Source organism: Pinus tabuliformis, chromosome 2_1, assembly GCF_031772625.1.
Source record: "Pinus tabuliformis cultivar Carrire ecotype Pingquan chromosome 2_1, CPIR1, whole genome shotgun sequence".
Taxonomy (NCBI): Eukaryota; Viridiplantae; Streptophyta; class Pinopsida; order Pinales; family Pinaceae; genus Pinus; species Pinus tabuliformis.
This window is the reverse complement of record NC_142299.1, coordinates 354,779,947-355,068,304: the sequence shown is the minus strand read 5'-3', so window position 1 is coordinate 355,068,304 and position 288,358 is coordinate 354,779,947. Positions and strand designations below refer to the sequence as shown.

The following is a 288,358-nucleotide window of genomic DNA, read 5'->3' as shown; positions in this document are numbered from 1 at the left end:
AGGTGCACAAATGCCACTAAAATTCCTGTAAATTTTCTATAGAAGCTAGGTAAGACATGAAAACTTCTCACCTCAAAAATATTCTTAGGTGAGGGCTAATTTACAATTGCCTCTATCTTTTCCAGACCCATTTTCAAGCCATCCATAGAAATGACAAAACCCAAGTATACAAGTTAACTCTTCATAAAAGAAAACTTCATTCACCAACCTCATAAAGGTACTAGGTGCATTTGACAATCCAAATGGCATGACCATCCACTCGTACAAGCCTTCATTGGCCTTGAAAGTTGTCTTACACTCATCTCCTTCTCTGATCCGAATTTGATGATAACCACTTTTCAGGTCAATCTTTGAGAAGTAAGTTGCTCCACCCAAGCAATCCATCATGTCATCCATCCGTGGCAATGGAAACCTCTAATGAATGGCGATATTGTTGATTGCTCTAGAGTTGTTGTTGTTGTTTTTTTTTTTTGTTTTTTTTTGTTTTTGTTTTTGTTTTTTCAAGCCACACAGTCTCTAAAACACACAGTTTAAAGATCCCTTCGTAACTCCCAAATGAAGGATCTTTTTGGGAAATCGCTCGTGAGCTACCAAATAGACCCCGCTCTACATACCAGATGCCAAATTTCGAAATTCATCTTCCTTTGATCAGAAATTGACCAACAAAATTGGTGATGGTTTTCCTTTACGAGTTTTCTTTCTTCTATTTGCTTGATACATAGTGCTCTATATTCTCGAATCTAATATGTAAAATGACTCTTTCCAATACACAATCTTGGATGGAAAAGTCGTGGATTAAAATATTAACTGAAATACGATTCTCCATGTTCTCATTTTTTTTTTCTAAATAAAACTATTCTATTAACATAAAAGGAGGATAATTTACATCTAGACCATAGTAAAAAACAACTGCCCTGTAGAAGCGGCATAGAGTAACAAAAACACTACCCATGACAATGAACTTAGCCAAGAACTGGTGTTCAAATCCCACACAGGGGAACAAGTATTGACTCTCTTGCTGAGCTTACAAAAATTCATAGAGGCATACAAAATGAACCATATCTTGTAGAAGTGAACCAAAATATGCGTCCTGAACCAAAAATTGCCGGCCATTAAGGGCCGCGTAACCATTAATAGAACAACAGAGAAAGAAATTACTCGTTTGGAGGCTCCTCCACAATTCTGCACCAACTGAACTCTGGCTGAGCACTAGCACGAGCAGCATCAGTGTCATCCCTTGCACGAGCAGCATCAGGTTCAGAAGGACCAGGAGCCTCTGTTTCCATCACCATGTCCATGGCATTGTACGTGGGGACCTCCGAAACCTGCATAGAGAGAGGAATCTGCGCAGAGACAGAGGCAAGGCCCTCCTGATGAGTGCTGGATTCCCCTGCCTCCTGGCCTTCTTCAAGTAAAAACATCGAGACATGAGTAGTGATTCTCGGATGATTCAGGGAACAATTGAAGGTGAAAATCGCCAAGCCAAAGGAGGGAGATGACGAGGAATCAGGAGGGAAATGGCTGGGGAGATGGAGACGCCCTCTCCCACTGCGCGTGTGAGGGTAATGGCCAGCAAAAAGATCACTAGAAACGAAGGGAGAATTGGAGGACGGGCGAGAGGGCGCACGCCTAGGAGTTCCCTTGCGGCTCCTCATTCTATGGCAGAGTCGGGGCATAACTAGCACCTCAACCACCCTTTAAACACAAGGCCATGCAACCACCTCCACAGAGCTCAGCCTATTCAGATGGGCAACCAAATTTAGGTTGGAGGCCTTCAAACAAAGCCTAGGAGAAGACGGAGGCGGCGTCGCAGAGTTGGCCGAGCAAGACAGGACGACAGAGCATAACAAAGCAGCATGCCATAATACACCTTTACCCGACCAGCAAAACACCAGAAACTTCCAAACGATCCCAAAACTGAGCTTGTATTTAACACTATCTGCCTTTCCTTGGATTGCACTCGCCATAACTCCAGGCATTAAAGAGAGCCAAGGCCCAACTTAGACCAGAGCATGCGAAAGCGGTGGAGAAATCGGATAACAGTCTTGGCACAACAAAACCATATGACGTGAGTCTAGGTGAACCCAGATGCCCCTGTTTAAACTGCATCAGGTGATAAACCAGGTGGTACAGGGCAGGCATGTGTCATCCTACCTCGCCGCACCCCTGTCCCATCTCATTAACTCGCTGTGTATGCACCCGCATCCGGGGTAACTGCATCCTTTTGGACCAGAATTTTGCATTCATGTTCTTGTTCATGATTCTGAATGATGTCTGGTGGGCTCCAGTATTGTAACAATAATGATACAACTCCTGGGGCTCCCTATCTCTAATTTTATCAACCCGGTAGTTCGTACAAACTTGGAAATGACAGTGCTGTATGCACAAGTACTAGCTCTTGTCGCAGCTGTCACTTGGTCAGCTGGCACAAGTCCGCTAGGGCTCAAGCCAACTTCTATATGCTCTTCAGAAGAAGCTTTCTAGATGATGGATGAAGGCTATCTTGAGGAAAATTGATCTACTTTTCAAAAGTGAACTGAAAGCCAACCAAAACATGAAACCCTAGTAAACCCTAATTTGACCTCTATGATGCAATAGTGAAAGTGCAAATGTCTAAAAAGGATGCCATTACCTCTAATGATGTGAAATGCATGAACTCAAACTACTTCTATGAAAAAGAACATTGTTTTTGTATTTTTGCTTAAGTGGATGGAGTGATTGTGATTTTGTTTCTTATTAGGGTTTGGCTGTGCAGAGGTGGTGCGAAGGGAGAGAAAGCTTGGGAAAGGTCAGGATGGCTAGGAGAGGTCCCAGAGGGTCCCTAGCATTAGTCCACAGAGGTCTACAACGTTCGGATGCTCGGCAACCAAGTTTGCAGGCTTCTACAGGATGTCCGCAGGGGTTTCTACAGGATGTTCAGAGATTTCTACAGGATGTTCTGAAATGGGATTTTTGAGGATGGATGGTTGATGGAAGATGCATGGATGGTTATGGAGGTAGGATGGGGGTCTGAAGTGGCCTAGGAACTGATGGATAGGGTTGATGAGAGGGATAACAGGTGCTCTGCAATTTATTTTTCGAATTTAACAAATGAAGACTTGGAAAATCAAGAACCTAATTACCTTGACCTAGTCTGACCTAGATAATAGCAACGGAGATGGAACATAGGTTTATTCGAAATGAAATACGTGAAATGACTATGCAACTAAGCAATCATAAACTGAAACATGCAATCAAAACTGATATCAAGTTCGACAACTAAGAATCCAACACTATTAATTGCATGGTGAAGCAAAGAATGTGTTTTTGTGGGCAGCAAGGTTACATTGGTCCCAGCTCATGATTCCACTGAAGGGGAGGTGAGATCCAAAGTACTTGGTAGCCTTTTTCTGAATATATTCCCTGTGATTAACATATCAAGTAAATCTGAACATGAAAAGCTATTTTACTTATCAAAAAGACAAACTAAATAACAAAACAAAATAGCAGATTTTATTCTCAGAATGCAGCAAAACACATAAAGATAAACAAGGGAGGTACTGGGCGCTTGAGATGGGCCCAACCCCAAGAGCTACAGCCTCCCAAGAGAGATTTAGAGCTGGTGCAAAGCTGGATTCATCTTTATTAAACAAGAATGAAGAGTTACATCAAAACTGTCCACAAGGAGAGCTTGAGAATGAGCTGAAAGCAAAGCTAATCTATTACATAAAAATCGAACTACAAACCAGCTAACTAATGGCTAAAACAAAATGACTAACTAGCTAACCACTAGCTACAAAATGACTACCAACTAGCTAACCAAAATGAGGCCCTAAGCCTTCTTATTTATACAATTTGAGGACCCAACAGTCCTCCTAAAATTTAAGGACTTGGCTACCCAAGACTTGTAGTTAACAGCAGTCCTACTTGACTTGCTTGGCTGCCCTTGTGCTCATTGATTTGGTGGCCTTTGAACTCCGAGCTGATGGTGGAGAATTCGAGGTAAGGGCCCATAAATGAGGGGGACACCTTCCTACAAATCCTCTAGCTTGTTCTCCCACGAATTTGGCTGCCAAGTGCTCATTAAGACCTTCAATTTTGTCTCCAAGTTGACCAAAAAGGCTACACAAAGCACCCATTAGACTTGTTGGCATAATGACTAACCAAATTCACTCTATTAACATAAAAATAATCAAAAACATGCAATAAACAAATGAGAATGGTGGACTAAGCCAAATTAGGAGGTTGAATGAGCCCAAATAATTGTACATTTTTGGGGCTCATCATCACCCCCCTACTGAAAGTGTTGCTCATCCTCTGAGCAACCAATCTCTCTCCTTGTCTTTGATGGCCCTGGTGGCTTCCTTGGCTAGCATCTCGGCCGATTTCTCCTTTGGCTTCCCTCTTTTCAAACTTTCCTGTAGAAACTATTCGCTGGCTTCCTGTAGAAACAGTCCTCTGTTTTCCTGTAGAACAGTCTGCTAACTTCCTGTAGAACCAATTTCACTGATTTTACTTGCTTGGCTGGGGGTGCCTTCTCCTTGAACTGTGCTGCTTCCTGGAAGCTGACGAATCCAACTGACGCAAGCCTGGAGCTTGCCATACCCAGGAACTTCATCATAATTCTTATCCAAATGTATCATCATTATCTACCCAAGTCAGAACCTCAATAATTGGCAAAATCAAAATTATCACTTGCAGAAGCTTATAACATGTGCCTTCAATATTAGATTCAAAGACCAATCAAACAAGTGCGCCCATATTTACATTCAACTTAGAACAAATTCGGATTCCAATATAAAGCTCTGACTAAATAATGCCATAGCGAATATTTATTAGAACTGCACTTTCTAACATATCACAGCAGCGCAAGGAATCCATTATAAATCTGGATATGCTAACAAAAGTGATTACCTCAACAATGCCTCTGCAATTCACCCATTGACTCTACCTGCACACAAGTCGAGGTGTAACCATTTCTTCATGATTTGCGCCTTTGATTTCTTTAAATATTTGGACAGTGATATGCACGAGGCTTCTGCCAGCAATTCTATTCCTTTGCAAAATTCTTTACATATACTCCGGTAAACTGTGTCTTTCCAGACCAGATCAGCTCAGGGTTATGCCATTCGATCAATTTACATCATCAGCGTTCAACTCCGGCAAACACATTAACTTTCTGGTTCCATACCCCAGCAGATCGATTTTTAAAACTGTGCTCAATTGAATAATTCAACAAATGCATTCATTCTACATTTAATGACAGTGTTCAGTAAATACAAACTCATGAATCCAATTTGGAATAATCATTACAGCAAGCACCAATTAATCACTACGGCAACCCCTTAATCTATCTTTCACAGCAATGATTTTAACTGCATTCAACGTACTCAATTTCTAGCAACATAACTCTGCACCCATTTTTCTGCGCCCAGATTTTGGAATTGTTTTCTTATTGAAATTAATTCACTGCAGTAACTAACAACATTAACCTTTGTACAATTGCATATAGGAATCGAACCAATTGAAACTTGTCTCCTCCGTCTGCAAGTTGTGTGTCGATTGCACAATATCGAATATTCAAATCTTTTAATCGATTTCACAAAATACCATATTGTTTTCTGAAGCGCTTCCCAATATACATCTATGCAATGCTGCAAATATTCATATATATATAACCTGCCAATGTGCTGTACAAACAGTGAAATCGACTTTTCCAAACTCAAATGCCAGAGTCACATATTTGCTGTACTGTTCAAACTATGTTAACATATCAATTTCAATGAACTTCCGCTGGTCTGGAAATCTTCCGCTGTATATGCTCCATAGCCCCTTCATTTGTGTGGTTTTGCAAACTGTAGTTCTGCAATGGCATTAGAGCTTTCTGTAGCAATCTTGATGGCGGCTGCTCTTGTGCTAATAAAAATCACCAACGAAATCCACACTTCCAGTTGTGTGCAAGTTGACTAACAGCTGAGCGCTTATTAATTTCTGCATGACTGCTGGTGGAGTGAGGTGGCAAAGACGTGCTGGCCCATGCAACTGTTCATGAACTGCAGTGGTCACTGATTGTTCTCTGCTTGAAATTACGTCCATCAATCATGCTGCAGTTTAAACGGTCACCACTACCTGATTTCAATTTTTTCTTGAGACACGTGTGCTCAGCCACCCATCGAGTGCTATGGAACTGGATGACGGTGGTCAGTCAGCTAGCCACCAATTCCTTTAATCCCGACCATCTCATTGTTCATGCAGTTTACGAATTACATTCATGCAAACAGAGGAATAGGTTTTGTCACGTACCTGAAGCCAAACGGCTGCTTGTGAAGCTTCTTGCTGCTGCATGCTCTGATCCTTTGATTGCATGAGGCTTGGCTAATGATTTTTGATTGCTTTTCCTTGTGCAGGCGTCCTCTGGCCGGATTTGAGCTGCATGCAATCGTTTCCACGTTCAACTCTGCCCGTTCAAGCTGCTGCTGCTGCATGGTCACAAAACCAGAACTTCTTTTTGCCATTTCTCCCAAACGGTAGATCGGATTGATCTGAAACTCGGTGAGCATGTTCCTATCATCATTATGCATCTCCCATAGCAAATTCGTGATCAACGGATGCACGGATTTCGAGAAAAATGGAAAATGGCTGAAGATTTCAGAGTTCGATTTCTCGGAAACCGTGCATCGGAATCGGCTGAAACTGCTTGGGTAGGTTACTATCACCCATGTGCATCTCCCCATGAAACAGGTTTTGAAACGGGTGCACGGTTATGGAGAAAATGCAAAAATGGCTGATGGTGATGGAGGCTGATTTCTTAGAAACCGTGCACCGGAATTGCATGAAACTGCTCAGGCATGTTTTCATCAACCTTGTACAATTCCCCATAAAACGGTTTGTCAAAAGGATGCATGGTTTTCAAGTTATGGCAAAAACAAATTTGGTTCTATGGATTTTTGCCTCAAGGCTTTTTGCATGTGCTTGCATGGGATGACAAAATGAATTTTGTTTGTGATGCAGTTATGGAGATGTTGGAGGAGGAGTTGGAAGATGGCATGAGGGCTTCTGAACCCTTGAGGAAGCTACCATGCTCGCCAAACCACTTTTTGAAATGCATGCCTAGTTTCCCACAATTTCTACAGGAAGTTCCTGTAGAAGCACAATGAGAAGCACAAGGAGGTGAAAAAATGATGGATGAAGGCAAGGGATGGACACACAAGTGCTTGTAGGCCTAATCAACAGATTCCCACCATTAGATTCACTTTTGAAATTGGATTTGGCTCGTCCAAAGGTTCTACAGGATGTTTCCTGTAGAAATACAGAGCTTCCTGTAGAAGACACAGTTTTGAGGAAAGAAGCATAATGACATGAAAAAAATGATGGAAAAGGGGTGAGGAATGGAAACATGGATGTGGGTAGGTCTCATGGACATATTCCAAGCCTTCAGGTCCTCCTCGGAGATCAATTTGGCTTTTTTGTAAGCTTCCTGTAGAAGATACGAAACTTCCTGTAGAAGGCACAAAAACTTCTTTCTCTTTGTTTTGAGTGATCCACCTGACCTACAATGTCCTTCTTGCAACCTGCAATTAGCCAATGGAAATTAGTTTTATTTGTTCTTTTTTTCTTTTTCTCTTTTTTTTTTTTGAAAAACAACTAGGGCGCCTCATGGAGGTTTTCACTCTAATTTCCTGCCCTGGGCGCCTCCAAGGGAGGTTTTCACCCAAGGATCTTATTCTCTTTTCTCTTTTTTCCCAACCCATTGACTGCCTCATGGAGGTTTTCAATCAATGAGCCAATCTAAGGCGCCTCCGAGGAGGTTTTCACCTTAGATTTCTATTTTCCTTTTTTCCTTTTTTCTCTTTTTCTTTTTTCTCTTTTTTCTACCCTACCCTACTTGAAAAACAAATTCATTCTCAAGTATAAGAATACTTCCAATGGAGCCATGTGCACATCGAGATTAGAGACAAAATGATGTGAAGGCTCGAGATGCATGCTTTGACAGGTATCCAGATCTCAGAGACCAAATGATCTGGCGTTGAAGGGATCAAACAAAACTGAGGAAGAAAGTACTGCTGCAACTTAGTGACCTTCCGAAACCATATCTCAATATAGCTTTGATATCCTTGGTTCTTTGGCTGATCTGGATCATTCTTCATGTCACCTTCTAACATGACTTTCTCATCTTCCTCTTTTTGCTGATCTTTCTCTTGAATACATGGAAGATCTGATGGTAACCATGAAGGAACTCTCTCGATCTCTGATTCTGATCTCTTCTCTTCATTAAGTGCAGCCCATGGTTCTTTGATCTCCTCTTTGGAATCTTCTTTTGCTTTTGGTTCTTCAATGTTTTCAATAGATTCTCTCTTTTGCAACACTCTTCCTGAGCTTTGGTGAACATCATTGAGCTCAAAAGGAGTCATTTGCACATGTTGTGCCTCAGATTTTCAATGGGGTTGAGCTGCTCCATTGTGTGGTTTTTGAAATGGTACGGGTAGTTGAGTGGAGGTGTGAAATTGAGATGGAGATGGATGGCATTGTGGTTGGGTAGGCATTTGGGGTTGCCTTGGTGGAGGAGGAGGCGATGGTTGTGGATGAGTAGGTGGTGGAGGAAAATGAGCGGGATGAGAGTTGTACTGGGGCCTCCACTCCTGATAAGGTGCATTCCACTGCGGCTGTGGCTGAGCATAAGAGTGAAATGAATGAGCAACTGGTTGGGCATAATATGGATCTGTGAAGGAACAAGGAGAATATGACCAAGGAGGAGGTGTAGACCAGGAAGGATGAGCAGGGGGATCCCAAGAAGGCATGAAAGTGGCTTGATAAGGGTCATAATAGGTCTCGGGTATCCCTTGCAGTTCCTGCTGGTAAGATCTAGGTCCATGTGGCCTCCTTTGGTTCATATAATAGAGTGATTCAGTGGCTCCCTTGGCTCTCTGATATGCGGCTTTGATTCTGGGCAAGGAAGGGCACTGATCTGTAGGATGGTATTCTTCACATACAAAAAACACTTCTAGGGGGTGCATTGGACATTCGTTCCTAGGATGCTTTTTAAGGCACCTAGGACAAAAAATGACCAAAGCCCTCTTGGCTTCTTCTTGCTTCTTTTGGATCTGCAAGGTATCCAGTTGCATGGCAAGAAACTGCCTCATATCACTCTTGAAATCTTCGATCTGATTTGCAAATTCATCTTTGGACAAGGGACTGCTCCCAACATTTCTGCTTGTAGCCATTTGCTTTAGAGGAATGTTTCTTCTTCTTCTCCCATAGAGGTTCTTCAGATATGTCTTGATGTCCACCCAGGGGTTCTTTCATCGCAGCCATCGAAGAAGAACGTTGGCTGTGTGAAGCAGTGGGGGTGTTGTGCAATCATTTTTCTAACTTATCTCTACTCCTACAAAGCATGAAATGAAATCTTTTTGGTTGATTTTTGCTTTTTTCTACTTCTACTTGCAAAACTGGAATAAATGGAACTACAACTAACTATCTTGCAAAAATGAAAATGTGGAATTGAAATGAAAGCAGGAAAGGACTAATCTATTTTGCTCAAATCAAATTGCAAGAATGAAATGCTAGGCTACGCTTGCGGAATTGAAATGATACCCTACGCTTGCAGAAATGAAATTGCGGAATTGAAATGCTAATCTACGCTTGCAGAAATGAAATTGCGGAATTGAAATGCTAATCTATGAAAGCAAGAAATACTAATCTATGAAAGCAGGAAATGCTAATCTATGAAAGCAGGAAATGTTTATGCTACTTTTGCAGAATGGAAATGAAATAAACTACTTAGCAGAAAGTTGTAGTAGAAAATAGAAGAATAGCAACAATCACCAATACTCTGACGCTTCCCCGGCAACGGCGCCAAAAAGATGGTGGGCTCCAGTATTGTAACAATAATGCTACAACTCCTGGGGCTCCCTATCTCTAATTTTATCAACCCGGTAGTTCGTACAAACTTGGAAGCGACGGTGCTGTATGCACAAGTACTAGCCCTTGTTGCAGCTGTCACTTGGTTAGCTGGCACAAGTCCGATAGGGCTCAAGCCAACTTCTATATGCTCTTCAGAAGAAGCTTTCTAGATGATGGATGAAGGCTATCTTGAGGGAAATTGATCTACTTTGCAAAAGTGAACTGAAAGCCAACCAAAACATGAAACCCTAGTAAACCCTAATTTGACTAGTTTGACCTCTATGATGCAATAGTGAAAGTGCAAATGTCTAAAAAGGATGCCATTACTTCTAATGACGTGAAATGCATGAACTCAAACTACTTCTATGAAAAAGAACATTGTTTTTGTATTTTTGCTTAAGTGGATGGAGTGATTGTGATTTTGTTTCTTATTAGGGTTTGGCTGTGCAGAGGTGGTGCGAAGGGAGAGAAAGCTTGGGAAAGGTCAGGATGGCTAGGAGAGGTCCTAGAGGGTCCCTAGCATTAGTCCACAGAGGTCTACAACGTTCGGATGCTCGGCAACCAAGTTTGCAGGCTTCTACAGGATGTCTGCAGGGGTTTCTACAGGATGTTCAGAGATTTCTAAAGGATGTTCTGAAATGGGATTTTTGAGGATGGATGGTTGATGGAAGATGCATGGATGGTTATGGAGGTAGGATGGGGGTCTGAAGTGGCCTAGGAACTGATGGATAGGGTTGATGAGAGGGATAACAGGTGCTCTGCAATTTATTTTTCGAATTTAACAAATGAAGACTTGGAAAATCAAGAACCTAATTACCTTGACCTAATCTGACCTAGATAATAGCAACGAAGATGGAACAGAGGTTTATTCGAAATGAAATACGTGAAATGACTATGCAACTAAGTAATCATAAACTGAAACATGCAATCAAAACTGATATCGAGTTCGACAACTAAGAATCCAACACTATTAATTGCATGGTGAAGCAAAGAATGTGTTTTTGTGGGCAACAAGGTTACATTGGTCCCAACTCATGATTCCACTGAAGGGGAGGTGAGATCCAAAGTACTTGGTAGCCTTTTTCTGAATATATTCCATGTGATTAACATATCAAGTAAATCTGAACATGAAAAGCTATTTTACTTATCAAAAAGACAAACTAAATAACAAAACAAAATAGCAGATTTTATTCTCAGAATGCAGCAAAACACATAAAGATAAACAAGGGAGGTACTGGGTGCTTGAGATGGGCCCAACCCCAAGAGCTACAGCCTCCCAAGAGAGATTTAGAGCTGGTGCAAAGCTGGATTCATCTTTATTAAACAAGAATGAAGAGTTACATCAAAACTGTCCACAAGGAGAGCTTGAGAATGAGCTGAAAGCAAAGCTAATCTATTACATAAAAATCGAACTACAAACCAGCTAACTAATGGCTAAAACAAAATGACTAACTAGCTAACCACTAGCTACAAAATGACTACCAACTAGCTAACCAAAATGAGGCCCTAAGCCTTCTTATTTATACAATTTGAGGACCCAACAGTCCTCCTAAAATTTAGGGACTTGGCTACCCAAGACTTGTAGTTAATAGCAGTCCTACTTGACTTGCTTGGCTGCCCTTGTGCTCATTGATTTGGTGGCCTTTGAACTCCGAGCTGATGGTGGAGAATTCAAGGTAAGGGCCCATAAATGAGGGGGACACCTTCCTACAAATCCTCTAGCTTGTTCTCCCACGAATTTGGCTGCCAAGTGCTCATTAAGACCTTCAATTTTGTCTCCAAGTTGACCAAAAAGGCTATACAAAGCACCCATTAGACTTGTTGGCATAATGACTAACCAAATTCACTCTATTAACATAAAAATAATCAAAAACATGCAATAAACAAATGAGAATGGTGGACTAAGCCAAATTAGGAGGTTGAATGAGCCCAAATAATTGTACATTTTTGGGGCTCATCAATGTCTAGAGCCCCAATGAGAAGAGAATGCCCACTTTCCACTCCCAGGTTGGCCAGTAGATCCGCGACCTTGTTGCCTTCCCGTTTAACATGGTTGAATATGATTGCTCTATTGGTGTTGAGTGTTTTTTCTATAGCGTCCAGCCTGGCTTCAAGTCTCCAGCTGCTGGCGATTTTATTCGCATGAGCTCCATTGAGTAGTTGGTTGGCCAAATTGATGAGGATTAGGGAGTCTCCTTCAATCTCGAGAGGCTGGAAACCATGTTGCTGGGATAGGAGTAATCCTTGCCAGAGACCCTCCAGCTCAGCTGAGTTATTTGTGTCCCATCCAATGTTGCCGAGGTAGATCAGGAGAGGGGAGCCCTTATGATCTCTGAAAATTCCGCCAAATCCTGCTTTACCGGGGTTGCCCTTAGAAGCTCCATCAAAGTTGAGCTTGAATCTATGCCTTGGAGGGGGGGACCATGAGTGCTTACTGATGTTCATGCTTTTTGAAGGTTTGCAAGCAGGAGTTCCTTGAGGGAGTTGTATGTTCCAATTTTCCCATATGGCTATCTCATTTGCCTGCGTGGGAAAGTCATCCGGAAGCCAAGATTTAAGCACCAAGGTCTCTTTCAGATTGTGACAGAAGTTGCCCCAGATGATTTCTAAAGGAGTACTTTGGTCTTTGAAAATACGCTTGTTCCTTTCTTTCCATATAGTCCATAGGAGGAGGCCGGGGATTATTCTCCATAGATGGTTGAGAAGTGCACTTTTATAAGGGCTTTGGTGCCAAAGGCGAATGGAGTTGATAATGTCCTCGGACACTCGGCATTTTCTTTGGCAGTGGAAACTGGCCTTCTCCCAAAGTTGGTTGGCCAGAGAACAGGAGTCCAGGAGATGTTGAAGCGTTTCCTCTTGAGAATGACAGTTGGGACAAATGGAGGGCCCGTGGATGCTTCTCTTCCTTAAATTGTCCCAAGTTAGGATTTTTCGGTGCCCAGTGAGCCAGAGGAATAAGGAAACTTTGGGCCAAATGCCCGGAATCCAGATTCTTCCCCAAATAGGATCCGGAGGCGTGGGATCTTGGCATTTGATTTTGTAGGCCTCTTTCGTAGTGAAGGATCCTCTTGGGGTGTATCCCCATCTCAAGATGTCTTTGCCTTCGGAGTATCTGATTTGACGTTTTTGGAGCTCTCTTTCCAGGATTTCTTTAGTCTGGTTATCAACATTTCTGATAAGCCTGTCGGATTGCTTCCATTGTCTGTACCCTTGGTCTATCTCCAGAGCCCATTGTTGCTTGACAGATTCCTTTTGTTGTTCCTCCCAATCTTGGCTGGGTGGTAGGTTGAGGATGCTATCAAGCTTTGGAAGCTGATTCCATGCGTCTGTCCAGAATCGAGCTGTGCTGCCGCTTCTAATTTCCCAAAAGCTGTGTTGTTGGATCAGCAAAAAATGTTGACTAGCCGCATTCCAAATTAGCGAACCTTTCTCAGAAGGAGTGAATCTTATAAGCTCCTCCACTGGTCTATGATTGGTGTATTTGGCCGTCCAGATGGCAGCCCAAGGCTTGTTGGGCGCAGAGAGCCATTGCCACCAAATTTTTGCACCCATGATTTCGTTACTATGATTAGGGTCTCGCAGACCTATGCCCCCTTTTTCCTTTGGCTTGCATGCTGTAGTCCATTTGACAAGGGCCCATTTGCGATTTGTTCCATGTGCTCCCCAGAGAAAATTGCGCTGAAGATCTCTGATTTTTTTAAGAACCCATTTAGGCGCTACCAAGATTGAGAAGAGATAGAGGGGCATTGCCTGAAGCACAGCTTTGATAAGCACTAATCTACTGGCTATGTTCAGAGCTCTATGAGTCCACAAAGTGAGATGAGATTCAAGTTTCTCTAGGAGCCTACGCCAGGAGGCGTGCTTGATAGCAGAGTCTATAAGAGGGGCTCCCAGGTAATTGGATGGCAGGGAAGCTATGGAGAAACCAAGAATGCGGGCAATAGCCTGTTGAGTGATAGGAGGTGTGTGAAAAAAGAAGATCTGCGATTTGGCTTTGTTTATGCTGGTGCCTGATGCATCAGAGAAATCCTTCAGGAGGGATTTGAAGATGGTGGCTTCCTGAACAGATGGGTACCCGAAGAGCATGTTGTCATCAACGAATTGTTGATGAGTGGTAGCAGGAGAATTGTGGATGGAAATTCCTTTGAGATGCTGGGAGAGAAGGGCATGCTTGATATGTCGACCTAGCCCTTCAGCCATTAGAACAAAAAGGAAAGGGGATAGGGGATCCCCTTGCCTGATGCCTCTGGAGGGGCTGAATGTGTGAGAGGGAATGCCATTTATGAGGATTGAAAAGAAGGTAGAGGAGATTAAACTCTGAATCCATCGAACCCACATTGGTGAGAAACCAAAGGCATGTAACATTTTTTGAATATAAGTCCAACTTAATTTATCAAAAGCTTTGGAAAGGTCAATCTTGAGAATCATACCTGCCTGTTTGGAATTCTTGAGGGAATGTATGATTTCATGAGTTAGGATGATGCCGTCCAAAATTTGACGTCCTTCAACATACCCAGATTGTTCAGGCGATATGAGCAGGGGTAGCAGCGGCTTCAACCTGTTGGCGATGACTTTGGATATAACCTTGTATATGACGTTGCAAAGAGTGATTGGGCGAAATTTGTCTGGAGTGAGGGTACTTTCTTCTTTGGGAATGAGGGCGATAAAAGTTGAATTGAGCGATGGCAATAGCCAGTGTAGAGATCGTGATTCCTCCACCACTTGCCACACTTCCTCTTTTATAAGCTCCCAGAAAGAGTGGAAGAAAGTTGTGGTGAAGCCATCCGGTCCCAGTGCTTTGCCCTCTTTAAGCTGCTTCATGGCCAAATCCACCTCCTCAGGCGCTACAGGTCGAAGAAGGAGTTGGTTGTGTTCTTCTGTGATAATTTTTGGCACATTTTGAGTGATCTTTTCTATAGCATGCCGTCTGTCAAGCTGGGGTTCTTGTAGGACCTCCTGGAAATGATTGATGAATTCCTGTTCAATCTCTGCATGGTTTTCTACTCTTTCTCCTCCTTGCTTTTGTATAAAAGAGATAGTATTGTGCATTCTTCTTTGAATAGTTGTTCTGTGGAAGAATTTGGTGTTTCGTTCGCCTTCTTTCAGCCATCTAATCCTAGATTTCTACTTCCAAAGAATTTCTTCATGCTTCCTTCTCTCCTCCAATTGATTATGAATGTGCCTTTCCAGTTCCAGAGTCCCGTCCTTGTATCCCTCTGTGATTATCTGTTGCTGGAGATCTCTCATTTCTTTGTTGAGGTCTTGTTGGGCCTGAAAGATGTTGCCAAAAGTCTCTTTATTCCAGCGTTTGATATGGGCTTTTAGGAATTTGAGCTTCTGTTGAAACTAGAACATTTTTGATCCCTCTGGTGTTGAGAAGTTGTTCCAGGTGAATCTGATGAGGTCGTTGAAGGCGGGATGGGAAAGCCAAAATGCCTCAAATCTGAATGGACGTCTGGTTGAGTCGCCTGGCCGTTGCCATTGGAGAGAGATAGGCCAGTGGTCGGATCCGGAGTATGGAAGAATGGATGCTGAGAGGTCGCCGCCGAGATGCACTGCATTATCCGAGATGAGGAATCTATCAAGTTTTGAAGCAATATGATGCTGCCTAGCCCTGCGATTGCTCCAAGTGTGCATTCCATTGGAGGTTTGCATGTCTATTAGCATATTGTTGTGGATAAAATCTTTGAAGTGGTCAGTTTCCTGTTCCAGCCTGGCCCGACCTCCCGTCTTTTCCTCTAACTTGGTGATCAAATTGAAGTCTCCTCCAATGATCCATAGAGGATGGTCTCTATTGGAGTTGAGTGCTTCTATGGTGTCAAGAAGAGCAATTTTGTTGGCTGCTTCCTGTGGAAAATAAACATTGGTAAGATGACCATGAATGTTGGTGCCAATAATATGAAACGTTGCCTGTATAATGTTATGGGATGCATGGAAATTTGAGAGCATTATTGCTTGCGTATTCCAGGCAATTGCCAATCCTCCAGAAGCACCTGACGCATCCACAGCAACCGAGTGACAGCCTGGCCAAGCTTTTGAAAGGATGCTTCCCAGAGTGTTACTGTTGCATTTTGTTTCCTGCAGAAAGAATATCTGGGGCTGTTCCTGCTTTATCAAATTTTTAATCATTCTGAGTTTCCTGGGGCTGTTGAGCCCTCTTAGATTCCATGAAGTGAGCTTCATGATTCACTATTAGTAGTGGGCTTGTAGTACTTTGTCAATTTAGCATATCTGCCTGAGTCAACCAGGATTTTCCCTATGGCTATAGTTCGCTGGAGATCTGTCTTTCTTCCACGTTTTTTGGAGTCTTTTGGAAGGAGGTAGCCGTCCCATTGACTTCCTGGTTGTATTCCCAATTGTTGTTGCTGATAGGCTCTGGATATGATAACTTCCAGAGTACTAAGCTGGTGCGCTTGGATTTTATCATACTCCTTCTTTCTGCAAACTTGTTCCAGCTCAAAAATGTCTAGACCGCCCAAATCTATGCTTTCTGGTTCTTCATCCATGTGTTGCGCTTGACTGCTTTCCTCTGAGATGAGAGCTAAGTGCATTGATTGGCTTTGGGGATCGTCCACATCCATTTCCTTGGATTTCCATTCAGGGTTTTTTGGGCCTACTTTGGAAGTCCCACTCAATATTTTTGGAGGCAGGGGGTTGGGAGAGGAGGCTGAAGGAGGGATCGGGGGGGATGGGAAAATCATCTGAGGGATTGGCGCAGAGATCTGGGTTGGGTCTTCCGAAGTTTTTGCTAGAACCTCGAAGCTGTTGCTTGTGGAGGGGATAGAAGCAGCATCCTGATGGGGTTTTTTTCCTAGAGGAAGGTTTTTTGTGCGATCTCTTACGGCTTGCAACCTTGGTGAAACCCTCATGGTCCGCCTTGCCTGAGGGTTCAGAGGCTTGTGGAGAAGCATTTAGGGGGCAGTCCCTGAACAGATGCCCAAGGGCATGGCACTTGCGACAGCAAAAGGGAATCTAAGGGTTGAATCCATTCATAGTCATCATGGAAGAGACTTACCGATTCCGGAAGGGCTTTGTCCAAGCGCATGAAGACACAGATGCGGGCGTATGAGGTATATCTACACATCTTCGTTTCTTCAGCAATTTTGACAAACTCTCCCAGCCCCTTACCTATGTCTCTGAGTGATTCTTCATCCCAATATTCCGCGGGGAGCGAGTATAGCCTAATCCATACTGGCGCCCAGCTGAGATCCTCCTTGTCAGGGTTGAATCTTTCTCTCCAAGCTCTTAAATACAGACCCGCAGAGTTGAAGAAATAAGGACCTTCATCCATGACTCGATTTCGATCTTCGATGCAGAAAAATATTACTGTAAAAAACTCTTTTGGTCCTAGCTGCAAAGTGACCTGTCCCTTGGGTTTCCATTTGGCTGAGATCCATCCTTGCAAAGTTTTTTCCTTTGGTAAAAATCTAATAAATTTTCCAATGAGTGCATGATCCTTCATGTATTGGATCCGACTATTGGTTCGGTGGCTGGGAAGTTCTATTTTGGGTCTTTCAGCGGCTACAGGTCTGCATGTCGATGAGGTACACTTTGGCGTTTCCTGTTGCTTGGATTTTCCTTCTTGTTCTTCATTGTTTCTGTCAGGCTGCACAGTGAAGTCTTTTGTCGTTTCCTGCATCGGAGGGTCCCGTTCTTCTCTGTCATGCTGATCAGTTTCCAAAGGTTCTGTCGTATTCATCACTTGAGGGACATTATCAGAAAACCCCCCGGGGAAATGCCATTGTGGTGCAGAGTGTAATAGCAGGTTGTTGTCACTGTGTGAAGTGAAAAGACGAGGAGAGGAGTCAGAAAAAGGAGAGCAGGGTGCGCCGTTGCAAAGGCGCTTTAGAACCCTAGGTTGCAGAGCCCCAACACTCGATGCATCCTCAAAGATTCCCTCCATGTTCTCATTTAAATGTAAATAAAAAAGAAAATACAATGCAAGATTTCATCATTCAACACAACAATTGAAAGACCAAATCAATTTCAATCTTCTATTATATTATGGTTCATAAAACACACAAACACATATGCAAATAATTGTCTCACACACACTTATAAATTCGATTTGCTGATATAAAAAACCATTGGTCTAAGAAATGTTGTTCAATTAACTTCATTCTCACACCAAAATTTTCAGCACCCAAAAATGTTCCTCCTCTCTCCTTCCAAAACTAAAAATGCCATTGTCCAAGAAATGAGTTCATGGATGTGAACCAATTTCCCTTCGCCCTAACTACCTACTAGTTATAAAATCATTTCTTTAAATTAGATATTCCTAACTAATCTTAACTAAATATCAAAAACGTTTTTCACAAATAAGCTTTAAAATGTTCTAACCTTGACATGTGATCAATCCATCACATTGCTAGGCTCTTGTTCTGACTTTAATAACTTATCATTTTTATGTGCTTGGCCTAATGCTCCTGCATCAGACTCCACAAGAAAAAAAATAATTATGAGCTCTTGCTCACAAGATCTTCTATAAAATGAACTGCTTTCTGTAGTGCTGCTTCATCCATCCAAGTAGAATCCTCCATCGGACGGTATTTCCACTTCACAAGACATTCCAAGTATTCTTTCCTTCTGGTCTTCTTGGCAACACATGTATCCAAATTATGTTCAGCCTCTAAACTCTTTGCCACAGGAATTTGCTTCAGCTATTGTTGTTCCTTTCCTTCATCCTAGTCAAGATTCCTAGAAGCTTGATCTACATCACCAACTGTGTAGGGATACAAATATGCTACATTAAAAATGGGTGAAATGCCCATTTTTGGAGGTAACTCCAGCTCATAAGCATTCGCTGAAAACTTGCGGAGGACCTTACAAGGTTCTATCTTCTTCATTTTCAATTTGTTATATTCTCCCCTTGGAAACCTCTCTTTTCTTAGGTGAACTAGGACCATATCTCCCACTTCAAAGTTTACCTCTTTCATGTGTACATTTGTTCGTTGCTTGTAGTTGTTGCTTGTATCTTGTAATCTTTGTTTTACTTGCTCGTGTATCTCACTCATGGCTGTTGCAAAATCGTCTCCATTAGAACTTTTATGCTAAAGCTTTCCCAAGTCTCTTAGCTCACAAATTCCCTTCAGATGCATTCTGTAAAAGATTTGAAATGGACTCTTTCCCGTGCTCCTATTTGGTGAGTCATTATATGCAAACTCAGCTTGGGCTAGCGCATGATCCCACTGCTTTGGTTGGTCACATACTAAACTCCTCAACAAATTACCAAAACAACTATTTACAACATTTGTTTACTCATCGGACTGTGGATGATAGGATGTGCTAAAATTTAGCTTAGTGCCAAGTTTCTTCCACAATGTTCTCTAGAAATGTCTGGTGAATCTTGTGTCCCTGTCAGAGATTATACTTTTTGGCAAACCATGCAACTGAACAATCTCATAAAAAAACAAATTAGCCACATGGGTAGCATCACTAGTTTTGAAACATAGAATACAATGAGCCATCTTAGTAAATCTATCCACAACTACAAGGATTGAATCATTACCTTGTCGAGTTCTCGGTAAACCCAGAACAAAGTCCATTCTCACCAAATCCCAAGGTTTGTTGGGAATGGATAATGACATGTATAGTCCAGTATTCTGACTTCTCCCTTTCGCATGTTGACATACCCTGCACTTGCTCACATACGTTTGTACATTTGCCTTCATCTTAGGCCAAAAATAGAAATGACTCAGTTGCCCAAGTGTTTTCTCAACACCAATGTGTCTAGCCAATTTGCCATTATGCTTTTTTTGGACCAAGTTTTCCCTCATTGAGCAATTGGGAATACATAGATGATTGTTCTTGAACAATATCCCATCCTACAACATAAACTCTTTCCATGGAATATTGTCCCTATTGACTATATTTTTAGACGCTGCAAAAGCTTCTTTAAAATTAGCATCAATGTCATATAATTCCGTCAAATAATCAAGGCCTGAAATTTATATTTGACTTTCCTGCATGATTAAGCATCTCCTACTCAAGGCATCGGCAACGTTATTTGCCTTCCCACTAATGTGCTTCAAAAAAAAAGTGAAACTTTGAAGGAACTCCACCCACTTTGCATGTTTATGATTTAACTTATGTTGCTGCATAATGTATTGTAAAGTAGAATTATCCGTGTATAGAACAAATTCGTTAGGCATAAAGTAATGCCTCCAATGCTTCAAAACTTGAACCACTGCATAAAATTATTTTTCGTAGGAAGAGTATTTATGTTTTGACTCATTTAACTTCTCACTAAAATATGCAATGGGCTTATCTTCTTGGCTCAGTACAGCTCCAATGGCTGTCCCACTAGCATCACATCTCACTTGAAAGGGCTGATTGAAGTTTGGAAACTTCAACACCGACTTCTCAATGATCTTATTCTTATATATATATATATATATATATATGTATTTGCTGTTGCTGTCCAATAAAATGGCTGCCTATTCTTCTTGATGGTGTCAATGGTAGGTGCACAAATGCCACTAAAATTCCTGATAATTTTTTTGTAGAAGCTGGCTAAGCCATGAAAACTTCTCACCTCAAAAATATTCTTAGGTGAGGGCCAATTTACAATTGCCTCTATCTTTTTCGGATCCATTTTCAAGCCATCCTTAGAAATGACAAAACCCAAGTATACAAGTTCACTCTTCAAAAAATAACACTTATTCATGTTAATCAATAGCTTTTCTTACTGCAATCTCTCTAAAACATACTTCAAATGTCTAAAGTGCTCTTCTTTAGTTTGAATAAAAATTAAAATGTCATCCAAGTAAACAATGACAAACTTACCAATGAACTCCTTCAAGACTTCATTCATCAGCTGCATAAAGGTACTTGGTGCATTTGATAATCCAAATGGCATGACCATCCACTCGTACAAACCTTCATTGGTCTTGAAAGTTGTCTTCCACTTTCCTCCTTCTCTGATTAGAATTTGATGATAGCCACTTTTCAAGTCAATCTTTCAGAAGTAAGTTGATCCACCCAAGCAATCCATCATATCATCCGTCCGTGGCAATGGAAACCTGTACCAAATGGTGATCTTGTTGATTGCTCTAGATGCATTGCACATTCTCCATTCTCCACCCTTCTTTGGACTTAATACTGTAGGTATGACACATGGACTCAATGTTTCTCTTATTATTCCTTTGTCCAAAAATTTGTGGACTTGCTTCCTCACTTCCTCATTCTATTTGGGTGTCATTTGATATGTGTTATCACAAAATCAATACTAAGGGCTGCAACCAAGTAAGATTCTATGTAACTCTTTCAACCAGACTTTTGACCAGGAATTAGCCTTCCTAGTCAGAGAGGGCTCTCTCACAAACTTTTGATAGAAATCAATCAAAACATCAGATGGCTAACTCTTCACACACTTATGAAAATAAAGCTGGTTGGACACATATCGAATTGGTCTTCATTAGGCTATGGAGTCTCACACATTTAATAAACAAAAGCACAGTCATTTCATGGAAGTCAAGGCTCTTTGCATTAGATGTTCAAACATATTTCACATAAACACAGCTTGTCAAACATACAGGAAGTCAGAGCATTAAGAATGAATTCTGAGTGATTATGTTGTAACAAGGCTGCAAAAGAAAATAAAGAGAATACACCACCATCACATTTGAACAATATAATCCATTGAGAATCTTGAGAAGAAACAACCACTGTTTTACTATTACTGTAACAAGTCTTTACATTGGCCCAAATAAACTCTGTTTTTTGTATAAAATATCCAACCTTTTTTACATCAGAGTCATTTCTATATATAGGAAAACCAAAATAACACTACTTGAGACTCCTCAACAAGCATGAAGGGAGCTCGAAATCCTATCATTAATTGCCTTATCCATATCTTAACAAACTAATTAATTACAAAGGTATTGCGCTGTGAAAACATAGAGTCCCATTCCCATTGAAACTCTAAGTCTATCTCCTCGTGTGCATTGATACTTTCTTGAACTTTGACACCTGTATCACTTCAGTAATATCCAAGACATGCTGGAGGAACATACACTGAATGAGCAGCTTCGGATACTTGATATGTGGATGATTCATCAATTGATAAGGATCTGTGCCCTATTTTCACGGTCTCTGCCTCCCATTAGTCTTCTTGCATTAAAAGAGTATGCTCCAAGCCATTTAATCTTCTAATAACCATGCATGATGCAAGAAACCTTATGATCTGGACACCTTGTGAACTGAACAGGTGTACCACTCAAAATCTCGGTAACCCTACCAGAACCCTAATAATTCGGATATAAAGTGATTTTAGGAAGACTTTAACAAAAGACAAAAATTTCACCTTTTCCTTAAATACTCACACCTGTCACCTTTTGAATATCTGAATAGCTTTGTATAATCTCCATGCTGGCCTCGAGTCATCCTTTTAAGATTTGCTGACCTCAGCATCAATTTCAATTTTTTCACATAAACAGTCATCTACAGCAGTTTCGTAGCGCGCTACGAAACTGCTGTAGGTAATCAAAACTAAGCATATGAATCTTAAAGCAATAATGACTTAACTCCGTGATTTCTTCAGCTATTTTACACAGGTGTAAGGACTTCAAAAAGTTTCAAAAAGTTTCAAAACGATGACAGCCAAAATTTACCAAAACTTGGAAGGCAAATTTCCTCTTGGATTAATCAGCTAGTTTGCCTAGCTTCCTCTTTAAACTGCTAACTTCTTCCTTTAAAACCTTGTTTTCTGCTCTTAAGCTTGTGTTCATTTGTTTCATGAGTTTTGCCTGCTTCAGAGCTGGCACTGTCCACAAATATGCATCAGATACTGAGTCAGTTTGACTCATTAAACTTGTTCTGCCTTTTATTACAGCCTTTTTATAATTTGCATATCTTACTGCCCTTTCCTTAGAAACATTTTTAATCTGAGGTATTTCTTCTTGTGTTGTTCCTGCTTGTTTCTTGATAGCAATAACATTTCCACCTTGACTGATGATAACCCTATTACCCTTGTTCTTACTTTTGGCTGCTTGAACTGTTCTGGTCAAAACCTCAAGTACATCTGTCCTAGGCACTTCTAAAGGTGCCTTCTCTTTCTGCGCTTTCTCCACTTCTTTCATTTGTCTTCTTGTGACTGGTCTACGTGGCTTGAAAGCATATTCTTTACTAGGCTCTTCAAATTTCAACCTTTTTGAAGCTCTTGATTTTTTAGAACTTTCGGGTGAAGATTGAGTGAGGTCAATATGCATTGGCTGCACTGGGTGATCTTGCTCAAATTCTATTGGTTCAATCTGTATTGGCTGATCTTGCTCAAGTTCAATGGCTTCAAGTAAGTCATTTAAACTGCCTTTTGAAATAGGGCTTTCTTCTACAGTAATTGACTTACCCTTCTCCTTGTTTAGTTGACCTCTGGTTTTCACCCTTGAAATCTTTTCAACTTCACTTGGTTTAGCTTTATCCTTCTTTTTCTGGATCTTCTGCTTTGATGACTGAGGTGTCTCCTTAGATGATGACTTAGGAGTTTCCTTTGCTGATGATTTAGGTGTCTCCTTAGATGATGGCTTAGGAGTTTCCTTTGCTGATGATTTAGGTGTCTCTTTTGCTGCCACAGACTTCTCTGATTTCCTTAACTTGGTTTTAGGCTTCTTTTGGTCTGTCACCTCTCTTTTGAGCTCAGCCAGAGTGGGTTCTTCACTCTTTTCTTCCCTTTCCCTCACAGGCAATGGAGTAAGGCCTGTTTTGCTTGGAAAACCGGCCATAAACACAAATGAATCCCAATCTTTGCCAATCTTTTGTAAACCATCCAACACCAGCAACTTTACTAAACCATGATGAAACAAGGATGTTTCACAACCATCTTTTTTTAACTGTATTTTATCACACATTTTACTAATGCTTCTGAACAAATAGAAAGGTATATCTATTGAAGCCTTACCTGTAAAATGCAACAAAAGTTTGAAGTGGTAGGAGTAAACTTTATTGTACCTTCCCTCGCATGTTAGGTATTTCTGGATGCATGTGAGGAGCATAGCATAATGTTCTTTTATGTAACTCCTTGGCACCGCTTTGGTGAGGTCTTCATTTACATAAGGCTCCTTCAAAAATTCTTTACAGGGACTCATGTCGAATTTAAAGTTTTTGAACCATTCTTGACCTCCCCTCGGAATTTCAGTGACAGTGGAAATAGCTTCAGGAGACATAGGAAACTCTAACATTGACACCTTTGAATTCAGTCCAGTAAAATTCAATGCGAAAGCCTTCGTTACCTCTGCATGTCCTCCCTTCAACTTCTCGCAGAACCTCCAACAACCAGCATTTCGAAAGGCTCTTGCTACACCTTCATCCCTGAGTGTAACATCAAGCCCCTCCGGCTCTGTCCTCAAACACTTACCGGATCGATGTTCCCTCTTTTCCATCTTGCTTTGAATATTTTCACACAGGGAACTAATGGCAGCTATAGCGCAAAAACAATATCAACTCTGAAGTGCAGGCTCGCTTGCAATGATTCCTTTAAATAAGAACTTGGGCTTCTCATACAGCAAACATGTTTACACATTATGAAAACACATTATGATACAACCATACCTCGTAAAATCCCTTAAGCTGACATTCATATGCATGGCTCTGGACCTTATAGCGGAATGATGATTTATCATGACCTGGAGAGGACGTGAACTGACAAACATGAACGGACCTATGACTCACCCCTCCCAGATTTGACATTCAAAGGAAGAGCGCTACAAAAACCCTGAAACCCCGATTTCGTAGCGCGGACAGTTCAAACTTAACAAGATGCGCTACTAAATGGCTGATAAACAGTATGCTACGAAAAGACGGAAACATCATTGCGCAGCTAAATTGACCAATCAGACATGCGCTACGAAACTGCGCAAAGTACTAATGACATGACATGCCTTAACTAACAATGATGGAGGGTATCTAACGATTTTTTCCTTACACGAACTCACATCAATACCTTTTGAAATTCAAATTTCAAATTGACATACACCTATAAACCTATTCACAAAACTGAAAACCTTTATATGAAACTTATGGACAACATTACATACATGAACTATAGTTCTAAGTGATAACAATATGCATCCTTGTTTGGAAGACTCCTCTCGGTATCAAGTCTATGTGATGATTGATGCTTCTTTTTGGTGGCAAATCACTTGGAAATTCATCAACTACAATATCATGAAACTCATGCAACAACTCTTGAAGTTCAAGAGGTAAATCTACAATTTCGGTGTGCAGAAGTACTACCTTTGTCTTGCAAATCAATGCATAACTTACCTCTTCTTCTTCCATCTTTTGTAGAAATTCCTTTCCACTAAGTAGCAGTGCTTTTGGGCTGCTTGTTTCAGTTGTACCTTCCTCTTTCAATGGTACAAGAGTGTGCTTGATGCCATCCTTTTCGAACTTATAACAATTTCTCTCTCCATCATGTGTCACCTTCCTATAAAACTTCCATGGGCGACCAAAAAGAATGTGACAAGCATCCATTGGCATCACGTCACAGAGCACCTTGTCTTTATACCTTCCTTTCTGAAACTCAACTTCACTTTGTTCATGCACCAACAATTGGTGTCCTTTTTGCAACCACGATACCTTATAAGGTATGGATTGCTTAATCTTTTTTAATCCAAAATTTTCCACCATTTCTTGGGAAACTAGATTGTCTGTAATTCCGCTATAAATCACCAATTTGCAGCATTTTCCTCTTGCCTTACACATTGTCTTGAATAAGGATTTCCTTTGGACTGGTTCAACAGTCTCCTTCGCTAGTTTTAAAAGTACTTTGTGCACTATCAACACCTCTCTAGTCTCTGGCACATTCTCTACCTCAGGTACTTGTGCCTCTACTGCTTTGGTTTGAACTATGTATGCACCTCGTTGTCCCATATTATCATTTTTAGGACATTCAAAAGATCAGTGACCCTATTTGTTACATTTTTAACATCGGTAGACAGTTTCTCTGCCTCTTCCTCTACCTCTACCACTCTAGTAAGGTATTCCTCCTCTGCTACCACCTTCTTTCTCTGACTGCCCTTGCTGATTTGAGTTGCCTTCATCATTCTTTTGTGCATGAAACTTTCCTCTTCCATTTGTCTTTCCTTTCCCTTTGGAAAAACCACGTCCTCTTCCAGAGCTTTGCTTCCTAGCTATGTTTTCTTCTACCTTCAAAGCACACTGGTATGCTTCCTGCATTGTCCTTGGGGAAAGTATGTTGATTTCATCTTGAATATCTAGCCTCAAACCATTGATATACATTGTTGTCTTTTCCGGGGTATCTTCTACATAGTCTGCTCTCAAATTCACCTTCTAAAACTCTTCAGTTTATCCTCTCACTGTCATTATATTTTATTTAAGATTTTTCATCTATTTGTAAAGAGTTAGCTGGTAATCTTTTGGCAAGAATTTACTCTTCATCTTTGCCACAATTCTATCCCAACTCTTGATCAATGGTTTGTCCTTATTCCTTCTTTCAGCTTGTACATTGTCCCACCATGGTGTAGCATGGCCTTTCAACCTTGTCACAACAAAATTGACTCTCTTATCCTCATCCATTTCCTCATACTCAAAAACTTGTCCATATCACTGATCCAATCTAGTAGATTCTCATCTTTCAAACTGCCATCATAGATAGATATTTCAGGCTTTGGCTTTGAACTTGAGCCCAATACCACTCTCAACAACTTCTTCAACAGGTGTTGTCCCTTCTTCTTTGAGTTCCTCTTCGGCCTCACTAACGTCTCCACCTTCAGGATCCTGTTGTATCCCTACTTCCATGGTTTCTAACCGAATTTGTAGTCTCCTTATCTCTTCCTGGAGTTCTGCATTTCCCGCGGGTCTGCTTCCTTGACCTTGTGCCCTTCCTGCACGTCTATTCATCTCTCTATATTGTAGATACCAAAAACATTAAGGCTCTGATACCACACATTGATGGATGCTATCTCTAAAAACCGCAGTGTTGTTACAGGATGAACAAAAAATATTTGCTCTCACAACAAACTACAATATTGTTACAGGCTCTCTTAGCAAAGTACAGTGATGTTACAGACTCTCACAACAAACTACAATGTTGTTACAGGCTCTCTTAGCAGACTACAATGCTGTTACACACTCTCACAACAAACTACAGCGTTGTTACAGACTTTCACATCAAACTACAATGTTGTTACAAGCTCTCTCAACATAATATAGTGTTGTTACAGAATCTCAAAGCAAACTATAGTGTTGTTACAGGAGGAACAACATTTCTTTTATTTATTAGCCATGCAGTCTATAAAAACACAGTTTAAAGATCCCTTCGTAACTCCCAAAAGAAATATCATTTTGGGATATCGCTCGTTGGTTACCAAATAGATCCTGCTCTGCACAAACCCAGATGCAAAATTTTGGAAATTCATCTTCCTTTGATCATAAATTGACCTGCAAAAGTGGTGACAGTGTTCCTTTACGAGTTTTCATTCTTCTGTTTGCTTGATACAGAGTGCTCTGTATTCTCGAATCTGAAATGTAAAATGATGCTTTCCAATACATAATCTTGGATGAAAAAGTATTGGATTAAAATATTAACTGAAATATGATTCTCTAGGTTCTCATTTAAAGTAAATAGCTGAGAAAATACAGTGCAAGAATTCCTCAACGCATCAATTTAAAGACCAAACCAATTTCAATCTCCAGATTTTAATATTATGGTTCATAAACCTCACAAACACATATGAAAATAACTGTCTCATACACACTTACAAATTCGATTTGTTGATACAAAAAACCACTGGTCTAAGAAATGTTATTCAATTAACTTCAATCTCACACCAAAATTTCCAGCACCAAAAAGTGTTCCTCCTCTCTCCTTCCAAAACTAAAAATGCCATTGTCCAAGAAATGAGTTCATGGATGTGAACCAATTTCCCTTCACCCTAACTACCTACTAGTTATTAAATCATTTCTTTTAATTAGATATTCCTAACTAATCTTAACTGAATATCAAAAGTCACAAATAAACTTTAAAATGTTCTAGCCTTGACACGTGATCAATCCATCACATTGCTAGGCTCTTGGTCTGACTTTAATAACTTATCATTTTTATGTGCTTGGCCTAACGCACCTGCATCAAACTCCCCAAGAAAGAAAATTTTATGAGCTTCTGCTCATAAGATCTTCTATAGAATGAACTTATTTTTGTGGTGTTGCTTCATCCATCCAAGTAGAATCCTCCATCAGACGGTCTTTCCACTTCACAAGATATTCCAAGTATTCTTTCCTTCTGGTATTCTTGGAAACACATGTACCCAAAATTTGTTCAGCCTCTAAACTCTTTGTCGTAGGCATTTTCTTCAACCATTGTTGTTCCTTTCCTTCATCCTCGTCAAGATTCCTAGAAGCTTGATCCGCATCACCAACTGTGTAGGTATTCAAAGCTGCTACATTAAAAATGGGTGAAATGCCAATTTTTAGAGGTAACTGTAGCTCATAAGCATTCATTGAAAAATTGCGGGGACCTTACAAGGTCCTATCTTCTTCATTTTCAATTCGTTATATTCTCCCCTTGGAAACCTATTTTTCTTAGGTGAGCTAGGACCATATCTCCCACTTCAAAGTTTACCTCTTTCCTGTGTACATTTTCTTGTTGCTTGGATCTTGAAATATTTGTTTTACTTGCTCGTGAAGCTCACTCATGGTTGTTTCAAAATCCTCTCCATCAACACTTTTATGCTCAAGATTTCCAAGTCTCTTAGCTTGCAAATTCCTCCCACTTCAAAGTTTACCTCTTTCCTGTGTACATTTGCTTGTTGCTTGTATCTTGTAATCTTTTTGTATTTGCTCGTGAAGCTCACTCATGGTTGTTTCAAAATCCTCTCCATCAACACTTTTATGCTCAAGATTTCCAAGTCTCTTAGCTTGCAAATTCCCCTCGGATGCATGCCTTACAACATCTGAAATGGACTCTTTCCTGTGCTCCTATTTGGTGATTCATTATAAGCAAACTCAACCTGGGCTAGCACATGATCCCACTACTTTGGTTAGTCACCTACTAAACTCCTCAAAAAATGACCCAAACTCCTGTTTAAAACCTCTGTTTGCCCATTAGACTGTGGATGATAGGCTGAGCTAAAATTTAGCTTAGTGCCAAGTTTCTTCCACAAGGTTCTCCAGAAATGTCTGGTGAATCTTGTGTCTATGTCAGAGATTATACTTTTTGGAAAACTATGCAACCAAACAATCTCATCAAAAAACAAATTAGGCACATGGGTAGCATCACTAGTTTTGAAACACGGAATAAGATGAGCCATCTTAGTAAATCTATCCACAAATAAAAGGATTAAATCATTACCTTGTTGAGTTCTCGATAAACCTAGAGAAAGTCCATATTCACTGAATCCCAAGGTCTGTTGGGAATGGGTAATGGCATGTATAGTCCAATATTCTGACTTCTCCCTTTCACTTGTTGACATACCCTGCACTTGCTCACATACCTTTGTACATCTGCCTTCATATTAGGCCAAAAATAGAAGTGACTCAGCTTCCCAAGCGTTTTCTCAACACCAAAGTGTCCATCCAACCCGCCATTATGCTTTTCTTGGACCGAGTTTTCACTCATTGAGCAATTGGGAATACATAGCTAATTGTTCTTGAACAATAGCCCATCCTGCAACATAAACACTTTCCATGGATTGCTATCCCTATTGATTGGATTTTTACACACTGCAAAAGCTTCTTCAAAATCTGCATTAATGTCATATAAGTCCTTCAAATAATCAAAGCCTAAAATTTGTATTTGACTTTCCTGCATGATTAGGAATCTCCTAATCAAGGCATCGACAATCTTATTTGCATTCCCACTAATGTGCTTCAGAATAAAAGTGAAACTTTAAAGGAGCTCCACCCACTTTGCATGTTTATGATTTAACTTATGTTGCTGCATAATGTATTGTAAGGCATAATTATCCGTGTATAGAACAAACTCATTAGGCATCAAGTAATGCCTCGAATGCTTTAAATCTTGAACCACTGCATAAAATTCTTTAGTGTAGGAAGAGTATTTATGTTTTGACTCATTTAACTTCTCACTAAAATATGCAACAAGATTATCTTCTTGGCTCAGTAAAGCTCCAATGGCTATCCCACTAGCATCACATCTCACTTGAAAGGGCTGATTGAAGTCTGGAAACTTCAACATCGACTTCTAAGTGATCTTCTTCTTCAATAGTTTTTGTTTTTGTTTTTGTTTTTTTTTTTTGGTTGTTTCTATCCAATAAAATGGATTCCTATTCTTCTTGATGATGTTAATGATAGGTGCACAAATGCCACTAAAATTCTTGATACATTTTCTATAGAAGCTGGCTAAGCCATGAAAAATTCTCACCTCAAAAATATTCTTAGGTGAGGGCCAATTTACAATTGCCTCTATCTTTTTTCGGATCCATTTTCAAGCCATCCTTAGAAATGACAAAACCCAAGTATACAACTTCACTCTTCAAAAAAGAACACTTCTTCATGTTAATCAATAGCTTTTCTTGCTGCAATCTCTCTAAAACATACTTCAAATGTCTTAAGTGCTCTTCTTTAGTTTGACTGAAAATTGAAATGTCATCCAAGTAAACAATGACAAACTTACCAATTAACTCCTTCAAGACTTCATTCATTAGCCACATAAATGTCCTGAGTGCATTTGAAAATCCAAATGGCATGACCATCCACTCGTACAAGCCTTCATTGGTCTTGAAAGTTGTCTTCCACTCGTCTCCTTCTCTGATCCGAATTTGATGATAACCACTTTTCAAGTTAATCTTCGAGAAGTAAGTTTCTCCACCCAAGCAATCCATCATATCATCCATTCGTGGCAATGGAATCCTGTAACGAATGGCGATCTTGTTTATTTCTCTAGAGTCAGTGCACATTCCCCATTCTTCACCCTTCTTTGGACTTAATACTGTAGGTACAACACATGGACTCCAACTTTCTCTTATTAGTCCTTTGTCCAACAATTCTTGGACGTGCTTCCTCACTTCCTAATTCTCTTTGGGTGTCATTCAATATGCATCCTTGTTCGGAAGACTTGCTCCTGGTATCAAGTCTATGTGATGGATAATGCTTCTTTTGGGTGGAAACTCACTTGGCAATTCATCAACTAAAATATCATGAAACTCATGCAACAAATCCTTAACTTCAAGAAGTAAATCTACAATTTCGGTGTGCAGAAGTACTACCTTTGGCTTGCAAATCACTCCATAGCTTACCTCTTCTTCTTCCATCTGTTGTAGAAGTTCCTTTCCACTAAGTAGTAGCGCTTTTGGGCTGCTTGTTTCAGATGTACCTTCCTCTTTCAATGGTACAAGAGTGTGCTTGATACCATCCTTTTCGAACTTATAACAATTGCTCTCTCCATCATGTGTCACCTTCCTATCAAACTGCCATGGGCGACCCAAAAGAATGTGACAAGCAGCCATTGACATTACATCACAGAGCACCTTGTCTTTATACCTTCCTTTCTACAACTCAAATTCACTTTGTTCATGCACCAAGGATTGGTGTCCTTTTTGCAACCATGATACCTTATAAGGTGTGGGGTGCTTAATCTTTTTCAATCCCAAAATTTCCACCATTTCTTGGGAAACTAGACTGTCTGTACTTCTACTTGTCAATCACCAATTTGTAGCATTTTCCTTTTTCCTTACACATTGTTTTGAATAAGGATTTCCTTTGGACTAGTTCAACAATCTCCTTTTCTAGTTTTAAAAGGACTTTGTGCACTATCAACACCTCTCTAGTCTCTGGCACATTCTATACCTTAGGTACTTGTGCCTCTACTGCTTCAGCTTGAGCTATGTATGCACCTCGTTGTCCCGTATTATCATTCTCAGGACGTTCAAAAGATCGATGACCCAATTTTTTACATTTGTAACACCAGTAGACAATATCTTTGCCTCTTCCTCTACCTCTACCTCTACCTCTCTGGTAAGGTATTCCTCCTCTACTGCCACCTTCTTTCTCTGACTGCCCTTGCTGATTTGAGTTGCCTTCATCATTATTTTGTGCATGAAACTTTCCTCTTCCATTTGTCTGTCCTTTCCCTTTGGAAAAACCACGTCCTCTGCCAAAGATTTTATTCCTAGCTATCTTTTATTTTGCCTTCAAAGCACACTGTTATGCTTCCTCTATTGTCCTTGGAGAAAGTATGTTGATTTCATCTTGAATATATAGCCTCAAACCATTGATATACCTTGCTGTCTTTTCCGGGGTATCTTCTACATAGCCTGCTCTCAAATTCACCTTGTAAAACTCTTCGGTGTATTCTCTCACTATCATTATCTTTTATTTAAGATTTTGCATCTGTTTGTAAAGAGTTAGCTGGTAATCCTTTGGAAAGAACTTACTCTTCATCTTTTCCCCCATTCTATCCCAGCTCTTGATCAATGGTTTGTCCTTCTTACTTCTTTTAGCATGTACATTGTCCCACCATAGTGCAACATGGCCTTTCAACCTTGTCACAACAAACTTGACTCTCTTATCCTCATCGATTTACTCGTACTCAAAATACTTGTCCATCTCATTGATCTAAACTAGTAGATTCTCATCTCTCAAACTGCCATCATAAATAGAGATTTCAGGCTTTGGCCTTGAATTGGAGCTCAATACTACTCTCAACAACTTAATCTCAACAACTTCTTCAATAAGTGTTGCTCATTTTTCTTCGAGTTCCTCTTCGGCCTCACTAATATCTCCACCTTCAGGATCCCGTTGTCTCCCTACTCCCATGGCTTCTAACCGAATTTGCAGTCTCCTTATCTCTTCCTAGAGTTCTGCATTTTCCGCGGGTCTGCCTCCTCGACCTCATGCCCTTCCTGCATGCCTATTCATCTCTCTATACTATAGATACCAACAACGTTAAGGCTCTGATACCACAAATTGATGGCTACTATCTCAACAAACCACAATGTTGTTACAAGATGAACAACAAATCTTTGCTCTCACAACAAACTACATTATTGTTACAATCTCTCTCAGTAAACTACAGTGCTATTACAGACTCTCACAAAAAACTATAATGCTATTACAGTCTCTCTCAGCAGACTACAGTGATGTTATAGCCCCTCACAACAAACTACAGTGTTGTTACAGGAGGAACAACATTATTATTATTATTATTATTTTTATTTATTTATTTTTTCCTTTTCAGCCACGCAGTCTATAAAAACACAGTTTAAATATCCCTTCGTAACTCCCAAACGAAGGATCTTTTTGGGAAATTATTCGTGGGTTACCAAATAGACCCTGCTCTACACAAAACCCAAATGCCAAATGGACATGTTGAAACTCAAAACACTTAGGTATGTGATAGTAAAGTGCAATGATTGGGCTTGGTGACAGTTCCATTATGGTCGTTGACAATGTACAACGAGTGATCTCGAACATTGTATCACTAGGATGGCCATGTATGTGTGCCCGTAGAAAACACATCGACATTTCCGCCCTTTGAATAGTGGAGTGACAGTTTGCAAGCCTATCATGAGGATGGATCTGACAGTTTGGAGGTGAGGTGGGACGAATATTGAGTTTTGACATGCGCCCACTGCATCCTCCCGTAGTGCCATAATGTTCTGTGATAAGTCGAATATGAGATCAGAAAATTCACATCATGTTTTTGTGAGGTGAATTATCTATAACCATGTTATCGCAGCATGTTGCATCAATGTGAAATGTTTATATAAGGTGAAGGAATGGAGTTATTCATTCATTATGATAATGAGGATGAAGCAGAGTGTTAGTAAGAGGAGAGACAAAGTTGTGGGGCGATGTAATGTTAAGCATCGCTAGCATTTTAGGTAGAGTAAAGCTAAGTTATTGTATAAGGAGGTATGTAGAGCTAGGTTAAGTCAAACAAGTTATCACGACGTTGCCTATGGTGTAATCTGCAAAAAGAAAATGAATGGTAGTGTCAGAGTGGTCGCTTGAGAAGGGACCACTACATCCAAAAGGAATCGGCTTTGCATGCGTTGTGGGGTGGCATGCATAGTTTTGCATAGAAAGAGGGGCCTTAGCCCCAGTAGATATTCCTACCATTGACAGTAGCAACAATAGTCAACAACCGGAGATGCAATGAGGAAGAGATCAATTCACTGAGGAAAGGGGCTCCACAAAACAATGGAAATAATAGAAAGGATGAGTGGCTCAAGACGACCCACGAGTGTGTGTTGAGGGTCTGTTGGAGGAAAGTTTTGGAACAATTTTGGTTATGCGCGTGCAAGCAAAGGAGGTAGGAAGAACGTGCACAACATCGTATTGATGTAGCAGAGTGCGTAATGACCAGTATGTAGTAAACTACACAGTCGGCAATGGCATGGAAGCCAAGGAACAACTAGGCAAGTTGTCAAATTTGAAGTTTAATTGCACTCATTTTGGGCTAGTTCAGTTTTAGTAAACAATAGTTTAATTACCCACATATATTATTTTTACCAAAGTATAAGCCATGGTAATTTTTCGCATGTAATTTTGTACAAGTCAACAAAGCTGACAGGATTGGGGGGTTTCGTTCCACTCTATCTGGTTATGTTTCTATTCTATTATTTTGTCTCCAGGTTGGTCAATTAGTTAGCTAATAAGCAACTTGATTGGTTGGTGACTCTAGTATTGGTTAGTCTATAGCTCCGTAACATTGAATTAGGCTAATGAGCAGAGAGGAACCCTATAGTAAGAATGGATGTAATATATTTGGCACTATTTTGGTAATAATAATGATGGTTGGAGTTTTGTATGTTTGTGTTCTACGTTTGGACATTGCTGTCTTGTATAGTGCATAGTTGTGGTAATACGGGTTGATATTGTTAAGGGTAATTGGTGCACCCATTTTCCTTTTAATTTTTGTTGTTGATAATGGCTCATATATGCTGCCAGTAATTGTGAATGATGTTTATATGTAACCTTGGGTTGGACTTGGTTAGAAGATGGCAAGAATGGATTCACATTCCTCTTCAAGCTACAATAGCCTAGTTCTTGCAACCCCCCTTAGGTGCAACCTTGCCTGTTCCACAAGCATTGTCACAAGGATCGATAACCAGCGATAATTTTTTTGGTCGTGACGCATGCAACCTGAAACCAAAATGAATTAGTGTCATCAATGTGATAGGTTTTTCGATTGTTTTATATATGTATATTATTAAAAACATATTGACTTATTTTGGAATTGTATATTTATAATTTTACTTTAATTGTCAATTTATTAGGGCGATGAGTGGAATTTAATCTCCTTGATATATTTTAAAATGTTTTTATTAATAATAAAAAAGCAATGGTTCATATTTATTTAAAAAAAAATTATGTTTGTTTTACCCTTTCAATTAAATTGTTTAATAAAAAAAATCTCATATAAAGTGTCATGTAAAATGAGTTGTGGCTTTTGAAGCATGTGGTATTGATAAACCATGAAATTGTAACAAACAAAGCTTATTTATGAGTTAAGAATCTCGATGATAAAGTGGGAGTGAAACTCCATGATTCAATATATTGCATGTTTATGTTTTTAAATAATTTTACAATTAATAATAATAAATCTTTGTATAATAGCACACGAGAAATAGCTCATAGCTCAATTGACGATCGCCCTATGTTTCTTAAGATTCCAAATTCAAATATATTAAAAAAAATATAAAATCATTTTTAATTAATAATAATAAACCTTTTTTAATTATTATTATTATTATAAAAATAATTTTCACTATTTTTTAATTTTTTAAAATTTTCAGCTTTTTATATTTATTATGAATTGGTTTCTATTAAATTTATCAGAATTTATTAAGAGGAAAAATATACAATTTAATTTAGCTTATATAAACAAAATAAAAAAATCAAACCATCTAAAGAAAGGTGAAAATGATACGTTTAACATTGGGTAAATTCCATACACCTGATCTGGGAGCGGTGCGGCGGACCTTCACACTAGGGTTTTTGGTTCATCTGCAACGGAAGATCTCCTCAGAGTCTTGCAGACCTGCCAGATACAGCACCTCAGAGCCATCACAAAGCGACGAGAGCAGTCTAAGGACTAATGAATCCCCCCTAGGGGGAGGGCGCAGTACCTCCCCCATCGAACAATGAAGAAAGGCAGAAAACTAAGGAAGGTGAACATCAAGAGGTTCAGAGTGGGGATCGCGCGGATCTGAACCAGCAAGGGGAAAAAAAGATGACAAAGCACAACCCAGAGTAAGCTCGACCACCTGCAAGCCAGTGGCAACAGAACGGCCGAAAGTAGAATTTCCTAGCCAACGCATCAATGCTCAGATACAATACATGAGGGATCATGCGCTTATAGGCAAGTTCATAGGAATATGGCCAACTGAGAAAGCGCTGTGAGGCTGGATAACAACGAAATGGAGCCCAAAAGGACACATTACCTTGCAGTTGGGGCCTAAAGGATTCTTTACAGCCATTTTTAACTGCTTGGAGGACAAGAAGAGGGTATTGGATGGAGGTCCATATTTCTTCAATGTCGTTGGTTTGTATCTCATAGGATGGGTAGAGCGCTTCAACCCTGACAAAGAGGACCTCAGCTGGGCTCCTGTTTGGATTCGGCTTTATTCGCTTCCTGTGGAGTATTGGGAGGAGGTCTCTCTACAAGAAATAGGTAATGTTCTAGGAGAATTTATCAAAGTAGCAGAGGAAACAAAAATCCGCAGATACACCTCTTATGCAAGAATCTGCGTGTACATGAACCTCAACAAGGCGCTCCCGGATGCGGTAAGTTTACTCCATGACGATTATGAATGGGTTCAGTTGATTGATTATGAACATGTTCCGTTTAGGTGCAGACGATGTCATGCCCTGGGTCACCTATTCAGGGACTGTCCCCTAACTCAAAAATCCTCCCCCCCAGGCGCCTCTGATAAGTCTGAATCTGATGGTTTCACCAAAGTATCCAACCGCAGGAAAAACCACAAGAAAGCAGCTCCAAATCCCAGGAGGCCTCAAGCTAATGCTTCCAAGCCTTCAACAAGCAACAGTTTTGAAGCTTTAGCTAATGAACCTGTAATCAATCCTGATAATCCAACTCCCTCAGAGCGGGGGGCAAAGAAGGATAAAAAACCAATGCACACAGACTCCATGATGATCCCAGCAGATCCGATGATCAACGATCCCTTTTCTTCAGCTAAGCATAAAGCCCCAGAATGGTATCTTCAAGGAATGGAGGAAGACATTAGAGAACCTGACTCAAGAATAGCAGTAGAAATCAATGAAGAGAAAAATGACTCTCAGCTCATGGAGGAGGACCCAGAAAATATAGACATTGGGGAACTAGACATTCAGGGCCTTGAGCAGGCATGCAACGCAAAGAATTTTGACAAAATTCTAGATCAGCAGGTAAAGGATCTGGAGGAAATCTTATCCCGGGCACACAAGCAAAAATCTCTAGGTATTCAAACGGGAAGCCCTTGGGATGGAAGAGTCATCACCAAAGACATCAAAAAACGTGGAAGAAAAACAGATCTTCAACGAACAATCAGAGTAGGAGCAATGTTAGTGGAGTCTGGCAGATACTCCAAGCTAACAAAGTATTACGAATACCTCCAAAACTCTTCCCAATGAAGTTAATATCATGGAATATTAGAGGGCTTAATAGCCCAGGGAAAGGGAGACTTCTTAAAAAAATGATAATGCAAGAAAAACCACAAATTCTTTTCATACAAGAAACAAAATGCAACTCAAGTGCAATAGAAAGGATTGCAGCAAAAGCCTGGCCAGGAGGTCTCAATGTGGCTGTAGATGCAGATGGAGCGTCTGGAGGTCTTGCAGTCCTATGGGATGCTCGTTCTATAACACTCTCCAACATTCATGCAAACAAGAATTTCATCCAAGCAATATTTCACATCACAGGAACCAACACATATGGGCATCTTACCAATGTGTATTTTCCACAGGAATCCACACACAAAATAGAAATCTTGAATGTCCTCTTGGAACTCAACTCGGCCAGAGTGCACCCATTGTGGATAGCTGGGGGCGATTTCAACATGATTACCAGACTGGAAGAAAAGAGAGGAGGCAGGAACAGTGGGAACCAAGATGGGATTCACCTCAAGGACTTCATTCAGAAGAATTGGCTCATTGACATGCCTTTCAACAACGGTCTTTTTACATGGAATAATAAAAGAACAGGGTTGCAACAAATATCTTCTCGCTTGGACAGATTCTTAATATCAGACAATGCTATTCACTTAGGGGGAGACTTTGCTGTGTCAATCATGCCGATCGGGGGATCGGATCATTGGCCAATCTCGTTACAATGGACTCGGCTGGGAAGCACCATTCGCAGACCATTTCGATTTGAAGAGTTCTGGATGTCTCACCTGGACTTCAACAACCTAATCAGCACAGAATGGAATAATTTTACGCCTTCTGAAGGAACCAAGATGTCTCAGTTTCAACAGAAGCTCAAGCATCTCAAGGGTAAGATCAAACAGTGGAATCATAATTCTTTTGGTAACATTTTCCAGGCTCAGTGCGTTCTCGATCAGGATATGAAACGCCTGCAACAGAGGATCATAATGGAAGGCCGATCAGAGGACCTGTCAGAACAGGAAAAAATTCTTGAGTCACAAATCTTAGAAAGGGAAAAACAGGAAGAAACACTATGGAGGCAAAAATCAAGAATAAAATGGCTTAAGGATGGAGAAAAAAACACAAAATTTTTCCACAGTACCACCATCCAACGCAGAATGAACAATAACATAACCCACATTCTAAATGAGCAGGGGGATAAAAAGGAAACTCATGAAGAAATCGAAAGAGAATTTGTAAACTATTTCAAGAAGGCGCATCAAGAACCTCACATAAATAGATCGATTGCTATAGAAAAAATCACCAGACATATTCTGAAGTTAATTACAGAGGAGCACAACCAACTTCTCCTCAGACCGGTTGAATTGCAGGAGGTTGAAGCAGTTGTACGCCATTTGAAAGCCGGGAAGGCGCCTGGTCCGGATGGGTTCACTTCAAACTTTTTTCACAAGTTCTGGGACTTGATTAAAATGGAAGTATGGCAGGTAGTCGAGGAATCAAGATCCTTGAGATGGATGTTTCCTGGAATGAATGCTACATTTATCGCTCTCATCCCCAAGGAGGCTCAACCCAACACTCCTGACAAATACAGGCCCATTTCCCTCTGCAACATTATCTACAAGATTGTCTCCAAAATCATTGCCTCCAAACTCAAACTGTTGCTCCCTCTCATAATATCATCGGAGCAATCTGGATATGTCGAAGGGAGGCAGATTACGGATGGTATTATTCTCACTCATGAAATAATCCATTCCTTAAAGCAATCCAAGAAGCCAGGTATGCTCCTTAAAATTGATCTCTCAAAGGCTTTTGACAGTCTAAGCTGGTTGTACATTAAAAAAACCCTTACTGCTTTTGGTTTTGCTCCCCCTTGGGTTAGATGGGTTATGAGTCTGTTATCCTCCTCCTTTTTTTCTGTCCTTATCAATGGTATCCCCTCTTCTCCCTTCCGACCTTCTCGGGGAATCAGACAAGGAGACCCTCTCTCACCATTCCTATTCGTTATAATGGCAGAAGGTTTAGGCCGAAGCATCAAACAGGCTCAGCATTCTCAGCTGCTCAAAGGCTTGTCTTTTCATAATTCCCCAGCCTTTACTCACCAGCAATTTGTTGACGACAACATGCTTTTTGGTCACCCCTCAGTCCAGGAGGCTTGTCAACTTAAGTCCCTTCTTTTGGATTTTTCGGAAGCCTCTAGAGCCTCTATCAATAAATCCAAATCCCAAATCTTTTTTTTCAATACGCCTATCAGTACTCAATCTGCCATAGCCCGCATCATAGGCTTCTCTATTGCTTCCCTTCCCTCCAAATATCTTGGTGCTCCTTTAACAGCCTCAGCCCTGAAACATTCCTCATGGAAAATCCTCTTAGAAAAGTTGGAAAACTGCCTTTCCTTATGGACTCACCGAACCCTTAATATGGCGAGTCGGTTAGTTCTCATCAAGGTTGTTCTTCATTCCATGCCGCTTTACCTGTTCTCTATCCTGGCAGCTCCCAAATGGGTGCTAAAAGAAATCAAGCGACTTCAAAGATATTTCTTATGGGGCAGCTCAGGTCAGAAACGTAAATGGGCTCTGGTTAAATGGGACACTGTCTGCCTTCCCAAAAGTGCTGGCAGAACTGGCCTTAGGGACCCTTCTCACAGCAATGAGGTCATGGGGGCACGTATCTGGTGGCGATGGCTCACTATGCCATCCACCCCCTGGGCCTATTTATGGACAGCTAAATATGCAAACAATCGTCCTACAGAGGAACTAATAAGAATATCAGAGGTAGGAATGGGATCTTTAATTTGGAACTCAGCCAAGCAGCATAGGAGTTTAATTCAGCAGCACAGTTTTTGGGAAGTCAAGGATGGCAAGGATGCAAGGTTTTGGGAAGATTCCTGGCAGCAGCTGCCAAAGTTAAAGGACCTTCTTCATCCTTTGCAAATCCCGGAGCAGGACCTACAAGACCACAACAAGGTAAATAATTTCTGGAGATCTTCCCCCATACAAAATACTAGGCAATGGTTAGAAGCAAATCAAATCTTAAGAAATGGAACGGAACAAGCTCAAAAAACTCTTGAAGCGGAATTAATGAGAAGAATAATTCAATGCTCGGAGGAAAGAGATACTCTCAGATGGGGGTATGGAGAAAAGGGCATCTTCTCAACAAAGGAAGCTTACAATATTATTATCAAGGAGCATATGGTCAAAGATAACCTCTGGAGCAAAGTGTGGGACCCCACCAACTGGCCGAAAATTTCTACCTTCCTCTGGCTCCTTGGTCACAACAAGATTCTTACATGGGACAATCTCCGGAAAAGGAACTATCAAGGGCCCTCAATATGCCCTAACTGCAAACAAGAGGAAGAGTCCATAAAGCATCTTATGCAATCCTGCATCATTGCGTGCAAACTCTGGGAAAAAGTCAACTTCCGCTGCCAAAAGGAAGGAAGAATTCAGGGAGATGTCATAGCTACGATGCGCAGCTGGGAACAGAACCCTTTTCAAAGCAAGATCTTAAATTTCCTCTGGAAACTTATTCCGGGCTTCCTCATGTGGACAATTTGGAAGGAGAGGAATCGAAGAATATTCAAGGACCAATCTATGCCGATGGAGAATCTCTGGAAAATCATGTGTCAAAACATCAAAGAAACCATATCTTTGCATACCTGGTGTCAGGAGGATTTTCCTTCTCTACCCAAGAACAAAACATATGGGCCAACTGGAACCTTCAATGGAATCAAGCAAATATTGCCAAAAGAATTCATCCTCAGACAAGTCGTTCGCCTGGAAAATGGATTCCACCTCCCAAAAATATTTATCAGTTAAATTTTGATGGGGCCTCAAAAGGCAATCCTGGAAATTTGGGCTTCGGAGGGATTTTCAGAGATTGGAAGGGAATTCCTCTGCTAACCTTCCTAGGCTCAAAAGGATGGGACACCAATAACTCAGCGGAATTAGAAGGCCTTTGGCAAGGGCTCATCCTCGCTCAAAATCAGGGATTTTTTCCTCTGATCATCGAAGGTGACTCTCAGATCATCATAAACATGGTCATCAAAATCATGCAAGGCACCCCCTCAAGCAAAGTATGCAAGGAACCCCCTCAAGCAAAGTAAGCAGCAGTTGAAGAATGGCAAAGCAGTTGGAACTCATCGAAACATGGCTCATCCATCACAGGGCGATCACTCTTAAGCATATTAGACGGGATGGGAATAAAGTGGCGGACCTTCTAGAAAACATTGGAGTGGAATGTGGGGTGAACCTTCATACAGGCTCAATTTCAGGTCTGGCCTCTGATTCCCAACTCCAGGACTTTCAAAACACTGTGAAGAAGGAAATGATGCAGGAAGGAGAAGAGCACCCGGATGTGGGTGATTCATATCATAGTTAATGAGGTTATTAATGACCACCGGCATAATGTCCTGCCATCTGAAGCAGAGCGCTCATCTCCAGGTTAGCGCAAGGCTCAAGCGGGTTTACATTATGCGCATTCAAATCAACATGCAGGTTGAATTAATGATCCTCCTCGATAGATACATGGTTCAGATGGTTATACTCAGGAAGTTTGCAGCACTTCCATTCATGGTTTGTGTTTAGTCAATTTAATGTCTTAAATTGCTCTACATAAATTATCAATCCGGGTATCGTAAACTGATGAAGTGTGGTGCACTATATGTGCTTAGTTAACCTTTCTCTTACTTCGTTGTTTTATAGTTTATGTTCAACTCTTCCTAACCTTCTGCTTTCAACATATAGTACTATGTTAAGCACGATTAGAAATAAGTCCAAAAAGTAATCAAGCTCTAAGGTGACAAGTAAGAAAAACCACTTTAAAGACCAGTTATAATGTTCAACTCTTCCTAACTCCCTGCTTCAACATATAGTACTATGTTAAACACGATTAAGAAGTAGTTAGAAATAATTCTAGAAAGTAATCAAACTTTAAACTTGCAAAGAAAGAGCTTGAAAGAAATAACTTGAAATGAAACTGAAAGCAAAGAACTTGAAATGACTTGAAAGTAAATGACCACATTCTAATGGCATTAGTCTCTATTCATATTGCTGCAAATAAAAGAAAATAAGAAAATCACTTCAAGGACTGATGATAATGGTTATCTCTTCCTAACTCCCTGCTTCTACCACATAGTACTGCGTAAAACACGATTAGGAAGTAGCTAAAGACAAATCCAAGAATTGATAAAAATTCTAAGTGACGAATTATAACACTACTATACTTTGTCCATCATACTGCTTCTTGCATATGTGATTATGGGCAAATAAGAGGAAAAAGTATTAGTGCTACAAGCCAAAGCTACTTAAAAACAAGCTGCAATCAATTAGTGTTCTGTTCTCTGAAAGATAAATTATTCATGATAAAGAGAACATAAATTTGTTAGCATCCAACTTGTAAAACTAAGCTAAGAACTAATCTAGAAAATAGAGCAAAAAGGGCAGCACTATGAATAAGACAACTGCAACTACCATTAGATATTAAAGCAAATACAACACACACAATCCCGGGAGAAAATAAAATGCAATAATTCAAACTGTACAAGGCAGGGGCCCCCTTCTACCTATGAAATCAAAGCAAAATTAAACACACTTGCATAAATTAAAATTGCATGAATGAAAATCTAATCTACCTTACATTCTACAAAGCATATTTACAAAATGAAATCTAATCTACTTACATCCTAATATGCTCCATGACATCTACTTCACATCTCCTTCCATGTTGAGAACATCAAAGCTTTATTCAATTTCTTCAAAAGTGCAAAGTACAACAAAGCTCTCCAAAGCTTTCAAAAGCCATGGGACTAACAAACTAAAAGGACTAAGAAAAGACTAAAGGAAAGACCAAAGAGAGACTAAAAAGAGACTAACTAATGAAGGAGAGAGACCTCCTATTTATACAAAAAGATGAGAGCCTTCTCATTAATGATAATCCATGAATCTCTCCCTCTACCTCTAGAGTCCTAATCAAAATAGGAACTGATAAGACACATGTCTTTTAGAGTTACAATACAATTAGGAGATGTGACACATATCCTCATGATCCCATGATTCTTTCCAACCAAATTCGAATTTGGCCTTAGAGTGCCACATAAGGGTCTTCTAGAAGTCTCCTTTCAACCTACACATGTCAACAAACTCAACCCATTTGTTAGGTATAAGCATATGCACATTATTTTCTAATGTTTAACCACAAATTCACTTAAAAGGCTTAGAAATAATAAATATTGGAAAAACATAAAGGTAGCCCAATGACAATTAAAGTGGGATGAATGTGGTGACATAGTAGTGAAATGGAGGTGATATAATGGACATAATAGTGAAAGTGTAATGGAAATGAATGACATTTTCAAGACTCAACAGTTTGCTCTCCGGCTTCTTGTTGTGGTCCCTCCCTTCTGAAGCTTCCTCGCAAAAGATATACCTCTACTATCAGTGACAAGCTCAGGCCAATTCAGGCGCTTGACATCCACTGCTGTTTCCCCACCGACTGGCCCTACTCTGGGCATGCGAGTTTTCTCCCCTGCTGATTTTCTCGCTCCGATGCCCCTACTTGCTCTGCTATTCTCTATTCTTGCAGTTTAGCCATGGTCCGACATAGAATGCAGAGCTGTCGTGGCGGAAGTCGAGGAGGTCGCAGGTGATCTTAGACTTCCCATCCCGCCTCCCAAACTATGACGCCCCCGTCTAGTCCCTTCCGCAGACCATTCCCGTATCATGCTTTTCAGAACTTCCATTTCAAATTCCAGAGTAGCTTAATCAGGCATATCATATCTGCTAACATTTCCATTATCTTCACGGAGGAGGAGTCTTCTACCCCCGTCTCTGCAAGTGACATGGCAGAATCCTCTCAGGAAGGTCTCAGAATCGTGGGCGGCCATGGTTTAGAGCAACAACAGGGAAATATCGGTCAGACAAGCAAGCAGGGTGGATTGCAGGCAGCGGACAAGGGAATTGAAGGCAGTTCGAGCAGTTCTCCTCAGGCTGTGCAGCCAGGTGGCAGCATCCATGGCGCGTCGGCATCGGTGGAAGCTGACGGAAGTTCAAGCAGTTCTCCTCAGGCTTCGAATCCTCCAGGTGGCAGCGGGGAGGGCGAGGTAGAGCATGGTGAAGATATATGGTATGGTAACGAGTGTCTAGTGGAGGAAGTGCAACCGGACCAAGATAAGCTCATATGATGACACTTGTTTGCTTTCTAAGCTCTCTTTTTGGCTGTTTTCGGTTCAATGTTTATATGGTGCTGTCTGCGCGGTCAAGAGGTTTTTACTCTGGTTTTGTCTATGCACTTATGGTCTAGAAGTTGGAGGATCTTACTCCAACTTCGATGTATGTTCACTGTAAATGGTCTCCCCAAATATGGGGTAGTTCTGTCAGTTTTGAAAGCATGCAGGACCTCTCTATTGAGGCTCAGTCCTCCTTGTAATTTCACTGTTACTTTAATAGATTTAGCATTTACCGAGAAAAAAAGAAAGAAAGGTGAAAATAAATAAAATTTAATTAAAGATAAAATAAAAAAGTAATCGTATCTCTTTATAAATTAGGTAAAATTTTATTCCTTTATAAAATAATAAATTAACTTTGAAATTATTTAGTTTTTTTACTATAAAAGGAAAAACTAATCATTATTTAAAATTGTAAAATAGAAGAAAAAAAATATTTAGATTTATAGGATATATTTTAAAGAGAAAGTTAATTAAAAATGAAGAGTTAGTAAATATTAAATATTTGCATAAGATAGTATATCTTATCAAATTCCTACGCATTAAAATTTATGAAGATAGTATATCTTATCAAATTCTTACACATTAAAATTTATGACGAAATTTTTTTATCTCTTTTACGGTAAAAAATTAATAATTATGTATAATTGTAATGGGAAACAAAAAAAATATTTAAACCAATATAACACAAGTTAAAGAAAAAAAGAAAGCAAGCACTATATATAGATTTTTTTTTTGCTTAAGCAAGAGATGGTCCTTCTATTGACTTAGGGAAAAAAATAAAATACAATGGTTACAACAAGTGCACATAGGCACAACCCCCACAAAGGAAGAGGGAAAATTAAACCAAGTGCTCGAAATTAAAAACGTGCACGAGGATCGCAAAGTCCTCTCACAAGTTAGCCTCCATTGATCTTGCACCTTTTAATCTGACGGTTTAAAAAACAAATCTCGCAGAGAAGTAGCCCATGGAATACCCCCTGAACTGCTCGACCAAATATGACCGTCGATCACTCCCCTTCTGATCCTACGGCTAGTATCCATATCGCACAACTTAAAAGCCCAATGCATACCGCGCGATGAGGGCGGTATTCCTTCCCCATCCCCCGCCACGTGTTGCCCTCCGAGTGGCATCACTAGCTTTTCATGAAAACCATCTTTGGGTTTGAGGGCACCCGATAAAGGTGGTGAGCCATAAGCAGTTTTGACCCTCCGGCCCCACAAACCTGCACGACCATATGTGGCCATTGATCGACCCCCTCCTGATCCGATGGCCATAAGCAATATCGCGCAGCACATAAGCTCTATAAATACCGCGCAATGAGGGCGGTATTCATTCTTATTCCCCCGCCACGCGTCGCAAGCTGAGTGGCATTGCATGCCATCTGGGAAAACTACTTTCTGTTCAAACAACGCCCGATGCATGTGGTTTATCCTAAGTAGTATTTGACTTCGATTTTCTACTTCCCCGGTCACCAAAGCATTGCACGAGGAAAATGTGCCCTGAAGGGTCGCGTCTCGCATGGAAAACACCAGGAAATGCGCTGGCCCCCTTAATCGTTTTTCATGGTAGCCCATTTCCTCGAAGCTTTTCCTTTTGAGCAGATAGCTTCTGGCCTGATGACTTCCTCTGTCCAGGTTTCCAGTAGCCCCCAGGCTAATGTGGACTTTGTTAAAATTCTGTGTGATCTTAAAGTGCCCATCTGCTGAGAAGCTGTCTAAAGCGATTTTATTCCTCATTTATGTAGAGAGAAATGTTGTCTCTCTGTCTGTTCTGATAGTGCTTTCTGTCTGTGAGGGCCCGAGATGAGAATTCCTCTCTCAATCTGTCATCGGTTACCTCCTCCCACCTACAACACCTGTCGATGAGCTTGCTTCTAACCCCCTCATTGGCAAGCCAGTCCGCCACTTTATTTGCGTCCCTGCGAACATGCACGAACCTGAGAGTTCTTAGAATTCTTAGGTTTGCTTGAATTCTCTGGTAGACTTGCAGTAGCCGCCAGTGCCCTGAGATTTTCTCTAGTGCTGCTCCTGCACTTATCCGCTTGACCGAATTAATGACTAACTCCGAGTCAGCCTCAATGATGACATTATGGATGTTGTGCTTGAATAATATTTTTAAGCACAGTTCCATCGCCATGAGCTCAACCATGTTGTGGGTTTCCTTCCCTAAATAACTGTGGAAAAATACCTGTATGTTTCCCTCCTCATCTCTCATGACCCCTCCATACCTTGCGTCTCCAGGATTACCTTTTGAGGCTCCATCTATGTTAAACTTCAAAAAACCTTGTGAAGGGGGTTGCCAAAAGGCCTTTCCTTCTGAGTTGTGCTTGGTAATCCGCAGAGGACTCTGAGGGAGATGAACCTGAAGCTCCAGCTTTTATAGGATACTAGCCTCTCTGTGTCCCCTGGGTTTTCCTGAGGAAACACCCCCCAGGATGTGGACAGTCTCCTTGAGTTGTTTAAGGATTAGCTTTATGATGTTGTCCACCGGGCCCATTTTATCTTTGAAAATCCTATTATTGTGCTCCTTCCATACATTCCATATCAAGAACCCTAGATTCAAAGCCCAGGCTGAGTTTATTGTCTCATTATTCGAAAAAAAATTCCTCCAATTTTTCAGCGTAGCAATGATGTCATTTTCATGCCTATCTTTCTGCTCGAAGACATTCCCCACCTAATTCCATAGTGTTGCAGTGAAGGAGCAGCTATTGAGGAGATGATTAGTGGTTTCTTCCTGTTGACCACACAGGTGACATCTTGAGGGGCCAATAAGGCCTCTCTTTCTAAGATTATCCCAAGTCAAAATCTTTCCTTGTCAAATCAACCACTTGAATAGTTTGACCTTCATCCAATGAGGGGTATCCCAAAGTTCTTTCCAAGTCTTGTCGGTGCTTGGAGAGTTAACCCCTATAGCTATTCTTTTGGCCTCTTTAAGGGTGAAGAGACCCACCTTATTCCTCCCCCATCACAATTGATCATCTGAGGCTGAGGTTAAGATTTGCCTTTTTTCCAGGATACATTTCAGGGCCTTAGCTTGAGTATTCAGGATGTTCATCTCATTGTAAGCTGGAAGTTTCCATATTCTCCATTTTTCGTTTTTCCTTGACTGGTCCCAATAGTCACTTACCCTTCTTAAGCCTTGATTGATGGTATTTGTTTGGATACTTGCTAATTCCTCTCTACTGAGATTTCCCTCCTGTTGCCAATTGTCCTCCCAAAACCATGCCGAATTTCCATTTCTGATCTCCTAGAAACTGTGTTTTTGAACTAAGGCCCTGTTCCAAACTTGAGAAACTTTTACTTGTCCTGTCATTCTTATGAGGTTCATATCCTGCCAATTCATTGCATACTTTTGTTTCCATAGTTTTTCCCAGGGGGCTCGTATTTCCATTAGCCATCTCCACCAAAATTTTTCTCCCAGAACTCTGTTTAGAATTCCTGGGTCATGGAGACCCAGGCCACCATGGGCTTTAGGAATGCATACCCTTTCCCATGCCACCAGAGCCCATTTCTTCTTTTCTTCTCCTTTCCCCCAGAGAAAGTCTCTTTGAATGTTTCTTAATTGAATACTGACTCATGTTGGTGCCAGAATGGCTGATAACATATAAATAGGGATGGTTTGGAGTATAGCCTTAGTGAGAGTCAACCTCCCTGCAAGATTTAGGGCTCTGTTTTCCCACTTACCAACTTTATCTTTCAATTTATTTAGAATAGGCTCCCAGATGTCCTTGTGCAGCGGTTTGTTGGTGAGGGGAATTTCCAGATACTTCGAGGGCAATGTATCCCTTTGGAAGCCCAAAATTCTGGACAAATTTCTTTGAATTGAAATATCAGTATTGAAAAAGAAGATCTTTGACTTAGTAAGACTTACCTCAGTGCGAGCCAATTTTCGGTCGGGAAAAAAACTGCGAGCAAGAAAATGGCTCAGGAGAATGTGGCGGCCGTGGCAGAGAACGGTAAGGGAAACGGTGTTGTTGTGGCTAAGCTGTCGACGTTCTCTATTCTGAAACCCCATTTGATTGTGGAGGCTCTGCATGCTGTGGACGCCATAAGTTTCTATAAGCACGTGTTTGGGGTTGAAGAAATTGCGAAGTCTCATCATCCCAAGCGTAAGGCTGACCAAGAGCTCCCTCTCATCCTTCACGCCCATTTGAAGTTCGGTGCTGCCGAGGTTATGGTCTGTGATGAGACCGAGGAGGCCGGTGCAGAGGTGAAATCGTCGGTGGCCCTTAAGGGCACCTCAGTGCTATCCTATTTCAGATCCAAGAAGACTGCGGGACAAGTGTTTGTCAAAAAACCGCACCAAGATTTGGTTCAAAAAAGAGGCCTGCTCTCGGTCCATGCCAAGAATGGATGTGCTGAGAAGGTTTCAAGAAGCAGGAATAAACCGCAAGGTCCAGATAACATTTGGACTCTGCAAAGTCCTGCAGAATTAAAATCCGAGCGCTTCAGGGGAGCCTCTTGCCCATGCAAGCTCAGAAAGTATCAGGAGGATGCGGGGCTTATGTTTGACAAAACACCCCTTCGAGATTTTCTCCCAAACAGAGGCTTGTTCTCTGTTTCAGCTCAAACGAAATGCGCTGGAAAGCACAGCAGCAAGCAGAAAATAGATTACTCAGCACCTTATCAGATTCTGATTGTGCTCCTCTCCGGCAAAACTTTGTTGCAGTGGGTGAAACCCTCAGATCTAGTGCAGGACCTTAAGCAGAAATTGGAAGATAAAGAGGGGATTCCTACTGCCCTTCAGCGTCTCCTCCTTGAAGGAAAACAATTGGAGGACTCTTGCCCCCTTTCCTGTTATAACATTTAGAGAAATGCTTCCATCACATTATCCCTTTCACTGAGAGGGGGAGCTGTTGGACAGTCTTCCTCTGCTGCAGCATTTTCCTATAAGGATGTCGTCCATGCTCAGAAGCCCAAGGAAAAAGTCTCACCAGTTCAAGCTCCTAAGCCATTCTTAGTAGACAAGCTGGAGGAAACCCCTTCCATTGAAATAAATGATCCTTCGTTGGAAAGGACTCACCAGGTGTTTGCAGAGACAGGCATCATATGCAGGTTCAATGGTCTCTGGCCTCGCACAACAGATCTGTATCAATGGATTCACTCAAATTGGACCAAGAATTGCAAGGTCATTCTTTGTTCAAAAGGATTTTTCATCACCCTGTTTGTTGACAGTGAGGACTACCAAAGAGTTCTAACAGAAGGCCCATGGTTTTGGAATTCTGCGGGATTATTCCTCACTCCATGGTTCCAAGACTTCGATCCATCCACAACAGTCATTACCAAATTGCCAATCTGGGTTAGACTTCCCAACCTTCCAGTGCATCTATGGCACTTTGTTGTTTTTGAAGGAAACGGTAATTCCTTAGGACGTTTCCTCAACACAGACGCCTCAAGAGGGCAAAAAGGAATTTACACCTACGCTAGAATCTGCGCAGAAATAGACATAAGCAAAGGACTACCCGATCAAATAATTCTAAAAATAGGAGACTTCCATTGGACTCAATCCCTGGATTTCGAGAATACAACCTTTCGCTGCCGCAATTGCCATCTCACAGGGCACCTTCAAAATTCATGTCCTTCTTTGCCCCCCCAAAAAAAGAAGGCCAACTCTAAGCCAAAATCCAAAAGCTGGAAACCTCATGATCCTCCCCCATTGTATGTCTTTTCCAGCTCAGATGAAGAGGACGAGGACGAGGAGATAGATGAGGAAATCATGGCCGAAACACCAGCACAGGTTTCAACATCGGTTTGTCATGAGGAAGCCACAGTCCCTCCGATTTCTCAGAAACGTACTCATGAGGCTTCTCCTTCGGATTCAGACAAGGAGCTTTCGCCCTCAGCCCAACACAGTCTACAGATCATACCAAACCAACAGAGTCCAAGTGGTTGGGTCAAAGTAGGTAAAAAGAAAGGGAAAAAAGGACGACCAAATGATTCCACCCTCGTTGTGTAGAATCTTTGGTTTTGGCCAGTCTTCTCTCTTCTTCTGGTTTCTGTTTGTTTAGCTCTGCTCTAGTCTTTTTCTCTCTTAGGAGCCGAGGTGGTTATTTTATCCTTTCCGGCTACCCACTCAGTCTAGTGGTTCTATGCCGCCCTGCGTGGTGGGCTGTCTATTCTTTTTAGTCTTCTGAAGCTAGGCCTGCTGTTTAGCGGCCCGTTTTCTACAACTGCAGAATTTTTGTACTATATTTTCCTTTTAATACAAATGCTTACTTACACAAAAAAAAGACTTACCTTAGTTCCCGTTGCCATTGAAAACTCATACAGAATTTGCTTGAATGCTTTGGCTTCCTTGACTGTGGGTGTGCCTTGAAGCATAGTATCATCCACAAATTGCTGATGAGTCACCATGTCTCCACCTCGAGTGAGTCTCAGACCTTGAATTCTTCCTTCCTCCTTAGCAGCTCTTATTGCTCTACCCAACCCTTCCATCATGAGAATGAAAAGGAATGGGGAAAGAGGATCACCTTGCCTGAGACCTCTCGTGGGCTTGAAGGTTCTGGAGGGGGAGCCGTTGAGAAGAACAGAATAGCTAGCAGTAGTAACTAGAGCCATGACCCATCTAATCCAGTTGTAGTCAAAGCCATAAGCTTTTAGCATTGCTCTTATGTAAGTCCAGCTAAGCTTGTCATAGGCTTTCGCTATGTCCAGTTGAATTATCATCCCTGCTTGCTTATTGGTAATGAGTGAATGAACCACTTCATGAGCTTGAATTATGTTATCAAGAATCTGTCTTCCTTCCACATAACCCATTTGCTCCTCTGACACCAGGGTAGGGAGGAGTGGTTTGAGTCGATTGGAAATTACTTTGGATATTATTTTGTACACCACATTGCATAAGGCTATAGGTCTGAATCTATCTGGAGAGGTGGCCTTTTCCTGTTTGGGGATTAAAGCAATGAAGGATTCATTAAGTGCCCTCAAGACTGTTTTAGATCTTCGCGAGTCTTCCACCACCTCCAGAATATCATGCTTTACAATCCTCCAACAAGTTTTGAAAAAGTCCACATTGAAGCCATCAGGGCCTGGAGCTTTCCCATTGTGCATCTCTGTGATGACTTCCTCAAGCTCTTTCTTTTGTTATTGGTTTTTTGAGATTGTAATTGTCTTCTCTGGAGACCAATTCAGGAATGTACTACGTAAATATTTTCGTAAACTGTGATCTATCTACAATGGTCTCCTCAAAAATGCTCTGAAAATGCTGGACTAGAACCTCTTCCATCTCCTCATGCGTGTCTCTTTCAACTCCATGATGGTCTGTGAGTTTCAAAATTCTATTGTGGTTTCTGTGATCTATAGTGGATCTGTGAAAGAATTTGGTGTTCCTCTCCCCTTCCTTAATCCATTGGACCCTGGATTTCTGTCTCTAGAATATTTCCTCTTGTAGACATCTGTTCTCCCATTCATGCTAAAGTGAATCTACAAGATCTTGCCTTTCCTCTGTGTAGCCTTCTGTGATAAGAATTTGGTTTATCTCCTTTAGTTTCTTTTCCACTTCTCCTTTAGCTTTGAAGATGTTGCCAAATTCATTTTTATTCCACTCTTTGAGTCTGCCTTTAATGTGTTTAAGCCTGCAATGGAGAAGGAACATCTTTGTGCCTTGAAAGTGTATCTCTTCGTTCCACCATTTTTCAATGTTTTTGAGGAAATCTGAGTGCATGAGCCATACATTCTCAAACCTGAAGGGGTTTTTCCTAGGTTTACCAATTAGAGAAGCTTCCAATTGAATGGGCCAATGGTCTGAACCACCAAAAGGTAGGATGAGCGCTGTGAGGCTTCTTCCCATGAGTAGAAGTTCCTCTGAGATAATAAATCTGTCTAATTTTGAGGCTACTTGGTTAGAGCCCCCCCTTTTGTTGTTCCAAGTGAAAATTCCATTGTTAGTGTCCATATCCACCAGTTTCATATTGGTGAGGAAGTTCTGGAAGGCAACTGAATCCCTACCAAGTGTTCTAGTTCCCCCTTTTTTCTCCATGAGAGATTTTATCATGTTAAAATCCCCCCCAAGAATCTAGGGTAAAGTTCGGTATCTCTTTTTCATATCCTCCAGTGTAGTAAGGAGCTGAAGTTTGTCCTCCACTGGTTGAGGACCATAGACATTGGTAATCATATAACATTGTCTGTCACCCACAGGTTGGATGATCAAAGAAAGGTGGTGTCTGGATGCCTCTGCATCTTGTATACCAAATTTCTGAGGATCCCATAGAGTGAGAATGCCTCCAGCCAATTTATTTTCCTTGACTTCCAGATATTCATATCTATTTAACCATTTGTTGTGTTTTTCTCTGATCTTCTCCACAGAGCATTTTGTTTCCTGTATGAACACTATGTCAGGTTTCTCCTCTCTGATCCTATTGCTTAGATTCCTTTGTTTCCTTCTGCTCCCAAGACCTCTAATGTTCCACGTTGTGATCTTCATTGAGGTGGGGTTTTGAAGGAGTAACTGGACAGATCTTTCATCCTTCCTGAGTCAATCATGAGTTTGCCACATTCTAGCAGCAATTCTTTCTGTCTCTTTCTTCCTCTCTTCCTTCCTGGGTTTTTTTCCAATTTTCCTGTTATTAATCCTGTTGAGGAAACCCCTTTGTTTTCCTGATTGGCATGTCCTCTCTTTGCTCCTACAACTGTTTGTTGTGACTTGCTGAGGAATATCTGTTGAACCTTGTCAACTTCCTCTTGGGGTATGGAGTTAATACCCAGGCTTCCTCCTTGTTCTAGAAACTTTTCTAGCTCCGGGGTCTCCCTTTCTAGGATGTCCTGTAAGTCTTGGTCCTCTGTACCACTTTCACTTTGAGTCATTTCATGGTCTTTTTCTATTTCCATGGTACTTAATGGGTCTGTTGTGTGTTCATTCTTTTCCTGTATGAACTCCATACTTGTCTCTTTTCCTTTCCCTCTTTCCACCTGATTCTCTGTTTGCATCTGATTTCCCTCATCTTCTTCTCTTTCTTCTAAGATCTCAAAACTATTGTGACTTCTCGTTTTGTTATCATTAGGGTTCTTTTTTGTCTTCCTTCCCCCTCCTTTCCCCTTTCCTTCCACTTTAGTGAAACCAGTATGTTCTTTCCCTTTACTGGTGTTTTGGAATTCCTCCTTTTTGTTAAGAGGGCAATCTCTGAATAGGTGTCCATGCTCATGACATCTGCGACATCTAAACGAGATGTGCTCATAGTCAACTGCTTGAACCCATTCATCATCATAGACTTCTAGAATGACCTCATCTGGAAGAGCTCCTGATAGGTCCATCTCCACACATATACGAGCGTAGGAGGTATACTTTCCTCGTAGTGTTGCTTCTGAGATCTTTAAAAAATGACCTAATTTATTTCCTATAGCTTTTAAAGACTATGGCATCCAATAATCTAAGGGTAAGGAGTAGAGTCTAATCCATACCAATACTGAAGTGAAAGTCTCTCGTTCCGGCACAAAGTTCCTCGTCCATGGCGCATATAGGGACCAGTGGCCGCATAGAAGTATGGTCCTCCTTCAAAAATCCTATCTCTATACTCCATGTTCATGAAAACCACTGTAAAAAAAACCTTTGGATCCAAGATGTATAGTCAAATCCCATTTTGGTTTCTAGTTGTAATTTATCCGAGTGTAGAACGCTTTCTCTGTCGGCTAGATTCCCATGAACTTGCATATTATAGCGTAGTTTTTCATATGGTCCCTGTGCACCTGTAGAGCAGGATCATTCAGTATTACCCGCGGTTTAGTGTTGGTCTTGGGTTTGCAGGGCCCCATATTGGTTGTGTTGTTTGTTCCCTGACCTCTGTCATCCACTTTATCCTCCTATCGGTCTTGCTCGTGGGTCCCTTACTCTTCATGGGTTTTTTTGTCTTTTGTCGTCTGGGTTTCAGGAATTTTTGTCTTGTCCTCCAAGGAGTGCGGAGGCTTGTTCCTATTCCCTACTCTTCCTCTGTTTGAAAACACATTATTGTAGGAGGGAGTGGAGCTCCCTCCTCCCTGCGCTTCCATGGTTACCTGTTGGCCCCTGTCTTCTTCGTTGGTGAACCCTAGCTCCTGGTTGCTCTCCCACCTTCAACTCTACCTCCTCCAAGATCATATGATGTGTTAGTAAGTCCCAAGCACTATATATAGTTAATCAAACATTAATATTTATTTAGAATTGTAAATGGAAAAGATGAAAAATAATAATTATAAACAGAAGAGAAAAAAAATTATTTAAACTAATACAACACAAGTTAAAGAGAAGAAAACAACATTAATAACTATTTAGAAGAATTGTAAATGGAAAGAGAAAAAATAATATTTATAAACGGAAGAGAGAAAAAATAATGTTTAAACCAATAGTTAAAAGAGAAAAAAACATTAATAATTATTTAGAATTGTAAATAAAAAAAGGAAAAATAAACACTCAGTTCATAATAATAATAAAAGGAGTCATCTAACCAGGCGGAGGAATTGCCCGGTCGGCGAAAAGTGGCTAGAATCCGGTTAAAAAAAATTCAAAAAATCTTGTAGATACAATATTTGAATCGTGTTTTTGATGGTGGAAATGGATTCAGCACCATCAAAAACGTCTAAGACACCTAAAATTTTGAAGTTTAACAACTATAACTTGAATTTACAAAAATCCTTGTTGGATTCTCTAAATATAACCAGAATTTCCATAACTTTCCGGGCAACTCCTCTGCCTCGTTAGACTACACGATAATAAAAGACATAACATGAAACACAAGTTAAAGAGAAAAAAAACACTCAGAAAAGACGTAATAAAAAATCGATGTCCATCAGTTCATAAAAATGAATTGATTTTGAGTTTGATGGAAATGTTTCATGTCCGCATGAAAATTAACCAAAAATTGCTCGGCACTAACTAGACACCAGGATCCTCAAATGATCAATTTTACTCTTGGGCCTATCACCTATCATCATATTGACCAAATCTGCATCCCTAACCCAAGTGTCGGTATTCAACAGTTATCACAGAGATTATGTTATCGCGTGGTCTAATGAGGCGGAGGAGTTGCTCATAAAGTTATGGAAATTTCGGTTATATTTAGAGAAAATCCGGCAACGATTTTTGTAAATCCAAGTTATATTTGTTAAACTTCAAAATTTTAGGTGTCCTAGACATTTTTGATGGTGCTAAATCCATTTCCACGATCAAAAATACGATTCAAACACTACCTCTACAAGATTTTTTGAAATTTTTTTGCCCGAATTCCGGCCACTTTTGACCGTCCAAGCAATTCCTCTGCCTCGTTAGACGACTCCTTATGTTATAGATAACACAAAGAATGTGTACACCTCTCTCTCATATGCACCATTTCAATGGGGTGACGCTTTCCAACCATCATGAAAGAAAAACCAAGCATTTTTTGGTGTTGCTTCTCGTTTTCCTAGTTGAGAGTAGAAAGAGAATTTTACCCAAACGTAACATTACTTAACCAACATTTTCATTGTCAAAAGGTGGGCCAACTCATTCAACCAAAATCTATCAATAAGAAATCCAGAAGCTCATAGTTGAAAACAAACCAAAACCTTCTACAATCCTACTAGTACTACCAAACACACTAGTTTATGCTATCAAACAAGCCCACTGCTCTGTTTCCCAAAGATAAATGAGTTGAAAGGAAACCACCTGCCATTGTAAGGGACAAGTAGCTGCCAATTCCTTGTGGAGACTCCCTCAGTTTGGGACCTGTATTTTGCGTACATAATGACCAGATATTGAAGTCGAAGCTGACATACGCAAATGTTGTACAATAACCTTGTTGGGGGGGATATTTCCCAACTAGAAGGCCTCAAGCCCCTACCTACTTGGGCCTCATCCCTTGGTTCATGGATCAACTCCCTCTTTTTGTGGAACCCTAATCCCTCTCTTCATGGATTTCATCCCTTGAGAAGAGGATCTCAAACCTCTTCCTCTTGGCCTATAAATTCAACACAGACCAGAGGAAAATGGTGGACTTTTTTATGTAAACTTATGTTGTCAAATTGAGGCTAGAAGCTTGTCACTTAAGGAAAGATGGAGACTATAGGAAGGAGACTTGTCAACATCAAGGTTGGGTTGTATCTCTCTTTTCAAATTATAATACAAAAGAGTATTTCTTTCTCACTATGTTTCCCTTTGCATATGATATATTGAATGTTTATTTTCATTGTCCATTGGTGATGATAGTAGGTACTAGTCTCCTTGATCACTAGTATAGGTCATATTGAATCATTTTTATATCATGTGCGTTTGATCTTGTGTTTGTCAGTGTATTTGCAGGTTCAGATTTTGAACATTTAGAAACTACATCAAACCATAGCAAGGATCTTCATTAGGCAATTCATTTGAAAGGTATGGATTTCATATTTCATTATTTTTGCTTATGATTTAATAGAATGGAAAGGGAAAGATTTAATAGTTTGTTTGTTTGTTACTAGATTTAGTCATTGAGTCTAGGGAGATCTTGTCTTGTGTGGAAGACGAGATTTGTCTGCCTAACAAATCCACTTCTACATAAACTAGCAGTAGCGGTGTTAATTTTTGGATGTGTTGCATAATACGTCACTTTTCTTATTATTGTTGAATTTTGTTGTCGAATGTATACATATTGTGCAAGGTATTTTTGTTGCACAAGATGGATAGGTATGGTGCAAAAATATCACAATAGGGAGCGGTGTATAGTGTTAAAAGCATGCGCCATGCAAGATGTCACATGCCGAAACTCAAAACACTTAGGGATGTGACAGTAAAGTGCAGTGATTGGGCTTGGTCACAGTTCATTGTGGCCATTAACAACGTACAACGAGTGATATCAGAAACTGTATCACTGGGATTGCCAGGCGTGCCCATTGACAACACATTAGCATCTGTGCTCTTCAATAAGTGGAGTGACAGTTTGCAGTGCTATCATGATTATGGATCTAACAGATTGGAGGTGAGGTGGGACGATTGTTGAGTTTAGGTATGTGCCCACTGCCTCCTCCCCTGGCGCCATAATGCTTTTCGACCAGTCGAATCTAAGATCCGACAATTCGCACCCTGTTGTCATGAGCTGAATTATCTATAGAAATGTTATCGCGGGGTGTTGCATCACTATGAAACGTTTATATAAGGTGAAGGAATAGAGTTATTCATGCATTATAATAGTGAGGATGAAGTATAGCGTTGGTAAGAGGGGAGACGAAGTTATGGGGCGATTTAGTGTTAGGCATCGCTAGTGATTTAGGGAGAGTAGAGTTAAGTTATTATATAAGGAGGTGTGTAGAGTTAGGTTGAGTCAGATAAGTTATCACGACAATGCCTATTGTGAATATCTATGAGAAGAAAATGAATGGCAGTTTCAGAATGGTTGCTTGAGAAGGGACCGCCACATCCAAAAGGAATTGGCTTTACATGCGTTGTGGGGTGGCATGCATATTTTTGCATAAAAGGAGGGACCTTGGCCCCTATAGAGATTCCTACCATCAACAATAGGAATAATAGTCAACATCTAGAGATGCGACGAGGGAGGAAGAGATCAATTCACTGAGCAAAGGGGCTTCCCGAAACAATGGAAATAACAAAAGGGATGAGTGGCTCGAGACGAGCCACAGGTGTGTGTTGGGGGCTTATTGGAGGCAATTTTTGGAACAATTTTGGTTGTGCACAAGCAGAGGAGGTAGGAAGAACATGCACAACATCGCGTTGATGTGGCAAAGTGCACAACAACTAGTAAGTAGTGAACTACACAGTCGAAAACAATGTGGAAGCCAAGGAGTAACAAGGCAGGAAGTTGCCAAATTTGAAGTTTAAATGCATGCATTTTGGGCTAGTCCAGTTTTAGTAAATAATAATTTAATTACCCACAAAAATGATTTTTTTAGCAGAATTACCCATGGTAATTTTGGCATGTAATTTTGTAGGTCGACAAAATCCAACAAGATATGGGGGGTTTCGTTCTCTTCTATTTGGTTATGTTTCTATTATGTTATTTTGTCTCTATGGGTTGGTTAGTTATTTAGCTAATCAGCGAGTTGATTGGTTGGTGACTCTAGGTATTGGGTAGAGTCTGAAGTTTTGTAATGTTGAACTAGGCTAGTGAGAGAGGAATAGATTTATTTTGGAATTGGATCTTTAGAATTTTACTTTAATTATCAATTTATTAGGTGGATAATAGGAATTTAACCTTCATGATATTTTTTAAAATATTTTTATTTATAATCACAAAGCAAGGGTTCATATTTATTTTAAAAACAAATGTTTTTTTTTACCCTTTTAATCAAATTGATTAATAACAAAAATCTCATATAAAGTGTCATGTACAATGAGTTGTGGCTTTTTAAGCCTATGGTATTGATAAACCATGAAATTGTAACAATAAAGCTTATTTATAAGTTAAGAACCTACATGGTAAAGTGGGAGTAAAACTCATGATTAAATATATTACATGTTTATGTTTTTAAATAATTTTATAATTAATATTAATAATAATTTTGTTAATAATAACCCAATTGCAGAGTTGTGACTTTTTAAGCTTCTGGTTTTTAAGCTCGCGGTCTTGATAAACCGTGAAATTGTAACAATAAAGCTTATTTATAAGTTAAGAATCTCCATAGTAAAGTTGGAGTAAAACTCATGATTAAATATATTATATGTTTATGTTTTTAAATATTTTTATAATTAACAATAATAATTTTGTTTTAGATAGAGGAGGAATGACCTGTTGTAGAGTTTTATGAACCCAACGTTTCGGACTACCAAGTGAGCCCATCATCAGAGGAGAATGCGTCAATAGATATTCTTAAAATCATAATGATGTATCCAAGAGCTATAATTAGAGTATATATATAAGTTATTAAACAAAAGAAATAAGAAAATAGGTCGGCTCTTATCTTTTTATTTAATTAATTAATTAAATTATTTATTATTATTATTATTATTATTTTATTTTATTTTTTTTATCTTTTTTAATTAATTAATTAATTTATTCAAGGGGATAACTTAATCGAACAATTTTATTATCTATAGAAATTAATTATTATGTTTATTAATTCTATTTTAAATAATTGGTTCAATTCATTCATTAATTTGGTTAAATAATAAATTAATTTGTTTGATTAATCAAATTAATTAATTTAATTATGTATTCTTTATTAATATGTTTATTCATTTATTTACATTATTAATTTGATTAATTAATTCATTAATTAATAAGTTTACATGAATAGATTAATTACTTATTTTTCTATTTCTTGAATTAATTATTAGGTTTGATAAATTTATAAAAAATTAATTTTTATTTTTTATTGATTAATTACTATGTTTTACTAATTAACTAATTTTTTATAGTTAATTAAACGAATAAATTAGTTAGCAAATTTATTATTTATTATTATATATATATATATATATATATATATATATATATATATATATATATTTTTAATAAGTTTATTAATTTAATTTAATGTACTTATTTCTTTGTTTAACTATTTATTTATTTGATTAATTTGTTCTATTTGCTTAATTTATTCGTTTATTAATTTATTTTTATTTTTATTGTTATTTTTTATATTTTATTTATTTTTTATTTTTTGGTTTTAGTGAGTTATTTATCTATAATTTCTAGAGTTTATTTATTATTATTATTATTATTTTATTTATTTATTTATTTATTTTGAAGATTTGAGTAATTACACCTATATGCATTCTATTAGTTATTTTTTTTAATGATATCAAATGATTATATGTGAAGAAATCTATTACTAAATTATGTTTATGATTGTTAATTAAATGTATTGTTTAAGGAGAATATTACATAATTAATGATTTTATTATTTGTTTAATTTTACCTTTTTAAAGTTTTTTAAGGGAATATAGTTAATTATTGGCTTTTAAGGTTTCAATTAACGGTTTCCAGGTGTTGCTTAGTTTTAATCCATCGTCACGGTTTAGGTTATTCTTCTTTTTTTCTATTTCAATGGCTTCCTTGATTTTCCTTTTGAAATAGTGGTCTTCTTCTCTAACCAGTTTGACGTCTTCTATGCAGATGTAATGAGAGGAAGAGTGAATATGTTCAGCTAAGGCTGATTTAGAAGTCCTTTCTCTTCTTAGGTCAGCAGTGTGTTCTTTAATTCTAATATTAAGAGACCTACCCGTTTTGCCTATGTATTCTTTACCGCATGATCAAGGAATCACATAAACACCTTTTTGATGTTTAGGGTTTATGGGACCCTTGACAGAGTTGAATAATTGTCTGATAGTATTAGCAGGGGTGAATGCTACATTAATGTTATGTTTATTAAGAATTTTAGAGATTTTATCAATGGTGCCTTTTATGTATGGAAGGGAGACTTGAGGAGTGGATAAATTTTGATTTTTAATATCATTGTTAATCTTGTTTAGGGATAGGTGCATAGCTTTCTTGATGGTATTTCTATTGTATCCATTTAGTTCAAACACCTTGTGAAGATGGTTAAGCTCATCATTTAGATGGTCTGCATCAGATATTCTGGCCGCCCTAGTAGTTAAGGTCCTAATGATGCCAATCTTCTGTTTAGGGTGGTGATGGGAATTTGCATGAAGATATCTTTCTGTATGGGTTTTCTTTCTGTAGACTTGGAAACCAAGAGACCCATCTCTTTTAGTTAGAAGGATATCAAGAAAGGGAAGTTGGTTGTTGTTTTCAATTTCAATAGTGAATTTTATATGGTCAGAGAGGCTATTTAAGTGATTGAGGAATAGGTCAAGTTTTTCTTTTCCATGACTCCACTTGGCAAATATGTCGTCAACAAACCTTTTCCATTCTTCAGGGGTGTAAGGAAATGACCTAAGAGCTTTCTGTTCAAAGTGCTCCATAAAGATGTTGGCAATTATGGGGGATAGAGGAGAGCCCATAGCCACACCATGAGTTTGTTCATAAATTTTACCTTTGAAGCTGAAGTAAGAGGATTTCAAGCATAGTTCCAGAAGATCCACAGTTTCTTTATCAGTGATGTTTCTCATGATCTCAATGGCTTCATCAATAGGAATCATGGTATAAAGGGATACAATATCAAAGCTAACCATAAGGTCTTCATATTTCATTTCTATGTTATTAATCCATTGAACAAATGAATAGGAGTCTTTAATATAAGAAGAGATATTGCCAGACAGGGGTCTGAGTTTATCCACTCCTCAAGTCTCCCTTCCATACATAAAAGGCACCATTGATAAAATCTCTAAAATTCTTAATAAACATAACATTAATGTAGCATTCACCCCTGCTAATACTATCAGACAATTATTCAACTCTGTCAAGGATCCCATAAACCCTAAACATCAAAAAAGTGTTTATGTGATTCCTTGCTCATGCGGTAAAGAATACATAGGCGAAACGGGTAGGTCTCTTAATATTAGAATTAAAGAACACACTGCTGACCTAAGAAGAGAAAGGACCTCTAAATCAGCCTTAGTTGAACATGTTCACTCTTCCTCTCATTACATCTGCATAGAAGACGTCAAACTGGTGAGAAAAGAAGACCACTATCTCAAAAGGAAAATCAAGGAAGCCATTGAAATAGAAAAAAGGAAGAATAACCTAAACCGGGACGATGGATTAAAACTAAGCAACACCTGGAAACCGTTAATTGAAACCTTAAAAGCCAATAATTAACTATATTCCATTAAAAAACTTTAAAAAGGTAAAAATAAACAAATAATAAAATCATCAATTATGTAATATCCTTCTTAAACAATACATTTAATTAACAATCATAAACATAATTTAGTAATAAATTTCTTCACATATAATCATTTGATATCATTAAAAAAAAATAACTAATAGAATGCATATAGGTGTAATTACTCAAATCTTCAAAAAAATAAAAATAATAATAATAATAATAATAAATAAACTCTAGAAATTACAGATAAATAACTCACTAAAACCAAAAAATAAACAAATAAATAAAATATAAAAAATAACAATAAAAATAAAAATAAAAATAAGTTAATAAACAAACAAATTAATCAAATAAAACAAATTAATCAAATAAATAAATAATTAAACAAAGAAATAAGTAAATTTAATTTAATTAATAAACTTATTAAAAAAATATATATATATATATATATATAATAATAAATAATAAATTTGTTAACTAATCTATTCATTTAATTAAATATAAAAAATTAGTTAATTAGTAAAACATAGTAATTAATCAATAAATAAAATAAAAAATAAAAATTATTTTTTTATAAATTTATCAAACCTAATAATTAATTCAAAAAATAGAAAAATAAGTAATTAATCTATCTCTGTAAACTTATTAATTAATGAATTAATTAATCAAATTAATAATGTAAATAAATGAATAAATATATTAATAAAGAATACATAATTAAATTAATTAATTTGATTAATCAAACAAACTAATTTATTATTTAACCAAATTAATGAATCAATTGAACCAATTATTTAAAATAGAATTAATAAACATAATAATTAATTTCTATAGATAATAAAATTATTCGATTAAGTTATCCCCTTGAATAAATTAATTAATTAATTAAAAAAAATAATAATAATAAATAAATAATTTAATTAATTAATTAAATAAAAAGATAAGAGCCGGCCTATTTTCTTATTTCTTTTGTTTAATAACTTATATATATACCCTAATTATAGCTCTTGGATACATCATTATGATTTTAAGAATATCTATTGACGCATTCTCCCTGATGATGGACTCACTTGGTCATTATGATTTTATATCTATTGACGCATTCTCCCCTGATGATGGACTCACTTGGTAGTCCAAAACGTTGGGTTCATAAAACTCTATCTAAAACTATCCTCCCTTGTATGGATTCATTATTTAAAAATATATTTTTGTTAATAATAACCCAATAGCACAATTGGCAGTGACCCTATGTTCTTTTAAGATTCCAAATTCAAACCTATTCAAACCTCCTCATAAGTAAGCAGGCCTAAACTAAAAATATAAATCGTTTTTTAATTGATAATAATAATTCTATAAAAAAAAATATACTTTTACCCCATGTTCTTTAAGATTCTCAATTCAAACCTCCTCATAGGTAAGCATAATAATAATAAATCTTCCTATAATAATAATAATTCTTATAAAAAATATACTTTTACTATTTTATGACTTTTTAAATTTTCGCACTTTTAATACCTCCTCATAGGTAAGCATAATAATAATAAATCTTCTTATAATAATAATAATTCTTATAAAAAATATACTTTTACTATTTTATGACTTTTTAAATTTTCGCCCTTTTAATATTTATTATAGATTGATTTCTATCAAATTTTACCAGAATTTATTAAGAGGAAAAAAATATAGTTTAATTTAACTTACATGAACAATTTAAAAAAAATCAAACCATCTAAAAAGTGAATAAATAAAAATTTAATTAAAAATAAAATAAAAATGTAATTGTGTATCTTTGTAAATTTATAAATTAACCTTGAATTCATTCAAAATTATTATTTTTTTACCATAAGCAAAAACTAATATAGTTTTTTTCGTAAATAAGAAAATATATTACTTGATAGACTGACAGATTACAAAAAGGGTTTTGTGGGAAAGAACCCGACACAAGACCCAGCAGAAAAGTTAGCGTTGGTCATAGCAAAGGTTGTATTTACAGTACGACCTAGACAAAAGAAAGAACAAAGAACAAAAGTGGAGCTGAGAGGTGCTCCCATAACAACATTTTCAAAATTGAGAAATTAGAAGCTGAGAAAGGAGAAGAACGCCTTATGGCGGCCGACCATACAGATATTTTTAACCTCTGCAATAGACAACCTTTCGCGGAGGCAGAACAACATACACTAGGGGAAAAAACAAGGAAGGAAACTGACTGCATCACTCCTGGTTGGTGTTGACCTGATCCTCATCCAGATGAATGGGAGTCTCCTGAGACCTTCCCTCCTGTTGCATGGTGATGACCTGACGACTCGTGGAGGCCCCAGGGTCCTCTTTCTTGATGCTCAGGGATCCTTCAGCGATTGATTGGACCTTCGTTGTCGACTTCTTATTCATGACAATGTAATTCGAAGCGTCCCGAGTGATAAATCTGCAATAATGGATGGCTTCCACATACACTACAAACTTTTCAGCGAGCCGGTCAATCTTAGTTTCCAGAGCCTTGCAACGCTCCTCTTGTTCCTGCATAGCAAACCCCGTGATGGTCTTCATTTGCCATTGTCTTTCAATTGTACACGCGTAGAGGTTTTCGTGCCCTCGAGTGAGAGCAGGGTCCGGAATCCAAGCAAATTTTGCGTCGACCTCCTTCGTGGTGATCTCTCTACGGAGAACATTTGCTTGGGCATCTAAGTCTAAAATTCATTGTTGAGTTTCTGGATTAACCATTGTCGTCTAGCACACAGTTGTGCGCCTAGCAACAGTGTCTGCGCGAGTGGTAGGGGCCTGACACAAACGCTGCCAATGAGAGGCAGCGCGACTATGCGCACCTCCTGTACTTGGACCAGGGGTGGAGCCATTCCTCGGGGCCATCAGAGAAACAGAGGGACTGGAGTGCATGGGGAACCAGAGAGTGAGGGGAAAATAAAGGGAAATGGCAATAAGAAGAATGAGGGGGAGAAGGGGGACGGGTGAATTTATAGATGCCAGGAGGAGGAGGGAGATCAGAATGAGGGAGAGGGGGCGGAAAGGGGAAGCATGTAGAGATCTGAGGAGGGGCATAGGAGTAATAGCATAGAAGAGAGGATGTGACTGAGAGACGACGGTCACACAAGGGAGAGGGGAGGTGGCATCGTGCGCTCTGGAGACAGAAGAGCCAAGGATGAGTCTATAGTCAAGCACCCTCCACCTGTCCTTCCCATTGGGCAGAGAATCAATCATGTAATGATGGAAGTACACCAAAAATTATTGTTCAGTAGAGTAGTTATCTTCTTCATTGATTGATCCGCATTGCTGACGAAGTTCCCCTTCCTCCAGTCCCTGCCATGCTCGGGACTTCAGGCGTAGCGTACCAGTCGTACCCTCATTCACCCGTCTTTTGCGAATTTATTTCCCTCCCTTTTAATTGCTTGAAAGTCGAGCCCTGCCATGGTGCCAATTCCCTGCTTGATTCATTGTATTATTTTGTTTATGTGCCAATTGTCTGAGATTTTGTCCACCAAGATACCTTGATGAAGCTTTTTGGCCAATTTGGGAGGCCAACATGGAATCTCCTTCAACTATAAGAGGATCTAGGTTTAGGTTGTGCGCTATGGCGATGCCATGTTCCAGGGCATGACATTCAATGGCATTGTTGGTGGTTGAACCTATATTGCCCTCATAAATCAAAATTATCTCACCTTTAGAGTTTCTGAAGACCCCTCCAAAACTAGTTGGGCCCAGATTCCCTTTAGTTGTGCCATCATAGTTGAGCTTGAAGGTCCCCTGCTCTGGCGGTAGCTACGTGTTATTTTTATTTTCATGCCTGGGGAGGGGAGTGACTTCACAAACCTTGATATGAAGGAGGTCCAACAATGAGAGAATTCTCAGTTTGAGGAAGGTGGGGGGGGCTTTGACAGTCTGAGTGGGTAGAGAGGTCACTATTTCATGGAGCGCGCTTTTAAAGACCAAAGAAAACCAATCCCGTAAATTGGACGCGAAAGGGCACAGACTTAACAGATGATTGAGGTTTTCTTCTTCTTGTTGGTAGAGGGGGCATCTCGAGGGGCCAATAAAGCTTTTTCTTCTTAGATTGTCCCACGTTAAAAAAAAATTGTTCATGACTAACCATAGAAAGATATAAATTTTCGGCCAGTGCTCCTTGTCCCAGATTGCATTCCATTTCAAATTTGGTTGGAGTTGGTCGTGCTTTGCTATGTATCTGTAGGCTTCTATTCAGATCAAATGTCTTGCTCAGTTTTTCCCCCATCTAAGTTTATCCTTAGAAAAGTAAAGTAGGATTTGTCATTTTTGTAACTCTAAGGAGAGGTCCGACCGGGTTTGGGGGTTCAAATGGGGAGTCCATTCCTCGTGATTGATCCAAATTCTCCATCTACCATTTTCTTCACTTTTTCCCCAGTACTAGTTGACTTTGATCTTCCCTCTGTTTTGCATTTCAACCTTGATATGTTGATAATGACCTTGATCAAGTTTCGGTCTTTGTTGCCAAGCATCCTCCCAGAAAAGAGCCTTGTTCCCATTGCCTACTTCCTAGAAACTATGTCTTTGAATGATGTCCCTATTCTCCCAAGCTTGATTCCAAATTACTGAACCTGTGATGTTTCCATTGAGCCTAATGATTTGGTCTTGCGTTAATGAGGGGGTGTACTTTGCTTTCCAGAGGGTACCCCAAGGGGAGTTGGGGTTAGCAATCCATCTCCACAGGTTTTTGGCTCCTAGGGCCTTTCCCAGGAGGTCTATGTCTCTAAGACCGAGGCCACCATCTTTTTGGGTTTGCATATTTTTTCCCATGCTACAAGAGCCCATTTATGTTTGACCTTTGCATCTCTCCAAAAGAAGCTCCTCTGAAGGTTTTTAATTTTGTTTTAAATCAATTTTGGAGCCTCCAGAGCTAAGTACATGTAAAGCTGGTTGGCCTGAAGGACATATTTAACCAGGATAAGACGACCAACCAAATTTAGAGATCTGAAGGTCAAGTTGGCCATTCTTTTCTCCAATTTGTTTATCAAGTTCTCCCAAGGGGCGTAGGAGAGAGGCCTATATGTAAGGGGAACACCAAGGTAAGTGGAGGGGAGAGTGCTAATAGGAATGGTCAGGAGTCTGGTGATGTTCTTACAAATGGGCAGCGGAGTGTTAAAGAAAAACAACTTGGATTAAAGGGGATTGGTGGAGGTGCCAGAAGTAGCAGAGAAGTCTGTCGGGATGGACATGAACAAGGCAACCTCTTTGATAGATGGGAGGCCCATGAGAAGAGTATCATCCACAAATTGTTGGTGAGTTGTAGGGGGGGCTAAGGCATGGGGATGGAGACCAAAGAGCTTATTTTCATGCAGGGCAGCAGTGATAGAGTGACTTAGCCCTTCCACCATTATAAGAAAGGGGAAAGGAGAGATTGGATCCCCTTCACTGATACCCCTTGTAGGATTGAAGGGTTGCAAAGGTGATCTATTCACGAGGATGGAGAAGAAAGCTCCTGACACCATAGCCATGATGCACTTGATGCTTTCTTTTTGGAAGTCGAATACGTCCAAGACCTGTCTCATATAGTTCCAGCTAATTTTGTCAAAGGCTTTGGACATATCTAGTTGAATCATCATACCATCTATTTTTTGGGATTTGAGAGAATTGATAAGCTCATGAGAGAGGATGATACTATCCATGATTTGTCTTCCTTCCACATAGCTAGACTATTGGTGGGAGATGAGGAGAGGGAAGATGACTTTAATTCGATTGGCGAGAACTTTAGAGATTATTTTGTATATGATATTGCAGAGAGCTATGGGCCTGAATTTGTGCAGGGAATCCACAGAGATTCCCTTGGGTATCAAAGTCAAAAAGGTGGGGTTAAAAGCTTTAAGTACAGTTCTGAATTTGAGATTCCTCCGCCAGGGCATGAACATCCAGCTTTATGATAGGCCAGCAAGCTTTGTAGAAATCAATGGTGAACCCATCCAGCGCTAGAGCATTTCCATTGGGCATTCCCATGACCACATCTTCCACTTCCTGGAGGGAGACTTTCCTTAGGACCATTTTGTTATGGTCCTCCATGAGGATTTTGGGAATATTCTTGGTGATCTTTCTTATATCCTGATCCTAATTATTCCTTGGCTCTTTGAGAAGAGCGCTGAAATAGTTGTTGAGCACTATTTCCAAATCCTCTTGAAAGTGAATGAGATGACCCTCGTGGTTCTTCAGAGCCAAAAAAATTTTGTTCCTCTTGTGATATATCATTGTTTTATGGAAAAACGTTGTCTTCCTTTCCCCATATTTCAGCCAATTTATTCTGGATTTTTGTTGCCACAACTTTTCTTCTTGAATGGCTCTTTCGTCCCATCTTTGTAGTCATTGTTCCTCTTGCTTACTAGTCTCTGTTAGCCCTTCTTCAATTATATTTTGTTAAACAAGTTCCAATTGGTGTTCCAAGTTTTTTTTATCCGTAATGATATTGCCAAATGTTTCTCTGTTCCATTTTTTGATTTCCTCTTTCATATGTTTTAACTTTCGTTGGAAAGTATACATTTTGTTTCCAATTTTGATGGGAGAGTAAGTCCACCATTGTTTCATTCTTTTCCATGAAATCCAGGTGATTCAACCAGAACGCCTCAAATCTAGAAGGCTTATTCTTCGAACTCATGGAAATTTGAATCTTGAGGGAGATAGGCGAGTGATTATACCCTGCTTGCGGAAGGATTCTCGCCTCTATTTCCCAGGAGGTGAGATAGGTTGCCTCAGATAGAAGGAAGCGGTCTAAACGGGAGGTTATTTGACAGTCTCCTCTTCTGTTATTCCAGGTGAATAAGCCATTGCTAGTGGGATTATTGGTTGAGGTTTTCAATGGTGGCAAGGAAAGCCTCAAAGTCCTTATCTAACTTTCAGATTCCTCCTTTCTTTTCAGATATGTTAGTTCTCGTATTGAAATCACCAACTATGATTTTGATAGGGTGTTGAAGAGGTTCAAGGAGATTGGATAAGATTTGGAGCATTTTGATACGGTCTATCACCTTGTGTGGGGCATAAACATTAGTTATACTAATGGTCTCATTAGTTATCATATTGAAATCACCAGCGATGATTTTGATAGGGTGGCGCAGAGGGTCAATGAGATTAGATAAGATTTGGAACATTTTGATATGGTCTATCACCTTATGTTGGGCATAAACATTAGTTATACTAATGGTCTCATTGGTGCCTATGATTCTCAGGATCACTATTAAGGAATGGTGAGTGGCCCGAGAAGAAATAAGGTTGAGTTTGGAATTTTTCCAAAAAGTCATTATGCCCCCCATTGTGCTTGTAGTCGTATTAGCCAAGAAGTTGTAAGGCTTGAAGCACGAGTTGAAAAGGAGGGGAGGGTGGGTTGAATCCAATTTCGTTTCTTGAATGAGTATGATGTCGGGATGATCAGACTTGACTCTACTTTTTAAGATGTGTTTCTTCCCAGGGTTGTTAAGTCCTCTAATATTCCAAGAGATGCAATTTATTGACATGGAGATGGGTATAGAGCTAGAGCCTTTACCTTTCCTTCATTGATTAGCTTGGATCCCAATTCTTGAAGGAGCTAACTAGTGGTTTTTCATCCTCGCTTTTTGTTTGAGCCCTTGAGGTTGAGTCCTACTGGAATGTTGGCTAATATGCCTTTTGAAGCTGTACTTTCTTGTGTTGGATAGTGAGCTTTGAGTTTTAATTCTTCCTGGAAAAATAAGCTCCTTCGATTTTTTGTAGCTATTGTTCTAATATGGCATTTATTCCTTTTTGTTTCCATTCCTCTGCAATTATTGCAAGGTCTACCCCCTACAAAGCTTCCTCTATTGTGTTATCCTCTAGTGTTTCATTTGTTTCTACTTGTTGCATTTTTGCATCCACTAGCGCCTGCTCCTTCCCTATGTTGGTATTACATGTATCCCTTTCATCTTGTTCGTTGTCTACTGGGTGCATTTCTTCCTCTCTCGCTTCATCTGTTATCATTTTGTTAGGGTCTATTTGCTCTTGGGTATTGTTTAGTTCCTTGAACTGATTCTTGCTTGCTTCTTTGTATAGGTTCTTCTCGAGGATAGCTTTTTTCCCGTAATTTTTGTCCCTGGCGATTACTTTGGTGAACCCTTCGTTGTTTTTTTTGTTTATTTGCTTGCTCTTGCATTTGAGGGGTTTTAGTCATCGGACTTCATCCCTATAGATTAATTTGATTGCTTTTGGCAAGGCACCATAGACGTCTATATATATACGCAGATTCGGGCGTAAAAAACATAGTGACCAGTTCTTGTGCCTTTAGACATTTTGATGTACTCCCCCAGCTGGTCTCTTATTCCTTTTAAGATTGAAGGAGCCCAATAATCAATTGGTAAGAAGTAGAGGTGTACCCAAACTGGAACCCTAGTAAAATCCTCTTTTTCTGCTGTGAAGTTCTCCCTCTTGAATCTTATGTATTAACCAGCGGAATTATAGAAATAGGGTCCTCCTTCAAAACTTTTGTCTATATCTTCTAGGAGGTCAAAGATGACTGTGAAAAATCCTTTGGAGCCCAGCAGAACTCTGATCTCCCCTTTGGGTTTCCATTTGCTCTGAATCCACCAGTTCAGGGCTCTTTCAGTTGGCCATATTCCCATGAACTTGCATATAACGACATGTTCCTGCATGTATTCTCTATATTCATCTACCCCAGGGTCCTGGATTTACAATTCTGGGTTTTCTTGGCTTTGTGATTACAGTTATTCTTGGTCTTTTTCCCCTGATCTTGCAGCGGCTCCTGAGATTGTGAAGGATTGACGTTAGCAAAGAAGGGCGAGTCTGCGGCCTTGCCCTTGTCTGTCCGAGTATCCTTGGTTGGTCTTTTCACTGTGTCACCGTTCCTTTCTGGCAGCTCGTTTTCCTATGGATGAGTAGTTTCTTCTTTGTTAGAGCTTCCTCCGGGTGGCATACAGAAGGCAGAGCTAGAAGCAAACTTTGTGAAGAATGAAGCTTGGTCTAACGACCGACCAGAGACCATATCCTTTAAAGAGCAGACGCCAGGATGCTGTTGCGAATCCGCCATGGCGGGCAAGGCCCAGAGGGCCAGAACCATAAGCACCTAGCGGAGGACGCGGAGCACACACAAGCCATCGTTGGTGTGATTTGGAAATTCCTATCAACCCAAAAAATTTGGTGTCAAAAACTAATATAGTTTAATTTAACTTTTGTGAACAATTTAGCGAAAAGGATAAGAAATAACAAAAGAATTAACAAGAATAAATAATAAAAGAACAAAAATGAATAAATAAAAATTTAATTAAAAATAAAATAAAAAATGTAATTGTATCTCTTTGTAAATTTATAAATTAACCTTGAATTTATTCAAATTTATTATTTTTTTCCTAATCAAAAACTAATAATTAAATTATTTATTTACTATTTTATGATTTTTTTTAATTTTCAAACTTTAATATTTATTATGGATTGATTTCCATCATATTTTACTAGAATTTATTAAGAGAAAAAATATATAGTTTAATTTAATTTACGTGAACAAATTAAAAAAATCAAACCATTTAAAAATAAATAAAAATTTAATTAAAAATAAATTTTATGATTTTTTTTAATTTTCACACTTTTAATATTTATTATGGATTGATTTCTATCATATTTTACTGGAATTTATTAAGAGAAAAAATATATAGTTTAATTTAATTTACATGAACAAATTTAAAAAATCAAACCATTTAAAAATAAATAAAAATTCAATTAAAAATAAAACAGAAATATAGTTGTATCTCTCTCTTTATAAATTGGGTAAAACTGTATTTCTTTACAAATTTATAAATTTAACCTTGAATTTATTAATTTTTTACCATAAAGAAAAACTAATAATTATTTAAAATCGTAAAATAAAGGGAAAAAATAAAAATAGATTTATAGGATATATTTTAAAGAAAAAGCAAATTAAAAATGAAAAGTTGCGTATATATTAAATATTTACCTAAGGTATTTTATCAAATTTTTAGATTCCTAGGATATATTTTAAAGAAAAAGCAAATTAAAAATGAGAAATTACTATATATTAAATATTTGCGATATTTTATCACATTTTTACACCTTAAAATTTAAGGCAACTTTATTCATTCTCTTTTACAGTGAAAATTTAATAATTAAAACAAAAAATAATATTTAAACCAACCAAGCACAAGTTAAAGAAAAAAAAATTAGTCACTGAACCTTAAAGAAAGACACTATTATTGCGGTCAAGAAAAGTAGCTTGCGAGAATAGCTATTGGATGGTTCTATATACTCCTTGGGATAAAGGTCGCCTTTAACCCTTGTCTCACGGTGCCACAGAACCATTTGTTCGGCAAATTCAGAATGCAATAAGGCTATGGTGATTTCGCTGCTCTATGGATGGAGTATTAATTCATTTATTTTCAAGCCACAGGATCTTCTGCCTGTTCACTCTGATCCTCTGGAGGTACAACAATGCCACATTAAAATTTATGACAAAATTTTATTCATAAACTTTTATGGTGAAAATTGAATAAATATTTATAATTATAAATGGGAAACAAAAAATAATATTTAAACCAACGAAACACAAGTTAGGGAAAAAAATTTATTAAAAATTATGGAAAATTTTTATTAAGTCTTAATTTGTAATTATTTAGAATTATAAAATGGAAAAGAGAGAATAATATTTAAACTAATACAACAAAACAATCTATATAGAGTTATCAAGTCTTTTGATTTCTAATTATTAAGAATTATAGAATGGAAGGGGAAATAATATTTAAATTAATACTCATAAGGAGCTAATAAAAATGATATAACACTAAGGTTAAATAAAATTGAAAACTAAGGTTTAATATGACAGTAAAGGTTAAATAAAATGAAATAAATGCAAACAAAAAAGAAGTTAAAAGGAACATAAATATGCATTGTGAGAAAAACAAATGAGGTGTTCAATATTATTAAGATACTCTAATCACAGAGTTGTTAGGCAATTGTCAAAGAAATTATTTTTTGTAAAGCCGGTTTGCATAAAGCAACTAAAATTTGCCACAGTAACTTCAAATGTGAAAACGCCCCCTTAGAACCATTTTTTTAACAGGCTTGCATAGGGCAACCGATTTGACCAAATCTAAAATTGCCCCAAAAAAACTAAAAGATTTAAAAACCACACAAGAATGAAAAATTTAATCAAGACCTTGACAATAACTGAATTTGATGAACACGTTAACAATGTAACATATTGAATGTGATCAAACACATTAACAATGTGACAAATTGAATTTGATAAATCCATTTGACAATGGAGCAAGTTCATCTTACCTTTAACGCCTTTAAATAGTCCTAAAAAGCATAAAAGCACAACATCCACTTTCAATATAATTGGACCAAGGAAAGTCTCTTTATTTAGTAATCTTTTGTTAAGAAAGGGTAAACATGATAAGTGAAACACCATATTGCAACTCTTGTATATCATCTTGGTAATTGGCACATGTCTTTCGAAAGCTTTCTTAAAGATCAGAAAAGACATAATAAAAAATGAATGTCCATCAGTTCATAAAAAGGAATTGATTTTGAGTTTCATGGAAATGTTTCATGTCCGCATGAAAATTAACCAAAAATTGCTCAGAACTAACTAGACACCAGGATCCTCAAATGATCAATATCTCTTGGGCCTATCACCTATCATTATACTCACCAAATCTGTGTTCCTAACCCGAGTGTCGGCATTCAACAGTTAGCACAAAGATTATGTTATAGATAACACAAAGAATGTGTACACATCTCTCTCAGATGCACTATTTCCAGGGGGGTGACGCCTGCCAACCATCATGAAAGAAAATGCAAGCATTTTTTGGTGTTGCTTCTCGTTTTCCTAGTTGAGAGTAGAAAGAGAATTTTACCCAAACGCAGCATTACCTAACCAGCATTTCCATTGTCAAAAGGTGGGCCAACTCATTCAACCAAAAGCTATCAATAAGAAATCCAGAAGCTCATAGTTGAAAACAAACCAAAACCTTCTAAAATCATACGAGTACTACCAAGCACACTAGTTTATGCTATCAAACAAGCCCACTGCTCTGTTTCCCAAAGATAAATGAGTTGAAAGGAAACCATATGCCATTGTAAAGGAACAAGTAGCTGCCAATTCCTTGTGCCCAAGGAGACTCCCTCAGTTTGGGTCCTGTATTCTGCTTACATAATGACCAGAGATTGAAGTCGAAGCTGACATACGCAAATGCTGCACAATAACCTCTAAACTTATTCTAAGATCATTGCAGAACCACTTGATAGAGTGCCAGTCATTAGAGAACTTCACAGCGAAGATGATCAATTTAATCTATTAGAAAAAGAATCAGATATTTTAATGACTAAAATTCAGTTATGACATTTGAGCATAATCAAAACATAGAACTTGCTGAATTATCCAACCATATGAATTGGAGAAAAATAACTTGGGAATTGTCGACACTGCATCCTTCACTGTTTCAACAAAGGGGAAACAGGTGCAAGTTCCACCTGCACCACATGCCTGTTTACCAAGCATCCAAATAAATTAAAAAACAAAAAGCTCAGTGACCATATCAGGAAACGAAAGTTTCATAATATCCTTCTGTGGAAACCCTCATGGCGGCCAAACCCATTTCTGAGGATGTCTACAACCTTCAACGTTTGAGTAAGCAGTGATGCTTTGTAATAAGCTCTTCGCCAACATTGGAAGCACTAAATAATATAAATACAAGCACCTAGGAGCAAGTCAATATATGAATTGCTGCAAGAAGCAAGCTTTAAAAAGCTTGTACAAACATCGCACCAGTAGTTCAAGCCAAATATCTGAACATATTAGGATTATCTTTGTCCCTCTCCAAGTATTCCCTTGTAATTAGATCTTCAATTCTCTTCTTGATTGCCTTGAAATCAGGCTGATCAACACAAGTTTGTTTCAATTAGTCAATCAGTAGGAAAATTTATTTTGGAAATAGAGTTATTCATTTAACTCACTTGATGCTATGCTAACTAAATGTATCATCCTACGCAGGACGTACCTTGAACATCCGTCCCAGTTGCTCAACGCACTCCATCACTAGCTGCTGGTGAGATAAAACTTTTCGGCTCTTCATGATTCTTACAATTGATGCATCAATAGCATAACGTCGATCTTTATCTACATCCTCAATAACTTTTTTCTTCTCATCCACTGGTGGAAGAGGAATCTGCAATCAAATAGAAAAGGAAAACAAATGTGTGAACCTTGATCAGAATCATTTGTTTTTAAATCAGAAAACTGATGCCAATATTTTTATTGCAGTAGAACTCAAACCTTTATTCTCCTCATTTTGTCGGTAAATTTTGCGTTGAATTCAAAATAATCTGTTTGTGCCACAGTTTTTGTGTTTGGTTCTTTATTGAGGATTTTGTATTTTGCACATGCAAGGGAGTGCAGCAATCTGACAATATCTTCATCGGTTAAATTCAACTGAGACTTGATTTCAGAGTAACTTAGCCTCTCTGACGCATTGAACAGCAAAAGTGCAGATGCCTGAAGGATCATTGCGATGCAGTAAGTTTCAATAGTATCATAACAAAAGGTTGGTGCATTCATAGATGACAAAGTGAAAAGCAACAACAAAATAAAACATTTGAGCTATCAAGTATTATATCTGATCATTCTATAAACCACTTATTTTTATTGCACATTTAAACTTCAAAGTAAGTATCACTAATAAAGCATAAAATCCAAAAGTCAGTACAACCAACAATGCAAAATTACAAGACCTGGTAAGTTGTCACAATAAGTTCCATTGGCTTAGGATCAAACTTCCCAATAATATTACAGGTTCCCAAAGAATATATCCATGTAAGCTTCCGATGTTTAGTTTTTGTTTGATAAAACTCTTTGAACACCTCAACACATTTAACCTGCATTGCAGTGGTAAAATTCAATAAAAAAATAAAAGCCATTTTACCTACTAAAATACTCTTGTGGCTGCTCAGTAAGTTGCAATAATATGCAGTATATGAAAAACTACATACCATCTCAGCAGGTAGATTAAGATCAAATGACTTGTAACTTGGCCAAAATCCAGTTGTCAAAACTGTCACAGTCAAATCTATTCCGGGATGCGCAAGTGGGTTCTCATTAAGATATTCCTCAAAATTATTTTGATTCTCCCTTCCTAAAGTTAAATCAGTAACCTGAACAGACCGATACAGAATAGACATGAAAACATAAAAATAAAAGCTCCAACTTTTATATGCACAGAACTTAGAAAATGGGAACAGATGAAAATGGGAAGTTTGACTTGGAAAATTAAAATAAAGTAGAAGAGTACAATGAAAGAAACTACAAGTTTATAATATTTCTGAGATAAACTACAGTAAAATAAGCTTGCCTAATACCAGTTACAATTACAATTTTTTTCAAATGGAAGTGAACTACTAGCATACCATTCTCTCCATTTTAGAAGTAAACTGGTATCCACACTGTCGCTTCAATTTTGTCAATATGTTTGTTTCATCATCATTTGCACTTTTAGCAAATAGAAGTCTCTGTGCAAGCTTTTTCCTGCAATATTGAACACGGCCAAGGTGAGTAGCCCAACATATAACAGAGCTCAAAGCTCAAACGTCTTTCAAAATATTATCACATCTATACTTTAAAAAACAATCTACAACATGGAACATGAAATAATTGACAAGATGCTTCTTATTATCACTAAATGGAAATGATGCACTTCCCCGACCTGGAAATATTACAATGCACTGTAGCCAGCTTACAATATTAAGGAAGATCCCATTGGCTAAGAAGCCAAATATAGGGGAGCATCAGTTCTGTCAGTCACCAAAGACTTGCACCTGGAACCATCCACTTGATAAACCCTACTTTGGCCCATGAGAGGTGAAACACATCTCTTACGGGATTTCAATCCTAGAGGAGTTATTGAATAACCCCGCTTACCATGTAGCCAAGCCCCCATTGACAATCCCCAACAACTTTGGAATGCATTATTTAACAACAAGACAGGCATTGCGATGAATGTATTTTCTTTTTATCTATTAAGAGGGTGGGTACTGAGAATGTTGCAAATGTAACTTCCATCAGATGTGACAAGGAATATGAAGAGTAGAGACTTCTATGACTTAAAAGTTCTTTGAATTTTCAGTATGCTTGTCCTAATAAATTGTGCAAAATTCAAAGATTTGTAGAGCTTAAGATTGATTTTGCAAAGCTTATGACAGGGATGATAGGTCCTTTGTCATATAGATGTTTCTGTTTGGTCCGAATTGTATTGCAATGGTGAAAACCCTCTTTTCTAAAGCTTCAGCCATTGTCTCAATTAACAACACTCTGACCAAATGCATTCCACTGCATCAATCAATCAGACAGGGGTGTCTTCTTGCTCCTATGTTTTATCTATGGATGCCTTAGGCTATTTATTGGAGTCTAAAAGGACGCAAAGGAGATTCCACAGAATCTCTCTTCAAGATGGATTGGAAATTATCAGTGACCATCTTGCTGATAATTCTCTTCTTTCTGTGTGCTTGGACCAGGATTTAGCACAAACTACTAAGGGCTGTTTGAATACTTTCCGTTGTGCTTATAGGTCTATGGTCAATGAACGAAAAACGGATTACTGATTGATCAAGCTTTGAGGATCCTCCAAGTTGGATTCTGTTTTATGGAATTGGATCAATCCTAGCATGGTTGCTCACTATCTTGGGATTTTATTTGATATTCACCTCTCCGTTGTTGATAATTGAAAGTTGAAACTAGTGTCTTAAGAGGTTGCAGTCGAAGCTTTTGGTTCAGCAACATAAGGATCTCCTTTTGGCCAGGAGGCTTACTTTGGTATCATGTTTTCTCCAAGCCTCACACATCTACTATGTCTCTCACTGGCTCCCAAGCAGAGTTCAATTCAAGAGACGAGAACAAATTCTCAAGTCCATTCTTTGGTCCAAATAAGATGGCATGCAAGGTCTTCCTATGGTTCTTTGGGAAGGAGGGTGGCTTTGGCATTGTTGATGTGGTGATGCAGGGTCATTTTGACTGCATAATGGACTGCCAGGTGTCTTGGAGGATCCACCCCAAGGAAAATTTTAATGTTCATAGATTCCAGTCTGCTCACCATCTACTTTTGATCTAAAGTCATTTTGAGTTGTTTGATCTTATCTCATACCTTCAATCCTTTAAGGTGTCCGAATCAGTCATCTATTGCAGCATATGGGAGGCTTGCAAGTTTGCTTCTCCTTTGGTTAGTTCACTATTACCAAGATTGTCCTCCTATGGGCCACTCCCACCTTAGAACCATGCGCCTAGCGGGAGCATCCATCAGAGCACGCTTCAAGCCCTTTTGGCATGTTCCCTGCCACTGTTGGGAGCACAACACTCACAAGGAAGGATTGGAGAGAACTGACCCATCAGAAGCCTCTTCTACCTCCAATAGACTGGCCATCAAAGGCATTGTGAGTTTGCCTCCTCCTAAGGATCGTTACAAGATGAATATTGATATGAAAGGATCTTTTGGAGAGATTGAGGCTAGAAATTTGGGTAGATATGGGAAGTCACTTCAACAATATGATTCCAAGAAGCTCTACTCTGATCTGTTTCGGTGGCACCCTCTTTCTCCAGTGTTGAATGCTTGATGGACATCTTCTAACCTTAAGGCTAGATGGATCTATTGGTTGCACAATGTCTGGCCGCTCCAAATGAGCTACAAACTCCCCCGTATTTGCATGGTCAGTTGTTTACTACGGGCATCCCTCTAAAGCCCATCTTGCCAAAAGTAGGTTGACAAATGGCCATTGTCCCTGTAGCAGCTGCTCAGATGTTCATCAGCGTGCAGCTCTTCTTGGTGACTCAAGGTCCTTGCTATTGTCAAACATTTTCAGCATGCCTTCAAATCACAAACTTATTTAAAATCTATGCAAATATGTTTTCTCTGATGATGTCAGATAGGTCCAATCTTTCTGTCAGTCATGGCAAGAAGAGGTATGTATGCAATTGTCTGTAAAAGGTGTTGAAAAAAGGGTAACTAGGTTCAGTATTTGTCAATGTAATTTTGATCTTTGTACTTGTCAAGAAAAAGAATTATTATTTTTATAAATTATATGAATGAGTTTCTTGCTCATTCTATAGGTCTAGGAAAGTTAAAGAGTCAAAATTATATTGAAGGGCTCTTCTTGAGTATTTATGTAATGAACATGAGTCAACCTAGTGTCAAGCAGCCCTCAAAGACAAGCACCATTCCTCAAAGAAGAAGCCTGCAAGCAAAACAATGAAGAGAACATCATGTCGGCTCAATAAACAGACACAACATTTCACACTGTATGTCAGCTCATTTATGGAGACGTGACTACTATAAATACCCAGCTGGGGTATCCGCAAAACACAGAAGAATATCCGTACACCTCTGATATTTCGAATGGTGCAGGAAGCTCTGAAATTTTGGCTTTCGGATAGGTGCAGGAAATACAGGAGGTACAGGATCTTGAATGTCTCAGGGATGACTGCAGTAAGGAATCTCGGATACCTGCAATGTTTTGAAGGGCTGTTACAGTATGTATTTCAGAAGTCAGTCCACCATATTTTCGTCCTCCTCACAGTCTCACAGTCATCACCATAGCAGCATAACAGTCTCAGCATACTTGTGAATGCAAGCGTCCTGAAGTAACACTCTTTGTCTCAGCCTACTCTCTAGATGCCACTACAGTCTCGGCATACTTACCGGTGATCTCATTCCAGCATTCTAGATACAGTCAAGATCAAGGTGAAGTAGCAATGATAGTCTCGGTCATGATCACTATCTCGGAGCAGCTCACATGCAAGTATAAAAGACCTCGTTGATATGGTGATGAAACAATGATCTAGGTGGAAGTACAAGCAATGGTGCAACTACAAGAACCTCTGTGGTACTATGATGATGATCTCTACAGTAAGAAGAGGATTGATGTCTTGGTCTTGGAGTGGCCTAGTAGGTCAAGGGTCAAGGTCTTGGTATTCGTCAATTGGAATCTCTATAAGAAGAATTGTGTGTGGGTTTTCCTCTCCAAGAGGGAGAGGTTTTGGCCCTGGCAGAAAGCCAACATCTTGTGTTCTTGTCTCTTTGTTTTGGTAGTAGTTTGATGAAGCAAACACACACTAATAATAAGAAGAAGATCAAGCTAAGATAAATTGTAAAAGCACTTCACAAATTGTTATCATGCTAAGAAGAATCACTCTAACTCTAACTGCCCTAGATTCTTCAACATGGTATCAGAGCTAAGGTTCAGAAGTCAAAGGAAGGGCAGCAAAGAGACATACAAGGATCAGTCTTCAAAGGCATCAAAGTAAGGTTAAGGGTTTTGTCAAGAATAAAGGATCAAGTATACAACAAGCAGTCTACATCAGCAAAGATTATCATCTTGGAGAAGGTCGAAAATCCGAGGAGCAGTCCTAATCTACACTACAACAAAAGGAAAACACAGTACCTTTCACAGTCTCGGTGCTAGCCTCAAAATTTGGGTGTCATTACAACCCATGTCATACCACAGCAATCTTAATGACTTAAGCAGTTTCGATGATTGGTATTGAACAATGCTCGAAGGCCACAAAGATCTTTGCTCATGCTAGTCAACTCAAGCAAGGTTCTACTCCAGCAAGGAGCATTGCAACAAGGTTACAAAGATATACAGTCACAACATACATTACAGCAATATCACTTCAGAAGGAGAACACAATGCCACATCTCGGGTGGACATCATGACAGTGCTCTCAAAATTCTTGATTTCGATTCCATACCCTCACAGTCAAGGAATCAAATAATCTCAACATATCATAAAAGGCAGTAGTGTTTGGTGCTAAACAATGCAAGGAAGTTGTGATGAAAGGACACTAATGATGGGCAGCTCAAGCAAAAGAAGCATCAAGGTGAAGATCACCTCTTCACACACCAAGTATGTATCTTTCAATTTTATAATTAGATTTGGTTAAATGATTTCATGATTGCAAGGGGATTTATAAACCGGTTAGATAATCGAAAGTCCTTGCATAGAATAAGTAGGATTGTCATAATCCTCATAGAAAAGAATAATCATAGATATCTAAAGGTCTATGAAGGTCAAGCATTGTTTGAATCCATCAAGAGATTCATAGGATTCATATGATATCACTCAAAAGTCCTCTCATACCTAAATAGCAGAAAAGGAGACGTAAAGAGAGATATATTAAATGCTAGATATACTCTCGGAAATTAAAGTAAAGAAGGTCACTTAGACCTACACAATAGTAAAGGTATTAAAGAATGAAGGAATAACTTCATGAAGATCTAGAAAAGATGATAAGAAGGTAGTCATCATTGATGAGCAAGGTAACAAATATAAAAAAAAAAAAAAAAACAAAGGAGGTTACCTCACCCGGCAATTTGTGGTCTCTATGCTAAAAAGACAAGTTGTAGTCTATAGTAGTAGAGGATAAAAGAATTCAACCATGTGCAGAAAGGAAAGGCAAGGTTGGTCCTCAAGCAAAGACAAAAATAAGTATAGTTAAGATTCAATGCTATAGAAAGATTTTGGAAGCTCATATCACTGAAAGATGGAGGAAGCTAAAAAAAGGGCCAAGGAAAGAGGGAGTAACAAATCTCTCCTATGAGTAAGATAGTATCCCTCACAAAAAGGTCCTATCATAAGCTCCTAGACGTTGTGTTATAAGATATGACAATGATAATAAGATGCATCATGGCATCATAGAAGCATTAGAAACAAGAACATGTAACATCTCCATAGGGATCATGAAGGACAAGAAATCCATGGCAGACAACACGTAGGATATATAGCTCTTGGGAACCTCAGTGGACATTGAAGGAAAAAAAGGAGTCATCTAAGGCTCATCATACATAGAGTTAAAAAAAAGAAGGAAACATCTGCCAGTTGGGGATATACAAGATCCTCAAAAAATTCTCTGATGGAATCCTCATCATAGGGTTCACTAATCTAGAGAGGAAGCAAGTGTTTCAATAGGAACTCCGACTTATGGAATCCATGTGATGATGATGTGATGACCTGAAGGTAAAACAAGGTATGTATGCTTATGTTTAATATTATAATGTCATGTCATATGGTTGCAGGTAACATGGATCATTGCTTCTATCTTGAGAAGCACGAACAAGACAAAAAGGATCTCTTCCTCTGAAAAGACGCAAGAATTCATAAGTCACACTAGATGAAATCCACATAATACGTCCTCATATGAAATATGAGGTGATTGACTACAATAAGGAAACTTTGATTGAAAGCTATGGAATGTGTGAGGAAGGAAGAGATCGTGAGATATGCAACCATGATGAAAGGCTATCAACATCCAAAAGACCACGAAGATTTGACTAGGAAACCTCCCAGAAAGATACAAAGACTCTGATGAAAGTCTGAACCCAGTAAGAAAGAATTAAATTAACAAAAAAAAAGATGAAGACCCTTGACAATGGATATCTTTGGGAGATATGTCAATAAGTGTGCAAGATGCTAATACCTACAAGATGTCATGATGAAGAGCCATCTTGTAAGGTATGATTTAATTTAATATGATGTTTTGATTTATTGAATAACATCGGGATGAGTTCATGTAGGCCTACTAGAAGAACACTTGTAAGTACAAATACAACCAAAATTCATGCAATGTATGGAAACTCCTGAAAGAAGCATGGAGAGAAAAGAAGTGGCCATATGAACAAAGTTCTAGATGTATGCCAAGAAGGCCAGTTTCCATGAAGAAAGGAAGGACATGATGGAATAAGAAGGAAAGTGATTAATGGTTGTTTCCCTACAATGAAGAAGCTCAACTAAATTTCATGGCATCAAGGAGAGAAGTTGATCAAGCGGCTGAAGAACCCACGAATAAGTTGTTGATGTATAAAAGGGTCCCTAACTAAGAGGGAGCTATGTTAGGTCCCTGATCAAGAGGGTGTTTGAATTAGATCACCCCTGATTACAAAGGAGTGACAATTGTGTTTTTCCATGTCATGTGTCATGGACTAGAGCGGGATTAACAGTCGTAAGTCTAGATGAAGGCCATGAATGGAAATGTAGACATATGATAGACACAACATTCTTGTCTTCACTTGGGAAGAAAGAATGGGAAGATTGGGTAATCATTTGGCATCCGATACTCTGAGGATGTGTAGGGCATCCAAGATAAAAGTAGACAAGAGGATCGATATTCTTTGAGCGCTAGGAACCCAAGATAAGAATAGTCCTAGAAGGTCACACTCAGTGAACACCCGGGTGGGTATGTACCTTGAGAGACAATGATGAAGGTGTCTATAAAACATTGGTCTCGCCAGCATTGTAGCTCATGGTCTCGTGGAAAGATGGATTTCTTAGTCAAGGCCTTGCACTATGACAATGTTGATTGATATGATGCTATACAGATGGGATTATCAACCTGATTCTTCTTATGAGAAATTCTTCAGATTGAGAATAACCAAGTACCATTGTAAATACCTCCCTAGTTAAGAGAGAGTGTTGAAGAAAAGGGTAACTAGCTTTGGTATTTTTCAATGTAATTTTGATCTTTGTAATTGTCAAGAAAAAGAATTATTATTTTTATAATTATATGAATGAGTTTCTTGCTCATTCTATAGGTCTAGCAGAGTCAAAAAGTCAAAATTATATTGAAGAGCTTTTCTTAAGCATTTATGTAATGAACATGAGTCAACCTAGTGTCAAGCAGCCCTCCAAGACAAGCACCATCCTTCAAAGAAGAAGCCTGCAAGCAAAACAATGAAGAGAACATCATGTCGGCCTCAAAAATATATATATATAACTATCATGTTGGCTCAATAAACAGACACAACGTTTCACACTGTATGTCTGCTCATTTATGGAGACATGACTACTATAAATACCCAGCTGGGGTATCCGCAAAACACAGAAGAATATTCGTACACCTCTGAAATTTCGGATTTCGGATAGGTGCGGGAAGTACAGGAGGTACAGGATCTCGAATGTCTCAAAGATGGTTGCAGTAAGGAATCTAGGATACCTGCAATGTTTTGAAGGGCTATTACAGTATGTATTTCGGAAGTCAGTCCACCATAATTTCAGCCTCCTTACAGTCTCATAGTCATCACCATAGCAACATAACAGTCTCGGCATACTTGTGAATGGAAGGGTCCTAAAGTAACACTCTTTGTCTCAACCTACTCTCTAGATGTCACTACAGTCTCGGCATACTTACCAGTGATCTCATTCCAACATTCTAGACACAATCAAGATCAAGGTAAAGTAGCAATGATAGTCTTGGTCATGATCACTATCTCCGAGCAGCTCACAGGCAAGTATAAAAGACCTCGTAGATATGGTGATGAAACAATGATCTAGGTGGAAGTACAAGCAATGGTGCAACTACAAGAACCTTTGTGGTAGTATGATGATGATCTCGGTGAAGCAGCAATTATGATGTGTTAGGATATTCCGACACATAGGAAATAGTTAAGTACAACTTGGTCTAGTATAGAGTTAGGTATAGAGTTAGGTAAAGTGTGTTTCTTTACCGTTGTACATTTTGTAACTTACAATCCGACGGTCACGATATGTAGTGATCCGACGGTTCATTCTCTCCTCGGTATTACCGACACTTGATCCGTGGCTTGACACCCGATTGGTCCATGAATTCTATTTAAAGCGCATGGAGGGTCATTTGTAGGGTAATCCGTGCATGAGAGAAGCTTATGTAAATTTTCATTCTTTGATTAATAAATTGCCTGAAGTGGCCGCGTTGGCTTAGGCCGTGGACTGTTTCCCTCTTTGAGGGTTTTAACCACGTCAAAAATACTGGTGTATTGATCTGTGATCTGGTTGTGAGCGGTGTCCTTTTGGTGTTCTTTCTGAGGACTTACCCTGTAAATTCCTACATGATGATGATGATCTCTACAGTAAGAAGAGGATTGATGTCTTTGTCTTGGAGTGGATTAGTAGCTCAAGGGTCAAGGTCTTGGTATTCCTCAATTGGAATCTCTATAAGAAGAATTGTGTGCGGGTTTCCTTCTCCAAGAGGGAGAGGTTTTGGCCCTGGTAGAAAGCCAACATCTTGTGTTCTTGTCTCTTTGTTTTGGTAGTAGTTTGATGAAGCAAACACACACTAATAAGAAGAAGAAGATCAAGCTAAGATAAATTGTAAGAGCACTTCACAAATTGTTATCATGCTAAGAATAATCACTCTAACTCTAATTGCCCGAGATTCTTCAACAAAAGGTTATCCCCAATCAAGGATTCCAAAGAGTAAAATGCTTTGGCATATTCTGAGTTTATTGTCGCCCTAAGGGTTATTAGGAAGCTTCTTGGGGACTCAAGGTCCTTGCTATTGTACCACTTTTTCAGCATGCCTTTGAATCATAATCTTATCTACAATCTATGCAAATATATTTTCTCTGATAATATCAAATCGATCCAATCTTTTTGTCAGTCATGGCAAGAAGAGGTACATGTGCAATTGTTTGTCAAAAAGGTTATCCCCACTCAAGGATGCCAAAGAGGAAAATGCTTTAGCATATTCTGAGTTCATTGTCGCCCTAAGAGTTATTTGAAAGATCATGCAAAGTCTGCAGAGGAACAATAGTGTTGCGTCGAGAGGACGTCGTGGACGTGGAAATTATGGTTGTAAGATGTGACAGGTATGATATGCGTTGGCAATGGTTGTGTGCAACAAAACAACGGATGCAAAACAGACGAAATAGTTGTCGAGGAGCAGTGTCTGGAGCATTGTAGGTGGGGTCTGTCGAGCGACTGGTCGAGCAGTTGAGTAGCAGCAATGATGGCAGCTTTAACAGTTTTTGTGTGACTTTGAATTCAGTATCCCCCCACCATTTTTTTGCTAGGTTTAGAATGCAAGCAGTGCACAACGGTCGAATGGTTGCAAGGAGGAACAAAATCGGACTGGGCGGCGTCAGGTGGTTGCAAGGGTCTATCGACTCTTGGCTGCTAGTGCGGATGTTTGTGTGTGTTTGTTGTGCAAGTGTTTTTGTTCCATGATGACAAGAATGGCTATGTGTTGCTTAGTAAGGGTCAACGCCTTAGTCAGAAGCGACAGGTCAATGCGAGCTAGGTAAGTTGGTTGTCTTTTATTTTTATTTTTATTTTCCCTAAGCTTTTTTGTTTTGTTCTTTTTTTGTTATATATATATATATATATGTGTGTGTGTGTGTGTGTTTTATATAAAAAATATTTAATACTTTTTTTCCAATAATTTTTTTCAATTTTAATTTTTTTAATACTATATTTTTTGTTCTTTAAATAGCCAAGGCCTGATAGCGAAAATGAAGACCCTCCAAAATCTTATAGCGAAATGATTCAATCACGACGACAACAAATTTGACGGAAAGTTGACGGCTAAAAGTCGGAATGAGACGTGGCTCTGATACCAAATGAAGCTAACAAAGTTCCTTATCAAAATTAATTACTCCAAAAGACTTGGAATATAAAGATATCCATCAGGATACAAATATTATATATTAAATGTATGAATAAGAATGATACAAATGAGAGCGAGAGGTCTGCTTATATATTATGCAAATGCATCTTCATGGAGAGTCATGTCTCATTTAGACATGACTCTTCAACCTAATTACTAATTAACTAATCATTATTTATGATTATTATCATTTACATTATTTCCTATATATTTATTCATAACATGAAGGCAACACCATCCATGTGTTCGTGTCGTGGAGTCTCGATGGCATGTACTTTTTCTATTTCATTTTTTTTTGTTCTTTTTGTCAGCTAACCCATGGGGATTTGAACCAGTGACCTATTACAAGGAGTGCCTTAGTAGTGCACCCATTCACCATCAATTCAATACCCTGTGGGCAACATGTATTTTTTTATTTAAAAAATAAAACCTAAATATTTCAAAGTGATAAAATTTCAATTTTATGACCATCGAGGCTTTTAGAAATGTTCGAAATTAGAATATGTCAACTTAGAATGCATCTAACACATAATTATGAAAAAATTATATTTTTCCTAACATTTTGATATTTTTCCATGTAAATAATCTTTTTTATAATGAATTAGGGTAAATTCAAGATAGATGCCACACCCACAACCAAACATTCAGTCAAATCCAATCCACATGAATGGCTCATGTAACCTTGAACATGATAAAAGTCAAAAGTAAAAACGAAAATGTTTTTCCTTATTTGCAGAAAGGAAAATCGGCACTTAGAGGAGTGGATCGAGCCATTAATCTATAATTGGGTTGGGTTTGGTGAAAGCAGGATGTTGTCACTGCCCCCACTAGGGTCCAAGTCCCAGAAGAAGCAAAATGTTCACTCCTCGTAGACCACCACAGCCCCACAAGGGCAACATTGAACAGCAGGAGCTATCATGGTCATTATATTTGGTCAGCTGGTCACCCAACATAAAGTGTGACACAATGTCCCACCTTTTAATAGGTGGTAGATGCTCAGAGCATTAAATGTCTTAAGCATCTTGTCCAAACACTTTTACTCAGACAAAAATAATGTGTTTTTTTGTGTGTGGAGGGAAGCGCAAAGTGGGGCATTAGCCCATCGAAAACCACTGGATGTCCCCATAAGACTATGAGATGTCCCTTGGGTGTCACCATAAGATAAAGGGCATCCCCAAGATAGTCCCATGGTACATGAGATCACCCAAGCACATCCTCATGCCATCCACTATAGATCAAGAATGATAGATAAGATAAGATAATTTTGCTAATGTTCAACAAATGACCACAAAATGTAGGTCAATGGGCCTAAAGAGTACAATGTAGGAGTGCCAACACCACTCCTAGAGAAAGCCGAAAAGAATCCAAAGAAACAAACCTACAAAAGTATAACATAAAAGCATCAAGAAAATATGTATAAAATCATGACAAAGGTACGATGATACAAAATACTAAGCAACTTTGTCCAAGACATGAAAGGTGGACAACCCAACTTGAGAACCTATCAATAGATTGAAATTTAGAGAAAGAGTTCAAAGGATGTTGCCAATGATGTCAAGGTCTCTTGTATCTAATCGTAGAGGGAAGGGAGGAAAACTAGCTCGTTGTTAGAGACTTCTGGGACAATTGAGGAGCTCGACAGCACAATCTCGGGAGTAGTGTTGCGGGGGAGCACCCCCCCGCTTTCTCGATCCCGCTCCCAATCCGTGCTCCAAACGGGAGCAACTCAAGAGCGGGTTGGGAGCGCGCTCCCTTAAAAAAATTTACACTCCCTGCTTTTTTTCAATTTGATAGAGGGAGCGTCGCTCCCATCGCTCCGGGAGCGATTTTTATAACCCAGGAGTGATCGCTCCCGACCGCTCCCGAGTTATATAAATTGCTCCCGACGGGAGCGACGCTCGAAGAGACGCGCGGAAAGAATAAAGAATAAACAACAACAACAACAAATAATTAACAACAAAACAAGAAAAACATTAAAAACATAAAACAATAAACAAACAAATAAATAAACAAAAAAAACAATAAAATAGTTAAAAGAACAACCAAAAGAAGAGAAAGACAAAAGAAACAAAAAAATAATAATAAATAAATAAATTTGGGCAGACAAGGAAGATAAATACAAAAAATAAAAATAAAAAATTGTGGAAATAAAATGAGGGAGGGAGGGTTAAATAGACCCTCCCTCATTCATTTCATCATTTTAATGAGAGTGAGAGTGAGAGAGTGAGGAGCAAGGAGAGAGCAAGAGAGATCAAGGAGCAAGGAGCAAGAGAGTGAGAGAGCAAGAGACAGCAAGGAGCAAGGGGAGATTGGACGCCAAAGAGGTAGGCTCTACAATATTGTATAGAGTGTCTAGCAATTTATTTTTAATGTTCATTCCTAAATAAATAAATAATTTTCTCTAATTCCCATTCCATTTTTTTAAATTTTGCAGATTCAAAACTTCAAATTTCAAACATCATGGTTATATTTCTTGGCACTTCAAATTTCAAACATCATGGTTATATTTCTTGGCATTTTCTTCTTCTTGGTTCCTTTTTTTTGTTATTATGGTGTTGGAGAGTAGAAAAATGAGGGTTGAAAATGAAGAAGGGGGTCATAGTGGATTTGATGAAAACCCCAGTGAGGAGGAGCTGGAGGAAAGTGAACATGAGTCGGGTCAAAAAACTAAACAAGACCAAACTCCATTGTGGAAATATGTTAATAGGCGTAAAGCAAGGAAAGGGGGTGGAACCACTAAATTTCATTGCCCCCATTGCAACAATAATTACACAGGTTCATACACCCGTGCCAAAAAGAACCTCTGCGGGAAAAGGCCATGGGATGGAGATAAACAAATAGGAATCAAAACTTGTTCAAGTGTGTCAGCAGTAGATAGAGCCAAATACATAAGGGAGAAGGAGGAATCCCAATACAAATCTAAAAAATCAAAGGGTTTCTTTGAACCAAGCTCACAATCACATGCACAAAGAACTCCTTCAGTATCCTCCCAAGGCAGTGGATATGGAGGCACAGGGTCACCAGGTTTAAGGCGTAGAAGCATACCAGATTTTCTTGATGAAGGGTGTAGGAATGATGTGGATTCAAAAGTTTACAGGTTTCTCTATGCATGTGGGATACCATTCAATGTTCTTCGCTCACCTTATTGGCACGAAATGGTTTCTGCCATAAATGACGCCCCTAAAGGATACAAGAGCCCTGGGTATGACAAGGCAAGAACCGTTGGACTTAATCATGAAAAAGCAAAAATATCACATTCTTTGAATAGAATGACAAGTTCTTGGACTGACCATGGGGTGTCCATTGTATCTGATGGATGGACAAATGTAAAAGGTAAGCTATTGATAAATGTTCTTGTTGTGTCTGTTAGTGGTGCCATCTTTCTTTCAGCATATGATTACTAAGACAAGTTCAAGACCGGCATCAACATTGTAGAAGCATTACTTGAAACAATTGACCGTATTGGGCAATACAATGTCATCCAAATCATCACTGATAATCCTCCTAATTGTAAGGCAGCGGGAGCAATTATTGAAGATAAATACCAATGTTGCACTACTCGCGATTTTATCGTAAAATCGCAGTTTTTTAAAACCGGCAATATTATTGCCCGATAAATACAACAATTTTTTTCGGCGATTTTTTGGAAAAATTCGGGGAACAACAAAAAAAAATAATAAATAAATAATAAATAATAATAATAATAATAAAATAAATAATAAATAATTTTTATTTTATTTTATTTTATGAGTAGGTGACACAACCTACCCAAGTTACCCCTATCACCAGTAGAGGACGTGGTCTACCTCCTGTAGCTCTTAGTTCTTCAACTTCTAGAGCACAGCAGAGTCCACTACCAACTCCAGCGACATCTACATCTAGAGGGGCAGAGGAAATCAATAGTATTAGACTTTAGTTATTTGGTTCATTTCATTGTATATGACATTATGACTCATGATATGAGATACATTATTATATTTTGTGTTGATATTTTGAGGCTGATTTGGGACTCAGGAGTCAGGACTTACTAATCAGGACATGATTCAAGGTTATGTGTGATGTAGCACTACAAATGATATTACACATCTTATATATTAGTTCTTTTATCATATTTATGTGTCAATGTATTTATTTTATGTTGTAGATTCTTTAGATATTAAAAAAATTGAAAAAATATGAATATTTTTGTATATTACGATTTTTCCAGATTTTTACCAATTTTTACGATTTTTTCCCATCGTCGATAATATCCCGATAACGATTAATGCATCATTGATAAATACCCCAACATATTTTGGTCTGGGTGTTTGGTTCACAAAAAGAACCTTTTGATACATGATATTGTTGAGAACAAAAACGAACAATACAAATGGATTGGTGATTTGTACAATAGAGGCAAACAAATGATAAAATTTATTACAAATCATAGCAATACCCATGGTCTTTTCCGCACTCACTCAAGATTGGAGTTGTTAAAGATTGCGAGGTCTAGATTTGGTAGCTATTACCTCAACTTTAGGTGCCTTTTGAAGGTAAGAGAGTCACTGGCTAGCATGGTATCAAGTCCACACTGGCAGGTATTAAAGGAAAGGGCTACAAATGCCGCTGACAGGCAAGGTTTTGAACAGGTGGAGGAAGTTGCTCTTGATGGTATGTTTTGGGCACGTGTGAGGCAAGTATTGGATTTCACCAAGCCCATTTATCACATGTTTCAGTTTGTAGATACAGGTAAACCAGTGATTGGCGAGGTATACCATGTTGGGGCAAATAAAAGATATTGTTCATAACAATGATCCCAACTTGTATAACCCGATTCAGGATTGTGTGTGTATACGGTGGGATAAACTTAATGTTCCACTACATTGCTTGGTGTATATCCTTACGCCAAAATACTACTCTACATCTTGGTTGGGCCAACCTGCACCAGGGGGTGGGGTTAGGGTCAAACCCCATATAGATGAAGAGGTATCTATAGGATATTTGCAAGCATTAGAAAAGTTGATACCTGACAGGGAGGAATGTGCTAGTGTGCGCCTTGAATTAGGCAGATACTTCAGTGGCACTGGTTTGTTTGGTACCTTTCATGCAATGGAAGATAGAGACAGATTTGATGCTCTCACATGGTGGGAATCATATGGCGGCCATGGACTTTTGCCAAAATTGGCAAAAAAAGTTCTCTCACAGGTTGTAAATACTTCTTCTCCAGAGAGGTGTTGGAGCACCTACAGCTTCATACATAATGTGAAAAGAAACAGACTTGGTGAAAACCGGGCAGAAAGCTTGGTTTGTGTGCACTACAACTTGAGGTTGTTGAGTCATTACTGTGATCAGGCTTATGAGGATCCAACATATAAAATTTGGGACAACCACCCAAAATATGACAATTTGGAGGATGGCACTATACATCTTGAAAAACTGGAAGCGGAACTTATGAGAGAGGAAGATGAAGCAACAACCATGCCACCTCCACCATCCAGTAGCAGTGCTCGAGTTTCAAGTCTTGTTCCTTTGTTGTTGCCGCCTCCATCTACACCCTCACGTGCCTTCTGGTTCTGGTCGTCGGTCTGTGCGAGAGGAGACTCCTAGAAGACCACCACGACCTGCTCATACATCAGACACTTCTCGTGGCAAGGGCCACATGAAGTAGTAGATAATAGATTTACAGTTTACTTGTCTTTTCTAGTTTCTATTAGTTTTCATAGCTGTTGAGTCTTGACTCTTTCATATCATAATGATATTTTTTGTAAACAATATATGGCTGTAACAATTTAAGTTTGAAGTCTGAAGTTGGCAATTATAACTTATTGGTAATGATTCTGAATTACGAATATGATATTTCGTAAAAGTCATTTCATAATTCATTTTATAACATTTCATTTCATGTTAGATATTATTTCTTGTAATGGTTAAAGCTTAAACTTAGCTTAGCTTACAAGTACAACTTTGGTGATCAATGATCATAAACGTTATATATTGAATTTTCAATTTTGAAAGCTTGAAGTTGAAACTTTAAGATTGATGAATCATGATTCACGAGACTCAATATGTTGTATGTTACTAACTTGTGGACGTGGTTGATGAAGATTATAACTTCTAGATGATTGATGTTATATGGTTTAATGACCAATCTATGTTTTTTTTATGTTTTTTATATCTAATTCATCATTCTACATGTTTTTGTTGACATATATGTATCAAAATAAAAAATAAAAAAAATAATAAATAAAAAAAAATATACATATATATATATATACTATATAAAAATCGCTCTCGAATTTGCTCCCAAACCGGGAGCTTTTGAAAATGTGGCTCCCGCACCCGTTTTCGCTCCCACTCCCAAGTAACACTGCTCGGGAGGGATGTATGAATGGGGGGTACTCCTAGCATTTGAGGTTGAAAGAAGGGAAATCCAAATGGATCTCTAGTTGCTCCTCTAGATCTAGGAGGTAGTTTTAGGACTAAAAGGCACACCACATTGGATCCATCTAGAGTTGATCTCTCTAATGCTCTGAGAAAATGTGCCCTGATGTACAAATCAACCCCTCTAAGTCGATCTTCGTAATATCAGGTGGTCTCTCAAAGGGCGAGGTTGAGGGAACCGAGGTATCACCATCCTACTATCTGGCATCCTCTAGAGCTATGCCTATTGTTTGTTGCTCTGATCAAACGAAACAAGTATGAGGTAATCATCCCAGTCATCCAAGGGTGGGGAATGGCATGCAAAATGTTAATTTTTAATAGCAAGTTTGATTTATTTTTCTTCAACAATTATTTTATATCCAAAATTATTTTGCTCAATAAAATTTTGAAAACTCCTTGAAATAAATTCACTGATATTTTATCTTCACAAGTATATTTGCAACAGAAATAAATAGAAAATCAGCCACAAGAAATAGCTATAAAATTATGCCCAACAAATTCTCTTTTCCTTTTAATTAACACAAGAAAATTAGGTCCTCCTTTAACAAGGAAATCCACCCACAAAGAATACACACAAAATATAGCACAATAGAACCTAATTTTTCAGCCACATGGGAATTCTAGCCTCCTAAAGAATTCAGCCTAGTGGAGATTCTTGGTCCTGGAAAATTTTGGCTTCTCTACCTACAAATCGCCAAAACGAACTCCCCTTTCTTGCTCTATACAGCCCCTTTCGCACTAGAGCAAGTCTCTCTTTTACCCATGTGCAAGCCTAGCTAGAAACTCTTGGCCCCTCCACAGATTTTGGCCTCCTAAAAATCTCGGCCCTCACTCTCTCTCCAAAAACTCAACCTCCTCTTTTTGCTCCTGAAATCACCTTGTTTCCCACCTTTCTCTTCTCTTCAGTATTTGAGTCTCACACTCTTGAGAAAACCACTCTCTCAAATGATTTGATGTGTCCCCATCCTCTTTTTGCTCCTGAAATCACCTTGTTCCACAACTTTCTCTTCTCTTCAGTATTTGAGTCTCACTCTCTTGAGAAAACCACTCTCTCAAATGATTTGATGTGGCCCAATCCTCTCCCTTGGGCTTCTTTTATAATTTCATCTTGAGTTAAATCCCTAACCCCAATCTCCAAAGTGATAGATGGGTAGAACTAATTCCAAACCCACTTAGATCATCAATGGTAGAGATTTGATCTAATTCACTTAAATGATTTAATTATTTATCATTGGAAACTTATCCCAATAGCCAACGTTAATCAATTTAATTAATTAATGTGTTTTCTCTAAGTTAGACTTGAGAAAGAATCATATTAATCACTTACACCTCATGACAAAGCACTAAAGCAAATATTGGACATCTTTTGCATGCTTCACACCTAGACCCTATGCAAAAGCCCGTGTGTGCTATAAACTTCAACGGAAAAGTTGGGATCTACGGCTAAAAGTATCGCTTAAGAAGAGGGCTAACCATCTTTGGTCCAGGTGTTGATTTTTTAGTGCAATTAAGGTTACCACAATATTTCTAAAATTTTGATAATTACTTTTGATGTAGATCTTCTTTTAACTTATTCCAATATATCATTCAGCAATTATACTTCAGAAATTCAACCATAAGGAATAGTAGAATAGCAGAGATCACAATGCACAAACAGAGACAAGATTTACCCTAGGAAAACCCACTAAGGGAAAACCCCAACAACCTCTTCAATAGAGAAATTCTTCTTGTTCAATGAGAGACACACCTAGACCTAAACCTATGGTCAAACCTGGTCTTCTCCTCCAAGTCAAGTCACCCAATCTGATCCTACACTTTAGAATTTCAACTCTCCTATAATAGCCACTTGCCACAAAATTTTAGCCTTGCAGCAGTTACCCCAGTAACCTAGAAAATTCCAGCCCCCTACAATAGTTGCCCCAGAAAATGCAAACCACAAAGAGAGAGATCACTTCACACGTGCGAGATGCTAGAGAGAGATGAGAGAAAACTAGTCCTTCTTTCCCTTCGCTCACTCGCCCAAAAATTGTCTTATGAGAGGAATGTGAATTTCCCAAAGAGGTTGAGTTGCCTTTATATAGTGGTCTGTCTAGGGTGAATGGACTTGTCTCTTGTCCGAGGCCAACTTGACTTGAAGTGAGGTTGACTTGTCAGTTTTGGAGCCAAAAATTACATTTCAAAAAATTCGATTTTACATATTTTTAAAAAAGTCACAATGGGACTTTGACTCAAACTAAAATTTCCTTTGACTTGAACCTTTATAAATATGCTTTACAATGATAAATACAATCACATCAAGTGACCAAATGTACATTATGAAGACCAACCATAGTTACAAATTTAACACTCCCTCTCAAATTGAACAGATTTCTCTAAAGAAAAGGTTACCCATTATTACCAGCATCATCATTTATCATGAGCATCTGCTAGTGGCCATATCTGGGGTGATACCAAACACATGGTAATGTCATCAACATATCAGGACTCACTCCTCCAAAGTGATAGGTCCTTGAATCTCATGGCCACTACCTAGGCCAAAATACTGAGACCCTCAACACTCGCCCTTCCTAGTGAGCACTATGGGCCAAGACCTCGCTCAACCACTTCTCGATTGGTGATTGGGTCTAGATGCTAAACAAGACCTCATTCCACCCTATTCAATGTGTCATTAGGGTCCACAACCTCACTCCACCCTTTTGGTGTGTGATCAGGGTCCAGATGTTGAACGACCTCACTCCACCATGCCTAGTGTGTGATCAAGGTCTAAGACCTCACTCCACCATTTATGGTGTGTGATCAAGGTCTGAGACCTCACTCCACCATTTATGGTGTGTGATCAGGGTCCTCTTCTAAGAGACACTCACTCAACACTTCTTGTTGAGCCCTCTGGGTCTCTCGGACCCATTCTCCCTTTCGAGAGAATGTCCATTCGTGTTGCAGCCATATTAGCACTCCCTCTCAACAAGAGTGGTGATCTCCAAGAGCCCTAGCTTGTCTTTGAAGCATTGTTTTACAACCCGGCGGATTCAACTCGGAAACGGCCGAGTCATACCGAGCCATTAAAAAATTTTATGACCCGGCCAGCAACCCGGCTCGGGAGACCGAGTCATAGTTGACTCGGTCAACCCGGCCGGGTCCGTATTGACTCGGCCGAGTCAATGAAACGACGGCTGGGCACGTAAATCATGAAATTTATTCACTTTTTTTTGGATTTTTGGTAAAGTTAAAATCAGTTTATGGATTCCAAAGGGTTTAGGTAAATTGTTAAGTGCTTTTGGGGTCCATTTCCCCCTCCCAAACCCTATTTAAGACAGCCAAATGCTCTCATTCACTCACAGCAGTCTTATGCATTTGAGTGAGAGTCTTCTTTGAGGATTAGTGAGCAGTTCTTGAGCTTGTTTTGGAGCAGCAGTGAGGAGTCTTGGAGGAGCATTGTAGCTGGAGTGAGGAGCTTCTTGGGCAGCCATTTGGAGCAGCATTGAGGAGCTGATTTTTGGAGCAAGCTTGAGGAGGCAGTTTGTGCCTGGAGGTATTTTTTTCCACCTCTATAAATCTGTTTTTGCTTAGTAAATTTTAGGTGCATATCAAGAAAGCTTAGAGAGTGTTTTTAGTCAAATAAATGAACATTGAATCAATTTTTTTTTTTTCATTTTCAGATTGTTTTCCTAGTCAAAAAATGGCACCTAGAGCAAAAGATCCTGCTTGGGCATATGTTGAAATGGTTGATAGTCAGATGTGTTGCAAGTTTTGCCATAGGAAAATTAAGGCAGGTCCTGGGGGGATTAATAGGCTGAAACAACACTTGGCAGGGATTAAAGGCCAAATTACCCCATGTCCCTCTGATGAAATTGAGGAGATTAGAAAGAATTTGTTGGCCAGCTTTGAAAAAATTAAAGAAGATAAGGCTACGCAACAAGAGATACAGGCTGAGATTGGGAGGAAGAGGGAGATACAAAGAATGATGGCTACCAACCCCCACTATGATTTTGAGGGTTCTTCCTCTATCCCTCAAACTGAGGCATCCAACCCTTTCCGTTATGTTCCTCCCTCTTTTGGTTCTGTTCAAGATAAGGGAAAGGGTAGAATGAAGGGTGATGTGACTATCAAAAGTTATTTCACTCCCTCCTCTCCATCAGATGCACATGGTCCTGAAGTTAATAAAGGTCAAATTCAGCCCACTTTAGATGACCATTGGAAGAAAGAATTGAGGGAGACTGCTTGTGACTACATAGCTAGATGGTGGTATGATGCTGATAACCCCTTTAATGCTGCTCGTTCACCATATTATGAGCCTATGTTTGATGCCATACATGCTACTGGAAAAGGCTTCAAAGGCCCTACTATGCAAGAGCTAAGGGGGTTTCGTTTGCAGAAAGAAATTCAATCCATTAATGAGTATTTGCAAGAGTTCAGGGACTCATGGGCAAGAACAGGGTGTACCATCATGTCAGATGGATGGACTGATCAAAGAAACCGTACCATCATAAACTTTCTTGTCTTCTGCCCACAGGGAACCATGTTTTTAAAATCAGTTGATGCATCTGATAAGGTAAAAGATGGCCACTTGTTGTTTCAGCTATTGGATGAGGTTATTGAGGATGTGGGGGTGGCTAATGTTGTTCAAATCATCACAGACAATGCCTCTAACTATGTTCTTGCTGGTAAATTGTTAGAGGAAAAACACAAGACCATCTTTTGGACCCCATGCGCTGCACATTGCATAGACCTCATGCTTGAGGATATTGGAAAACTAGATTGGGTCAAAAACACTGTAGATCATGCCAAAAGCATAACAAAATTTATCTACAATCATACACTGGTTTTGAGTCTCATGAGGAAACACACTGGAGGCAAGGATATTATTAGGCCTGCCATCACTAGATTTGCTACACATTTTTTGACATTGCAATCTATGCTTTCCCAACATAGAAACTTGCAAAAGATGTTTTCCAGTGATGAATGGAATCAAACCAATTGGTCTAACAAACCAGAAGGCAGAGAATTGAAAAGGAAAGTCCATGATGAAACTTTTTGGAGAAAGGCAGCAGAGATTGTGAAGCTTGCTGAGCCACTAGTTAAGGTGTTGCGGTTGGTGGATGGGGAAAGGTTGGCTATGGGCTTCATTTATGAGGCTATGGATCAAGCAAAGGAGCAAATAAAGACAGCATACAAGGATAGAGTGGCAAAGTATGGGCCCATTTGGGCAATCATTGATGAAAGATGGAACAATCAACTCCATCGCCCTATACATGCAGCTGGGTATTTTTTGAACCCAGGGTATCATTATAGAGCTAAGGAGTCAGGAGCTTTGAGGGGGGAGGTCAGAGATGGACTGGTTGATTGCATTGAACGCATGATCCCATCGGAGTCTGATCAGCTGCAGATACATCAACAGGTCACATCCTTCAGCAATGCAACAGGTACCTTTGGGAAGAACCTAGCAAAGATTGCAAGAGAAGCAGATGAGCCAGGTAAACAAAAATTTCAATTTTCAATTTCTTAATGGTTTTACAGTTTTACTTTTTTTATTAAAGACTAAAGTTTGTTAAATCATTTATAATTTGAAAGTTAGATATAATTTGTAATTGTAATTTTGTTGAGCTTCAGCCTTCATCTAACTCATAATTCATTACACTCCTATGTTTTTTGCAGCACAATGGTGGGAGGCCTTTGGTGGCCAGTGCCCTCAATTGCAAAAGTTTGCAATTCGTATTTTGAGTCAAACTTGCAGTGCATCTGGGTGTGAGCGCAATTGGTCTGTCTTTGAGAGGATTCACACAAAGAAGAGAAACCGTTTGGAGCAAAAACAGTTGAATGATCTAGTTTTTGTCCAATACAACCTTCGGCTCAGACGGAACCAATTGTTGAACAAAAGACCTGATTCAGATCCCATTGTGTTGGAAGACATTGATCCAACATCAGATTGGGTAGTGGAGAGTCGTGCACCAGAGTTTGATCCTGATGAGGATCTTGATGAACTTGAACTGGAACATCCACTTCAGCCTGTTCAATTGAATGCAGATCCCGATCCACCAACCTCAGTCTCACAGCCAGCAAGGACTCCGAGGAGTAGGACTCCAGTTGTAGGTGCTTCCTCTACTCAGCCACGACAGAAGCGCAGCCGCATATCTACTCTATCTCAGCTTGCATCTGCTGCACAGCCTGCTAGTGGTATTGGCACCACTTCTACAGTTGCAGTTGGAGACGATGATGATGAGGAGGAGGCATGGGGCCCCTTGTCTGACTCTGATGATGATGATGAGTCTGATCCAGAGATTGGTCGAGATGATCTTGGCTCCTCTGGCAGTAGCTACTAGCCAGTAGTACTAGTATTGGAGTCTGGTCAGCATCACAGTTTACTTTTGTTGTAGAGGCCATTTCTAGCCTCCTTGGTTATTTGTATTTTGTTTTGAGTCTTTGATCATGTATGACAGTTGACTATGTATTGCCATTGGGTACCATTTTGATATAATGTAAATGGATTGGTTCATGAGCCTACTTTGATCATATGTTGTCTTCCATCTATATTATAATGCTATGTGTTTGGAAACATGAATGAAAATCTTTAAAATTATGTTTAAAATATTTAAAATTACGTTTTTTTATAAAAAAAATAAATATTTAATGTATTTTTTACAACGACCGAGTCATTGAAATCGAGCCGGCCGAGTCATTACCGAGTCGGAGTCGGAGTCGGAGTCGATCCTCGGCCGAGTCGGAGTCGGAGTCGTAAAACATTGCTTTGAAGTACACAAACTAGTCCCTTGGCAACGGCTTCGTCAAAACATCAGTTGTTTACTCATCAATGGAGATGTACTCGAGCCTTATTGCTCTCCTCTACACCATGTCACAAATGTAGTGGTACTTGATCTCAATATGCTTCGACCTGTCATGGAACAAGAGATTCTCTGGAAGCTTCACACAACTTTGATTATCACAATGCCAAACAATCCTACAAACAACTTCCAGAGCCATACTGCTTCGGTACAATCCTCATTGGTTGTGATGTACTCTGCTTCAGTCGTGTTGAATGCAATCGACCTTTGCTTCATGCTCATCCACAATATCATAGTGGGATCACAAATTGAAGCATACTCCCAAAGTACTCTTCCTATATTCAGCACTTCCTACCCAATCAACATCTGTATATCCCTGAAGTTCTACATCCTTGTTTGCAACATACCTTAAGCCATAGTTTAATGTAAAATGCAAATATCTATGTGCCTTATTGTGATCCATTGTACATGTCTCGAATCTACCTAGAACTGGCTCAAGGTATTCACAGCAAAGCATGTGTCCAGCCGAGTGTTAACCAAATACATCAACATGCCAATTAGTCGCCTATACATAGATGGATCTACCAATCTATGTACCATGGGAGTTAGTTACCATGGGAGTCCCCATGGATTTGCAATCCATCATATAGAATCATCTTTTATGTCGTAGTCCTCGGAGAGATCTTTCCAACGAGTTATCATGCGCATCAAACGGAGATAATATGACCAAGTCGCGACCCCGGGAAGTTGGCTATCCAACTCAACCCCAATGGGGCCCATAAACTCTTGGTGTTACATCTCCTCGGGTTAGGGCTTTGGTTGTTTAGGGTTTTCTCTTATTGTTCAATAATAAAAAGGCCCTTGAGCCTCATTGTAAGGCAGTTTAGACGCATGTAGCCACCACATCTCTTCTCAAAGATAAGCTACCATCGCCCTAGCTGGTTTATTTCCATCCCTGTTTAAATTCGGATCGGTGGTATCAGAACGGTATGCTTTGTTTTTTCTTTTTTTCTTTGCATGTTTCCAACGAGGTCGGGACATAAGGAGCTAGGGCTTGAACTGGTCGAACCTTTGCAAGACCAGCCTCGCAAATCCCGACGACCTCCCATGGCGGAAGAAACGGAAGACGAGGAGGCAGGAGATCCTATCAAAATCTTGCTCGAAGAATCCCTCGAGCGACAAAGGAATGCGATGATGGACAGCTTTGCCCAGATCCTTCAGCGGCTACCCAGGGCCGACGCATCGGCTTCCAACAGCTACTCTGGAAACGCCACACCATTTAAAGTACAAGTTAATTTTAAAATCCCCATATTTGAGGGTCACATAGACGCAGATGTCGTCGATAAATGGTTAAATCTGCTAGAGGGTTATTCTTTTGTTCATGATTTTTTCAATCGAGAAAAGACTATTTTCGCTCTACTCAAAGCAACCCCCCACGTCAAGGATTGGTGGGAAACCTACTGCGAGCAGAAGGATGAAAGTACAGGCTCACTTTTTTCAGCTACACCCACTTGGAATTCATTACGGGATGCCATTAAAGAGCAGTACTACCCTATCGGACGCTATGAGGATCAATACATAAAGTGGACCACACTGCGGCAAGGAAGGGACCAAAACGTGCCAGAGTTTACCAATATTTTCCATACCGTTCGCACAAAGTTGGGTATCAAGGATACAGAGCAGCATATGGTACTCAAATACCGCAGCTGTCTGCACAAGTACATCCGAGACGAAATAGAATTCCTGAACATCTCCTTGCTCGGCACGACATACGGATATGCCGTCAAGGTCAGGCAAAAGTTTAAACAGAAGAAGCGAGACTTTGGATCTGTGAATCTGAAGCAAGGAAAAGGTGCCCCTAAACCGCAGAACTAAGGACGCCAAGGTGGGGCGACCCAAGACAACCCGGCAAAGCTGCAAGCAAAGAACAACGTCATGAAGCCAAAAAAGGACACGAGAAAGTGGTGTGAGTTCCATAAGAGCTCCACTCACAACACAAGTGAGTGTCGAGCCAAGCAGTCACTGGTGGCTGAGCTAAAGGTTTCAGAATCAGATGCATGTTCCGACTCTGAGTCAAAACCCGACAAGGGGAATGACAAAGGGAAGCAGATTATTGATGCGGAGCACAACGCCATCGTTGCCACCACGAAGATCCAGAAGGAGGAACCCGAAGATCCAAAGGACGAGGAGTGTCTCTTCGACTCCCAGATTTGGGTAAAGGGCTCCCCGCTACAGTTCATTGTCGACAGCGGGAGCCAAAAGAACCTCATTTCGACAGAGGTCATGAAGCGGTTGGGCTTACTGACCACAGCACATCCACAACCGTACACCATCGGGTGGCTTCACCAAGGACGGGATCTTCGCGTTAGCCAGCAGTGTCGCCTTCCATACAACATCAAGCCCTTCACAAATGAGGTATTGTGTAACATTGCTCCCCTCGAAGTTTGTGATGTATTATTCGGACAACCATACTTCTGGAAGCGACACGCTGTGTATGAATCAAGGCCCCGTGTTGTTATTGTTACTTTGGGAAATAAGTTGTATAGGATACGAGAGGTAGCACCGCCTACACCATTTATTTGGTCACTGCAAAACAATGCAGTAAGCTCATTCGCAAAACCGGGAAATTCGTTTTCCTAATGATACGCCCTCAAGGAAAGAAGAAGACGGTGGCCACAACCTCCAGACAGGGCCCCTCCGCACAACAACTACAGATGGACAAGATCGTGGAGGAGTACGAGGACATCTTCACATCCCCCGCAAGGGTTCCTCTGCACTGTCAAGTCAAGCACTCCATCGATCTGACCCCAAGTGCGTCACTGCCCAATAGACCAATCTATCGGCTCTCCGTTCTGGAGAATCATGAAATCAAGAGGCAGATTCAGAAGCTGCTGCAAAAAGGTCACATCCGTCCGAGTTCATCACCCTGTGGGAGCCCGAACATGTTGGTACAAACGAAGGATGGGACTTGGAGACTTTGTATTGACTATCAGGCGCTGAACAAGATCACTCTCTGTAACAGGTACCCGATCCCACGGATTGATGACCTCCTGGACCAACTGAAGGGGGCAAAATATTTCAACAAGACTGATTTGAAGTTAGGATATCACCAGGTATCAATCGAACCCTCCAATGTGTTGAAGACTACCTTCAAAGCCAAGGAAGGCCTTTTCGAATGGTTGGTTATGCCTTTCGGACTGACGAATGCTCCTGCAACCTTCATGAGGCTAATGGATGACATCTTACAGCCATTCACAACTCATTTGAAGTGGTATACTTGGATGACATCCTGATCTTCAGCCAGAGCTGGGAAGAGCACCTCCACCACATCTGACAGGTTCTCCAAACACTACAGCAACACAAGTTATGTGCCAATTTGGAGAAATGCACTTTTGGCATGACCCAGGTTCAGTATCTGGGATACATTATTGATGAACAGGGGGTCCATGTGGATCCAGCCAAGATCCAAGTCATTCAGGATTGGCCATCTCCAACCACTCTCATAGAGCTTCGCAACTTTCTAGATCTTGCCAACTTCTACTGCAGGTTTGTGTTGGGATTTTCAAATATCACTTGGCCCTTGAGTCAAGTCACCAAGGGAGGAGTGAAAGCAAAATTATTTTGGTCTGAATCTCAACAAAAGGCATTCACAGAGTTGAAAGATCGCCACTGCTCGGCATCAGTGCTTGCATTACCAGACTTGCAACAACCATTTGAGCTCGAGACAGATGCCTCTGACTATGCTATTAGGGCAGCCCTTACTCAACACGGGCATCCAGTGGCATATCACAATGAGACACTTTTAGACACAGTCCAGAAGTATCCCACTTATGACAAAGAGATGTATTCCATTGTGCAGGCCAGCCGACAATGGAAGCATTACATTTTGGGGAAGGAAACGGCCATCCACACAAACCACCGACCCCTACAATTCATATAAACCCAAGGGAAATTGCAGAATGATCACCATCAGAAGTGGTCTGCATACCTGCAACAGTTCCATTTGAATATCAAGTATAATAAGGGCAGCACCAATAATGTTGCAGATTGCCTCAGTGAGCCACCGATCATGGCATTAACCACCGTGCTCAACTCTTGTGGGCACGAGACTTCTGATTGGCCACTTCTCTACAAAAGCGACCCAGAATTCAGCCACACGTACCAGACACTCTTGGAGGGTCAGCATGTTCCAAATTTTCACATCCAGGATGCCCTGTTATGCCACCTGGGTCACCTTTGTGTTCCTTTAAGCAAGCGTGCCAAAATGATTTGGGAAGCACACTATAGTCGAGTTGCTGGGCATTTTGGGGTCGAGAAAACAATGGCAATACTCCAGAAGTATTTATATTGGCCGAATCTTCGACAGGATGTCGAGAAGTACATCAGATCATGCACTACCTGCACCATTGCCAAACCGACCATCAAAAAGCAAGGCCTCTATACCCCGCTACCTACCCCTATTCGACCTTGGGAATCCATCTCCATGGATTACATGTCAAGCCTTCCTTCCACTAAGAATGGAAATGGAAATCACTGTGTTTTTGTGGTCATTGGCAGGTTCTCGAAGATGACCATTGTGGCGCCCTGCAAGAAGAATATCACAGTAGAAGCCACTGCTAAACTCTTCTTTGAACGAGTGTGGGTACATTTTGGGATCCCACAGTCTGTCATCTCAGATCAGGACAGCAAGTTCCTTAATACATTTTGGTCCAGTCTATGGTCGATGTTGGACACCAAACTCAGTAAGTCCACAACCTTCCATCCTCAAACTGATGGCCAGACAGAGGTTGTCAACAAGATGATCGTACACATTTTGCACATGTACAACTCAAAGCATCCACACACATGGGACGAGAGCCTTCCCTATGTTCAGCATAGCTACAACCGAACTCTCCACAACTCGACTAGCCACAGCCCTTTTCAGGTGGGCTTGGGATTCTAGCCACTATGTCCCATTGATGTGGCCATGCCATTTGCAGCTATTCACGCAGATTCGTCTCATGTCCAGTCTGAAACAGATAAGGCAAACAACTTCATTGAGCACATCCAACATATTCGCCAGCAATCCATGACATTCTGGAGAAATAAAATGCCAAGTACAAGTAGCGACATGATCAACATCTTGTGCCACACAAGTTTCACGTGGGTGACAAAGTCTGGTTGCATTTGCAAAAGGAAGACCTTACCGGAGCCTATCGAAAACTCAGCCCACTTCAATATGGTCCTTACACCATTACCAAGGCTATGGGAGACAATGCATTTGAGCTCAGCATTCCCCCATTCCTTGGCCTGCACCCAGTGTTCAATGTGGACCGCCTTCGACCATACTTTCCACCATTACTAGACACATCCGACATTGCAGAACAGCTCACACCTACAGATTTAAATCCAGATTGCATGGAACAAGCTGCCACTGATCGGATCATGGACACAAAGATCAAGCACGCTCGCCAGCAGAATATTCAACTGTATTGAGTTGTCAAAGCAGGCCAACTCCTTCACCAGGGCAAGTGGCTCACCAAGAACCAAGTTCGGCTGAAGTTCCCTCATCTCATGGAGGAACTCAACGCAATGGGGACCATTGCTTCCTAAGGGGGGAGGAAAGATCCAGGTGGATATTGGTGGCCACCCCCACCAATTCCACTTGGACCCCCGCCATTGTTTCTTTCAGTTTTTCAATTTCCTTAATTGTAGCACAGTTTACTATTTTTAGCAGTTTTTTGTGTCCTAAACTTCCGGAGCCGTTTTGAGGCCCTAAACAATGTTTTTTTGGAAATCTACCACCAACAACTTTTTTATCTAAAATCGTCTTTTTTGTCGTAGTCCTCGGAGAGATCTTTCCAACGGGCTATCATGCGCGTCAAACAGAGATAATATGACCAAGTCGCAGCCCCAGGAAGTTGGATGTCCAACTCACCTCAATGGGGCCCACAAACTCTTGGTGTTACATCTCGGGTTAGGGTTTTGGTTGTTTAGGGTTTGCTCTTATTGTTCAATAATAAAAATGCCCTTAAACCTCATTGTAAGGCAGTTCAGAGGCATGTAGCCACCACATCTCTTCTCAAAGATAAGCTACCATCGCCCTAGCTGGTTTATTTCCATTCCTGTTTAAATCCGGATCACACCTGTCAGAAGCAAGTCATCAACATATAATAATAAGATCAATCATCACCACAGTTATCAAAATCAGACCGGCCATTGAACCAGTGGACACCTCGAACCAAGAATTGATCATAACCTAATGGAAATTGGTAAAAAAACCGGACCAAAAAGCCGGTTAACCAAAAACACACAAAATATTCAGATTTTGAAGTAAAACATATATATTCATGTGCATCCACATGACTCCAAACCATTTATACACAAATAAGCAGAAGTTCTCATTTATATAGCATGTAAGGGTGCACATAACCAAGATGGCACCAAGAGCAATCCATCTCTAAATCAAAAATACATCAACAAACAAAGCTCCACATGGCCTCTAGCATCTAGAAGAAATTTATGCTACAACAAATACGTACATATCATCAAAATCAATGCATTAATATTGTCATCAATATCACCCTCTAAGCATTAAAATAAGATAGAAAAAGCATACCATGTCAAGTTAAGGTTTTTTTTCGAGTGACGAGTACATTTCTAGTAGGCTCATGATAGAGGAGTTCGATAACCAATTCCACTAACATCAAGGTACATAGAGGGCTTGGTGCTCTTAATTAAATACTAGTTCCATACCCTTGAACATGAAAAAATCCAATGTAGCATTGCAATCCCCCCAATCCTGAAATCCTGGAACATTGTTAAGTATGTTGGATTTTGATTAAGGTCTAAAATTCTAGTTTCTCCATATGAAATCCAATGAGTTCGGAACCACTTTCAAACACCCTGAGTCATTTCATGCTAATGTTAAAAAATTTAAGTAAAAGGATGAAAATGAAAGCTCTGTCACTTTTACTTTAAGAATTTAACATTACCATGAATTGCATATAGCATTAGTAGGGAATACGGTCAAATACCAGGCTTTCCCTATCATAAATCATTGTGTTAATGACAAAAAATTGCATTCAAAGGATCGTTCGCAGCAATGTACAAAAACGGTCGGCTCAGAACCGAACCAGTGGGTTCAATGAAAAAAGGTTGGTCTGGTACCAACTCAGTCAGGGCTTGACTGATTCAATACTAAATCAGCGAAAAACGGTTCAGGTCACCGGTCGAACGGATCGGTTCGGTCTGGTCCTAATAACACTAATTATCACAGGTGCATACTTCACAACCTTAAAGTAAAGGTTTGGATCAGTTTCTCTTTTGGTAAATCCCAATTTCGTCAGATAGTTATCAATACAAGCCTACCAAGCTCTTTGAGCTTGCTTGAGTCCATACAAGGCCTTTTTCAACCTGCAAACATGAGACTCTTTTCCATATACATCAAATCCATGAGGTTGCTCTATGTACACCTCTTCCTCAATCACGCCATTGATGAAAGCAGTCTTTACATCCATTTGGTGCAGCTACCATCCCATAGAAGTAGCAAGTGAGATGATGGATCTAATGGAGGTGTACTTGGCAACTAGAGCAAAAGTCTCATCATAGTCTTCTCCCTCTTTCTGGGAGAATCCTCTAGCCATGAACCAAGCCTTGTATTTTTCAATACTTAATCTTAATTTTGCAACATGCTTAATCTTGTATATCCCTTTAGAAATCACCACTGACTTCCCTCCAGGCCTTGGCACGATTTCCCAAACATCATTCTACATGATTGACTAGTACCCTTCATTCATTGCCTCCTTCCAAACCTGTTGACTTGTTGCTTCTTCATATGTTGAAGGTTCTTCATCAATGAGTTTTGTCATGAGAGTCGCATAGTTGGAGAACCTTTTAGGTTTTTCCACCTCTCTAGATGTACCATCAGGCATCACAAGTCCTTCTGCCTTTTCCAATGTGGATCAAAGCCATGTTGGTCTCTTCTTGATATCTATAACAATGATTGGTTTTGTTGGATCTTGACTGGTTTTGTTGGCCTTCTGGTACATTCTGTAGAACTTGAATGCTCCTCCCTTGAGGCCTCCTGCATTACTTCATCCAAGGAATCTACAAAGACTTCCTTAGACCTCCAATATGCCACTTTCTCATCGAAGGTGACATCTCGGCTAACCTCAATCTATCATTGTTCTGGTCCCTGGAATGTATATTATGTAAGCCTTTCAAGATTTGTTATATCCAACAAATATGCCTTTCTTTCCTGAAGGCTCAAGCTTGTTCCTATTACCCTTAGGAACATGAATATATACGAAACAACCAAAGATTCTTATGTGCTAGACTATTGGCTTCCTTCTACAGAAGGCTTCTTCAGGAGTCATACCTTCCAAAACTCTATGAGGACTTCGATTTTGAATGTACACAGTTGTTCGTGACGCTTCACCCCATAAGAACAATGGCAAGTCCAAATCATGCATCATGGCCTTGACAGATTCTTCAATGGACCTATTCTTTCGTTCTACTACACCATTTTGTTGTGGATTATAGGGGACAATTAACTCCCTCTTAATCCCAGCTTGTTTGTAGAAAGCAACAAGCTCCTTCGAGGTGTATTCTCCTCCATTGTCAGATCTCAGTATCTTGATCTTTCTACCTATCAAGTTTTCCACTTCAGCTTTGAATTCCTGGAACTTGTCGAATACCTCATCTTTTGTCTTCAAGAGATATATCCATGTCTTACAGGATAAGTCATCAATAAATGTCACATAGTACAACGAACCACCAAGCGATTTTACAGGCATCATACCACATATATCAGAATGAATTGAGTCCAAGGCTTCCTTAGATCTGTTGTCACTGTTTGGAAATGGTTTCTTGATGTTCTTTCTAAGAGCACGGGCTTTGCATACACCATTATTCTTAATTTGTAGTTCAGGAACCCCTAACACTATTTCACTTAATTCATGCGATGGTCTAAAAACCTTCAATGCCATAACTCACTTGGATCTATTTTGTCATGTACTAGTGCTTGATCTAGTTGACTTACAAGTCTATACAAACTTCCATCACGAATCCCAATAACCCTAGCATCATCTATACTAGAGCCCTTTGACCAAACAAGTACTTTACCATCCAAAAAAGCAACCCTATCTCCTTTATCTTCTAAATAAGAGACAGATACAAGATTTTGGTTCGCAGATTTTTGTGGTGTGGTTTTTGAGACAATGACCGGACTTCAACTCTATGGATGCCTTTCCATCTCCTTTGACTACATAGTTGTTATTGTCTCGCAACTCAACCCCTTGAGACAGCTTCCTTTCTGTCATGCTTGAAAGATTCCCACGCTCTCTGGTCATGTGCCTTGATGCTCCACTATCTACCAGCCACATGTCATCATCATCTACAAATGAACTTGTCAAAGCAGAATAGTAGAAGAAATCCTTTTCACCTTTGGTCTTCTTTGGTTTTTCATCTTCTTCAACTTCTACTGCGGAAGCATGTTGTTTCCCTTTTCTTTTCTTGTTAGCCATATTAGGACAATCTCTCTTGAAATGTCCATATTCTTGACAACCATAACATTGTATCTTTGATAAGTCTTTCTTCTTCTTAGAGGAAGAAGATCCCTTTCCTGACTTTTTGTGTTGAGGTCCAAATTTCTTCTTTCCTTTGTTCTTGAAACGAGTTGCAAGGGCTTGAACTTCCTCATCTTGTTGATCTTTGCTCATTAATCTTGCTTCTTCTTGAGCACATGATGTCCATAGTTGTTCAAATGTAGGAGCTTCCTTCCAACTGCTTATACCTGCTACAAAGGCATCCCATGATCTAGGAAGACCACTGAGTGTTGTAATCAATAGTTCTTGAACAAGGATGGATTCTCCAAATGCCTGAATCTGATCTCTTATTTGAGAAACCCTTACAAAGTAAGAAGCCACAGTGTCATCATTAGTCATCCTTGTACTTCGAAGAGTTCATTCTTCAGGCTCATTGATTGACATACATTCTTAATAGTGTAGAGATTCATTAGGGCATCGTACATCATCTTTGAGGTATCAAGTTTTACAATGTAGGGAACCAAATGATCCCTGATGGAGTTTACTATGATGTTCATAGCACTGATGTCATATTCCTTGAACTTGGTTTTTCCTACATCATCTCCTGATTCAGTAACCTTCCCTATAACGATATCCAAAACCTTGTTCTTGGCAAGAATGTATATTCTAACTTATCAAAGCTCTGAAGTTTGATGCTCCCTCTAGCTTGTTTTCAGATTTCATAGATGTAGCCATCAAAACCAATCTGCAAGAAGAGCTTTGAATAAAATACTTTCTATGGTTTTTTCAAAGTGATATCGATGTTCCTTCCTTCCTTCACCAAATCTCTGATACCATGTTGATTTTCTAGTGCAATTGCAGTTAGCACAATATTTCTGAAAGTCTGATAATTATTTTTGATGTAGATCTTTTAACTTATTCCAATATAACATTCAACAATTATACTTCAAAAACAAACCATAAAATACACTAGAATAGTAGAGATCATAATGCACAAAAGAGAGAAAAGATTTACCCTAGAAAACCCACTAAGCGGAAAAACCTAGGAACCTTTTCAATAGAGAAATTCTTCTTATTCAATGAGACACACCTCAACCAATGGTCAAACATGGTCTTATCCTCCAAGTCAAGTCAACCAAATATGATCTTGCACGTCCAAAATTTTGCCCCCCTGTAATAGCCAGTTGCCCTAGAATTTTGGCTTGCAGCAATTGCCACAATAACCTGAAAAATTCTGGGCCCTTGCTACAATTGCCCCAGAAAATGCAAACCACAGAGAGAGAAATAACTTCACACATGCAAGATGCTAGAGAGAGAGGAGAGAGAAATCTCAGCCTTCTTTTTTGTCCTCCTACGTCCTTATTTCCCTTTGCGCACTTGCCCAAAACCTGTCTTATGAGAGGAACATGAATTGCCCAAATCAGGAGGTCGAGTTGCCGTTATATAGTGGTTTGTCTAGGGTGAATGGAAGTGTCTCTTGGCCAGGGCTAACTTGACTTGGAGGGAAGCCGACTCATCACTTTTGGAGCCAAAAATTATATTTCAAAAATTCAATTTTATATCTTTTAAAAAATTCGCAATGGGACTTTGACTCAAAATACATTTCCTTTGACTCAAACATTTATAAATATGTGTTACAATGACAAATACAATTACATCAAGTGACCAAATGTATATTATGAAGTGTGGCCATAGTTACAAATTCAACACCAAGCATTGGAAAAAAATAGAGATGGAAGCTCCCAAGTTCCCAGGTCCCCATATAGCGAATGACAACAACCTCTAATCTCATAATATGGTGGACACCCAAAAATGAAGTGCATCTCTATCTTTGGCTCCTGAAGGTGGCACACCTAGCAGATCTGTCTTTACCCAGAGTCAATAAGACCTGACCCAACGTTGTCATAGGAATCCTAAGCTAGTGCATCCAATGTCTGCACATATAAGGGGGAAAACAATGATGCCATCAAGAATCTCCAAGAAGTATTCTCGGTAGAAAGACATCTTCGAGCCCAAGCTTGTCAAGGTGAGATCCAAGTGAACTAAATGCATAGTATGTACATAACCTCTTTGATAACGTCATTCAATATTTGTCAAGTTGGCAAGATATGGTGTGGGCATCAAGGAAGAATCCAAACGCGGGGAGGTGCTCTAGAAAAATAGTAATTGACTGAAAAACTTGAGAAGATAGTAATCAAAACCAGTCGGTTCATAAGCTTTCGTTACCAAATTGGCCAATAAATTTGGTTCATCCCTTTGCAGGCCTAGGGTTTGCATCAAACCAGTCATAAACCAGTCGATTTATGACAGAACTAGTTGGTTCATTACTAGCGCAGTCGCAAACCCCACGCACAGTATTTTTGGGCATGCGTGATTGGTTTTAAAGGAAACTACGGGTTGTCCACTCCAAAAATAGTCCTCCAAGCCTTTAAAAGCATGCCTTCCCTCTCATCTGCCTCACACATCTCAACCCTAACAATGTTGCCGATCAATGGTAATGTTAAATTCTTAAAGTAAAAGTCATCCTATTACTTAAATTTTTAACATTACCATGAAATGACTTGGGAAGTTTGAGAGTGGTTTCGACCTCATTGGATTTCATATGTAAAAACTAGAATTTTTAAATCTCACTCAAAATCCAGCATACTTAATGATTTTCAGTCTTTTAGGATTTGGTGGATTGCAATCTTTCCATTTGATTTTGTCATGCGTGAGGGTATGAGACTAGCATTTGATCAAGAGCATGAAGCCCTTTAAGTACCATAATGTTGGTGGCATTGATTGTTGAATTTCGTTGATGTTGGTGGTATTAATTATAGAACTCCTCTACCATGCCCTTAAAAGAAATGTACCCTTCACTGAAAGGAAAATAATTGGTTGGGCATGCTAAGCTTTTACTGCCATATGATAAGGTTGAATAGATGAACCCTTCACTCAAACCAAAATCATTGGTTAGGCATGTTAAAAAATTTCAATTTTTACCATATTATAAGGTTAAGCAATCAAAGTGTGAAGACTTTGAGCTAGATGATGTTTATGTAACTCTTGTTGATGATCCCATTTCTAGTGGTGTTGAATCAATGATGAGTGATTTGTAGTTTTCATGTCTAGTTTTGTTTCTACTACTACTACTACTGAGGTTGCAAAGGAATCTGAGTCCTCAGACTCTGAGCCAAATGATGTTTATGTAGCTCATGTTGATGATCCCATATCTAGTAGTGGTGATGAGTTTGATCATGATGAGAAGTGATCATGTTGATCATTGATATGTAGACTTATAGTAGGCTAGAGGCCCATGGCTTGTAGCATTGTCTTTGGACACTACAAACTATTTAGAACCTCATTGATTATGTATTTTGTTACAGATATGTATTGCACTTGATGCCATTTTGATATATTCACCTTTACATGGTATATAGATGAGCAAACTTTGCATATTTTGTCTCTATTGGTTTGGAATCATGGTTTTAAATCTTAAAAATAGTTTTTTATTAAAAATTAATTATTTCATGTATATTTTAGAAGTGTTCATTAAGATCCAATGAGCCCGGTTTTTTCGATTCTAGTTCAAAAACCGGTTTGATAGGTGGACCGGTCTGGTCATCAATTCCAATTTTGAATACTATGCCCGAGACACCTCCAAGAACCACAATTTTAAAAACTGGTCAGTCTGAAATAGTTTTTCTTCATTGAAAAATAATTATTTTGTGTGTTTTTTAAAACCCGTTCACTAAGATCTAACCACTCTCGATTTGACCGATTCTGATTTGAAACCCAATTTATTAGGTGGACCGATCCGGTCACAGGTTTTGGTTCTTAAAACTACGCCAAGAACTAGCTTCGAGCCCAGCCAAAGGAAGGATTTGAAGCAATAGCCTCCGAGGAGCAAAGTGCAAGGTAAGGATATCGTTCCCGTCGAATGGAAGAGCCTCGAAGAGACCAAACTATGAAGGAAAGAATCCAAGCAAAAAATGACCTTCAGGTAGAAAAGGTGGACACCTAAGTCACCTAACACGTAGGGCACGAGGATTCAAGTGGTTGACACAGGCACGTTGACCCCCAAAACAAGACAAGTTATATATATATATATATATATATATAGTAAAAATTAGATATTTCTTACACAAATTCTCATTCATGATACAAATTTCATTGATTCAAACATAGATCTTCATCTAGATGTAAGTTTTACAAAGTAACATTATGCATACAAATACAATTGTGTCAGATTCATCAATGATCTAATGGGAGAAAGACAAGAAACTGCAATTTTCTCATTAAGTCATCAAAATCAAAATGTGTTGCATAGGTAGTGGCAATGCCAATGGAAAATAGAAATAGCAAATACAAATCAACTACAAGCCTCAAGGCAGTAGGTAGTTCATGAGTTATCAATCATTATCATCAAAATCAGCATCACTGTCATCATCATGGTCACCACTACTCTCCTCCTCCTCTGTATCCAATGTCATCTTTGCATCTATTGGTGTGGAGGATGACCCCTCAATAGTATCACCGTCACCAAAAGTGACAAGCTCTAGCACTTGCTTATTGAGATCCAAGTTGGCCAGTGCCAACTCAACACTGTTGTCCAAACCCATATCATCAGGAAAGACATCCCACATCTTTGTCTTTCTCATCAACCACTCATCCCTCTACATGAATATAAGACGAATCGCCTCCAAAATGTTCCCAAACCGTTTGCTATTCGCTCCCACACACCCATAGCAAGAGAGACTAAGAAAAGTGAGGGAGAAATGGCCTAAAACCCGCCTTTATGGGACATCAAATCAAGGGACATGTGTCCCAGAATCAAGACACGATTGACTTGTTCCCTGCACACAACCGAACACGATCGGAGGACACGTGTCCCACCGAATCGTGTCTAATTCTACTGATGAGGGACACGCAGAGGGTTTAGGAAGAATCTGATTTGTTAGGTGGGCACCAAACTCTGTCTGAATGATGGGTTGTGGATTGTCTACTTGCATTGGATGATACGCCAAAGGAGCAAGATTTGTACCCTCTCTAGCAAGGTTTGCAACAAGCTCAGTTCCCATATCTAAAACATCCCTTTGTCTTTGTAATGCAAGGAATGACGAGAAGTACCCCAGACCCTTTGTGATGCATAAGCAATCAAACATTGAAATATGACCACCAATAAATGCTTAAGCCATTGCAAACAGTGACCAGCTATATGAATAATATAAATGTTTACGAACGGTGATAACCAAAAGCGGCAAAGCTAAAACAAAGGCCTAGAAAAGAGATTCAAAGATTACAACAAATAACAGCTTTACAAGGTTGTCCCCTAGCCATGACTCTTCACTTCTAATTTAGTTCTCTCTTGAAATTATTGAAAGAATTCAAAGGTAAGCCACTCAACTTTCCTGAAATAAGAGCTTCAAAAACTCACCTCAAATTATTGCTCTTCATTGCCAAATCGATTTGTTTACAATGATTATTAAAATGAGCTCTAGGTGAATTGCTCAGACAGTCCTAGATAAAAGCCTCAAAAGATCCTCATGTTTTAATTTGTCTGTGGGGAATACATTTGTCTTTTGCAATTATTAAAAGGAGTCCTAGGTAAGACAATAAAAAACAAGTATGGTGTATTCACTATTGACGCTTATTCATGTTGCTCCTTTATTGCATTGGTTAGAGAGATATATTGTTGTCATTGTTAGGATGGCATTGGTGTGTTGGCATTGATGTCAACTTGATGCATTGGTGTGATGGCATTAATGTCAACCTTTGTGCAGTGATGTCAACGTCAATGTGTAGATGAGATGTTTGTGTCAAGGTGACTGTTGTCATGGCTATGTGTCATTGATTGAGCATGTTGGCTAATGTAGTTATTACCAAGACATAAGGGGGAGTGTTCTGGTAGTTGTAGTCTTTAGTCGAGAACCATCATAGTAACAGGTTGTGTGAAGAGGCCTCAAAATATTAAGACTCTAATTACTAGAGGTTGCTTCCTAGCTAATGCCAAGGTCAAGAATGGAGGATTTAACTTTGAAAGCATTTCTGCCCCACGATATCAGCTCAATTGCTCTTGCAAAATGCTTAGATAGATAAGGCCTGGAAAAAACTTTCCGATGGTATATGGCACTCTAAAAAAGACCCCTAGGATCGAAAGTTATCAAGGTTCATAGTTGGACTGTTTAAGGGGCAAGGTTCCATTTGATGGCAAGTTTTGGTTTCGCATGTAGCGAAATAGCAAACAACCCCCCCCCCTCCCCCCTCCCCACCCCCCTTGTTAACTTTCGAGCACACGAGGCAATCCGCATTTTGATCATGGCCACTCATTTGTGTAATGAAAAATTGATCTACATTTACCGTGAGCGCACGAGGCAGACCGCATTTTGATCATGGCCACTCATTTGTGTAATGAACAATTGATCTACATTTACCGTGAGCGCACGGTGTTGAAGTTGCACGAGGTTAATCATCCGCTAAGTGACAAATAGCAAACCCCCCTTGTTAACATTTCGGGCATACAAGGGGACATGTGTTTTAATCCAAGTCGCCCGATGAATTGGTGAATAAACTTTCAGCAGCATAATCATCTCGCCCAGTTGGGCAAGCTCGATAGACGAGAATGTAGTCTGTCAATTGTCGTAAATATTGGCATCCCGACCCTTTGCATATTGAAGCAAAAGTGTATCGGTGGTGTGGACCCATGGTCTGAGAGCCTGATAAACAAGAATGGAGTTCGTAGAGTGCCATAAACATTGGCATCCCGACCTTTTTCATATCAGAGCTATTTCGTGGAGGTCGTAAGTGTAAAAAGCCAAGACCAAGAGCCCGATAGATAGAGATTTGGTTGGGAATGAGTAGAGGCACTTTACTCTAAAATTGGCATACTGACCTTGAAAATTTCACAAAAGGAATTCGATAGAAAACCAAGGCTTGGGACCCTCCCCCCCCAGTAAAGGTGAAAGCATGGTAGAATGAAATCAACACAAGGTGATGTGTCACCTCAGGCAAGTAATACGTGGCATGCTGATTTGAAGTTTTCAGGTATCCAAGTGGCATGTTTCTGGGTGACACGTGGCACCACCAAGAGAGGCCATATGGCTTAAATGACATCAACATGATGACAGCAGCTAATGTGGCATATTCTTGTAGACTAAACCAAGGGGGTTAGTTTGGTAAAGTTTTCACGTATAATCAAAATTGGCCAAGTAAAAAAACTCAAGAGAGGAAGCGTTGTGGGAAGACCAACAAGAGACAGAACCATTCTTGTTTCGTGCCATGAAATATTGTTGTCTCGCCTTGGCGTGTTTGGAAAGCACACCTCGGTGGTTGGTAATGAAAAAGGCCGAGAAACATAGATATTGTCGTCTAGTTCTAGTCCATCAAGGTATCGAAGATCGTGCCCATGGATGTGTTTGGGAATGTTTTTGTGTTTTATTGGTTTACACATTTGAACAACACTTTGGGCATAATAAAGTGTTTGTTCACATGATAAGGGTGCGAGAGTCTTAGCCGATCAACAACCTTGATTATAATTGGTTCTAGCTCCGCAGACATATGAAGCCAAATCTTAAGGGCGTGGGAGCTTAGTCTTGCATGAAAGTAAAGCGCCTCCAATTGTTTGTTCAAGCTCATAGCACCAAGACACATGTGCCAAAGGGGCAATGTTAACGTGTTCCATAGTTTGAATCAAACGTTGTTGACAGTGAATTGAACAATGTAATGAAACCGCAAGGACCACGATATGCAAGGACTCGACTCTATGACAATCTGTGTGTGGACTTCAATCTACAGTCAACGAGCATGGGCACAACACTCTTTAAACGATAGATAAGAAGCACAGTGGACTTCAGGTGTAGCATGCAATGGTACAGAGCCTTAAAGGAAGTAGATGAAGTTGGTGGCCTTCATTATGAATTCCTTCCCTAACAAGCTATGTTCTATGAATGGGTGCCATACTAAAGCACTGCAAGCCATAATGGAGTAGCCTTCATGCCACGAAGAATGAGAATGAGGAATATGGAACAAGAGCGATCATTGTATGAGTGGATAATGCAACAGCACAGACAGTCTTGTAAGCTAATTACAGTGGTGGTAATCGAGACTAGTCCATGGTAAGGTAAACCACACTAAATCCCATTCTTTGAATTAATTCAGTTTCAGTTACTGACAAACGGGACGAAACGGGAGAATGGTGAGCCATAACCACTTATACCCCGCTGGAGGACAACAAGCTCTATGTGATGCATGTGAGATTTTGATATTGTTGCAGTCACTAGTTATTATTCACCTATCTGTAAATATTATTTGTCTTTTGCAATTTATATGCGACAAACACCGAATAAAACACTATTGCAAATTCACGAAAAATAGATAAACCACATGAACTGAGAAAATATTGCACACACATAAAATAATGAACACCGAAGGGAAAACCAGTGCTGCAGATGAGGGTTTTTATTATTCTTCTTTAGCAAAATTTGGGATTGAAATTTTACAAGTGCTTGCAGTAAATTGGCAACGCTCCTGTAAATTATTTTCCCTAGTGGTATAAAAATACCTGGAAGGAACTCGGCCTCCCTCTGCAAGGGCGTACGACCTCACATGTGTTACCCTGGCTAAACGAAATTCGACCTTACAGCCTCTGGAAAACTCAACCTCCTCCAGCAACTAATCTCGGCCTTACCTCTCGTCCTTCCCTGGATAAAATCGTGCTCAAAAACTGCCTCTTTCTCCCACACCTGCAAATGCAAGCTCGGCCTCCAGAAACCCTTGCACAACAAAAAAATCACGGCCTCCTGCAGACAAGTCAAACTGGCAATTTTCTCCCTCTGGATCTCAGAAACTGGAAGAAACTGATGAAAAAATTATCTCTGAAAATATTCTACTAAATCACCGCTGACTCCTCGCTGCTTGGGGTCCACAAGCTATCACTGTGCCCTTGCTCTCACTGCAAATTTGTATCTTTAATATGTTCTCTAAATGCCCATCGATTTCCTCTTATAATCTCTCATTGATCAACTAATAACCACGAACTAATCTCAATCGATGGCTAATATCATCTCGACCACATCACGTGACTTGTTTAGAAGTCACCAGAGAAAAATCAATTTAACTCAATTAATCCTGATTAATTAAGCCATTTCCCTAAGTTAGACTTGGAAAAGTAATAAACTGATTAATTAATCTACTTAAATTAATTTCCTTGGAAATGTTTTCCGGGTATTGGAGAAAATTAATCCACTGTGTTCCTTAGCCTCATGGACACCATCTGAGACTAGAACATCTGTCCAAGCTACATAAACTAACAATGCAGACATGAGTCCCTGCATCGATCCATGTGTATCATAGGAGAACAAAACACTAGAATGCAGAGTGTAACAGGTGGTTGGAATGCAGCAATGGCTGATTTTCTGAGTGAAGAAGCTGTTGAGTGAGACCAAGGATGCTAGTGAAGAAGAGGGAGCCAAGTTTAGCTGATATGCAAACTGTACAAGGACAGAGTGCAGATAGTGGACTGATGAAGTGTTAAGAATACGGAGGCCTGCTGATAGAGCCATTATGTGTGTTGCTGAGAAGAACAGAGGGACGAGTGCAGTTAGAGGCTGTGTTGACAGCGAGAGAGCAGAGCAGCATTGGTAAATCCAGCAGAGGATGTGTAAGTTCAATGTTGTTGCAAGCAGAGGGAGCTGCAGAGAGACAGATCAGATCACATGTTTCAAGATGCAGCGGTAGGCCTAAGTTCTCAATTTGAAAATTGTATGAAATAGTAGAACTCTTGGCTGTAGTGGGAGTGTGCCTGCAATTAATAGAGGTTGGTGCCTCTAGGCAAGTTAGTGCTTGCTGTTTGAGGGGGGTTGGGGCCTCCTCTGATTGGCTGCTCACAAACATATGAGGTATCTTAGTAGCTTTAGATTTACATCATAACAAACAACATTGGTGGTTCCACGTTAAATCTCTGTTGTTCATGTTGTTTCTGTTTGTTCATGTGTTGATTCATATTGCTGCTACATGATATATTGTTGATGGCTCACACGAATGATTGCCAGGATTAAATGAAAATATAAATTGCCATTAAAATTAAAATTGCCTTAATACTGATTCACCCCACCCCCTCTCTTCAGTATTAATTATTGTTTCCAACAGATATTGTTTGGCATAGTAATTTTACTACCTTAATTCGAGTAGTTGAAGGTTCCACCTACGACTTTCCACTAGAGTTGTTTGTGCTAATTTCCAAATTGGGCACTGAGCCCAGGCTTGAGCTAAACTAACTTAAGTATAACTGTAATCACTTACAAGAAAACCCCTAAATAACGTCATGAATCAATCTTCGAGCATCTGAAACATGTTTTACTGATATTGTTTCTGTGCATACTGTTCCCTACATGCAGCTTAAAAAATAAATTCAAACAAGAAAATAAATTTCATATTACAGAAAGCAGCATGAATTTTATGATTGCAAAATATTTCCTTCACTTTATAAAAAGTGGAAGGAATTTTACCTGTAAAATTCTGCAAATAAATCTTCATCACTAACATATGGAAGAAGCTTGACTACCTGTAGCAGTATTTAACCATCAGATCACTAACTCAAATCAAATTGCCACCTGCAAAGTCTGCAACATCCAAATCAAAGTAATGCACACCTCTTCGAGGGTATATTCATCATTTAATTTTTCACTACCACCCTTTTTCAAGATGTTGTCAAAAAATGTAACCAATAATTCTGCAATCCTTTTTCCTGTAACTTCCTTGTTACAAAATACCCCAAATGCTTCCTTCAGTGCCTGCAAATAGAGTTAACATCCATAGGGAGTGTTTCCCAATGCACTGTATTTTGACAAAAAAAAGGCATGATAAACAATATTTCCTTCAACCTACCTTATGGAAAAGGGAGTGGTTCATAAAACACTCGTTCACATATTGCAAGTACTTGTCATGCAATTCAATAACTTTCCTCACAAATGCCTGAAAATCAACCATGTTAGTTAAAGAAATTGCAAGCTCAGGATCTATCATCTCCACAAAGGCTAATGTCTTTGTGCAATGTTCAGCATATCATGTTTGGTCATCATCTGCCAAATTATAACAATATGCCAAGTAACCCCCAATAATACATAACGTCATAAATTTACCTTCATTATCAAAACATTCAAATGGAAAGAGATTAAGCCTACAAAGTAGAAGGAATCGCAGATAAATAAAGTTACAAATAAGATTGTACCCTTTCTTCTGCACCAACCTTATTTTCTGCCTGAAGAACAACTCAAAGTAATACAGATATCAGACAGGCCACTAAATGCTGGAAATGTAAGCTATTATATTTTGTAGAATATAAAGAAACAGGCCATATCTGCTCAAACAGATATAACTAATAGTTAATTTAACCATCACGACATACCCCATAAACCAATAAAACCTTAAGACACATCCAACTTGTAAATCAAAATTACCTTTTTATTGCTTGCTGCATCTTCCGCATGCTTGACTAATGATGTACCCTCACCAGTAACATGCTGCAATGACAGAAAGTAGTTTGAATAAGGGGAGGTAAGTTAAAAAACAAAACCCTTTGCCTGCCAAGTGGAAGTAGCTGATCTAGGATATTTTCAATCAATATGCACCAATTGGTGTCAACCTGTTTGAAAACTTGAGCCAAAGGTTCCAAGCCTTTACGTATCCTACAAAACAACCTATACATCCTTGAAAGATCATCTACCTGTACAAAAAGTTAAATCAGGAAATCAGCTTTTTGACTAAGGAATTATTTTGAAAAAACAGGTTCAGAATCCCCAACAACACAGCAATAATCAAATGAAAATGCCATGGCACCTTTTCATCTCTTAGCAAGGCATGGCACCCTGGAAGCTCCTTCTCTAGAAGTTGACTCTCGTACTGGGAAAGTAGCTCATTTTCTACTTTCTGCAACAAAAGCCAGCAACAGAAAAAACAAATATCTCAGCTGTTCTTTAAATTGTGTGTATGATGAGTTAATCATGATGGTTGAAGTAGTGGAATATATGTACTTCACCGAGTAAAAGAAACAACGAAAATAATTATTTCAACAATAAGCTAAATGCAAGAACTTTGGATAATGGAAAGAAATTATTTTTAACACACTCACTTCCAACAACTTTTGTTCACTGCTTGAATGTAAATAATAGGAAGCTCTTTCTTTTACTCGTTTCAGACACTCTTCAGCCTGTAGTTAAAAAGGAGATATACATTAGCTTCTTGAAAGACCCAATATCCATTCGATACCAACACTCTGACACATGTCTACAGCACTAGCACCTATTTCTCCACTGACCTTAAGCATATAATCCGTACAAGAATCCTCTAGAATCCATGATGCAGCTTTTCGAGAATAGTAAGAAGCAATGCCATCCAACATCGCTGACTCAAAGTCATTCTCATAAGCATCCATGTTACCCATCCCAATCTCCACGAAGATTCCCAGAACATTTTTCAGCAAACCTCGATCAATTTGCTCTCCTTCAGGTTCCCTATCAACCTGCCACATAACAAGCACAATAGGTCATATACCATAAGCAATAAAAAAAAAGCAATAGGTCAAATAACTAAAGAAAGTTTTCGACATTTCAAGGCAATACAAAACGTACCAGAGTAATCACAGCATCCCTTACATTATTCTTAATTTCTTGGTAAACCTGCAAAACAAGTGAAAAGGTTGATTTTAAAAATAGTTTATCGCCTTTATATTTGCTAAGAGCCAGGATATCCACCCTAATTCCAAGATATCGTCATCTGAAGTTTATTATAATCATTGGAAGAAGAGAAAAATCATAGGAAGAGAGAGAAGGTATAAACAGAGAGAACTCTACACAAAGTATCATCTGATGTTTACCAGATCACGGAAGCACATGACACTAACTTCATTTAGTGCAGGAAGAGAACGCCTTGCAATGAAGTAACGATCCAAGTAATTAAAGAAACGTGAAAGCCACCGAACCATTATTTTGTAATTTCCCCATTGCTTTACAAGTTCTCTCAGCAAAAGCTCATCATGTTTCTCCCTCAATGCAGGTAGTACCTGAGGAAAACAACCAATATATTTCAACTATAGACCAAGATATATTCAGATATTATCTTACATCAGTGTTTCACCAAATAGAAAGCTCGTAAAATTTTCCAACTAATAACAGCAAATGCATCGCTGTGAAAGATGACAGCACAAATGCATGAAGAATGAGGGAAAGCAATTGCAAACATCACATGTAGTGGTAACAAATATGAAATCTGCCACATTACACATGATTTAAAAATTCTGAATGACCAAACTAGAACTGAGTTGAGCAATCTGGCTCTAAACCGTACTTCATTCTTCAATACCAAAATGGGGATAAAACAAACACTTGTATGCATCACTAAGGCCAAAATGTTAGCTGTAAGAAAATTGAAAAATCAGAAGACCTTAGATGATTCGGAACAATGTAAACTGACGCCCAGTTGATAAATCTGCCTGTAAGCAAGATGTTGATATTCCTTTCCCCATATCAAAAAGGGAATAAATGAATGACTAGTTTGCATCAATAAGCCAAAAAGAGACAGGTGCAAAAACTTTCCAAACCAAAAAGAAGTCAAACGATTAACTCTAAAATCATGCACATTGAAAATTAAGCAGAAATGTGAATCACATAAATATATCATCTTGTTTTCAGATGTAACATCATGAACCTCTTAACATTAAAATTTAAAACTTAAATGAAGCTCCTAAACTCAGTATGCCGCATAGATCCCACCTATTTCCAACCTTGTGAGAGCCACTGGTATAATCATACTAGGAAATCTACTACTTGGAAAGTTTCATACTGGCTCCTCGTGAATGGCTCATTTAGAATATAGCACATGGGAACTTCTACAAGATACTACATCACAGCCATATTTTCTTCAGTGGGCTTCATCAGAGTCAAAACTTCTAGAGAATTGATGCCTATAAAATGCTCGGATTACACATAGGACATTCCTGGCATCTTTGTTGGCTGTTGTTCATATTTGTCTGCGGTAATTAGTATAATGAACACCAAGCCTGTGCATTGAAAACCTTATCTTCACTTTGGAATTTTTTAACATGCATACAGGCAACAATAACAAATGGAATGACATACACAACAGTAGAAAAGCTAGAATGCTAGGATAGACTATTTGAGGGAAAATTAAAGATTCATTTTTATCTCAGTGACCAATCTTGAAACAATTTTGAAAGCATAAACATTAAAGATACAGTATGCCCTCATACACTAATGTTCTACACCTGGCGTCTAATATAATCATCCATTCTTCCAAACTACCATATGAGCAATAGAACCAAAGATCTTGAAATGGCTTACCTTCGATTTCCTTCCGGACCAAGCCTCCTCAAGTTTAACATCTTTCGCTTCTCTTGAGGGCTTCCTATTCAACACACAAACTACTTCAGGTACTACTTCCTTCCACACTAGTATATACAACGCTTTTGTCCAATATTTCTCTAGACATGACTTTCCCTGCAACATACTCTTTGTCATCTTTATAACCACATTGCATTTTCTTTTAAGACTAGAGGTTTGTCTCTATATTCCTTATCTCTTGCAAACGCTAGAGAATCCATTTCATTAGAGAAAAAAATTGTTGGTGTGCGTGGTAGCCTTGAAAGGGCTTTTACAGAGGATTTGTGTCTTAGCATGCGGAAGACATTATTTGCCTCTTCTACTGATCTATGTCTTCTTTCCTAAGTCGAACTTGGGAAAAATACAATAATTAAAGTAAATTAATTATTGTTGACTATTGAGATACCTTTTAAAGATAAATAATTTAAATATTAAGTAACTTATAAGTAATCTCAATCATTGATCTCCAAGATGGTTCTAGAAGCGAGATTGGAATTAGGGATTTCAACCTAATGAAGATTATAAAGGAAGGCTAGCAAGGAGGTGAAAACACACGAAGAGCACAAGTTGTGTGAGCGAGTCATTATTCAGAAAAAGCGATTTTCTCCAAGTGTGAGTGGCTCAGTCGACCAATGCACAGAGAAGGAGAAGTGCGAGTGGGTTTGTGCGAATCCAAGAGGGCCAAGTAGGAGGAGATTGTAGGGCCTAGTTGCCAGAGGGAGACTGAATTCATTTTGAAAGAGGCTAAGTTGCTAGAGGGTTGAGTATTCCCTAGTGCGCATCAGTGGCATGCAAGGAGGGCACAGGTCGAGTTGTCGACAGAGTAGTTGGGTCGAGTTCTCCAGGTAGATTTCATCTGGGGGCTAATTTACTTGAGGTTGAGTTAACTTGGGCCAAATTCAGTCCGAGGAAGTCGTATTATAGGTTCCAAGGTTTTGTATTTTTCCTTGTATCTTTGTCGGTCAAAAAACCCATATTTTTCAGATAATGAAATGATGGAGAATTGTTGTGGGTGATTTTATTTTGCAATGTGTGATTGATCTCTTTGTTTATTTCCACTGCATATATTTAATTCTAGAAGTTGATGTTGAGAAATCTATAGGGCAATAGTTAAGATGATTTCTCTTTCTATGATAATTGCTTGTGATCTCTTTTTACTTTTTCTTACTTTATTAGCTTCTTCACTTATTATTATGTTTGAATATCATGAAATAGGTACGAAAACAAGAAGAACCATAGTACACAAGAACACAGAATGTAGGTTGCAAGCCAGGGCCAAAACCTCTCCACTTGATAGGAAATCCCACAAAATCTCCTCTTCTTATAGATTCTTCAATTGACGAATTCCAAGACCTCTAAACCAAGACCAATACCCTGTAAGACCATGTCCAACATTTTCTTAATGATGTGCTTCCCATGTCCAAGTCAAACCCATTCAGATCTCTTCCAGCAACACAACTTCAACGACCAGCTTCAGAATTTATGCCCCTACTATAGGTTTGAAATTTTCGACCCCCTGCAACTCCTACTGCATCCACATGTATGAGCGAAATTAGCCTTCCAAGGCCTCCCAACAACTTCGCTTGCCTTGTTTCCTTGTCTAGGGCTAGTAGGTGACCTAGTAGACCCCTTCTTCTAGCAGATTTGATCCTCTTCCAACAGATAGAGAATTTTGACCTTGAAGCAGCAAACCCTAGCTTCTCTTCTTCGCACGTGTGAGAGAGAATTAGCCCAAAAACCATCTTTCTTCATCCTCTTCCTTCTTCGCTTGCCTTCTTGTTCTTCTCCTTTACTTGAACGAGTGATGAATGTGTCTCAAGGAGGTTGAGTTCCCTCTTTTATATAGGATTCTCAAGGTATACGTGGCTCCTCAAAATAGGCCGACTTTCCAACTGCCACCCCAACTTGGCCTTGAAGGGTTTTCTGACACTTTTAATGACAAAAATAATTTTCTTTACAAGTTACAATGTGCCCGATGAAGTCTTCAACTTATGACAATGACTCTTTTTACTTCTTGACCTAAGACAAATCCTAGAAGCACTCAATGGGTGCTTGACCTATAAAATAAAAGACCTTGAGCATGAAACCCATGCTCCAAAAATAATAATATTATTATTCTTCATTTTACAATATACAAGAATCAAAAGTACATTTCATATTTATGAAGACCGAACCTAGTTACACATTTTCCAATAGTTAAAATACCAATGATTTTATTTTTCGTTGATTTAGTAATTATTTGGGTAAATAAATAAATTGTTGGGGATAAATTAAATTGCTGGGCTAGTATTAGAAATTTAACATGGTATCAAAGGAGTCTAGAAGACACTGAAAGAGAGATCTGAGATCACGAGCATTTGCAACAAGGAGTTTTTCCTTTTTGCAGTGACAGAATTATTTCTTAAAATTTTGTAGCTAGGTTTTGTGGTTGTGGTTGATTTGTGGAGATGGTATCATTGAGCGGTTTGAGATACGAAGATAGGTTGGACGGGGTATTAAATTTCAATACTTGGAAGGAGTGAATTACCTAGATTTTGAAAATGAATGGTCTCTAGGATTTAGTGAGCAGAGGCATGCAGGTTCCCTCATATCTGAACCTTGCAGCTGAGCATAAGGCCAAGGATATGAAAGCAAACTACATAACTTTGGATGGTGCGAGGGATAATATAATTCCTCACATATCAGGGAAGGAAACCAAGAGACAAATGTGGGTAGTGTTGACCACAGCTACGTCAACACCCCAAGAAGCAGAGTACATATTAGCAAATAAAAAACTTTCAAAATCATCTTCATCATGCAGCTTTCAGATTATCATTGTAATCCAAATTTTGCGGCCCTGTGGGCCTTTATTGTAAAAATGATTCCAGTATGACTATTAAGCCCTGTAACAAGACCTAGCTAAGCATATGATTCTTCTCAAAGGGTTTCACTCTAGGGAGTTTTTTAACCTCCCTAATTATTTGTGTTCCTAGGAACAAATAATTAGCAGAGTTTTTCTCCCAGATATACCCCAAAGCTAGGGTGGAACTCATTGATGAGGTCTTAGGTGATTCCTAGTGTTATAGAGTCTATGTAAATTTTCATACTAGATCATTCTTCGGTGTTGCAAAATTTGGTTAGGTATAAGTGTGTATTTTAATTATTAAAATTTCCAAGTGGTCGAAATTTTAAATATTTGGATGCAAATTGTAAAATCAAATGTTTATAAAAGTTGAAGGGGGTAAAGTACTCATAATTAGAACCTATACACCTCAACTTTGTGTTTAGACATCTTTTGAGGGTTGAAATTATGTCTATCCCCTCGTTATTTTTATTTTTCATTCTTTGGCAAAAAAGGCCAAAATATTAGCGAGAAAATAGTCGAAAAATTAAAAATGAGAGAAAATAATTCTCTCCAAGTGGAAAAACAAATTTTTGAAGGTGATATTCCACGAGGAAGAATTAAATTTGACAAACTCAATTCCAAGGCAAAAAAACCAACGAAAAATTCAATGGGGCCAAAAAATATTTATTTTTCAAAAAAATCAATTTCCTGGGTCCAATTGGTTGCAGAAAATTCGTGGGTCCAAAATAAGTTAATTTTTCAAGGTCCTCCATCAAAGGAGAAATCAATTTTTTAAGAAAAATTAAACTTATGGACCAAGGAGATCAAGTCAAAAGTGACTTTTTGAGGAAAAAAGTTCAAAATAATATTTTTGGGACCATGAAAAAAGGAGTTTATCATGGAATTTGAATTTCTTCATCTAGATCAAGGGACGGGATTTATTTTTGGCATGGAACAATCATCAAGTAGTTTTTATTATCTGCGATCAAGTCATCTTCTATATAAGGAAATTATTGCCTCCTCATTTGACATCGAAAGTTTTGTAATCAAGCTTTGCTAGTTGTAATACTTTTTTATCAATAAATCAAAAGCCTTTGGGGTTTACTCTTAAAGGTGTTCCTCTTCATTTTCTTGTAGTAATTTTTCTGGATCATGTGATTAATACTCTACTGAATAAATTTTATAGATTATTATTTCTCTAGCCATTTGTTGGATCAACTATTTAAACAGATATCTTGCATTAGTTGATGCGTTTTAGAAAAACATGTTAATTTGATCTATCTAGTAGGTATCTCTAGATTTTGAAGGTTATTATGTTATCTATGCCTCTATTGATCTAATAATCTGATTTTAAATGTGTAGAGACTTCACATATTATGATTTTAGGTGTACGAGGAAGCTAAGTTGCACTGAAACGGATATGGAAACGCGGTTTGAAACGGATACGGCAAATTTTCAAAAAATCAGGATACGATATGGCAAGGAAACGGCATATATATACATATGACAATAAAACTTTCATATTACCATTCATCTTATAGAATCTAGATTCTATATTTAAAAATAAATAATCATCATCATGAATTCCACATAGACAAATCATCATCACCAATTTAGCTTAAACATTGTCATCATCATTATAGATTATTATAACATTCAACATATCCTCAAGTTTATGTTTCCAATTTCAATCATCAACATCATCACCAAAATTAATAATGCTAAATGCACACTACATAGTACAAATTACAAAACTGAAGTATGTATGGCTGGCAGTCTACTATCATATGACATATTATGGTATTCAATGTCCATTGTTCAAAAGTTTAAAACATCATCATAAATTACTTTTACATATCATCAAATATGTTTTCATCCATGTAACTAAGATTCACATCATCATTTGGATCCTATCCATGAGTGGGAGCATTGTTGCCATGTCCACCTGAAGATGCAATTATTGGTGCCTCCTCATCAAACAAAATCATATGAGACATGGCCTTCAATGTCATATCCAAGTCAAGAAACTCTGGATACAGATCCAAAACCCTTAAAAATGCTCAAAACATTTCAAAAATAGGATCTTGCGTTTCCAAACAAACGGAAACACTCCAGAATTAGGATCCTGCATTTCCAAAGAACTGAAACATTTCTGTGCCATTTCCGAATCACTGAACGGTGTTTCTGGGGTTTGTGAGAGACGTTTCCGGTAACTTAGCGAGGAAATCTTCAGCTAGACAAACCCACTCTCAAGTCAAGAAACCTCACGAGCCCATATAATTAAATTTCATGGTTTATCTAATGATTTGATTTGCAAGGATTTTGGCTATTGCTCACCATAAATATTTATTTCCAACATCTATTTGAATTTATTTGTGCACTAAAATAGATCTACTTATAAGAGCCATGAACCATTGTGAATATTGTAGATTATTCTTGTAAATAAATTTTATCTAACCCTTTTTTTGTATATAGCTTCTAGGGTTTTGTTTGATTTTTTGCAGATCTGAAGGGAGAAATTGAATTTTTGCACTTCTAGCCCATACCTAGCCTGGACGGCTAGGATTTGGGCTCATATTATCATTTCTTGATTGATCGTCTCGTTTTTTCTGCTCTCTCTTTCAAGGCCACAGAGATTTCAGGGTTTACTAGCCCTCCAAAAGTCATCAATCAATTGCTCTGTGACCCATTTCACGTCAAGAATTTTTTTTAAAAAGGCCACACGGATTTAAGGTGTTTTCGGTGGTCTGATCTGGATTACGGTGACTCTCTTCATCAAAAAAAATTCTTAAGGGAAGCTGCTAGGCCTAAAACCCTCGTCTCAATTCAAAGATAAATTTTCTCAAGGGTTTGACATTCAGAAATTTATAAATAATTTTGGTAAATTTATTTTTTTTAATTGCTCTTATTAAAATTCTAACTTGGGTTATGATTGCAGACAGACATTTGATATTTTGTGATTCAAGTTTGATTTCAGGGCCTCTTGAGGCAGGCTGCAAGGCTTATTGGCCAATTCAGGCCTAGCCACAGGCCTGATCAGGCCTTGAAGCCGGCCGCAAGCTTTAAAAACCACATTTCCCTTTGACCACAGGCAGATTAGGGTCAAACCCTATCTCTGTACCACATTTTTGCAGAAAATGCACCACAAAAGGATCAAGAAAAAACCCTGTCTGCAGTCCTAGAGGGATCATAAAACCCTAACGTCTGAGCATTTGAAATATAAACAAATCAATTGCAATATTTTTTTCTGGGTTAACTTGTTGTTTTGCAGGCTTCAACGAAATTTTTTAGGGTCTGTTATCAATTTAATATCTGATGTATTGGATCATTGGATTAACATTTGTGTTGCAGCCTTATTATCATCTTTGGAAAGGTTTATATTTTCCTCTCTTGGAATTGGGTTCTCACTGTCCATCAAATCAGCTTCATAGCCTTAACGCAGGCCTAGAAGCCTCTATAGGCTGCTCCACAAGCATTTTGAAGGTCTGATCACTGTTGCATGTCAGTGTAGGGCTAATATTCTTTTGGTTGCAGGAACAGTGTTGCTTTGTGGAAATATTTCATCATTTGCTTGAAGCCTAGGCCTTGACAATTAGCCTATAGACTTGATATATCAACCTTTGGTATGGGGTTGCAAGGCATTAGAACCTTGATTCTCCTCCAAAGTCACCTATTGCAGACTGTGTAAAAATATCAGACCTGAAGCATCACATTCAGAGCTTAATCACATTAAACATTAACAACATTACGCCTAGAACACTCAAGAATTAATCACATTAACAGCAAAACGGCAAGTACTTTCTGGCTATGGTTCTTGCATTTTGTGGACTGATCTCATCTTGACAGTGGTATTTTTCAGGTCTGTTGCACTTGCTCTAAGCATTAGAGTCGATCATTGTGCCAAAAGTGCAGTAGATTGGTATTGGCATTGTTTTTTCCTTGTTATCTCATCAAAGCATCATGGATAGCATTTTCTTCGTGTCAGATTACTAATCATCTCATTCTAGGGTTGTTTCTCCTCTGTCCTTGACTTGTTTCCATAACTGTGATATCAATATCTTGCAGGAGTAACTACTAATATTTTTGTGCAGGACCTTTGGAGGAAGGTTGCTGGCCTATTGCATTTTTCCACTCAGAGAACCCCTTGGCAATCGGATCACTAGTATAAGGTGACTATCTAGCTTTGATTTCATTGTATTGCAGGACCCTTTGTCACTGGATTTCAAGCTCCACTTGCAGCAAGGACCTGGCATTCTTATCATCTATTGCATTTGAAGATTTTGCTCCTTAGGCCATGAGATTTCTTGCTGTCATCAGCTTGCTCGAAGGCTGAAGTCATTCATAGTTTGATCCTTGAAGCAGTTTTGAACTATCTTATGTGGATCTTTTGAGAGGATCTGTGTTTGTAAGGCTATCATCTTGTAGAGAAGTTCCTTGAAGAAGAGAATTTCTCCTCTCTACAGGACATCTTCTGCTATAATATCATTAATAAAAAGTGTTTATTTTTCTTTTGGGGAGCTTGGGATCTTTATCCCTCGGCATCCTCCATCTCCGTATTTAAAAGGGAGAATCCACTAAACTAACTTGCTAACTCACTAACCTAAATTTATTCACTAATTTCCTCCTCTTACATTCGCATTTTTAGGTCTAATTGCATTGCATCTTAAGGTCTAATCGCATTCCTATCTTGCATTGCTACTTGATCTAAGTGCTCTTGAGTATCCTGTCTATTATCTAACTCAATTGAAGATTAAGTAGTAGTTTCATTTATCTCTTGTTAGCAATCTCATTTGCCATCATACAAGCTGTTACATTTCTATAAATTCTTGATTGTTCAACTGTCCAATAAGTAAGAACATCTAATAGGCACACTATTATCCAAAAGGCATTTAAGACATTGCTATAAATCTAATTGCATCTCTAGTTGCTTCTTTGAGTCACATTTGATTTGCTTCATTGGTCTTTGTTGTGAGCTAATTACCGTGTGATCTAAGTGCTACTGAATAATCTCGGTTATAAGCAATATTGATATTGAAGCATATTTTCCTAATTGAAGCAATCTAATTGCATATTGCACCTCATCGCATTCTAGTCTTAGCATCTTAAAATTTACCTCCAAGCATAAGCTTGGTTGTATAGAAATTTTAGGAACACCATCTCCATCATTCAATTTGAGAAGTTAGACCCCATTCAACGGTTAAAACAGGTGAGCTTGCAGTTTTCTTGTGGGCAATCACTTGTAAGAACGGATGCACTTGGATCGTTAGAAGCAAGACGAGGTATCCTTAATAAAGCCCTAGCTTTCTTCCTTGGACCTTCTTTCTACAACCTTGTCTGCGACTAGCTTCAAAATAATCGAGGAGAAGGCTTACATAGATTAGGCATATAACTAAAAACAACCAAGATCTTTACATCTCATTTGTCTAGCTTTCTCTCTTGTGGCATACTGTTGATTTTGAGCACTATATTTTCCTTGCAACATTACATTACTGCTCTTGTACTTATCTTTACATTACTTGCTCATTGTTCCTTCAAATTGTCATATTCTACTTGAGCATTTCTCTTGAGGTACAAGTTATTTCTCTTGTAAGTTACATTTATCTGCTCATACTTTAATATTTTGTCATTTTCTTACACTAACACTTTCCTTGCAGCACTGCTTATCTTATAACATGGAATATTATCTTGTGCAAGTATTTACATTTGAGCATTGTTATTAGGGCAACAGTTTATAATTTGTTAATCTCATTATTGCCATATTGATCTTAAATTGAATCTATCATTTAATACAAATACATTGCTCATTAATAGTTTCACTTGCTAAATCTATCCCACTCCAAGTTGTCTAAAGAAGTAGTGATCTTGCCTTTAGTCTCCTAGGACTTGTTGTTCCAACAAGTTTCCCCCCTCATCGTCATCTTTAGGGACTACCCCCCTTGACTTAGCTAGGAGAGACTCTAAACAAAGCGAGTAAGGATCAAAGTAGCAACCCCTACTCTGAGCGTTGCACCTTAGGTGTACACTTTAGACGACAACAGGTAGCTGTAACTAGTCCTTATCAGAGTACAAACGAGAACAGAAAAATGGTGTTGCAAGAAAAGTTAAACAACATTAAGATGAACGGACCTGAGACCATGACATCTTATTTCACGAGGGTCCAGTAAGCTCGCGATGAGATTGCAATTGTTGGGTAAACTGTGCGTGATTCAGAGTTCATCGAAGTTGCTCTAAAGGGGTGTGTAAAGCAATGGTCCACTTTTGTGGATGGGATTCTTGCTTGTCAATAGCTTCCTAATTGGAGCTAGTTATGGGATGACTTCTCCCAAAAGGAAATCTGGGAAAACTCATTAACTGAAGAATAGTGAAAGGGAGCAGAAGAGAAAGATCAACTTGCTCTTGTTGCACAAGCGAAAAAGGCAAAGCAAAGGCCAAGGAAAACCAGGGTGGAGGAGCATCTTCTCAGAACAAAAAGGAAAAGGACATGAGCAAAGTAAAATGCTTTGTTTGTCATAAGTTCAAGCATTTTGCTAGTCACCATCATAACAAAAAGTAAGACAAGGGAAAAACTACTACAGTAGCTACTGTGCAAATGGAGGAGATGGCCAAGAAGTATGAGAAAAACTTCACCTAGGTATCTTGCCTTTCTGGAACTGTCACAAGAGGTGCTCGGTTCGTGGACAATGGATCATCTCATCATATGAAGGGATCTCGAGACTTCTTCACCAACATGATAAAGGGCCCAACGATGTACATGCGGAGCTTGGTGACAAGGCCAAGTATGTATTCAAGGGCACTGGGAGTATCAAGTTCCAAATGGAATCATGTGGCATCATGGAGGTGAACGAGGTGTTATATGTATCAAGATTGGAGAAAAATATCATTTCAGTTTCGGCCATGGAGAACAGAGGATTGGAGGTCATCTTTACGAGAGGTAAAGTGGTCCTTGGGCCAAAGGCCCTGATTTCAATAAGCAGAAGGTAATTGGTAGAAGTGCGAGAGATCTCTATCTGTTGAAAGGACAGTCGGTGATGGCTCTCATACTTGAGAGTGAGAGCCAGAGCGAAATTTGACATAGGAGGATGGGGCACCTACACTACAGAGCTCTTCCTATGGTGCAGATGATGGTTACTAGTTATCTAGAGATCCAAGTGGAGCAAGCTGGAGTTTGCAAAGGGTGTGCGTTTAGCAAGCAAGCCAAGGTTGTTTATCCTCACCGTGAGACTGAGACAAAGGGAGTGTTAGACAAGGTGCACTCAGATATTTGTGGTCTCATGTTTGTAACGTCGATCATAAGGTCCTTCTACTTTGCAAAGTTCATGGATGATTATTCCAAGAAGACTTATCTACTTCCTAAGGACCAAGGATGAGGTCTTTCATCGATTTCAGTAGTTCAAAGCTCTTGCGAAGAACCAGACTGGAAAGAAGATCAAGGTGCTAAGATCGGATAATGGGGGTGAGTATACCTCCATCGAGTTCTAACATTTTTGTAGGGAGGCAGGAATTAAGAGGGAGAAGAATGGGGTTTCCGAGAGGAAAAATAGGGCCATCATGGAGGCAACGAGGGCAATGATCTATCATCAAGAGTTTACTATGTTTTTGTGGGTGGATGTCTACAATACAGAAGTGTACATGCAAAACAGGAGACCATACAAGGTATTGGAGGACGTGACTCCTGAGCAATTGTTTACAGGAATGAAATTGGATGCGAGTCATTTACGCATATTCGGTAGTCTAGTTTATGTTCATGTTCCTACAAAGAAGAGGACTAAGTTGGAGCCCTTATCTGAGAGGGACGTGTTTGTTGGCTACAACGAGGTCTCAAAGGCTTACTGAGTCTACATTCCAAGACAAAGAAAGGTGATCTTGAGTCGGGATGTCATATTTCATGAGGCCAGTACCATTAAGAGATCTTGTGAGAGGGAGCCAACAGTGGTAGAGGAGCAGGAGCAAGAGACTCCTAAGATTGAGCAGGGACCAACAACACCAGCAGGGACACTGCCAGTGGATTCAAAGGATGAGCTGGATATTTCTTCAAGCTCTACCAAGAGGAGGTTGAGATGGGCCAAGCAGACATTGAGGACGTTATGGAGCATGTGCAAGCTCCTAACAACACTTTCAAGCAGAGCAGAAAACCGACCAGATATTCCAATTATTTGGCACTATCGAGTAACGTCTGCAAGTATGAGCCATCTACTTTTGACGAGGCTATAGGCGAGCAGGTTTGGAAAGATGCCATGATAGAGGAGTCTAGCTCCATCATGACCAATCATGCCAAGACCTTGTTGAAGAATCTAGGGCAATTAACAAGATTCTTCTCACCATGATAACTATTTGTGAGGTATTTTTAACTTTTTCTTAATAGCACAATATTCTCTTGATATTATTAGAGTGTGTCTTCTTCGTTCATCAAATAGTTACCAAAACAAAAGAGACAAGAACACAAAAAGTTGGCTTTCTTCGAGGGCCAAAACCTCTCACTCTTTGAGACGAAAACCAGCACAAGATTCTTCTTATAGAGATTCCAATTGATGAATACCAAGACCATGACCCTTGACCTATTAGGCCACTCCAAGACCAAGACAACAATCCTCTTCTTTGTCACTACTAAGATCATCATCATCACTGCTGCTACACCGAGGTCATCACTATTGCACCACTAAGGTCATTACAGTTGCACCATTGTTGCACCTTCACGAGATATTTACCATAACAATGAGATCTCTATAGTGAGATATGTATATATATACATATGAGACCTACATCGAGATCTTCATTGTGACCTTGTCTTCATCAAGACTATGACCGAGACCATGATTACCACAATGCCGAGACCATGATTACCACAATGCCGAGATCATGACCGTGCCTAGTATGTCGAGAGTGTATTATTGTGGGATCACTAAGATCCTTCTCATCTCAACTATGTCGAGATTGTGACTGTGTCCTCTCCCTGCACCGAGATCTTCATCATCACAACTATGCAGAGACTGTGATCATCATGATTGTGAGGATGCCGAGACTTCATCCTTGTTCTGTACCTATCCAAAAAACACAGAGATGTTGTCCATCCGAAAATTTGAACCTCACTGTAATGCGAAGAATCTTAGACCTGTACCCATCTGAAAACTATAGAGAATCTGAGGTTTGTACCTTCTACTTTTGCGCAGACCCTAGCTGGGTATTTATAGTAGTTTGTCTTTCATAAATTAGCTGACTTGAACCAAAGAAGAGATGTGTCTTTCAACTGTAAGCCGACGTGACTTCCCTTTACATTGTTTGGAGGCTGACTTCTTCAAGAGGGATTGTGCTTGTCTTTGGAGGGTTGGTAGACATTTCTATAGACTTGTATACATTGAAAATAGGCTCAAGAAGAGCTTCTTCATATGACATTGACTCTCTGAATCAATAATAAATCCTAAGGCTCTCAATGGGAGCCAATAACAAATAAACCTCTTACTCATGAAACCCATGTAGCAAGGCATACAAAAATAATTTCATTTCTTTCATTTCATCATTTACAAAGATCATGTCATTATGAAGACTGAACCTACTTACACTTTCTTCAACAGACCGAAAGGAAAGATTATGGTCAATTCTCAATGGATCTACAAGATCAAACATGCAATTGATTGCAACCATTGAGAACATTGAGGAGCGTCTACAAGCTCCTAGCAACACTTTCAGGCAGAGCAGACCATCGACTAGATATTCCAATTATTTGGCACTATCAAGTAGCGTCTACGAGTTTGAGCCATCCACTTTTCAGGAGACTATAAGCGAGCAGGTTTGGAGAGATGCCATGATGGAGGAGTATAGTTCCATCATGAGCAATCATGTTTCGGACATCATGCCAAGACCAAAAGGAAAGTATCTGGTCAATTCTCGACGGATCTACAAGATCAAACATGCAAATGATGGCAGTATCGAGAAGTATAAAGCGAGGTTTGTGGCGAGAGGGTTCTCCTAAAAGGAGGGAGTAGACTATGAGGAGACATTCACACTCGTTTCCAAATATGTATCTATTAGAACAGTTATGTCCATTGCATTAAATATGGGATGGAGGATACATCAAATGGCTATGAAGACCGTAGTTTTAAAACTAGGCCAGTCTGACTTGGAATCGTCCTGGTTCACCGTGTAATACCCTTGCCCGGACTGACTAGGTCAATTATCTAGTTCAACAATCGGTTTGTTACCGAACCGGCCAAGTTGGTCATTGATTAGGTCGGTTCGATAATGGATCAACCAAACCGACCGAGCCCGACTTAAACTAGTGAGTCTCAACAGCAGGAAAAATGGTGGGTTTGGCGGACTTGAAATCATTTTTTTTGTTTAAAATATTTCCTAGCCCCTCTACCCTTATCTCACACCTATAAAGGTGACGCAACCCCCTCACAATTATCTCATTGCATTTGTGTGAGCATTTGTGAGAAGTTTGCGAACAATTGGAGTTCATTTTTGGAGCAGCTTTGAGGGGTTCTTGGGCGATCTGTGGAGCAACATTGAGGATGTTCTTGGGCAATCTTTGGAGCAGCATTGAGGAGTTGGTTTTTGGATCAGTGTTGGTTATGTGTTTTTGTTCTGATCTCTATAAATTACATGTATTGGACAGTGCACTCGGTGCCATTTTGATATAATAGATATATTCGTGAGCATGCTTTAATCAAGTGTTGTCTTCTCTCTATTATTCTAATGCTTCGAGTTTGGAAACACGAACGAAAATCTTTAAAAACATGATCTTTCATTAAAATTAAATATTTAACGTACTCTTTACAAAGACCGAGTCATTGGGATCAACTGGTCCTAGTCGATATCGAGTCAGAACTGACCCTCGATCGGTTCCAAGTCTGAGTCTGAATGGTGAAGACAGCGTTCCTCAACAAAGTAATTAAGGAGGGGGTGTATATTGAGCAACCTTAGGGTTTTGAATCTTGAGGTATATGGGAGATATTCCAGTGTATGCTAGTTGTAGAAGACCCTTTATGGGCTGAAGCAGGCCCTGCGCACATAGTATGCCAGGATCGATGGATATCTTCTTGGTATGGGTTTCATCAAGAGTGGGGCAAATCCCAACTCGTACTATGTACTTGTTAAGGGTGAACCGCTCATCTTGGTATTATATGTGGACAATATCTTCTTGACATGATCAGAGAAACTCACAGGGATGTGCAAGGAGGATCTTGCTTCAGAATTTGACATGAAGGACATCAGCTTGATGCATTACTTTTTGGGATTGGAGGCGTGGTAGTGTTGAGAAATCAATGCTTAGGGTTTGATTCCTCTTTCTTGATAATTAGTTGTGATTTATGTTGCCTTCTTTTACTTATTTGTTAGCTTATCTTTCATCAAGCAATTACCAAATTAAATGTATATGAAGATCACAAGAACAAGAGACACAAGATGTAGGCACTCTGCCAGGGAAAAACCCCTCCAAGGAGAAAACCTAGTCCAACTCTTCCACTAATAGATTCAAATCAAGATGAGACAATCCAAGACCTTATAGACCTAGACAAAGACCTCCTCCAATCACCAAGTCAGCCCTTCCTTCCAGTAGATGATCCCTGCCAAAGTCTCCAAATGTCAGCTTCACATATGCAACTTCAATCCAAAACTTCGGGCCCTAACTACAAAATTTCAGCCCCCGACTTTAGAATTTTGAACCTGCAGTAGATTCAAAAATTCGGCCCCAGCTAAATTCCAATAACTTTTCACATGTGATATATAGATGCCCAAAAACTTGATTCGTGACTTCCACAGCTTCTTCCTTCTTTCTCCTCAACTTCGCTTTTCTTTTCTGCATCTTTCTCTTATAGATCGAACTTGTTGAGTGTGTGCTACAAATGAGTCGAGCTGCCTTTATATATACTCTTTTTGTTGGGTCAAATAACCCTAATCCAGGCCACCTTCATGAGAACAGAGCCAACTTGGTGTGGAGGTGACAAATGACTCTTTTCACTTAAAAATAATTATGACAAAATCTAGAAGCCTTCAATGGAGGTTTTTACAAAGAAAATAAATAAAAGAGCATGAAACCCATGCTTAAAAATATTTTTTCTTCTAAGATAAATGTATTTCCTCTTTCTTTCATCAAGTAAAATTATAAAGATCGACACTAATTACATTCTTCAACAGATAGCAGCCAAGAGAGATTTGCCTTGGGCAAGTCAGGTATGTAGTGGAGATCTTGTAGAGATTCAAGATGGAGGATTGCAGGCCTATATCTACACCTATGATCACAAACCTAAATAAGTTGAGCACTTTTGAAGGTGAATCAGTGGATCTCACACTTTATAGGCAGCTGATAGGTTCCTTGATGCATCTAGTCAACACTAGGCCGATATATGTTTTGCTATGAACACACTCAACCAGTTCATGGTGGAGCCCAGACAAGTTCATTGGGTGCCAACAAAGAATGTGTTTAGATGCCTACGTGTGACAGTAGACTTTGGACTAAGGTAGGTCAGAGTTGGAGGGGTGGAGTTGTAGGGGTACACAGATTCTAATTGGGCATGAAGTGTGGTGGACAAAAAGTCCACATCTTGATGTTATTTTAGCTTGAAATCAGCCATGATCTCATGGTTCAACAGGACACAGCAATCAGTGGCACTCAAATCAGTAGAGGCAAAGGGCATGGAAGCGAGTATAATGAATTGTGCGGCAATGTGGCTCCGCAAGATGCTTGTGGGAGTATTTGAGCCAAGACAGGTTCATTGGGTGGCAGCAAAGAATGTGTTCAGATGCCTATGTGTGACAGTAGACTTTGGACTGAGGTATGTCAAAGTTGGAGGAGTGGAGCTGTAGGGGTACACAGATTCTAATTGGGCATGAAGTATAGTGGACAAAAAGTCCACATCTGGATATTGTTTTAACTTGAAATCAGCCATGATCTCATGGTTCAACAGGACACAGCAATCAGTGGCACTCAAATCAGCAGAGGCAGAGGGCATGGAAGCGAGTAAGGTGAATTGTGAGGCAATGTGGCTCCACAGGATGCTTGTGGGATTATTTGATATACAAATGGGATCAACGATGATCCACTATGAAAATCAGAGTTGCATTAAGATCTTTGGAAATCATGTGTTTCATGATCGGTCCAAGCATATCGAGATCAAATATCACTTCATCAGAGACAAGGTCCAAAGGGGTGTTGTCAGATTGTAGTACATTTCTAAAGAGGAGCAAGTGGCAGATGTTCTCACTAAGCCTCCAGTAAAAGGGAAGCTTGTGAAAGTATCGAGATAAGCTAGTGGTGGTGGAGAATCCCTTCTTTGCTAGGAGGAAGTGTTGATGTGAGTGGTAGCTTCAGAAGATCTTCTACATAGGTTGTGTGTCTTAGCATGTGGAAGACATTATTTGGCTCTTCTAGTGATTTTTGTCTTCTTTCCCAAGTCTAACCTAGGAAAAGTAAATTAATTATTGTGGACTATTGAGTTATTTTCTAAGGATAAATAATTTAAGTGACTTAGAAATAATCTCAACCGGTGATCTCGAAGATTGTTCTAGAAGGGTCATTGGGGTTTATGGATTTGGACTCAAATGAGAATTATAAAGGAAACCTAGCAAGGAGGTGAAGACACACAAAAAGCACAAGTTGTGTGAGTGATTCATCATTCAGAGAGAGAAATTTTCTCCAAGTGCGAGTGGCTCAGAGGACCAGTGCACAAAGAAGAAGTGTGAGTGGGTTTGTGCAAATCCTAGGAGGACAAAGTTTTCCCTAGTGCGAATCAGTGGCATGCAAGGAGGGCATAGGTCTAGTTATTGGCAGAGTAGTTGGGCCAAGTTCTCTAGGCATATTTCATCCGGACGTTAATTCCCATGAGGCTAAGTTACCTTAGGTTGAATTCATTCTAAGGGAGTCATGTTACATGTTCTCAGGTTTTGTATTTTTCCTTGTATCTTTGTGCGTCAAAAAACCCATATTTTCCAGATAATGAAATGACATAGAATTGTTGTGACTGATTTTACTTTCCAATGTGTTATTGATCTCTCTATTTATTTATGTTGGATATAGTTAATTCTAGAAGTTAAAAATATCATTGATTTTATTTTTCAGTGATTAAATAATTATATGGGTAAATAAATAAGTTGTTGGGGATAAATTAAATTGTCGTGAGAAAATAAATCTAGTTGGTATTAGAAATTTAACAAATTTGAGGTCTAAAATGGGCCTTCTAAGAAAAATAATAAAGTAATAATTAAAATAATAAAATAGAAGACATGAATTTTCAAAGGGAAAGAAAAAAAATATTTCTTATCATATTGTTTACTTATCACCTTACATGTTTACTCAAATTCCAAGTCTAGGCACTCATTGGATGTGGATTTAAATTCCAAATTCAATGAATACCCACTCTCCATACTTTTAACATACCCACACTAAGATAAGATGAAAATACATGAAAAAGCATGTTTCTTTTCACTATGTATCATTATAGGTCTCTCAAAAGTATGCAAAGTGGGTACTTGTTGGATGTAAAATTTAATTCACACCCAACGAATGCCCACACTTGAAATTTGAGCAAAATTGTGATGAAATAAGTTGAAAATACAATAAAAAATCAATTTTTACCTTTCACCGCAAAACTATTTACCCTTGTGGTTCACATCATCATCTTGAATCATATTTTTTGTCTTAAAGTGGATGTGGATAGAACATTTTTATGTTTAAAGGCCCATCTTCTACCGCAAAATTTCTCCAATGGCTAAAAATTTCTCACAATTATCTCTCTACAAAACTCTTGTATATATGCCAAATTCAATTGCAATTGTAACCGACTATTCTTTAAATGCACCTAACACCTCTGACTTCTCCTTGAAAAAATACATGACGAGCACCAATGGTGTCGTATTTAATGGATCGCATGCCTCAAGATGCCCAAGCTCCTACAACACAAATTGGTCCAAATTTTCCCCATGTTAATGTGTTATTCCACTATAAAAGACATTGCACAAATCCCTTCCTCTTCATAAATAATAAGGCATACTAATGCCCATCTTTAACCTACACAAAAGTGAAAGATATTACAAAATTGCTTAACCCGTGCTCTTCCATAATAGAAGCAATAATCCTCACTATATCCACAACCCCCAACATTGTTTGCTTTCCAAATTGTCTTTGTGTCAGAAACCATGTGTTGTTCCCCTACCAACCATGTTGTACACATCCCTTCCTCTCCCTAAATCGAATATTAATGCAGATAATGAAAGTCAAGATGCCTATATCTTTGATGCCAAAGGAAATTGACACAAGACTCTATATTGGCCACACCCTGAAACTTGTACAACCCATGATCTCCCACTACAATAATCCTCTTGCTATTCTTTTTCACCAAACATTTGACTGCTTTAAACACAAATTCAACATGTGGACTTTAATCTACAATCTATCCATAAAGGAAAGGTTAACCTATACAATTTACAAAAAGCACAATTCATATTAATTTCTTACAACTTGTCAAATGTAATTGTACATGCCCATGCCCTTCAAACACAAAGTTTCAATCGTGGACCTGTCTTCCAGAAAAGAAACCAACTCGTCCTCCTTATATGTCATATGCTTTTAAATTCCTTAACTCAAATCACCAAAAATCCTTCTCAAGCCTTCAAAAATCCACTTACTGCAATTTATTGTACTCTTCACCATTGAACTTTTAACAATCCAATATTGTTATAATTTTAAGGTTTGTTTTTTTAAATTTAGAGAAGAAAAAATTAAAATTAAAAAATAATTTACCTAAACAAATAATAACCCTGAGAACAAACATTGAAACTTAAAACCCAAAACAAACTCCCCTCAACATTTTTACCTCCTTTGTGTGTTCTCTCCTATGTGGACCATCTTCCAACAAACAATAAATACCAGTGATGATAACATTGGCAAGATATCGCCAATAATCAAAAATATCGTGATATTTTTAGCGAGCCAAAATATCGCTGAGAAAATATCGCGATATTTTGGCTCCCGAAAATATCGTGAGCAAAATTTCGCAAGACTGTAGAAAATATCGTCGGGCATGTTATGTTGTGGCTAGAAAAAGGGAAAAACGTTTATTTCTTCATTTCTTTTTCAGAGTGTTGGAGAAGGAAGGGGAAGAGTTTTGTGGTGGTTGTCAAGGAGGGACTGATGATCACAACGATTATCACCACCAACCAAGATTTTTTTGTGGATCAAAGATTGAAGAACAGTGAGACAAACTTCATTTCCTCCATTAACAGGGATGTTCTTAAAAACCCCTATGTTAATGATTTTTTCATAGATTTAGGGTTATGCTTGGTTGCCTCTTTGCCTACCAACATTTTGTTTCTTTGCTTTTTTCCATTTGCTATGATTTTCATGCCCATGAGCCAATTGAAGGGTTTTCTCCATATTTGGAGAGCAAGCTTCATTTTTTTTTCAACTTTCTTATGCACCCTCTTATTGCCATTTTTCATTCACATTGCAAAATGCAAATAATGTAGTAATTTTTTTTAAATGAGGTGGTTATTACTTATTATTTTTTGTGTTGGGGGGTTTAATGCCATTTTTTTGTTTTTTTGTACCCTAGGTTTGAATTAGTTCACTACAAATGTCAAATATGCGAAAAGCCTTGGACCCATTTTGGGAATATGTTGAGGCTGTTGGTGGGGCAAAATGGGCATATATATCATGCAAATTGTGTGGGACCAAGATGTCAAGTGGGGTTACGCGATTGAAATACCATCTGGAAAGACTCCCTGCACATGATGCAGATGTAATGCCTTGTATGGTTTCTAGTGCAGAGGTTATACAAAAAGCTCTTGAAGCAATTGTTAAACAAGACAAAAAGAAAGCTGCTAGGGAGAGGCCACTCGTCTCAGATAGATAGTTGCTAGTTTTATTTGTTTTGCTACATATAAGTTTATAACTCATAATGATGAAATACTTTTAAAGTTTTATATCTGTGATGTTATTTTGTTTGAGTCCTTGATTGGACAATTATCAAGGATCAGCAGGATATGTGATGTTATTTTGTTTGAGTCCGTGATTGGACAATTATCAGGGATTAGCAGTATTTGGTATCGCCTTTGAAGTTTGATGTATCATTTCTATTTGACATCATATATATCAATGCTTTCTTCATATTTATGTTCCAATGTGTTTAGTTCATGTTGTTATTGCTTTATATGTTTAAAAATCTGAAGAAAAAAAATGAATATATTATGCATTTTTTATGCTTGCAGATATTTGCCTATATTTTGCCGATATTTGCGCTGATATTCTGGACCCTCGCCGATATTTTTCCAATACCAATATTTTCAACACTGATAAATACGACTTAACACTATGGTTGCCTTTTGGAGTGTACCTCTCACCTTTAACAATGGCCTTAATCACCTAGCAATGTATGAAACTACTTCTTTCTTGTACTTTTCTCTCACTTTCTCTCTCTCTCTCTTTCTCTACCCAAGCCATTTTGCACCCAACTTAATTCACACCTGGCACCGATTTGTGCTTCACATATTTGCTTCAAGTGGTTCACATTGCGAATTATAACTTGAATAGGAACTTCAACACATGTTCAGTGTGAACGAGTGAGAAGTAGCTAAAGATATTTTCAGACTGTAATTATAATTTTGGAGAAATAATTCTATTTTATAATTCACTTTAGTAAACAAGTGAAAATCTTATTTGTAAGTCGAGTCAAAAATTGAACTTAGACTAGGAGTAATCTTAAGAATAGATTATTCTTTAAAACTATAAAAACAGGCAAGAAAGAGGCTTTTATGCACACACTTGAGCAGTTGAGAGAGAGAAAGCAAGTAACCATGAAATAGGCATTCCCAAATAGGACGTAGTTCAAGGCATAATTTTAGACAGTCATACAGGTGTTTGAAGAGATATGGAATCCATACAATAGCATTGTAGAACAGTCATACAGTCCATACAACCAGTGTTGATAATATCGGTATCGGGAAAATATCGGCGAGGGTCCGGAAAATATCTTATCGGAAATATCGGCGAAAATATCGGCAAAATATCGGCAAATATCGGCAATCATAAAAAATGCATAATATATTCATTTTTTTCAGATTTCTAAACATATAAAGCAATAACAACATGAACTAAACACATTGGCACATAAATATGAAGAAGGCATTGATATATATGATGTCAAATAGAAATGATACATCAAACTTCAAAGGCGATACAAGATGGAAAACAAGATGGAATTGTATTTGCTGGACTAACTCTGTGATTGCAGGCAGACAAGATGGAAAACAAGGCTCAAATGAAAGAAAAACCTGTGTTCACTGTTTACAGGTGAAAGTAAAAATTTGGGACTGTAGGTGCATTTGAGAATCTGAGATATCTCTGCGTTATATTGAGACAAGAGTAGACAACAGATAATAACTCCCAACTGGAATAATAGAAGGAAATTATAAACCATTCATCATTATGCAGAGTTCCAATAGCTGTTCCAAATCAGACCATAAATCAATCACCAATGGCTGTTCTAGATGTGCAAGACTGATCATTAAACAATATATCTGTATCATAGGTTATTATGCTGTTTATTATGTTCAAGTTTTAATGATTAACCAGATCAAGTGCTTTAGATATCATTCCTTAGGACAGCAACCTCATTTCACATGAAAATTCAAAATAGTAAGGGGTTGTTAGTAGTTACATTCCAAGATAAAGGAAACCGTGAAATTCAATGAAAGAAATGTCTGTAATCTCGAACTGGATATTTAGATCAGATCCAACTCATTTAAAAGTTTAAAACCATTGAATGGTAACTTGTTTAAAACTTTAAAGCCCTTGGTCTCAGTATTACATTACAAGCAATTTTGATTACCATTAGACAACCTTAAGCTGTGTCTTAGAATGGTTTAAAGTTAATACAGTTAGCAAGCGCATGGTCTATTGAGCTGCCTCAGAGTGGAGCAAGCAATTAACATGAAACTTAGCACAATCAGCTGATATTTGTCTGGTGCAGGTTGTCCAGCTGCCATATATGTTTTGAATTAATCATTAAAATGAATGTATCACTGTACTTTATCACGTCTTTTAACTATCTATCCATGTTTTCAACGTAATTTTTAAAACATACAGTATATACTTGGATCCTTGTGCTGCATCCTGTATGGTACATGTATGTAATTCCTTTCGTGTATTATTTAATTTGATAATGAAAGCATTGCCATCTTATATGCTATTCTGCGGACTTGGATTTACGATGTCTCAAAACCTTCATGATACAATTTGTTGGATTCTGTTATACGTGATTTGTGATTGATACAGGGCCTAGATCACCATATATACCAGCACGGTTCCGTCTCCAGCGACCACAAAAACGAAATGACGCGACTTTAAAAACTCATAAACCGTTTTGAGCTGCCTCAGAGTGGAGCAAGCAATTAACATGAAACTTAGCACAATCAGCTGATATTTGTCTGGTGCAGGTTGTCCAGCTGCCATATATGTTTTGAATTAATCATTAAAATGAATGTATCACTGTACTTTATCACGTCTTTTAACTATCTATCCATGTTTTCAACGTAATTTTTAAAACATACAGTATATACTTGGATCCTTGTGCTGCATCCTGTATGGTACATGTATGTAATTCCTTTCGTGTATTATTTAATTTGATAATGAAAGCATTGCCATCTTATATGCTATTCTGCGGACTTGGATTTACGATGTCTCAAAACCTTCATGATACAATTTGTTGGATTCTGTTATACGTGATTTGTGATTGATACAGGGCCTAGATCACCATATATACCAGCACGGTTCCGTCTCCAGCGACCACAAAAACGAAATGACGCGACTTTAAAAACTCATAAACCGTTTTATACAGGCCGCCGGCGATATTTGCTGTCGTCTCGCGATATTTTAGAAAATATCGCCGATATATCGGAATTCTCGCGCGAAAATAAAAACAGGCAAATATCGCGATATTTTGGGGGCGATATTTCGGCTCGCCGAAAATATCGCGATATTTGCGAATAACGCCGATATTTCGGCGATATTATCAACACTGCCTACAACGATGTTGTACAACAGGATTGTTCTTGCTGATTTTTCAGCATCTGTACCTCTCAAACAGCTTGTAGAAGCACAAATTCAAAGTGTTTTTTCTATCCATTCATGCTGTTTTTTTTTGGGCAACGTGGGGGAGTTTCCCTGTAAGTTTTTTTGAGGGAATGAAAAGCTGATTTGAAGAAGTAATTACCTATGTGAAAGAAATTAAATTTTATGCTTCTGCTATTTAATTTATAGCTATGTGTGATTAATGCTATGGTCTGAAATTTAATTTCAGCACATTAAATTCAGCAATCTACTTATATTTTTGAGCTAACAAGAGGAACCTAGGCCCTGAAATTTTAAAGTGGTCTCAAAATTTGATCTCTGATTGAGATTCTCAGGGATTTGCAGCAATAAATCTATGCACAGAAGGACCAGCAATGAGAGTATTTCGAAGCTTTATTTTTGATTCGGTAGTTTGTGCAATAGATCTCAGAGATGGCAACAGCGGGCCTATAGTTTGTGGATAGATTGGATGGTGCCTCGAATTTCTTAGCATGGAAGGTGAGGGTTACACTCTTGCTAAAAGAGAATTATCTCTAGGATATTGTCAAGGTCATTGTGACTCTGCCTATAGATCTGCAAGACTTGGCAGCTCACAACAGAAGGAACTGAAGGCCAAGCAAATGATCTTGGGTGCCATAAAGGACCATCTAATCCATCATGTATCCAAGAAGACTATGACAAAGGAATGCACAATGCCCTAGTTATTTTTTCTAAAGTCAAAACATAAACAAGAAGGATGATATTGTGGAACAAACTCAGATCCATAGATATGACCCCATCAGACACAATCACCAGTTACCTTATGAAAATCACACATATTCGTAATCAACTTGCCACAGTTGGGGAGAAGGTTGCAAATGCAGAGCTTGTTAACATGGAAATCAATGGTTTCTCAAGGAGGAGACATGGATGGAGTCAAAGGCCAGCAAGAAAGGGTGGTGATAAGAACCTAGCTCTATTTGGTCAATCAAATAAAAAGAGAGGTAAAGGACCCAGCAAGGGTAAGCGAATAAGTTAGGAGTCAACCTCATAGGCAGGGACAAAGCACTTGAGTAAAATCAAGTGCTTTGTTTGTCATAACCACAGTCATTATGCATCACAGTGTCCAGAGAAGAAGAAGGGTAAAGGGAAGGAGGAGCAGAACCAAGTAACAATCTCTGTTTAAACCGAGATGAATAATTTTGTTTCCTAGTTCAAGAGGAACTTCTCAATAATATCTTGCCTTTCCAAGGATTGTGTGGTTTGTGGACAGTATGGTGCCTTTACATATGACATTAGCCTGACAATGTTTTCTAGTCTAAAGATGCAGGACTTAGGAATACATATTGAGCTTGTTGATGATGCCAAGTACCCAGTAGCGAGAGTTGGTACTATTCCTTTCCAGCTCAAGTCAAGTAATTCTTTAGATTCTGACAATGTCTTGTTTGTTCTAGATCTAAAAGAATTTGCTTTCAGTTTCGATCATGGTGGATAAGAGCTTTGAGTGGAGTTTAAGAAAAAACAAGCCTCCATCAAAGCCTTCATTAGGCCGAAGTTTTCTAGCCCATATACAACACACATGATAGGGGTTAGAGAAGGTAACTCATATAGGTTGCAATGTGAACCTGTTCAAGCTTTGGTGCATAACAATAGAAGCTTGTTCAAGTTGAGGCAAAATAAGATGGGGCACCTGCATCACAAAGCATTGCCTACTAAGACGGAGCTAGTAATGGGTCTTCCAAAGTTCAGTATTGAAAGGCATGGTGTATGCAAGGGTGCAAGGTTTGCAAGCATGCCAAAGCTACTTTCCCAGCAACAACCATAAGTCTAAGGGGATTCTAGACTTAGTATATTCAAATGTTTGTGGATTGATATCAATAGTGTCAATGACAAGAAGCATGTATTATGTTTCCCTTACGGATGATTTCTCTCGCAAGACTTGGATCTACGTCTTAAAGATCAAGGATGAGGTCTTTCGCAAATTTCAAGAGTTCAAAGCTCTAGTTGAAAAGCAAACAGAAAAGGAGATAAAATCTTTGAGATAGGATAAAAGAGAAGAGTATACCTCCAAGGAGTTCAAAAGTTTTTGCAACGAGGCAAGAATTAAGAGGAAGTTCACAGTTCCATACAACCCACAACAGAATGGCATAGCAAAGAGAAGGAATCGATCCATTGTAGGGTCAACTAAGGCCATGATATATGACCATGACTTGCCAATGTTTCTTTGGGGACAGGCATCCAACATAGTAGTCTACATCCATAGGCGGTGTCCCCACAAAATCTTAGAAGACAAGACACCAGTGGAGGCACTCATGGGTGTGAAGCCAGAGGTGATTCATTTACGCATCTTTGGTTGTCCAATTTATATCCATGTTGTTGAAAAGTGTAACTAGGTTCGGTCTTCATAATGACATGTAATTATGATCTTTGTAAATAATGTAAAGAAGAAAATAAAATTATTTTTTGTCATGCCTTGCTTCATGGGTTTCATGAGCAAGAGGTTTAGTTTAGATGGCTCCCATTGAGAGACTTAGGATTTGTCAAAGAGTCAATGTCATGTATGAAGATTTGTCGGATGTATAGACTGTAAAATGGCCCTCCAAAAACAAACACGATTCTCCTTCTCATGTCGGCTTCAAGATGAGGCAAAGATCTCATGTCGGCTTCAAGTTAGAGACACATCCCTTCATTGAAGACATGTGCTTTCCACCTACTCATGTCGACTTATTTATGAAGACCAACCACTATATATAGGGTGAAGGAACTTCGCATAAAACACAGTTCACAAGTTTGGATTCTTCTGAAGTTTCGGTGATGGAGTATAGTCAACAGTTCGGATAACAGTGATGGGCTCAAACCTCTAGTACAGTAATCAAGCAATTCGGATCTCTGGTTTTGGTGGATAGTTACAGTCAAGTAAATTATGATGTCATTGCAGTAAGAGGAATTCAAATCCTTCTGAAGTCTAGTAATCAAGCACGGTGATTACAATGATACGAAGGATAGTTCGGTGTCATGGTAGAGTTGCAATTCAGTGATGCGTTGTAACCTCAACTTCAGGTCTCGGTGCTACCTTCAAGGAAGGACATCAATACTAGATCAAGGGAAAGAGATCGATGCCATCACAGAAGTAAGATAACAGCAAGGAGGTCTCACAGAAAGGAGATCTTGATATGAAGACAGTAAGAAGATCTCGGTGGTGACAAGCATTCCAATGCTAAGAAGATCAAAGAGGAAGAGAAGAAGAGAAGACAGTCAAGAGAACTAGTGTCTTGGTCTTGGAGTGGTTAAGGGTCTTGGTCTTGGTATTCGTCAATTGGAATCTCTATAAGAAGAATTTGTGTGGGTTTTCCTCTCAAAGAGTGAGAGGTTTTGGCCCTGGATCATAGCCTACATTTTGTGTCTCTTGTGTATTCATGTTCATGCATTGGTTACTGTTTAATGAAGAAGAACACTAATAATCTATCATGAAGAAGATCCTAATCAAAACAAGTAAAAAGCATTCACAAGCAGTCACTAGTATAAGAGAGATCACTTAATGTTAATGCCCTAGATTTCTCAACATGGTATCAGAGCTAAGGTGACAGTCAAGGAAGGGCATTTAATCAAAGAGACACTCAAGAATTGAGTTTCAAGAAAGGCATCAAAGCAAAGGATCTACATTAAAGAATCAAACCCTAGATCAAAGAAGCATGTCTACTTAGGAAGTCTTGGGGTCATCAAGGCAAATAGACCTACAAATAAAAGCAACTAAAAGTCTATACCAGCAAGAGTGTTGGATCTTATATTCGTTAGCAAAAGACCACCAAGACCCTCATCAAGTTATCTACAAAGCAAGCTAGCTCAAAGTACTTTAAAATCGAAGATCACATCATCTTGGAGAAAGTCAAAATCCTAGAAACATTTCTGATCTGCACTACAAAAGAAGTCAAAGTATCTTGGAAGCAAGAAGGCGTTATCGTCATCTTAAAAAGCAATAAGGCAAGCTCCCTATCATTGAAGCAAGGATCCCCTCCTTATCCTTAAAGAAGATCATCCAAGGAAGCATCAATGCATCTTCTTAAACCACCATCAAAGTGAAGTTGAAGAGTTCATCTTCACTTGTCAAGTACGTATCTTTCATTCTATAATCAAATTTGGTAAAATGACTTCATTTTGCAAGGAGATCTATAAGTCGGTTGGGTCATCAAAATTCTTTGCATGAAAAAGGAGGATAGACATAGTCCTCGAAAGTGAAGTCATTAAACATATCTATGAAAAGGTCTCCTCTGAATACATGCAAAGGGAGTCTTATGAAAGGTCTCCTCTGAATACATGGAAAGGGAATCTTATGAAAGGTCCCCTCATATAGCAGTATTGGAGACATCAAAGCAATGTGTATGATAAACACATAGAACTATTCTCTGAAGATGTGATAAAGCAGGTCATATCACTTAAGATCTGATCTACACAGATTGAAGCTATCAAAGGATAAAAGGTCATCGTCATAAGATCTAAATTGCAAGATCTAGGAGAGATAATCCTCATTGTTCTAAAAGCACTAATTGATGAACAAGTTAATAGGAAAGCTATCCCATTGAACAATTTGTGACTTCTATAGGAGATGACAGGTTAAGGGCAAAAGTGTTGAAGGATCAAATGAAAGAATTCAAACATTTGCCAAAAGGAAAGAAGATCATAGCTAAGAATCAATGTTGTACAGGAAAGATTGTCCTAAGCTTAAGAAGGGCAATAACAAGGAAGATAGAAAACAAGTCCATTTCACCAAAGAAGTCAAGGAAGCTGAAAGAGGAAAAACATTAGAAGCAAGAGCTCGTAGGAAAAACATGAAGAACAAATGGAACAAAATCTATGACAATCAACTTTGAAGGATATATCTCTTAGTGACCTAATTGAAAGATCAAAGGAAGAAGTCATCCAGGACAAGTCTCATCAAACATCAGTCAAAGGGAAACATCTGCTAGATAAGGATATGCAAGATCCTAAATATTCTCTGATGGAATCCTCATCGGAGGATTCACCAATCTAGAGTGGAAGCAAGCGTTTCATCAGGAACTCCAACATGTGGAATTCATGGGATGATGGTATGATGACATAATAGATGAGGCAGATCAAGGGGTTGAACCTCTTTTCAATCAAGGAAGTTGTTGAAAGAAGCCTAGATGACCTAAAGGTAAATGAGGTATGTATGCTTATATTCGATTTTATGAAGTCATGTTGTATGGTTGCAGGTAACTTGTGTTGAGAAATCTAATGCATTCCAAGTTAACAATTTCTCTGCTTGATAATTGCTTGTGATATGCTTTTACTTGTTTAGATTATGTTCTTTTCTTCTTTAGCTTATTAATGTGTTATCTTCATCAAGACAATTACCAATATGCACAAATAAAGACAAGTGACACAATATGTAGGCTTCTCGGCGAGGCCAAAACCTCTCACCTCTTGAGAAGAAAACCCGATCAAAATTCTTCTTCTAGATCTTCAATTGATAAATACCAATACCATGACACAGACCCTTGACTCTAGTATCCTCCCAAGAACCTTGTCATTAACCTTGATGCTCTGCCTCTTCCCTTTCTCAACTTTCTTATGCTCTCCTTGTCTCCTTCTAGAGAAACCCAGTCTCTATCCTTCACTCTGTTTTTCCCCTAGAGAATCTCGATTTCTAGGTCTTCCTCTAGAGAAACTCGGTCTCTAGATTTCTACTTCGGTCGCCTAGAAGAATCTTCCTTTGATGCCCCAGAAGAAACTTTGCTTCACTATTCCGGAAGAAACCCTACTTCACAGATCCCAGAAGAACCCTTCTTCACAGCAAATCCCAAAAGAACTCTTCTTCACATGCCCAAGAGAATCCTATCTTCGCACTGCTGAGAAGAAACATTTCCGCATGCCCAGAAGGAACTTTTTTTGCTGCCATCTCTTCGCATTTCTCTTCTACCTCTTCTTCGCACTTCTTTCTAACCCTTTCTTCGCACTTCTCTTCACACTTTTGTCTGACCGAATGCTTGACGAGTTGCTTGGTTCAAATGGAGGTCGAGTACATCTATTTATACATATTTCTACATGGTATTTAGGCAGACTTGACTGTTGGACTTAGGTTGACTTCATCTAGCATGTTCTTCCATCATTTGTAGGCCGACTTGAAGAGGATAGATGATAAGTTCTTGGAGGATACTTTACATAGACAATATTGCCCTTTTACAAAATGTATCATTCATTACATGACAATGACTATCATTTTATAACTAGATGACAAATAAATCCTAACGACTCTCAATAGGAGTCATGACTCAAAAACAAAATCCCTTGCTCATGAAACCCATGAAGCAAGTCAATATAATAATTTTATTTTTCGTATTTACATCTCATTACATAAAATCATAATTACATGTCATTTTGAAGACCGAACCTAGTTACACTTTTCAATAACTTGGATCATTGCTCTATCCTGAGAAGCACAATTAAAGGAAAGGAATCTCCTCCTACAAAAAAATGTCGGAAGACATGGTTCACACTAGACGAAATCAACATAATATGTCCTCATATAAGGTATGAGGTGGTGGTCTACAATTGAGAAACTCTGATTGGAAGCTCCTGGGAAAGAAACGTGTGAAGAAAGGAAGGAAGAGATAGTGAGATGTGCAACCATGGTAAAGGCAATCAACATCCAAAAGACCAAGAAGATTTGACTAGGAAATTGTTATGAATATAATTCATAACAATTAGCTAAATAAATAAATATAAATAATTAAATATTATTTAGGTTAAATAAGTCATTAATTAAGTGAAAAGGCATGTCTAAAAGACATGCCCATTCACGAAAAGTCACCTGCTAAGGTATAAAAGCAGGGTCCTCATTGTACATTCAAATCATTTATACATTATATATTAATAAATTATTATTTAAATACCTGTGCGTATTTTTATATTAAAGTCTACAAGCTATCAGTCTTTTCGTGCTTCAACATAAGTTTTTATGCTACAATGGTATCAAAGCCATGGCACACGATATAATCATGTGAGTCTTCGAACGTTGTACGCAGCACAATGTACCATTGCGTTCACATCCTAAATATGTTGAGCAGTTTAGTATTCAAGACGCAGTTCAACGACTAGAAAGATCTTTTGCAGAAGTTAAAGAATGTCCAAAAGAAATCGATAATAAGAAAAATGATCTAGATCAAGTTAATGATTTAGATGAAGATGATGTGGATGAGGACTATCCTGAGAAACAAGAATATGAACAACTGCCTTCTGTATATAGTGGCATTTTTAGAGAAGCAGTGGCTATAAGCAGAGATTCTGAGACCAACAGTCAGAAAAGTTGCAGAAATGAAGTACACACTAGTAGAGACTATGAAATCTGCCATACAAGTTACAGATATGAGAACCCGGGACACAGAAAATCTAAAACCTTCGCCAAGTTTGGAAATATGGCCGGATCTTCATCATCTTCTTCAGACCACGCCTCTAATTTTATAGATGGAAATATGGTTTCTTTCAATTCGTCAGACGACGGACGTGCAGAAGTTCTGAGAATAGGAGTTCCGCGGTGGACTAGAAAAGCAGAAAGATCTTCTTTGATGGGCCAACATAATAATACCACCTATAAGCAGAAGCGAAAGGGGATAAATATTGGAGCAGGTGAGTTCGATGAAATAAGGGCTCCAACGAATTCAGAAAGTTATTTCCAGATTAAAAGTGGGAATGAGACACAATTGCCTGTAATGAATGGAGCCGAGGCAGCGTCTATGGAATGTGGTTGTTGTTATTGGCCATATCGATTTGAAAGAATGCTACAGTGTCGAAGTGGGCATTGGTTTTGTTTTAAATGTATAAGGAAGCAAGTCGATCAAACCATTTATGGAGGTGTCAAGGCACATGACTATTTACCCTGTATGGCTTATTATGTCGAGAGAGTAATCCGTGAACTGGTAATTCATAGCCAAATCAGTCACCCTTTTGTGGTGAGCCTGAAGGGAATCATGCGACCTGCTAGTCAATATAGCTTTGACGACATTTATATGGTCATGGAAGCCATGGACCAGAATTTTTTTCACCGCCTGTTTGACGAGCGTGAGCAAAACGACAGCACTGTTGAAGGACAAGAACCGCGCGATTTCGAGGTGAAATTGATTATGAACCAGATACTCAAAGCTGTTCAGTACTTGCACTCTGTCAATGTTCTTCACCAAGATTTGAAGCTGGGCAATATCCCGGTGAACGAGGACAAAAGAATAAAATTATGTGACTTTGGTCTGGCTCAAATAGCCACACCTGAAATGACTCAGAAGGTCAGTCACTCACCATTACCCTGTGAAGAGGTTGACAAAAATTCTGAGACTGCTGTTTGTAGGGCAGTAGAAGAGAGGATGACAAAAGTTGTGATAAGAGAATGTAACATTTGCCACGCGGAGTTAATCAAGACGTCTGGATGCAATAAAGTGAGATGTAAGTGTGGAAACATAATGTGTTACATTTGCAGACAGACAGTTTCGTATTCGGATGAGTCGCGTCATTTTTGCAATTGTCCTCGATACAGTGGAGCGCCGGGGAAACCTTGTGATGTATGCAACAGGTGTAGTTATATAGAGAATGAGATTGAAGATAATGCGGCTCTGGCTGCTAGGGAGGAAGCATTGAAGGAATTGGTAGACAACAAAACTGAGTTGCTTGATGTGGAAATTGGGCCTCCCCTAAAAAGGCGAAGACGACAACGTCAAACTGACTTGCTTGATGTGGAAATTGGTCCTCCCCTCAGAAGGCTAAGACGACAACATCCCGCAGAGCAGCAGGGGCATCGTATACAACGTTTGCCTCGATACGGAATTACACTAGAATTCCAAGCACACGGTGATCGACCTGCAAATATGGCCGTAACTCCACCACCACGTACGCCGCAATTCTTGAGATTTGGTGAGCAGAAAGGAAACATGGCTGTACCTCCAGCGTTACGTCCAGCAGAATTCTTCAGATTTGGCAATCAATTCTCAAACATGGCAGTACGTGCACCGTTACCTCCGCCCGAATTCTTAAGATCCGGTTATCAGGTTGCAAACACAGTTGTATCTCCACCAGACGTCCACCTGCACCAACTTCCGACTTCGTATCTAGAGTTTGAGTGTTCGAATGTCATGGGGTTTAAAGATCAACCATTTTATCACCAGAACTTGCAGCAGCTAAGTTTAGTGGAACAACAACAATTCGAATCCCATCTCATCGCCTCTCCTCCTTCCATTCTCGGCAGCACCATGTCAGCCCATCTGCCAGAGACTTATTCGCTCTAATGTGTGAAGGACGTGTTGTGATTGTCAAGAGACGTGTCATTTAGGGTTCACCATCACACCGTAAAAAATTAAAACTATTGTCGTCACCTGTTTTTTTATGAACATATTGTATAAAAGTGGTTATATATATATATGAGACGAGGTTAATATAAAATGGACAATAAACATTACATTAATAATGATCTTATAATGACATAATTTAATTAATTAAAATTATTTAATTAATTAAATTATTATTAAAAAAATCTTGAAAAAAAAATTATTATTATTAATAAAAAATAAATAAATAAAATATAAATTATAGAGTTATAAATATAGAGTTAGAAAAAAATAGAAAATTAAAAAACAAATAAAATAATTAAAACAAACAAAAGAAAATAAAAAGAAATAAACAAAATCAAAAAAAAAGAAACAAACAAAATACAAAACAAATAAAAACAAAGAAAACAAAATACAAATAAAAAAAAAATAAAATAAATAAATAAATAAATAAACAAACACAAACACAAAAACAAACAAACAAACAAACAAACCAAATAAAAAATAAAAATTAAAGAAAGAATAAAGTTAAAAATAAAAATAATAAAACAAATTAACAAATAAGAACAAAGAAATAATAAATATTGAAAAAAAAAATTGACTTGTCATAACAAAAAATTAAAAAAAAAAAAAATCAGTATTAAAAAAAATAATAATAATAATAATATCCAAGGAAATAGTACTAATAAGCTACCTGACGAATCAATGACCAAGTTGTATACATCGACAGCAACTAAGTGAAGAAAACCCAAGTACTAAAGCTTTGAGGACAAAGCTTCCGAAGGAAGAGGCTATGTTATGAATATAATTCATAACAATTAGCTAAATAAAATAAATATAAATAATTAAATATTATTTAGGTTAAATAAGTCATTAATTAAGTGAAAAGGCATGTCTAAAAGACATGCCCATTCACGAAAGGTCACCTGATGAGTTATAAAAGCAGGGTCCTCATTGTACATTCAAATCATCTTATACATTATATATATTAATAAATTATTATTTAAATACATGTGTGTATTTTTATATTAAAGTCTACAAGCTATCAGTGTTTTCGTGCTTTGGCATAAGTTTTTATGCTACAGAAATCTCCCGAAAAGATATGAAGACTCTGATGGAAGTCTGGAAAAGATGGAGACCCTTGACAATGGATATCTTTGAGAGATGTCTCAACATGTTTGCAAGATGTTGATACCTATAGGAAGATGTCATGACAAAAAACCAACACAAAGGTAATAAATCCTAACAACTCTCAATGGGAGCCATGACTCAAAAACAAAATCCCTTGCTCATGAAACCCATGAAGCAAGTCAATATAATAATTTTATTTTTCGTATTTACATCTCATTACATAAAATCATAGTTACGTGTCATTATGAAGACCAAACCTTGTTACACTTTTCAACAACTTGGATCATTGCTCTATCCTGAGAAGCATGATCAAAGGAAAGGAATCTCCTCCTACAAAAGAATGTCGGAAGACATGGTTCACACTAGATGAAATCAACATAATATGTCCTCATATGGAGTATGAGATGGTGGTCTACAATTAAGGAACTCTGATTGGAAGCTCCTGGGAAAGAAACGTGTGAAGAAAGGAAGGAAGAGATTGTGAGATGTGCAACCATGGTAAAGGCAATCAACATCTGAAAGACCAAGAAGATTTGACTAGGAAATCTCCCGGAAAGATATGAAGACTCTGATGGAAGTCTCGAAAAGATGGAGACCCTTGACAATGGATATCTTTGAGAGATGTCTCAACATGTTTGCAGGAAGTTGATACCTACAGGAAGATATCATGATAAAAGACCATCACAAAGGTAATTTTGATTTAAGTGTTCATTTCTTATTTTTGAACAAATATTTGGATGGGCTTATGCAGGGCTACCGAAGGAAAGAACTATGAATGTCATCCATGAAGAACCATGTAGAAGGATGCAAGAACCTTCCGGAAAAGAAACGTGGTGAAGGTGGCAGAACATGAAGCAATGCCAAATAAAGACTAATGGATCACTTTCCGATGAAATGAATGATGACATGACAGATGGATAAAAGTGATGGATGTATGCGCCCTATGAAGAAGTCCCCAAAAGATAAAGACTCCACAACAAGGAAGAAATTCATGACATCGAAGAAAATAGTTCTTCAAGCAGTTGGTTTCCTCATCATCTCCACCTGAGAAGCTGCTGAAGGTCCCTATTTTGAGAGGTAGCCTGGAACGCTTCTTACTTGGAAGAAACTTGGAAATTCTTGAGCCAAGAGGGAGCTTAGGTACATTCCTTGCATAGGGAAGAGTAAAATCCTTTATGGAATAGATATGTCCTCCCTAATTGAGAGGGAGAGATAGACACATCATTATGGTCTTCACCTGGGAAAACAGAATGAGAGGATTGGGTAATCATTTGGCATTTGATACTCTTTGAGGATGAAGGCATCCAATAGAAGAGTAGTCGTGGAGGACTGATATTCATTGAGGGCTGGCAAGTCCAAGATAATAACAGTCCTCATGGGACATATCCTAAGTACGCAGGTAGGGTATGTTCCGAGAGAGACAATGATGAGAGTGTTTATAAATCATTGATCTCACCAGCATTAAGCTCAGATCTTGTGGAGAGATAGATTTGTTAGTCAAGGCCTTGCAATGTAACAATGTTGGTTAATATGATGCTAGATGGGTTACCAATCGAATTTCTTCTTATGAGGAATTCTTCAAATTGAGAATGACCAAGTACCATTATGAAAACCTCCCTAGCTAAGAGGGAGAGTTGAAAAGTGTAATTAGGTTCGGTCTTCATAATGACATGTAATTATGATCTTTATAAATAATGTAAAGAAGAAAATAAAATTATTTTTGTCATGCCTTGCTTCAAGGGTTTCATGAGCATGAGGTTCATTTTACATGGCTCCCATTGAGAGCTTTAAGATTTGTCAAAGAGTCAATGTCATGTATGAAGATATGTCAAATGTATAGACTGTAAAATAGCCCTTCAAAGACAAGCATGATTCTCCTTCTCATGTCGGCTTCAAGACGAGGCAAAGATCTCATGTCATCTTCAAGTAGAGACACATCCCTTCGTTGAAGGCATGTCAGATTTCCACCTACTTAGTCGGCGTATTTACGAAGACCAATATATAGGGTGAAGGCACTTCGCATAAAACACAGTTCACAAGTTCGGATTCTTCTGAAGTTTCGGTGATGGAGTATAGTCAACATTTCAGATATTTTCGGATGGAGAAAACAGTGACGGGCTCAGACCTCTAGTACAGTAATCAAGCAATTCGGATCTCTGATTTTGGTGGATAGTTACAGTCAAGTAAATTTGGATGTCATTGCAGTCACAGGAATTCAAATCCTTCTGAAGTCTAGTAACGTAGCACAGTGATTACAGTGATACGAAGGCCAGTTAGGTTTCATGGAAGAGCTGCAATTCAGTGATGTGGTGGAACCTCAACTTAAGGTCTCGGTACTACCTTAAAAGAAGGACATCAGTACTAGATCAAGGGAAAGAGATCGATGCCATCACAGAAGTAAGACAATAGCAAGGAGGTTTCACAGAAAGGAGATCTTGCTATGAAGACAGTAAGAAGATATAGGTGGTGACAAGCGTCCCAATGCTAAGAAGATCGAAGAGGAAGAGAAGACAGTCAAGAGAACTAGTGTCTTGGTCTTGGAGTGGTTAAGGGTCTTGGTCTTGGCATTCGTCAATTGGAATCTCTATAAGAAGAATTTGTGCGGGTTTTCCTCTCAAAGAGCGAGAGGTTTTGGCCCTGGCTCATAGCCTACATTTTGTGTCTCTTGTGTATTTATGTTCATGCATTGGTTATTGTTTAATGAAGAAGAACACTAATAATCTAACATGAAGAAGATCTTAATCTAAACAAGCAAAAAAAATTCACAAGCAGTGACTAATATAAGAGAAATAACCTAATGCTAATGCCCTAGATTTCTCAACACATGTACTAGTAGAGAAAAGGGACAAGTTGGAGACCTAAAATGAAGGGTTTATTTGTGGGTTACAATGACAATTCGAAGGCTTATGGGACCTACATTCCAAAGTAGAGAAGACATAGTTAGTCAAGACGTAAAGTTTGAGAAAGACTTTGCAACTAGGACGTCCCATGAGCCTATTACAGTGACAAAGGTTGAGGAGCAAGAAGTATTAAATTATCCTAAAACCATCTATCTAAGCAACATATTAGATGTAGTTGCTCGCTAGAATTATTAACTCTTGCATGCAGCGAAAACGAGAAAAGCAATCACAGTGCATAATTATTTTTGCTCTTCTAGATCAATTCATCATTTAAAAATATCTGCAGAACTTACAAGAGCTCCCTTACAAGGAAAATGGCTCCGAGAAATTAATCTAATAAACGACAAACCTGAAAATTTCACTTTGCACAAAAATCAAGGCAATCTGCTCTACAATCCATACTGCCTTCTTTGCAATTTGTACGACTACTCTTCTTGTTGTTGATTGTCTGTCATCTCCTTGCTGAACTAACACTGAAAATTCCTCGCCAATCGCTGAAAATCAAATCTCTGATTTTCTCCTTCACTCACGTCATTTGTGAAATGAATGCTCTGTGTGTCTTGGAAACCTAGAAAAATCTTCCATGCTCAATCTCGGCTATAGTTGTAATGGCACAATTCGGCTAGCTCCAAAATTTGGCCTCTGGAAATACTGAAATGACTTGGCCTTCTTAATGATATTCCGTTGTCCCCAATTAACTCGACCTTTGTAATGAAATTGCTTTTCCCAGAATGATCCCTCTATTGCAAATACGTCAATTTCCTGAACCCTATATTTTGACAATTCCCAATCCTCCTTCCTCGTTAGGCATCGAAGAACCCGAAGTAGTGCCCCCTCTTGACTAGCTAGGGTGGGTGTTTCACCGCCAAATATACTTTTGATCCCTAGGGAGGATAGTTTCACCCTCGAAGAAGAACTACACTAAGGCTACAAACCCCCATACAAAGCTCAATGAACCCCCAAAATCAATTAACCAATTCATCCAATCATCATGCCTACAAATGAACTCTTGCTTCTCTTTTATTACGAAGGCTTATCATAATACCATGGGTCACCTTTTCCTTTATTAAATAAGGTAATTTTTTAATAGTCTTTTCCTATATCACTTTTTTAGTTAATTCCTCCGTACAGGTGGTTCTGCTAGGTTATATGGTTGCTTTTTACTTGTTAGTAACTGGTTGCTTTTTACTTGCTAGTAACTGGTTGCATTCTCCTTGTTGAACTACTTCTGAAATCCTAGCCAATGGTAAAAGTCAAATCTCTAATTTTTTCCTTCACCAATGTGACTTGTGAAACGAATGTTCGTTGTATGTCTTTGTCCTTTGCCCTCTCTTTCTTTTATAGCTTTGACATGAGTCAAAAACCTAATCTTCAACGGTTAAGATCTAGCGTGAGATCAATGGCTCCCTTTTAATTAAATCATTGAGTGACCCACTTTAGTCACTTTAATAAAAAAACATTCATTTTATTAATTAATAAATGATGTGAAAACCATAGGATACATTTAATTGCAATTCCATAAATAAACACCCTCATGGAAATTCTTGAAACACTAACAAGATATAATTTTGGAAAAGTAATAGTATTTCACTATTTTGTAATTCACTATAGTAAAAAAGTGAGTGTCTTATTTTTAGTACTTCAAATCTAAAATTGTGCTTAGACTAGCAGTAATCTTAAAAATAGATTATCCACTAAAACTATATAGGCAGGGCAACGTATAGATTTTGACACACACATTCGAGTAGTTGAGAAAATGAGAGAGAGAGCAAGCAACCAAGGAAGAGGCATCCCAGATAACACATAGTTCGAAGCAACAATATTGTATAGTCATATGGACATCCATACAACCATACAAACAATACCATATGGATCCATATAGTTGCATGGGATCTGTATAACAGAGAATTTCTCTTGCTGAATTTTTCAGCAGCTGTAACTCTAAAATGGTTTGTAGAAGCTCAAATTCAAGGTGTTTTTTGGTACCCTGGAATGCTGTTTTTCTGGGGCATCATCTCGAGGTTTCTTGGTAATTTTTTCCAAATGAATGAAAAGCTGGTTTGAAGGAGTAATTACCTATGTGTGAAAATTTGATTTCTAAGCTTCTACTGTTTAATTTCTAGCCATTTCAGAATGATGCTATGGTCTGAAATTTAATTTCAACGTTAATTAAATTCAGCAATCTACTTTCTCAATTGAGATCATAAAGGTATTAGTCACCTAGGCCTTGAAATTCTAACAGTTCACACCCATATCTCTTGATACGATTACGAATCTGAACATTTTAGTGTTTATAAGCATAAGCCCTAAACAACTGCAAAAATACACATACCAACCAACATATCCCTTTCACAATGTATCCTAACATATATTCCTGGTGCAGCCAATGAGAACCCACTCCCATGCTACCCACATCCTATCTCTCATATTGATGGCTGCACAAAGTGTTGAAGTTAGACCCTGAAGCATGTCCACGTGCTACTAATTAAATGTTACGTAATTTCTCTGTTGCACAACTCTTCAGTGTTCCACGGGGACTCACCCCCCCCTTAGGGGTCTAGTTTCCTCGCTGCCCCGCGCTCCGGGGACTTGGGGACGTTTCCCCACGCTCCCAAAATGGAGGAAACTCAGGGGGACGTGCCAGGGAAACGTTTCCCTTACCTGAGGGGACTTTTCCCCACGCTCCCAAAAAAATGGCCTTGCTTATAGTTTATGATTTAATAGACCTAAAGTGGTACAAAGCTACTCATGTTCTGTATGGGGATAACGTCTTGTGCTGTCTTTTGGTTTCAAAGAGCGTTATTTTAGAGGGTCAGTATCATGGAAATTTGTTGGACCATATAGCACGTACATGAATTTTCCCTTTTAAAACTTCTCCTTTTTTTCTCAAGTGATGGCTGGATTACAGTGGGGAGATAACTGGAGTGACAGGCAAAGAATATGAGACATTCAGTTTGTGTTTTTAATTTGCATGACATTTGACATACAAACTATGGAAGCAGCACCTATGTCATGTGGGAAATAATTGGGTGGACTATAGACTAACATGCGTTTACTGCAAGCATGAAAAAATACTATGGGCAGCAAGAAATCTCAGGAACTGTCGTTATATATGAATTTATACAGTTACAAAATTTACACAGAGCACAGTTGCTCAGCTTGAATTCTCGGGTCTGAAAATTATTTTCACCCCTGAAATACACTGCGAGTTTGAAGCTGGAACTGCATGGCATTGCTCTAATAAGGTAGACAAATTATCCATGCCATCGTTGGTCACCCAAGTTGGTTCGCAGATGGTCATCCTGCAATCAATGTCATTTGATAGTAAACTGTCAGAAACTCTTTCATGTGATCTTCTCATCTCTCCTGGAACTAAAACTCTTCTTTCAGCATATGGTGTACTGTCTATATTATATATAATATAACAAACTTTCTAGCTGTTGGATCCAATACAGCTGGACAACCCATTGTAGTTGCCCCTTCTACTGCCAATGCAGTGTTCCTGATCTGTTCATTTACCTTTTCACAGAATTCAGTGGCTACCTTATCAAGCTGCTCTCCCTCTGTCTGACCAAAATCTAAATTAGAATTTGACCAAGCTGAATTAGAATTTTAAATTTATTATTTTATATGATATTATAAATTTGGATAATGTCAAATGATATTCATATCAATGATCGTGCTTTGCAGCTTTTCAATTCAAACCAAATTGTCATAGTGGACTCAATTAATAAATTATATTTTATATTTATAAATTTTTAAGACCCTGACGCTCCCCCACGTTTCCTAAAAAATGGTAGGGAGCTTTTGCATAGGCCGCTCCCGCGCCCCCTCGCTCCCTCTGCCCCTCGTCCCGGAACCTTGGTGGAACATTGCAACTCTTCCCACGTGATATTTTTCCTCCTACATGTTTACTATTGTTATTGTATATCTACAAAGGCTCTTTTCGACCACACTGCCACCTAATTGCACTAACCTTCATGCCAAACACACCTATTCTGTCATCAAACTCATGCACCAGCATTGAAAAGAACTCAAAATTGTACATGGTCTCGTGCTACCCATGTCAGCATTCCTGTGACAAAGTTTGATTTTATTAACCCTCCAGTAAAGTATAGATTCAAGCAAAAATTAAACTTAAACTTAATCACACACTTTAATCTGTTATATGTGCAACACTGCTGACTTAAAAGCATTTTTTTCAGCATGTGAGGAAAGTAGTTGGTATTTAGTATAACATCTTATTATTTCATTGTTAAATCAACTTTAAATTAAATGAAATATGACGTTTTTAAAATGCTAAATACATTGATTAGTGTGTATAGAAATCATTTTTTGATCCGTAAAAATAATCATTCTATTAAATACAGAAGACACAATATTTATGAGGAGCCAGTAGGATACATTTGATTTTTATGTTGAAATTTGGTACCGGAGGACATGTGGTTCCCTTAGGCTTTGATCTTTGGCCTAGGGAAAAGTGTCCAAAAGAATTTCATTTTTCTCCTAAAGTAACTTTATAACTTTTTATAAAGTTAAATCTAATTTAAAAGTGACTTTAAGTGATAAAGTTACTAAGTCTAATTTTAAAGTGACTTTTATAAAGTCAATGAAAAATTAGAAAGGAAAAGTGACTTTGGAAATAAATGACTAAGTGGGTCTTTATTAAAGTGGGGCGAATTAAAAAATAGAAAGTGATATTTAAATGAGGATTTAATCTCAGCCATTGATCTAAATCTATTTCAGCCATTGGATTTTGGGATCACCCAAAAGTCACTAAGGGTTGGCTTAAGGGAGGAAAAGGAGGAAAAGATCATTCATTCTTTCATGAGAAGATTGGGAGAAGGAGAGCAAGAGAGCAAGGGAGATTTTTGGGCAAGGAGGAGAAAAAGGCAGCAATTTGGCACACATACCAAGGCAGCACTTCAGCAAATCCGTACAGCTCAAAGAACAAGCAGAAAAAAGGCAGATTTTTGTGAGCAAACAGGGAAAAACTGATTTTCAGGCACGAATATCGAGGAGGCGATTTTCTGCACGAGTTTCGAGGGCCGTCCGTACAATCCGTACATCCGTACAGCTCGTACAGCGCATTTTCCAGATTGTCTGTTAGCTAAAAAACAGATAAGTTTGCTTGCTGGAAAAATTTGTTTTGCTGATTTTTTTGCTGAAAATTCTCACTGTAAAAAGGCATTTTCCAGAAATAAAGAAGAGCTCTCAAACTGGTTTTCCCCAAGAGTTGTAGGGGGTTTTTCCAGGGTCAAGTTGACCAAAAATCTCAGTGTTTAAATGTGTTTTAAAGGCTGTTTATCACTGCTGATTTTTATTTCTGCAATTTCCAGCATTCTGTAAAATTTCCAGAATTTGTGTTTTCAGCAATATTTATTTTTCAGCTTGTTAAATGTATGGTTATGGGAAAGGGCATTTAACTACATGGGAGAAATAAGGTGAAACTGAAAACCGGGGTGGGAAAACAGAAATTTCTACATTTAGACCAGGCCCGTTTGCAACAAAACTGAGAAAACACTTGATATTTCAGCCACCATCAAAACTAACAAGTAGGGGCGGAAGAAAGACAATCTCCTACATAAAACTGAAATCTCTACTATTACCATTACAATTTCTCAAGCTAAAAAGTTAGCAACAAAATACAAAAATACAAGCATCATCAAGCCTATAGTTTACCGCTCCCATGAGGCATAGTACAAGTTTTGCAAGAAACAAGAGAAGTGAAAAGGATATGAGAACTGGCTACAATCTAACAACTTATTTATCTTCTAAATTTTGGGCCATTTACACGTTCATCTGAGATTATGATTATATAGCTATGGAAAGTGTGGCTCACCAAATGAGAAAGTCATTGATATAGGAATATCAAAGATTTAGCAAATGAATGTTATGTCATACATTGTACTATAATCTAACTTGAGGAATTTAAGTTAGAGATACTTTAAATCCTTAAGTCACTTTATGTTGAATAAAGATGTAATAAACCTAAGCTGATGACTTAATATTAATAAAGTCGTAAGTTAGTTAAGCATGTAGTTAACGATAAAGGGGTTATAGAAATGATTTCCCCCTCCTTGAGACATGACTATGTAATGCTTCTTGTAACTTATGTTTAGTTAACAGTATTGAAGGTTTCTCTCTCCTATCTACAATAGTGTGTATTTGCATTTGAATGAATTTGACATAAAATTAGAACATAATTCATATTCACCACTTCTTGGCAAAAGTGGAGTCAAACCAGAGCCCGGGAGTGTAGTTGATATTCAACACTTCTTGGTGGAAATAAAGTGAGAGGCACAAAATTGGAGATCTGAAGACATAATAAAAGACAAGTATGGGTTGGGGGGTTGTGGTACATAATACATATAACATCAAGGAGAGCCAAAAATACTAGAGCACACATCAGAGAAGTCACAGGAAAAAACTTAAGACATAACATAGAAGGGTGAAAGATTGTCTACAAGAATGTGATGGAATACAAATTTGCCTTCTACATCATAAGATCCCATATATGGCTTCAATGGCCAACACAAAGAGATGTCTATAAATATCAAGCTCACACAAAAATTCACGATTTTATGGCTCATTATACAAATATGCATCTCATTAATTAAATACAAAGTCTCTACATTTGCATTCACTCATTATATCAGCCAAGAGAGGTCACAAAATATAAATGAGTATCAAATGAGTGAACAAAGTGGACGATGTTAGACCAGATCTTCTAGGATGACTCCATAAAATTTGGTTTATATATTTGAGGTCAGTGATCGCACCCAAGAAACTTTGATTCAAAATCGACTAGGTCGTTGGTCGAATTTGAACAAATTCTCACTTCTCCAAAGATTAGCTCCCTATCAAAAACCCATGTTCAATCTATCACACTTTTACTACCTCTAAACCTTGATGAGTTTGCACTTCATTGTCTCTGTATTGTGGATCATGTTTTCCTAAGGATTGATACTCTTGATCTTCACTAACTCAACATGCATTATATAACATTTTGTATGCACTTGCACTTTGTGCCAGTCCTCCCACACTAAATTACTTACGACATCCTCAATATTCTATTACATTTTCTAACACTTGCAAAATCTAGAGACTGTATTGCATATGCCAACTTGAAAAAAAGGAAGTTCAAAAGCTCTAGTTAGTGTACCTTCTTGGTCAACAGGAAAACTACGTATTAACCCTAGCAAGGTGGGCCTCTCGGCCAACAAAAGAGAATTACATACCAACTCTGGCAGGTTACATCCATCTTAGACTGTCCCAAAGCAATAAATTTCACTGTTCCAAGGACTAGCCAACTATCTAAAATGCTTTTTGAGAACTTCCCTAAAGGCAATGTGCCTTTTCAAACATCGAGGAGCCAAAATTTTCAATAAATGTCAACTTGAGAAGGAAGAGCCAAAAGTTTTCAATAAATATCAACTTGAGAAGGAGGAGCCAAAAGTTTTCAATAAATATCAACTTGATAAGGAGGAGCCAAAAGTTTTCAATAGACAGCAACTTGAGAAGGAGCATTGTAACCATACAGCGGGAAGACTACCAAGTGTATATATTAAGTCTCCCCAAATTTTGCTTATCCTTTCCACATGTACAATGTTGATACCAGTGTTGCGGGGGAGCGCCCCCCCCCCCCCCCTCGATCCCTCTCCCAATCCACGCTCCGGGCGGGAGCGACTCAAGAGCGGGTCGGGAGCGCGCTCCCTAAGAAAAATTTCGCTCCCTGCCTTTTTGAGAGCGTTTTCGGGAGCGTTTTGCCTTTTTTGCAAATTTTTTTTGTAGTAATGTTGGAAACGCAATTTTTTTTTTAAACAAACAAATAATTTTTGAGTGGGGCAGCTTAATGATCAAGTCTATGTCCCTAGTATTGATATGCTATTGATGGTAATGTTTTTACTTAAATTTTTAACATTACCATGAAATGACTCAGGATGTTTGAGAGTACTTCCGGCCTCATTGGATTTCATATGGAGAAAGTAGAATTTTAGATTTCATTCAAAATCCAGCAGAATTATCAATTTTTCAAGATTTCAGGATTGCGAGATTGGAACTCGTACTTAATCAAGAGCACCAATCCCTCTATGTACCTTGATGTTAGTGACATTGGTTGTCGAACTCCTCTATCATGACCCTCCTAAAAATGTACACATCACTCAAACAAAATCTTGACTTGACATGCTATGCTTTTTCTATCTTATGCTAATGCTTAAAGGGTGATATTAATGACAAAGATCCATGTACAGATATAGAGGTAATGACAAAGATACCTCTGGATATTAATGCTTAGAGGGTGATATTAATGACAAAGATCTTGATTTTCCAACAAGACTAAAAAATTAGACATTTCTCGTGGTGGCAAGAGGCCCAAGCATAAGAAATAGATAATAGATTTACTTCTCTTTTCTAGTTTCTAGTAGTTTTTATAACTATTAACTCTTTCATATTTATTATGATATTTTTTTAAACAATATATGACAATTTAAGTTTGAAGTTGGCAATTATAACTCATTAGTAATGAATTATGAATATGATGCTTCATGAAAGTTGAAAGTTGTTTCATTTCATTTCATTTTATAACATTTCATTTCATGTTAGATATTATTTGTTGTAATGGTTACACTTAGCTTACAAGTACAACTTTGGTGATCAATGATGATAAATGTTGTATATCGAATTTTGAAAGGTTGAAACTTTAAGATTGATGAATCATGAGACTCAATATGTTGTATGTTACTATGTTACTGACTTGTGGACGTGGTTGATGAAGATTATAACTTCTAGATGATTGTTGTTATATGGTACAATCTATGTTTTTTTATGTTTTTTATATCTAATTCATTATTCTACATGTTTTTGTTGACATATATGTATCAAAATATAAAAAATATAAAATAAATATATATATATATATATATAAAACGCTCCGGGATTCGCTCCCAAACCGGGAGCTTCTGAAAATGTCGCTCCCACTCCCCGCTTTCACTCCCGCTCCCAAGTAACACTAGTTGATACTCAAGTGAACCCATTGCATATTATTTATAAACAATTATTGTGCAGTAGTAAACTACCCTATAAACGAAGAGTTGTGCACAATTTGCAAAGCAATGATATAATAGAGTTACTATCTGATTTGAGAAGGGACAACATCCCCACTTGGATCACAAACCATTTCACTTTTGCATACCCAATTAGAGTGGCACAGAGTGAGCACTTCAAGTGAATGGCACTCCTAAAAGAAAGTAGTAAGGTTATCAAGTAAAATGAGCTGCATTGCTAAATTTCTCTCAAGATCTCTAGTTTCCTCATTAACTGTGTTGAAGGATCTCAGATCATTTGAAGATGTACACAGGGAAATGTACATAACAATCATGTACTTTGGACCAAAAAAGGAAAGCATGCAAGGACTGCAGAAGTGCATTGAGACCCAACGTGCTATAGTTATATACAGCATTATATGTTAAGTATAGTGCTCAAATCTCTAGTCTACTGCATCATCTATCAATGCATTATTGTGGAGATTTTAGACTGAAGGCATTTTAGCACCAAGATAAAGGATAATCCTTTGATAAAATGGTCCTATAGCTATTCAAGTCAAGGGCATTTCATGATTCATTATTAGATGAATGATGTGTTGTGGCTAAAACAGTGGAAATACAAATCAACCCACCTCATTAGGCAACCTGGCAATGTTGTGAGCTATAGGAATTAATCCAAAATAGAGATAATTTAACCTTCCTTCCATTTTTTCGTTTTTTTGGATGCTTTTATTCTTCTAACAAAGCCCTTTTCCACAAAATAGAAGTGTTAACGAGTCTCAAACATTAAGTGAGAGTTCATATTTTAAATGCATCAAGGTGTGGAAAAGAAGACAAAAATGTATACGATCAACACAAAAAAGAGAGCTAGAATAAAGTAAAATGGACCAAGTTTATCCTTAATGATGATTCCTCAGTGATTCAAATAGCCAATGAATCTGGCATCTGAGGAGTCCTAGCTAGGTTAAGGAGAAAAAAAATGTTTATATTCGATATTTCAAGTACGAAACCAGAATATACATCAAACTGCCTTTTCAGGCTCTAAAAATAAGTCCTAAAACTACCATGCTGCTGATCCAGCATCTATAGTATATAGTATATACCATCACGACATATTAGTCTTCCTAGGCTCCTCAAAGACAGGCTTCAAAAAGGGAATTTTTCATCCTACTTTCAGCCCTGAGGTTTCATCTTGGAAATCATAGAAATAACATTTATAACAGAAAACAGGAACAAATTAGAAGTCCCCTACATCAGAAGAGAGATCTTTCAGAAGCTGATACTTGGGACCCTCCTCTGAACTCTCACTCAGAAAGTAGCCCCTCCTGATATAAGTGCTTCTTTAGACAGCTAATCAGCAATTGTATTGAACCCTCTATAAACATGGGAAAATAAAACTTCTTCAAAACTCCCCTTTACATCCAGAAGCTAATACATAATAGGTTTTGGCATTAAATTATCTATTCTGCACTGGTCATTTGCCCAATCCACCAGTATCTTGGAATCTCCAAAGACTTGTAACTGTGTTATTCCTTTTTCTACTGCTGTCTTCAAAAGGTGTTGAAAACGTAGCGAGTAAAGGTCTTCTGGCTTGTGCCTTAGCCAGTGAAGACCTCGATTTGTCTTTCTCTCAGTATGAGTGCAAGCTCATGAGTTAGACTTCAGTTACAATGCGTTCATTTCCTGTTTACTTAAATAATCATCAAGATGGCAAGCGTGGAGTTGGAGCTTCAGTTAAGTGGAGTCTTCATCAATTTGCTACAGAACGAGGTGGCAGTTGCAAGTTCAGTTAGACCGAGTCAGTCTTCAGTATTGATTGAAGGAAGAACGAGTTAACACTCCAAGTGTTGATTGGAGAGAGAATCAGTTGGACTCTCAGTTAACTCGTCAATCAGAACTCAAGTTTCTAAATTGACCTAGGACCCTTGCATGCTCAAATTGGGGTCTATAAATAGGAGGACAAAGGCACAGGAAATCATATGGTTTTGTATGCAAGGTTTATGAGACAAGACAGTTCACGAGTTTGTGAGATCATCCTTAATTGTGGACAGCGCAGACAGTGTGTCCTAAAAAATAGGAGATCACAAGTACACAATAATTTAGGAGATTGATTGTACGCAGATTTGAGGAAGCTTGTGTCCTGAGAAATAGGAGATCAAAAGTGCGCAAGGATTTAGTAGATTGATTGTGCACAGATTTGAGGAAGCTTGCGTGCTAAGAAATAGGAACCACAAGTGGGTTAAGAAATAGGAGACTTGTGGAGATTTGCGCCAGGGAATGGGAGCCACAAGTGCGCTAGGAAACAGGAGCTCCTTGTCTGCAAGGAAATAGGAGAAGCGCACAATGAAATAGGAGCTCCAGCACGCAAGAAAGGAGGAGCAGGATCAAGCAAGATCAAGTAAGTCAAGAAGGCAGTAGGGAAATAGTTGTGTGGTAGAGGGCCAAGATCAAGCAATAATCAAGGCAAGCTGAGATCAATTGTATCAATTAAGATTAGTGAGAAGAAGCAGAACGCTTTCTCAGAGACAGATTGCTTTGTAATAGATCCAATTGCTCAAGAACAATTAATAAAATACCACAACAAGCATGTCAATTTGTGTGATTGTGATTTTACCTCTGGTGTTTATTTCATTGCTTATAAGTTGTTAAGAAACCCTGTATCTTGGTGCAAGTAAATTTGGTTTCAGTATTAGTTGCCTTGTTTTCAATTATTCATCTAAGTAGTTGTGGAGTTTCAAGGAAAATTAACACGGTATCAGAGAAGATATCAGCAAATAGACCAGCACCAAATTGATCAGTAAGTGAACAGCCCAGATCAAGCAGAAGGCCTTCGCTAGAGTTTGAAGAGCAGTCCTTTGGATAGCTGTATGGCGTTCTGAGAACTAAGGGTAGATCTCAGTTTAGAGGGAGCCTCGAACTTCTTCTCGTGGAAGGAGCAGATCTCAGTGGTGTTGGAAGATAATGGGGTGCTAGAATTTGTGGCAAGTCAAATAAATCCACCTCAAGATGCCCAACAGTTGATCCAGCATGACAAGAATGACACCAAGGCAAGGAGGATCATTCTCGAGGGGGTCAGAGATCAATTACCCCTCATCTCCACGGGAAGAAGACGGCATATGAGATATGGAAAGACATCTTAGATTTGTATCAGGGTTTCAATGATGCTAGAAAGCTTGCTCTGAAGGAGAAGCTAAGAAATATTCGGATGAGCAAAGGAGAGACCATCAACCTGTATCTCTCAAAGTTCACCCAGGTTCAGGATGAGCTACGTGAACTGGGCATGACTGTAACAGACAATGGCCTTGTGAGTCTTGTGCTTCTGGGACTTCATAAGTCTTGGGAGAATTTGCAGGATATAGTAAGTGGCAGAGAAAATACTCCCAGTTGGGAAAGGCTATGGAGTGACTGTGTTCAAGAAGAAATCGAGAGAGGGATGGGAACTGGGATATCAGCGCCGACAGAGGACAAGGCAAACTTTGCCCTAGTAGGCAAAGGTAGCAAAGCCAAGGGCAAGAAGGGCCAAGGAGAGGCCAAGTCCAGTCAAAAGGGCGAGTAGAAGAAGAAGGATCTGAGCAAGATCAAGTGCTTCCATTGCCATGAGTCCAGACACTATGCCACTAAGTGTCCTAATCAGAAGAGGTCCAGTAAGGATCATGTCGTTGCATTAGTTGAGGTAGATGTGTTTTATTCTTAGTTCAAGAAATATTTCTCATGATAGCTTGCATGGCAAGCTCAATAGACAACAGTGTACGGTATATTGATTCAAGAGCATCCTTCCACATGGTCGAGAACAGGGAGTATTTCAGCCACCTTAAGGATAAGGACATGCAGTTTCAGAGTGAGCTACGAGATGATGGCAAGTATGCAACTAGGGGAGTTGGTACTATCAATTTTGAGAGGGAGTCAAGTAGCTCTCTCCATCTTAGAGATGTCATCTATGTTCCAGGTATTGAAATTTGGTACCGGAGGACAGGTGGTTCCCTAAGGCTTTGATCTTTGGGCTAGGGAAAAGTGTCCAAAAGAATTTAATTTTTCTCCTAAAGTGACTTTATAATTTTTATAAAGTCAAATCTAATTTAAAAGTGACTTTAAGTGATAAAGTTACTAAAGTCTAATTTTAAAGTGACTTTAATAAAGTCAATGTAAAATTAGAAAGGAAAAGTGACTTTGGAAATAAATGAATAAGTGGGTCTTTATTAAAGTGGGGTGAATTAGAAAATAGAAAGTGAGATTTAAATGAGCATTTAATCTCAGCCCTAGATCTCAATCTATTTCAGCCATTGGATTTAGGGATTCCCCAAAAGTCACTTAGGGTTAGATTAAAGGAGGAAAAGGTCATTCATTCTTTCATGAGCAGATTGAGAGAAGGAGAGCAAGAGAGCAAGGGAGATTTCTGGACAGGGAGGAGAAGGAGGCAGCAGCTTGGCACACATTCCAAGGCAGAGGTTTAGCAAGTCCGTACAGCTAAGTTAGCACACAGTGAAAGGCAGATATTGGACACAATTTTCTAGAAATCCATACAGCAAGTGCACAGAAATCGAGGAGCAGAAATCCGTACAGCAAGTGGTTGTACCTTGGCACGCATTTCTAGGCAGAAATCCATACAGTTGTACTGTTGTTTTTCTGCACAGAAATCGAGGAAACCGTACAGCAACATTTATGGCAGCTTGCATGCTTTTCTAGGCAGTCCATACAACAGCATTTAAGGCTGAAATTTGGGCACAAAAATCGAGGAGGCCGTACAGCGTTTATTGTTGTTCTATTTTGCTGTTTGCGAGTTTTTCCAGTTGGCTGTGACGCACGAAAAACGAGATAAGTTGTAAAAGTTTGCTTGCTGATTTTTTGTTGAATATTTTTCTCACTGTAAAAAGAATTTTCCAGAAATAAGAAGGAGCTTTCGAACTGGTTTTCCCCAAGAGTTGTAGGGGGGTTTTCCAGGGTCATCTTGACCAAAAATCTCTGAGTTTAAAATTTAAATGCGTTGAATCGTTGTTTGTATGTGCTGATATTTATTTCTACATTTTCCAGCATTCTGTAATATTTCCAAAATTTTTGTTTTCAGCAAAAGTTATTTCCCAGTTGTTGAATGTATGGATATGGGAAAGGGCATTTAACTATTTTGAAGAAATAAGGTGAAACTGAAAACCGGGGTGAGAAATGAGAAATTTCTACACCAGGCATAAACACAAACCTTGTTTCAGTAGCTACCCTTGAGGATAAGGGTTATGATGTCATCTTTAGCAAAGGTAAAGGCTTACCCCAAGCACTTAGCTTCTGGATGTAAGAAGCAGATATGTGTGAGGATGAAGAATTTGTACCTATCACAGGTTGATAATCACAACCTCGAGCAGCAAGGCAATAAGTGCACAGAGTAGAGGCATAAGGGTTGAGGAGTGCAGAGCTCTAAGGGAGTCCTTAAAGTGAGAGCAAGTTAGAGCTCCAAAGAAGGAGCCTCAACCAATATCACAGCTTGAGTCTCGGCTAGTTGGCAAGTGGGTCGACCAACAGGAGGATGAGGAGAAGAGACCAAGACAAGTTGAGGCAGCCACTCAATCAGCGACTCCCAGCACAGGGAGGAGGAGAACCAAGTGGGTCGATCGAGAGGCCCAAGAGCGAGTTGAGACTCCTAGCTCTATGTTCAAGCAGAGTAAGCAGCCACAGAGGTACACCAAGCATATGGCATTGACAACTAGGTTGAAAAACTCAGAGCAAAAGGGAAAATCAGTCCTAAGTAATAGGCTCAAATGGGGTGTACAAGGTGGATCACAGGAGCATGGTTGGAAGGAACAGATCTTCAAACCACATTCCACAGCAAGAAGCAAGGAAGTCTTCTAGTTCGGCGAGAGCAGCTACAATAACAGATAACGTGGTGGTGTTGAAGACAGATCTAGGCGGAGGATGTTCTTCCAGAAGTACCTTCCTCGTTAAAAGCAAGTAAAGGTCTTCTAGCTTGTGCCTTAGCCAGGGAAGACCTCGATTTATCTCTCTCAATACAAGTGCGAGCTCATGAGTAAGACTTTAGTTAGGATGAGTTTATTTCCAATTTATTGGAACAATTATCAAGATCGCATGCGTGGAGTTGGAGCTTCAATTAAGTGGAGTCTTCATCAATTTGACAATAGAACAAGGTGGCAATTACAAGTTCAGTTGGAGTGAGTTACTCTTCAGTCTTGATTGAAGGGAGAACGGATTGATACTCCAAGCGTTGATTGGAGAGAGAATCAGTTGGCCTCTTAGTTAACTCGTCAATCAAAACTCGAGTTTCTAAATTGAGTTAGGCCCCCCTTGCATGCTCAAATTGGGTCTATAAAAAGAATCACAAAGGAACAAGAAATCAAATAGTTTTGTACACAATTTGTGAGACAAGACAGTTCACAAGTTTGTATCATCCTTGATTGCGAAGAGCACAAAGAGCTTGTGTCCTAAGAAATAGAAGATCACAAGTGCGCACTGATTTAGGTGATTGATTGTGCACAGATTTGAGGAAGCTTGCATCCTAAGAAATCATAAATGTCCGAGGATTTAGGAGATCGATTGTGCATATATTTGAGGAAGCTTGTATCCTAAGAAACAAGACAATTGTGGAGATTTGCACAAGAGAATAGGAGCCACAAGTGTGCTATGAAATAGGAGATCCTTGTGGGCAACGAAATAGGAGTAGTACGCAAGGAAATAGGGGCTCCAATACACAAGGAAATAGGGGCTCCAATACGCAAGGAAATAAGAACCCCATCAAGCAAGCGACAAGGCAAGTCAAGGAGACAACAGGGGAACAGTTGTGTTCTAGAAGGGTCGAGATCAAGCAATGACCAAGGCAAGCGAGATCAATTGTATCAGTTGAGATTACTGAGAAGAAGCAAAACGCTTTCTCAGAGACAGATTGCTTTGTTATAAATCCAATTTCTCCAGAACAATCATTAAAATACCACAACAAAGATAGTAGGTTTTCCCTTTTGGGTTTCCTGGGTAAACAAGTGTGTCAATTTGTGTGATTGTGTTTTTATCTTTAGTGTTTAATTCGTTGTTTATAAGTTGTTAAGAAACTCTATCTCTTAGTGAAAGTAAATTTGGTTTCAGTATTTAGTTGCCTTGTTTTCAAATTTTTCATCTAAGTAGTTGCAGAGTTTCAAGGAAAATTAACAAAAGTAACCACATTGCATATAGATTTGTTGATTATTTGTGCCTTGCCTTACTGCTAAATTCAAATGGCAGTGATGGTATCGATCAATATAGAGAATAACACCATCCCTGAAGCTCCCTGGCAATCAAAAGTCAATAACAAGCTCCTTTAGAATTCCAATTGACTTTTCTTTTGTAGATTCCCAACTACCTTTACAAGCACATCTAATGTTGCAAGCCACCATTGTTAGACTCAACCCTAAGCCTTGAAAAAACATTTTGCTCCTAGGTAGCCATATGTCGCGAACCACATATCAACATAAAGATCTAAAGGCTTTTTTAGACTCGTCAACTATCTAGGAATGCAAGCAACCCACCACTGTCCTCCAATCCCATTTATTCTTTCCACTTGAAATTTGGACAACTTTGGGCCAAACTGGTCTAGAAAAAAGAAACAAGCAAGTGATCCATAGTTTTCTCACTACTCTTGCATAAGATACATCTCCTAGGACCTTACATGTTTCTTTTTTGGCAACTATCCCATAATAATATTTTCTAACCACCGTAAAACTTTACACTTTAAAGGGCTTGTTAGCTTCCAAACTATCTTGTACCACCAAATTCTTTCCCTTCCTGACCACCTTCCATCTTTTGCAGAGTATCCCAAGTTTGCAGTGAATTCCCCAAACCCCTAGTTTATGGACCACTCGAAAAAAAATTCTTGATAATTAAGCTTTATGGTTGTTAAACACACACATTGCAAAAAGAGTATGAAAGATAAAACATGAGAGTGTATTTTTTATTAACAAAACATATACATTTATAGTACATGGTGTGACCGTTGGGTTCTACATCCGAAGGTCTCTTGGACTTCCTTTTGGTTGTTCAGCTTCCACACTAACCCAAAGAGGATTAGGTGTCCAACATTCCCCCCCTAATCCGAAGGGTTATGTACAAGTCCAAGAAGAGAGTTGTAATACAAAATCTGCAAAAATGCATGGCAGCACTAGGTTGAATGTGCTCTCTGAAATGTTGGTATAAAGGGCAGTGGTTTAAGGATGACCACCAACACTGGAACACTTAGTGCAGTTCCCGAAACTCTTCCAATTCTGGCATGAAGCTCAAGTCTTCTGCTAGAGGAAGTGTTCCTGATGTTTTGAAGAGGGAAACCTTCAACCATGAAAGGGAGGTCTCACCCCGCATAAAAGGGAGAATCTCAACCTAAAAAGGGAGGTCTCAACCTGTGATCATTTAAGGATGACCAACAACTCCGGAATGCTTAATGCAATTCCTAGAACTCTTCCAAAACAAGTAAGAAGCTTAAGTCTTCTGCTAGAGGAAGTGTCCCCAATTTTATTCCTGGAACTCTTTCGAAACTGGCAAGAAGTTGAAGTCTTTTGCTAGAGGAAGTGTCCCCAATTCTATTCCTGGAACTCTTCTGAAACTGGCAAGACGCTGAAGTCTTCTGCTAGAGGAAGTGTCCCAAATTACCAACTGAAGGCATGCTCAAGGGCATCTTTGTTTCTGGCTACAACTCTGAAACTAGTGTGGAAAGTTGTGGCTCAGGCTCGCTTGATGTGGCTTTGAAGCTTGTAGATGACCATCATTTCCCCCCTATCAGATACAAGGAGAGATGATGGAGAAAACTCAACTGCAAGACTGTTCAATACTCTAGAACAAGTTCTGACATGTGACTAGAATATCTTCTTGGCTGTTGATGCCCAATGCCAAGAAGCGATCCATCCAAGATGAATCTTTGTTCTTGCAGGAGGTTTGTTTCTGAAGCATCTGTTTGAAGAATCACTGGTTTTATGACAGTGCTTACATGGATGAAGATCAAAACAGTGATCTTTCAGATGGCCAACTCAATCATAGTGTTGGCATTTCACAATCTGTTGTTGTTGTTGTTGCTATGGAAGAGGGGCAGAATCTGGAACAACTGAAGGTGAACTGTCACGAGGAGCAGGTGAAGACGAACCATCTTGAAGAAATCCAATTCTGGCATGAAGCTCAAGCCACATGATGAGTTTGATAGGTACCTTTTCACTAAGCAACTACTGAAGAAATCCAATTTTGACGCACATGATGAGTTTGGATATGAAATCGGATTGGTTTGGAGTAGTCTGGAATATGAAAGGACAAGTCCTTGTCATATCCAAGACCAGTTATGTGCTTGTTATGGACAAGCTCTTCCCAAGGTCCAATGATGGGCTTGGGAAGTGCAAGCTGAATTTCTGCATCTGCATGCAAATCTGCTTCTGAAATGAGCACTAGATCTAAATCAACTTGCTGCTTATGGGAGTCTATTTCATTGTTCTGAACAGAGATAGGTTCAGAATGTTGACTCCAATGCTGTAATTCTTCCTACTGCAGTTGAGATTCAAGCTGCAAAAAATCAATCTGTTCTTGTGCATATTGTAGACAGGTCTGAATTTCAAAGAGAGAGTCTTTGTTGATTTTGACTCTGTTTTCGACACTAGAATGTATTAGTGTATTCAGTAACTCTAATACTCCATAAAGTCTTCCCATTTTATCAACAAATCAAACTCTGTTAAATACACTTATTTTCAAAGATATTAGAAGTTGCTCCAATTTCGATTTGCACCAGGTTTTGGCTGAATGGTGAAATCATACAACTTTTGGAATAAGGGGATAACTTCTATATACTTTAATACTCTACGGGAACTTCAACACTGAACACAAAAACTATAATGAGTTTTAAATACAATGCCACAACTGGGGCAGCAGCAACTGCAAACTTGCTTGGATCCTTCAAATACTCCTTCACTTTCTCGGCCAATGGAAAAGAATAGTCAAGTTCAATAGCGACTGCTAATACATTCTTGTAACCATTGATGATAGCATGTGGAACAGCTGCAATTGTGGGATAACAGATCGCCAGAGAAAGCGTTGTACATAATCTCATAAACTGCAACGTTGAAAGCACATAAGAAGCGCCTTACATTTGCTAATTTTGAAATCGCAGATGATGAAGTGCTCACCCTCAAAACCCTCGGGTGAAACTTTGTGACAAGTTTTTCCAAAATAAGTGCTTACAATATCATCAATTTCTTCATATAAAATAAGCAAGACTGTAGTGAATGGCAACGCGCAAAAAAACACGCAAAAACTTAGCACATTCAGGAGGACATCTATGTCAGCCCTTACAGGAAATAATCATTATTTCTCCACGAAATGAAACTATTGATCTTCAGTTCAACAGCAAGCAATGAATTAGCTTGCTTGAGATCTAACAGGCCAAACAGTGATAATTTTTTTTTTCGATATCATAAGTTTGACATCAAATGACCAAGGCTAGAAATTAGAAACAACTTTCTCTTCACTTACTCCCTCAAGAAATAGATATACCTTGATTTTTCCACTATCCTGATCCCAACTAAATGATCCAAGTGTTGTGTAGGATGCTTCCAGTCTTTTTGCAGCAGAGGTTTGTAAAGGTGCTGCTATCTTTATTGGACCTTTTGACTCTACAATTGTTGAAGCTCGTCAGTGAGCAAGGCCCGAATTCTAGGCCTTTTCGCAATGGTTAGCAAATGAGAAAGCTCCTCAATGTCTGCGTTCAAATCGCTCGTTGTGGTGTGCCAAAGTTGAACAGCGTATATATGCCAAAACAGTGTTTAAGAACAACGAATATATATATATATATATATATATATATCAAAACAACAGTTATGAAAACAGCGCATAGATCTCTGCCTTTGGCCTTGACATCTGTTGGGGTCGAAGATAGACACAATCACCGACTATGAAAAGCTGTATGGATTCATGAAGCGATTTGACAGCTTCCATGGGATCTTCCTCTCCCGCAGACTTCATACAAATCTTCAATAACTGCTTCCGAGAAATGCAAGAGCCCGTGCAATCTTTTGATTAGAAAATCGATTTGCATGATTACGTCCTCAGCAGAGATGTTCAGACACAGGGGGTCTCTCGCATATTTATTCCTCTTGCCAGCGATTGTCATGGATCACCATCTGTCGGACATGGGATTGCACGAGTATAACCACTCGCCACCTTTGCAGAAACCACAAATTGAACGTGTTGAAGCAAACAGCCTTCGTTCGACTGTCACGGGACCGCAGCTCCTGTAGGTAGCAAATTCTTTGGATGCAGGCTTGTGATATCCCTATCCTTCACGGTTGAGAGCAATCTAGGGAAAAATGACCAAAGTCACCGCACTGATAACAGCGGCCCCCTTCACTGCCATCGTCGCCACCAGCACCAACACCGCCACGTTTGGTCTGAGTTTTCAAACCTAGGGTTAGATTCATCTCAATGCTTTAATAATGGGCAAGGTTTATGGAGGAAAGCGAAGCTTTCATACGATTTCAATTGCAATGACAGACATAGAAAGGCGCACCGGTTCGTTTGTATGGCAGGTGATTAATACGCAACACTGGGAGTATCGAGGTCCGCAAACACAAAGGAGATTAAATCGGCTTACAGAAGACTCGCTCTCCAGTATCACCCTGATGTGAACAAAGACCCTGGAGCAATCTGTGGGACGAGACTGGTGGTATGTGTAATAATGAAAACGCAATGGGTATTCAACCTCGCAGAATACAATGGCGGTAAGACCAGAGAATACAATGGCGTTTTCAATACATTGATAGCATTTCAACACAGTACAACAGATACCACGACCTTCTCGGAGGCTCCTCCAGGCGACGGTAATACTGGAGAGAAAATCTTCAAAAGAAATGCGCGCAATGCCAGAGAGCAGCGTTATTAGACTGTGTCAGAATAATGGACAGAGAGTAGCGTTTTGTATGCAGGTGGATCAGCGTAGCAGAGAATAATGATAGTGAATAGCAGGTGGAGCAGCGACAGGAGTAATAATAGTGAATAGCAAGTGGAGCAGCGGCAGGAGTAATAATAGTGAATAGCAGGTGGAATAATGATGCGTTCAGGCCAATGGAAGCATCAGCGTCAGAGCTGCCAGGATTTTCTATTTGGGTTAGTGTGTGCAAAGAATGCAGCTAAAATATGGTTGATAGGATTTCAGAATAGAGAATTTAAGTCGCAGAGGGTCGGGACTGCTCACAACAGAGGAATGTCAACGTTGATAGAGGTAACAACCTCTATTCTAAGAAATGCTCAAAAAGGTATAATCATGAGGAGAGCATCGGGTTACAAAGGCCACAAAAACAAGTGGCTCACACTTTAGCAGGGCAGGAGATCGCCTGCTCTGGTACCATGTTAAACACACACATGGCAAAAAGAGTACGAAAGATAAAACATGAGAGTGTATTTTTTATTAACAAAACATATACATTTATAGTACATGGTGTGACCGTTGGGTTCCACATCCCAAGGTCTCTTGGACTTCCTTTTGGCTGTTCAGCTTCCACACTAACCCATAAAGGATTAGGTGTCCAACAATGGCACTAGAATCTCGAACTTTTTACAAAATGTTTGCATTCCTCAACTTTTTCTCCCTACAAATTCAAATCATCTGCCTATTCCCTACCCCAAGACCAGACAATTCTTCCATCATTTGATGTTGCACCCTTCGGAGTGTAGATACCCATGAAATAATAGTCTCTTATTTAATTCTTTAGACAATCTATAACTTCCTTTGCATCCAAGCCAGATGTCTTCCCATATCTCACTTTATTCCCCAAGGAAAAGCTTGATTTATGACAACACTTTGTAGTATGAAATTTGAATAGAACTATTGCTTCAAGAAAAGGGGATAGCGTGATAATATGGGAAAAAGAAAAATGTGATGAAAATCTTGATATGTAAAATGGCATGTTTTTACCAAGTGATAGTTGAAAGGCTAACAAAACAAGGTCAAAGATGTTATTAATCTTTACGAGCATGGATAACATGTTTTATTGCTTGAACTAATTTTGTCTAACGATGAAGAGAACTTTAATCATTTAATATTTACCAAAATTGAAGAGCATATTTGGATTTGACGCAAACATTTGCTAATTAGCATAATACCCAAGGGCACTAATAAACTATCAAACCATCTAAAGATGGATTATTTGACTAGAAAATAACATAACAATGAAAAAAAAAACAAGTGGAAACTTTGTGCACTAATCCATATCCAATGACTAACCAGAGAAGGAAAAAACCTAACCATCAAGAAGCAATGGTCATGAATGGTAGAAAGTTTGAGAGTTAGACACTAATGAATTTTCAAACTGCCTTAAGCTTGTTTCAATTTTGCAACACATTGCACAGTTGAATATTTCTTAGATTATACGTTGTCTCCATTGCAAAACACCAATGCCATTCATTTAGAAAACATGAAAATGCTCAGTAACATAAATTCATGGAACAACCACTACCATTAACCAAAGCAACAAACAATGTACGTTATGCTACATGAACACCAAGTTGCAATACATAACACCAAGACCCCTCACTATTGAGAAATTTAGGGCATCAAGATTAGGTGATTTCTGTATTAATGATAACTGCTTGTTAATTCTTTTTACTATTTGGATTAGGATCTTCTTTTACTTATGTTAGTATAGTGTTATTCTTCATAAAACAGCTATCAATGCATAAACCATAAAGAGACAAGAGACAAGAGACACATATTATAAGCTATCAACAAGGGCCAAAAACTCCCACTTGAGAAGAAAACCCGAACAAATTCTTCTTCTTATAGAGACTTCAATTGACAAACACCAAGATCAAGACCCTTGACGTATTTGCCACTCCAATACCAAGACACAAAGCTTCCTTGATGAGATACTTTGTCAATGATAGTCAACCTTTTGCTCCTTCCTCCTCCTCAACTTCTTTTCAACTTCGGCTTCCTTCTGCTTCAAAGCTTCGCTTATTTCGGCCTCCTTGATCATAAACCCTAACTCATGCATATAACCTTCTCTTATACCTTGTTTTCCTTCGCTTTAGTAGGAGGTCTCTTCCTTGGTAACTCGACTTGTAATATACCCTTGCTTCCTCCTTGACTTAACCTTCCAATAGGACTGCAAAACTTCGGCCTTTTCTACAATAGAGACAGTCCCTTTACTTTGCACGTGTGAGATCAAAGTGACCCAAAAACAGATCCAAATGATGCCAAGGACTTTGCTCTCCTTCTTTCCCTTCTTCGTTGATGATTAGGCTCTCTTCTAAGTGATCTTTGCACACCTTGATTTCAGACCTGCTTGACTGAAATTCTCTACTCTGCAATGAGGTCGAGTTGCCTATTTATAGTTGTTGGAGCCTCCATAATAAGCCGACTTGATAGTGAGCTAGGCCGACATGTCTTTAGGAGAGGTATCATCACTTTATTTAACGTCGACTTGCTAGGAGATTCTTGTGCTTTCCTTTGAGGGTCTTTTAACTCTTTTAATGACTTATACAAATATGTACATGCCCAAGAAGGGTCCTTCATACATGACATTAACTCAAATTGACTTTTATGACTAGATGACAACTTAAACTTTAAAGGTTTACAATGGGAACCTTAACTAAAATAAAATTCCTTGATCATGAAACCCATCATTCAAGTACTACAAAAATAGTTTTATTTTCTTCTTTCCATCAATTACATAAAATCACAATTACACGTCATTATGAAAACTGAACCTAGTTACACTTTTCAACACTCTTTCTTAACTAGGGAGGTATTCATAATGGTACTTGGTCATTCTCAATCTGAATAATTTCATAAGAAGAGTCAAATTGGTAACCCATTAGTTTAGCATCATATCAACCAGCATTGTAACATATCAAGGCCTTGACTAACAACTCCATCTCTCCACGAGATCTGAGCTCAATGTTGGCGAGACCAATGATGTATAGAGTCTAGACACCCTCATCATTATCTCTCTTGGAACATACCTCACCCGGGTTCTCAAGGTGTATTCCACTGGGACTATTCTTATCCTGGATTCCCATGTTGAAGAATTTAGGGCAGGCATAGTTACATTGATTCTTCGTTACATGATAACAATTTGTGAAGTGTTTAGACAATTTATCTTAGCTTGATGTTTACTTCATTATTAACATGTATATGTTAGCTTCATCAAACTGCTATCAAAACCAAAAAGAGACAAGAACACAAATGTTTTGGCTTTCTGCCAAGGCCAAAACCTCTCCCTCTTGGAGAGGAAAACCCATGCAAAATTCTTCTTATAGAGATTCCATTGACGAATACCAAGACCATGACCCTTGACACAATTTGCCTCTCCAAGACCAAGCCATCAATCCTCTTCCTTGAGCACTGCTGAGATCATCATCTTGTTGCTCCTCCAGCTAGGTCACTGCTGCACCATGATTGCTTCATTAAGATCTTCTTTACTGCTGTAGCCTTCATCGAGGTTATGATATCATGTTGAGACACCAAGACCTTGACACTACTCCTTTCTCATCATGACGAGGCTGCTCCTTCTCATTACACCGAAACTGAGATCATTGATCTATTAGATCAATATCTATAGCTGTTGTGATTACTGCTCTTTGTAGCACGTCAAGACTACATCATATTCAATCCGAATGTTGTGGTAACCAATGAGACTGTATGTCTCTTCTCATAGGTCTGTCGAGGGTTTCTGCCATCATAGAAACTCATCGAGATAGTATAGATCATCTTTATGTAACCCTAACTACTGCAATACATTGTGTCGAGGCTGCTACAGGTATATCATAGTATGTGTGAAGGCCGAGGGTATTCTATTCATAGTGACTGTGTCCTCATGCCGAGAATCATCACTTCACTTGAGTGCCCAGATCACACGCTGCCTGATCTACTCTTATCCATCCAAGGACATCACAAGTATGTCGAGAGGAAGATGATCTAGGTTTTCTCGTCCTTACACCCATCCGAGGAGGCAGTTGAACCCTTCATGGGTATTTATAGTGGTGAGGCTTCCATATATGAGCCGACGTGATCCATGAACCGACGTGACTATTGCTTCAAGCCGACATGACATGTATTTATTTAATTCATTTATTTGGAGCCGACATGACCATCTCCTTATCGTTTTGCTTGCAGACTTTGATAGGCTTGCTTTGAGGCATTGATCTTGGTCTTGGAGGGTTGTCACATAACGTTCAAGATGTACATATTTACATGAACTCATGAAGAGTTTCTATACACATGACATGACTCTTTGATATTTAAATAAATCCTAACGACATCAAGAAGAAGTCTTTTACCTAGAGACATTTCTTGCTCATGAAACCCATGTAGCAAGAGTCCAAAAATAATTTATTTCCTTTTATTACATCAAATACAAAGATCATGTCACTATAAAGACCGAACCTAGTTACACTTTCTTTAACACTCCCTCTTAACTAGGGAGGTATTCATAACGGTACTTGGTCATTCTCAATCTGAAGAATTTCTCACAAGAAGAATCAGATTTGCAATCCATCAATAGCATCATTTCAACCAACATTGTTTCCATTTAGCAAGGCCTTGACTAACAACTCCATCTCTCACTTAGATCGGAGCACAATGTTGGCGAGACCAATGAATGATAGACACACATCACCATTGTCTCTCTTAGGGTCATACCCACCCGGGTGTTCTCTGAGTATGCCCTACTAGGAGTATTCTCATCTTGGATTACCAACCCTGAAGAATATCGATCCTCTTGCCCACTCTTGTTTTGGATGCCCTACCACATTCTCAAAGAGTGTCAGATGCCAGATGATTACACAATCCTCCATTCTTTCTTCCAAACTAAAGACAAGAATGTTGTGTCTAACTCTCCCTCTCAACTAAGGACGAGTTCCAAGTTTCTCTTTACTCAGAAACTTGCTCGAGTTCCTTTTACTTATAGGAACCTCTCAGAGATCCCTCTTACCTAGGGACTCTATCATAAGTGCTTTATAGGGTCTTCTAGTTAACTGACGATCCAAGACTTCAATGTCATCAATTTCTTCACATGTAGGGTTCATCCATCCATCACTTTCCTATGCCATGTCATTCCTTTTTTTCCGGAAAGTATCCTCCTTGGCTTTACCTCTGGGGCTTCCTTCATAAGCTCATCTGTCTCTACTTTCCTTCAACAATGATTGCTCTAGATCACAAGGTACATAGTTGTGACATCCTTCACAACTCTCCTTTCCTTGATCCTGCACACATACCCAGACTTTTCCAAGAGGTCGAACACCAAAAACAAATCACACATTACCTTTTGGTGATGGCCTTTTTCTAGTGACATCTTCTTGTAGGTATCAATCATCCTGCATATATGTTGACACATCTCCCAATGTTATCTGTTGTCAAGGGTCTTCATCTTTTCAGACTTCCATCAGAGTCTTCACATTATTCCGGGAGATTTCCTGGTCAAGACTTCCTAATCCTCTAGATGTTGATTGCCTCCATCATGGTTGCATAATTCACGATCTCTTCCATCCTCACATCCTTCATTCCCAGGAGCTCTCAGAGTTCTTCAATGGTCTTCAACTACCTCATACTACATTATGAGGACATATTATGTTGATTTCATCTAGTTTGACTTCTGTCTTTTTGCATCCTTTCAGAGGAAGAGATCCTTTCCCTTTTGATCATGCCCAATCCATTTTACCTGCAACCATATATCATGACATTATGATATCAAATACAAATATAAGCATACATACCTCATTTTCCCTTCAGGCTACTTTTCAGCAGCTTTCTTGATTGAACAGATCTTCAATCCCTTGATCTGCTTCATCATGTCATCAGTCCTTTGTCTCATGATTTTCATAAGTTGGAAATCCTGATGAAACATTTGTTGCCTTCCCGGACTAGGAGATCCTCCGCTAAGGTTTCTATCAGAGATCCTTCAAGATCTAGTATGACTTAGTATGGCACCATGGTGCAACAATGGCACATAATGCAGTATAGTGATGGGTACAGTCATGATTAATGAAGCGTGATGAGATGCAGCGTAGTGATAATGGGTGCAGCATGGTGCAGCGCGGTGAGGTGCAGCATGATGACAAAACGCAGCACAACAATAGGTGAAGGAGTCACCTTGGAGAATCAGTTGAAGTAGCATGTCTTCAACTGGTCTGATGTATCATCTTCTTAGAGATGATCTATGCTCTTATCTAGATAAGTCAAAGTGTTGACTTCTGTTGTAAACGTACTCTCTCTCTCTCTGTTGAACTATTGAAGAACATATAAGAAGAATTGATCAAGGGTCCCCACATTGGGGTTTGTCCCTGGCTAGCGCCACATCTTGTGTCCTCTTGTCTTGGCTTGTCTTCAGCAATTTATGTTTATGTTATATCTGCAGTTTACTTTAATGCTAATGTTATTGCCAATCTAGAAAAGATATTGAGCTAACTATGAAAATTGAAATAAATTGCTCTAAGCATACAACATACCTAAAATTAACAACAACCCACACAGCTCTCGCCCTTCTCGACAGCCACTCAACACAGCCCTCTCAATCCACCTATGCGACCACTCAGTGGTTGCGGCCTAGTCAGGTACTGCAACAAACAATTATGTCGACCACTATGACCCATAGTTGCACCTCCTTGCGCTTGCTCGTCACACGGCCTCGACAATTTGTTGCACCAGCCAGCTCCTTTTGGCTCAGCGCTAGTGCTGGTCAATTGTCAGTCGTCAACTTGTGAGCAACTCGAACCACCATCCATTGCTTGATCCAACTTTCAGCTGTTCTCACCTGTCGGTTTGTTGTCCCACTACTGTGCCTACGCCCCACTTTTCTGACTCCCTGTTTGGCCAATGTTTCAATCCACTTCTTCACCTCAATGAGCATCACCCAATGCACTGGCTACTAAAATACAATTATCTAGAAATCATGAAAAATTGATCAGTTGCAACTAACACTCATGGATATGGTCATAGATTAACGACTTATTCTACGTAGTTAATCCCAAAGAATGGCATCTAATATGTTGCACTTCGAAAGCCCCTCACTGCATAGAGAAACATTGTTGGCAATTGGAAAACTATGAGAATATGCAAAGAGATGAGTAGAAAAATGAGTGATCAAATGCTATCATTGTGATAACAACATACAAGAGTGTTGTGTGTGTGTGTTTATACAATGCAAGGTAATAATGGGAGAAATAAGGCATATGTGATGTTAATGTTACATTAAAGAGTTTAGGAGAGTAGTTCTACCGAGAATAATGGGACAAATAAGTCATATGTAATAATACAATAATGACAAGTTAATGTTGCATTTAGAGGTTAGGAGAGTAATTCCTAACGAGAGTAGTTATCGTTAGGAACTACTCTCCTAACCTCTTTAATGCAACATTAACTTGTCATATTGTATTATTACATGACTTATTTCTCCCATTATTACCTTTCATTATATCATTACTCTCAGACATATCCCAACTTTGGATAAAATATATTAATGAAGGTGTATTTTCTGCTTGACGAATCTATATCTAGGTTTTAGAGCCCACCTATGTGATCAATATATTGTAAGTTACTGCATCGTGTATTTGGTGACTTTGGGACACCATGCCAAGTTGAATCACAATAATACAACCAAATTCATGTGGTGAAAAACAAAATAAATCTAAACAAGTTTGGTACAAGGTATATGCGGATGATGTGAATTATTAAGTCAAGAATCAAAGAATTGTGCTAGAAACAATGATATTTTTGGAGATAGTTACCTAAGAAACAAACACAATGAAAGATTTTTTGAGGTAATTAGCTAAGAAACAAACAAATAAAAGGCAAAACAAAAAATGAGGATATGAACCCCAATGTAAAGCAAAGATCTAAGCCCTTCTCATCCTCTTGTTTTCTTATTCTTACTAATGGTTCTCAATTATTTTCTTGTGTAGGTCATGCCAATTTGATGAAATCTCATTAATTTGGGGATGAGTTTGTATCTTGAGAAAATCCTTGAGTATTGAGCGATTAACTATGCATCCATTTGGTAGCACTTAGCCATGCATTCCAGTTGTTAACAAGTGTGTTCACAAAGGGATTCACAACATCAAGTTAGTCCAATTGCTTTTTTATATCTGAAAAGATTCAAGTCTTCCATGAAATATTATGAAAGTGTTCAAAATTCAAATGTAAACTATTGAGAGACATTAAATCTTGAATTTTTTTGCTACTATACTTGGATCAATTTTTTTCTTCAAATAAATATTATGAATAACTATTTCTTTTATGTAATAACATAAATCTAGGCATGGATGTTTTATTTCATTTGGATGATGTAATCTAAAAATAATGGACTCAAGTGTAGAGTTATCCCTCATTGCCAACATCATTTTTCTTTTTGGCCTACAATAATGTGCCATGTTGACCTTATAGAAAGTCCCTAGTTGTCTAACATAATATGTGCCAACAATGTTGGAATGATAAACAACACCAATTAGTAAAAGGAGAAAGTTATAGATAACAAAATAACCAAATGATATATAACTCTCAATTTGTGAGACTAGTGAATGTCAATATCTAATTCTTCTAATGATATGTTCAAATGTAATGGTTTGCAAGTTATTTTATGCAATTACCAAGAGCCTGCTATTGTATGCTACATTTAGATCTTTATCATGCAAAGTGGGTGACGATTAGTTGTGCCAGTGTATGCTCATGATATTAGGTGCAACATTTCTATAGCTTACTTATCGATAGAAATTCAACCCTAAAAAAAATTTTGCAAACCTTAGAAATAAAAATAAAATAATCCAACTTAGATGGTTAAACGCTTAACACCTAAAGTCTATGTGGACTGACCAAGTTCTTGAAGCTATGACAAAAAATAAGATTAATATGAAGGTGGGCCTATGTAGATTGACCAAGTTCTCGAAGCTATGACAAAAAAATACGATTAATATGAAGGTGGGCCACTACCTAGGATGTTAAAAACTAACACAAACTAAAATGCTGGGAAGATGCATATTGAAAATAATACAATTTTGAAGGGCTTTACATAAGAAATGGCCATGAAATACTATGGAAGAGTAAAATATTTCTTTGATTTTTCCTTTTTTTGTATGCCATTTACATCGCAAAAACATTTTCATCAACAAAGACAAGTCCCATTCTCCAAATATTTGAACTTCGTGGCATAAACTCACAAAATTATTTCATCAAACACTTGCCCTATCTCATCTCTGGTACAAAATCCAAAGTGGTTGTGTTAGCAATGAGCATTGATTCCCAAGAATCCAATTAGTGTCTTTTTCATACACAACATACTAAACAAGTTCATGTTTAGTCACTATTACATTGTTACCCATTACCAACAAAGTGCTTAAGGCATCCATGTTCCTACTAATGCACAAACAAAGATAAGATATTCCCAACAAAAATTGTCAAGCATCATATCTTCAATTTTTTAGCAGGGCAAACCTTTTATCCATACCCCCACCCCATAATAGCCTAAAAAATATAGGGGGTAGAGATAGAGAGAGAACTTTCCAAGAAAAAGGCCACATACAAAGTAAGCAAGGTTATAATAGAGGACCCCATTCCCTCCTTTTCAACCATATAATAAACAAAAATGTAGTTCACTCAAAAAATACAGAAACATTGTTGGCAATTGGCAAAGTTTTCGAAAGCAAATCTATAATAAGATTTTACCTTATATCCATTAAAAAACCAAGGTTCTACTACAGTAAAAACTAAAACCACGACATGCATCTAAAGGTTACTACAATTTGCATTATGTTTTCTCTCCATTCATTCAACTTTGCCTTGCATTTACTTTACCTAATTTAATAATTTCATTATCGAGAACAATGAGAGACTCCACCACTAGAAATACACAAAAAGAAAGATTACACAATGTATTGGAACATACTATCATGTTCAAAGTCAACAAACAACAACCAAGGCATCACCAAGGACCAATGGAAATAAAAACATCATCATAGCAACCAACACCAAAAATACCTATACAAACTTCAAATAAATATGGGAAAATTACTTTCTTGACCACATTTATTACTATAAAAGTCGAAAAAAAAGGATAGATAAGGGTTTCTAAAATGAGTGACCTTAAGTCAGCATTATAATATAACATTGACGAGAGAATTATAACAACGCCAATGTAGAATTGCATAAGTCAAGGTTTGGAAGACCGCCATAATGAAATTAAATAAATGTCAAGAGAATGAATGTAAATGCAAAGGTAATCAACATTAATATCTATAATCGGTTCATAAATGTTCCATAGTTTTTCAAATCCCTCCATTTCTAATGTCACTTGAAGGAAAATGACCCAAAATCAAATGGGGATTCAAAGCAATAGAAGTTGCTTACAAAGAATGAAATTTCTCAGGTTTTGTTACCATGATTCATGCATTATCCTTCAATGTTTCTCCATCTTGTTTGCAATCTAGGTAAGTTCATTTAACTAGAAAAACATGCTCATAGCTACTTTGAAATATATCTCACAAATCCAAGCAACTATAAATGAGTTGAATTTCAGCTTTGATGGAATGAATATCAACAGTTGTTATTATAACACAAAAATATAAAGTACAGCAAATGTTATGTGCATAGTTCCACCAAGTTTCTGGGACGTGGGGAAGGGGGAGCAAGGAAACACAGGAGCGGCATATGCAAAAGCTCCCCACAAATTTTAGGAAATGTGGGGGGAAGTCAGGGTCTTTAACACAAGGGCTGACAAAAATAGTAAAATACTAAAAGATTATAAATATATCATTGAAATTTTATAACTTAATTGTCTTTACCAATAAATAACACTTACATCATGAAGGATAAATCGATGAATCATATAACTGAAACAAATTTAAAACAAAAAGTGTGATACAATCATACATGTAACTCTAACATTGTACAATGAAAATAAAGTTTAAACCATATTGACGTTCCAACTATGAATACTAAATATTGAAATAAAAGTCAAGTATGATACATCAAGATTCAAATTTTTATTGAGTCAAGTCTAATATATCATATATCAAGATTCAAAACAAAATGAAGTCCGAAATAGAGAAGTTGATAACATAAGAACATATCAAATGACAAATGATCATAATTGCTCAAGGTAATGCCCCGCCAGTCTCTGCATCCAGCTACTGCATGAATAAATCAGGATCAACCATGTCACCATCTAAATCAAAATCACTTGCATTCTCAAACATGCTAAGTGGCACACCAACCAACCCCATCTATGTCTCATCAAGTCCCTCCTCCATATCTACTTGTGCATCATACTTTGGATCAACATCCCATCATGTTATTGGTCCCTTCAAATATGAAATAACCAAACCCCCCCGCATCGATTCGCAGTATATTTATAATATTTTATTAAAAAAAATTAGGGATTTGACCTTTTTTATGATTTGACCTCAAATTTTTTTGGAAACGCATTAAATGTTTCCTTCCCCCTTCGAGTTTCCTCGTGTTTCTGTTTTTTGGGGACATGGGGAAACATCCCCCAGACATCCCCACGTCCCAGAGAGCAAGGAAGCGCAGGGACGAGTTTCCCAGGTGGGGGGACGCGTCCCCGGAGCGCAAGGAAGCACGGGGATGTGTTTCCCAAGCGAGGGGATGTGTCCCCGTGGAACACTGGTTATATGTCAGTGACTTTATTAAGTGACATGTGACCATTGTTATATTTTAAGGTTAAGGTTAGGAGATTAGGTAGTTGCAACACCATAAACAACCTAGGGTATTATATACAATGTACTGAGTTGTGAGTAAATTGAAAGAGTGAAACTTGTGTATTGTGGGTAATCAAACTCGGGCTCCCACATGCTGTTATATACAATATACTAAGGCATGAGTAGCTTTTGTGAGTAGTATTTGTGTATCATAGATAGTAAGATAGTAAAGTTCAAGATATATATATATATATAATTTGAGTTTCGGCAGCATCACTGATACATAATGATATTTACTATTCCCTCCACATTTATGTGCGTGCATTATTTTGTTATGCACCCAGATAAATTCTTGGAGTGACCTCCACAACTAGTCTTAACGGGAATGGCACCTTGAAATTGGCAAAAGCATCCTCTAGAAGTCGGAACTAACATATTCATTGCATTAACTACTATTTGCAAATGAGAAGATCATTAATTTATAATGCAAAGGGAATATACAAACACAATGGCATGAATAGTAGAAAAAAGACCCTTGCAGCTTGTCAAACACAAAGGAGCTGTAGTATATACTACAAAGGAAAACTATAGACCCTTTTCTTTAATATCTTGAATCAGAAACAATTGTTTCAAGTAAAGCCAATTTGCTAAGCTCTAGCACTCTTTTAAAATAATATTCAAGGACACGTTATCATATAGAAGTACAGGGGAAAAATAGAGTTTGTTATGCTCTTCAACTGTGAGGAGATTACTGTTTCCCATTTTGATGCAAGCTTGCAACTGAAAGTAGAGAAATCAATGAACACAGTATCACAAGAGGACAAGAGAGACAAAGTTTGCCACACATAAAATTTGTAAACTCTACATATTAGGATGTGACAATGTATTAGCCCTTAGCAAAAAGATCCCAAAAAATATTCTTGAATAAATGGTTACATTCTCATATACTTGTTTTGGTGACATGTATGTTATTATGAGGTTAAGCACATGGAATGCATATCAGCCTCGTGGTAATTGTCTAAAATATATGAAATCTAACGAACTCCTGAAATCTCAGTTGCGGTGTTTGAGATTTACTTCCATATTATCTTCACGAAACAACAATAATTGATGAAAACAAATAGACCTGCTTGTGGGTCCAAATATAGAAATCCAATGTGAACTAACCACTTCCCCCCTGTCATCTTCATGTATCATTTTCCAGCCTACAATCATTACTATTTCAGGAGATGCCCTGGGCACTCCTTATCTTGCTAATTCTATTGATTGTACTCCGGAATCACCTTTCTTTGCTCTGCTGAGGATTCCATCTCCATGCAAAGCTTTTGGAGTTTTAACTTTTACACCGTGACTCACACAAAATCACTATATGTTTAAAGCATCTGTACTTGAGATATATATGACACAGAAGGTGAAACAAATCAAAAAACGAAGAAAAAAATGTCACCTGATCACTACTCACCAAAGTGGACGCACATTCTAACTATGGTTAAAATCTCACAGCCATTTGCAGGTTTTTGGTGGTTTCTGCTGTAAAAAAAGGGTTAATTTTTTCCAAAGCAATCTATATGTTTATAGACACTGCATGTTACAAAGTCCAACGAAACCCCCAGGTATTTCTCCTCATTTCAAGGATGTTACCCAAGGTAAACCGTAAAATCTTCGGAGCACAAGGCTGGTCAACAGCAAGGCTCAAAGCCATTACACAATATACTCAATAGGAGCCCAACATGCCATTGTGAGAACTGAACCTGGGAGAGGATAACAACCATTCCTAACAACAATCCAAGAAAACCCCAATTGACGCGCTCTCTCTCTATAATATAATGACCATGTACGTACATAACTTAAAGAAAAGAAGAAAAAAAATGCAAAGATACGTGCCATTGTCAAATGGATTGTATAACATACTTTTAGCTTTCATGTCGATTTTTCTTAGAAAGCATAGTAGGTCGTCGAATTTCAATAAGAAATTTAAATTCAAAGTGGAATTGCAAAACAAAATCAAAAATAACATCAAAGGTGGAAACGCTGCGGATCAAACTTAAAAAAATAAAACAATCATGCATAAAGAACAAATTTAAAACCATCATGAAATAAATGAAAGAATCTTGAAAGAAAACAGCAAAAAACTTACCATCGAAGTAATGTACTCTTCAAAAGACTCCCTGTATCTGTCATAGAGTTGCTGCGAATAATCCTGCGGAGGCTTTTGCGTGCACATGTTGTAAATAGTCCTGTGAATAAAGTAAAGGATAGCATACATCTTTGACATAAGGAGTAAAATTTGATAGCAATTGGAGAAACACTAAAATAAAACACATAAAAATATTGGATTCGTAATTCCAAGAGCCCCGGAGGAGCTAGAGCCAGTCAGAAGATTTATCGAGTAAAAAATAGGATACGTGTAAAGCATTATGTACTCCTCGGAATTGAAATGCTGTTCGGGAATTCCTTCCAGAATGTTCTTGAGCTTCGTAATTCCCTTCTGCATAAATTCCCATCCCGACTCCAGCTCTATAATCTTCCGCTCGCTCATCGTCATTTTCTAAATCTCAAACCCTCGACCTCGCCCCAAACAGGACACTCTGCCGGCAAGAAAAACCCTCGATTAAAAGTGCTTTTAACTCAGATAACAAACAGCCACGACAGACTCCAGCGATAGCAATATACCGACCGAAACCCTAGGTTTAAAAAACAAAAAAGGCAGCTTTTAACAGAGTAAAAGGGTGCAGGATCGGATCAATAGTTTCCGGACAGGATTTCGACAATTTCCAGCGATTATCACGGCCAAGCAAATATTGGGGCAAAAATGGCAGAATCAGAGAAATTTAACCACGAGCCACGGAATTTGCATTTTAACATCTGGCCACAGAGGATAGGACTTCGAATCTTAGAAAGGGTCAAGAAAGAATTTTGATTCAGTTAGATGAAGAAGAATCTTACCTTAATCCGTAGAGCCGAGCGCGTAATACCAGCAATTCATGACCTGCGACAGTCTCATACTAGGGCCGTGGCATCGTCCATCTCCAGTCTGCAGCTGCGCGGGATTGATCAGAGGGCGAATGCGTTGAGAAGAGAATGGTTTTTATTTGTGGATATGGGCATCGGGCCGCTTTTTCTTTACGAAAATAGGAGAGGTGAAAACGCTACAGATAAATATTTAACAGGCTCATGCTCGCACTGGATGCCTCTCAGCTGCTGTGTAGGCGAGGTGACTGCATCTCGTCTTTTCCCATCTTATTTCCCCTACCGTCAAAGTGTCGGTCTGTGCTGGTTAATAATTTGGGGAATTTACTTATATCGAGAAATTATCGGGAAATTTGGTTTTAAATAAATAATATGATGCTGATGGATTTATTCTGTCTACTTGTTGACGCCTCCCTGAAACGCTCGGCGAATTTTATTTGGGTTCCTTTGGATTAAATGAATGTTTGGATTTTTATTTGTGGTTGTATTAATGAGGTTTTGGCAATTTAATTTGATTTTTATTTCTCTAATTATTTATATGAGAGAGTTAAATTGATTTTTATTTCTTTAATGAGATAGTTAAGGTTGTGTTTGATATAATGTGGTTTTGGTAATTTAATTTGATTTTTAAGATAATGAGGTTTTGGTAATTTAATTTGATTTTTCTATTTTTGATTTGAATGTTGTGTTTTATATTTATATATATATAGCCAGGATGGTAAAATTTATACCTATCATTATCATGGAAGAGAAGAGGTTGGGTGTGATTTATTTTTATATTTTTCAAGATTATAAAAATTATATTTTTACTAAATTTTAAGAAATTTAGAATATATATATATTAATATATATAATTAAATATTATTTATAAATATATAATAAAATGTATTTATATAAATTTATTTTAATTTTAATTTTTTATTATGTCATGAATATTGATTATTTTTTATTAGTTTCGTCTATATGTTGATTTTTTTTTTTTTTTCTAAGGTTAAATTGTAGTTTTCAATTTGTTTTTACAATGACGTCAACCCGCTATCACTACGAGGGACGTCAATGGGTAGTCCTCGGGTGCATTATTCCACTTACAAAATTGCCTTCAACATACAACCTAGCTCAGAACATATTAAACGTTAGTGAAGCATTTTTGTATGAGAGGTATTGTTAGCAGGGAAAGCCCTAAGCACCTTCGGAAACACCAACCTTTGTAGCATAGCAACGAGGCGTCGTTATGGTTGTGACAATAGAATCTTAACTAGATTTGGCATTGATTATATGCAGTCGATAGTTTCCAATGTCCATGTTGTAGAAAATTTCCCACCAAATAATATCTCTTAGCTAACAAACTCTTTGTTCATGTAATCCTTCAGCTGCCTTGCATCACAAACATCTTCATGCAATTCAATTTATTGATTGTTATCAAAGTCGTCCTTCAAAAGCTTAATTTCATATAGGAATTTAACATTCGGATTTTCCTAAAAATCATTAGAGGTCAAGATCTTCTCACCAAATTGACATATGTTAATAGTGAAAAATCGTTAAAGGTTGTCGAATATATCACCATTCAACAAACTTGTTGTGATCTGAAGTCCATTGATAAAATCCTTGGAAATGGCTTTCCAACGGCGATAAGGCAACATTAAACGTTTATAAATATCCAACTTTCTATTTGCAGGTTTAGCTATGTCATGAATGCTAATGCTTTTAACTATCAGCAAGGGTCATTGTGACCTCTTGTTAACCTTATGTTAAATCCATATTTGCAAGCCATGGCTCCCACCGGAGCAGGTCAGGGATCGGCCCCAACTAGAGGTCGGAGATCAACCCTTATTCTTGTGATTCGTCGGCGTCGGCTCCTCCAAACCCGACTACGTTGACTAGAGGTTGGCCCCGACTCATCGATTCAAACTTTGGATAGCGATCCCCACACTAGTTAAAATTTGGTTTTTTAAGTGAAATACTAAAAAAAATTATAAAGCTATTCATTTTTAGTTATAATTATTTTTTGTTATTTTAAGAAAAATAGGGTTCTATTCTATTTTTATATATTGGATCAATGTTTTTATGTTTTTGGGTCTTGGATTGCCCCCCTCATTAATGGATCTGTGATTGGTTTATTTAAAGCTTCTATGGGCCTTAGGTAGGGGTGCCCCCTCTCCCTATTCTTTACATTCTCGTGATTGAATCCTTGAGTAGGAAGCTAGAATTTGAACGAAGATGTCACTCCCTTCCTGGAATCTGATTCTCGAAAGATATAAAGAGCATAAATCATGCCCAGTTTGTTGATGACATGATCCTTCTTGGTGTGCCTCTTCATTATAGCGCAACACTTCAAATCTATTTTGGATGAATTTTTGGGTCTCGAGAGGATTGATAAATGAGGAATGTCAACAAACTATTGCATGGAAGGACCTTAGGAATTGTGGGGATAGTGGAAAGAGCTGAATGGACCAGTTTAAGATATTTGGACTTGCCCATATGTCTCAAGATGTTTCCTCATCCTTCTTTAGGTCATGTTATTGACAAGTTTAAATCCAAATTTGAGTAATGGGTGGCCCATTGGCTAAATTTGGTTCGAAGATTAATTCTAATTCAATATGTCCTTTCATCCCTTCCCATATTCCAATTCTCAGGTATGTTGGCCCCCATCTCAGTCAAGTAGAAAATCACTCGAGAATTGAGGCATTTCTTTGGTAAGGAGGTAAGACAGCCTCTAAAAGTTTAATATGGTGAATTGGAAGGTGGTTAGGCTTCCAAAAGCCATCCTAGGGGGTGGGGGTTAGGAATAAGAGACCACCTTTTAATGAATACATCCCATGGGGCAAACTTGTTTTATTGGCTAATCACAAGGGATAATGATTGGTGGAAATAAGGGCTTCATAAAGAGTATCTTAATGGGACAATAGAATCTTGTATTCATCATATCCCTCACAATAGAGGAAGCTCCCATACATGGTGTTTGATGTTGGATTTTATTCCTTTAATTAGACGTAAGCTGACTTGGATTCCATAAAATGGAAATCAATAAATGTTTTGATTGAGGGAATTATGGGAAATCCTCTTCTACGCTCAAATCCCCTATTTCATCCCATGTATTAAAATCTCTATGTGTTATAGCTCCTCTTGGTCGTATGGCAAGCATTAGTTGAGCTAGGCTTGGAATAACATTATGGGTCACCTTGTTAGTATTTGTAGATCTCTAAAGTCTGCTCTTGTTGGATGTGTTCCTTCCTCCTTGTTAGATCAAGAGTATCGAGGTTGGGCAAGTGACTTGTATTCTATTAAAAGGGGTTATCAATCTTTGCTCTTCCCATATTTTCGACCTCCCTCTTCTCGTCTTTGGGCGCTTAGATTGCCTCCCAAAAATTAATATTTTTTGTTGCGAATTAGCTCATAGGAAGATTCTGACAACTGAGAATTTATTGAAAATGGGAATTGTTGGACCTTCCTGGTGCATGTTGTGCAAGCATGCTACTAAAAATATTGATCATCTTTTCTTGGAATGCCCTTTCTCACTTGAAGTCTAGGAGTGATCTTATCTCAATTAAAATCAAGGGTAAGTTGGCCTTCTTCATTGCAAGACTTGTTGGGAAAATGTTATAATTGCTCTTTTGTAAGAAATAATTAATGAAGATAATATGGGAAGTATTGCCTAAACATTTTTGTTGGAAAATTTGGTTGTTTAGAAATCGATTGTTTTTCAAGAAGAAAGGGAAAATGTCATTAGGACAGTGGGATCAATGACAGGGCTTCTTGGAGAATCTTTTTGGGCTAAGAAAATAAATGAAGAGGATCAAAAGTTGGATGGGGAGTAATTAGAATGGATTAAAGTTTTTTATCAAAGTGGACAATCATGAGACGACACATCTCAGTGAGAGCTGGAAAGTAAGATTATCTAAGGAGGAATTTGATCAGTGGCTCTTGAAGCATAAACATTTCTTCTTAAGCTTCAATGGAGTAACAAAGAAACCTAGTAGTCGTAGGAGTGGGGGAAGGGGGGGAGGGGGGTAATTTTTTCCCTGATAATCAAGAACAACATAGGTATGCTTGGGGTTTAGGACACACTTCCAACAACATTACTAAAGCTTACGCCTTGTATCGGGGTTTGAGGAAAATTGTGAATTTGGAAATTCTGAAGGTGGTTGTTTTTTGTGATTCCTTGAATATAATTCACCATTTATATTCAAGATCTCTCCCCTCGGATACAGAGTTAAGTCAAATTTTCAAGTAGATTTATCAGTTGTATCAGTCTATCCTCGAGAAGAAATGTCTTCATATTCTCATATCAAATAACTCCAAAGTTGATCATATGGCTAATTTGGGGTCAAGGCTAAATCAAGGTGAACTTTGGTGGCATTTGCTAAAGGGTTATGTTCCCCTTCCTTAACAGGAGAAAAAGGGGTGGATGCTTTGTAAATTTTGGTTTTGATTAGGCCAGTGTTGCCCAATGTACAAGTGGAATATTGTAGATATTGTAGCATTTTTTACAAAAGCTTCAAGGTCAAAATTATATGTAGATGGTCGTTAATACATACTCCATTTTGACCATGTCCGTTGATTTCAACTTGCTTATGCAAATAATGTATATAGACTGAGCTTTAGGTCTATTTCTTTTAATATAATAGTTATTCTTGGTTACTATTAATAAAAAAAGTTATAATTATTTTAGGGAATATGGGAAATATTTGGAAGTAAAATCTCTAGCTTAAAATTGGCAACTTTCTTTGGGTCCTATGTTGGGGTTAGAACCTTAGCATGGGACAAGATTCTTAAAAGATGATTTCAAGGGCCTTCATCTAGCCATTTATATAAATCAACTACGGAGGATGTGGGACACCTCTTTAGTATTTGTCCTTTTGTAGACAATCTCTAGTCTCAAGCTACCTTAATCATATGCCACACATATACGAATCAGAATATCATGTTGCTTACTCAGACGAACAAGAAAAGGATGAGCTTTAACAACCCTATCCTCAATATAATATGGAGCCTCCTCTTAGGCTTCATACTCTAAGAGATATGGAAAGAAAAAAAATCACAAAATATTTCATTGTCACAATACGCCTGTTGCAACGACTTGGGGAAATATTCAACAACACATCCAGGAAATAGTTCTCATTCATCCTTTTTCAGGCAAGACAAGAAATCAAATAACTATGAATCCAACATCCTTTAGTTATGAGCACTCTGACCAAGTGAGTTCCCCCTCCCTATACCACCTCCACAACCCTCCCTCCAAATCCCAAACACTTAATCTCCCCCTCCCCTAGGCTCCATTGAGCTAAATTTCGATGGAGCCTCTAAATGCAATCATGGAGCAACTAATTTCAAAGGAGTCTTTAGAGATTACTAGGGAGTAATCTATTTGTAGGATCTATGGGATACAACAACAATAATGCAATCAAATACTTTTGATCTAAATCTTATGGGGGCTTATAGTCTAAGTTCGGATGTTTAAGTCATAGAGTCATATTTTATGTAAAAGGAAACTTGATAGATATGTAATTGACTGAGTAAACCATAATTAAATTTAACTTTGTCAATGAAACACCTTTTAAAAGACAATAGGGAGAGAGTGAATGTGGAGAAGGAGAGGTCCCGAAATTGGCCTCATTGCATGTAAGGGTAATTTTTAGTGGAGTTCTTCTTCTCCATTTATCTACCTCTTCATATTTTTGTGATTTATTTAGTTCTTGCATTCTTATCAATGTTCTTGTGATCATTTTCATGACAAATTTGTATGTTTTATCTCCTCCTCTCTCAGCAATTAATCCTTCTAGATCCTCGGACCCCAAGATTGGGATCATTGGTATCAGAGCGAATTGTGACTCCATGGGAACTAAGGTTTGAAGCATATTTCAAACTCAAAGTTTTACAGCGATCTCCAACCTCCTTTAGCACCTTTGGAGTCCATTGTTGGGCCATACAATATAAGTATCATAGTTGGTCCACAAGCATTACAAAGTTTTCTACCCCAAATATTCATTCACCATTACAAGATCATTTTTACATGGATTCACTATATCCATTGGTTTGCAACATGAGGGTTCTATGATCTCTACAACAACCCATGTTGCTCAAAAAACCCTTGGAATCCTTTATATCCCTCTACACTTGGTGTCCTCGCATTTATTATTATCCTATATTTATACAACCATGCCATAGCTTAAAAAATATTTATTTTGCATCTAGAAGCTTAGGCAATCTCATTTCGGCCATTTATCAACTTCCTCACAACAATATGCCCACCATAGAAGCACAATAATGGATGGAACATAGGGCAACAATCTTCAACAAACTTCAGGAAAATGCCACAACCTCTATAGATCATTTCATAGGGTGCACAATATCTAATTTTAAAGAATTTTTCATTGGCTCAAATGTATTTTTTATGGAATTTGATTTTGTTTCTTGGTTTGAGATGTATCATTGATTGAAGTCATACATGTCTGTAAAGTTGCATGACCATGCATACCTTGAGATTCATGAATGTTTTTCTCACTCTAAAGATCATTGCAGAGCAAGTATATTATGTCAATGGAGAGGTCTCTTCAATGCCTCAAATGGGTTTTCGACAAAATTTGATTTCATCACTTGTAGCAAAAAGTTATCATTAAAGTTGCAGCAAGAGGTCAATTGCCATAAAAAAAAACACAGTTTCGAGCCATCCACAAACCAATAATTATGGGTAAACCATACAAAACCTTTCTCCAAGGTTACCATTACCAACTCAGTTATGGGTCATCCACAAATCCATGGTTATGGGTTATCCATACAAAACCATTCTCTTCATTGACACTTGGCACATTATAATCATGATGGTTATGGGCCATCCACAAAACCATGGTTATAGGTTAACCACACAAAATTGTTCGCTTCATTAGCTCACGACATATTGTAATCATGATGGTAAATTAAACATAATGGGGTCCCTCTTTTTTTAGCATGGGTGAATGATGGGGACCATCATTTTCTATGGGTGGGGGGATTGATCCAAATCTTAGGGGCTTATAGTCTAAGTTTGGATGTATAGGTCACAAAGCCATGTTTTTATCTAAAAGGGAACTTATTAGACATGTAACTGCCAAAGTACACCCTAATTAAATTTGTCTTCATCAACGAGACACCTTATAAAAATTCAATAGGAAGAGAGTGAAGGTGGAGAAGGAGGGATCCAAAAATTGGCCTCACTGCATATAATGGTTGTTCTTAATGGAATTTATATTCTCCAATTCTCTATCTCTCTATTCATATTTTTGGGATGTATTTAGTTCTTTCATTCTTACCAATCTTCTTGTGATCAATTTCATGCTAGAACTGTCTCATCCTCTCTCGGCATTCAAACCTCCTAGGTTTTAGCCCCCGAGATCTCGATCATCTTTGCTCTTGAATTTGGACTAGAGTTGTCTCCATTATACAACTTTTCAAAACTAATAATGGAAGGAGACTCCCAAATAGTCATCTTAATGCTGAAGAAACTCCTTCACAGCTCGACTCCAAGCAAAGTCTCTTCTAACTCGTGTCCAGAAGCTAGTATAGTCAGGATTGTGACCATACTTCCTACAATCCCGATGGTTATAATTTAACACATTGGGTGAACTAAAAACAACATTGCATACGTATTAGTAAAAGAAGGTTGCATGCACTTCTTAGTACTTCTCAATGTCGCATTAGTGGATATCCTTGCATCATCTCTAAAGGAAGATTGTATCAAGCTAATGCAACACGATATGAATTTCTAGTGCAGGTGGTTTAGGATGTAATATGTGAGAGAGGGGGCTAGCGGTTATATTACCTAGCAACAATGGGAAGGGACATGACAAGACATCCCTCCCACGGAGGACCATGCTTAACACTACATAGTAGTCACTCCCATGCATGATAATAATTTTGATGAGCCGACTCTACATTTCCACTACCCTTGCCATGCAATAGAAGATCATCTGTGTTTGATATCGCATGGTGAATTGATGATGATGAATTTATGTTGGATAGTAGTTATGGGGATTTGCATCATTCTTTGGAAGTTGTTAGATGGGAAGGATTTCTTTGCACCTCCTCTTGCATATTTTAGTGGTTCGATTAATGGCGAGTGTTGTTTCCTTCCTCGTTTCTCTTTAGTTCAAAATGCCAGCTTTGGGTTGTTCCTTTCATAATCCATTCTTCAGCTAGTAAGTTCCAGACAAAATATTTCCCAAACAAGAGTTGGAAAGTAGAAGGTTATTGCACTATAACCAGCTTTGTTCTTTTCCTTTGAAATATTGGGCCTCTCCTTAGATAGTCTGTTTGGGTTTCAATCTCTGCCTAGGCTTGCAAGTTCTAGTCAAACATTTTTTTCAGATGGGAAGTGATAGGTGGAATGTAATTATATCAAAGTTGTCATGGCTACTTCATATTGAAACTTTGTGCCTCTCACTGGTCAATTAGTTCAAGTTCCAACCTTTGCATTAACCATGGGGCACAACCATGCCTCGCCAACATGCCCATTGCCATAGAGGCACTTCTTATTATGAGGCTAATAGAGGTTGTCAACTTCAATTTAGAGCTGAAACCTCAACCCGACAATTCCAAGAGAAAACTCTCTTAACCATTTAATGCAAACTCCACGAGGCTTGATAGGAAACTACTATAAAGAGAGGTTGTCTCTCAAACATCAGACATCATTGTTGAGGTGGTTGCGTGGATCCTAGACATTGTTAACGCTCGTGGAAAGTAAAACTAATACCTGCACGGATTAACCTATATTGGCAAATGAAGACTTTATTAGGGAAGGTGTTGTTGGACAAAAACGATGCTAAAGACGAGATCTTGTTCGTGTTGGATGAGCTTAAGCTTCACATGAAGGACTTGGGATGAATAATGGAAAATATTAAAGACCACTTGGGAATCCCTCCTAAGCCATGAATATTCAATCAACACAACAAGGAACCCATTGAAGTGGAACCATTTGACACTACTCATTCTCCATGATTTTCTCCAGCTTTGGTAGCTTCTTCTTTTTTTTGCTACGCATAGCTTGTCAGCTTAAATATTCTAGTTGGTTGGATGTCATCAATTTTTGGACGAGATGTTTTGTATATTTTGGTTTAAATTTTGGACCTCAAACTATAATGGTTAAAATCTTAACGCAATATCATTGGTTTTGTTTCCCTAATGACATAGATGAAGGTTTTTTCTTTTGTTTTTGTTGTTGTTTGTTTGTTTGTTTGTTTGTTGTTGTTGTTGTTGTTGTTTGTTTGTTTGTTTGTTTGTTTGTTTTTTTTTTTTTTTTTTTTTTAGTGATGAATTATCTCACCTTCAAAATAGGGAATTACATAATAGTACCAAAAGTCTTAGGTCGATCTCTGACGAGGGAGACCAACCAAAGCCAAAAATGAACTCTCTGTAGAGAGGTACAAGATAGCTGAGTAGAGGATTGGTTCAAAACCATACGAAAGAGATTAGCGAGCCTAACTGGGCGAAAGTAAACAATAGGAACAAAAAACCAATATAGTGAGATCATGATATACAATCAAGTAGATGGGTTTGAGTATGTAGCAATGACTTGGATGGGATGTTTGTTGTCTCTAGTTGCGCCTTTCGATAGGAGAGGAGTTCTGAGGTGTTGCTCTATAATCTCCATCCATCTGTCAAAGTCCTTCATATTCTAGTGTAGATGCTTAAGATAGTGGAGAATGTTTGCTTGATGCTCATGTCGATCCAAGAGAACTTTACCCAGTAAGAACTTTGTATACCAATAGAGGTCAATTTTCTATATGTATTGATTATACCTACCCCTAGTGTGGTAGGTATCGGGAACCCAATCTACAAACTCTGCTAGAACCTTTGAGTCTAAGAGATGAAGTTGATGAGAGGAACCTTCTCTTGGACATGGGTGAGTTCTTCCTAGATGGGCCCTAAAGTGAGGTCTCAATAATGGATGGTTGCTTCTTCCAAGGGACGATGCATGTGTGTGCTACCCATGCAGACCCTCTCCTAATAGTAAGTTGGTCCCTGGCACACCCAGGCTCACTATTGAGGCATGGGAAAAGGGGTCAGAAAGCTAAAAGAGTTTGACACCAAAGATGGGGAGAAGGAGGTTGATCTTTCTCCTAAGAGATGCCATGTGAGACATGGGGGGTGGAGGGGTGAGGGGGGAAACACAAAGAGAATGAGTGTCATGGGGAGCTTCCATTCGTGCCCACCAGTGACAAGGAGAATGGTCATAGGGAAATGCTAATTATCAGCTGCAAAGGGCTTGGGAAAGACTCGCCAATGAAGCTATGAGGCGGGTCAAGGTAGGTCAAAAGGAGTGTGAAGGACGAGAGAAGGAGCTAAAAGCCAGAAGAGACTGAGAAGTTGGAAAGTGATGGATAAGAAAAATCTTGGGGGTTTATTATTGATATGTGAAGGAGGCCAAAGAGAACATAAGCATACCAACGAGGCGTCGTTATGGTTGTGGCAATAGAATCTTAACTAGATTTGGCATTGATTAAATGCAGTCGACAGTTTCCAATGTCCATGTTGCAGAAAATTTCCCACCAAATAATATCTCTTAGCTAACAAACTCTTTGTTCATGTAATCCTTCAGCTGCCTTGCATCACAAACATCTTCATGCAATTCAAGTTGTTGATTGTTATCAAAGTCGTCCTCCAAAAGCTTAATTTCATCCAGGCATTTAACATCCAGATTTTCCTAAAAATCGTCAGAGGTCAAGATCTTCTCACCAGATTGACATATGTTAATAGTGAAAAATCGTTAAAGGTTGTTGTATATATCATCATTCAACAATCTTGTTGTGATCTGAAGTCCACTAATAAAATCCTTCGAAATGGCTTTCCAATGGCGATAAGGCAACATTAAACGTTTATAAATACCCAACTTTCTATTTGCAGGTTTAGCTATGTCATGAATGCTTTTAACTATCAACAAGGGTCATTATGACCTCTTGTTAACCTTATGTTAAATCCATATTTGCAAGCCATGGCTCCCACCGGAGCAGGTCAGGGATCAGCCCCAACTAGAGTTTGGAGATCAACCCTTATTCTTGTGATTCGTCGGTGTCGGCTCCTCCAAACCTGACTACATTGACTAGAGGTTGGCCCCGACTCGTCGATTCAAACTTTGGATAGCGATCCCCACACTAGGTCAGGGTCAGGGTTCTTGTCTAGAGCTTCACTCACTCACAAAGTATTTGATTCTCAGTCGGACATATGCCTATTGATTCTTACAAGTTCATATAAATAAAAACAAGGCATGTTAGAAGCCTGCAAAACTCAAGACGAGAAATTTAGCATGGTCAATGCAAACTCCAGAGTCCTTGGTCGCCACATATTCAAACGTTTCAAGCTTTGACACATGTTAGTTGCTTTACAAGTCAATATAAAATCACATCAAAACATCTAAATAATGTTTTCCAAAAGCAAGATTCCCTTGGACATTGTTTATATATAAATACGAGCTCTAACAAGCAAACTAACATTACCTCATGTATTCAATATGTTTAATTGTCATTAGTTTTTTGTAGCATAGTCTCACAACTTTGCAAATGAGTAAAGGAAATAGATTGGCATGGTTTTCCCTGTAACTCAAATCTCCCAAAAATGGTGATGTTTGAGTATGTTAGAGCCTTGACAATCGAGAAAGGGAATGAATTGACCGAAACTTCGTTGTAAGCCAAATGACGCGTTTTGAGTGGCCTTTAATGGTTTTTCATCAGATAGATGTATGGATTTACTAAGCACTCTGACTGTTACAAAATATTGTTGCCAAGTTTCCCATGTGGGTACATAATGCCCCTTCAATGCCTTTCATCTTACACTCAATATCTCTATGCCCCTAGCTACGCAAACATTACATTCACGGGAAACTATTCCATACCTCAAGCGGTCCAGACAGTAAGCAATGTAGATGCAATTTGTGTTAATAGTTGGTGGAGACTTGTCATTGGAAGCAAAGGCTCTCGACAAAAACAAGTCAAAGCAAAAAAGCAAAAGCAATGACATTGACACCAACTCTTGTTTTAAATAGTTAAAATTTGGTTTTTTAAGTGAAATACTAAAAAAAATTATAAAGTTATTCATTTTTAGTTAAAATTATTTTTTGTTATTTTAAGAAAAATAGGGTTCTATTCTATTTTTATATATTGGATCAATGTTTATGTTTCTGGGTCTTGGATTTCCCCCCTCGTTAATGGATCTGTGATTGGTTTATTTAAAGCTTCCTAGGGCCTCGAGTAGGGGTACCCCCTCTCCCCATTCTTTACATTCTTGTGATTGAATCCTTGAGTAGGAAGCTAGAATTTGAACGAAGATGTCACTCCCTTCCTGGAATCTGATTCTCGAAATATATAAAGAGCATAAATCATGCCCAGTTTGTTGATGACATGATCCTTCTTGGTGGTGCCTCTTGCATTATAGCGCAGCACTTCAAATCTATTTTGGATGAATTTTTGGGTCTCGGGAGGATTGATAAATGAGGAATGTCAGCAAACTATTGGATGGAAGGACCTTAGGAATTGTGGGGATAGCAGAAAGGGATGAATGGACCAATTTAAGATATTTGGACTTGCCCATATGTCTCAAGATGTTTCCTCATCCTGTTTTTTTTTTTTTTTTTGAATAAGTCTACTTCTATTATTGATACAAAAATTTTACAACGAGGCGGCAGCCTCAAAAAGTCTAGCCTAGAAAATGGATTTCTCGCATGACAAATTTGGCAAATAATCCACTAAAGCAAGCATTAGACCGCCTAGATCTAGAACTAATACCAAAGCCTTTAAACCGGAACCGCTTTGACAAAATGAAGACTGTATGGAATCCCAAAACTGCTTAACAGGGGTAATGCTATTGACTCGGACTGTTGACATAGACAGAGACCAATTGAACTGAGACAGAAAACAACAGAGCATTTCCTTTGAACAGACACGATAATTTCAAAAAGGACAACAACCTGTTTAGGCATCATGAGCATTGGAGGGCGATTCTTCCACTATTGAACAACTGAAACTTGAGAGGTCGTCCTCATCAGAGGGAAGGCCCTTTTCTTTTGGAGGACTCCCATCGTCTGGAGGATTTGAATGCGCCGCAGTAGGCTGAGCCTGGAATGCCGAATTCTTTGTGATTTCACACAGCTGGCCAGGAAAGTCTTCATCCCTTTCTGAGCCTGGAAAGTCTTCATCCCCCAGCTTCAATGGAGCGTAAGGAGAAGCCGAAACCATGCCTGTTGCGCCCTCACTTAACTGAATTATATCTGTGGCTATGAAAGAATGATTGCTTATAATGCAGGGAATTTGAAAGCGGGCTGAGTGCTCATGAGTGTGATAGGAGCTCGAAGTTGCCACCCGTTTTCCCCTGCCTCGACCTCGCCCACGTTTGGGAGCAGGATGACTCTCAGAGGAAGAGCCAGTGAATGTGTCAGCTGAAGAGAATGAGGCGTGGCGCACAGGACGACCACGAACTCCACCCCTACGGCATCCCATTCTCTGACGCAGGATAGTCATGATGCCCCGAGAGTAAAGCGCAGGAACAACAATGCTGAGGTGAACAGGGGATATGGAAAGAGGGCGATTTAACAAGATGAACTGAGAATTAAGAGAGCAGGAAGGCAAACAGTTGAGGATAATGCTGTAGGGGTAGTAGCGAACCAAGAAAACTATAAACGTAGTTGCTCCACTAGCCTGAATACCATAAAAGCCTGAAGCCTCCAGCAAACAGAGCATAGCACCTGCGAGGAGACTTAAAATGCGAGAGAATGGAACGAAGTTGAAGTGGATCTGTGCCATGTGATTTGAGCAGGGGAGCCTGTGTGAAACGTCGAGCCTCATTAACTCTGCTTTGAATAAACTCTCTGGAATATTGAATGCCAGCAACAGATGAAGCCAGATGGCGCTGGAAGTACTCCACGCGCCGACTGCTCCCGCCGCCTTCGTCCTGTTAGCTGTCCCGATCACCCGCATCCGGGAGGGATAGATCTTGTTGCACCAGAAGAGTGCATTCGTGTTTGAGTTTCTCATCATTAGATCTGCTTAGAGGACCAGAGAAGAAAGGGAGTTGTTGATCAGATCCCTGGTTAGCCAGTCTATCCGCTACTTTGTTTGCAGATCGCCGAACATGTTGGAAAGTAACACTGCGAGGAGACCTTAGCCAATCTTCAATTTGCTCTAGTCTGCTTAGGAGCCTCCAACTGGAGGTGATCTTTCCAGCTGATGTGCCTGATTGGATCCGAGAAATCGCTTCAATGAGGATTTGTGAGTCCCCTTCTATCACTAGAGGAAAGAGATTTTTAGTTACAGTTGTGCAGATGCCCATCCATAAGCCCTCCAGCTCAGCAGCATTGTTGGTATCTCTTCCTATCGAGCCATGATAAATGTGGAGAGTCGTGCCTTCAGCATTTCTGAAAATACCTCCATATCCTGTCGGCCCCGGATTGCCCTTGGCAGCATCATCGAAGTTTAATTTTATGGTCTGAGAGATAGGACGAGACCAACGATGGGGGGAGGATTTAGGGAGGCTTGAGCAGAGAAGGTGAGATTCAGATTCCAATTGTCCATTACTAGGCATTCCTGAGGCGTGGATGGCAGATTCGAGTTTTGCCATTGTTTCAGAGCCAGCGTTTCTTGAATATGTTGTTTAAGGAGAATCCGGAGGGAGTCCAGGGGCAAATGGAGATTTTTAAAGATCTTGTTGTTCCTCTCCTTCCATAAGGTCCAATAGACAAAACCTGGAATAAGGATCCATAGGGAGTTGAGGACTCGACTTTGGAAGGGTTGCGGAGGCCAATTCCTGATAGTATTTGTGATATTTCCTACTTGTCTTCCTGATCTTATGTTGCATAGAGCAATTCTCTCCCATAGATCTGCAGCTAGCGGACAAGTATCCAAAAGGTGCACGATGGTTTCTGGGTGGCTGTTGCAATTGGGGCATCTGGAAGGCCCGATGAAACCTCGCTTTTGAAGATTATCCCAGGTGAGGATTCGTTGTTTGCTTAATAGCCATAGGAACGTGGAGACTTTTGGCCAAATACTTGGTTGCCAGATCCTGTCCCAAAGCTGATCTTTTACTAGCTGCTCTGGATGATAGAGAATTTGGTATGCCTCCCTGGTTGTGAATGTCCCTTTTGGTGTATATCCCCATCGGATTTTGTCCCTTTGATCCGAGAGCTTGATTTTCCTCAGGTTGAGCTCCTGATCAATCTCTTCAAAGGTTTCCTCTTGCCAGTTGACTTGCCATGTGTCTGCTGATCTCCATTGTTGATAGCCTTGAAGTGAGTGTTGCTGCCAGAATTGATAAACCTGGGTTTGATCACTGTGTTGCATGGTATCTTGCCATTTGTGTTTGTAGAAAAGAGCAGCAAGTTTAGGGAGCTGTTGCCAGGAGTCTTCCCAAAATCTCGTTGTGGTACCGGAGTGTATTTCCTAAAAACGGTGCGCTTGAATGAAGACACTGTGTTTTCTGGCAGCGTTCCAAATTAAAGAGCCCGGGATGGTGATGTTTATGCGGATGAGCTCCTCCGGGGGCCTTCCTGGGGCATACTTGGCGTGCCATAAGCGAGCCCAAGGAGAGTGCGGATTGGATACCCATTTCCACCAGATTCTAGCGCCCATAGTGTTGTTCCTGTGGAGGGGATCCTCATACCAATTCCACTAGATGATTTCGATAAGCAGACATCAGTCCATTTGACAAGCGCCCATTTTCTGTTGAGACCTGTGGAGCCCCATAAAAAATTCCTTTGGAGATTACGAATTCTCTTCAGAACCCATTCGGGAGCTACCAATATGGAGAATAAATACAAGGGCATGGCTTTAAGAACGAAATATGAGAATAAGCTTGCTGGCGATATTGAGAGAGCGGAAGGTCCAAGAGGAAAGCCTGGATTCTAGCTTGTCAAGGAGAGTTCTCCAGGATGCATGCTTTATGGCAGAGATTATCAGGGGAGCACCAAGGTATTTAGAGGGAAGCGTAGCTATGGGGTACCCCAAGATCCTGGCTATATTCTTTTGAGAAAGATTGGGAGTATTGAAGAAGAAGCGTTGGGATTTGGCAGCATTGATGGAGGTGCTTGAGGCTTCGGAGAAAAGATTAAGAAGGTCAAGGAGGACAGAGGCCTCATGAATAGAAGGATGGCCAAAGAGCATTGTGTCATCAACAAACTGTTGGTGAGAGAGGGGAGAAAGTCCATGGAGAGAAATGCCCTTTAGAGAGTGAGAGGAGATGGCAAAGTGAAGGAGACGACTGAGACCTTTAGCCATAAGCACAAAGAGGAACGGAGAGAGAGGGTCACCTTGGCGAATGCCGCGGGAGGGATGGAAAGGAAAGGAGGGGGAACCATTCAGAAGGATGGAATAACTGGGGGAGGTAATCAGATTCATGAGCCAACGCGTCCAGGTAGCATTGAAGCCAAAAGCTAAAAGCATTTGATTGATGTAGGACCAATTGAGTTTATCGAATGCTTTGGAAAGATCAAGCTTGAGAATCATACCTAGCTTTTTTAGAACCTTGAGCGAATGTATTGCTTCGTGTGAAAGTATGATGCCATCCAGAATCTGGTGCCCTTCAACATACCCTGTCTACTCTGGAGAGATTAGGAGAGGGAGGAGAGGTTTTAGCCTGTTTTCCAGAATTTTTGAGATGAGTTTGTAGATTACGTTACAGAGGGCAATAGGCCTGTATTTATCTGGAGTGCTGGAATCTTCCACCTTAGGCACAAGCGCTATGAAGGTGGAATTGAGAGAGGGGAGGATCCAGTGCATCGATCTTGCCTCTTCTACAAGTTCCCATACCTCTGTTTTAATGTGCTCCCAAAAGGCATGGAAAAAATTGGTTGTAAAGCCATCAGGTCCTGGCGCTTTGCCGTCTTTTAATTGGGCTAGCGCATCCTCCACCTCCTGCATTGAGATTGGCAGGAGCAACGTTTTGTTGTGGTCCTCCGTGATGATCTTTGGTATATGTTGCGTAATAGATTGAATTTTCGGTGTTCTGCTACCTGGGGGCTCTTTCAGGATGTCCTGAAAGTACTCTTTAAATTCTTGTTCCATTTCTTCATGCGCTTCCAGTCGTTCTCCTTGCTTATTGTTGATGAAGGTGATGTGATTGTGCATTCTCCTTCGAACTATGGTTCTATGGAAGAATTTGGTGTTTTTCTCTCCATCCTTGAGCCATATGACCCTAGATTTTTGGTGCCACAGCGTTTCTTCTTGCTTCTGTCGAGTTTCAATCTTGGCCAGGAGTGACTTCTCCTTTAGCGCATAGTCTTCGGATCTGCCCTCATAGATTATGCATTGTTGCAGAGTATTCATTTGCTCCTATAACAACTTCTGATGATCGAAGATGTTTCCAAACTGGGTACGATTCCAGGATTTGATTGCTTGTTTAAGAAATTTTAGCTTCTGCTGAAACTTGTACATTTTGGCTCCTTTTGGGGGATTGAATGATTTCGAGGCATCGAGTACCACATCTTTAAAATTAGGATGTGAAAACCAAAATGCTTCAAAGCGAAATGGTCTATTGCTCCTGACACTCGGTCTCGACCATTGTAATAAGATGGGCTAGTGATCGGAGCCTGCCTGTGGCAGGTTGGAGGCGTGGAAGTCTCCTCCCATGTGAATAACGTTGTCCGTCATGAGAAATCGGTCCAATCTGGAAGCAATCTGCTGTGAACCCCGTCTTTTATTGGTCCATGTAAAAATGTCGTTGGATGTCTGAAGGTCCATCAATTGATTCCAGTGAATGAAATATTTGAGGCTGTTACTATCTTCATCTAGTCTCGAGTGCCCGCCAGACTTTTCCTCTAGAGAGGTGATGATATTAAAATCACCCCATATATCCAGAAGGGAAAGCATCTGTTAGCATTGAGTTCAGAAAGAGTTTCAAGCAGATCCAATTTTTTTTGTAGTTCTTGCGGAAAATACACATTGGAAAGATGCCCATGGCTATTTGTTCCAATGAGGTGGAAGGTGGATTGTATGAAGAAATGGGAGGCATGAAAGTCATGAAGGTAGAGTTCTTGAGGATTCCATATAATTGTGAGTCCTCCAGAAGCTCCAGAGGCGTCTACAGAGACTGACTTGCATCCTGGCCAGGCTTTATTTAGTATTTTTTCCAAAATTGTGCTATTGCATTTTGTTTCTTGAAGGTAGATTATAGAAGGCCTGTCTTGCTCAATCACGTTTTTGATCATCCTATGTTTTGCAGGGCTATTGAGCCCTTGCACATTTCATGAGACTAACTTCATGGGGAACTATGGGGAAGAGCTCTGTAGAACTTGGTCAGCTTGGGGAATCTACCAAAATCCACCAACATTTCTCTGAGGATGATAGTCCTCTGCAGATCTGTCTTGCGTCTGCGCTTCTTTGTCTCTTTCAATATTTTTTTCCCATCCCAATGACTGCCTGCTTGAATGCCTAGATATTTGTTCTGCTTTGCTCTAGTTAACACTTCTTTTAGCGTTTCTATCTCACAAGTATGAATATTGATGTATTCCTTTTGTCTGCATGCTGCTTCCAGCTTAAGTATGTCCACACCTACCAGATCCACACTTTCTGGTTCCTCCTCCATGTGGATCGGGGTGTTCTGTTCTTCCTCCTTTGAATGTTGTTGCATGCTTAGTGCCAAGGCTGCGTCTAACTCCATATTGGAGGATTGTGGATCTGTATCTTTGTCTTTAATAGAATTGGATGTGGAGGTTGGGGTGATGATGGCTTTGGAGTTTTGGAGGGGTTTTGAAGACTTGGACGAATGAGGGGGCGACGAGGGAGATGGATCTGTAGGGGGGATTGAGGGGTTGTCCTCCATGTTATCCGAGGCAGTCAGGATTTCAAAACTATTTCGGGTTGAAGGTTTCTTGAGATTGTCAGGATCCACAGGGGGTTTCTTAGCATGCCTTCTTCTATTTGGGACTTTTGTAAAACCCTCAGCATCTTTACTTGCTTCCATGATAGTATTTTTGGACTGTAGATTCAGAGGGCAATCCCTAAAGAGATGGCCATGTTCATGGCACTTCCTATAGCGAAAGGGAATATGCTCGTAGTCTATAGTTTGAACCCATTCATAACCATCGTGAAATAAGCTTACCGAGTTAGTCAGAGCTTTGGCTAGATGCATGTGGGCACAGATCCTGGCATATGAGGTGTATCTTCGGTTTTTTGTTTCCTCTGCCACTTTGATGAAGCTCCCTAATTTGTTGCCGATGTTCTTCAGGGTATCCTCTTTCCAGTATTCCAATGGAAGAGAGTACATTCGAATCCATACTGGAGCCCAGTTGAAGTCTTCCTTGTCTGGATTGAACCTCTCAACCCAATCACGTAGGTACAAGCCGACAGAGTTAAAGAAGTACGGTCCACCTTCGAAGATACGCGTTTTATCCTCCAGACAGTTAAAAGTAGCTGTAAAGAAGCCTTCAGGTCCAAGGTGCAGAGTAACTTGACCTTTTGGCTTCCATTTGGAAGCAATCCAACCTTGCAAGGCTTTTTTAGTAGGCCAGAAGCTTAGAAACTTGCCTATGAGGGCATGATCCCGCATGTATTGAATCTTGTTGTTGATGCTCTGACTAGGGAGATTTATTTTGATTCTTTCTGCCATTTTGGGGATGCATGTAGCAGAGGAAGCTCTGGGTCTTGTCGTGGATTTTTTTGGGTCAGAGCCTTTGTCTTTAGTTGTAGATGGGCTGGTATCAAAGTCGCCTTCATCATTTGTGACTTGATCATTTTCCTGCTCTGCTAGCGGTTCAGAACCGAGGTTGGCATTTTCCTCTGCGTTGGTTGACTTGTCAGTCTTTGGATTGTAAGGGGGAGAGGGGGCCATGCCCTCCCCTCTGGAGAGCGGCATCATGGTGTCGTCAGTAGAAGCGCCAGCATTTGTAGAACGAGAGCGCTTTGGTGGAGAAGGCCAGGAACACAGAACCTTAGCTGTGCATGTCGGCGCCGAGCTCCATCGATCGCATGGCTAGGAAATTATACTTTAGGTCATGTCATTGACAAGTTTAAATCCAAATTTGAGTAATGGGGGGCCCATTGGCTAAATTTGGTTGGAAGATTAATTCTAGTTCAATATGTCCTTTCATACCTTCCTATATTCCAATTCTCAGCTATGTGGCCCCCATCTCAGTCAAGTAGAAAATCGCTCAAGAATTGAGGCATTTCTTTGGTAAGGAGGTAAGATAAACTCTAAAAGTTTAATACGGTGAATTGAAAGGTGGTTAGGCTTCCAAAAGCCACCCTGGGGGGTGGGGGTTAGGAATAAGAGACGCCCTTTTGATGAATACATCCCATGGGGCAAACCTGATTTACTGGCTAATCACGAGGGATAATGATTGGTGGAAATAAGGGCTTCATAAAGAGTATCTTAATGGGACAATAGAATCTTGTATTCATCATATCCCTCACGATAGTGGAAGCTCCCATATATGGCATTTGACGTTGGATTTTATTCCTTTAATTAGACGTAAGCTGACTTGGATTCCATAAAATGGAAATCATTAAATGTTTTGATTGAGGGAATTATGGGAAATCCTCCTCTAGGCTCAAATCCCCTATTTCATCCCATGTATTAAAATCTCTATGTTTTATAGCTCCTCTTGGTCGTATGGCAAGCATTAGTTGAGCTAGGCTTGGAATAACATTATGGGTCACCTTGTTAGTATTTGTATATCTCTAAAGTTTGCTCTTGTTGGATGTGTTCCTTCCTCCTTGTTAGATCAAGAGTATCGAGGTTGGGCAAGTGATTTGTATTCTATTAAAAGGGGTTATCAATCTTTACTCTTCCCATATTTTTGACCCCCCTCTTCTCGTCTTTGGCCGCTTAGATTGCCTCCCAAAAATTAATATTTTTTGTTGGGAATTAGCTCATAGGAAGATCCTGACAACTGAGGATTTATTGAAATTGGGAATTGTTAGACCTTCCTGGTGCACGTTGTGCAAGCATGCTACTAAAAATATTGATTGGAATGCCCTTTCTCACTTGAAGTCTAGGAGTGATCTTATCTCAATTAAAATCAAGGGTAAGTTGTCCTTCTTCATTGCAAGACTTATTGGGAAAATGTTATAATTGCTCTTTTGTAGGAAATAATTAATGAAGATAATATGGGAAGTATTGCCTAAACATTTTTGTTGGAAAATTTGGTTGTTTAGAAATCAATTGTTTTTCAAGAAGTAAGGGAAAATGTCATTAGGACAGTGGGATCAACGACAGGGCTTCTTGGAGAATCTTTTTGGGCTAAGAAAATAAATGAAGAGGATCACAAGTTGGATGGGGAGTAATTAGAATGGATTAAAGTTTTTTTATCAAAGTGGACAATCATGAGACGACACATCTTAGTGAGAGCTGGAAAGTAAGATTATCTAAGGAGGAATTTGATCAGTGGCTCTTGAAGCATAAACATTTCTTCTTAAGCTTCAAAGGAGTAACGAAGAAACCTAACAATGGCAGGAGCGGGGGGGGGGGGGGGGTAATTTTTTCCTTGAGAATCAAGAATAACATAGGTATGCTTGGGGTTTAGGTCACACTTCCAACAACATTATTGAAGCTTATGCCTTATATCAGGGTTTGAGGAAAATTGTGAATTTGGAAATTCTGAAGGTGATTTTTTTTGTGATTCCTTGAATATAATTCACCATTTATACTCAAGATCTCTCCCCTCGGATACAGAGTTAAGTCAAATTTTCAAGTAGATTTATCAGTTGTATCAATTTATCCTCAAGAAGAAATGTCTTCATATTCTCATATCAAATAACTCCAAAGTTGATCACATGGCTAATTTGGGGTCAAGGCTAAATCAAGGTGAACTTTGGTGGCATTGGCTAAAGGGTTATGCTCCCCTTCCTTAACAGGAGCAAAAGGGGTGGATGCTTTGTAAATTTTGGTTTTGATTAGGCCAATATTGGCCAATGTACAAGTGGGATATTGTAGATATTGTAGCATTTTTTTCAAAAGCTTCAAGGTCAAAATTACATGTAGATGGTCATTGATGCATACTCCATTTTGACCATGTCCATTGATTTCAACTTGCTTATGCAAATCATGTATATAGATTGAGCTTTAGGTCTATGTCTTTTAATATAATAGCTATTCTTGGTTACTATTAATAAAAAATAAGTTATAATTATTTTAGGGAATATGGGAATATTTGGAAGTAAAATCTCTAGCTTAAAATTGGAAACTTTCTTTGGGTCCTATGTTGGGGTTAGAACCTTAGCATGGGACAAGATTCTTGAAAGATGATTTCAAGGGCCTTCATCTAGCCATTATATAAATCAACTACGAGGATGTGGGACACCTCTTTAGTATTTGTCCTTTTGTAGACAATCTCTAGTCTCAAGCTACCTTAATCATATCCTTAATCATATGCCACACATATACGAATAAGAATATCATGTTGCTTACTCAAACGAACAAGAAAAGGATGAGCTTTAAAAACCCTAACCTCAATACAATATGGAGCCTCCTCTTAGGCTTCATACTCTAAGAGACATTGAAAGAAAAAAAATCACAAAATATTCCATTGTCACAATAAGCCTGTTGCAACGACTTGGGGAAATATTCAACAACACATCCAGGAAATAGTTCTCATTCATCCTTGGTCAGGGCAAGAAAATCGAATAACTATGAATCCAACGTCCTTCAGTTATGAGCACTCTGACCAAGTTAGTTCCACCTCCCTATACCATCTCCACAACCCTCCCTCCAAATCCCAGACACTTAATCTTCCCCTCCCCTAGGCTCCATTAAGCTAAATTTCGATGGAACCTCTAAATGCAATCATGGAGCAACTAGTTTCGAAGGAGTCTTTAGAGATCACTAAGGAGTAATCACTCATCTATTTGTAGGATCTATGGGATACAACAACAATAATGCAATCAAATACTTTTGATCTAAATCTTATGGGGGCTTATCGGATGTTTAAGTCATAAAGTCATATTTTATGTAAAAGGAAACTTGATAGATATGTAATTGACTGAATAAACTATAATTAAATTTAACTTTGTCAATGAAACACCTTTTAAAAGACAATAGGAAGAGAGTGAATGTGGAGAACGAGAGGTCTCGAAATTGGCCTCATTGCATGTAATGGTTATTTTTAGTGGAGTTCTTCTTCTCCATTTATCTACCTCTTCATATTTTTGTGATGTATTTAGTTCTTGCATTCTTATCAATGTTCTTGTGATCATTTTCATGACAAATTTGTATGTTTTATCTCCTCCTCTCTCTGCAATTAAGCCTTCTAGATCCTAGGACCCTAAGATTGGGATCATTGGTATCAAAGCCAGTTGCGACTCCATGGGAACTAAGGTTTGAAGCATATTTCAATCTCAAAGTTTTACAGCAATCTCCAACCTCCTTTAGCACCTTTGGAGTCCATTGTTGGGCCACACACTATAAGTATCATAGTTGGTCCACAAGCATTACAGAGTTTTCTACCCCAAATATTCATTCACCATTACAAGATAATTTTTACATGGATTCACTATATCCATTGGTTTGCAACATGAAGGTTCTATGATCTCTACAACAACCCATGTTGCTCCAAAAACCCTTAGAATCCTTTATATCCCTCTACACTTGGTGTCCTCGCATTTATTATTATCCTAAATTTATACTACCATGCCATAGCTTAAAAAATATTTATGTTGCATCTAGAAGCTTAGACAATCTCATTTCGGCCATTTATCAACTTCCTCACAACAATATGCCCACAATAGAAGCACAATAATGGATGGAACATAGGGCAACAATCTTCAAAAAACTTCATGCAAATGCCACGACCTCTATAGATCATTCCATAGGGTGCACAATATCTAATTTCAAAGAATTTTTCATTGGCTCAAATGTATTTTTTAAGGAATTTGATTTTGTTTCTTGGTTTGAGATGTATCATTGATTGAAGTCATACATGTTTGTAAAGTTGCATGACCATGATTACCTTGAGATTCATGAATGGTTTTCTTACTCTCAAGATCATTACAGAGCAAGTATATTATGTCAATGGAGAGGTCTCTTCAACGCCTCAAATGGGTTTTCGACAAAATTTGATTTCATCACTTGTAGCAAAAAGTTATCATCAAAGTTGAAGCAAGAGGTCAATTGCCATAAAAAAATTAAAAATAAACACAGTTTCGAGCCATCCACAAACCAATAATTATGGGTAAACCATACAAAACCTTTCTCCAAGGTTGCCATTACCAACTCAGTTATGTGTCATCCACAAATCCATGGTTATGGGTTAGCCATACAAAACCATTCTCTTCATCGACACTTGGCACTTTATAATCATGATGGTTATGGGCCATCCACAAAACCATGGTTATAAGTTAACCACACAAAATTGTTTGCTTCATTAGCTCACGACATATTGTAATCATGATGTTAAATTAAACATAATGGGGTCCCTCTTTTTTTAGCATGGGTGAATGATGGGGACCATCATTTTCTATGGGCAGGGGGATTGATCCAAATCTTAGGGGCTTATAGTATGAGTTTGGATATATAGGTCACAAAGCCATGTTTTTATGTAAAAGGGAACTTATTAGACATGTAACTGCCAAAGTACACCCTAATTAAATTTGTCTTCATCAACGAGACACCTTATAAAAATGCAATGGGAAGAGAGTGAAGGTGGAGAAGGAGGGATCCAACAATTGGCCTCAATGCATATAATGGTTGTTATTAATGGAATTTGTATTATCCAATTCTCTATCTCTCTATTCATATTTTTGGGATATATTTAGTTCTTGCATTCTTACCAATCTTCTTGTGATCAATTTCATGTTAGAACCGTCTCATCCTCTCTTGGCATTCAAACCTCCTAGGTCTTAGCCCCCGAGATCTGGATCATCTTTGCTCTTGAATTTGGACCAGAGTTGTCTCCATTAGACAACTTTTCAAAACTAATAATGGAATGAGACTCCCAAATAGTCATCATAATGCCGGAGAAACTCCTTCATAGCTTGATTCCAAGCAAAGTCTCTTCTAACTCGTGTCCAGAAGCTAGTATAGTCAGGATTATGACCATACTTCCTACAATCCCTCCTACAATCCCGATGGTTATAATTTAACACATTGGGTGAACTAAAAACAACATTGCATACATATTCGTAAAAGAAGGTTGCACACACTCCTTAGTACTTCTCAATGTCGCATTAGTGGATATCCTTGCATCATCTCTAATGGAAGATTGTATCAAGCTAATGCAACATGATATGAATTTCTAGTGCAGGTGGTTTAGGATGTAATATGTGAGGGAGGGGGCTAGCGGTCATATTACCTAGCAACAATGGGAAGGGACATGACAAGACATCCCTCCCATCGAGGACCATGCTTAACACTACATAGTAGTCACTCCCATGCATGATAATAATTTTGATGAGCCAAATCTACATTTCCACTACCCTTGCCATGCAATAGAAGATCATGGGTGTTTGATCTCGCATGGTGAATTGATGATGATGAATTTATGTTGGATAGTAGTTATGGGGATTTGCATCATTCTTTGGAAGTTGTTAGATGGGAAGGATTTTTTTCCACCTCCTCTTGCATATTTTAGTGGTTCGACTACTGGCGAGTGTTGTTTCCTTCCTCATTTCTCATTAGTTCAAAATGCCAGCTTTGGGTTGTTCCTTTCATAATCCATTCTTCAGCTAGTAAGCTCTAGAAAAAATATTTCCCAGACAAGAGTTGGAAAGCAGAAGGTTATTGCACCATAACCAACTTTGTTCTTTTCCTTTGAAATATTGGGCCTCTCCTTAGATAGTCTGTTTGGGTTTCAATCTCTGCTTAGGCTTGTGAGTTCTAGTCAAACAACTTTTTTCAGATGGGAAGTGATAGGTGGAATGTAATTATATCAACGTTGTCATGGCTACTTCATATTGAAACTTTGTGCCTCTCACTGGTCAATTAGTTCAAGTTCCAACCTTTGCATTAACCATGGGGCACAACCATGCCTCGCCAACATGCCCATTGCCATAGAGGCACTTCTTATTATGAGGCTAACAGAAGTTTTCAACTTCAATTTAGAGCTGAAACCTCAACCCGACAATTCAAAGAGCAAACTCTCTTAACCATTCAATGCAAACTCCATGAGGCTTGATAGGAAACTACTATAGAGAGAGGTTGTCTCTCAAACATCGGACATCATTGTTGAGGTGGTTGCATGGATCCTAGACATTGTTAACGCTTATGGAAAGTAAAACTAATACCTGCACGCATTAACCTATATTGGCAAATGAAGACTTTATTAGGGAAGTTGTTGTTGGGCAAAAACGATGCTAAAGACGAGATCTTGTTTGTGTTGGATGAGCTTAAGCTTCACATGAAGGACCTGGGATGAATAATGGAAAATATTAAAGACCACTTGGGAATCCCTCCTAAGCCATGAAGCTTCAATCAACACAACAAGGAACCCATTGAAGTGGAACCATTTGACACCACTCATTCTCCATGATTTTCTCCAGCTTTGGTAGCTTTTTTTTTTTTTTTTTCTGCTACCCATAGCTTGTCAGCTTAAATATTCTAGTTGGTTGGATGTCATCGATTTTTGGATGAGATGTTTTGTATATTTTGGTTTAAATTTTGGACCTAAAACTATAATGGTTAAAAGCTTGATGCAATATCATTGGTTTTGTTTCCCTAATGACATAGATGAAGGTTTTTTTTTTTTTTTTTGCTATTGTTTTTTTGTTGTTTTTTGTTTTTTTTTTTGTGATGAATTATCTCACCTTCAAAACAGGGAATTACATAATAGTACCAAAAGTCTTAGGTTGATCTCTAACGAGGGAGATCGGACCAAAGCCAAAAATGAACTCTCTATAGAGAGGTACAAGATAGATGAGTAGAGGATTGGTTCAAAACCATACGAAAGAGATTAGCGAGCCTAATTGGGTGAAAGTAAACAATAGGAACAAAAAACCAATATAGTGAGATCATGATATACAATCAAGTAGATGGGTCTGAGTATGTAGCAATGACTTGGATGGGATGTTTGTTGTCTCTAGTTGTGCCTTCCGATAGGAGAGGAGTTCTGAGGTGTTGCTCTATAATCTCCATCCATCGGTCAAAGTCCTTGATATTCTAGTGTAGATGCTTAAGATAATGGAGAATGTTTGCTTGATGCTCATGTCGATCCAAGAGAACTTTACCCAGTAAGAACTTCGTATGCCAACAGAGGTCAATTTTCTATATGTATTGATTATACCTACCCCTAGTGTGGTAGGTATCGGGAACCAATCTACAAACTTTGCTAGAACCTTTGAGTCTAAGAGATGAAGTTGATGAGAGGAACCTTCTCCTCGACATGGGTGAGTTCTTCCTAGATGGGCCCTAAAGTGAGGTCTCAATAATGGATGGTTGCTTCCTCCAAGGGACGATGCATGTGTGTGCTACCCATGCGGACCCTCTCCTGATAGTAAGTTGGTCCCTAGCACACCTAGGCTCACTATTGAGGCATGGGAAAAGGGGTCAGAAAGCTAAAAGAGTCTGACACCAAAGATGGGGAGAAGGAGGTTGATCTTTCTCCTAAGAGATGCCATGTGAGACATGGGGGGTGGGGGGGCGGGGAGCACAAAGAGAATGAGTGTCATGGGGAGCTTCCATTCGTGCCCACCAATGACAAGGAGAATGGTCATAGGGAAATGCTAATGACCAACTGCAAAGGGCTTGGGAAAGACTCGCCAATGAAGCTATGAGGCGGGTCGAGGTAGGTCAAAAGGAGTGTGAAGGACGAGAGAAGGAGCTAAAAGCCAGAAGAGGCCGAGAAGTTGGAAGGTGATGGATAAGAAAAATCTTAGGGGTTTATTATTGATATGTGAAGGAGGCCAAAGAGAACATAAGGTCTTGAGCATCGGGGTCATTTGAATCTATACCAACCTACAAAAGAAAAAATACTTGAAAAAAAAAACAAATAATGGTGGGGAGGAAAGATATTGTTTGTAGTGTGTTGCAATTGAGGCAGAGGTTGAGCACCTTCCAAGCTTTAACATAATTCCAACTTGGGAAAGTGTTGTTTCTTAGACTAGGGTGTTGAAGAACTAGACCAAGATAGTTTGTCAATAAAGATATTACAGGACCGAGTTGTCACCCACAATGAGTTTCAGTCTTTGCCAAGCATAATATAACTAAAAATAAACCAAACAACAAGCCTTAAGGCCATGGATAAATGTTGTCTTTGTTGGATAGCATGAGCAAATCGTTGAGTGACCATTGAAGCGATTAGAATGCCACAAAGGGTTGACTACAAGTTAATAAGAATGATGGGTTACATGCTCTAATACAGTGTTATTAAAACTTTCACAAGGGTGTGGTGCCACGTCCCCCGGTCCTTGAGCCAGGTGGGACGGTGACAAACCACTCACCTATTTGTCCCCCCCTCCTTCCCTTCATCTCGAAAACATCCCATCTAGGGGACAGACCAAGGTATGTTATGGATATTTAGACTTGTAATTTTTTGAATTATCAATAAAAAACTTTTTTTTTTTTTTTGTAAGCTGTGGTAGTTCTTATTATTTACATCCAAAAATTAAAAGTACAAAACTCAGGAGTCTCAACCTGCCCCGCGGGGAAACCAGGTCTGTTGACTTCTATGATCCAAAAGTTCACACTCATAAACAGAAGTTCGAGATATTACTAACCGACTTATACAGTTTGAAGCTTCCTGAATTGTTCCACTTATTCTACCTCTCCTCAGTACTAAAGATAACAACCTAGAGTAATGTATCCTAGGGGCCATCAAGATAAGTTTTACAAAAGACTAACAAGTTCAAAACAACATGGGAGAAGGAACCAAGACCTTTAAACTTCTGCATGCTTTTTACCATCGTTGTCAGCTCTGCTGGACTGCATTGCTTCCAACATGTCCTTTATTTCCTTTAGCTGTGTGTTCTGTTTCTTGACTATCTCCTCTAGCTTGGCTGACTCCTGTTTCATCGCAGCATTTTCCTGGGTCATTTCTACCATTTCTGTCGCCACCTTCTCCATCGCCTTGGCAAGGAGATGTTTCATCACCCAGTAGATGTGAAGAGCCCGACGATACAAGGTGAGCCTTCCTCTTGTATTACCCGGGTCATGAAGTTGAACCGACCATTCATTCATTTCTGGATCCGACGGTTCTTCGAGGATTTGAACTTCCTTAGCCTCTACTATATTTCGAAAATGCGGGTGAGAATCATAATTATATGCTTGCTCTGCTCCAATCAGAGCTGTATCTATTGTGCTCTGTCTTCGTCTCCTCCTTGCCTGTCGACTAGTTCCTTCCCCCATGCCTGCCGCTTTTCTGGGTCTTCCTCTACCCCTCTTTGTTTGGCTCTTCAGAGTTACATTTTCCTTTTCTTGTGGGGGATTAACGCTGCTCTGGCCTTGATCGCTGCCTTTCCTTTTATTTCCTTTTACCTGGTCACCATTCATTTCCTCCGAGCTCTCACTTACAATTTCTGCTCCACCGTTATTCCCTAAGCCGTCTATTGCTGTATCTACCTTCTGAAAGCCTGAGTTGCCCTGCTCTTCTTTCATTTTTCCACTTTTGTCTCTCTGACTCCTGTTATTTTGTCGAATTGGCGCTACCTGCTCTTCTTTTGTAACTCTGATTATCCCTCTTCCGCCACGATTTTTATTTCTTTCGTCTCTTGGTGTTGGAAGTCGGGATACCTGACCATCTTTCTTGTCACATCGCCTTCCCCTGTTATGAATTGATTGTGGAATCAATTTTTGCTTTGGGCCCCGTCCTTGCCATACCTTCAAGACCATAATTCCTCCAGATGTAGTACTGCGCAATTATCAATAAAAAACTTAACTTCACTCAAAAATATATATTTTTAAGACCTTAAAAAATATACAATGACAACTATTCTTAAAATTATAAAAATTATTAATAATTTAAAAAATATTTATGATTTTTTTTTATTAATTTGATAATAAAGATTTTGTATTTTAATATTTTTCCCTTCTTCCATTTATTTTAAGTATAATTTCTCGTCATAATATCCCTATGACAAAAATGTGAGAGAAAATTTAGGTCCATGGTTACCACATGTTCAAATTACGTGGTTGAAAATAACAATGGAAGTGGGAATAAGTATAAATGTGCATTATTAGTTCCAAGACCTAATATGATGGTGATTTCCTTGTTTTAAAACCATGTACCTCTTTCAATGGTATTTATGAGGCTAGAATTTAAGATTAGGGGATATTATTAAGTTAAAAATACAAAATGTTATATGTGTGGTTTCTTCGACAATCTTCCATTGATGAGCATTTATATATTGAGGAGAAGATTATACTCTTTTATATTTATTTAGTAGCTTTTGAGTTAATGCATAATGAAAAGTATTCTTCATTAGTGGAAATTAGTAACAACGAGATTGTATTTAGTACGATCTTGAGAAGTATTTGAAGTAGGGATGGTAACGGTGGCTTTGGGGCTTCAATTTGTGTCTATGGCCTAGGTTAGAAGAAGTAAACAAAGGGTCACGCTATTATTCTATGGTTAATTTCAAGCTGGAGGTTGGAGGGTGGATACAAACATTTGACAAAATATTTACAAGAGTTAGAAGGAGTCTCTCTAACTATTTGGTGAAGTATCAACAAGACATCTATATTTAAGAATAACAAGGGTATGAAAATCTTTACAAAATTAATCTCCAAGAATAAAATCACTCTCGGGGTACAAACTTACGATTTTGTTTATAATGTCGAGACTAAAAACCAATATGAGGGTTTTATCTCAATTGTTCATTAAAGATTCATTCTCTCTCATTAATGACTTGGTGATAGACACACCATGGAAAATTACAACATATAGAAGGAATCCACCCTATTCTAAGCATTATGTCTCCATGGAGGGGTTTAGTGTAAAGGTGTGGCCTCTTGCTCAACCCTTCATTCTTTTAAAGAAGAAACCCATGACAAATAATCATTATCTTTGGATTGTAAGACTCCTTAACTAGGAGACTTCATTATGGAGAGATACAAAATCATCCTAGTGTTACATATTCAACTATTATAGATGAACATGTTCATCGATAGTTATCAATACAATGTGCTAATTTATAAACTCAATGGGTTATGTTCATCATAATCAACGTTTATTGAATCAATTAATTCCACCTAGGTGATAAAACATTTGGAAATCTTTTGGTCCAAAGCTTTTATTTCCACATTTAGGGAAAGAGCAAGTCATAGAAAAGGGACCAAGTTTTAGGGTGGATTTGGAGTCTTTGTAAAACCATGGTTCCAGTAGTTAAACCTAGCTACAATGTCTATCATAATGACTTTAGTGTAAGTGAAATTGTATTGAACTCCCTATGCTCATGTGGATAATGTAAGTTCAAGAAACAAATTAGAAACACTGGGTAGATTTATGGAGTTTTGTGTAAGCCAAATCAAAATGGGAATTGTCATTTATGTTTGAATATGTGTTGATTTCGAATTGAGTCTAATACATCAAATAATATATATCTTATAGAGTGATAAGATCCTCATTGGATATATAACTATAGTATAAAAACATTAGTTTTAACGAGAGAGTTTGTTAAGAGATAGACCATATGAAGGATGCTTACTCAAATGCTAAAGCCTCTCGGGGGAAAAAAGTGAAAAACAACAAACCTACAGGTTGGAATCATGATCAAGCAAATGTTCACACAATAACCACAAAAAAAATATGTACATTTCTTTAAGGATGGATCATGATTAAATGTTCCAAACCCTCCTCTTAGGTAGATGGCACAAACATCTCTTTAGCCAAAGAGCCAACCCCTCACATATAGGTTATTGCAAGTGAATCCTCCCTAAAGTGATTCATATTGGGTCATTATATTGTTTGTCATCCATCTTGATGCTTTCAAAGTGGAAAAAGTGGAGGAATTTTCTCTTATGACCATTTTACTGACAAGACCCAATTTGGAAAATTAGGGTCTAAAACCTTTCAGAAGCAATTTGAGGCATCAAATATCAATTTTATGGGGGTAGAATTAATAGTCAAAGTGCACATTGTTTAATGTTATTCTACACACAGATACTTGTCCTACGAATGAAGAATCGCCTCAATCGGAGTTTGTATGCAAAATTTATGTCGCTCAAAAGTTGACCTTCCTGTTTTGACCACCATAATTCAATAAGATTCTACGTCATCTCCCATTATTCATAGAAAATGTGCTAGCCATATGATCATGATGAAGAAGATTGTAGAAGATTCCACCTTGTAACTCTAGTTAAGAGTTGAAGTAGTCAAACTTAACCACGAGTAGGTGATTAGGTTGTGTTATAATCAGGGCACTAGGAGGAAAAGGGGTTACATTCTATTCGAGTGCATTTTTGACCATAGATGAGTAAAATATCTTAAGAGCGGATAGAGAGAGAGTGAATAGAGAGGATTTGTGCATTGTAGTAGCCTATGGGCCACAAGGCTTACTTCTTTCTACTTGCGTCCATTTTCCATTTAGAGAAATAGAATAGAGCAACCTCACCTTCTACCTGATTTTTCTCTTGAAAGGATTTCCCATATTATATCTTTTGTCAATTGTGGCATGTGAGTTTTATTTCGATGTTCTCTATTTTCTACATATTATAATTTGCATGCATACACAATAAATAACAATTAAATGTCCATAAAACTAAGGAGAAATAAACCCTCATATTGTAGATTTTGGATTTTCTAACATATTTTAGTAAATCTCTTGAGACAAAATGTCCAATGGAATATCCACATCAATTTATGGATCATAGAGGGAGTGAATAAATGACGTGAGTCAAACAATGCAAAACTAAAAAGGGAAATAAATCCTTCAATGGATTTAGAGGAAGTGAAATAATTGATATATTAAAACCTCCATTAGTGTTGAACCACTTTGTGAAATGGAGAGACATTAAAAAAAGAAAAAGAAAAAGATAAAAAGATAAACATGCAAGCATGTGAACATTCATGATCCTTAACTAGGAGAAAAACAACCATATGTGTTCCTCAAGAATTTCAAAAGCAATTTGGTTGGGAGATGGATTTCACTAATCACATTCATACTCCAACAAGTGCTACATAGTAGCTAGTACCTGCCACTTACTTTAAATATAGGTAAACTAAAGTAAAAAACGATGAAGAACAAAACTTGCATATACCTCATCTAGTAAAAGGAAGACAATTGCAATTAGGAAAAATAATGTAATAGTATTTGTTCAGGAGCTCAAAATTTGCCAAAAAAATTTCAAAGTGTCATAATCTTGATAAGCTTAACTTCAGATCGAAGAGCTTGTCATTCCGAATCCAATGGTGCGAATGACACTCAAATTCGAGCTCGCATGTAGAAGTTAAAGCAAGTCAAAGTTCAGATTTGACTTGCACATGTGGCAAGATTGGATGACATGGCAAAGGTTTCAAGGAACGGGGAAGTGGCAAGTGGCAAGTTTCCATTAGGTCCCACATATTGCATATCAGAGAAAAACACAGGAACGAGAATCAGCCCCTGGCAAAGCTTCGCTGCGATTACGATATCGCAAGACAAAGGAGAAACGAGAATTGGCGCTCGACGAAGCCCTGTTGTGATGCGACAAAATAAAAAATCGTAGATTGCAGCGGGAGCAAGAAGTAACACCCCAGCCGCCGCCGATTGTGATTTGTGATGGGGGGAATTTCGGGCCGGATATTGTTATATGTTGTATTTTATAACCCCGACGGGTCCGTCTATCGCAGTGTATGGACTTTGATATCTGCCAAGGGAAAGTGTCGATTGCGATTGTGATGGGGTCCCCATATGTGATATGCTATATGTTGTGTTTTATAATCCTGACAGGTCCATATATCGCAGAGTGCCTATTGTTTGGCCTTGGGACTATCTGTCGATGGTTCGACTTTGTTGATTGCGACTTGCGACAAAGCTGGGGAACCGTCGCCTTTTCCGTCGGATTGACCACTTTGTATGTGACCACTCGGCCTTAACTACGAGATAGGCTTGGAAGATGGTGGGACCGCCGATTTTGGCAAAACTGCCAGATTTAACTCTAGATAATGAATTTAACTGGCAGTAAGCCAAATTTGGAGGAGAAAATTGTGGAAAGACTAACAAAAGTCACAACTAAGGCAATTTTCGACTAAAGGGGATGAAAAAAGAGGCTAGATAGCCATTTTTGGACATTATAAACTCATTGGAATAGGTTTCAGGATAAAAGGAGCACTTTTGGATAGGCTTTTTGCAAAGTGAAGCCTATGGGTGCTCTGGTCAACCAAAGTTTTGATTCAGTTTAAAGAGGAGTATGAAGATGGAGATGACCTTGCAGGGGTCTTCCAACCTCCCTGTGCTTTATACAACAGCCATTACAGTAGTACTGTAGTTTTATTTCTTCTTTTCTCTATATAAGTATGGAGAAAGAGACTTGTTTAAGTACTTCAAGTGGACTGTAGTATTCTTTATGCTTTTGGAAGTTGGAGTATGGGGTTTTGAAATGAGAGCCCTTAGCTTGCTGATTGTTTCATGAATAACTGTAGGTTGTTATGTGTTTAAAGTGAGAGTTCTTTGCAGAATAATGTTTCCTTGAAGGGAAAACTAGCCACTCTTTTTGTCAACAAATTTATGTACTCTTTATTACTAAAGAATTTTGAGCATAATGAGAAGGGGTCATGCCTTTAGAGTTGATCCAAGGAGATGTAGCCTAGGAGGGGTGAACTCCTTTATCAATGGCTATTGTATTATTGATTGATGCATACTTCCATTCAGTGTTTTGGTTTCATGTTTTAAGTTTTCTTCATGAAACTAACTTAAGTAAACACACATAAATTTCATGTTTTTACTTGCTATTTTGGAGTTCAAACCTCAAGCACATTTTTTATATTCTTAATGGGGAATTAGCAAAGCATTACTAAACTGCTCCATTTCAGATCAGGTTGGCATCAAAGTTTAGGTTTGCTTTGTGCAAGAAGGAATTGACTATTGTTGCAAGTGAATTTGTTTTGAAGTTCATTGAGGAGAAGGTTTTGGAAAGGAGAGCAAGATTGTTACAATCTCTGCCACCAAGTTCTACCTCAAATTGCAATAGAATCTTCAATTAAAGCATGTCTCAAGGAGGAGAACCTGCAAGAATGTCAGAGGATGTGAAGGATTTTAGAAAGGCTTTCTTAGACATGGTAGAAATGGTGAAAGTCCTCTATGAATAGAGGAATCCCAAATTACAAGGTTAAAGCTCTAGACCTCTAAGTAGAGAATGTTCTCCAAGGGAAAAAGGTAACAAGAATGGTGATAAACCACCATCTTCTCCACAATATTCGTGTTTTTCTACAACTCTTATGCAAGATTATAATGTAGAAAGTCCTTCAGAGAAGGTAGATGGACAAGTTTGTACCTTTTGTCCACATGATATGGAAGATGAGGCTCTATCAACACCCAAATTCGAGGAGCTGAAAGAAGAGAGCCAAAAAGTACAAGAGGACACATCCATAATCAAAAGGGAGTTCGAAAACATCTTTATATGTTAATCAAAAGATGCGCAAATGTTAAGAATTTACATGCTTCTTCCTTATGCGAAAGTGTTGAGGTAAATTCATTTGCAACTTTTGAAAAACATAGTAAAGGCATTGGATCCAAGCTCTTAACCAAGATGGGTTACAAGGGAGGAGGCATTGGAGTAAACCAACAAGGCATTAAAAATCCAATTGAGGCCACGAAGAGGCCTAAATACGAAGGCTTAGGCTATGTAGCAAAAGAAGAATCGTCTTCTAGCGAAATCAGATGGGTATCGTGTTCCTTTTGCCATAAGAAAGGACATGAGTAGGAAAGATGTTGGGAGTTGCATCCAGAATTGGTTCCTCGAGCGTAAGGAGGACTCAAAATGCAAAGCGTCTCCAAAGAGAGATGAATATGTTGAAGAAGAAGGGAAGTTAAATTCTTCTTGCCACACAAGTTCCTCATGCAAGCAGCGTAAGCCAAAGGACAAAAAACAAAGGTATATTCGTTCTATTAATTCGAATGTTGTTCATAATGGAAAACAACATGCAAATTTGAATAACCTGTTGAGGAATATGTTTCCATGCACTTTTTTCCTTTCAACTAACCATTGGGTAGATAAGTCTGATAAAAGGAAAGTAGTTATCAAGAATATGTTCATGTCTAAAGGAGTTGAGACCGAAAAAAGAAAATCTCATCCAAGGTTAAAAACAAGTGAGAAAAGATGAGCTCAAAAGAACTTTTTTGCTCATTGCAATATCAGTGGGCATTGGGCCGAGAAGTGTTGGAAATTGTTTCCACAACTTCATCCTGGTAAGCGAAAGAAAATCATGCAAGCACCATGAGAGGAAGTGACAAAAGAGAAAGTGGCATAAGATGCGACCATCCCTGAAGCAACTTCAAAAGAAGAGAAAGTTCAAATAGTGGGTTCATTTACCTAGTTGGGTAAGAAATGGGCGGACTATTTGTCTAGCTGAAGTTTGTAATTTTTTTTTTGCATTAGTTGCATATTCCCATAGTTGGGTAATTTGTAAAGTGATGTTGATAAATAAATCAATTATATGCAACAATGTTTTCTTTAAGCATTACAATGCTAGTTTGGCTTGTTGGTAATCAATTTGAATGGAAAATTTGGGAGTCAAGTTTATTCCATTTTGTAAAACTCATTTCTATTTGTAGTTTGAGAAAACATTTTAAAATTGTTGTATGAGTAGTTGCAACACATTTAGTATGTTTCAAATGTGTTTAGCACTCAAGTTATACGAGTATTCACTATGTGAGGCTTGTTTTGGTTCATTTGGCAAAGTCTTTTAGGATCTTATCCTCGAGAAGGATTTTGAAGATGAGCACCTTGGAATTATTCTTAGGAAGGATGTTGTTGTGGATGGCGATAGTGACATGGACAAGTCGAGAAGAACATCGAACCTGAATTCTTTGGTCAAGTTATATTTAAAGTTCAACTTGAGAAAAAGTTGAGACAAGTACAAGTCAGAGCACTTCAAACATCGATTGGATTGAGTTTGGAAAAATGAAGGAACTATACCTTAAAATGCTAAACAATTGAAACTAAGCTTTTGGAGACCAAAAGTTTTTCAGTGGGGAAGAGTGATTAGGAGCTCAAAATTTGTCAAAAAAAATCAATGTGTTAGGATCTTGATAATCTTAGCTTTAGATTGAAGAGCTCGTCATTATGGATCCAACGATGCAAACGACACTCGAATCCGAGCTCGCATGCAGAAGTTAGAGCAAGTCAAAGTTCAGGTTGGGCTTGGGAGTATCCGCCAATGGTTGGACTTCGTCGATTGCAACTAGCGACAGCGCTACGAAACCGTCAACTTTTCCGGCAGACTGATCACTTTTGTATGTAACCACTCAACCTTAATTGCGAGATAGGCTTGAAATATGGCAATAACGCCAATTTCGGCGGAACTGCCAGATTTAACTCTAGATAATGAATTTAACTGGAAGTACGCCAGATTTGGAGGAGAAAATTGTGGAAAGACTGACAAAAGTCATAACTAAGGCAATTTTCGACCAAAGGGGATGAAAAAAGAGGCTAGATAGCCATTTTTGGACATTCTGAACTCATTGGAACATGTTTTAGGATCAAAGAAGCACTTATGGATAGGCTTTTTGCAAAGTGAGGCCTATGGGTGCTTTGGTCAACCAGAGTGTTGATTCAATTTAAGGAGGAGTATGAAGATGGAGATGACCTTGCAGGGATCTTCCAACCTCCATGTGATTTTTGCAAGAGCCATTACAATAGTGTTGTAGTTTTATTTCTTCTTTCCTCTATATGTGTATGGAGAAAGGGACTTGTTTAAGTACTTCAAGTGGATTGTAGTATTGTTTATGCTCTTGGAAGTTGGAGTATGGGGTCTTTAATTGAGAGCCCTTAGCTTGCTGATTGCTTCATGACTAACTATAGGTTGTCATTTATTCAGAGTGTGAGTTCTTTGCAGAAGAATGTTTCCTTGAAGGGGAAACTAACCACTATTTTTGTTAGCACACTTATGTACTCTTTATTATAGAAGAATTTTGAGCATAATGAGAAGGGGTCATGCCTTTAGAGTTGATCCAAGGAGATGTAGCTTAGGAGAGGTGAGCTCCTTTATCAATGGTTGTGTATTATTGATTGTTGCATGCTTCCATTCAATGTTTTGGTTTCATGTTTTAAGTTTTTTTCATGAAACTAACTTAAGAAAACTCACATAAAATTCATGTTTTTACTTGCTATTTTGGAGTTCAAACCTCAAGCACATTTTTTATATTCTGAATGAGGAATTAGCAAAGCATTACTAATCTGCTCCATTCTAGACTAGTATTTGATGCATTTATTATTTATTATCTTTGTTCTTTAATGGTTAGTTCTTGTTAGTAAATAAAATATTTTAATAAATATGTGTTCAAGCGATGCTATATTGTAGATGGTCCCTATCGCTTAGTTTAAATATAGATAAATTAAAGTAAAAAACAATAAAGACATAAAGATTTCATTGATAGTTTATATTCCATTATCTTTAAAGTTAATTTTGTGTTAACTTGTTTCTAGAGTCTCCAAATCGTTGTTACTATTATTTGTAGTTTTTCTTGTACAAAAAAGAGGTTTTTTGTAATGTTCTTCCAAAAATAACATGTTAGAGTCACAAACCAAATATTTTACTTCTCAAGAGACCAAACACGTATTAGTCAGAAAAAATATTATAATGTTCTTAAATAATATAATTCAATGTTGAATCCTCAATGCATATGGGATCTCTTTTACTAATATCAACACCTTCAAGAAAGAAATATAAATTTGTTCAAAATGTTCAAGCGAAAAAAACATAAAATGTTTCAATACTCAATAAGATAATCATGCTTTTTTTTGAATTAATAATTAAAAATAATTGAGCTCTGCAAACGATTAGGGTTCCTCTGAAACCCGTGACGGCGCCTCAGACTGAACCGCTTACAGCACACCCTGACCCATTCCAGGCACGGTAACGGCATAGCCTCTGCACTGCGCAGGCCAGGCGCTATGGAAACACCACAGGGGGGGGCGCCAGGGCCCTCCCCAATGCAGACGGAGAAGGATTCGTATCTCCTGTTCGGTTCGATTAGCAAAGACGTAATAAACAATGAACACGCCACAGAGCAAGGGAATAGCAATACAGAAGATCAGCCAGGTCAGGAAAAAGGACCACAGGACAAAAGGAAAAATGACAAAGAAGAAATGCCAAAGGCCACCTCAGCCACCTGCAAACCTGTTGCTGCAGAGAAGCCCAGAATCGAACTACAAGGGCACGTGGTAAATGCTAGGATAGAATTTATGAAAGAGCATGCAATCATAGGAAAATTTATAGGCTTATGGCCAACAGAAAAAGCCCTCAACGGTTGGATAGCAGCCAAATGGAAACCAAAGGGAGATGTGCTGCTACAACTAGGACCAAAGGGCTTCTTCACAGTCATCTTCTATTGTGTGGAAGACAAACTCAGGGTGCTAGGTACAGGCCCACACTTCTTCAATGCTGCAGGGCTGTACATGCGAGACTGGAAACCCAGATTCAACCCAGATAAAGAAGACCTAACCTGGGCACCAGTTTGGATCCGGCTATATGGACTTCCTGATGAATATTGGGACGAAGATTCACTCAGAAGAATTGGAAATGGTGTGGGAGAATACATCAGGACAGCTGAAGAAACCAAATCCCGCAAATTCATATCATATGCTCGCATATGTGTCTTTATAAGGTTGAATGAAGCGCTGCCAGAGTCGATAATACTCTCCCACTGGGATGAGGAATGGATCCAACCGCTGGACTACGAACAGGTGCCCTTCCGATGTAGAAGATGCCACTCTCTAGGGCACTTATTCAGGGATTGTCCGCTAAATGCCCCAGATCTGTCTCAGAATCCCAATACCAAGTCAAATCATGATGGGTTCACCAAAGTAACCAGCAGAAGGCGATCGCACCGGAAAAATGCCAGTGGGCAAAAGTCTCAACCGAACATCCACAAAGACCAAGCATCCAAGAATAGTTTTGAAATCCTCAACAACATTCCGGAAGATAGACCCATGGAAAATCCCAGCAAATCTGACCACCCATCCTCCTCCAGCCGGCCCCCTCCCTCCTCCCCCCCCCCCATCTTGAAAACCCCTATCATTATTCCCACCATTTTATCTAGAAATCAGGAGGATCTGGTGACTACACCCAAGAATATGGAGATAGACGGAAAACAAAAACCTACCCAGACTTCAGAGCCTGCACATGAAGACAACAATGTCATAGAAATAATGGAGGAAGAAGCTGAAAACGTGGATCTTCATGGACTGGACATTAATGAACTAGAGTTAGCATGCAGGAAAAGGGCCTTTGAATCCATCGCTGAAACTGACCTAGAAAAGTTGGAGATGGTCATCTCCAAAGTCTACCAACAACAGCAGTTAGGGATTCAAGCAGGCAGCACCTGGGATGGTAGACTGCGTCCAAAGGATTTTAAAAAAAGAGGAAGGAAAACAGTTCTGCAAAGAACAATAGAGCTTGGAGAAGTCCTAGTGGATTCAGGCCATTATGCGAAGCTTACGAAATACTTCAGTCCCTCTCAACCTAGTTATCAATGAAGCTCATCTCCTGGAATCTTAGAGGCCTTAACGGCCCTGCAAAATACAGAATGCTCAAAAACATGATAAAAATGGAGAAGCCGCACATATGCTTTTTTCAAGAAACCAAATGTAATAGCGATACTCTGGGACGAATACTCTCCAAAGCCTGGCCGGGCTGCCATTCTGTGGCGGTGGATGCGACTGGTGCCTCGGGAGGGCTTGCCATAGCTTGGAATACTCAAGCTATCACTATAACGGACTTCCATGCAAGCCACCATCTCATTCAGGCAGCCTTTCACATTATAGGCACTCAGGTACATGGGAACTTATCCAATGTTTACTTCCCACAGGATGGAGGCAGTAAAAAAATACTCCTCGACACCATCGAGGCACTCAGTAACAGCAGACAACATCCTCTCTGGATTGTGGCGGGAGATTTTAACATGATCACCCGACTAGAGGATAAAATTGGGGGAAGAACCAGATTGGAACCTGAAGTGGAACACTTCAAAGATTTCATCCTAAATGCCTCCCTTATTGATCTGCCCTTTTGTAATGGTATCTACACTTGGAGCAATCACAGGAAAGGGAAGCATCAGATTGCCTCCAAGTTGGACCGATTCCTGATATCGGACAACGCAGTGCACATCGGGGGAGATTTCAATGCGGAGATTCTAGCCCACTCTGGGTCGGATCACTGGCCAATCGCCCTTCAATGGCAAAGACCAGGGAGTAGCACCAGGAGGCCATTTCGATTTGAAAAATTCTGGCTTACCCACCCAGCATTCAAGGACTTCGTCAAAACTACTTGGGCCTCCTTTGTTCCTCCAGAAGGCACCAAAATGTTCATTCTCCAGCAGAAGCTAAGGTACCTAAAAAGTCACCTCAAACAATGGAATAAGGAGACCTTTGGGAACATCTTCGAAGCCCAACAACATCTCAATCAGGAGCTCAAGCTTCTCCACCAAGAGGTCATCAATTCAGGGCATACAGAGGCTACACTTGAGAAAGAAAAGCACATCTACAATCAACTTGAGGAAAGAAGAAAACAAGAAGAAATTTATTGGAAACAGAAATCAAGGGTGAGATGGCTCAAAGAAGGAGAGCGTAATACCAAATTCTTCCACAACACTACAGTGCAACGAAGAATGCACAACAAGATCTCATTCATCCAGAACCAGGCAGGAGGTAAAGAGGAGGAGCATGAGAAAATTGAGGAAACCCTCCTCAATCATTTCAAACAAGTCCACCAAGAACAAATAGAGGATCGGACAGCAGCGATAGAGAAAATCACAAGCAATATTCCCAGGTTAATAACGGAGGAGCAAAACGATCTGCTCATGAGCCCGATTCTCAGCCACGAGGTGGACGAAGCAATGGCGCAACTTAAAGAAGGTAAGGCTCCTGGTCCTGATGGCTTTACCACTGATTTTTTTCATGCTTTCTGGGACATGATTAAGGTAGAGGTCTGGCAAATTGTGGAAGAATCTCGAGCCCTTCGATGGATGCTACCCTCCCTAAACTCTACCTTCATCACTCTTATTCCCAAAGAAGAGAACTCCATCACACCCGACAAATTCAGGCCGATAGCCCTATGCAATGTTCTCTATAAAGTCATTACCAAAGTCATAGCCAACAGGCTCAAGCCCCTTCTCCCTCTAATCATCTCTCCTGAGCAATCAGGCTATGTGGAAGGTCGTCAAATAATGGATGGTATAATGCTCTCCCATGAGATCCTTCACTCTCTCAAGCTCTCCAAAAAAGCAGGCATGTTACTCAAGCTTGACCTATCCAAAGCTTTTGACAAACTCAGCTGGGCCTATATTCAGAACATGCTGAGAGCCTTCGGCTTCTGTGCCACTTGGGTAAGATGGATAATGAGCCTCATCTCCTCCTCTCACTTTTCCATTCTTGTCAATGGTCTGCCTTCCCACCCCTTCAAGCCCTCCAGAGGAATCAGGCAAGGGGATCCTTTATCCCCCTTCTTATTTGTAATAATGGCGGAAGGCCTAGGTCGGCACATCAAGCAAGCTAAGCAAGACAATCATATTCGGGGTATCTCAATCCACAACTCCCCTGCTTCCACCCACCAGCAATTTGTGGATGATACCATGCTGTATGGCCATCCCTCTGCTCAGGAAGCCTCTTGTCTGAAATCTTTGCTTAATGACTTCTCCAATGCTTCAGGCACCCAAATCAACAGCACGAAATCCGAAATTTTCTTCTTCCATACCCCTCCCTCTGTCAAGCGGGCTGTCTCTCGCATTCTGGGTTTTCAATCGGCCTCTCTCCCTTCCACTTACCTAGGAGCGCCTCTCACCGCCTCCGCCATAAAGCAACCAGCTTGGAGACGTCTTATTGAGAAAATGGAAGGCAAACTGAATCAATGGACTCACCGCTCCCTCAACTTAGCAAGTAGAGCTGTGCTCCTCAAAGCCATCCTTCAAGCCATGCCCCTTTACTTGTTCTCCATCCTAGCTGCTCCAAAATGGGTCCTGAAAAGGCTGAGAAACTTACAGCGCAATTTTCTTTGGGGAAGTTCAGCTACCAATCATAAATGGGCGCTTGTCAAATGGGATACCACCAGCAAGCCCAAGCACAAAGGTGGAATTGGACTCCGAGACCCTGAACACAGTAATATCATCATGACCGCCAAAATCTGGTGGCAATGGTTAACAAATCCGGACAAACCATGGGCCAGAATTTGGAATGCCAAGTACACCAACAATATGCCGCATACAGAGCTTATACGATTCACCCCCACAAGTCCAGGTTCACTCATTTGGAATTCAGCAAAGCAGCACCACCAATTGATTCAGAAACATAGTTTCTGGGAAATAAGGAATGGTCATCATGCCAGATTCTGGCAAGATGCATGGAACCAACTTCCCAAACTATCCAATGTACTACCAGCAGCTATTATTCCAGAAGGGCAAGAGCAACAGCACGCCAAAGTCCACCAATTCTGGAATTCGGACACGGGAAGCGGCTTCAGGAAATGGCTTGCTAGCAACCAAATAATAACCACCAACAGACCGCAGGAAGCAGAAGCCCTTAGCACTGAATTGGCAAAAAGAAGAATTAAGCACAACATCAGTGACGACATCCTCAGATGGGGCTACCTCCCCAAGGGCGCTTACTCCACCTCTGAAGCCTACAATCTTTTGGAAGACCCTCCCATCAAACCTGATCCTTTATGGTCCAGGATATGGAGTTTCAAAACTTGGCCCAAAATTAATCACTTTTTATGGCTAGTGGGACACAAAAAAATTCTCACATGGGATAAATTGCAAAAACGCAACTTCCATGGGCCCTCAGTCTGCTACAATTGCTTTCAGAATGAGGAAACATTACAGCATCTTCTAGACTCATGTCCGTTGGCTACTCAACTATGGGAGAAGATAGAATTTAGGAGTCAAAGACGTTGCAGAGAAATGGGAAACATAATAAACACCATAAGGCAATGGTCTAAAAGCCCTTACAAAAGTGGCTTGCTTAATCATCTGTGGAATCTAATTCCAGGTTTTCTCCTATGGAATATTTGGAAGGAACGGAATAGGCGCATCTTCAAAAACAACAGCTTGAATAGGGAAGACATATGGAACAGCATGCACGCCAACATCCAAGAGACCATGTTACTGAAATCCTGGACCCAACAAGATCTCCCAACGGATGATAATGAGAAAAACATATTATCTAATTGGGGACTGCAACTGACTCAAGAACCAATCTCTCAGAGGGCAGCAAATAACAATGATAAGGGAAAGGTAAATTGGGAAGCCCCGCCTATCCATTCATACAAACTAAACTTTGATGGCGCTTCTAAGGGCAATCCAGGACCTGCAGGATTTGGAGGAGTCATCAGAGATCACCTAGGAACTCTGCATCAACTCTACTTTGGCAATATAGGTTGGGATACCAATAACTCAGCAGAGTTGGAGGGCATGTGGCAAGGTCTTCTCACTGCAAGGAGACACAATCTTCAACCACTGATTGTGGAGGGGGACTCCCAAATACTCATAAACATGGCTATTCGAATCCAGAATGGGTCGAAAGCTAGGAAAATCGCCAATAGTTGGAGACTAGAGGCCAGACTCAGTAGCTTGGCGGAGGAAATAGGCAACTTCAATGCCATCTCTTTCAATCACACCAAAAGGGAAGGTAATAAAGTGGCTGATCTTCTGGCCAACATAGGGGTTGATTCAGATAGGGCCATTCTTGAGGGACACCTGAACATCATCCCAACTAATCCAAGGAAGCTGGAATGTGAGAATCTCATCCTCAGAGACAAAGAGACCCCGGATGCGGGTGGCGGGACGGCAACAATGGGCATGCCACATGCCATGCATGGGCTGCCCCGTGTAAACAATACGGCCTCCATATGAAGGCCGTCAACCAGAACCGGAACCCTCTGCTGCGTTTAATGGAGTTAATGGTGAGGGAGGTAGGTTTATGGGGCTGTACAGAGCACTTAATGCGCGCCTGTATCGAGAGCAAGAGGCAGAGCATAACAAGAGCAATGGCGGTTGCTGGGAATGTTTGTCGAACGAATTTGGGGAAAGAAGGAATTGCAGAGAGCCGAGGCGGTGGCAGCTCCATCTGCTTCATCGTCTGGTGTCTAGTGATTACCATTGCCGCCATAGCCTCTCTGGTTGCTGGTCCTGTAGCTGGAAGCATTTGGCTCAATTGCTGGGTGAGAACCGGAATTGGTCCACCCCGCAACCAAGGAACAAGTCTCAGAGAGGAAATTGGGCACCAGAGAAGGATTTGGGAGGTAATTGGTTCTGTCTTCATCTCCAAGCTCACCTGCACACACACAAGAGCAGAATTAGTTTCACCATGGCTAAACTCCGTCAGCGACAGCCGTGCAGAAGAGGTTCAGCTAGAGGCTCCTCCTCGCGAGCTCCAGCAGTGGATGAACATCACCACTGTTGTTGCTGCTACTGCCATCGAAGAGCCAAAGCCACTCCACTTCCAATCAGCCAGTTTTTGGAGGTTGGAAATGCTGAAGAGGACAAATCAGAACTTCCCTCCTTTGGCTCAGTGGTTTTCACATTGCCGAAGGCCGAGAGCTCCCCAGGGCTCAGTGCCCACATCTCAATTATGTTTACCAGAACTCCGGAAGGAAATGGGGATTCTGCCCCTCAAGACCAGCAGAAGATGCAAGAGGAGGGCAAAGGCAAAGCAATTGTCCATGAATTACTGGAGGCAGGGGAACATTGCTCCGCTTTGGAGCCACCAGCGTCTGAGGCTGGTCAGCACGAAGCGTCTCCTCCGTTGGGGCCTCCTCCTCAGGGTATTGACGACGAGACATGGCGCAAGATGTGGAAGGGTAAACCAGAAGGAGAAGGCTGGGCGTACATCGTGGAGGACAACAGCCTTGCCGGAGAAGCCGATGCCTGCGCGTCCCTTCCTTCTTCCTCAACACATCGAGCGGATCAAAATTGACACGGGTAATTCTCTCTTGCGCTTTCGTTTTGACGGCTGGAAGTGGTTGTCTACCTATTCGCCTGCTGTAATGTGGTTTGGAAACTGGTCGGGTCTCATTTTCAAAGGGTTAATTCTCAATTTTCAAAGGGTCACTCGCCCCTGGTTATTAAGTCAATCCCAGCTGGAGATACGCCCCTGCGTGGGCAGTAAGGTTTTGAATCCTCCTCCTGAGGCTCCAATGGAAGTCCGCTGATGTTTTTGTCTGGTTCTGCTGATATGGTCGGGTGCTGCCCCTGCGTGGGAGCGTTATATCACTGCTTGGTCTGTTTAGTTTTGTGCTGCCCCTGCGTGGGAGCGTCATATCGTTGCTTGGTCTGTCTTGTTTTGGGAAGGCCTACCCGAGAGGGAGACCTCAGAATTTGGTTTTTGGTTCCCAGCGAGCTCTCAAAGCCCTGGAAGACTTGACTCACAGTTTGTAATTTTCACTTGTACAGTTAATATATGAATTAGATAGCCTTTACGTAGAAAAAAAAATAAGATAATCATGCTTTTTTGAATAAGAAAACAAGTGCTACATAGTAGTTTGTCCTTGGCCCTTTGTAAAAAATAGTGAAACTATCTGATCATTATTGCGGCAAAAAATAAAAATAAAAAATAAAAAATAAAATAGCAATTATGTTTTGTAAATGTAATTGTAAGATGTATATTTGTGGCAATATTGGTTTCAATATATTTCATAATCTTAAAAAATATCATTTAATATACATCTTAACTTAAAAAATTAAGAAATAATACAATGTGTTATTTATAAATAGTTACTTGTAGTATATGGTTTGTTTTGGATGCTCTTTGAAATATTAAATGATCTTTGAAATATTGAATGTTACAATTATATTAAGTAAATATAAAATGGTAAACATATTTAGTGATGATAAACATATAAATTTTAAAATATAAAGAAGTTAATTTTTAAAAATTTATTTATTATGGAGATTACAAAATTACTAGACATTTTTCATGTTAATTATAATATTAATTTTTTAATTATTATACAAATTATTTTGCCACATTTTAATAAATAAATGTATCAATTATCTAATTATGAGATGTCTCACTCACTCAATTATGAAATGCAATAAAAACAAAAACAAAATCTGATGTGATCCAATTGAGACAATGGGTAATAACATGTCCAAATTGACAACCAATCTCATGAGAGATAAATATCAATAAAATAAATTGCACTTTGTTAAGGAGTTGTCTTTAGTGCGACTTCTAGGACTTTCTGGTGGCAGAATCCGGTGGAAAATTTTGAGGTGAAATCTTGATTTGAGATATTTAAACTGAATTTTTACTGTATATATGGAAAACCCTGAAAAAACCCTAGGGCACTTCGATTGTGCAAGGTTACCCATCAAACTTGTGATTTAAATAATTTCATGTCAGATTTTAGAGAAATTAGACCGAAAAAGCTTCCAAAAAGTCGCATTAAAGACAACTCGCTTTGTTAAATTGGAAAATATTTCCTATGTTTGACTAAATTAATAGACAATCAACAATTACCCAATGCGTAATATCTGCCTAGGGGCAAGGATAATAACATAATACTAAACCCAATAACAATTAATTACTCATGTTACTTATACAATTGCTTGTTGGGTGCAAAGTCATTGTTATCATGGTGCTTGAATCCTCAATGCATATTGGAGCTCTTTTAATAATATCAACACGTTCAAGAAATAAATATCAAATTGTTCAATATGTTTAAGTGAAAAAACATAAATTTTTTCAATACCGAATAAGATAATCATGCGTGTTTGCATAAGAAAATAACCTAATACTACATCCAATAATAATTAATTACTCAGGTTACTTATACAATCACTTATTGGATGCAAAGTAACTGTTATCTTGATGCTTTAAAGCTAATGTATTATCCAAAGGTATTCTTTCTAGTAAATGTAAACATGCATAAGTTAGAAAGTACCGAAAAGTTTTTTTAATGAGAAGTTGTTGCTAGCTCATTCGTGTTGGCATTATGTTTCTGGTATGGCTCTATGTTACAGATGTTGTACTTGATGGCAACACCTGTGGCAATGCTCTGATCAGGCTCTCAAAATGTTGAAAATTAAGAAGTACGCAGGAGAACAATTCAGAAGATGTGTACACGCAGGTACACCGTGAAGGGACTGCGGCCAGACACGCAGGTCACCCGTTCAGGAGGTGCGTACCCCCAGTTTCACTTACTTCAAGGCAGAGAAGCGCGTTCACGCGGGGTTTCCTATGTTTGGCTCGTGGTATTTAGCCCGCCGCTCTTGATTCTATGGTTTTGGCCCGTGGTATTGTTTTATTTTATTATTATTATTGAGCCCCACGTTTTTGGGCCCCTTGTATTGGTTATCTATGGTATTGATCCATGATTTTAGGATGGGCTTGCCTATATAAAGCAAAGGAGATCACTTGGCTAAGTATCTTTTTGTAATTGAATATCTTAAGATCTGAAATATTGGGTTATTGTCTTAAAAGCTTGATCTATATGTAAGTGAAGTTAAAAGCGAATCTGTGAAGGGTGATCTCTCGAGCGCATGATCAAATCTGGGCATCTGACTAACTGTGCCACACTGGTGGACTGCCAATTCGGCCCTAATCAGAAGTACGCAGGTGATTAACGGTACAGGTGCGTGGGTACGCAGAGCAGAAACAGTAGAGCTGCGTGGGTACGCTGAGCAGAAGAAGGGGTACTGCGTGGGTACGCAGAGCAGAAGAAGGAGAACTGCGTGGGTACGCAGAGCAGAAGAAGGAGAACTGCGTGGGTACGCAGTGTGACAAAGGTTCAGGTGCGTACACACAGCAAAAGTACGCGACGCGATATATATTTGAGTGCGTGGATTCGATAACAGTACGCGACGCAATAGTGTCTCTGGGTGCGTACCTACAGTAACAGTACGCGGAGCGATAGTGTCTCTGGGTGCGTACCTACAGTAACAATACGTAGCGCGATTGAAGAACCAGTGCGTGGGTACGCGGTGCAGCAGAAGGCTCTCTGCGGGTATACACAGGGACGCAGAAGGTGAAGTGCGTAGCGACGCAGGCCAGAGAAAGAAAAACTGCATATCTATCTTAAGATCTTCTGTTTACTGAATTTTTCTGTTGATAAGGTGTTCTGGGTTAGTTCTGTTACTGTTGATCTGGTTACTGCAGTTGACTGTGTAATTTACATGTACTTGATGATCATTTGATGCTTATGGATCCAGTTTGAAAATTTATGAAAAGTGGTCCTTGTAAGAAAAGAAGTAGGGGGTTGTAGCTCCCTTCCAGGAAAGACTGGAAAACGAGAGAGAGTTGTAGCTCTCTGCAGGTTGCAGCCTGTGTACTGGTAAAGGACTGCACCAATACAAAATCATTGTAAAAGGAGTTTCTAATTTGAAAGAAGATAGAGACATATTGCAGCAGGTGGTTTTCACCCACATTGGGTTTCCACCTTACATCTGGTGTTCTTTGGTGTGACTATCTGTTTTTCTTGTTCATGCTCATTATTTTATGGTACTGATATGCAAAAATAATTCAAAGTATAAATAAGGAAGATTTGTTAAAAGAACTTGATAATACTGATTCACCTCCCCTCTCAGTATTATTTCCAACAATTGGTATCAGAGTAGGTCCTTCGGAGAAGCTTGATCGCTTGAAGGAAGATCATTTATCATGAGCAACTACGAGAGGGAAGCATCAATCAGGCCACCAATTTTTGATGGGACAAACTTCATTTATTGGAAGGTAAGATTTACTGCCTATCTTCAATCTCTTGGTATAGAAGTTTGGGATATCATAGATACAGGCTACACTTTTCCTTCAGCTACTCCCACAGATGCGACCGAAAAGAAGAAATATGAAACAAATGCTAAAGCAATCAATACTTTGTTGGGATGCTTATCTCAAACAGGATTCGTAAAGGTTATGCAATATAAATCCGCAAAAGAAATATGGGACAAGATTGTCTTGAGCTACGAAGGAGATGAACAGGTAAAGCGTGCTAAACTTCAAACTCTCAGGATTCAGTATGAGAATCTCAGGATGTATAATGATGAAAGTGTGGCTAACTATTTTCTTCGGGTAGATGAGATTGTTAATTGCATGAAAAATTTGGGTGAAGAAATAAAAGAGGCTATTGTGGTTGAAAAAGTTCTAAGATCATTGTCCCCCAAGTTTGAATCTAAAGTGTCTGCAATAGAAGAAAAGGAAAATCTACGAATTCTTACTATGTCTCAGCTTCATGGAATTCTAACTGCTTATGAAATGAGAAAGGGAGGTCCTTCAGACAGAAGAGAAGCTGCTTTCAAGGCTTCATGCAAAGGAGATTATTATGAAGCAAGTCACGTGCCAGAAGAAGAAGAAGAATCAAATTTTGTCAGAAATCTTCAAAGGGGTTCTGGAAGGTTCAAAGGTAAGTTACCTTTTAAATGCTTTGCTTGTGGAAGAGTAGGTCATTATGCTGCAAAATGTCCTTATAAGGATAAAGGAAAGGAACCTGCTAGATGGAACAAGAAGCAGAGTGCAAATAAGAAAAGCTACTACACTCATGAAGATAGTGATGGTCTATCAAATAGTGATGAAGATGAACGAGATAATGACTATAAATTGTTAATGGCATTTGAAGATGATGATTATATGGATGCTATAGATGTGGATAGCCTTTATGAAGAAATTACTAGACTCAAGAGATGTATAAAAAAAAAGAATATGATCATTGATACTCTACAATTTCAAATTGATGAAAAGGAAAAACATCTTGAAAAATTAGAAGGTGAAATTGTTGGTCTTAGAAAAGAGATTGAGAAAACAAAAGCTATTAATCTTAAGTTTGTCAAAGGATCTGAAACTTTGGATGAGATTATCAATGTACAACGTTCTCCACTAAACAAGACAGGTCTGGGCTATAATGGAGAAACTTCTCAAGCAACCACCTCAAAAAGTTATCTTGATGCAGCAAGAAGAAATGAGCAAAAGCACAATGGAGACCATCAGGTAAAGCAGGGACGAATTGCAAACAGAGACTATCAGAGGCAATCCGTCTTAAGGGTGAACAAAAGCTACAACCAGCCACAGGTAAAATCTTCTCAATTTGGTTCAAGAATTGATGATAATAGAAATTACAATCATTTGGCCGGTAGATTTGATAACCGCAGAAGTTTCTTCAATGGACAATGCTTTTCTTGCCATAACTTTGGTCACAAAGCAGCTCAATGTGTTGCATATAAAACGATCATGACTAGAGAAGCTCAAAAACAAAGAAGTATGACCGGGATTACAAAAAGGACCTATAACAACTTTTCGGTTCTTGAAAATGAAGTTGAATGTTCTATTTGCAATAACTTTGGTCATGAAGATTCTGAATGCAGGAGCAGGTTTCAGCAGACAAAGGAACAAGCCTCAAGCACCAAAACATGGAGAATAAAGGAACCACAACCAGAAGATGTGGGATAGCATTTTATGCAAAGGGACAAGAAAATCTATGGTACATTGACAGTGGATGTTCGAAGCATATGACAGGTGATAAAGAAAAACTTGAATCATATTCTGCTCTAGAGAAAGGAAAGAAAGTTTCTTTTGGAAATGATACTCCTGCAACTATAAAAGGAAAAGGCACTGCTCGGTTAAAAGAAAAGGTCAAAGCTGGAAATGTTTTGTATGTGGATGGTTTGAAACATAATCTTCTAAGTGTCAGCCAGATGTGTGATCAAAGAACCGAGGTAATATTCAGATCAAATGGATGTCTTGTTCGTGATCTTGACACAGGTAAAACAGTTATCAAAGGTAAAAGAACTCCAAATAATCTATACATATTTGAAGAAGGACAACAACAATGCTATCTGAGCAAAGATGATGAACACTGGTTATGGCATCGGAGGTTGGGACATCTAAGCTTTTCACAAATAAGGAAAGCATGCCAATATCGGGCAGTTCGCGATCTTCCAGATATAAAAATTCCAGAGAATACCATATGCAAATCATTTCAGTTTGGAAAGCAAACCAGAACTAACTTTCCAGAGAAGGAAGGATCAGCTAGCATGCCTCTTGAGCTAGTACATACAGATACATGTGGTCCATTCAGGAAAAGGACACCTTGAGGAGAAGAATACTTGATATTATTCATTGACGACTTCTCCAGGTTTGTGTGGTTAGGACTTATGAAGCACAAGATGAAGCATTCGAAAAATTCAAATCCTTCAAAGCCTTGGTTGAAAATGAATCAGGACACAAAATTAAGTGTCTCAGATCCGACAGAGGTGGGGAGTTTACCTCAAATGAATTTTCCGATTTCTGTGAAGAACATGGGATAAGAAGAGAATACTCTACAGCTAGAACTCCTCAGCAAAATGGAGTTGTGGAAAGAATGAACAGAACAGTCCAACAAATGGCTCGTGCTATGCTTGATGAGTCGGGAACTCCCGCAACTTTCTCGGGAGAAGCTGCACATGCTGCGGTTGTCATTCTCAACAAAACAAATGTCCGGGTGAACAACACTCAAACCCCTCATGAGCTCTGGTGTGGTGAGACTCCTTCGGTAAAGCACTTCAAAATCTTTGGGAGCAAATGTTATATTAAGAATACTGATGAGAAACTTGGAAAACTTGAACCTAGAGCAGATGAAGGCATTCTTCTTGGTTATTCTCCTCATAGCAAAGCATACAAGTGCTACAATAAGAGACTTGGCAGAATTGTTGACAGCATTGATGTAGTGGTTGATGAGAAGGGATACATTCCTAAGCAAGTACATCATGAAGACATCGAAGAAGATGAAGGCTACCCTCAAAGACAGAATGATGAAGAAGAAGAACCTCAAAAAGAACCAGAGGAGCAGACAAGAATAGAAGAGAAGACTCCATCCAGATATGTTCAGAAGAATCATCCAGAATCTTAGATTGTGGGGCAGAAAGAAGCAGGTGTACAAACAAGAAGAACAATTGCAGAAGCCTCAAGCTATTTGGCATTACTCTCTTCCACTGAACCACAAAATGTGAAAGAGGCATGCAAAGATGAATGTTGGGTGAAAGCAATGGATGAAGAACTTGAGCAGATCGAAAAGAACAACACTTGGGAGCTGGTCCCTAGACCAAAGGATAAGAATGTTATCAGAACAAAATGGGTCTTCAAAAATAAATTGAATGAAAATGGAGAAGTAATTAGAAACAAGGCCAGACTTGTTTGTAAAGGGTATGCGCAGCAAGAAGGAATAGACTTTGAAGAAACCTTTGCTCCTATTGCAAGACTTGAGGCCATCCGAATGTTCCTTGCTCTCTCAAGCTTTCAAAACTTCAAAGTATTTCAAATGGACGTGAAATCAGCCTTTCTGAATGGAGACTTGGAAGAAGAAGTATACATTGAGCAGCCAGATGGTTTCATTCTTGGAAATGATCCAAATCTTGTATGTAGATTGAAAAAGGCTCTCTATGGTCTCAAACAAGATCCAAGGGCTTGGTACTATCGTTTGGACAAATATCTTCATCAACAAGGTTCTTCAAAAGGATCATCGGATAGAAATCTTTATATAAAAGTTGAAAATGACAAATTGCTAATACTTGTTGTGTATGTAGATGACATTATCTTTGGTAGCAATGAAGAAGATATGAGTCAAAGCTTTGCCTTGGTCATGCAGAAAGAATTTGAAATGTCCTTGCTGGGAGAATTGACATATTTCCTTGGTTTGCAAATCCAACAAAAAGAAGGAGGAATCTTTTTGTCTCAAACCAAGTATCTCAAACAGATTTTGAAGAAATATGGCATGGAAGATGCTAAACCAGTATGTACACCCATGGTCACAGGATGTAGCCTCAGTGCAAATGATGAATCTGCAGCAGTACATCAACCAACCTACAGATCTATGATTGGAAGTCTACTTTATTTGACAGGCACCCGACCGGACATCATGCATGCGGTAGGAATAGTTGGAAGATTTCAGGCAAATCCAAAGGAGACTCATCTTCAAGCAGTGAAGAGAATTTTCAAATATCTTCAAGGGACACAAAATTATGGCTTATGGTATCCTAGAGATACAGATCTCACACTTCATGCTTATACAGATGCAGATTGGGCCGAAAGCATGGATGACAGGAAGAGCACAAGTGGTGGTGCGTTCTTTATGGGTTCTAGATTAGTATCTTGGTTCAGCAAGAAACAGAGTTCGATTGCCTTGTCTACAGCTAAAGCAGAATATGTTGCTGCTGCATCTTGCTGCACTCAACTCCTTTGGATGATGCAGACCTTGCAGGATTTTCAAATCACTTGTACACCACCTATCTCCATCTTATGTGATAACACAAGTGCAATCAGCATCTCAAAGAACCCAGTCATGCATTCAAAAACCAAGCACATACCAATCAAGTATCATTTTCTCCGAGAACAAGTGCTTGAACAGAAGGTCAAGTTGGAATATGTTCCTTCTAAGGAACAAGTTGCTGATATACTCACCAAACCATTGCCCAGGGAGACTTTTGAATACCTCAGGCAAAAGCTGGGGGTTGTTGATGCATCATCTTATTGAAACTCTTCTGATTGATGGTTGTACGCAAGGTTCATGCGTACATGTGCTGGGTTGCGGTTTGATTGAAGATAAAATGGCACAGGTTCAGGGGGAGCATATAATGCATTGTTGGCATTATGGAGGATGTACAGGAGGAGATCATGGATGCTGGTCTAAATATAGCTGCAATATGTCTCTATCTCTTTCATGGTTCATGTTCTTAGGGGGAGCATAACCCTTTGCCCTTGATGTCAAAGGGGGAGAATGAAGCTGAAGTTTTTGAGGTTTCCATCAAGTCCAAAGGGGGAGATTGTTGGCATTATGTTTCTGGTATGGCTCTATGTTACAGATGTTGTACTTGATGGCAACACCCGTGGCAATGCTCTGATCAGGCTCTCAAAATGTTGAAAATTAAGAAGTACGCAGGAGAACAGTTCAAAAGATGCATACACGCAGGTACATCATGAAGGGACCGCGGCCAGACACGCAGGTCACCCATTCAGGAGGTGCGAACCCCCAGTTTCACTTACTTCAAGGCAGAGAAGCGCGTTCACGTGGGGTTTCCTATGTTTGGCTCGTGGTATTTAGCCTGCCGCTCTTGATTCTATGGTTTTGGCTCGTGGTATTGTTTTATATTATTATTATTATTGAGCCCCACGTTTTTGGGCCCCTTGTATTGGTTATCTATGGTATTGATCCATGATTTTAGGAGGAGCTTGCCTATATAAAGCAAAGGAGATCACTTGGCTAAGTATCTTTTTGCAATTGAATATCTTAAGATCTGAAATATTGGGTTATTGTCTTAAAATCTTGATCTATATGTAAGTGAAGTTAAAAGCGAATCTATGAAGGGTGATCTCTCGAGCGCATGATCAGATCTGGGAATCTGACTAACTGTGCCACACTGGTGGACTGCCAATTCGGCCCTAATCAGAAGTACGCAGGTGATTAATGGTACAGTTGCGTGGGTACGCAGAGCAGAAACAGTAGAGCTGCGTGGGTACGCAGAGCAGAAGAAGGGGTACTGCATGGGTACGCAGAGCAGAAGAAGGAGAACTACGTGGGTACGCAGTGCGACAAAGGTTCAGGTGCGCACGCACAGCAAAAGTACACGACGCGATATATCTTTGAGTGCGTGGCTTCAGTAACAGTATGCGGCGCGATAGTGTCTCTAGGTGCGTACCTACAGTAATAGTACGTGGCGCGATAGTGTCTCTGGGTACCTACAGTAATAGTACGCAGCGCGATTGAAGAACCAGTGCGTGGGTACGCGGTGCAGCAGAAGGCTCTCTGCGGGTATACGCAGGGAAGCAGAAGGTGAAGTGCGTAGCGACGCAGGCCAGAGAAAGAAAAACTGCGTATCTGTCTTAAGATCTTCTGTTTACTGAATTTTTCTGTTGATAAGGTGTTCTGGGTTAGTTCTGTTACTGTTGATCTGGTTACTGCAGTTGACTGTGTAATTTACATGTACTTGATGATCATTTGATGCTTATGGATCCAGTTTGAAAATTTATGAAAAGTGGTCCTTGTAAGAAAAGAAGTAGGGGGTTGTAGCTCCCTTCCAGGAAAGACTGGAAAACGAGAGAGAGTTGTAGCTCTCTGCAGGTTGCAGCCTGTGTACTGGTAATGGATTGCACTAGTACAAAATCATTGTAAAAGGAGTTTCTAATTTGAAAGAAGATAGAGACATATTGCAGCAGGTGGTTTTCACCCACATTGGGTTTCCACCTTACATCTGGTGTTCTTTGGTGTGACTATCTGTTTTTCTTGTTCATGCTCATTATTTTATGGTACTTATATGCAAAAATAATTCAAAGTATAAATAAGAAAGATTTGTTAAAAGAACTTGATAATACTGATTCACCCCCCCTCTCAGTATCATTTCCAACAATTCGATGTTATTGACTAAAATTGAACATCACTTCTAGATAAAATGTTTCCATTTTTTATTTTTTTATTTTTTTAATTTATTTATTTATTGTGCATCATATTTGGATACACAAATGCTACAATGAAAAGATTCTTCAATTAGGAACTTGTTCACGGTGGAATTTGTACATTGAAATAAGATGGGCCCTAACTCAATTGGTGTGAATGAGTAAAATTGGAGTTCGCAACCAACTTGGCTAGACACATAGCCATAATCTATATTTTACAAAGTGAATTTTTAGTACCCGTTGCCTAGTTTTTTTTGTTAAGTTTGGTAGATCCTTCTTTTTCATTATAATATATGCAATCAGATTAAAACCATTTATCTTAGTTAGGTGGTCTCAACGTGCCCATTGGGAAACCAGGTTTGTTGACCAGCTAACCGCATTATACGCCATCTAGTAGCAAAAAATAGTCAGTCTATCTATCCAAGCTATATATACTTGACTATCATGTCGACAACCATGGGTTGTCTTTCTGTATATATAAACTACTGCAAACTGGAAAGTAAATGCTACCCGCATATAATCTTAAGCAAAAAGATTATGACTTCTTCGTTCTAGTTCTCCTGATCGGTCGAGGCCGAGTCTTTCGCACTGGATCCGGGCAGCTTGGTCGGCAAGAACATGCTTGAGAATTTTTCCTCGATTCAGCCCAGACGACTATCTTGTTTCTGCAGCTAAGCTTGCATCTTTTGAAAGTCCTACTTATAATCTGGAATGTCCTTAATGATGACCATCCATATTTGTTCCATCGCCTTCCTAAGGAGGCATTTCAACATCCAATACAGGTGTAGAGTTTGTTTATATTGTGTTTCTCTAATGCGAGTGTGTCCCAGGTCAAGAACCAGGACCTTCCACTCTTCCACATCCACTGCCTCCGCATTCACATATCTGCTGATGTCCTCCTCCCACTCGGCGATGAGCCATTGAATCTCCTCTCTAGTGCCACCCACATATGCAACCACTACTTCTTGGATCAATATGTCCACTGGTTTCCTCCCACAACATTTTCGAGCATTTCTCGACTCAGCTTCTGCCTCGCTCTCCCATGGTCTCTTGCCTCTATGCTTGCCTTTCACTGTATGAGCCATTGTTGTATTGTCCCGGGGCCTTCTAGCCTGCTGCTGACGGTGGCCAAGAACTAGCTTCAACATTTTCTTCCTCCAAGGGGAGTTACCTGCTTCGGGAACAAGCAACCAAGAATTCCAAACCATTATTTTCATAATTTTTGACAACCACTGGTTTTGTTCATCCAACATTTCTCCCCCCCATGCAACATGTTCAAAGCCCCTGAGCGCGAGAGACCCCCCCCCCGCCCCCAAAGATGCCACAAACACCCCTGCATGCCCCCTACCCTGTGCCAATAATGGCCATGATTTCAGTCATGAATTGCATGTCCACCCGCAGGCCCAAAGGCCCAGTCGAAAGGAGCCCCGCTCCTTCTCCCCAGTGCCCCTTGTTGGTTGACCTCGTCCCTTGTCCCCCCTAACTTCGTCCTTGTAATTCTCGTCGTTTCTCACCCCTACCTCCTGTCTTTGAGCTCCTTCCTCTGCCAAGTATCCCTTCCCTATTTTATGTACCATCCCCTGCTCTTGCTGCCAGCCGAAGCCAGCCTGATCGGATTTCCCAGCATACCAATTCCCCAATTTCGGAAGACTCCTGTCTCGGTCACCCTCCCCCTGCTGACTCTCCTCGGGGCCTTGATGTCTGCCCTCATGTCACCTGACCTCCATAGAGCCCTAGCCTTCGCGAATCATTCCAGGCCACACACTGGAATTACCTCTACAACAATTACCGCTACCTTACCCTTTCCCCTTAGGATTGCTAAGTAGATGAGCATACAAGGTTCACTCAGCCAACAACCTTCCCTCCCCATCCCTATGAGCCCCATGCCCGAGAGGAGAATGCCAAAGTGGAGAGACACCCCAACAAACCCCATGCACGAGAATGCATTGACTAACCAGAGTAATATCCCTGCATAGCTTCTGCAGCTGCGATGAATCTCGCCACCCTTCACCTCCCAACTATTCCCACCACCCCAATTGCTCTCTCTCCCCAGCCCCTTGCCCCCATGCAATCCCAATTCAACAAACCAGACGTTATGGAGCATAATGAAGTGCAGAAAGAGAACATACCCGTTAACGAATGCTTGGGGTTGTTGTGTCTCTTCGCCTTCCAGAAAATGTTGTGCCTCCTTTGCTGTTGTCTCCTCTTCATGATCCCCCTCCTCCCTGCTACCCCTCTTTGCTGGAAACCACCTCTTATGCATGCGAATGCTACCTTCCTTCCTCAATCTTATCGTAATCATGTGGACTGCCACTGTGCCCTGCGCTTCGAGTGTGTGGGAGGTGGTGGCACTGTCTTCGTATTTATTTGTCATAATGACCCTTTTAATGGGTCTACCAACCACCTCTCACCCTGATCAGGGGACCTGTTGCCTAGTTTAAATATAACCAAATTAAAGTAAAAAAACAATAAATATTTATTGATGGATAGATGGATAAACTAGAAATGGTACCACCATTTTTGTAATGTTTTAAATTTTCAACGAATTATATTTGCCAAAGTGAAAATTTGGAAAAAAAAAAAAAAGACTTGGAAATTTCCATTTTCTGTAACAAATAAATTATGGTAATCATTACGTAGCGGGTGATTTGATGCACCAAATAAGGCACTAGCCCCCAATGGAAAAGGAAAATAGTGCAACTATAGTAAAGATGAGAAACAAATGAAATTTGTAAAAGTCTGATACAATTTTCTAGCATGCTACCCGATACAATTTCTAACATAAACAATATGATTTCTAACTAAAAGCACATGCAAAAGATAAAACATATTTGAGGAAATATATGGTTGGAATTTCTTTAATTAAAACCCTTATACCATACAATTTCTAGCTACTGAAACACATTTTCCAATTGAAAATTTATGCATAATTTCACCAATGTATAATGAAGAAGATGGTTGGAAAAATTGAAAGTCAACCCATTGTTGTCCCATGAGGTTTCCAATGTCCACATTGCCATCTTCAAATGAGAGGTAGAATTTTCTATAAAACAAACTACTTTCAAGGCAAATCCGATGTACAAATAATGATTATATAAATTAATAATAACACTTATATTAATGTCCAATAAATAGTGTTAGCTCATATAATATTAAAAGAGGTGAGCTCGTTGAGGTCGACTTGTGCAACACAAAATGATATCATATTGATTTGCAATGGATGGTGTGCCTATAGGACAATTTTTGCAGGAATTTACTACTTCACAATTTTGGAACGGTCGATGAGCAAACATTTCAGCTGAAATATTAATAACCACAATAGGACACAACTAAATCCTCAGCAATACAGATGAAAATATGAATATGTTAAATATTTTTTTAAACATACAACATAGAGATATAAATAAAACTATGAATATATTAAATATTTAATTCTAAATAAAAATAAAAAATTAATCTCGCATGTATCAGTTATAACAGTTATAATAACTATGTTGAATAACATAATAATCACAGGAATCACATTGCCGACTTTTACTTCACAAGCTGTCATTTTCCAAATCTTTGATATTTGAGTGCAAACAATAATCACGAGAGGTATTTAAGATTTGAGTAGAATGAAGAATGAGATGTGTATATATAAGACAATGGGAGAAAATTACACTCAAATTTTCTTTTATTTTTATTATTTTCTTATTATTGTTGAAAGCAGGTTATATTGTGAGTTTATGGTCAAATAGCTTTGACCTCTTAAATTTTTAAAACAATTTATAAAGTTTATGAAAATTATAATATTAAAACAAATATTTTGAAAATTAAAAATCAAATTTTAAATTTTAAATTCTTTTTTTTCAATTGGTCAATGCCTAAGAAGTGGCTAATTTTATGGGGTTTTTAATATAATTGTAAAAAAATATTTATAAAAAATAAAATTACAAAAAACTATGGTATCACCAAGTGTCTATACAATTAATTAATACTGAATCAATCAATTAATATTGACAATTAGTACTTGCATCAAATCAACCAATCAATACTCCATTAAAAAAAACCAAAATCCCAATATAAATCAATATAACCATTTTTTTTTTCTTTGAGGAATGTAATAAACATAAAACAAAACCGGAATATTGTTTGGTGTGGCTTTTTTTAAACATGGTTTGTTAATTAAAATAATGGTTCGAACCTTCCCCCGATCTGGGTGCGAGCTAGCGTTAGTGGTTTGTATGGGCCGAAGGATTGATGAAGGTTAATAAAAGTGTCTTCTCCACCCTCCAACATGCAGCCAACACTTGGAGCAGTGGTGGCAAGCATGTGAGAGTTATTGCATGGCGACAATAGCGTGTTAGGGACATTTGGAGAGAGATAAACCTTGTTTCGTATGTTGAGGAGAGCAATGTGGGTGATAATGAGTCTGTGGAACAAGAGAGCGAAGGGAACTCGGGTTAGCTGGAGGCAATCGATAATCACAAAACTCGGTAGTGCATCCTAGGAATTTCTAGTGTCTGGGCTGTGGGGTGATAAGTTTTGAAGGGGCTAGAGGCATGGCCTCGCAGGTCTCTAGGTTAGGTCGGTGTCCATTGTATTGCTTGTTCCTGTGTCTGTGGAATTCAGAATCGGTCTGTCTCTTATGGGTGCATGCATGGTAGAAGAAGTCGAGGGTAGGGTTGGTGAAAGTCCCTTACCCCTGGGGCTGGAAGAGTGGACAGGGGGTTGGATGTGCAAAGATTGGGCGGGGGGGGGGGGGTTTAAAACGACATTGGTGAAGGGAGAGCCAGTGGCTCAAGAAATCCTAGATATACAATCTGGTGGGAGAGGGGGCAAGGCAGAGAAGCCTAGTCTGTAAAATCTCGGGTCAATCTTGTCTCGTGGTCTCGAATTTCCTAGGTTGGGATCCTTGGCTGGAAAGGTATTCATCTCAAGTTTCGATGGAGGGTGTGGAGTGATGCCGAGCATTTGAAGCCGACTATGGACATAAGAGGCCTGAATCCCACTGTGTGAGATTTTTGTAAGGGGTTGCCTAACAAAAGGTTTGATGAGCGACGGGCTCAAACCTGTGGCTAGCTCGAAACCCACTTCATTCCTTGTAATTGTGTGTGGTTGATGCAATTGATTAATGCTAGAAATTGTAGCTATAGTATTGATGGCATCAAGATAGTTCGTATGGATTTGCATTGTTTATTTAAACTCTGCAATGGGCAGAGGAAGGCATGCAATCAAGATGGCATTAGAATAATGTGTTGGTACTCATTTAATCACAGACAATGGAGGGGGTTCCTTACTTGGATCGTGTTTGAATTTGAAGCAGGTTTGTAGTGGGGGAGAGACCGTTGGCAGAGTCGAGCACCCAACCTGTAGCCCTAGGTAGTAGAAAAACTTAGAGTAGAGGAAAGTGAAGAGCACTTGACAAACAAAGTCAACAAAATGGCTTGAGCGAAAGGGATAAAGAACAATGGAGGAGGAAACCATGGTCGGGGGAGGCAGATAAAGGTGGCCATGGCTCCAGGAAGCCAACCTAGCTCCTCTAGGGGGGCAGTAGGGACGAGACGTGGGCGTAAGCAAACCTCACACATTATTGATGAAGCAGCCCAAGCTGAGCACGCAAGTAGCTCCAACTCAGTTAGACAGCTAATAGGAGAGTGGGAAGAAGAAATTCGACAGACAATGGAAGACTTCGATGTGGACCTGGATGAATGACAAGCAGTGGCCCCATATCTAGGAAATACTGGAGGGAGAGTTACTCAATAAAAGCAGACTGTGCGCCTATTTTGGATGATGAAGAGCATCCTAGAGAAAGTTATGGAACAATTTCCTCCGGACATGCATGCAACCCCTCAGGGGTATTCGGTGAAGTCAGATTTTACAAAAGAATTGTAGAAAATTTAGTTCCAACTGCAGTAGCAGAGTGGTAGGCTACACAAGATCGAGTAACACATATCATGCATACCTCACTCAGAGTTGCCTGGTTCTACATTGAAGGACCCCACTCCGGTGGATTCTGTTGACGATGAATAATGAAAGTGCACCCATGGTTTCCTTCTGAATGCTTTTATTATATAGCTATAGACTTATTATCAGTTATGTTTGCAATTATTTAGAGAATAAGAAGTATAAAGACTCTCAGGTTTATATTGCATCGCTGGACAGACTTATGTTTTTTTGCTTATGGATGGCATATTTTGCAGTTATGTAGCCAACAAACCTGGTTTCCCACTAGGCAGGTTGAGGCCACCTAACCCATGGATATATGGATGTAACTTGCTTTATTTCAGAAAATTAATAGAAAGGTTCCACCAAGCTTCCAAAAAAAAAAGAATGGTTTGAACCTTCATTGTGACTTTTTTTTTAAACATGCTTTGTTAATTAAAAGAATGCTTCGAACCTTATACAAATGGCGTGTACATTATGCTTATTTGTAATTTTGAAAATATGTGTTTTAATGTTTAGTTATTTTATTCATTACGAAAACAATTACATTGATTTGAAAACAATTATATAAATTTACTCATGGTTCACATGATTATGATTTTATTTAGGATTGGTCAACATAAAAAATCTATCTATATATATATATAATTTTCCAAGGCTTTATCTTATAAATAGTAATGAATGGACTTTCCATCATTTTTCTCTAAGACTGTGGAGTGAGACATGGTTCGAGAATCTATTTTTAGCCCCGTCCCATCACCACTTAATGATTTGAAGAGCAAGTGGAGGATACCTCTAAAAGAATAATAATTTCTTTGAGCTTTATTTATAAATTTAGCAGGAATTTATTTATAGATTGTTATAAATTTTGATTATTGAACTTACCATAAAAAGTTGTTTTATAAAGAAAATGTGGGAATCCATTTAAAATATTAGAGTTTGCAAAATAACAAAATTATATTATCAAGATTCTCGTATTTTGGATTCTATCAAAATTACTTAAGAGGGAGAGACATTTGTTAACTACTAGATTATTAGATAAACGTTAATTTGGATTTTGAAATCACATATATTATTTGTAAATCTATCTCAATTACTTAAAATCTATTTCTTATTTAATTAAATAATATAATTTTTTTTAATGAAATTTGAGTAAATTTTCACTCTTATCAATAATTTAAAAATATTTAACAATTCAAATTCATATTGAATAAATAATCAATTATATATATACCACATTATTTTCATACTTAATTAGAAATTATACCAATGAAACCTTTACAAGTTACATACTTGTCTTAATCTTATAAGTCTAACTTTAGTTTGAAAGTTATACTAATGAAATCCTTGTAAAGTGCATAATGGACTCACCCTTATAGTACTTTAGCTAGTCCAAACCTCGCATTATTCAACCTAAACTTTTCATAATATATAAGGGTAATGTTAATAGGCTACCATTTTTATATGGTTTTGGAGGTCTTTAACTCTATAACAATTTAAATTAATCCAAATCTTAGTCAATGAATAAAAAACTTCATATTCTTATTTTATTCAACATTAATTAGGAAAGTTATAAATTTCAAGTCTACCTTAAACTAGGGTTTATGATTATCATGTAACATATGGTGTACAATTAATATATAACAATTTAACCATAAGAAAAGTTATAAATCCCAAGGCTACTTTAAATTGGGGTTTATGATTACTATGCAACATACTTTATATGTAGATACCTTAAACTATGGTTTATGATTACAAAGTAACATATTTTGTACAATTAATGTATAACAATTTAACTATAAGAAAGTTATAAATCAAAGGCTACCTTAAATTGAGGTTTATGAATATTATGTAGCATAGTTTATATGCACATGGTTTTATAGGTTTTTAACTCTATAGCCATTTAAATTAATCTAAAGTATCTATCAATTACTTTCTACGGAAGAGACATGTACTAAGCAACAAAGCTCCATATTACACTTGTTTTTAGAATTGCTTTTTACTAATTTAATTATATTAATTGAAATAGAAGTTTTATTGTATGGTTGTTGCTTTCAAGAAAATACAATTATAGAAAAGTGTAGAGAAAAAAATAAAAGTCAAATTAAAAATTAACAAGAAAAAAACTACAATTAATTGAATTGTAGGAATCTGATTCAATCAATGTTGGAGTCGCTGGAAATGACGGATCGGATCTGCTGGGAAGAACATGCAAAAGTCATAGTTACTCTAAACAAAATGCACTACTTTCAGTGTTATGTCCGAGAACGAGTTGTGGTGGTCTGGCACAGACATAATTTGCTAACGAAGAAGATGAAGAAGTTGGAGTCCTGGATGGCTCACTTCGAAGAACATGTCCAATGCTCTTTCTGCTCTCTACCTCCTCCTGGAATAGCCCCGGACAACCCAACTTCAATTACGTAAGACGACTAGCATGGTTACAATTGTTCTCCTAGTTTTATGTGTTTTCTGGTGCTTCTAGCCTCCTCGGTTATGGACGGTGTCCTTAGTTTCTTTTTTGTTTCTGTGTCATATGTTGCTTGCGGTAGTTGACCAACTTGTTCGGGGTGAGGCTACTTGCATTTTGCTACCGATGTATTTATTTTATGATGAATGAATAGAATGTTGATTTTCATATATATATATATATATATGTATGTATATAATTATTTTTTCCTCTTTAAAATTTATCATCTTAAATTGAAAATATCGAGAAAAAACTATAATTCATGAAAAAGATAAAAAATAAAAATAAAAATAAAAAACAAAAAACAAAAAATTAGTAACTAATATAACTGGAAGTTATAAAGCAACTCAGACCTCAAACAATCGCCTTACAAATAAATAAATTGAAATTATATATATATATATATATATATATATATATATATATATATATATATATATATATATATATATATATATATATATATATATATATATATATATATTTGGATAGTGGAAGAAATCTGACAAACAGTGGAAGACTTCGATCTGGACTTGGATGAATGGCAAGCAATGGCCCTGGATCCAGGAAATATTAGAGGGAGAGTTACTTAGTACAAGCAGAGTGTGCGCAGAATGGCAAGCAATGGCCCCAGATCCCGTTTTCTCCTTGCGTTCCGTTTTCTCCTTGCTTGAGAAAGGAGACCTTCGAACACACGGGGAAAAATAAAAAATCACCCAAATATCCACTCGGTGGTACGTTCCCGTTTGCTCCTTGCATTTCGTTTACTCCTTCCCTGAGAAAGGAGACCTCCGCACACACGGGAAAAAAAAATCACCCAAATATCCACTCGGTGGTAAACCCTTATTAAAATATTACATGTTTATTAATTTTAAAAATTTAGCAGACAACTTTGTTATGTGATTTTGTAAAGAAAATTAAAATTATATCAACACTCCATATTCGTTAATTTTTATTTTAGTTTTAAATATATAATAGAGTTTTGTAAAATCTAGATTGGTAGGGTGGGTGTATTTTAATTGTTTGATATTTTGAATTTTTTTTGTTAAAATATATATTTTTAAGTAAGATTATATGTTTTTTTGAATGTATAAATGGATTTAGTATTTGAAAATTTCCAAGATATTTGAATTGTGTAGACTATAACATTTCCCATCACCAGATTCTTACCAGTATTTCCAGCGGATTTACTAATTTCCCCATCACTAAAAGCCTTTCTTTGTAATTCCCCCCTTTAATGTGGAGAATTCACGAGAAAGAAAGGCACATTTTGTCCAGTTGCTTAACAGAGACACATCTCTGGAAGACTTGCGAGACAAATCCAACAGTGGAAAACTTTGACAGATCCAACGGTCAAAAATAAAAAGGTAGACGATGGGTGGTGGCTTAAATCATTCAAAAGGTACACCTTCGGTGTAAAAAAATATCATCTGCTATTTCTAGTGGCAAAGTGGATTGGCCTGCCTTGATGTGCGCAATTTTGAATGATTGATTGGATTTTATTATATAAATAATTGAGAGAAAAGAAAAATAATAATTTGTATAATTTTGATTAAGGATTTATTTATTTTGGGAAATTTATTGACAAGGTTTAGTTTGAATGATTGAATTATTATAATATTTATTATTTTGAGCTAAAATACAATTCTTTCAATTTAACATTTCTATCGCCCTTTATTTTCACCTTTTGGAGCAATTGCTAATTAATAATAATAATAATATATGAAACGTGATTCGTATGTTCCCGATAAACTGTGGAATAACTTAAGGAATCAGAAGTAATTACGTCGTAAAGCGTTTCCCTTTGAAATGAATTGCTCCAGCCGTCGTCGTGTCCTGTTGTTCACCGTGGATTTGTGGTGTTAGACGATTGAACAAATTTTGATCGTTGATCCAAAACTAAAATAAGTTATCATGTAAGGTTGTTTGTGGTCCATTTTCTATGTTAGATGATAGAAATATATTCTACCGTCGGATTGATACTTCTTAAAGAATTTGCAAAACTGTCGAGTACCTCAATCAGCTAGAAAAACTGCAAGACCGCCAGGTGCCTCCATCAAGCGCCAAATCCAGGCGGTTACTAACTCTCCAGTCGTTGTACCGGTAAGGAATGGCACTCAACAACAGTTGAAGTTGTCTTAATAGAAATGGCACTCAACGACAGTCGAAGTTGTATTAATAGAAAGTTGAAACGCTATAATCCCCAACATTTGTGATGTCGAAACCTCTTCTTTCATGAATCTGTGTGGGTACAGCAGGCGTTATTGATTTTGTTGGGCCGGTGGACCAGCTGACCCTTCTTCCAGATTCTTTAGAACAAACCATTAATTCTTGTTGAACGTTTCGTGCTGTTGCGAGTGAATGTAGGGGCCTGTGAATGAATAGGGTGCCTTGTTAGCATAAATTGAAGGGATTGTGCTCTGTTGCTATATTCTGTGGACCTGTGAATGAATAGGGTGTCTTGTTAGCGTAAATCGAATGGATTGTGCTTTGCTGCTCTATCGTGTGTCAATACCACGAATTTGTATATCCGGGCTCATGCAACAAGTCACCGATGGACTTCCCATGACCTCAACCCTCACTGCAAGGAAAGAACAGTTGTTCCCCTTCTCAAAAGTATAAAAATAAAACATAAAGGTGACTAAGACATGACTTTTTTCCATTCTCCCCGGGATTCGAGAATTAAACATTCTCTTTCCCATAAGTCTTCGACCAGTTCTCTTTCCCCAGTTTCTGTTTGCTATTTTTCCCTAGGGACAACAGCAATTTCATCATCTTTTAATTGCTATATATCATAAGTCAACTCTCAAGGACAACTTTGGGAAAATTATTGAGGGACTGTAGCGTCTCTCGTGACTATCATGGGCCCTGGCCTATTTTTAACATTGTCAAACTAAAATTATTAATGCAGCTTTACATGCCGGGTCTTTGAAAATGGTCAGAGAAATGATACTCAGTGTGAGTGCTGATAAAAAATAAAAGGTAAGATTGTCAATCAAAAATTCGAAACATAAATTCCACTTTTAGTCAAAGTTGTTTTGGGTCTACAATTTCTTGAGTAGTTCTTCAAAAAAATTGTAGAAATAAAGTGAGTAATGTTCATGTGAAATGTAACAATGATGATGCTGCTCTGCTGAAATAGGAATAAGCAGGAATTATAGCACTCCAGGACACTTATAAATTGGAGGCAGGCGCATCCCTCTTCGAGTCATTCATTGAATCAGTTCTGAGTTGGTAGCTGTGATATTCTTCTCCTGCAATGGTAGCCAGGAAGCCGTTGGAATCAATTCTGCGAATGAAAGGAGGAGATGATGAATTAAGCTATGCACGGAACTGCTCTGTTCAGGTTATTATCGATGAGTTACAGTCCTGACATTTTTCTGGATATAATGAATTTATGATGTGAATGATGTTTCATAACTTGTCTTTATTTTGGTTTGTCAAATTTATTATATGTATCTACTGTCTTCTCATCTATAGCTTTATCAATCTGTAAAAGGTTTACGGTTATTCTGAATGTATCTAATTTCTTCTTAGATTTTCAGCATACCCAGTTGCCACCTCGGTCAGTTGCACCCGTTTTATGACCATTATAATTATATTTGTTGGAATGATCATTGTATTTATGCTAATAAATTTTCTGTAATCAATGATTTGGTTCAAACTCTATTTTCCTAAATCCAAATTAACGTCTAGAAAAAGAAAGAAAAACATGTTTTCCTTCCTTAGAAAAGAAGTATATATATATATATATGCGCTTTTACTAATGCATAATAGGTTTTGTGTAAAGATTTGACCCAAGTTCCATTCCTCGAAATCCAAGTCGACGATTCAATAGATATTGCCTTCTTTCGAAGGAAGTGGACATAGCATGACCATAAATTACACAATTAGTGTTGTTTAGAGGTTAATATACAATTTTTGGTAATAGAATTCAATACAATTTTTGGTAATAGAATTCAATACTGAATAGCCCACTTGGTTTATTTCAATTAGCAATGTTCGTGATATAAAGTATTATATAAAGTGCGAAATTCAAGTTTAAATCTCCATTCTTCAAACCAAGCAGAAAAAATTAACAAAGAGTAGGTACTTCCCTTGCAACTAGAGAAAAATGTTTTTAAAATCACTGTCCATAGTGTACAGGATGTAGTATCTTTACTCTCAAGACTTGTAGTTTGGCATACGTTCTAATGGAGTGAAGTACTTTTCTGTGCAATGATAACTGAACAGACAAATCTTATTCGTTTGGTCAGTCCTGTGCTTGTGCATGTTGATAGTATTTTCCTTATTGATATTAATGAGTTGGACATGAACTCGGGTCAACCATCACCTAAATAGGCCTATGTTAGATCCCAACCGTGTAGTCATTTGAACGATACATGTTATTCTACTCTAGATTGATTACTTTCTATATTCTTGTTTAAGTCTTTATTATTTAAACTAGTACTTCTCAACACTCATGGAATATATGAGATGTAGGCCTCCTTCTCCCTAAATATTTCATTTGTAACCAAGGCTTTGACTGCTCCATGTGATGAGGTAACACATGGATGAACGAAATGATCTAAAATGATTGAACAATGATGGGGTTTGAGAAATTCATATCTCAAGATGACTACCCTCCTATACCTCTCATCTCGCATTCGCCCTTTCTCTATGGTCCAAAAAATTTGTAGCACTCGTCCGGAGTTATCCTCCAAAAAAGGCATTCTGCTTCTTGGTATCTTTTGGCTTCCAACCCAATTCTCTGTAGCTTTGTGAACAACATACATCAGGTAATATATTTTTCCTTCAAGATTAGTGTATTTACTATGTTGCCAAGGGTTTCTTGGGTGTTAATTATAAATTGGTCATTAGGTATTGAGTTAAGGATTCACTTCTAGTTATTACTTGGTTTTTGTAATTATTTTAGTAACTAATGATTTCCCCAGTGATGTAGAACCTTCAAGGTATTATAGAAGGATGTTTTGAAGGATATTTATTATTTTGAGAGAGATTGGGTTATTGTAAAGTTATTCTAAAACATACCCTCTTGTAACCCATATTTGTCAATAATAGTATCGTGGTTTCATTGTTCAAGTGTAAGATTTGAATCTATGACCTTCTTGGTACAAATATCTTAATGCTACCAATTTCTCTCCCTCCCTGCTATATTATGGGTTAGTTCTTCAACCCATCTCATGGATATGTCAACATTATTCTGTCCTTAGAGAAATTATTTACCTTTCTAGGTATGAAGTCTCTTTAACTCCTCCATTTTTATGTAGGGTTTTCTCATATGGAGTTAGAGACCGAGCATAGATGGCCATCACTATTCTATTAAAACTATTTTAGCATATTCAACCTTAATTAATCCTTTTATATTAATAATTTCTTTTAGAATTTATTAAATAGTTTGTCAAACAATTTGTATTAACTAACTCCAAAGTCTTAGTCAGGCAGACCCATTTTAGAGTTATTCTTTTATAGAATGATTTGTAACTCTTTTTGATTATCTAGGGTTTTTAAACCATTAGTAAATATATTGTCAGGCCAGGGTGTAATGAGCATAACTTTTCTTAGTAGAATGGAATGCTTCAGGTGCAGTGCTCTAAGGGAGTCGAGAATTGAACGGTAATCGGGAGGCGGTTCCAGAGATTGAAGCTGTTCAGGAAGCTTTCAAAAGAAGCTCTGAGTCGGGCGATTTGTGGAGCAAGGAAGTATTAACCAGAGAGGCAGTGGGATTCAACGTAATGGTAGCAACGTATACGGTGTGGAGAGGCAGCGAAAATGATCAAAAATTGTGTGGAGAGGCAGCGAAAAAGGGGTATAACTGATGCAACCAGTCAAGGTATAACCGACACATTCATGCACAGAGAATCAACATCATTGAGACGCAGGACAGAGGCGCTCAGGACAGAGGAGCGCTCAGGACAGAGCAGCGCTCAGGACAGAGTAGCGCTCAGGACAGAGATAAGGGAGTTACAAGGAATCTGGGACCTGCGCTCTGATACCATGTCAGGCCAGGGTAACTCCAAAATGGGCAGAAGAAAACTGACTGATTATTTCATTAGATAACTATTGTTTATATACATAAAATGGGACGGATCAGTTCATCTTCTTGATGACTGTTCACGTTCCAGTTTACCCAACCGTTGAAGATTAGGTGTGAACATATATTTACAAAGTTGATGTACCTTTCTTCACTTAACTAATCCGAATATGTTATTTCCATATGTATCTTACTCCTTGTAATTTTTTTACTTTATAATCTATTTTTGTATGACCTTTCAACCTGGAGTATGTAAAAAGAATGTTTCGATTGCATTCTTACCTCTCCACTTTAGCGCCTAAAGGCTTCCTTACAGTTAATGTCTCAAATTTCTTCCTAAGTGATTCCTTTCTACTAAATTTCTCATTTAAATCTTGCTCATATTTTCCTCTATGAATTCTTTGATCATATGGATAATCATAGATTACATTATACATTACAAGTTCTATAATTTATTTCTAGGAGTATTTTAGAATTTAAATAGTTACTCTATTCAAATCGACAATGCTTAAAAAAAAAATAGAAATAGAAATTACTGTCATTAAGCATTCAACTAGAGGATGTTAGCCTTTACTTAGTAAATAATCTCACCATGTTCATCATGTCATGAGAAGATTAACTTTGCATCATCTAGTAAAAGACAAGAACATATTTATACTTTTTACTTGTTCATTTTGGCATGCAACCTCATAAAAGCTACTATAAATTTCTATTGTGTACTAGCTATTTGTTTCTATTATATATTTATTGAATACACTATTATTTGTTCCTTTTACAACCATATATTATTGTCCATTAGTTCGTACACTCCATAAAACATTTATAATAATTAACAAATACAATAGAACTTTTCACTTATATTAGTACTAGAAATAAAGTAGGAATAAACATGTTCCTCCCAACCAGTGAAATGTACACAACAACCCCCCACCCCCCTGAAGTATCAGACCCTTTGTTCAAGATAAATTGTCAACATTCAAGTTAATTTCCTCTTTCCCCATGTAGAATCTAGCGACATCCTTCCCTCTTTTTAATGGCTTCCCTCTTCTTCTTTTTGTACCTAAGAATTTTTTTATTTTATTTTTTTAACATAAGCTTCTTTTCTTTTTCTCCCCTGAACCTAGTTAATTAGTCACATGTAGTTTCCATAATATTTCCAATTAACAACAATGTTTTATTTATAACTGCACATAACTATTTGCATCTTTCTTTCATAAGCTTAATTTTAGTCTTGGTCCAACAACCAATGTCTGCCACTAAAATACTTACAAGTAGACATAATACCATAAAATATGCAAAGAGAATTTCAAGAGGAGTATCACAATGCAATCATGAAATAATACACAAGACGAACACTTTCAATTACCGCTCACACATCCATATGAGAGATCATCAAAACAATATTTTTATGTGGATAAAACCCTTTAAGAGGGAAACAATCCATAGCCCTAGCTAACTTCGCCAATTGAGATGATTTATTAATGTAAAGAAAATTACAAGAAAATATGAATATCCAACGTTTTACTGAAACTATGATTTATACATCAATATAAATGATCGATAGTCAAGGGACATCGACCTGCACATACAAAAAATGTAGTGAAAAATAATTGTTAATCAACAGACTTTGACCACAAGGCGAGTTCTATAGTTCATATTGAGGCAAGGACTAATAAAAAAACACAACAAAATGATGGATAATTAACACACTTCCACCATGAAGAAAGTGATAATGATAAAAAAATTACCATTAAATGAATTTTATTTTTTCATAAAGCTAAAATTAAATTTATTTTGGTCATAGTCATTGTTTCATTGCACAAAGATTTCCTTGTGCGGAGCTTTCACTATGCAAAAGAAACTTCCTCCACAATGAAATATTTTATTGTAAGCTCTGCATAAGGAAATATTTGCATAATGAAATAGGCTCCTGCAATAGAGGTTCTCAGTTTTCATCGTATGCGTATGATCATAAAAACAATGTTTATTCACAACTTACCCTTTGATAAGTTAAATATTTAATTACTAAATAAATATTTGAATCTTTGAAAACATTTTATATATGTGCTGAGGGAATAGATATAGATAGAGTCTAGAAGAAGTTCTTTAAATTATTGTTTTCTTTAAGAAAAAAAAATGTACACCTGTACAACTAAACTAATTTAGATCAATAAAATGTATTACTAAATAAATTTGATTTGGCCATAGTCAATAGTTCATTGTCCAAAGCTTTCCTTGTGTCGAGCAACTTATATTAATGTGCTTATATTATTGTGTGGAGGTGCAGAGAAAATAATGTTGATACATTGTGTAGAGTGAATAAAGATTATATGAAGTCTTGATACTTGTTTAACATCTCTAGAAAGCAAAAAAGGTGTGTAATAATAGTTGACAATGATTGTCATACTTTTTAATTTAGCTCAAATTGTCCAAAATCTACACGCAGAAATGAGAGATACCAATGTTACATTGTTATTTTTTTTAATTATGTTAGTTTTATGATATGCAAAGGAAAGAGAAAGGTTGGAGAAATTGGAAAAAAATATGCAGAAGTAGCTTTGAAATATTAATTTAATATGAAATATGGGAAAATGAAAACAATTAAAATAAATACAGTTAAATATAATGATAACTTTGCTAAGAGAATTTGATTATTATTACATTATACAACTCTATGTTTTTTTTGTTATACATTTTATATACTTTGTGATATGTAAGTTGTATAAATAAACTCATACGAAAATATATGCAAATCTACGAAACATTACAACGCAATGTTTATGTTCCATCGCACAACCATTCTTCAACAAAAAAAAATACATTCACTTAATTTTTCTTAAAATTACATATAAAAGAACCATTGTTCCACTCGTGACAAGCAATAATGTTCCATCACACAACCATTCTTCAACAAAAAAATACATTCACTTAATTTTTCTTAAAATTACATATAAAAGAACCATTGTTCCACTCCTAACAAGCAATAACAAATATAATTTTTTCAATAGTTTTCCTTCAATGCATCCCAAATATTTCTCCACAAGTACTTCAAGTCTTTCCACTCCACAACTTGTCCGGTCTGTTTAGAATCTCCTATTAGTATTAATTAATTATCCATATGCATATTAATTAGTTAATTATGTTTCTAGAAAACTTGAAAAAGTTTGGCCACTCAAGAACATGCCCCATATCCTTCGAATTTTTTCTATCCATTTGATTTATATAGATCAAAGAAAAGATACAACTATATTAAGCATCCATATAATATTTAGGCACTTCGTACAATATAATAATGTTACTCGTTTTGCACCTTTACAAAAAAATATAAGAAGATTAATATATTTCATAATATGATCTAATTTAAAACATGATATTCTTTTAGCGCTTTCTCTTGCTAAGTAAATTTCTCCTACAATGTTAAATTAGCCTTAGGCGGAATGTGGAGGAAGAAATTTGGACTAGATATAGTCCCTGCTCCCACACTTCCCACACACCCTTTCTCTCACATGTTCTATACACCCTTTCTCTGTACAATGAAATAATGCAACTAGCCCCCCTACCCTTCCTTGCTTAGATAATGTACCTGCAACCTCGTCAATTCTGGCCTCTTTGGACTCTTTAAACACTCTGCACAATGTATCAATGTTACTTGTTCTGCACCTCCACCCAATAATGTAAGCACATTTCTATAATTCATAATATGATCTTAATTTAAAGTGTAATATTCTCTGAGAACTTCCTCTTGGTAAGTAAATCTCTCTTGAGTGTTAAATAGCCTTATGTAGAATGTGCAAGAGGAAAGCTTGGCTTGATATAGTCTCTTCTCTTGCACACCCTTTCTCATTCACTTTCTGCAAACCCTTTCTCCAAAAAAGAAAATAATAGTTGCTACCCCCAACCCGCCCGCCCCAATTATGTAAGTGACCTGCACATCTTTGAATAAAGCAATAATAGTGTCAAAGAACTTATTGACACAATGACTACTTAAAAAAAGTAGTCTCTTTTATATTTTTAAAAATTATTTATTAGGAACTCATAGTGAAAATAAAAAAAAAAACTTTTACCAAAAAAATTATGTTCCATCAAATCTCGCTTAGCCAATAAAAAAATAAAATAATATTTTCTAAATTATAAATTTACAAAAATATGAATACTCATTATTTAAACTTTAGTTAAATATATAAAAACTCATCAAAATAACCAATAGTTAAAAGAGACTTTGAGTACGAGACAGGTGCTATAGTCGATGGTGAGACAATGCCTATAAAAAAATCAATCTTATATTTCAATGAAACATGTGACTTAGAAGTTGCATTGTTCTAAAAAGGATTTATTTGATATAATTTGGGTGTTTAAGAAGAACATATATACTAGCAATTGCACCAGATGTTGCAAAGGAAACGCCATAAGGCAGTAGCTTAGCTAGGAAAGAGTAGCATTAAATTTTTACTCTTCCACGATGACAGTGAAAATGTCACCATATGTTGCGAAAGGGTGTAAGTAGAATTTTGGATCTTAGTTAAAGAGGGGAGTCTCAGGAATTGCATAGTTGACATGACAATAGTATCCACAATATAAGGTTCTCTCTTTTTGGTTATTTAGTGTAGTTTCCAAAGAATGCATTGTAGAGATAGTTAATATCTCTATCCTTAGCAGTTATTGACCAAAAGACCCTAATCTAGTCTTTTGTTTAGACATCCATATGTATTTGCACTTGAAACTCTTGTGTTTGAAGTATTTTCATATTTGAATGGTTGGAATTAATCCACAACCTATTTGTATATGCAACTTTATTTGGATTCAAGATTTCTTTCAAGTGATATAGCTTTGTTGGGTTTCATTCATATCCATTTACCTTGTTCCCCCAATTCAAACTCTAGAAAACATTTGTATCATTATGTTTTTGATGAGTATGTTGTGGATCAGATCATAGTGACTTGCCTCAAATGATTTTGGATAAATTATAAGAAGATCAAGTTGAAGCCAAAATATGAATCTTTTGAACTCAACGATGTTGAAAATATCAAGTTTCCATAATCTACCATAAGTATAGTAAATTTGAATTATGAATATGGAACCATTTAGTTATTTAATCTTAGAAAGGTCTATGAGCGAGTGCCTACGATACCAAATCCTTTCCAATTGATAAATTATAAGAAGATCAAGTTGAAGCCAAAATATGAATCTTTTGAACTCAAGGCTATTGAAAATCTCAGATTGCCATAATCTACCATAAGTATAGTAAATTTGAATAATGAATATGGAACCATTTAGTTATTGAATCTTAGAAAGGTCTATGAGCCTAGTCTACGATAACAAATCCTTTCCAATTGATGATATCAACAACCCACGAACAAGTGACTAAAGTTTCTTTGGAAATTCAAATGCATTTCCAAATAAAAATATTCATGAGTTCACTTTTAACTAATAATGTTTTAACATAGAACATCCTTCAAAAAAGATACTAATTAGTTAGCTCATGCTCCTTGGTTCTAATTTTCCTTTCAAAGCACTCCATGTAAAAATAAAGTTTCCTTCAAAATTGTTGAATGAATTTAAAGAGAAACACTTCTTTGAAAATTTTCATGAGATTTTTAAAGATGGGTGAAAATTTCATGTAAAAATATATAACAACACTGGTGAAAATTTCATGTAAAAATATATAACAACATTGGTGAAAATTTCATGTAAAAATATATAAATACCACGGATGATCAGACATGTCCTTGGTGAAAATTTCATGTAAAAATATATAAATACCACGGATGATGGGACATGTCCCTGGTGAAAATTTCATGTAAAAATATATAAATACCATGGATGATGGGACATATATTCCAAACTCAGTGGTGGGCAGGACATCCTAGTGGGTGTTCATTTGGTTTTTTATGCTTAAGAAAATTGGCAAAGGCAATGGCTAAGGCATTAAAGAGGCAAAGGACATCCTGAGAAAAAGGAGGTGAAAGGTCACATGTTGCATGTGAGGAGGGAAATGAAGGAAAAAAATGGAAAATGAAGAAAATAGAGGCCTCATTAATAAAAAGGCTTGTGAGAATAACTTCACTACATCAAATTTTATTACAGGTACCGAGTTGCATGTATGAGATTGCCTGGATCGATAGTGGATTGCCTAGCCTTGCCATTTAACTCCTCTCAATGAGATTTGAACATAAAACCTGGTGGAATTCACCTATTCTAACATTATATTCATATAACATTCACCTAAATATTTAATTCGCTTTTACTTTTTAAACTTTAATACATAATTATATTGTGTAAATAGTTGGTAGATGTCTAAATTATTTAAATAATCATATTATGTAAGTGGTTCGTAAATGTTGAAATTATTTGAGAGAATGGTGGAATTCACCTATTCTAAAATTATATTCATATAACATTCATATATAAATATTTAATTCTCTTGTACTTTTAAACGTTAATACATAATTATATTGTGTAAATAGTTGGTAGATGTTGAAATTATTTTCATAATCATATTATGTAAGTGGTTCGTAAATGTTGAAATTATTTGAGAGAAGAAAGGTATGAAAAGAGGAATATTATTGGAATTTCTTTAAACTTTAATACATAGTCAAATTGTCTACTTGTCAAATTTAAATATCAAAATCTTCCTTAATTCAATTATATTTAAATTATGTAGTTATAATTTTATTTATTTTTTTCAATTATCAAATTGATATAATCATTCAAATAAATATTGAATTATTCTAATTTATTTCAAAATTTAATTTAATTTTACATGTGTCAAATTTAAATATCACATCGGAAGGCACCGATACATCGGATTTTATATATGATTTCTTCACTATTTTGGCATGCATGTGGTTTCTTGGTTGTGATAGCACAAAAAATTGCCTGATCGATAGCGGATTGCCTAGCCTTGCCATTTAACTCCTCCCAATGAGATTTGAACATAAAACCTGGTGTAATTCACCTATTCTAACATTATATTCATATAACATTCACATAAATATTTAATTCTCTTTTACTTTTTAAATTTTAATACATAATTATATTGTGTAAATAGTTGGTAGATGTTGAAATTATTTGCATAATCATATTATGTAAGTGGTTCGTAAATGTTGAAATTATTTGAGAGAATTGTGGAATTCACCTATTCTAACATTATATTCATATAAATATTTAATTCTCTTTTACTTTTAAACTTTAATACATAATTATATTGTGTAAATAGTTGGTAGATGTTGAAATTATTTGCATAATCATATTATGTAAGTGGTTCCTAAATGTTGAAATTATTTGAGAGAAGAAAGGTATAAAAAAGGATTATTATTGGACTTTCTTTAAATTTTAATGCATAGTCAAATTGTCTACTTATCAAATTTAAATATCAAAATATTCCTTAATTCAATTACATTTAAGTTATATAGTTATAATTTTATTTATTTATTTCAATTATCAAATTGATATAATCATTCAAATAAATATCAAATTATTCTAATTTATTTCAAAATTTAATTTAATTTTACATGTGTGAAATTTAAATATCAAAATCTTTTTTAATTTAATTAGACTTAAATAATCTAGTTATATTTTTTTTATTCGTTTTCAATTATCAAATTAATATACTTACTAAAATAAAATAGTTATTAATTTTTAAATTTTCCCCAATTTAAGAACAATTTATTCTAAAGATACAAGTATTTTCTAAATAAGAATTCCTCGAAATCCAACGTAAAAGGTGCATCAGTAAAATGAATAAACATATATCTCCGAGGAAGCATTCAATTTCTCCGCTGCGTTGATTTGAAAAATGATTTTGGCATTGTCTAAAATAAAAAAATAAATAAAATCCAGAGAATTAATTGCGATTTAATTGGTGATTACCATGATTCAAAGTTCAAAATCGAGTGGATCAGATCAACTTAAAAAATAGGAACCATTATGTTCAAAGAAGACGGTTGAAAATATTTAATTGGTGATTACCATGATTCAAAGTTCAAAATCTAGGGGATCAAACCAATTTTAAAAAATAGTAACAATTATGTTAAAAAAAGACGGGGGTTGAAAATGCTGTGAAAATGAAGATAAACGAGTCGCTATATTTCTTATATTTGTATCTTTCCAGAAGCACATTTGTATATAGTACGTTATGTAATAATATATTCGAACCAAAAGAATATTTATATATATTCCATTATGTAAAACATCATATCCGAATGAGCTATGAGCAATTAGGGATAATATCTATGGAATTTTATATTTTCATCGAGGTAATAGTTAATCACTAGAGTGTTATCAAGGAATTTAGATTTCTGTGATCCATAAAGTTTGTTTAGAAATTTTTTGGCGAAATCACATAATTGATCATTTGTCGACGCGTTTGGAACCAGTTGTCGACGCGTTTGGAACCAACTAGTGTGGTTCATCGTCAGGACAAGTTTCTAAACCAAGACTTCGCTGTTACTCTAATTCATTAACCAAGACTTCTAATTAAGACATAATCAAAAAATAAGTTAGCTGTTGCACATATATTTGGCTAAGAATAGCTTTCAATTTTCCAGTGAATAAAAATGAAAAAAAATAATGGAAATTGGGAGAATAAGGAGGTGAAAGGTCACATGTTGCATGTGAGGAGGGAAATGAAGGAAAATAATGGAAAATGAAGAAAATAAAGGCCTCATTAATAAAAAGGCTTCTGAGAATAGCTTCTTCTTTTCAGTGTGAACCTTTTGTCAATTCAGTTTTGGAGCTCTCTCATTCTTCTTTCTCTCTCATACTCTTAGAGACTTAGAGTTTTCTTGGAGCACTCTTGGTGGGTGTGGCATACTTGGATTCTTATAGCAAGAAGGCAAAGCAAAGGAAGAGCAAGAAAGCGCAAGAAGGCATCGACATCAAGGAAAAGGAAGAGCAAGAAAGCGCAATAAGGCATCAACATCAACATCAACAACTACATCATCAGAAGGTATCGACATCAACAACTACATCAGATTTTATTACAGGTACCAAGTTGCATGTATGAGATTGCCTGGATCGATAGTGGATTGCCTAGCCTTGCAATTTAACTCCTCCCAATGAGATTTGAACATAAAACCTGGTGGAATTCACCTATTCTAACATTATATTCATATAACATTCACATAAATATTTAATTCTCTTTTACTTTTTAAACTTTAATACATAATTATATTGTGTAAATAGTTGGTAGATGTCTAAATTATTTGCATAATCATATTATGTAAGTGGTTCGTAAATGTTGAAATTATCTGAGAGAATGATGGAATCCACCTATTCTGACATTATATTCATATAACATTCATATAAATATTTTATTTTCTTTTACTTTTAAACTTTAATACATAATTATATTGTGTAAATAGTTGGTAGATGTTGAAATTATTTTCATAATCATATTATGTAAGTGGTTCGTAAATGTTGAAATTATTTGAGAGAAAAAAAGTATGAAAAGAGGAATATTACTGGAATTTCTTTAAACTTTAATACATAGTCAAATTGTCTACTTGTCAAATTTAAATATCAAAATCTTCCTTAATTCAATTATATTTAAAATATGTAGTTATAATTTTATTTATTTTTTTCAATTATCAAATTGATATAATCTTTCAAAAAAATATTGAATTATTCTAATTTATTTCAAAATTTAATTTAATTTTACATGTGTCAAATTTAAATATCACATCGGAAGGCACCTATACATTTGATTTTATATATGATTTCTTCACTATTTTGGCATGCATGTGGTTTCTTGGTTGTGATAGCACAAAAAATTGCGTGATCGATAGCGGATTGCCTAGCCTTCAATTTCAATTTCTCCGCTGCGTTGATTTGAAAAATGATTTTGGCATTGTTTAAAATAAAAATAAAAAATCAAGAGAATCAATTGCGATTTAATTGGTGATTACCATGATTCAAAGTTCAAAATCGAGTGGATCAGATCAACTTAAAAAATAGTAACAATTATGTTCAAAGAAGACGGTTGAAAATATTTAATTGGTGATTACCATGATTCAAAGTTCAAAATATAGGGAATCAAACCAATTTTAAAAAATAGTAACAATTATGTTCAAAAAAGACGGTTGTTGAAAACGCTGTGAAAAATTTATATCTTTCCAGTTTGTATATAGTCTGTTATGTAATAACATATTCAAACCAAAAGAACATTTATATATATTCTATTATGTAAAACATCATATCCAAATGAGCTATAAGCAATCAGGGATAACATCTATGGAATTTTATATTTTCATTGAGATTAACATCTATGGAATTTTATATTTTCATTGAGGTAATACTCTAATCCATTAACCATTAACCAAGATTTTGAATTAAGACATAATAAAAAAACACGTTAGCTGTTGCACATATATTTGGCTAAGAATAGCTTTCAATTTTGCAGTGGGTAAAAATGAAGAAAAATAATGGAAATTGGGAGAAAAAGGAGGTGAAAGGTCACATGTTGCATGTGAGGAGGGAAATGAAGGAAAATAATGGAAAATGAAGAAAATAAGGCCTCATTAATAAAAAGGCTTCTGAGAATAGCTTTTTCTTTTCAGTGTGAACTTTTTGTCAATTCAATTTTGGAGCTCTCTCATTTTTCTTTCTCTCTCATACTCTTAGAGACTTAGAGTTTTCTTGGAGCACTCTTGGTGGGTGTGGCATACTTGGATTCTTACAGCAAGAAGGCAAAGCAAAGGAAGAGCAAGAAAGCGCAAGAAGGCATCTACATCAAGGAAAAGGAAGAGCAAGAAAGCAAGAAAGTGCAATAAGGCATCAACATCAACATCAACAACTACATCATCAGAAGGTATCCACATCAACAACTACATGGGATTTTATTACAAGTACCGAATTGCATGTATGAGATTGCCTGGATCGATTGCCTAGCCTTGCAATTTAACTCCTCCCAATGAGATTTGAACATAAAACCTGGTGGAATTCACCTATTCTAACATTATATTCATATAACATTCACATAAATATTTAATTCTCTTTTACTTTTTAAACTTTACTACATAATTATATTGTGTAAATAGTTGGTAGATGTTGGAAATTATTTTCATAATCATATTATGTAAGTGGTTGGCAAATGTTGAAATTATTTGAGAGAAAAAATGTATGAAAAGAAGAATATTATTGGGATTTCTTTAAACTTTAATACATAGTCAAATTCTCTACTTGTCAAATTTAAATATCAAAATTTTCCTTAATTCAATTATATTTAGATAATGTAGTTATAATTTTATTTATTTTTTTCAATTATCAAATTGATGTAGTTATTCAAATAAATAGTGAATTATTCTAATTTATTTCAAAATTTAATTTAATTTTACATGTGTCAAATTTAAATATCAACATCAAAGGCATTGACCTATTCTTTTCTATTATATATCTTACGGCTTTTCCTTTGCAACATAAAATACAAATACTAATTAATCACTTGTTAAGTCATATCATGAAAAGCAAAGATGAGTAGCAATGAAATGCAAAAATAAAGTGAGAGGCTCACCAATGAAAAGCAAATAGACTCGATTATGAAATGCAAAAATAAAGTGAAGAGGCTCAGCCATGAAAAGCAAATAGAAAGCAAATAGACGAGCCAATGAAAAACAAATAGGCTCACCAATGTAGCATGTACTGTAAATAATTTGGTTTTGTTAGTTTTGTTCATGGTTTCCACCGCCATTTATTTTTGTTGATGCTTCACTTAGTGCCTGGTCTGCCCATCGATTGGTCTGCCTCCACTCCGTTAATCGTTCTTGAGCGAAGTGATTACGAAATTTAAACACTTCCCGTTCGCACCGAAGATAGGAAAATGTTTAGTATACATTTCCTGTTCGAGATCCTCGGTGCGTATACACGCTCTATCCACTTTAATTTCTTGGTTCCAAGAAGTTTGTTTCAGGTTTCTTAATGTTTAATTTGTTATTTCATGACAGGCAACATCACTGCCCTGATACTCTTCTTAGTTCCTTTGTGAGTTTTCCCAACTTATGTCGTCATTTAATGAGAAAACTTATTGATGCACATATAATTCATAATTGTTCTAGTTTATGATCCGACTGGTACTGTGCAGAATTACGTTCTGGAAGATTATTCAGAAAAAATCGACCGAACAGTTCTCTGGATTTCCGTATGTTTCCACGCTTCTGAATTGCTTGCTTTCTGCATGGTATGGCATGCCGTTTGTATCACCCAATAACCTTCTTATGAGTACGGTTAACGGAACTGGGGCCGTCATAGAATTCTTCTACGCAATTGTGTTCATCTGGTATATTCGCGACAAAAAATACAGGGTAAGTATAGTATTGATTAATAAATTTGTTTCTGAGGAGGGTGATCCCCATTTGAATGACGGTGGATGAAACAGGTGAAGATATTTGGCCTTCTGGTAGCTGTAGTTTTTTTGCAATGGTCGTCCTGGTATCGCTCTTGGCACTGCACGGACAGGTTAGAAGGTTATTTTGCGGCTTCGTTTGCGCCATCTTCTCCATCTGCATGTACGGGTCTCCTCTGTCAGTAATGGTAAATCCCTGTACTTCCTCTTTAGCAAAACCAATTTTGAGTGAGCATTGTTTAAGTCAGCGTAAGGGTCAAGAGAATGCGGTTTTTTTCAACAATTTACATGTATGCCTCAGCGTCAAGAGAATGCTGTTTTTTCAACAATTTACATGTATGCCTGAGTATGATATGTGAAGGGACCCGAAGCGCGTAAAGTATATGCGTGATTTTGATGGCGTGCAGATGTTGGTGATCAGGACGAAGAGCGTAAAGTATATCCCATTCCCCCTGTCTTAGTTGTCATACTATGCCGCGTCGCCTTGTTCATACAGGGATTTCGGAGACATGATCCATTCGTTTATGTATGTATTCTTTTTAATTTTGAAGGGTGGGGCTAGTTCTCAGAAGAAGCGGTATTGGCTCTTTTTTTATTAGATATATAGGCAGCGCCTAACTAGCCATATATAGGGTATTCAATGCCCTGGAAGATGCACGGGACATAACCCGCTAACACGTGAATTGCGACCACTAAATAAAAAAAAGTAATTCATGTGTTAGTGGGCTATGTCCCGTGCATCTTCCAGGGCATTGAATACCCTATATATGGCTAGTTAGGCGCTGGCGCTGCCAGATATATAAGTATAGTCATATAATTGTACATCAGCAGTTACATAGATACACATCAAATCACAATATTCTAGTATATGACTGAAACGGCGCAGCAACACATTGACGCGAGTCAATCGCGAGTAGGGTGCGAAAATGCCGACAACCCCCACCACGCTCTCCATGCACTCGGGTGTGATTAGTTTATGTATGTATTCACATATTGGGTAGTAAGACATCATTAAACATGATCACATTATAAGTTGAAATATTTTTAAGATAAAGGAAATCAAAACAGTAGATATACTATTTTTTTTGTAAGCTAGGCGTTTCCATTTCTATTATATACAGCGAATTTAAACTATACAAACAAAAGCCACCTCAACCAACCTTGAAGAGAAACAGAATCTGTTGATCCCTCAATCCAAAAAAATTTACTTATCCAACATAAAAACATCGCCTATCAAAAATCCCGACAGTAGATATACTATTTTTAATTACGTGTACTATCCTCTAATTTCTACAAGGTCTCTATAAGAAAGAATAAAATAAATATGGTTAATTATACAACCACCTGCAATTTTTATTTTCTAAACTAAAATCTTTCTAAAACCCGAATTTAGATAGCTCTATGTTAACGTTAAATTAATGAGATGGATCTGTTAAATTTTTAAATGGATTTTTATATTCACAGTTTGTAAATGGGTTTGGATTCTGCATCGCGGGATCTCAGATACTATTGTATCTTATTTACAGATACTGGAAGTGCCCTCCCCAAGATGAGGGAGACACTCATAATGTTAATGTTCAGTTGGAAATGGTACTGTAGTACCATATAAATAATGTTTAAATCTATATTATAGGTTGTTAATTGTCCTAACTTTTTAGGTTTATTTTTATTAAATAAAATCCAGTACACTTTGATTGGATAATCGATGATCTCTGTTTTGGTATATGTAATCATGGTTTGATTAATAAAATATGGTGTGATTCATATTTGGTGTAACTTTGTTTTTTTTCTTTTCTTCTTCTAGATGTTGCTCCATGTGTTATCCCTTTTGAGATTAGTGAATGTATATTTTATTAACAAAAGATATATGTGGATATTTATTTGGGTTTTAAAATTTTTGATTTTTAAAATAGATAAAATATATATATATATTTTATGCAATAAAAGTCACGATTGTAAATAAGGTTTATGGAGTTGAGTGAGTAAATTAGTCTAAATAGGTTATTGTGTACTATTTTTAAAAAATATTATCTGCTATTTCTGGTGGCAAAGTGGACTGCCTTGCTTGATGTGCTTAATTTTAAATGATTGATTGGATTTTATTATATAAATAATTGAGAGAAACGACAAATAATAATTTGTATAATTTTGATTGATGATTTATTTTATCTTGGGAAATTTATTGACAAGGCTTAGTTTGAATTATTATAATATTTATTATGTTGAACCAAAATACAATTCTTTCAATTTAACATTTCTAGGGGCTTCTCTTTGCACCTTTTGAAGCAATTGCTGGTTATAATCTTTATGATTATGATTTTATTTAGAATTGGTTAACATCGAATATATATATATATAATTTTCCAAGACTTTATCTTATAAATAGTAATGAATGGACTTTCCATCATTTTTGTCTAAGACTCTCAAGAGACATGATTCGAGAATCTATTTTTAGCCCGTCCCATCACCACTTAATGATTTAAAGAGCAAGTGGAGATGCCTTTAAAGGAATAATAATTTCTTTAAGCTTTATTTAGCTTTATTTATAAATTTAACGGAATTTTTTTTTATGGATTGTTATAAATTTTGATTATTAAAATCACTCTAAAAAAATTCTTTTATAAAGAAAATGTGAAAATCCATTTAAAATATTGGACTTTGCAAAATAACAAAATTATATTATCAAGATCCTCGTATTTGTGGTTTCTATTCCCAAATTATATTATCGGAGAAGGATGAATCGGTGGGACCTTACTGTCTTGAAATTGAAGCCGGAGGACTGGTTCTGTATAGTAACAACCTTACCGAGCAATGGACTCTCCCCTTTCACGAGAAGGGTCGAAGGGACAGCGATGCCATCACGCACAGCAGCAATAAACCAGGAGGCCGAGCAACTTTCGGGAACGATCCTGAAGGCAAGCACGGGTGTCATCACATGATCGAGCTGACGTTGGCCAACAGCACTTCTGAAGAAACCAACACGGCTCTCTATTGTTTGAACACACCAGGATTTAATACAAATCGTTCCTTTCTGAGAGTGGGGTTTGATGGAGAGCTGAAAATATATAGTTACTCGCAGTTTAATCAGTGGGATATCACATACCTTCGATCTGGCTGTTGGCAAGGAGTGCCTCCGTGCGATCTTGCGACAAAAAATGGAGGATCAAAGGTTGTTCCTAAAGTTGTCAATGTGTGGCATCTGCTCAAGCTGATGGCTTCGAAGGATCTGGGAGCTGCGCCCTGCCGTCCCTTGCTGACTCTAAAGATACATCATCATGCAACTCTTCTTTCGGTTTGTATGAACTGGAGGGACCTGAGCATTTCTCCAGCCATCATGTGAGTGAAAATCCAAATCCAGTTGGGGAAACAGAAACCGAAGAGTGCAGGAGGAAATGTTCTCATGATTGTTATACCTGCGCGGCATTCTCGCTCTGGAAACAGTCACCTGCATGCTTACAAACCAAGCAATGCTCCCGTCTCCTCTGGAGATGACCAGGTTTCCGTCATCGGTGAGGTGGAGAGTGGAATTCTCTGTTACGAGATCATTCATGTTAGCTGCCCACACGTTTCTTTTGGTTTCCTTTTCTCCGGAATATCCCATGGAAATTCCCAAGGCGTATGCACTGGGAGTGGCATTGAAGAAGACCAACTGGAACATACCATCACTAGATGCCACTGCAAGGGCTCTGTAGTTTGCATGGTCTTCCATATCACCACCTCTCAGCATTCCTGAGTTTTTAAAAGCGAAGGTTTCACTCCCACCGCCAGCTGCTAGCAGAAACAACAATACAAAAAGGAGGAACAAACTTTTAGCCATAATTAGCTGATATTTTCAATACAGCAGAGATTTCTCTCTTCTCCTCTTCTTCTGTGCCTGATTTTTTAATACAGCAGAGATTTCTCTCTACTCCCCTTCTTCTGTGTATGATTTTTTAATGCAGCATTCAGGCTATGAAATGGGCTACCAAATAATGGTAACAGATTTGATGTTGTAGAATGTAAACTCAAACTCAGACTCAGATTGACTCGAATCCCTCTGGTTTCAATGACTCAATTTACTGAAAAATAAAATAATCAATTTACTGAGCGAATATATATATATATATATATATATATATATAAAATAATCAATTTACTGAGCGAATATATATATATATATATATATATATATATAAAATAATCAATTTAATGAAAAAATTATATTTAAAGATACAACTGTGCTTACTGCCATGAAAATTGCTCTATTGGCCTTACTTAAGTTAAATGCATCATATCCAGTTGCACCATAGGCTTGCTGCTTTTAGCTTCACCCTGTACATGCCAATTCATTACAAAACCTACTAAAAAGTTGCGGACCAAATTTGAATACAAAATAGTCACTGCTCTAGAGACTTGGAAGATTCTCGTAGTGCAACTTTCGGAGTGTCATATAGAAACTTTCTGAACCCATAATTCCACTACTCTAGCTACACCATGTGTCAAACACGGCCCTCAATAGTCACTAGAGATCACCCACGGATCCTTCTGCAGAGATAAAGAGAAACCGATAAGATTATTAAATTAGAAATGTTGAATTTCTCAAAAATAGATGTTGGTTCAAGCTTACAAGGAGCAAAGAGATTTGATGTTTGGAGTTTGGACATCATATTTCTTTAAATACAACTTAATTTTTTAGAAAAGTTCAAGCTCAATGCAGTTATGCGATGCAGACATACACTTAAATCTCTACTGGACTTATGATATTGACAAATTCAAAGTAAACTGGTATACAAGAGAATGTACCAAGCTAAACCATAAGTTACACATCTTCAGACATGAAAAAGTACATAACAATGGTCTGGCAAATCAATAGCGATATCATAATTGTTTTTCCTTCCACATACATACAATTGCTCCAAAGGCAAGGACAAGAAAATTTTCAGCTCTAGCTAGCACCAGTGGGTCACTAAAACGAGTGACCACTAATGACTTTCACATTTATACAAGGATTGGCAAGAGATTTTACATGGGCTCCACTCAACTTCAGACACAGCTTCAGCCAATATGCAGAGTGATTGAAATTGAACACAACTAAGTAGTGACATTGGTTCACAGTAACACACCAAGTATAAAATATTGAAGCTTTTACAGAAGCAAGGAGTATGAAAAATTATGAAGCTCAGAGAAATAGATTTAAATCAATCAAAGCTTGTTGAACGACTATAACCTCTATAGAAATAATCTTCCAATCTACACTTTGATCTAGACTACTGTTTGATTTGGAAATTTTGATTTTAGATAGATAATATAAATAATAGAAGTGCTACCAAGTTCACAAAAAAAAATAATTCAAATTTACATTTTTAATATTTATTTATTAAAATTTAAATAAAATTATTAAAAGATAAATAAATCTAAAAAAAATTTAAACATTAAAAATTAATTGTAATTATGTCTTATTATAAAATTCAAATAAATTGTTGTTTCAAATGTATGACCTTATCTAACACATGGACACAAAATATGCAAAGATCATAAACACTTCTATCTTGTGGTATATAAAATTTAAATACAATCCTGAAAATTTGTTGAATTAGTAGAATTAATCCCTCGTTAAGCTAGGGCGGCTAACATGCTAAATCACCCGTTTAATCTATGGAGGCCAGTGTACGAATTTTAAATCTGAAGCATCTAATTGTTTCTGCAATTTTATTGTGAATTTTGATTATTTTAGTATATAATGTTGATGGGTGGACAAAAAATGGCTATATTTGACAAGCAAATACATGGAATTTGCCCAACAAATTCCATTTGGCTATTAACCTTGAGAGATTCTTCCCCATGGAATGGACAGAAATTTAATTTTGATTGTGGTTTTAGTTTATTCATAATTTCTAGCTTAAATCCAAATATGCTAACATTATACATAATGTTGGTGGAATCAAAAGCTCCCTAAAAAAATAACAACAGTATTATATTATTAACTAGAATATTTTCAAAATAGGGAAAAGGAACTCAGAAAAAGAAGATATTAAATTTTGGTTATGGTTAAATTTTTTATTATGTAAAAATATATTGAATGTAAAATTAACAATTCATTTAAAAAAGTATTTTAGGGTAATTTATAGAAATATTTTTTAGAAAAAATTGCATAAAATATTATAACTTGTATTGGACAATGTTAAATTGATATTGGCTAATAAGGAGATCCAATTCTATATCCTTGATTTGGAGGAACTAATAAATTGAGAAATCTACATATACAAGTTTTCTTCTACCTAATAATTGTGAAAATGAACTCTCAAATATATTTATTTATATTTTATTCTTTTTTTTTTCTTACAAAAACTTCCTTAAATTTTGATAGAGAGTAGCTAATATATGAAAATTTATATGTCATATATATATATATAATTTTTAATATATTTTCAGATTAATATAAATAGACATTTACAAAATTTCATATGTGATGAATATGTTCATCACTATTTTCTTTTTGGTAAATAGTGGGTGCATTTTTAACTAATTAAGTAGTCTACTTTATCATTATAACCTATTCATTAAAAATAACAACTTTTTAATTTAAATTATATATTTCAAATATTATCAATCATATTAAAAAATTCATTGTTTCTTTATAATATTAATATATATATAGATAAATTGCCTGTCAGAAATGGTGATGATTAAAGAAAATTACTAATTCAAAAACATGATGTTTATGTGCAAATTGAAATATGGAAATAAAAAACCTTGTAAACTGGACTAAGCCCTTGTGATTTCTAAGGAACTCATACACTGTAAATAGTTTCATATCTAGCCTTTCCAAGATATAGATTTCTAAGTACAAAACAAGAATTAAAAAAATCCATCTCCTTGAAAAGACAACCATTTTAGCACCAACAGACAATTTTAATTGGAGCAGAATGGGTACCCAATTAAAATGCTTATAAAATGCTTACATGGAGTAACAATGACAGTGACTGGTCGTTACAATCTTTTATTATTTTCACCAACCTGTCAAGTACATTTTTTTATGATGGTTTTTTCAATTTGAGTTTTTTTTTTCGACCAACGCCCTTTCAATTCATTTAAATAAATTTGAACCTGCATGAACTCGAGAAATGGAACATGAGAACATGGTTGAATGTGAAATGAAAATTGAAACCTGGGCACAACCATGTGTTTGGACATGAAATTGAAATCAAAACCTGGGCATATATGAAATTAAATAAAAATAAGGTAAATTGATGTGCGAACTTTCTCTGTGCATGAACCATTGAGTTGTTAGAGTATTCTATTATTCATAATGTTCTAGAAAAGATGTTGTTTCAAGCCTACCGAATGAGCAATTTGAGTTGGATAAAGGCTTTTTAATTGTTTTTTATTATGGTAAAATTATATTGATAATTCATTGGTTTTACTTTCAAAAGCTTGAAGGAATTTGAAGAGCAGGTATAGAATTGTTTTGTGGGATTTGATCCCAAAATCATTGATTTATAAATACATACTCAATGAAATGTTAATTGGTTGAAACCCTGCACAAATGTTTGATATAAGAAAATAAGCCGAAAAGGTTGAAAGGTTTAATTGGTTTGTGGAAAACCTTGTTTTCTTGGACTCGATCATTGTGCAATTACTTTTCTTTAGATGTTTTGTTTATATCTCCTTGATAAGCACAAGCACAGAGTTAAGTTTGAGCTAATCTCTTAACTTGGAACTCTCCTATATGGAGCTGAGTCCCTCTAGAACGATCCATGATAAGCACAAGCATAGAGTTCTGTTTGAGCTGAGCTCTTAACTTGTTTCCAGTTAAAAATACTGCCTTGATTGTTTAGAGTCTTAGACATTCCTGACTCTGAAAAGGCATACGACATGAACAACATAGCCATAGGGGTTAGGGTTATGTTTGAAAAATACCGTCTTGATTGTTTAGACATTCCTGGCCCTAACAAGGCATACGAGATGAACATTTTTGGTGCTGTGGCAATCAACATGAACAACATAGGCGTAGGGTTAGGTTTATGTTTGAAAAATACTGTGTTGATTGTTTGGACATTCTTGTCCCTAAAAGGGCATACGAGGAGATAAAACATTTTTGGTGTTGTTGTTTTTTCAATATATAACAACATTAAAACATTAACTTGTGTTATTTTATGGCATCAGACTAAAACTCAGATGTAAGTAAAAGAATGAATCGAATCCTCCAAGCAAGAAGACAACATGTATATAGTGTGGATGAATCACAACTCTTCTGAATTTTATGTCTGTATAGACACATAATAAGATCATATAATCTTCATATAGCATATAGAGGCCAACTGAAGAATATCCCATCACATATGTGCTGCTTTCTATTGTTCAAGTAAATATCAATGCCCAAATTGTGAACAGTTGCCGAACATCAATCTGACCCTAGATGTCAAATGTATTGCAGAGTTTTTCTGAGCAAATGCAAAGGCTAGTAAAAAGACAACTACTATTTTCAAAGAATGGTACGTGCAAATTTATAAGAGGAGGAAAAATAAGAATGGTACATACAAATTTATAAGAGGAAAAATAGAAAAGTTTCCAAGCATATAACCTCTTCCCTAATAGTTAACAAACGCCATGAAGCAAAACATGTATGACAGGATTCATCTTTTCAGGCATTGAAATACCAGAGGCCAAGAAAAAGGAGAGCATGAGATAGTATAGAAATTAGATACATTAAGCACAACCAAAAAAATTCTACATGTACAGAGACAAGTGCAGAGTGCACCTCAAACAAGTTGTAGCCAAAACTTTGAATGCTGGCTGACCGATTATACAACGAAGAATCTTGAAAGACAGGAATTGCCTGGTTAGTGAAAGATGGTGAAATGCACTGAGATATTATAATAAATATTAAAATAAATCAATCATTCAAGCTAAACCTAGTCAATAAATTGCCCAAAATAAAATAAATCTTTAAAGGGATATATTGGCTTCCATGGACTTTCACCAAACGTGAAGAAGAATAAAAATATATTGATATGTTTTATGTCAATGAGATCATAATATACTGCATTTAGTTTGACCTTAAACGTTGAATTTAAGGAGAAATGGATAACACACAAACTGGTTTCGAAAATATCGATTACACAGTACCAAAACAATGAAATTATTAGTAAGATATTGCAACTGAAATTATGAGTAGTAAGATATTGCAACTTATCTTATCTTGGCGTTAGTGTTAGGATTATAAAACATGGAGACAAGTGGATGTGTTTAAAGACACTGTTGTTTGATTTTAACAGCGGCTGGGAATAATCATCATTGATTTTGTTGAGTTTTTAATTAAATTACATTAGAGAATGATACCATAATTAAAACTATGAGTTGTTATAAACATAGAACATGAAAACGACCAGTCAATTTGACTTTGCAATTCATGGTATGAAATTAAAATATTTAATTTTAAATTGAAAATCATAGGTTGAACTATCCTTTAAAAAAAAAGAAATTAAATGTTGGAGTATAATAAATGTTATTAACATCTCATTATGGTATAAATATACTTCATAAAAATGCAAGTTTTCCTATGTATCAAAATCTGATTCAAATACGTGGGAAGGTTACCGAGTTCATTCATGCATTTTATATTCTTTTCAAGCAGTTTTTTTTCTTTTCTACACAAATTCC

General features: G+C 38.2%; 4 protein-coding genes across 4 annotated transcripts; 1 reads left to right on the top strand and 3 right to left on the bottom strand.

The window, feature by feature from the left end:
- Positions 1-15,225: 15,225 nt before the first annotated feature.
- LOC149200330 (uncharacterized) lies at positions 15,226-16,008 on the bottom strand. Its single transcript, XM_089400915.1, has one exon. It carries the CDS (start codon positions 16,006-16,008, stop codon positions 15,226-15,228), a length of 783 nt encoding a protein of 260 aa, XP_089257041.1.
- A 14,876-nt stretch (positions 16,009-30,884) lies between these two features.
- On the bottom strand, positions 30,885-31,301 carry LOC149200329 (uncharacterized). Its single transcript, XM_089400914.1, has one exon. The coding sequence runs from the start codon at positions 31,299-31,301 to the stop codon at positions 30,885-30,887; it is 417 nt and encodes a 138-aa protein (XP_089257040.1).
- A 43,310-nt stretch (positions 31,302-74,611) lies between these two features.
- Positions 74,612-195,941, bottom strand: LOC149200328 (cullin-1-like). Its single transcript, XM_089402656.1, has 19 exons — positions 195,572-195,941; positions 195,031-195,213; positions 194,763-194,862; positions 122,204-122,389; positions 121,959-122,006; positions 121,646-121,849; positions 121,460-121,537; positions 121,168-121,257; positions 120,974-121,054; positions 120,789-120,851; positions 120,217-120,339; positions 119,982-120,122; positions 119,838-119,893; positions 76,637-76,754; positions 76,223-76,384; positions 75,965-76,108; positions 75,510-75,728; positions 75,235-75,402; positions 74,612-75,111 (listed from the first exon to the last, which is right to left on the bottom strand). Exons 2-19 carry the CDS (start codon positions 195,168-195,170, stop codon positions 75,010-75,012), a joined length of 2,223 nt encoding a protein of 740 aa, XP_089258782.1. The 5' UTR covers positions 195,171-195,213; positions 195,572-195,941; the 3' UTR covers positions 74,612-75,009.
- Positions 195,942-236,154: 40,213 nt separating this feature from the next.
- On the top strand, positions 236,155-240,450 carry LOC149200327 (uncharacterized). Its single transcript, XM_089400913.1, has 2 exons — positions 236,155-237,036; positions 237,241-240,450. The coding sequence occupies exons 1-2, from the start codon at positions 236,155-236,157 to the stop codon at positions 240,448-240,450; spliced, it is 4,092 nt and encodes a 1,363-aa protein (XP_089257039.1).
- The last annotated feature ends 47,908 nt before the right edge of the window (positions 240,451-288,358 follow it).

What these genes read in the sequence shown, in the direction of transcription:
- LOC149200327 (XM_089400913.1), top strand. Translation starts at nt 236,155, where the DNA reads ATGGAGAAGCCGCACATATGCTTTTTTCAAGAAACCAAATGTAATAGC. An exon ending in TCAAGCTTCTCCACCAAGAG is followed by an intron (nt 237,037 to 237,240) that starts GTCATCAATTCA and finishes TCATTCATCCAG; the next exon opens with AACCAGGCAGGAGGTAAAGA.
- LOC149200328 (XM_089402656.1), bottom strand. Translation starts at nt 195,170, where the DNA reads ATGACGATGAGCGAGCGGAAGATTATAGAGCTGGAGTCGGGATGGGAA. An exon ending in GGGATGCTGTGATTACTCTG is followed by an intron (nt 121,850 to 121,958) that starts GTACGTTTTGTA and finishes GTTATGTGGCAG; the next exon opens with GTTGATAGGGAACCTGAAGG. An exon ending in ATGAATATACCCTCGAAGAG is followed by an intron (nt 119,894 to 119,981) that starts GTGTGCATTACT and finishes ATACTGCTACAG; the next exon opens with GTAGTCAAGCTTCTTCCATA.
- LOC149200329 (XM_089400914.1), bottom strand. Translation starts at nt 31,301, where the DNA reads ATGGCTGCTTGTCACATTCTTTTGGGTCGCCCATGGCAGTTTGATAGG.
- LOC149200330 (XM_089400915.1), bottom strand. Translation starts at nt 16,008, where the DNA reads ATGATTAAAAATTTGATAAAGCAGGAACAGCCCCAGATATTCTTTCTG.